The sequence below is a fragment of the Phoenix dactylifera genome, chromosome 17, assembly GCF_009389715.1.
Source record: "Phoenix dactylifera cultivar Barhee BC4 chromosome 17, palm_55x_up_171113_PBpolish2nd_filt_p, whole genome shotgun sequence".
NCBI lineage: Eukaryota > Viridiplantae > Streptophyta > Magnoliopsida > Arecales > Arecaceae > Phoenix > Phoenix dactylifera.
Genome location: NC_052408.1, coordinates 15,450,990 through 15,689,120, shown reverse-complemented (window position 1 = coordinate 15,689,120; position 238,131 = coordinate 15,450,990). Strand labels below are relative to the sequence as shown.

At 39.6% G+C, this 238,131-nt stretch overlaps 16 protein-coding genes, 1 long non-coding RNA gene and 1 other non-coding gene across 30 annotated transcripts; 9 read left to right on the top strand and 9 right to left on the bottom strand.

The window, feature by feature from the left end:
* The first annotated feature begins 3,760 nt into the window (after positions 1-3,760).
* LOC103705495 (NAC domain-containing protein 53) lies at positions 3,761-15,753 on the top strand. Its single transcript, XM_008789222.4, has 5 exons — positions 3,761-4,447; positions 4,583-4,783; positions 13,865-14,578; positions 14,687-14,828; positions 15,156-15,753. The coding sequence occupies exons 1-5, from the start codon at positions 3,953-3,955 to the stop codon at positions 15,587-15,589; spliced, it is 1,986 nt and encodes a 661-aa protein (XP_008787444.2). The 5' UTR covers positions 3,761-3,952; the 3' UTR covers positions 15,590-15,753.
* A 2,240-nt stretch (positions 15,754-17,993) lies between these two features.
* Positions 17,994-32,699, bottom strand: LOC103705496 (phosphatidylinositol 4-phosphate 5-kinase 9-like). The gene is made up of 9 exons (XM_008789223.4): positions 32,507-32,699; positions 29,792-31,088; positions 26,695-26,862; positions 24,967-25,132; positions 23,826-23,936; positions 23,457-23,644; positions 20,276-20,433; positions 18,683-18,848; positions 17,994-18,489 (listed from the first exon to the last, which is right to left on the bottom strand). The coding sequence occupies exons 2-9, from the start codon at positions 31,030-31,032 to the stop codon at positions 18,222-18,224; spliced, it is 2,466 nt and encodes an 821-aa protein (XP_008787445.2). The 5' UTR covers positions 31,033-31,088; positions 32,507-32,699; the 3' UTR covers positions 17,994-18,221.
* A 7,933-nt stretch (positions 32,700-40,632) lies between these two features.
* LOC103705497 (malate dehydrogenase [NADP] 1, chloroplastic) lies at positions 40,633-49,267 on the bottom strand. Its single transcript, XM_008789224.4, has 14 exons — positions 49,018-49,267; positions 48,827-48,923; positions 45,821-45,907; positions 43,388-43,472; positions 43,054-43,235; positions 42,874-42,944; positions 42,675-42,765; positions 42,490-42,564; positions 42,185-42,286; positions 41,934-42,056; positions 41,405-41,473; positions 41,253-41,321; positions 41,109-41,162; positions 40,633-41,022 (listed from the first exon to the last, which is right to left on the bottom strand). The coding sequence occupies exons 1-14, from the start codon at positions 49,179-49,181 to the stop codon at positions 40,969-40,971; spliced, it is 1,323 nt and encodes a 440-aa protein (XP_008787446.1). The 5' UTR covers positions 49,182-49,267; the 3' UTR covers positions 40,633-40,968.
* Positions 49,268-51,120: 1,853 nt separating this feature from the next.
* On the top strand, positions 51,121-54,914 carry LOC103705573 (4-coumarate--CoA ligase-like 5). Its single transcript, XM_008789336.4, has 4 exons — positions 51,121-52,914; positions 53,870-53,937; positions 54,018-54,120; positions 54,789-54,914. Exons 1-4 carry the CDS (start codon positions 51,493-51,495, stop codon positions 54,912-54,914), a joined length of 1,719 nt encoding a protein of 572 aa, XP_008787558.2. The 5' UTR covers positions 51,121-51,492.
* LOC103705499 (acyl-CoA-binding domain-containing protein 4) lies at positions 54,562-67,360 on the bottom strand. Of its 4 annotated transcripts, none has more exons than XM_008789228.3 (16): positions 67,054-67,249; positions 66,826-66,947; positions 65,734-65,858; positions 65,480-65,557; positions 65,289-65,408; positions 65,100-65,166; positions 64,838-64,899; positions 64,529-64,668; positions 64,324-64,450; positions 62,215-62,329; positions 62,003-62,091; positions 60,597-60,680; positions 59,828-60,142; positions 59,685-59,744; positions 59,381-59,560; positions 54,562-54,995 (listed from the first exon to the last, which is right to left on the bottom strand). In XM_008789228.3, exons 3-15 carry the CDS (start codon positions 65,848-65,850, stop codon positions 59,384-59,386), a joined length of 1,551 nt encoding a protein of 516 aa, XP_008787450.1. In that variant the 5' UTR covers positions 65,851-65,858; positions 66,826-66,947; positions 67,054-67,249; the 3' UTR covers positions 54,562-54,995; positions 59,381-59,383. The 4 variants fall into 4 exon arrangements, with proteins under 4 accessions (XP_008787450.1, XP_038971131.1, XP_008787449.1 ...); XM_039115203.1 differs by having other exon boundaries at positions 66,826-66,963; positions 67,054-67,184; XM_008789227.4 differs by lacking the exon at positions 66,826-66,947 and having other exon boundaries at positions 54,562-55,013; positions 67,054-67,360.
* Positions 67,361-70,157: 2,797 nt separating this feature from the next.
* Positions 70,158-81,205, top strand: LOC103705500. 6 transcript variants are annotated; one of them, XR_003385350.2, is made up of 5 exons: positions 70,158-72,282; positions 74,636-74,683; positions 75,368-75,525; positions 77,274-77,442; positions 80,935-81,205. XR_003385350.2 is itself a non-coding variant. In XM_008789231.4 (2 exons), exon 1 carries the CDS (start codon positions 70,544-70,546, stop codon positions 72,260-72,262), a length of 1,719 nt encoding a protein of 572 aa, XP_008787453.2. In that variant the 5' UTR covers positions 70,159-70,543; the 3' UTR covers positions 72,263-72,282; positions 77,274-77,600. The 6 variants fall into 6 exon arrangements, 1 of the variants encoding a protein (XP_008787453.2); XR_603793.4 differs by having other exon boundaries at positions 70,159-72,282; positions 74,648-74,683; XR_005506744.1 differs by lacking the exon at positions 75,368-75,525 and having other exon boundaries at positions 74,648-74,683.
* Positions 81,206-86,039: 4,834 nt separating this feature from the next.
* Positions 86,040-88,072, top strand: LOC103705501 (zinc finger protein ZAT5). Its single transcript, XM_008789232.4, has one exon. It carries the CDS (start codon positions 86,961-86,963, stop codon positions 87,825-87,827), a length of 867 nt encoding a protein of 288 aa, XP_008787454.2. The 5' UTR covers positions 86,040-86,960; the 3' UTR covers positions 87,828-88,072.
* A 5,816-nt stretch (positions 88,073-93,888) lies between these two features.
* LOC103705502 (ras-related protein RABE1c-like) lies at positions 93,889-120,319 on the top strand. The gene is made up of 8 exons (XM_008789233.4): positions 93,889-94,062; positions 97,975-98,047; positions 98,143-98,243; positions 119,110-119,175; positions 119,287-119,384; positions 119,467-119,529; positions 119,620-119,712; positions 119,820-120,319. Exons 1-8 carry the CDS (start codon positions 93,990-93,992, stop codon positions 119,901-119,903), a joined length of 651 nt encoding a protein of 216 aa, XP_008787455.1. The 5' UTR covers positions 93,889-93,989; the 3' UTR covers positions 119,904-120,319.
* Positions 120,320-121,169: 850 nt separating this feature from the next.
* LOC120104281 lies at positions 121,170-125,601 on the bottom strand. Its single transcript, XR_005506742.1, has 2 exons — positions 125,423-125,601; positions 121,170-125,301 (listed from the first exon to the last, which is right to left on the bottom strand). It is a non-coding gene; the product is annotated as an uncharacterized LOC120104281 (long non-coding RNA).
* A 7,539-nt stretch (positions 125,602-133,140) lies between these two features.
* Positions 133,141-139,841, top strand: LOC103705503. Of its 2 annotated transcripts, XM_008789235.3 has the most exons (6): positions 133,190-134,171; positions 134,285-134,354; positions 134,438-134,553; positions 134,649-135,576; positions 139,022-139,324; positions 139,434-139,841. In XM_008789235.3, exons 1-6 carry the CDS (start codon positions 133,931-133,933, stop codon positions 139,510-139,512), a joined length of 1,737 nt encoding a protein of 578 aa, XP_008787457.1. In that variant the 5' UTR covers positions 133,190-133,930; the 3' UTR covers positions 139,513-139,841. The 2 variants fall into 2 exon arrangements, with proteins under 2 accessions (XP_026659840.1, XP_008787457.1); XM_026804039.2 differs by lacking the exon at positions 139,434-139,841 and having other exon boundaries at positions 133,141-134,171; positions 138,993-139,172.
* Positions 139,842-146,719: 6,878 nt separating this feature from the next.
* On the bottom strand, positions 146,720-150,332 carry LOC103705504 (protein WALLS ARE THIN 1-like). Its single transcript, XM_008789236.4, has 6 exons — positions 149,976-150,332; positions 149,627-149,689; positions 149,412-149,528; positions 148,904-149,321; positions 147,294-147,445; positions 146,720-147,205 (listed from the first exon to the last, which is right to left on the bottom strand). Exons 1-6 carry the CDS (start codon positions 150,182-150,184, stop codon positions 147,004-147,006), a joined length of 1,161 nt encoding a protein of 386 aa, XP_008787458.1. The 5' UTR covers positions 150,185-150,332; the 3' UTR covers positions 146,720-147,003.
* A 10,568-nt stretch (positions 150,333-160,900) lies between these two features.
* On the bottom strand, positions 160,901-161,284 carry LOC103705506 (polcalcin Phl p 7-like). Its single transcript, XM_008789237.3, has one exon. The coding sequence runs from the start codon at positions 161,254-161,256 to the stop codon at positions 161,011-161,013; it is 246 nt and encodes an 81-aa protein (XP_008787459.1). The 5' UTR covers positions 161,257-161,284; the 3' UTR covers positions 160,901-161,010.
* A 1,594-nt stretch (positions 161,285-162,878) lies between these two features.
* LOC103705507 lies at positions 162,879-170,428 on the bottom strand. Of its 3 annotated transcripts, none has more exons than XM_008789239.4 (6): positions 170,144-170,428; positions 166,080-166,292; positions 165,631-165,878; positions 164,583-164,670; positions 163,457-163,523; positions 162,879-163,319 (listed from the first exon to the last, which is right to left on the bottom strand). In XM_008789239.4, the coding sequence occupies exons 2-6, from the start codon at positions 166,082-166,084 to the stop codon at positions 163,266-163,268; spliced, it is 462 nt and encodes a 153-aa protein (XP_008787461.1). In that variant the 5' UTR covers positions 166,085-166,292; positions 170,144-170,428; the 3' UTR covers positions 162,879-163,265. The 3 variants fall into 3 exon arrangements, with proteins under 3 accessions (XP_008787461.1, XP_008787460.1, XP_008787462.1); XM_008789238.4 differs by having other exon boundaries at positions 166,080-166,218; XM_008789240.4 differs by having other exon boundaries at positions 165,631-165,883; positions 166,080-166,218; positions 170,144-170,422.
* A 9,129-nt stretch (positions 170,429-179,557) lies between these two features.
* Positions 179,558-182,184, top strand: LOC103705508 (probable xyloglucan endotransglucosylase/hydrolase protein 32). Its single transcript, XM_008789242.2, has 4 exons — positions 179,558-179,935; positions 180,045-180,145; positions 180,308-180,525; positions 181,596-182,184. The coding sequence occupies exons 1-4, from the start codon at positions 179,734-179,736 to the stop codon at positions 181,957-181,959; spliced, it is 885 nt and encodes a 294-aa protein (XP_008787464.1). The 5' UTR covers positions 179,558-179,733; the 3' UTR covers positions 181,960-182,184.
* Positions 182,185-194,711: 12,527 nt separating this feature from the next.
* LOC103705509 (ACT domain-containing protein ACR10-like) lies at positions 194,712-200,331 on the top strand. Its single transcript, XM_008789243.4, has 6 exons — positions 194,712-195,177; positions 195,348-195,575; positions 196,334-196,439; positions 198,193-198,532; positions 199,058-199,342; positions 199,651-200,331. Exons 1-6 carry the CDS (start codon positions 194,895-194,897, stop codon positions 199,786-199,788), a joined length of 1,380 nt encoding a protein of 459 aa, XP_008787465.1. The 5' UTR covers positions 194,712-194,894; the 3' UTR covers positions 199,789-200,331.
* Positions 200,332-200,743: 412 nt separating this feature from the next.
* Positions 200,744-200,815, top strand: TRNAH-GUG. Its single transcript has one exon. It is a non-coding gene; the product is annotated as a tRNA-His (tRNA).
* Positions 200,816-213,865: 13,050 nt separating this feature from the next.
* LOC103705510 (vacuolar protein-sorting-associated protein 37 homolog 1-like) lies at positions 213,866-221,550 on the bottom strand. 2 transcript variants are annotated; one of them, XM_008789244.4, is made up of 8 exons: positions 221,400-221,550; positions 219,277-219,318; positions 218,588-218,809; positions 217,198-217,285; positions 216,090-216,129; positions 215,954-216,000; positions 215,611-215,731; positions 213,866-215,177 (listed from the first exon to the last, which is right to left on the bottom strand). In XM_008789244.4, the coding sequence occupies exons 2-8, from the start codon at positions 219,303-219,305 to the stop codon at positions 215,011-215,013; spliced, it is 714 nt and encodes a 237-aa protein (XP_008787466.2). In that variant the 5' UTR covers positions 219,306-219,318; positions 221,400-221,550; the 3' UTR covers positions 213,866-215,010. The 2 variants fall into 2 exon arrangements, with proteins under 2 accessions (XP_008787466.2, XP_017697861.2); XM_017842372.3 differs by having other exon boundaries at positions 221,383-221,544.
* Positions 221,551-224,275: 2,725 nt separating this feature from the next.
* Positions 224,276-230,315, bottom strand: LOC103705511 (serine carboxypeptidase-like 51). The gene is made up of 13 exons (XM_026804042.2): positions 229,885-230,315; positions 229,676-229,770; positions 229,444-229,551; positions 229,124-229,364; positions 228,972-229,015; positions 228,809-228,876; positions 228,560-228,665; positions 228,227-228,438; positions 228,032-228,101; positions 227,677-227,727; positions 225,929-225,981; positions 225,700-225,832; positions 224,276-224,604 (listed from the first exon to the last, which is right to left on the bottom strand). The coding sequence occupies exons 1-13, from the start codon at positions 230,021-230,023 to the stop codon at positions 224,527-224,529; spliced, it is 1,398 nt and encodes a 465-aa protein (XP_026659843.2). The 5' UTR covers positions 230,024-230,315; the 3' UTR covers positions 224,276-224,526.
* Between the last annotated feature and the right edge of the window lie 7,816 nt (positions 230,316-238,131).

The window sequence follows — 238,131 nt, the reverse complement described above, 5'->3', positions numbered from 1 at the left end:
TTGCAACTCGGAAATGATATTTATAGCGGAGCTAGCTCCAGTGACATCTATGACGGCCATATTGTCTATATGTAGATTTATGAGTCAAATGCGACTATGTGAGCTTTCCGGTAGATGATTTGTGCTCTATATGTAAGTCTGCTCTCAATAGTTCCTAGTATATTGGGCTAGGATTCTCCAGTGGTGAGGGTAGAGTGGTTGTGTTCGAAATAATAATCCCAAAGTTTTATATGGGAGCGGCAACGGCTGCTCCGGTTATGATTATGGTAGTGGAATTTGATCAGATTATGTTCTAGAAGTGGTGGAGGTGGCGGCAACGGCGGCGGTGATCGCAGTGGTGGTAGAGGTGGAGGTGGCTCTAGATATAGAAGTGGGTTTAGATGTGGTTTTAGATAGTAGTGGCTCTGAATATAGTGGTGATATCGGCATGGGTGGAGGTGAAGGCTATGGGATGGGAGCTCGCCGCGGCGGTGGCGGTAGTTTAACCTATCTCTCAAATCTTGGGCAAGGGTTTAGATAGGACAAAAGTTGCATCTTTCACACAAAAGAAGGATTCATCTTTCTTTATGTGAATCTATCGTTGGATTATGCAATGGTCACTTCAAGACTATGCAGGTAGATGCATGAAGGAGTTTAGAGTACTTGGAGACCTGTATGGGGCACGATCCAATAATCAATGTCGCGAACGAAGATCAATCATTATTTTATACGAAAAATACAACATGAACCTGTCCAAATATAGGTTTGCCTATGGGTCGATCTATGATAGTAGAGGTTAGTGATTTTAGTAAGCATTCCTTTAAGATAGGGATGGCAATACAATTTATATCTTTCCCATTGCTTAGCTTTTCTTGATTTGCAATTCTGTTATGGATACATCTTGCTTTGTGTCATTGAATAAATTATAGAGGGAATCCTGTCCATTATGTATATAATTCTGCATGTTGCCTCTCATGTATGTGATAATGGTGGTTGTTGATGTGGCCAAAATCAGACATGCCAAATTAGATTTTGCCAAATTAGATTTTGGCAGCAAGATATATTAAAAATATTGGAAACAACAGTTCTTCTCCTACCTTTTTAAAAGAACAAATTAAATAGGGAAGAGGATTGAAAGGATGGAAATCAAGAATGCCATTCAATAGTATCACAGTTATCTTTAAGCCACCAGTTATCAATTAACTTTCAAGAGAGGATGGTTTTCTCAAGTTTCTCTAGTGCAATAGAAATGAGCCAATCCTTTATGAGGAGGTATCTACTTCAAGTACAGCCTCAATATTTCTATGTAAATTGATCATAATGACCTGCTAGGTTAGGAACATAATTTTTTGTGGACCACCTCATACTTGGTTTGTGTTGCAACCTCTCTGTGTAAAGGTATTATAGCAGCGAGCAAAGGTAGGCTATAAAGATCATTCAATCATGTAGAGCTGCAGTTCCTGACTAACTTTGTTAGCCATATGGTGCCTCTCTAAATTATGTATAGTTGCAGAAAAAGATTTAGAGGACTCAAAAGAGGTTTGTAATCAAGGCATTAGGCATCTCGCACTAAGGGCAAGTTGCTTTGATTTCATTATTGGAGGTTTGCAAGTTAGCATACAACAGACTCATAAGAAATATGTAAGCATGGATCTTATGCGGTGTGCCATTTGCACTATAGAGTGGTGTACATCGCTTGATGGTCGCCATCAAGAGATAGATAGCTATCAAACAAGATAGATTTACGTGCTATACATAGCACATTGCTGTTGATAGCCATCCCTCTCCTAATGGCTGCCATCGAGTGGTGCACAGTACTAAGATTCTGGGTCAATTTTAGGATCTCATATTTTGTCATAGGTTCTAGTACTAGTATTATAGTCTTGTCCTTAAATACAACTATCTATAATAGTTGACACCGTCTCCTAAGAAATGAAGATTCCAACCTCCTAAGCGCATGGTCACAAAGGTCAATTAACATTGAGAGAGCTGGAAGATTAACATTCCAAGCACTCATGAATTTGATTTGGATTTCCGGTCCTTAATGGTTCTTACCTTTTATTGTTCCATTTCTATATATTTCTAGGGAGATAGAATTGATCTGGTTGATCAATCAATACTTGTCAAAGTAGATTAGCTTGATCTACCAAATTTGATCAATCGAATAGATAGTAGGTTTTATTGCCTTGGACACCCAAATACTTGAAACTTGTAATAAAAATAAGAAGACAAAAATCGCAAGTTCAGCAAAATAGAAGTTCAAAGAACAGATAAACTTGAATTTGTAAATGAACTTCATGGAATAGACCAAGATATAGTTCTTGAGAAAACTACTAATACTACCAATATCGGATGTAGGCAAGCCGACCCTGGACAATTACAACTCATCTACTCCTACTCCTAAGAAATGGGCACTTGGCGTCGTATGCGCTCGAGAATGTTAGGAATTCAGTAAGGTTTTCTTTTATTGGTCATAGTTGCATCAATTGTTCATCAATTCTACTCACTACTTAAGCACTTATTATGGTCGTAAATTCGCTTCGGACACAATCGAGCACCATCACCGACATCTAACACCAGTCACGTACTTATGTGATCATGCACATTCTTGCATGTTTCACGTGTCATCGATGCTCGACACCTTACTGTTTGGTAATAAATTGAGCATAAACTAACTTGCAAGGTTAGAAGATATTAAAAATTCATTAATAAGTAAAATTATTTGAATAGAAATTATATAGAGGTCGATATCTATTATCTATTGCAATACATAATGCAAATTTGGGAGCCCTTATGAGGCATCACTATTTGTTCGTAAGTCCCGCCTGTTTCAATATTGAAGTATCTCCCACCTTTTTTTTTTTTTCATTTTTTTTCCTCGGTCTATAAGTGATAATCTTCTACTTCTATCCATGTCTAACTCTCCAACGATTCTCATCGTCTCGTCTAATTGATTGAGAAAGCACTATGTAAATAACAAATTACAAGGAAAAAATTTTCGACTGACACTTCATGGATGGTTTGCATGATTGTTACTTATCGACACCCAATAATACATACTTATGTAATTGGATATGTAATTCACCAATCTATACAATTATTCTAGGCAGGTTCCTTGTTTTTTTTTTTTTTGAGCTTTTATCATGCCTGTCCTTCCCTTGATATTACAGGAAGATAATCATAAACTAAATAATCCATAGATTCACTCCTTAAATAATCCATATTTACTTCTCCAACAATCCATAGATTCACTTCTCAAGGCAAAGATCTTTCTATTCAATTTAACCCTCCATGAACATTACTACTTTTAAAAGACAGGTTAAGAAATTCCATTTGAAACATTCCATCACCCCTGGACAACATCTCATCCACGCATTACAAATTCTAGACCATCTAACCGTTGGTGCGAATCTTGGAAATCCTTGACGTGTCCTAGTTCTATGTAACGTGGGTTAGGTTAATGCATCCTTTGCGTTATTTGCGGGAAGAAAATCACCGTCAAAATTCCCACAGGTTTGGTCATTAAATACAGCGTATCGAAATTAACATAGGTCTCACACAAGCACGGAGACTTTCTAAGCAAACGGCTATTATGAACCGTCTATCTGTACGTGAGTGGATGAGATGACTTCATTGGGATAAGATGAACGGCAGATCCGTCATCCTCATAGAAAGTTATATACAGACAATTGTATCATCGAAGAAACCAGAGAAATGAAAATCGCCAAAATTCCAAGCCTTGGGGGGACTATAAAAAAGCCCCAACCCCGAGTCAAATTTGTCCTTCGTTCCTTGTCGTCCAAGGCTCCTCTCCATCCCCTCTCCCCCTCTCCTCGTCCTCTCTCTCCTACCCCAAACCCTACCTCAAGAATAGAAAAGAATATGTGAAGGAGAATCCGATCTCCGATCTAAACCCTATTCGGATCGCTTTCGTCTCTCTGATTCTCCGACGGCGACGACCCCCTATTATCCGATGAACGGCGGCGCATTGTCCTCCAATCCGCGCCGGCCCGCCGCTCCGGCCGCCGCGGCACAGCTCGCTCCGGGATTCCGGTTCCACCCAACCGATGAGGAGCTTGTCAGCTACTACCTCAAGCGCAAGGTTGCCGGAAAATCCCTCCGCATCGATTCCATCGCCGAGATCGATCTGTACAAGTGCGAGCCCTGGGACCTCCCGCCCCTGTCCCGGATCGTGAGCCGGGACCTGGAGTGGTACTTCTTTAGCCCCCTCGATCGCAAGTACTCTAATCGCTCCCGGATGAATCGCTCCACCGCCCAGGGCTACTGGAAGACCACCGGCAAGGACCGCTCCGTCCGTCACAACAACCGCGTCGTCGGCATGAAGAAAACCCTCGTCTACCATGCCGGCCGGGCACCCCGTGGCGAGAGGACCAATTGGGTGATGCATGAATACCGGCTTGAGGACCAGGAACTCGCTGGCACTGTCACTTGCACTGGGATCCCTCAGGTATAGAAGATAGCAGGATATGAGACCGGATTTCTTTTTTCTTTTTCTTTTTTTAATCTTGTTTTTTGGGGTTAAAGTTGTCATCTTGGTTCGATTTGTTGTTATTTAATTGAATTTGGGCTTTGGGTGGGCAAGGATGCGTACGTTGTCTGCAGGATCTTTAAGAAGAGCGGCCCAGGGCCACAGAACGGGGCTCAGTATGGGGCTCCATTTAACGAGGAGGAATGGGAGGAGACCGATGGTGGTATGTTCGTGCTGGGAGATGATGGCGACGATGACTTTTATGATGCTGGAGAACACGAACAGGAGTACTTGCAGATGAATGATTTTCTGCAGGTAATTCTGCGCATAAAATATACCTGGTTGTTTATATTTTGAATGATTGCAGAATGCGTTATTCTTTATGCATGTTTTATATATTTTTCTAACAAATGCACACTATAACAAGGGAAAAAAATGGTACTAAGTCTAGTCGCCTATAAATTTCCTATTGCATATAAATAGTGGCTGTTGAACGTGAAATGAGGCCAAGAAAACATACATTTTCTGGAAAGTTATTATTGCATGCATTGGACATCATGTTGCCTTTCTCCTTGCTTTCTTTTCTTCATTCCATCTGAATGTAATTTTCTGGGAAGCTTCCAAGACTTGTCATTTATTGCTTATTTTGTATTTATCAAATACATCTTTGGGTTGTATTAGCTTACCTAATTCTTGTTTCCCGTTTGATAGAGTTATGGTAATGTTACCTAGATCAAGGAATAAAGCAATAAACCATAAATCTGATACGTATCATGATTGTAGGTTATCTGCATGATGCGACAGTGCATGACACTTTATTGTTATGCAGCTTGTAGTTCTATGTATAGGCATGCATCTGTGTGTCTCTTTGAGTCATATAACACTTGCTGGTTTTGTAGTGGCTCATGCCCCCCCTTCCTTTCCTCCCTTCCTTTTTCCGGTCCATGATAGATTTCCTTAAGTGTTCTCTATTATTCTCTGGGATGTTCAAAAGTCTGTTCTTTGGTTTCTCTTATAGCTTTTTTGAGAATCTGATGAACCAATTAATAATTGAGCACACGGTAATGGTGCAAAATTATTTTTCTGTATCAGATCGTTTTTTTTTTCCTTTTATGATTCTTTGATTTTATTTGAGGTAACTTTATTTTCCTTTTCGTCCAGAGCAGACAGTTCTTCAGCAATTTTGAGATCATTCTAATTAACTAGGACTTCAGTCCAAGAAACCAAGGAAAAAGTTTATTTCCTTGAGATTTTAAGGATCATGGGATGTCAAAAGCTTTCTTGAGGTACAAAAGTGAGAAGTTCATGTTGAGTAGATTGGCTTCCCCCTAGAGGGCATTCACAACATTCGAGTCTGGAGCAACAAGATCTCAGCTCAAATCATACATACCATCAGAGAGTTAGATATAGTTATTGCACTATTTCAACATTTTGATTATAGTTGGAGTCTATACTATGTAGATTGCACCCCCAACCCCCCAGAGGGCATTCACAATATTTGAGTGTGGAGTAACAAGATTTGATCGCAAATCATGATTATATCACTATTTTCAATATTTGTAGGTAATGGTTATATGATTATGTTGGTATTTGGCAGGAAAAAATTATATATGGTAATTTTCATGTGATTTGGTATCTGTATGTAGTTTTGTGCTTGTAACTTTTACTGTTTCAATATTTATGTAGTTAAATATTAGTTTGTTAACACTTGAATCAAGCATCACAGTTCAAATTAATGTGTAACACGATTTTTAGTAATTTATAGGTTTCCAATATGATTTGTTCTCCATAATTTTATATTTTTAGCTGGACAAATTAAATTATGCATCAAATTGTACCAAAAAATAATAATAAGTCTAAAATATCATGCTATATTTTTTTTTTTGGATTACTGTTTTTAATTATTTTTACTCTCTTTTGCTGAAACTTTGAAGCTCTAGTTGACCATGTTTATTGAAACTTGATGGGCACAACAAAATCTGAATTGAGTTTTAGAACCTTGTTTATACATGTCAAAAGTTTGCTACAGGAGAATGATAATAGGCTTCAGGAACTTGTTCCAAGTTCCAAGTATCTAGGGCATTTTTTGGGTCAAACATGCATGATTTAGCCACATTGGTCCAAAGCACTTCTTATGCATGGTTGGGTTGCATGGCAGGTTAGTTACCTATATGGGCTTAAGCAACCTATATGTATGGCATGGCCCTATACTAATGACCAGATATTCTTCTCCTTTATTCGCACTCTAGTAACTGGCAGATTTTTATACTGCACTAGCATATGGGAAAGTTGACCATAGAATGTTGGGGGATATTATTATTTTCCTCAAGATTTAGATGCCATGCTAAAATAGGCTGTCTAATTAGTGTGGAAATGTGTAGTTAATTTCTATTTTCTCCCTTAGATCTACTTTTGTATCTCTTTTTTGTGTAAATATGCGAACCTAATTTCTTTATTAATATTTCTAAATACCAATATGCACCTAATATTGCATATGCAGTTTGAGGGTGCTCTAGTTGCTCATATACCTTAGCTGCTTTTAAAACCCTAAAAAGAGGTTCCTTGTGCTATTATTATCATTTTTCTCCTGTTCTTATTATGCTAACTATACATGATGGTACTTTGAGCAAGTTTTCAGAGACTCATCAAATCTCAAAGAGAAGGTTTCTTACAGGCGAAGCATCTTTTAAGTATAATTTGTGGTTTAACAGGTTAAAAGAGGCTATTTTGTCACAGCCAGAATGGATTAAACTTAGCAATGATGGATCTAACGGTTGCAATGCCCAAGCTGGAATCGTAGGTGTTATAAGGAATGATTCAGGATTCCCCTTTTCTTGTTGATTGGTCTACTGAGGCTAAAAGTTCTCTGTTGACAGAAGATCGCATGATATTCCAAGGATCGAGGCTATTTGATTGGAGCAAGTGTGACATGAGGTGTCTTATGTGGAAAGCGGACTTTATTGATCATCAACATGATAAGGGTTGAGCTGCGGGTGCCTTGATACTTAAAACTTGTTGGATGAGATGCTGGTTTTGGTTACAAGTTGTAGAACTAGTCCTAAATCCAAACAGACTAATCAAGTTGTTGATTGATTAGATAACCTTGGAAGCTGGTTGATTCCTTTTATGTATGAAGTTTTACTAAACTTCCATGGGTTTGATCTCCTGATTGAAGCTAACGTGAACCATCAACCATATAACTTTTATAGATAATGAAACTATTCTTTGAATAGTGAAAAGAAGAACCAAAGTTTTGATGAGATGATTCAAAAGTTTGTCAGCCTATGAATTTGAACTAGATCATCTCCTTCTTAAAGTTTACTTATCATGAATGATCTATGTGGTTACAAGGCCAACAATCTTTTTTTCCCATTTTTGTCTATTGTTGAGGGCTTTTAGTAGGTAACTATATGTGGATATGAGAGACATCTCTCCAATACTGGTTAATTAGGGCTGCAAATTGGTTGGGTTAGACTGGGGCATGCTTGACCCCAACCCAACCTAGCTTCATGTTTGGGTCTTGATCTTGTACTTGATCGCAGCCCATTAGCATAATTGGGTTAGGTTGGTTTGGGTCTGTGGAACAGTTTTTAGACTCGGCAGATTATTCGGTCAGATCGAGGTCAATATAGCTCTGACCTAACTTGAAATGTTTGGCCTGGGTTGGGGACCAGGTTTGCTCAAGTCTGCAAATCATGTCAAGCATTAAGCTATTCTTTTATAGCTAAAAATGTAATAGTTGATAATTAAATATAAAATTGTCAAAAAAATTTAAATAAAACTAAAAAAGCCAACTTAATCGTAGATTTTTCATTCAGAAACTTCTTAATTTCATCCATGAAATTGATCATTTTTACGATATAAGTTTACAAACTACAATTCTTAGAAATATACATCGATATACTCAAGATCCTTATTTATAATGTTTCGTCAAAACAAATGCTGAATATTTATGTATAGTTAAGTGAAAAGGTGAGAGGAGATGGGGTTGTTGTGATGAACAAGGAGGGATTAATTCAATCAATAAGTGATGAAAGTAGATGAGGGGAAATGGGGTTTAAATGAGTGTTAATTCAATCAATGAGTTGAGAAAGTTATTTAGTGTATACCTATTCTACATATACATGCGTTTATACATTGAGACACATCTGCATATTTATGGTAAAAGTAATCCATGAAGCATTGTAAGCCATCAAAATAACATCGTCCATACATGTGCAAGCTCATCACTTAGTGATCATTCAAATTTGTAGACCCAATCCACTTTATATTTTAATCTTAACATTATGGTCTTGGAAATTGACTATTTACCATTAAAAGATTAAATATAGAAAATGTCCTTCCCCTCTATTTTTAGGGTATTAGGAAGTGCCTTAGGTGTATTTGGGAAGTGTCCGAAGCATATTTTTTTTTAAATTCAAAAAAAAGATAACGCAAGTATTGGACATGTACCCAAAGGGTATCAGTATTTGATATGTATCTAATATGGGCACATCATGTAATGTGAAGTATCTATGATTCCTAAAGCCTAGTTTGTCTTTTGCAAAAATTTTGGGATCATAAACTGACATTACTTATCGAATGTGCAATGGTCCGGTGAAGGGTAAAGCAGAATGCTTAATCACATGATGATCAATTGTAAATCCAAGGTCCTTTGGCCACTCAATCGTGTATCCAATTTTTTATAACAGATGTGAAATTTAAAGGTTGTTTGGTTCATGGTTGAGTTAACATATGTATCAAGGCAACTAATTCGAGCAGGCAAGTCTATTTCTACTAGATATGTTGTCCACATCAACAATCATCAAGATAACATATGGATAGGAATAGGATAAAATCATTTATTATCTGGAAGAGTATATTAAGCCTTCTATAGGCGCATAATGTAATATATGCACTAAATGAAACCAATTTGGGCTATGTAGCTGACATGTTATAGGACTTGGCTAATTTGGTCATTCAATTGGTTCATAGCCTAAAGTTTGATAATTGGTTTAGTTTTGTTATTGTCAAATATGAGTTTTGTTAGGAGTCTACTAGTTAGGACAGTGCTGTGGTTAGGGATGAAAACAGATTAGGCCGAAGCTTGAAAATTTTTACAACTGTTGGCCCAGGCCTGAATCCCAGCCCTATTGGTTCGAACCTAATCAGGTCAAGCTCTTCACCTTCCCTCATTCTTCTTCCATCTTCTAAAAAATCTTTTGGGCTCTAGAGCAAGCCTAGTCCTGGGGTCCAACCCAAGACTGGCACAAGCCCCCATCTTACTCAAGCTTGAGAGGGAGGGAACCAAAGCCCAAACAAGTATGACTTGAATCAAGCCCATGAGAGCAGGGAGGGTGAGAGAGATCAGGTGTCAAGGGGAGGTTGGGTGGGTGGTGGTTGCTGGTAGAGGAGGTCTTCATCTCCATGGAGGGGGGGGGGGGAGCGGAGAGAGTGATCGGATGGTGAAGACGGTCAAGTAGGGATCAGGTGGGAATAGGAGGTTGATCTCCATGGGGTTGGGGAAGGGGGAGAGAGATCGGGTGAGGACGAGGTTGAGGGTTCAGGTGGGGGTAGGGGGTCATTGATCTCCCATGGATGGGGGGATCTACCACTTGTTGCATTGTCCGCTGTGTTCACCATGACATTCGCCGTGCCTGGGTATTGGGAGACCGGGCACTGAGCATGGGAAAGGAGAGAGTAGGGCATCAAGGCACTTGATATGGGCAAGCTAATGCCCTTAATAGGGGTTTAGTTTTGAGCTTCAAACTAGGAATTGGGTGCAGGCCTTGGGTCAAGCTAAGGCTTGCCCGAAATTGGGCTGCAACTTATTTTGGCTTTAAATTCCGGACCCAAGTTTGACCAAAATTTGATTGGGTCTGTCACGACCCAGATTCAGAGCATGATTTGTCGCGCCCTAGATTCGAAGCATGACATGACTGTGCTACCGAGGGGTACAATCCAAGATAATCTGAAGCCAACATTACATTTTGCTTTCAAATCCATCTCAAACAAAATAGAATAAATAAAAGTCTAATTTCATTATCAATTAAATAATGCAACCAACAGTAGTTTAGAGCGTTTAAATCCAAACATAAATACCAAACTTATAATTCTCAACATTTAAAAAATCATTAACTACAAATTCACAGTTAATTTAAAATACTAAAATTTTTCTACAAAATCGCCAAGCTTGCTAGTGCGAACTTCAAGCCTGAACCATTATTCGTTTCTATCAATTCTATTTATCTCGAGAGAAAAAGAAAAATAGAGGTATATGAGCGACGACTCAATAAGTAAATCTTTCACTACCTTGAGCATAAGTTTTTTCATGTCAATGCATCATTTAAGAAAAATAACAGATATTCCAAAATAAGCATTTCATAGTACTGTATATTAAGATAAGTCATAAAGTAAATCATGCATGCATAAATCATTCATATTTCATAAACATAGTTTCAAATTCATTTTGCAAATAAATAAATAAATCATCCTTCTGCCATTTAGCCATATCAAAATTCAAATTATTGCTCACAGATATTTGTGCTATGGTCACTTTATACCCGTGACAGGGCCAATGTTCGTAATCGACATAAATTCGTGTTCGTATGCCAACTTTTTACCCATTGGCGGGGCTAGTGTTCGTATGGATGCTAGCTTTAGGTGTTGATTTTTTCAATTCAAGAGATCATACATAGCTATTAAAGAGCCTTTAGAAAGCTTATATCCTTTTCGTAAAACATACATATAAATAGATGAAAAATACTAAATGACATGATCAGATTCATATATCATAACAAAGCGATTTTTATTAAAACATTCATAAAACTATTTTTTATAATAAAGCACAATTTTCATAACACCTATGCCGATCCATAACTTTAAGAAAAGCATGATATTTTCACAAGTAGATTTTATGCACAGAAGACATGATCATAAAGAGTGTAAAATCTACTTATAAGTTCGAAAACTAGTAAGGAGTATAAGATTTACTTATAAGTTCAAAAATTAGTAAGAAGCATAAGGCTTACCTTTTTTGTTTTAAACTGTCAGACTTCGCTAGGCGATTCAGTTAACCATATTAAAAATATTAAAAACGAGATTAATTTTTATTCGAATTAAATAAATAAGAAAGGAGACGGTTGGTCAGGTGACAGTGTTCGGCGATTCCAGGTGGATCAAACCTGAGTGATTCGATCAATAAATCATAGGGCATAGATTCGATCAGGGCCAAGGTTAATTAACATGGTTCATCAATGAGGGTTTCAAGGACATTCAACAGGGCCAGGGTGATCGGTCCAGTAGACAATCCAGGCATCAGAGAGGATCAGGCCTCTTTATAGGGGTCAACTCGAGTTCATAAATCAGGTCGACAGGACTCGATATTGAATTTCTTAGATCTTTTAGAGAGAAAGTATAGAGAAGAGAGAAAATAATAGAGAAAGAGGGATGGTTCTCTCTCTCTTCTTTTTACGGTAAACAGGGGAGAAGGGAGATGGGTTGGTGGCTGCCGTGGTCATGGTCTGACGAAGTAGCCACAGGCAACGGCGGCTGGCAGTGACGGGTGGCCGGCCAAATTCAACCCAAAATAGGGCCGAACAGGGGAGTCTATGACCCAATCAATACCAAGCACTAGTCGACTTACCAGCGACTGGAGCTCCAGCAATTGGTCAGGGGCAACGACCGAAAGCCCCGATGATGAATGCTGGTGGCGGCGGTGGTCGAAAAAAGGGGAAGGATTGGTAAAAACAGGGGAGATGGAATCCAATCAATTTCCGACGAATTTCTCCATTGGCGGTGGTGGTTTAAGGCCGTGGAAGAAAGAGAGGACAAAAGGAAAGAAGGTTGGGGCCTTACTTTGGCTCTGGCGAGCTCTTCGGCCTCGATTTCTGGCGAGCATAGTGATAGGCAGCCGTAAACTTCAATGAGAAAAAGAGAGAGAAGGGAGTTTGATGATCATCGGTGGAGGAGAAAGAGAGATGGGGAGGTTTTTATATAGAGGAGGCAAGCCTCCCTTGGCTCTCGAAAGTCGACTCCTACCAGAAGTTGGACGGAGAAGAAGACTCTGTTTTACTTTTTTTTTTTTTTTGATGTGAGCTTGGGTTGGGCCAAGCTCGGGTCAAGCCAGTCAAGCGGACCGGGCCATCACTGGGTCAGTCCTGAAGCTTGGCCTTAGGCCAGCTTGGATTGACGAGCTTGGGCTTGGCTTAAACCCATTTCCATCCCTAATACCGATGTGGTACTAGTATTGATACCAAAATTAGCACTTAAAACTTTTGTTTTCTGTTGTGAGTTCCTCGCACTACTTTCTTTGACTTTATTTCGGTTGCATAAGTAGGTTATAGAGCAGCTGCTCTAACCAAACTACATGCTTTAATGATGCTAATGAGTTTTCAGGCCATTCTTAATTTGAAGATCAAGTTGTGTCTATTTGTGCATTTATTTTGCATCAACTGTTTGTAAAGCATAGTTTTTCAGAAACAATATTTAATAAGTATTTTATTTTTTTCTGATTTTATCACCACTTGGTTTAGTTTTGACTACCCAAATGACATGATTGAAGTTTGAAAAAATATTTGTTAAAACTGGTAAATATCTTCTTCTTTTTTTCCAAAAAGTGTGGCATACATTGTACCCATTTTAATCATGATGAATTTCCTTGTGTTTTTTCAGAACTCTTTTTTTGAGGTTATTCTTTGCATTTTAAGTTTAATTAGCATCCATACAGTCTGCTACTAAGAGGTAGTAGTTAATTGGGTTACAAAAGTTGGGCTAGAGTACTGTAAGTGGCGATCTCCTGAGTTTGTGAGTGCATGTTAATGTCAAAAGATCATTTGCATGCATTTTAGTTGAGTATCAACGGAGTCCTTATTGAATGTGCATGTTTGGTGTGTGCATCCAATATCCATAATTCCATCAAACTGACAAGTATAATCGTCGTTCATATTTATGTCAGTTATATCTGGAAATGAAATGCATAATGGCCTTGGATATTGCCACTATTTTTTATATTTGCAGATAATGGCTATTTCCATTACTATATGGGCAGTTTTGGCTACATTCTTTTGTCTTCCAGTGTCCCATTGCTATAGCTTTAAGGTCGCCATGGTTATGCATTTTTAATAATGATCACATAATTTCTGGATATTCTTTTTAGCTGATTGTGTAATATTTTAATTTTTTTTTTACTTATTTGCTCTTTGTTGCAGGCTGTTTCTATTCCATGAATTGGTCATTTTGAAATAAACAAAAAGATAACGTTCATATGTTGTTGGTGACATTTCATTGATTTTTTCACCATTGTCATTATAGTGTTGATTGAGTTATGTATTACAACATTTTTAACTGTTTTCAGCACCAATACCAGACAATCAACATGCAAATGATTCTGATTTTGTGGCGGGTCCTAATTTGCAGGACAGTGGCAGCCATCAGGAAGATCCTTCAGTTCTACTGGAGGAAATACTGAATGACCCAAGTTTCAATAATGACATGATGGAACACACTGATGAACCTGAACTGCAGAATGAGCCAGTGCTGAGTAATAATGACATGGGCAAAAAAATTGGCACGGCAGAAGACCCTCCAAGCCAAAATGAGGGATATGTGGAGCTTAATGATCTTGCTGATATTGTAAACGCGGAAGACCCTCCTAGTGAAGACTCTGTAGGTTGCTCTTTAAGGACTTGTAATGTGGATGGAGTAGATGATAGCACCAATTTACAAGAAATCCTTGATGTGGAGGAATTTTTCGACACTGTGAATGAAAATATAAACCAGCCGGAACTGTTTCAGATGGCCCCAACACTTTGTGATAACTATAAGCTGCAACCGATTGATCTCAGGAATCCCTTAGATGGTGATTGTCCTTCCGGTCAACTGGCTGACGGAAATACATTGTTATTTGATGCAGCTAGTAATGATCTAGCATTTGCTCAGGATGATTTTGCCGAACTGAATCATCTTCTGGACTCGCCTATTTCCGATCCATCTGGATTTGATATGGTGGATAATTTAATGGCGTACTTTGATGCTGCAGATGATAATTTACATGTTGATACTGCAGGCTTCTTAGAAAAGTCAGGGTGTATGAATTCTTCCATCTTGGACCAGTTCAACCTCACTCCTGAAGTATGCTCCATCAAAACCTCAAATGAATTTGCCCTATCTTTCAATCAAGCAAACATGTACCCGTTGACAGATAAATGACGTAACATATCATATGTTTCTTTTTTACAGTTTGATGGCATCAATGCTCAACCAAATGAGGTGATCCCCTGGGCATCAGAAGCAAATGTTGCAAGCGACCCATCATCCTCTCTTAGATTACCTGATGCTGGTAATCAATTAAAGACTGAAAAAGATGTCAATATTAAACTAGGTATGATTTTTGGGATCTGATGCTCTCCTAAGAAATTAACTACACTTTTTAATCATTACTTTTTAAGCCGTTTCTAATAAAATCTTGACCTGGTTAAAGTCTGATTACTGTATGGATTGTCCAAATATGCTTGTTTGTAAGTTGGTAACTATTTTTCCTTATAAATTGTAACATCTGAGGTTTGCATTTGCAAGACCAGAATGGGCTTCTGGTAAACAGTCTAGGTGGTTCAAAGCATCTATTTGAAAGATTATTTCTCATGGACTGGGCCTTCTTTTGAGTCATATACTGTTCTGAATGCAAGCTTTTTCTTAAATTGTGGTTCAGATGTCCAAGGGAGTGAGAGTAATGGTAAAACGATCACAAAACGGCTTGTGAACATGTTGGGCTCAATCTCAGCTCCCCCTGCCCTTGCTGCGGAATATCCTGTTGGGAGGTCTGAGAAGCCTGTTGGACAAATCTCTGAAACCCATTCAGCCAGCTCGGTACATGTCACAGCTGGGATGATCCAAATACGTGATCTAACCGTGACAGGACACACAAAACACTGGTCCCTGCAGAAGAATGGAGATGCGGACTTTCTCCTCTCCTACAGTATGGCTGGTAATGAAGTTAGCAACTCTATAGGTTTTGACCCAATTTCAAAGATGCAGGGAGGACCATTGTCAGTGGTGCTACGTGGTGGCTTCTATCTTTTCTTCCTCTCAGCGTTGATTCTTACAGTAAGCTATAGAGTAGGATTGTGTATTTGTAGCAGGTGAGGTTTGTCTATTGAAAACACTGTTTTGACCATGAAAGGGCAGAAAATTTAAAACTATTCAGGGAAAGTGAAGGACCGACAATGCTGGACTATATCTATTGTATATTGTGACATCTGTAATAACCGTGCTATGATATTTATTAGTGGCTTTTTTCAACTAAATCAGATGGTGCACAGACTGACCTCCTTTATACCTTAATAGTAATTCTTGTGTTAATTTGATACGCATGGGTTCTCTCTTACTATCTATGTTCTCTCTGCAACTTTGGATGTTTAGGATGTAATAATTTTCCATGTAGAAGATCACTGAGGCAAAAAAATTGACTTAATTGGCTTCGATTGTGGTTCTGAGAATTAATGCTGCACTGTTCGACACCCAATATGTACCTATGGAAAATGGAGGCTTTTTGTTTGATAATATATGCTATACTTTGATCTTGTGAATTGTGATCCAGAAGTTGAATATGCTGGGATTAACAGCATTTTCTGTGCATGGTGCTGAGAAACCTTGGTCGGCTTTTGCATTCGGTTTAGTATTGCTGTTTCTATTTTTGTTTATCTAGAAATTGGGGAAATACCACATGGAGGTTAACCATGTTGAAGGTAGCATGCCCACAGCTAATGTTATTCCTTTTCTATTTTCACTTTTCTTGAAGGTGGTAAATCTTTCCTACCAAAAGCTCTGAAGATTTTATAAATAATTTGGAAAAAAAGTTTCATTAGATGTACATTTTCAATCTAGTTGATTTGTCTTTAGCAAAAACAGTTTTATATCTGGATTTATTTTGCTGGTGTATCCGATGATTTTTCAGCAACCATGCCAAGGAGCAGAAATTCAGGAAGATTACCGAATGAGCAGATATTAAAATGATATATCTATCAGAGGAAGAATTTCTACAATTCTAGTGCACATTTATTTTTTGGAACTGATCAGAAACTTGTGCAGGTGAATTGATCAGGCACGCATTCCACTCATCTGCCATCCTAAACATCCTAACATGCTCACTTTGTTTGTGCTACTTAATTGCTAGCAGCTAGGCCTGCAAACGAGATGAGTAGCAGCTTGGTCTCTTATTTGAAGCTTGAGAAGTTCATCCAAGTCTTGTCTCCAGCTGAGCTAGAGGATTAAAGCTTGACCCGAGCTTAAGCCACAGCTGCTGCCGCTGCTTCTTCTTCTTCTTCTTTTAATTTTATTTTTAGAAGCAGTTTAAGCTTCTTCTGTTAGGATGCAAATGAGCTGAGCTGAGAGCTGCATTAAATTGGAAATAAATAATGATTGTATTGGCAGTTTTTCCTATTTCGCAGAGTATAACACCCGAATCTTTCTATTTGAACCCTTTTTCAGAATTCAATTTCTTTTTATTTTTTTGATAATATGGATAGCATCGTACCATTCTAGTACTAGTAAAATCAGAAAAGAGAAGGCAGAGCAGGGAGGAGAGAAGACTCCAGTCTATCCCATAATAGACCACCAAAGTGTTGAGCGACGTAGGATGTAACCCAATCAACCATCTTATTCGCCTTCTAAACTGCATGAGTGACCTGAGCATCCAGACAACCCCACAGGAGACTACGGATATCGTACGGTAAAAGATGTTCGATGCTAGCCCTGGCATGACTCTGAATCTACCGGATAACAGTTGCCGAATCTTCTTCGAGCTAAATCCGATCAACCTCTGGGACAAAGCAAGTGTAAGAAATACCCTCCCAGATTGCTCTCATCTCTGCCTCAGGAACGAAAGTGTTATGAAGCCCCTGCTACAATCAAATTGGAATTAGAACTTTGAATGACAAACCCAACCTTACCTTATCTTCCATCTTTCAGTATACTACCATCGAAATTTATCTTGAGAAGACTCGAGATTAAGGGCTCCTAAGCGATAAATATTACTCGAGGTGCCATCAGAGCTATATAAGAGCCCTAAATATCTCTTAATATGACATTGTTGCCATGCTATTTTTGTCAAGGGAATTAAATTCTGAACAAAAAAAAAATGTCGCAGAAACCATGATGATAGATTTTTAAGCCTACAGATATCGACCACTTCAGTCAACAACATCTAATTTTCTCCAGCTCCAAATCTTTGCTGGATTTTGCACAGCTACTCAGATGCGATCCTCTTTCTCCATTGCCTCATCAAGAACAGTCGAAAGGCTATAGACTATAGACTGGATAAAACAAAAACAAAGGTGATGAAATGGACCGACCAATAAAGCTGAAGCTCGAAGGAGGCACGATGCATGAACAATCTTTTAATCAAACATTAGATCTGGGGTACATAAATATGCTCCTTCAATGTGTTGACCGACGCTGATAATCAGTTATCTTATGCACAAGAAAAGAATATCCTAGCCATATGTTTTAAAATACTGATCCTGTCGCCCAAACTACTTTGCAACTCAGATGACCAACTTTTAACAGCATGCACTAAAATACGGAGATTATTAGATATAAATATTAGAAAATAAGGCAGCTCTCATCCCCAGATTTCTTGCATGAAAAATGATTAAGATACATTATGACTTGATTCTTTGCATAAAAAAAAAAATAAAAAAAAAAACTGCACCAGTTGTAGTAATATTGCGGACTGTTTCATTATAAGAAATGGAAAATTGATGCAACTTTGGACATGCTAGGGGCTTTCGGGGAAGACAGTTCGAATAAATCTCAAGAAGCGCTTTGAGTAGAATACAGGGTCCACTGCTGAAATGGAAAGGGAATCAAATTGAAGAGATTTGTAAGCATGTTCAATCTTCTTAGTCATGTTGTATTCCTGCAAAATGTCAATGATCCCCAGGTAGAGAACCACATCATACACCTCATGGAATAACTGGGTTTTGTCTTCTGGTGGAATATGCTCTGCCCTTGCAGGCATGTTGACCCCAAGCTGGATCTGTAGCCTGGTTAAAGTAACATTTAAAATAAGATTGCCAAATTTCAAATATTCAGGACAACCATCATATTACAAACTAACCCTAGCACACACAAGGCCCGTACCCTTTGGGTTATACTCCTCAGAGAAAGAATTGCATGGTATGGATGTACCAAGCTTCTTAAGGGAGTCGCTATAACAGCGTGAATAAAACAGCTCACCTTGCTGTGCCTGGAAGTAGCAGATCCACTTCCTCAAACCCGGCAGCTGGGGCTCTTAAGCGGCTGCCTCTGATATGAGGACCCACAACAACACTATTTTCATCATTCCCACGTGGAATCAAAACAAGGCCCTGTGGGTAGTTAAAAATCTCGTCCTCTTGAACATCTGAAATGGGAAAATTATTGAAGCAAATTATAATCATTTACTATGCATTGTGGTTTAAGGCCTTTAGGAAGGGACCTATAAATATGCACACAAGAAGTAGATGCTAAAAAGCTCTAATAACATTAAATTTGACATTTTACATGATGACATAGCTATCGCATTTCAAATCCAACAATTCATTTTAGACCCTAAGAAATAACACTTCAAGCATTCCATGGTAAGTACACTAGTTTCAGGTTTCTCAGCAAGTAAAAGCTACAAGCAGCAGCACTGAAAGGATTTCAATACTATCAACAAGTCACACAATGTGGCACATGACTAAAAGGATCACTAGTCTCTTGTGCTAAAAGGATCACTACAAAACTCCTTTGGTTTTCTAGCAAATACACTGATTCAAGAACCAAAAATAGATTTATGATGATCTTAGAACCAGGACAGCACCCCTCACCTGAACTTTCAATCTCAAACATGTCCAGCAATTGGGAGTGGCATAGTAACTAGATTAAAGAAGATTAGAAGAGCACACTACATTAAGCGAAGACTAATATATATAAGAGAAATATTTTGCCATCATCATGGTGCAATGAAAGCAGAAAATTGGAAAACAATAATATACAGTGTGGATACTACACATTAAGTTACAGCAATCTGGTAGTATAGCAAAAGTGTTAACCTCTCTACTTATTAGAATCTAATATAACATGCACTAGTTTCCAGCATTTAGATTTTATATTCAGCCAGTTTTTGATATTCTGGATGCAAGCAATTTAGAAAGTAATGTCTGAAATGATCTTAGAGAGACATCATCATTTGAGTAAATGGTTTAAAGTTTGGTGTTTTTCACTCAATGAAGATTTCGCAATACAAATTCTTCGGTTCCCTAGATAGAAGCATCTCTTGTAATGTTCAGCAATTTGATATCCTTATCTTCTCAGTTCCAACAAAGCATGCATGCTGATAAGACTTGTTAAACAGATTGTCAAGTATGAAAATGTATTATCAAGTGAACTGTGCATATATCAGGAAAAAAAATCCAGGTAAATAGCATAGGTGAGTCTCATTAAGCACTAGAGCAAATAATTGTTTGCCCTGTTATTCAAGCATAATATATTGGACTTCTTTTGGGAACTCTCCTTGTTAACTTGAGATTTTAAGTCTTTCAATTGGAAAAATTAGCAACAATATGGAGAACAGAACAAACTCAATTTTCAGTGTCTACTATCAATTCTCTCAATGATAAGACCAGCTTTTCTTCACCTTCCTTCTGCAAAGTTTTTCATCCTAGAAAAGAGCAGAAATGCTTCACCCCAACTCAAAAGCAAGAACTTTATTTTCCTGGTAGTTTTAGTAGCTTTTCTTTCACAAATAGGAACAAGTTAAATAAAAGCAGATAAACTAATCCTAAATATTATTATGAGTGCCATCACCTTCCTCTGAAAGGACAGTTAATCTGTCTGCCATCACACTTTGACAATAGGATAGATGCGATCGCCAATGCTGGGGAGCTCGATAATGGACACCTAACAATAGGCTGTAATCCATTATACTTTGCGTTTCTAAAAATTTGCTATCAATCTCAATCTGCCTGCAGGAGAAATTGATAAGAGTATGGCAAACATCTAAAGGTTGTATAGAAACTAAAAATTCAAATAAAATATTCAAAACCACATACAAAGGCAAAGGAATACCACCATAATGAGATGCTAAAATCTTGCATTCAATAACGGAATGCCAAAATATACATACAATTAATGGAATTGGCACTATACATGCATACATGCATACAAATATATATATATGAGCAGACATCTACAAGCACAGGATGTTACATATCCAGGTTTGAAAAGTCCAGAACAGGTACTAGAAAGTTGCTGCTCAAACTTCAAATAATGTTCAAACCATGAAGAACAATGTGTTCGTGAATTGTGAATAATATATATATATATATATATATATATATATATATATATATATATATATATATATATATAGACACACACACACACACACACACATCTACATCCACAGGATGTTGCATATCCAGGTTTTAAAAGTCGAGAACAGGTACTAGAAAGTTGCTGTTTAAACTTCAAATAACGTTCAAACCATGAAGCACTAGGTGTTCGTGAATTGTGAATACTTTACATAAATCTGGACGTAAATCTATCAGGTTGCCCTTATTAATAGTTCTTCTGGTAAAATCATAATTTTCGATTAGTCAGTTTATGTATTCTGTTACTTGCAATTATTAAAGCTATTTGGAAGAAGCTGATTCTATCGTCACATGGCAAATTAAAAATGCAAACAATGCCTGCCTGTTTAAACACAGTTTGACTATCAAGTCCTTGCAGGCACTGGCTCCAAATGTCTTATGGATCATTGGCTCCTTTGAATCTGAGAATATCTAATTTCCAATTTTACACCCTTAAGTTGTAATAACAAGAATGTCATTCGACTAGCTCGTGATGTTGTCTTCCATGAGCATAGAAAGTACATTTGCTTTAAGTATCACTTTGTCAGGCCACGGTCTATACACACTAAGAATTTTCCTATCTCAATGCATTCCAGATGCCACATCCTTCTCAAAAAAAAAAAAAAAAAAAAAAAAAAGTGGGACACCATTGAACACTCAAAAAAAGTCACTTTGTGATGCAGTTTTGCTATTTCATATCTGAAAATCAAATATCTTCTCTGCAAGGGTTCAACATCTGAGGAAACACTTTAATTGTTCAATAACACATAATAGACTGTAACACATAAAAAAGTCATAATCATAATCACCTAACTTTAACTATTTGGGGTCAGCTTTATATATCCTCATCTGCCAAGTATTTCGACCTAGGTAGGGATGTACATTGGGCCGAGCCAACCCATGGCCCGCTCAACCTAGCCTGCATTATAAGAAGGTTGGGCCAATATTTTTATAGGATGGCCTGAGCTCAGGTCACAAACTTTTGGCCCAATTTAAAATCATGCCAAGTTTAGCCGGTGATTTGTAAGCCCAATAGGCCAACCTAGTCTGGCCCCATAATTATATATCATGTACATAAATATTTGGCATATATATTATACAAATATAGGAAAAATATAAGACTGAAAAAATTGTCTATCATATAAGACATTAGTTCTTTAAGGAGTCATTTTTCTAATCAAGAATTGTATATGATTTTTTGATATAGATTTGGAGTTATAAATGACTATAGAGGGAGAATAAGAGGGATAATTTTCAAATTTTCATTTATTACTAATTTGGATTGGTCCGATTTCTATCTGCACTCACTTGTAACTTGTTGAGCTGAGCTTAGGCCCATGCATGTTTGGTTAATTACGGGCTTGGGCTGAGCTAGGGCTAGGTGTCTAGTAACCTCAGTTCAGTTTGAGACCACCTATAGCCCAGACCAATTTGCCCAATGTGCATCCCTATATCTAGGATCACCTATGATGTTATTCTAAATTTCTCCATATCCTTTCCGAACTTTCATCCATGTTAATTTAGATCTTCCTCTTTTTTTTTTTTTTACAACCTTCAAGACAAACTAAAATCTCTCTCCTTATAGGAGTCTCCTCAGATCTTCGCCATACATGTTCCTATCATCTTAATCAATTTTTCATCACTTTATACTTTTTACAACTCTTACAGCTCCTCTAGTATATTCATTTCTTAACCTATCCTTCCTAGTTCTACCATATATCCATCATAACATTCTTATTTCTACAACATTCAATTTGGTTTCTTGTAATTTTTTTATTTTGCGGCACTCCGAGCCATACAAAATTGCAGGTCTCCCAAATATAAATCTATTACATAATTTTCCAGATGCACCTCTCTGCTTCATCCAACCAGCTCCTTGTATAATAGATCTAAAATAATGAAAGTCACATGGGGTATCTCTTTATCTTAATTGATATTAGATCTTCATTTCCATTCTTTCTAAATCTATATTCCATATACCATGTATTTGTTCTACTAATTTTAAAGTCCTTATCCCCTCACACAGTCGTTGCCAATTGCAAGCTCAGATGAGAAAGATGGAGGTTTGACGACAAGTTGACAAACAATTGTAAAACTATGTCGAAAACTATGAATCAGATTCAAATTTGATACTACACATAAAAAAGTAAAATTAATAATACATTTTTCTTATGGGTCAATCCCCTACCAACCACCCCTCACCCCCTGAAAGAAGAATCCTTTATCCTATTCCCTCTTTAAAAATTTCTACTTTTCAATCATCAATGAGGTGGGGAGGTGGTTCAGATGTTCTTAGCCATATTTTAATAAAGCATCTTTCATTTTAAATCTTATATCCACTTAAGTTCACTCTATAGATAATAATAACTACATATTATGATAACAAAGGAAACACATGGCAACTAATAATCCAAGTAAAAAGCTACTATACTTTGACTACATCTTAAAAAGGATTCCAATAATGGTACATGTGAACCATAGCATTAAACTAGAGCAAGAATTGAGCATAAAACATAGTATCTTTTCTTTCTTGGAGCCATTGTAACACAGTTTTAGCATTCCAAGAAAAGAGATTAACATACAGGCACGAATGATTGTGTCGAAAGTATAAAAATTCTTCTAAGAACATTTCTTACTTCAGTAAAGCATCACGCCAAGAAGGTTCCAAATAGAAGCAGTAGTTTAGATCCAAATCTTTAAGTGTTGTGTTCTCATCAATTTCAACTTTGTCCGTAGAGCGTCCCAGGGATGACCCTTTCAAATCAAATCTTCGATGAATTCTCAATTCTGTGCAAAACATGTTTCCCATTACTACGAACCGGAACTGCCATTTAGAGAATGAAAAGCTGTTTTAACTCTGAATGCAACATTGATTCCGAAAAAAAATGGTATTGCTACAAAGATATGTAAGGGAAACCTATAAAGATGCAGCAACTATGTGCTAAAACTTCCTTTCAAACCCACCTACCAAACCCAAGGCATGTCTTACTAAGAATAGGTATTACCTTTTGCCCACTAGAAGGTTTCACTCTGTGGAGACCAAAAAATTTTGTTATGAGCGTGTTCTCATATCTATGCACGTGATCATAATAATTTGGAAGCATCCGCAATAAAACCTACATAATTATAAACCGTTAGTAACTTCAAATTATTCATGATTTTCAATAATGTAATCGTGCAAATATCACACATGCTGATGTGCTAGAAGAGTTGATAACTGACAAATTGACCAAAGAACAGAATATCGAACTCCAGGAAGAAAATAATTTATAGGACAAGCATACATATATAGAAATAGATATTATAGCTTACTAATAATATTTGTAAAACTAAATTCTAGTTTATGCATCATTACAAGAGAATTACTGTTGCACAAAATCAAGCACACGAACTTCTTTTCAATTCGACAAGCATTAGGAACAAATAAAACTAGTTAATTTGCTATATATTATGTCAAACAACAAGATTGAGCTGGACTGAACAGAATCATGGAAATCCAGAAGAAATGGTAAACTTGGGGAAATCAAAATTTTGGGATTCCAGTCTTAATTGCGGCAGAAGTTTAAAGCACTGTTATCGCAGCATATGTTCACGATCCTCCAAAGTAATGATCATATCTCAGAAAAAACTGCCATCACCAGGATAATATGCTTACGATAGCATGAGCATTACTTATTTGATAGCTAAAAGGTTGACTAGGTCTGCTTTTAGCTGGCTGGAACAGAAAAGCTAAACTCTGAATACATAGACTCAGAAATATAGTTATCACGTACGAGTGTATTGTCCTATATGGGCATACTATGCTGTACCATACCTGTACCAAATCAAGACTTGGTACAGAGGGTGTATCAAGTCTTGGTATGCCAAACTGACCCCTTCATCAAGCATACCGACACTGTACCAACATGGTACAGGTAGAGGGTCTGTACCAAGACCGCAAACTTTGATTATCATGCATCAAGTCAAATATGCTTTTCCAATAGCAAATTCATCATGACGAAAAAAAGGTAGATTTATACATGAATTATTGATGCTTTTGGATTTTATAATGTCAAGCAAATCTGATTTTCCTTCAAAATAATTTCTGCTTTTAACTACTATTCCCTGCTACATGTAGATCTATCAGATATTTGAGGAGACAAACACCTTTACTTCAGATTTGCGGAGCGTCTTAATCATGAACCGATCATCTTGAGAAAGAAAAAAGACACTACCACTCTTCCCAGGAGAAGAAAGTTCTCTAAGTGCAGCATTTCCACAGATGGACATCATGTAATCTGCAGCATCTATCTTAAACATCTCCCGCAAATTTCTGCAATCAAGATAAAATGAATATGTGACAATAGACCTTATGATAGCACAGGTTTGCATATGCAAAGATATACCAATATATGCCTCCTGCAACGGAGATGCACCAAACATAATTAGATGAGAAAATGCCATAAGCTGTTTCGAAGCAGTGCAAGAAAAGCTCGACCAAACCAGCCTGCTGAATGATCCAGAACTATATAGATTTTGACCAGCTAGAAATATGCTTGATGAGAGCAACTCTGTTTCCAAAACCAGTTGAACCGCATGGACTAGCCAATCTCAAGTGAGTCAGCCAGGTCAGATCTGCATGGATCTTGTGGCCTTTTTCTAGATGAAAAAAGTAATATGAAGACTGGCATATATGCAAATGGGATGCTGACTAAAATATTTTATATCTGAACAAGCAAACCAACCACCACCTTATTAGCTTTTTTGTCAAATAGAACCACCATAGCTAACATAAAAATATAAAATGTAGCTGTACACTGACGCAATCTCATTCAGGACCGGTTGTCTGGACAAGTTCATCAGAAAAAAACAACTTTTTAATTCATCATCTGGCCTAATTCCAGCGACATGCTTTATGTTGCAGAGATTGCTATTCTTCAGACAGGCTTACTCACAATTCACCAGTCCCCTTTCTACTCTGTCTATGACTGCCCTCTGCTTATGCATTGGCATCTGGCTGTCAGGACACGAGGGAAAAGCAGAGAGGCAGATCAGGCCCATCCACTTGCATCATAAAATGGAAATTTCCTCACATAATGTGTTTATGACAAATAATAAAGACCACATAAAATTCTATAGATATATGATTGCCAATATATTAATCAGAATGTTTGTGATAAAGGACCAACAAACTAACATGGGTTCATCATATGCAATAAAAGCCATAAAAGGCCATGTAGAGACAACTTACATATGGTCTGGAATTTACATAAGGGCAGGAAACATCTGCAAAAAGGATGTCAAAACCCCTTTCAAGGTGAAGGGTATCTTCGATGGATCAATTCTCAACTAGCGATCACCCCTCACAAACAACACCCGAACATCAGTATGAGCATCCTTGAAATGTCTAGGGAACCATCAGGCATGTGGTCCTTCAGCCTAAAACTGATTCTTTATGGCTGCCTGTGAGAGTTATTTGTCATTTAGTTGTTTTTTTTTTTTATGCTATCCGATGGAGCAGAGTCTTGAATGTACCACATGGGGACATTTGCAACTTAAAAATTCTCTTTTATGAAGTGATTGGCTAAGATTTCAATAGGCAAACTAAAAACAAATTATCCTTTATAGGAGGTAAAGAAATTAATGCAATAAAAAGAATGGAATGTTGAAAACAATCACAACTCCTAAAGAACAGATGTCGACTTAGATACCAAGCAATTAGCATAGCTACAGAACAACAATGCAGATTGTATAAGAAATCACCAAAAAAATATAGATGTTAATAAGTACAACTAGCCAACAAAATGGTGGTAGCCCCTTAAATTTAGTTATTAATAAATAACCTAACAGAATAAAAAAGCAAATGAAAAGTGTCAACTGCACTTCCTTACAAACCTGAAAACCAAGGGACAGTAGTCTTTCCATTTAAAATCTTCTGCATGATGAGGTGGTGTCAGCTGTGAGCCTGCTTTAGGAAAACTCATCCAAAAGCTAGCTTTGGGACCAAAATCTGATGCACGAACTTCACGCCTTTGTATTGGGGTAATTTTTCCTACAGTATACCTAGGTATTAAAATAAGAAATATTGAGTTTCAGTCTTATGGAAATTTCCAACAACATAGCCAAAATATCTTGAGGATATGTGTGCTGTTAGCCAAACAAAATTATCAATATATATTTTTGGATTTCTTAATGAAAATTACAACTAGTAAAATTATGCACATTTTCAAATATAATGTTGGGACTGTATAAATAGTTCTGTTTGTAAAGCAAACACTTGAAAAGCATACTAGTCCATCAAGTCAAACAACCAATTCAAGGATAGCATCAATATAGATAAGCTGGCATTCATACCTCATAAAAGTGATATTTCCAACAAAAAATAGCAACATGAGCAGCAATAAAAACAGCTAATGGCTTTTGAAAGCTTACAGGCCCATTTAGTCAAGGAAACCTGCTAAAGATAGTATCATATTTAATGCTCTAATCTTCGTAACTTTTCACATTCATGTCTCCATAATCTTCATTTCATTACCAATAACAATTAAAGTTATGATGATAAAGCTGATGATAATTATAATGATATTAATGGTACTCATGGCAATGCTGAAGATGAAATCACAGCGAAACAGGACAAAATAATAATCACGAGTATCTTTTAATCATCTCCAGCAAGCAAATATCTAAGCAATATATTGCCTTAAATGAGAAAGTCCAGTTAATGCCTTTATTGGTAGAATTAATTTATTCAAGCTGCTTTCTGCAAGTGAATAAATCACACCATCATAACTTTTTTTCATTTGTTGGAAATGCTGAATAATCAGTTATATATTATTACATGTTTTATTTATTTTCATACATCCCTTTAGTGACAGTATTTCCAATCCATGGCTCATCATTTGATGTTTCTATGTATACCATGTTTTCTTCCATTAGTGAACTGCTTCAGAACAATATCACCATGGCATTTGGTCCCAAATTTACAAGGCATAACTGCATCATAGCCACGAAGCATCTTCTTCAACTTGTGATATAAGAGTGCTTCACCCACTCATCGTTAAATGTAAATCTCAACTAAAATTAATGCAATCATCCACAACAAGTTTCACTAACTGAATACTAGCTGCCGCTATCATCCATCACAAGACAACTGCAACCCAACACCTCATGAACTTTGAGAGACATCCTTGGGACTAGTGTAGTCAACTGTAGATAGAACAAAGTTTAGAAGAATTGTTGGCAAAAATAGTACTCTCCTCCAAAGTTCACCACCAGATGTCAAGAGCACCTAAAACCAACTTCAATAGGTCTAGACTTACTACTAGTTAACGGCGCAGATAACTCCTTAATCACAAATCCAGGGATAACCTTTTTTGTTTGATTTGACTCCAAACTCAAGATAAGAGATTGTTTCACTCTCTTTTCCATGTCTCTAGAAGTCCTATGGTGTCTTCAGTTCCTTATCCCAGTCACCTATCCTCTTGGCACACACAACTGATCCAACATTGAATTGATTTGACCAGTACTGTGAACCAGCACCTCTTATTTGTTCACTCCTATATCTGTATCACTTTCTTACAGCATTTTAAATCTGATTCTCTGTTGTATTCATGTCCTTTTGTTTATTTTATGTTAGAGTGACATTTAATTCATTGTCCAATAAACATCATTGTCATCCATCGTCAACATCCACTTCATAACAAGACAATATGACGCCATTACAATTGAGGGGCGCACGAAAGGAGGTAGACCTTCGGTGTCACCTTGGGGGAAGCCCACCAAAGCTGGATTTCGGGCAGTAGTGGGGGTGGGGAAACGCAGAATTTAGTTCATGCCACGACGAAAATTTTCTTATCTGAAAATATGGAGGCTATATCATTCAAAATGAACATTTCAATGGTGATATGTGACAATTGAACCCCTAGTGAAACCTACTTATTGAATCTTTTGCTGTCCAGTTTTCTCAAGACACAAATCACAATGACAAATTTAAACAAAAAATTGAGAATGGTCTCCACTTATGTTAGTTAAAAAGCTTTCGGTAACTTTTCTTCAAGGTTTTGTTTATTTGCTTTGATGCCTAGATTATGATGCATGTTAATAAAAGGAATTAATCTCGAATACAGGATTTCCAGCTCCTATTCGTTGTTCATCGAACGAGAGAGAGAGAGAGAGAGACTGCTTCAACTCATTTTGTACATGATACAATCATAGTTTCATTAAGGAAATGATCAGAACATGACTGTAATACATATAAAAGCATGCCATCACTAACTGTCCATCAAAGTGGCAATAAGACAATGAGTCTTCAAATTGTGTTTACCATAGTGACTTTAAGTAAAATGTTCATAACAATCAGCATGCCTTTAAATAATGCATACACCACTCATTATTTTGTTTTTTTTTGAAACAAAATCCATTATATTACATATTGTTGATCCATAAAATGGACATCTTATTCAATTATCAAAATTTACACATTGAAAGCTGTTGTGCTTTCTCCAGAGTCTATAGAACATCACTTGCTCAAGGATCATTTTTTTTTTCCGAGCATGCTTCTTTCTTCTCTGCTGGCAAAAAGAGATGTACAATAAGTAAACTGGCAGAGAAAGGAACAGCTAAGAATTGGTTCATGTTTACCTATTATCTGGAATAGCTTAACTTTGTCATGATTTGCAAACAAGAAAGGCATCAAAAGCTGAAGGACTATTAAGCAAACATAGAGAATCAAATGTGCAAAATATAATATAACATGCTCATACAACAAGCAGAAAGCTATGCAGCAATCACTTGTAAGTCAGGCCAAGAGGAATTTTAATCAATAGTGCAGCATATATTCCATATAGAACAAATGGCACGTACTTTAGCAAAAAAAAAAAAAATGGCACGTCCAAGAGAGAAAAAATACAAAGAAATGCAGAATGAATGTAAAGTGATTTTTTTTTTTAAATGTAGTATTTAAAACAGGCAAGGTCAGAGGAGCAACTATTGCCTGATTCCAAGCTGCAAACTGAGCATCAGATCATAGCTTCTGTGACCCTTTATTATTGTCTCCCCAGGCTTCTTTATGTCTCTTGCCAGTTTCTTTTGACGTCTTTTTGCTTTTTTAGAAGACATTGGAAAGCTATTGTTGATTACTATTTCACTGATTAGTACACCTTGCATGTATTCCCGTTCCACGATTGGGACATTTGTATCCGCCACCTTTTCATCATTTTCTAGAACAGATTCTCCTGATATATCATGTCCGATAACTTTTTCAATAGCAACCTCAAGACTCCAACGCCTTTCCAGAGACACATTTTGGGAGCGAGATTGCTGAAAACTTATTAGGCTTCCTTTGGGAAGATTATCAGACAAACCACTACCCGACCCCTTAGTCTGACTAACCTTCATGTTTCCCATGTCAACAGAAGAAGAATGAAGGATACGTGACCCATGGTTTTGCCTTTTCAAATCTGACAACAATGCTCGCTTTCTTAAAGCACTGATGTAAAGCTCCTGCGCAGCTGGAATTTTGCATCCTTTTGGATAAAATGCCCCTTGTCCATCCTTCAAACCCCTGGTCCATGTTCCAACATAGCTGCTACCATCATTCCAGGTGTAGACTCCAAATCCATGCATCATGCCATCCAGCCAATTTCCTTCATATGTGTCCCCATTTTTCCAAGTAAGAGTTCCCTTCCCTGACATTTTTCCTCCTTTCATGTTGCCGATGTAGATGTTTTCATTAGCCCAAACATACTTACCAGGCCCTTCTACTACTCCCTGAATCCAGGAACCTTCAAAGACATCTCCATTTGGATATGTTTGATATCCCAGCCCATGTTTGAGATTTAACTTCCACCGTCCCTTGTAGGTCAAATTATCTGGACCAATATATGTGCCACTACCATGCATGTAACCACCAGAAAATTCTCCCACGTAAACAGCTCCTGAAGGGCATGTGATCTTCCCATGCCCATGTCTCATCCCTCTTCTCCATTCACCCTCATATATGCAACCATCTGACCAAATGTATTTTCCTGAACCCTCTGGCATGTTGCCCAACAGTGTTCCACAGTACGTATCCCCATCTGGAAGTATAAGCTCGCCAACCGTAGAACCAATGTGTGCGCTGGAAGAAAGAGCATCCTGTCCACTGGCAAAACTAAGCAAGTACTCTTTGTCTCCAGCACTTCCGGAACAAGAGGGTACTTCCACATCATCAGCAAAGGTCCCCAGGGCTGACATGCATAAAGTCTAAAAGAATTTGGTCCTTGGCAGATTACAATCTTCGAACAACCACACTAGATTAGGAAAGAAAAGATGACATCAAAAATTCTGCATCACATTACACCAGCTAAAAGAAAATGAAGCAATGGTGCAAGGTATCCGAAATTAAAATTGCATTCTCAAAATGATTTCTCAGTTAAGCTCTGTGCAGTCAAAGAAACTATGGTGCAATAAGTATATAGCACCATCCACTTTACAAGTCTAATTTTTCTTATTCCTATCATGGTCAAACAACACACAGGTGCGCTTTTTTGGTTCGGAATTTCTGTTGTTTGGTTATAGGAAATAATGTTATTTGTCCAGGTACAAAAGTTTATTTCAAAACAGATCGCACCTTCAAATTCTGGTTTCTTGCAGATAGGTATAACACTTTCTTGGAAATAACAATTGTTCTGTTACAAAGATATTGACTATCTACCAAGTACCAACAGGTTGGCATTGGAATCAAGCTGAACCAACAACAAACCTATGCTATTACAGTATCTTATATACATATAGATCTTTAAGAATGCTTGCACCAAACCCTCCTTTACCAACCCTACTTTCTTGCTTTCTTAATGACATGATACAAGCATACATCATTTTGAAACACTTTTTAAAAAAAAAAAAAAAAAAATCAGATAAACTGCCTATTTGCCTTTTCTGAGCACACTACTTACGAAGAGTGAGTGCTCATAATATACCACTACATTGTATCCTCGTACTCACAATTCTTGTCATCTACTAATAAAAGAACCCTAAATTGATCGAATTCAGCATCCATTTGGCGCTCATTCAACAGCAATACGGATATAATTACAAAAACCATATAAAATGAAAAAATGAAACGTCAAAAACAACCAACAGGGGATTAGTAATGAATCTGTTATATGTCATTTTAAGTTCGTTTCAAACGGCAAATGAAACTCGACCAATGATCGGTGCCTCCAATAACGAACCAATGCATAGCTAAGATTGGGGAAAGAAAACTCTACTCTTCAAGTAAACAATTTCCAACAATTTCCCAACGAGTATTGAACCAAGAACCCTTATGTAAATAATTTTAGTCAAGTTCATCTATGACCAAGATACCTTTCTACTTTAACCTCTAAACCTAACCCGTTTCTAAAATCTCCCAGGAATTTTTTATTGAAAAAAAAGAAGAAGAATCGCAAGAATAACTTCAGAACCATCAAAACAATTAAAAGACGTCCTCCCGATCCGATCTCTACCCCGGGGATTGGTCAAACAACAGTCTAAACCTCTCAAGAATCAAGTATGGCTCGTTTCCCCATGCTCCCTCGGTTAAAAAAGTACCAAGAAAACAATGGAATCGAAGTAACAGTTCCTTTACCCTCCGGTCCTCAAGATTTCCGAACTAAAGCCGTAGCATCTGCTACAGAAATCACTATTTTAACAATTGCAGATTGTTATAGAGAAAGAAGGCGATTACGGTTTCGATCGGCGACTCTCGATGCGATGGATCTCGAAGGAGATCCGAAGAGCGACGGCGATTACGAGGGCTTCCGCTTCGTCCTCACGAGGAAAGAGAAGTGATTCTTGCGGTGATTTTGGGGTAGAGTCTTGGGAGAGCTGGGGAAAGAAGCCGTGGCCACCGTGGTTTGGGATGGGGGACTGGAGAGGGATCGTTGTTATTTCAAGCGGTGGTGGTGGACTTTTCAGATTTTGTTTCGCTCCATATGGGAGGGCCCACCTCCCTACGTAGTCCAAAGGTTCGAAACTACTTAAAAAAGGAACTTATGCATCACCCTCTACTCTCTCAAATAATTTCTATTTTTAGAGGTAAAGAGAATGAGTTATTCTTGTGCCTACAAGTGACAAATTGCTAAAAGATTTGATGTGAACCTTGCTGGTTTGAGCTTAAGGGACCTTGTTAATATATATATATATATATATATATATATATATATATATATATATATATATATATATATATATATATATGGTTACTAGCTCTTGAACTCATCTCTTGATATCTATTTTAACTTCCTTTGTTTGTTTAATCACATGTATTTATGGCTTAGCAATGAATTTTTTGTTTAATATTGTTTGAGAGGAGTGATCTTGGTGCATGGAATTAGCAATATAAATTCTAAAAAAACCTTGGACGGCCTTGACATTATTAAATGTTTAAATTGAATATAATTTAACTAATAAAATTAGTTTTTTATACAATGATTCAACTGGCCGTACAAGTCCATCCTATAATTTACATGCTCAATTATCAGCTGTTTCCAACTGATGTGTAATATATAGATAAATAATGCATGCCATACGCATAGTTTTAGGTGAGATAGATGGTTAGGGTAGAGAGATCACATTGTAGGAAACTAATTATTTTCTTGATAGAGAAGACGCATCGCCTTATCTCTTAGAAAGATCTAGCATCGATCTGATCCATGTAAGCAATATTTAAACTTATGGCAATGCCATATGGAGTTTATTAATGCACCTAATAATACCAAATATCATACACATCTAAAAAGGGTGCGATGAAAATTTATTGAACAACTTGGTAAAATGCTGCATGGCCTTTCCTTTAGTTGTTCGTATCCATCTAAAGTTATGATTAATTTGTAATTTATCTTATCAGTATCCTGTCCTGTAAAGAAGAACGTTTTGAGGAATAAATGGCTTCATGATATTTCTGTCACATTTCTGGCTGCTGCTGCTGCTGCATGACATGAGAAGTTTTGTGCCTTAACACCACCCTCCACTTGTGAACCAAGCAATCTCGTGAATTGTTGCATCAATATCCATAAAGCATGTGGTTAGCCAAAAGTGAAGAAAATTTTTTGATGGCGAGCCTTCTAAGAAATCTTGGAAAGCTGCTGTATATAGATATTTTGAAACTATTAAGACGGGATCTAAAAGGCTTTGCAATGGGGAATGACCGGACCCGAATGAAGCTATGCAGGCAAGAATTTACTTTTTGAAGTATAAGATACATATAGGATATTTTACTAATAGAGTACTCTCCTCGTGCATATTTCTTGTTCGCAACCATTTCCAATAGTTGCATTCTTGGGTTTTTCTTTTTTTTGATGTAAAAAGAGGCAAAAGGAGCTACCCGATTTTTATTGAAGATTAATCATATTTACAACACAGATGAGTTACATTGTCAAGAGATGAGAGAAATAGATGTGAGAAAAAGAAGCTAAATGGCTCCATACCAGGTGTCTAATAATGAGGACATAAATTGTTGATGCTCGTAAGAAAAAATTGCCGATAATTAAGACCTTGCCGACACTTTCTTGCGCCCTCCTCCATATTTTTCCCAAGTCTCGTCTGTCACACTGCTGTTTTTGTCTCAAATAACGAAACTATCTAGTTTAAAGCCAAATTTTATGATTTCACCGTCATGTTCTCTTCCTGGGATTTGTTTTTCCAACCACCACATTTCTTGAAAAAAATCTTATGTTTTTGATCCTAGAGATTATACTTTCGATTTCTCACTTTCATGGCAATGTCAGAGATGCTGACATGAAGCATGTGCAGAACGCTTGACCTGCAAAAAAATGTCAAGGAGAGATCCGACAAAGCATAGCTAGAATACAGCGCTTGTGTGACTCTGATCATATCTCCAGTGCCGGCACACGTGTATAAAAGATCACCCCATTTCAGGGCTCCATCGTCTCCATAATTACAAGGAAAGAATATAAAATAACCCATCAAATAGAACATGGCCACATTTCACGGCTCAATCCTCTCTACCTCCTTCCTAATTGCAAGCATAGAGCACAAATCACCCATCAAATTAGATATTGTATTGTATTAAAAACTGCAAATACTGGAATTAACTGTGTGCGCTTCTTCCACTGGATTGAATCTGCTGCAGAGTAGATTCATGGATATCTCTCACATACAGTGAAAGATGTGGCAGAAGCACACCAAATCATTCCCTAACGATCATGCCATAAATTCACATTGTATTCCAAAAGTAAAAAAAAAGGAGGACTTGGCCATCTCCAAGAGCAACTCGGCGATGAGCACCACCTCGTCGCGTACTCTCCGAGCAGCAGCAGCAGCAGCAAAAGCAACCTTCTCACCACGTCAACCATGCAGCCAAAGGTACCATTCATTTTATGGAATAATAGAAGAGTCTAAAACTTCACATACCACAATGCCACACATATCTCAAAATTTGCAATATCAATTATTTAACTCTTTTATGTGAAACCTTTGTTAGGTTAGCCGCCTAGCAAGTTTTATACCATCATTTTAACTCTTTTATGTGAAATTTATGTCAGATTGGCCCTAAGTCATCTAACACACATTATAAAATCCAAATATGAAAATTTGAATCAACCTTACAAAATCTAATCCAAGCTTCTTTATTTTCCTATCTTGCCACCACGGTGGAGGATGTTAACACACATTATAAAATTTGAATATGAAAATCCAAATAAACATTAAAAATCCTACCGAAGCTTCTAGTTTTTTCTATCTTGCCACCACGGCAAAGACTGTTATGTTTGAAAACACATGCATGCCCACAGGCACGCACAAACACGAAAAAAAAAAGGCCAGAATATACTATACCATACTGAATTGGATGGTACATAGTAGACCGCACCATTTCAATTTGGTACCAATATACAGTACGGGGCATACCAACATTCGGTAATATCAAACCGGTCTCTATACCATATATACTGGCATAATAATAAAGTGGCACCGGTATGGAGCTTAGTACCGAGATACTATAGCTTGAAAAGAACTGCCGTGTTTGATAAAGTAGTGGGCCAACTCCGACAGATTTCCTCACAAAAAAGAATGTTTTTTTTTTTCAGTGATTTGGTGACAATTATTCTGCAATCATGCTAGTTGGAGATCACCCTCACTATTATTTCTTGGCCACAATTTTTTGCTAGACTGCCCAAGAATCGCGCCTTTGTTGTCGAAGCCACCAGATAATTGCATCTATCTGCGATATCATCCTTGTTTGGTGGGATTCATATTCCTTCTTGAGCTGGCAATGGCGGCTGTTCCATATGATTCTTTGCTAGTTTACACTTTTTTCGTTGCCTGGGTGGTTTGAGACAGAAAAGCATATATTTCACGGAGCAGCAGAGAGCATCAGATATAGAAGATGTCATATGTCTAATTCTAGGATGTTAGGTCCCACTCGTTAAAGCTACACTTGCAATCCCCCCTCTCTCTCACAAAAAAAAAAAAAAAAAAAAAAAAAATCTTGACATTGCCAGACTGCTATATTTTGGTGCCAAAGGAAAAACAATGGAGTTTATGAGCGATCAAGAACACCTAACTAGTACTACTGTTGAAATACTTAACAAGTTTGAGCCATTTCTTCCAAAGAAGAAAGTTTCAGCCACTGTTTTTCTAGCTCATATTCAAACTCATTATTATAGTTATACCTTGACAAACTATAATGACCTTCTTACATCTTGCAAGCTATTATTCTCCTCAAACATCTGGGGGCTCTCAGGATAAGAGGTGCAAATTGGGTCAGCACCAGAGCGTAAACTTTTCCTGCTGCCATGCACAACAAACTGATTTCTACCTGAAGCATGATGTCGATAAGATTGGAAATGGAAAGGCTTCATAAACATCATTTGAAAATAGCATCATGTCACTGGTAACGAATAGTTCAGCTGGTTGGAACCTTTTTTCCCTGTAAAAAAAGGTCTCAAAGCTAGTAGCGGTAGATAAACACCGAATTTCTCGAAGAAAATAACATGTCACCGGCGGATGTTCTGTACTCCAGGAGCTCAATTTACCTCAATCACTACGTAAGTCGGAAGATTGGATGGAGAGAGTGTTTGATAAGATCCAATAATCTTGAGAATGGTGTAGTAACAGGAATGTTGGATCTTAAGTGTTCTCCCATCCCAACAGTCAACAACCTAACGCACCCTTGCATCATGTTGGGAAAGGTAAATGAGCGGTCTTTTACATTTTTCTTATATAAGAGGAAGATTGGCTCAATCCATTTGACATTTTACAAAGCTTTGAATTTCTTTGTGCTTTGGGGGAATCCCTGCAGCAGAAAAGCCAAAGAGTCCCATGAAAAGTTTCTCAGAACTCTGGATCCTTTGCTGTGGAACTAGAAGCCATAAACTCTCTCATTTTATTCCAATACGGCAGAGGATATCAAATGTAATTGGTGGAAATTTGGCATGCCATGTGGAAAATTCACACTCTGGTGTATATTATTCAACTCTGTATTCTTGTATACAATTTCTCACCAATAAATCTGGAGGAAGCGTTCGTTCTGCTTCCTCCATTTCCTGTCAAGAAAAAAAGGAGGAGATGGTTGAAATATGCACCGTAAAGACCGGGAACAATGACAAATATCAGCATATTTGTCAACATTTTGACATTAAAACTCGGACAAAGGCACAAAGCAAGTGAGGTTGGACAATTACAGCTCTTGCTAGTTTTTGCTTGGTTGCTCTGTTAAATAAACAATGTCACCTTTGTACCTGGAGCAAGAAACAAAGAAGGCAACGTCGGCAAGGGTAGGTCGCCAAATGGCTTTTTTAAGCACCATCATCTCATTTCCTTCCCCATCACCAGAAGCCAGTCCTCGCGGTCATTTTCTACTGCTCTTCACAGAGAATCCAAAGGGTAGTCTTATCGTCACACTTCTAATGCTTTGGTTTTTATTTGGTGGGGTTGGCGGGGGGCCGTACACGGCCGAAATCTTGACCTCAGCCACCTGCCGGCGGATGCCGACCGGTCCGTTTGTCCATAGTAGACCAGCCATCTCACCAAATCTGAGAATTATACTCAGAGGATCCAAGGTCATATATTGTCTCCATTTCTGTAGTTAAAAAGCATAGGCATTCTAGTCGCTATCACCGCCCAAGCTCCTTTTCGGATCAGGATTGCGTCTTTCCACATTGGTTGATAACTCGAGCGTTAGTTTGGACCATATGTCCCTAAATGAGGATTCAAATCTAAGCACAAATCTATGCAGAAAAACTTGACCTGAGAAAATTTTTTGGTGGGGTGGCAATCGGATCGGATAAAACAAGATACAGGTTGGATACATAATAAAATAAAAATTTATCTATCCAGATTAGACTGTTTATTAAACACATAATCTAGCTTGATCTACAATTAGTTGAAACAAATTAAAATGGATTAAACATTTAAGCATTACTATCTTTACGCACAAGATATTGGGGTTGAGATGTGATGCAAACTTCTAGATTAGTTGGTTCTAGTATTGATTTTCACGTCAGTTGAACCATTTGAGCATGATTTTATCCAGGCTCGGACTATGGAGCTCTAGCCTAGCGTTAAATCCTTTTTTGGCTGATTAAAAGCTGGTGACAAAATCATGAAAGGGGTGATGGAGATGTAAGGTGTTGCCACTGTAAAATGCCTATGACAAGAAGGCCAAGTGTCCACCTATAGATTTGGAAGAAAAGGTGGAGAATTTGATGGTTGGAAGGAACACTTTTGCTAAGTGGAATTGATTTGGTATATTGGAACTTAGACCTGAACCCTAGACTGCTAAAATCTTTGATCTTTTTTATTTTATTTTTAATAAATATAAAATTATATAAATAAATAATAAATAAATGCGAGATGAACGATTCGAATCTTTGATTTTATCATTTAAACATGAAATATGAAGATAGGTGGAGGAAGATGGGAAAAGCAAAGGGAAGAAACTCAGAAGGTCAGACATATTTGCAACTAACATGCAAATATGCAATGTATGCCACATTGGCAAAAGCTGGCTCTGTGAGCTTGCTGTATGAATTTTGCTACCTAAAATTAGCATGATGGTGGAGGTATCATGATTTCACAGATGGTGCCTTGAGATAAGAAATCTTCTTAATATTGAGCTTAGACATCTAGTCTAGCATCTGAGGAATAGGGTGCATAATGCCGAGCACGGATCGGAATATTAGCCACTTTATTTGCATCGAAGCAATGTTTACATGCTAAATGGCATTCTGGATTCAAATGAGCATACTAGCTTGCAAACTAGTTGAGCATGTGTCCAACTTCATTGACCTGACCAAGAAGGAATGCCTGCAGATGAGTTTGGTAGCGCAGGGCCAGAGTCGAGCATGAGTCCGACTTGATCCATTTGGCAAGAGATTTAATTGGATTTGGACATTTAATCTTCCCAAACTTAAATAAGGATGTATGGAGTTTAATTTCATATCGTTTGTAGGTTGGAAGAACTTAGATATTTATACATTTCTTGGCCAGTCTATTTTTGGATAAGATTTTGAATTGTTATAGCATGCAAGTCTAAGGAGTACTAATAGAGCTACATCCCTAACTCTTTAATTTGTTCATCTCCAAAAACCCTATCGAGGATAGAAAAATACAAAGCACAACATCCAATCAAGTGTTAACGCAAAAGTAGCAAGATAGCGCCTCTTAGAGAGGTAGTTATCCTACCACAGATAATCAAAACAACCACTTGAGAGGATGAGGGCAAAAAGAACATGTACACAAACAGTGGAAGAAGACATTACATGATACCATTAAAAAAGCAGGAAAGTTAAAAGGACAAACATGCCTTTACATCGCTGTGCTGGAATTTAGCCCTTCATGTCCAAGCAGGCACCAGCGTATGCTTTTGACTGAACTATTGCAAGAAAAAAAATTCATTATATTTAGCCAGAGTAACATTTCTCCTGCAGAAGTTGTATATTTAAATAAACTATCATGTCGAGGCTGTTAGCTATGATGCAGTCCGTAACAAAACCCCCAAATCTACCTTTCAATTGCACTTGGCTTACAAAGCTGATGACCCAGTTATATGTCTCCAGAAAAGAAATGGAATGTTGGAAACGACTAATTTATTTCAACCAGCTTGCTTACATGGACTCCTGGCACTGCCAAGAGGGAAGGATTTTGAAGGATGGTTGACTTAATTAGCAAAGACATTGAATCTCACTTTAAGCAGTGACTTCTGGGCGTGAGTTAAGCTTGGCAATGCAGTCACCGGTTTCACAGCTCTGGAATGGTCACAACCTATGAGCATGCCGCCATTGATGCGGCCCTCCAAGATGTTGCAGGACTCTAAATCATAGTGGTGAATCTGAAGGATGAAAGGGCTGAAAATTCTATTAAATTTGTAGACTAAGCCAGTACAACTAGCAAAATTATAGAATTACATATTAGATTAGACCTTTATTCATAAGCTACCTTTGAGTATTTGCGAATACAGACTTAACCTATCTTGTAATTCCATAATTTTGCTAGTTATACTGGACCAATCAATAAATTCGATAAGATTTTCAGCCCAATCATCCAAACAAACTTTAACGCTGTACATATACCCTGTCCATGCAAAACAGACCATCCAAACAACTCTCATATATAACTCATATCACATGGGATTAGAGCCCGAGCAATCTCACTTTGGATGAACAACCACATACAAACGTAGTAGGTTTGACAAATTAAACCACTATCATCATACAGTTATACAACCATACAGTATAAAGGCTTTTGGCTGTGGCTTCTCTTGCCTTTTTGTACATATTATTTTGAAACCAAATATCTTCCCAACACATTCACCGGCCACTGCTCTTTCCACATCTATAGCTACTCTCATCCTTGATAAATACAAACATTTATTAATTTATATTTTAATATGAGAGGGACAAGAGAAGCATTCCTCCCAAAAGCTGTATTGCATTTGTATAAATTACATAAATAATAGAAAATATCTTTCTGGGAAATCACAGCCATCCTTATTTCCTTTCATGTGCATCCCAGGAAGCAAATAGTAGCAGAAGACTCTTAATTTTGTGGTACAACATCTGCAATTTGAATGAAGCCACATGGCCACTTATACATACACAAATCATAGCAATAAGCAGCTTTCGATGGCCTTGTACTCCTGCTAATGGTTTTCTTCACCATATTATTAAATGCCATCTCTCACTAATCTTACTGCTCTCCTGGGAGCATAGTGTCCTCCGGAAGATCGCAGAATGCATTACCCTGGGAAACAGCACACAACAGTACCTGTCTTAGATGCCTACTATGATTATTATCATCTGAGATGCAGCACAAATAATATTGCATACCTCTCCAGTAAGATGGGCTACACATCTTTTCTCGGCAAGCAACTCAGCTTCAGTCTGTACAGATTGCGAGCTTAGATACACAAGGTATACAGCTCCAATAGATTAATTGTCTTGCAGGTGTTTAAACTTTAGAGTAAACCATACCTTTTTTATACGTTTCCAGAGGTAATCATCAAAATTTACCTCCTTGACTAGTTCATAATCACCATTTCCCTGATAAATAATGGCAGGTTTGTCAAAGAAATTTCTCAGTGAAAGCTAGGCAGTATAAGAACTAAATTTTGAGAACCAGGAACCTCTGATCTACACGGCATGCTGAATACAATGTCCTCCACGATGCCATAAGGATTGCCATTAGTATAAACCTATGGATGCCATGTAAAATGTGAGACTTGGAATATTTTCAGCAAAAAAGATAAAGACATATATATATATATATATATATATATATATAAATTAATGATCTAGGGAAATTTGAATCTTGACATCCTGATTTATGCCAGGACTGTTTCTGGATACATTCTGATAATACAAGAAACCAAGAATGCCAGCTTGGTTTTATTGAACATATCTAATTAGGTACATCACTACTCTGATTTCATACTTGACATCTGACAGTAAGATACGGAAAAAAATTAAGATGTATTTTCTTTAAAAAGATGAAGTTACACAACAAGAGCATCTTGACAATTCTTGAGTCTAAAATGCTAAAAGTTGATTACTGTAAAAATAAAACAAATGGCAGGTGTAAAAACTAATCCTTTCTTAATGCAACTTGTACTGGAGAAATCAATTCCAATGGAGATGAGTTGGCTGCAAATTTACCCCTGAAGAGAACCAATCCCCTGGGGGAGTGGGTGTGATAAGGGACCTCATGGCATCCACAATTGAGACGGCAGTTGATGCAGCAGAAGACCTTCCCCATTTTTGGATAAGCACACCTCCACGCTGCAAATCAAGTAACATGCTTTGACTAGTAAACTAAACAAATAATTCTAGAACTACTATACTCATCTTTGCATAAATATTGAAATAACGATAGTACACCATCCTATGATTTTGTGGTCAGTATGTACCTTCTGAACTCTTTCAGTGAACTCTTCCTGTAACCACTTGGTATCGGTGATAACTTCCTTTACAGGAATGCCATTGATTTTAGCATTTAAAAAATCAGGAACCTGCTAGAATAAAATATGTATTTGTTAATTCATAAAGCTGTTCTTTTTTCTATAATAACCTTTCAGTTTGCTTTAATAAAATTTCAAAGTTCTCTATCACCCCAAAATAAAAAAAGTCAAAGTTGGTTTATTTCAAAAGTTGTAAGAGATTCCAAGAATATAATAATTTAAATTCATCCCAATAATTAAGGATATTCCTTGACCTGAGTGGTTGAGTGGTTTCCCCATATGGTCATGTTTGACACTTGATCGTAAAATACACCTGCTTTGAGGGCTAGCTGCAGAAATTGGAGTAAATTTTTGATTTATCATTGTCTGATGAATGTATAGAGGCAGTTACAACTTGCAGCTTAAAAACCCAATACAGAGATTGTGCACAACTGTTCACCTGGCATTTGGCTCTATTTTCGTCCAATCTTGTCAAGGCATGGAAATTTTTTGCAGGAATGTTTGGTGCATTCTTTAAACAAATAAGTGCACTGCACAGAAGGTATTTAGTAGATTAGCGGTAACAATGTGCATAGCACTAAGTAAGGCACGTATCTGTAAAGATAGAAGTTATAATGAATAAAGAATATGTCTTGCACTTTGTATTGCATGGATTTCCAACGACCATCACTTTGACATTGCGGGATGCTACTGCATTGAGTGCTTTTCCCTGAAATTCATTTAATTCCAAGAATCAAGATTTGCAAGAAAAATATAGCAGTGATCAACCTTGATTCATATCATTTTTGTATAGGTACAATAGTTAGTTGAAGCAGCACCTGTTCTGCAAAAATTTGCCCATTAATATCTAGTAATCCAGCCCGTTCCATTCCAGGACCACGGGGCTTTGCCCCAATCAGGAGTGCCCATTCTGCATCTTGAAACACCTTGTAAGGATCTATGCCTATGCTTACCTCCCTCAACAGAGGATACAGAGAGTCCTCCAACTCCATGGCCACTCCTACATTTGTAAAGGCAAAATTAAGGAAAAAGAAAAAGAAAAGCAAGAATGGGAGAACTAATGTCATAGGATAATTAGTGGCTATTCAACAGAAATTCTACACGAAACTGGGTTATCTGTTTGACAAATTACTGCAGTCAAATAAATCTTACCTTCAAGAGCTTGAAATGATCTTTCAGATCCCAACAATTTCAGAGTAATAGGTTGATCCGGCCCAAAAACTTCACCAGATGCAAGCTGAAATTTCAAATAAGTTCATCAGGATACTCTTCAACTTTGACATCAGGTATGCATAACAAAACATATGCAAAACATAAACACAAAAACATTAGACAATCATATGAAAATTCATTATATGGTAGGGTTTTTTGCATGTATACCCTCCTAAATTTGTAAAATTATATGAATAACCTTGTAAAATTACTATTTGCATATATATTCTTTTTTTTTTTGGCATATGTACCCGTACTATCTAACATCGTTAAAAAATAAATGGCTTAAAACTAAATTGACTGAAATACCCTTATGGGTAGATATGTAAAAAAAAAAAGTTATAAGGGTATACATGCAAATAGCAACTTTACGAGGGTATTCATGCAATTTCTCATATTTAGAAGGATATACATTTAAAAAATTTATTTAAAAAAAATAAAACTCGTCTGGCACTTGCTGAGTTTTTTTATGATTCAGTTGGATCGACAAGTCAAAAAAAAAATGAGCCACGTCGTCAATTTTTTTTTTTAAGATCATGACTCGGTCAAATTGGAATATTAGATGATCATTTTGGTAATGTTATTCTCCATTTGAATTTGATATAATTATCATTATTGAATCTATGACATCTATATATACTTCAAATAATTATCATTATTTGAATTTTAAAAGATTAAAGCATATCAAATTTAAATTAATTATAAATGCTCAGATTAGTAAAATATTTTTTAGTGATTTGTAAATGTTAAGTTGTTGTTTGTTTGTGAGGCGAAAATTTCATAAAAGCAACATGATTCATTCTATAAGAGTTAATATTAGCATGAGATCATATGACATGATAATATTAATCCCTTTTTGCCATCTTTTTTTATTAAGAACAATTGAATTATCTTTATTGAATTTTGATTATTTTTATTAGATTTTTTTAAAGTGTATACCCTCCTAACTATGATTAATAGCATGATTATCCTTGTAAAGTTGCTATTTGCATGTGTATCCTTATAAGGTTTTCTCTTTGCACGGCTACTTGTAAGGGTATTTTAGTCATCACAAATTTACATCATTTATTTTTTAACGGTGTCAAATGGTATGGATATATATATATATATATATATATATATATATATATATATATATATATATATATATATATATATATATATAAGAAGGGTATACATGCAAAATATATATTTTATGAGGGTATACATACCAATAGCAATTTTATGAGGGTATTCATACAATTTTGCATTTTTTGGAGGGTATACATGCAAAAAAATCCTATATGGTACAATATTGTTTTTCATTGAATCTAAATTTACCATTTATTAGCTATAGACAGGCTGCTAGAAAGCCAAGTTGATATGTAGATATAGCACTTGTACATAGCAGTAGCATTCAGATTATTGGGTATGACACTGTTGCTCCAAGGACCATGACCATAGCCAACCTGTCTTTCTCAAACTTATTCGCAACCAGCTTTACTGATCTCATTCATAAGTAAACTGAGCTTTCCATGTATCTATCTTTTTGCTCCATTGAGATTTTTATACTGTTTTTTCTCATCCTGTTAAACATTTTACTTAAAGCAAAGCCCCTATCTTAATGAGCCCTGAAATTCATCGACATGATAATGCCTTTAAATTAGTTTGCTTTAATTTAACCCTCTTAGATGCAACTATTAAGCATGGCTTGGACTAGGGCATGAAGGCCAGCACATAGGACCTAATACTGATATAACATTAAAAAATGTAGCTTGTAATTGGAATTATGGGGATGCCAACTATTAATGTATTGTTATATCTACGATTTCACTTCTTAAGACAGTTGTATATACAGATACAAAAGGAATTGATGTATGTTCCTCATCTTTTTGTCCAGGTAAGTTTTATGCTAAAATAAATATATATTACTGCGCCATTGAGGTCAACATATAAAACTTCGTGGGTTATTTCAACAGTCCACGAGTTTTTATGAAATACTAATAGAACTATCATAAACAGAGCCAACTCATTAATGTAGAGTACATATATTACATGTCCCGGAAAAATCAATTAACAGTTTAAAATTGACAATATCATAGAAATAAGAAATTCTTTTTCTCCATATCCACTTTGGCTGTTTTAAGCAACCAATAACACAGTAACATATTAAGCTTATATGTTATTAGCTAATATGTTTTCTAATTTAAGAAGTAAGATCAATGAAAATTGAGGCCCTATTGAAGGATAGATTACAATAATATAGATGATACTATTAATACAAGGATTTGCTTATAACATATGATAAGAAATAAGAAAACCTAATGCATTGCATTGTAACTTGGAAACCTAGGCAATATTAAAAGGGGGAACTAAAGGGTGCGAACTCCTTACCTTGAAAAGTAGATGGTTAGATATCATCCCAGCTGCACCTGAAACTGCAATATTAATTAAACTTTTCCACGACTTTGTCTTCTCATCCTGCAGAACATCAGGAAAAAAAAGTATCAAAATGAGAATTAATATGATTTAAAAGGCCAGATCCAACTCATAGTTGCACTGTCCATCTCATGAGAGGTTTGGTACTAGGGAATGAGAGTACATATCATTTTTCTGATTCATACCTGAATCAAGATCACTTATATTTACTTTATCTTGTGAAGGTCAAGTGTGCTTTATTTGAAATAACTTATTTATCCCTCAAGCCATTAAGGTCAGGTTGAGAACCACAAGCAAATAATCAAAGTTCGTAACCTGGACTTGTAAGAGTAAGACCAACATCAAGAACAAAGAAGGATCATTCAAATTAATAATTTTTCTTCTTGATGATTTTCCACTTTATATTGAAATAGGTGGTTTTTTGCTAATTTGACGGGACAAAGAAGAATCCAAGAGAGACTCTTGCTTCAAGATAGGAAAGCAAGTGAACCATAATTAAGTACTCTTCTTGGCACCTCTCTAGGACATGAAAATAAGAGAGACTTTGCTCTCTTAGTTTGAATCATCTTTCACTTCGGCACCAATGGCAATGAATAAGATGAAGGGAAAGAATATGAACAAAAGGAAGAGTTAAGAAGAAAATAATGCAGTTGCTGCATTCAACCTTCATATAGCTTTCTTAGCTACACTTTAAGCATGCCACTTCTCTTTTAGCAAAGTTATGGCGGATGTGTTGATGCAGCACAAGATGCAGCCAACAGATACTATGACCAACTAGACCATGCCACCATCAACGGAGCCACCGGATTCGAGAGAATTTCTTTCACCAAGTGAAGAATTCTTCAATCTAGTTTTCTTCTATTTATATATTGTTCTTCGAAGCATAACCTCATCGATCAAATCACCCCTTCTTTCTTTTCTCGTTGCGTCAGTGATTTTTGGCTTACTGCAATGCTCCTGCATAATTTTCAATTGGCGCCACCATGCAACTGCCTTGCCTCGCAGCCATGTTACCACCAACGACACTTTCTTGTCATATGGAACCTTCTTGAGCTCAAGGATCTCCTTGATCGTATAAAGTCAATCCCGAAACTTCTTTGTGATCAAGCTCCTGAAAACTCGGGCATGTCAATTTTGAGGCCCTACTCCCATCGTCTTGGATAACCTCCGAAGGTCGGCCTCCTTAAGAACCGTTTGTTCAACTCTTTCCATGTGATCGCACCAAGGGCATCAAAGGGGAGGCCGAACTTTGGTGGGGATCCAAGACGATGGAACATGGCCTCAAAATGGACTTGCCTGAGTTCTCAAGGAGCTTGACCGTGCAGGAGTTCCTAGATTGGCTCTATATGGTCAAGTAGATTCTTGAGTTCAAGGAGGTTCCAAAAGACAAAAAAGTGTCGCTAGTGGCAACACGACTGTGAGGCAAGGCAGCTGCATGGTGGCACCAACTGAAAATCATGCGGGAGCGAAGCGGCAACCAAAAATCATTGACGCAGCGGAAAAAGGAAGAAGGGGTGATTTGATCGACTAGGTTACGTTTCGAAGATCAACATGCAAATAGAAGAAAACTAAATTAAAGAATTCTTCACTTGGTGAAATAAATTCTCTCAAAAAAAATTATTAATAGCTCAAAGACTGTCCTTACAATATATTATATGCATATTTATAGGCCATGATATCCTAACTCTAATTCAGACATTAAACCTGATGCAGAATCATACTCAAAATAAGACTCGACAATAAGAAAACATACTAAAATTATTTATTACAAATATGCAAGCGTAACTAAAATTTGATACTATCCCTAATGAAAAATCTATAAGAAAATCTATCGAAAGCCTTTGAATCAAAATTTTGCTTCCTGCAGTTTCCGCCTGCAAATCTGCTAGCTCCTTCGATGTTTGACATGGTCTAATTGGTCATAATATATATTGGCTGCACCTTTTGCTGAATCATGGATGGTATGAGGGGCCAATTTGTGCATTTTACAGGCACATATAACATACATATGGTATGGGAGTTGATTGTGTGAACAAACTAAATAAAAATACATGCAAGTTTAGGCGCACCAGTCGTGCTAAGGCACAAGCACATGAGACAAGTCTCTGTTTTGGTGTACCAAGAAATGCCAGATCGATCAAGGGGCTTGGAATTCCCAACACAAACTGAAAGACTCAATTGTGTGTTGCATGTGCAGCTGTAGTGCACTTTGAGTGCAGAGCACAAGCCACATAATAAAGTGCATTGGAAAATGACATGGAACTTAGGCTCAAGGTGACAAAGTTTTGATGTTTGCTACACACAGGGACAAGTATTTTTAGAGCTCGCTGTCCCTATGTGAGAAAAGTGTGTCACCAAAGTGAAGAGTTGATAAAACAGCCAAAACTTGCATCACTTTATTACTATAGGTAGATAATCTCAATCACCCTGACCCATGGATAACCAATCCTAAGGTCATGTATATGCTTTTGCCCACTGTGTTTATTTTTCTCCTTTCAGATAATAGGCCGGATATCTATAACACCTAAGAATCACAGTCTAAACCTTTTTTTCTTCTCCTCCTTTCCCTTGTCCCTATTCTTCTTATCAGTAATTTCAGCAAACAACCTTTCTGCCCAACCTCCTCCTCCTCCAACCTTGATAAAAAGCATGATACCTTCATGATTCTACTGATTTAAACAAATTACATAATGCAGCAGTATTATACAACCTAAACCAACTCTCAAGGGGTATGTACAACATCAATTCAGCAACACATTTTCCACAATTTAATAACCGATGCTTTGGAAGTAATAAACCTTCCCATATATTCTTTTCAGAAAAACCCAAAAGGTACAAACTTTACTCATCTAAGTGATGAAAAAACCACCAAATTCCTGTCATTTGAGCATTTATTGACAATCAAACCTCAAGATTGGTCTCCCCAAACAACAAGATAAACAGAAAGAAAAAGGAAATTACCTTCTTGAGGTCATATGTAGTACAGAACACACCGAAGCATTCTCTCTTGTTCTCAGCGCCAGCCGGGGCGGCGGGGACGACCGGAGCCTGGACTTGGCTGCCAAACAACGACCAAAAAGTATAAACCACATGCCAGATAAGCACAGAAAGAAACAAACTTTGAGAGAAAGGAAAGAGAAAAAAAGTATCACTTTGGTGCTACGGAGCAGAGGATTCCCAGCGGCCGGCGAGGTGGAGGCAAAACAGAGCACCGGCAATTCTTGTAAGCGTGAAGAGGGTTTGCGAACTTGGAAGCAAGGTTGGACGGGAGGGTTTGGGCTCTCGTATGGAAAGGAGAAATATCGGCTAAGGCCATGGAAGCGTCGGAGAGGAGGAGTGGAGGAACAAGTGAGGTAAAAGGTGAGAACTTAGAAGAGAGATGAGGGAGGGACGGAGGGGAATGGATTTTGTTTTGAAAAATATAATGGATATAAGGCCACTAAAAACACACGTGGCACGACAGCATGATCCAAACCCCCAGTGGACTGTTCCATGGAAGATCATCCGGGCCACAGTAGGACCTCACCAGAGACTTCTAAAATCTACTTTAGATTTCATATATTGTTGCTAACTGTGATGGGCTCTCTGTTAATAATTTATTATTTACAGGATTCATTTGGTTGGGTATATGCCAGATTATGGAATAATTTGAGAATTTCCGGAAATACTATATTCAGAAAAATTACTATATTGGGTTAGAGGTAATTTTATCTAGAAATATTTTCAAATTTTTAACAATATTTTTGAGTAAATAATTCAAGTACTAATACTTTTTTCTCAATCTATTGTTTGGTTTTTTATCATCTACTTACATATATGCTATTGATATTGTCTATTTTCAAATATTAAAATTCATTTACATGAGTTAATAAATATTTTTTAAAATTAATTATACGCATATTAGAAAAGATTTTTTATAAATAAACTTTAGTATATTTTGATATATATAAATAAATATATTAATTATCAATAAATCTCATGTAGGATTTATTAAAAATAATAAACATTTGTTAATTATTTATTAATTATTTAATATTATTTATAAATATATCAATATATATTAAATGTATTATTATTTATGAATATTATTAATCAATATATTAATATATTTATAATATATTAATATAGTATTAATATAAATAATATAAAATTAGTGTAATATAAGTGAGGGTATTTTTATTAAGAAATAATAATGTCATATTACCTTCATTCTATAATCCAGCATGAAAAATAAATACCACCAACGTGATAGTATTTGCTTTATATTATCTCTTAGAACAATAAACATAGAATCTCCTATATATTTTACCATCTCTTATCTAATTTTTATACCCAATATTATAATAAAATTTATTCCTCTATACCAGATTAATTTCAGCCAAACGGGTCCTAAAGATATTTACGGATCAATTCAAAAATCATATAATGCATAAATTTCTATGTAAAAGTAAACCTGCATGGAATAATAAATACGAACATTTACACAAATGGGATCCATTCTTTTGGGGTGATGTGCCAAGAGGTCGACTTGCGATGGTCGCTTGTTATAACTCTGACCAACTCCCATGCAAGAAGGGTTATGGGGAAGAGCAGTGGAGCAAACTTTGAGCTAGCTTGCGCTTGGTTTATAGGGATAGCCAAATGTTTCTCTTTTCATAATGTGTGAAAGATAAATTTGATTTTTATAATTATATCAAGAAGGTGAGCTGTTGGCACGGATCGTACCTAACTTCCTACGATGATAGATGGAGGTCAGGTTTGGCATCTATCTCCCCTACCCTCCAAACAGTATGAGAGCCTCTTAGTTTGTACTGCTTACACTCCTAGATCTTCACGGCGGCACCTCCACCACCATAGTGTGAGTTGGAAGCAGCTCTAAAAATCTCGGTCTTTTGGAGCTTGGTCTGACTTCTTAGCCAGCTGGAGAAACGTTGTTTGCTGGTATTTGCATACCTGCATTTTAGTTTCTAGCACTTAAATTTTCAATACTAAGACAGGATGTATAGTAAGTGTTGCACACATTAATAGAATAATTAAGAATTTGTTTAGATATTTCTATATGATTGGACGGATTTGTTGGTCATCTATCTTGTATTTTCTAAGCGCTTACCCAAATTCAGCCATATTTTAGCTTTTGTGCGACAAAAAGATAGAAACTAAAAAAAATTATGGAGACGACAACAGCATGCATGTCAGGCCGGACTCCTCAGGGGAAGTTGAAGACAATCTTCTGCGGCTCCACATTCTTGTAATTGACATAGAAAACGGGTAAAGCACGACATTTAGAGTATATTCCCGGAAATTTTCATGACAGGCCTTCGTAATATATGTACGGAATCATGTTTTCAAGGACTACGTACAAGAATCCTAATCATACGAGAGTTCGGACGGCTTAAACGGACGATTCCGAGTTCGCAATCACAATGCTGGCATGGCCCACAACACTGTAACCACGCTCCAAAAACTCAGGCGACCTGAAGAAAGCCAACTAAGCCTACAAGACCTCCTCCGAGACCTCCGCCCATTTAAAACCCCACTCACATTCCCACGGAACTCCAAATTCTCTCACTCCTAATCCTCCTTTAATTTTCCAATCTCTTCTCTAATCAACTCTGTAATACTAACTAATGATGGCAACGTTGGAAGAGGAAGCCAAACAACACTACAACCCGGCTGGCGTCAAGCCCAATCCCGAATCTCAAAGCGGCTACTACTGCCCCCGCACCGGAGTCTACCGATCGCCTCACCGCGTCTGCCACCAAATCCCCGCCCTCGACGCCGCCTCCTTCGTCCTCTCCCAGTTCCCCCCGCCCCACCTCGCCGAGATTAAGACCGCCCTCGTCGATTCCGCCACTGGCCGCCGCCTCACCTTCTCCGACCTCCGCCGCTCCGCCCTCGCCCTCGCCGCCACCCTCCGCCACGGCCTCGGCATCCAGAAAGGCGACGTCGTCCTCCTCCTTTCCCCGAACTCCATACTCTACCCCGCCATCGTCCTCGGCGTCCTCTCCGCAGGCGCGGTCGTCACCACCGCCAACCCCCTCAATACGGCTGCCGAAGTAGCCAAGCAGGCCCGCGACTCCGGCGCCAAGCTCGCCATCGCCGCCCCTGAGGAGGCACATAAGACCGCCGCCGCCGGCGTCCCCACCATCCTCACCACGCGCTCGGCACCGGACGAGTCCGGCGTGGGTGGGCCGGTGTCTGTGGAGGAGCTGATGGAGGGCGGCGACCCGGAAGCGATGCCGTCGCTGGAGGGAGTGGCCCAGTCGGACGTGGCGGCGTTGCTGTACTCGTCGGGGACGACGGGAGCCAGCAAGGGGGTGGTGCTAACCCACGCGAACCTGATCGCGATGGTGGCGCTGGTGAAGTGGACGGCGGAGGCGAGCGGCGCGGTGGAGGACGTGTACCTGGGATTCATCCCAATGTTCCACGTGTACGGCCTGGGTTTCTTCTCGCTGGGGCTGCCGGCGGCGGGGGCGACCACCGTGGTGATGCCCCGCTTCGATTTCCACGCGATGCTGGAGGCGGTGGAGAAGCACGGTGTCAGCAACATCCCGGCGGTGCCGTCGGTGGTGCTGGCGATGGCCAAGGCCGGGAACGGCGGCGGACGGGATTTGTCCGCGCTTAGGAGGGTGGGGACGGGGGCGGCGCCGCTGGGGGCGGAGGTGGGGAGGGAATTCCGGCGGAGGTACCCGTGGGTGGAGCTGAGGGAGGGGTACGGGCTGACGGAGAGCGCGGGGGCGGCGACGTTCTCAGTGGCGGCGGAGGAGGCGAAGAGGAGGCCGGGGGCGGTGGGGCAGCTGCTGCCGGGGTTCGAGGGGAGGGTGGTGGAGGTGGGGACAGGGAGAGGAGTGGAACCCGGCGAGGTTGGGGAGCTCTGGCTGAGGGGGCCCACCGTGATGCCGGGGTATCTCGGGAACGACGAGGCCACGGCGGATGCGCTGGTCGGGGACGGGTGGCTCAGGACCGGCGATCTGGTGTACTTCGACCAGGACGGATACCTGTACGTCGTGGACCGAATCAAGGAGCTCATCAAGGTTAAAGGCTTTCAGGTACATAGTTGCTTATTTAATATTTATTAAACTACGTCTACGTATAGCAGGTTGGGCATGGGTTGGGTCCGGGAAGCAGCAGATTCTTTCACTTCTGGTGCAGGTGCATTCACATTTCAAGGCAGACGTTAAGACTCACATTAGGGATACGATAGTAGTTTTAAAAACCAGAAAATCCAATCAGAAATTACAAGAAACTCTGGCAGAGATTTTTGTTTTCACTGCACAGTAATCTTAAACCGCAAGCATCGAGATCCAAAATCCTGCGAGGATGCTTCATTGCTGAACTTTCATGCTAAATTTAGCAGCTTAACTCAGGAGATTGCAGGATCCACTCTACGCTTGGTGGATCTGTGGTCACTAGAAATTTCATTGCAATGACCAACTGTTATGCCTCTGACCTAAGATTGCAAGCTGGGAATCATCTCAACCACCGCATATTTATCAAAAACCCTCCTCACAAGCATGCAAGGCATCTCAATATGATATCATAAATATGCAGCGGAACAATTAATTAATAATACGTAAACCTTATTTTTTTTAACTAACACAACTTATAATGTCTCACAATTCTAACAATAATTTAAAATAAAATATTAATTTAAATAAACTTTAATCTAAGATAGCCGGAGTAGTACACCAACCACCCATGTATGGTGGAACCGTGGAAGCCACCAGATGGTGATTGGATTGGGTGGAATGCACATGCACTGCCCTGGGCAGTCCAGCCGCTAGCTTTCCTCTATGGAAGGATGGCTGGCGATTTGCACTGGATCTCTCGAGGCTCAAACGCAAGCTGCACTCTTTATTTGTAGGTTTCGTCAAGATAAACAGCATACTTTTGAGAGCCAAGTTATACCTTTCTCGGCCTTTTAGCTAATAAGATCCAGTGTAGTATTTTTGACAGACAAGGTTTAAAAGAAGTCGATGACTGAATGTTCATATGGAAATACAGGTTGCACCAGCTGAGTTGGAAGCCTTGCTTCTCACCCATCCTCAGATACTTGATGCTGCAGTAATACCGTGAGTATATCAACATCAGCAAAATCGGCATCATGATTGTAACACTATGATATCCATTAATATTGTTGAATACATTTCAGGCTTCAGGATGAAGAAGCGGGGCAAGTACCTATCTCTTATGTGGTGAGATCCCCTAACAGTAAACTAACAAGTGAAGAGGTCATCCAGTTTGTTGCGACTCAGGTATAAATCTGTTCGTATCCATATTACAATTTTCTTTCCTTAGTGTACATGCGGCAGGAAATTTCTCTGCCAAATATTCATAACGCAGTCACTGCCTGTTCACATGATACTCTGATTCAACCCCGGACCCCTCTTCTCTGCCTCCCCACATTCCTTGTTTTACTCTTCCAGTAAATGACATTCAGATTTCTTCACCTTTTCTAACGCCAACCTTGTGGGTTACCTGCTTGGCATTTTACAATTCCCACTCATCATATACAAGGCTTGAACCATTCTTGGTTTGAATTACATAAAAGTTGTTCATTCAGATACAAAACATACACCCATCGTTTTTTTTTTTTTTTTTTTGATACAGACACTCAACAAATTTTAAACAGTAGAGTTTCCGTTAGTTTTGCAACAAATTTCCCAGTCAAACTGACCTTCACAACGCAGATCATATTGAAGAACCAATAAGACATGATGAATGAAAGATCTTGGATTTTGTATTTCTTTCTTTGATAGTCCTATTAAACAATTTAAATAATCATAATGATCTGGGTTTTATCATGGAATGCGCACCCTCCAACTAAACTACACAAATGGCTCACCTGTATGCATTTGATTTAGTGTAATGTTTCTAGTAGACAACTGAACTTTCAAGCACCATCCTGTGGAAACATTATCAGGTTGCTCCTTACAAGAAGGTTAAACGAGTTGCTTTCATAGATGCCATCCCAAGATCGACTGCAGGCAAAATCTTGAGAAAGCAGTTGGTGGCTCAAAATCATCGGGCTATTTCCTCCAAGATGTAGCAGCTCTCCTCTTCTATTATGAATCTCCTGAGACTGAGTACAACCATGTGCTTGATGAGGAATTGTTGTCTCATGGGACCCCTGAGAATTATCCAATTGCTGACATATGATAAGAAGGTGCTTTGCTAATAAATCAAAACTTTATAGTATATTGGGATATTTTGAATTGCGTGATGTGTACATTGACAGGCATCCAGATAATCAGCATGAAAACATCCAGAACTGACTAATAATATATAGTACAAGGAATAAGCATATAATTAGAAAAGTTCATCATTATGTAAACATTAAAAACAATATTAGCATGAGATGGAAACAAAAGCAGCTAATGATGTAATTACCCATACCACCTGAGAGCTTGCTGAAATTTGAGGTCATCCTCTCATAGAGATAAAGTAGCATGAATCATCACACTGACATATTAATCAAAATTCAACAGATAGCAACATGTGAGGTATGGGAAGGTTTACTTTTGTGAAGGTTCTTACCAATTAGAGAACTACAACGAAATACGTCCCTCACACTAAATTGAATATATGTGAGGAATGATGTATCTGAGAAATGCAGATGTATCTCACTCTATTGCTGTAACTAGAAATGCCTCCTCCCATCTGTCATCCAGAAGCAAGTCTCTTCTGAAACCTTCATGAAAAATGTATGAGATTATAACAACATTTTCCAGCTGACAGTGATGACAAGCATATGCATTCGCTCTGCCTGTTGCAATCGCTGCTGACAAGGTTTATACCAGATGAAAGTAAATAACCTGTTTGCTAAAATAGTCTTTTTCTCAAGAAGGTTTGCAAAAATGCAATCGTGTCTCTCATACATCAAATGATGTTGTCACCTCTGTGGAGCTCTATAAGTTCATCATTTGGCTCCTGATGATTGATTTGGACTTCCATGCAATGCTAATCTCTACTATTACAATTCAGGAGAACTCTCATGCCTTTAGTTCATAAATAAAGAATATTTCTTGTACTTATCCAAAAAAGATCTTTCTACAATACAATATGAGTCACGAAAGCTATAAAATAATAATGCTATGTTTGATTCACTGAAATGACAGGCTGGAATGAAATGGGGATTCCAACTTTGGCTGTATTCCAATATTTGGCATAGCAATAAATGATGGAATCATGTCTTTGGAATCATGATTCAGAATGGTGATTCCAGTCTTACACGAGAGGAATGGTTATTTCCATGAAAATGGGAATGAAGGATATTTTTGGAAATTAACTAATTGGCAATATTTATGGTATAAAGCAGCAACAAATAATATATTTGATGAGTTAATTATCGATAATTATGATACAAAATAAAAATAAACAATTTAATTAAAATTTAATTAGAAATATCATTTTATGAGAACATAGTGAAAATGAATAATATACTAAAGATGAGCACTTTGCAAGTTATATAAAAGGAAAACATTAAAATATAAATAAAAATTATTAGATAATATTAGATAAAAAAGAAAATGTTAAAAACAAATAAAGTAATACTTAGAATAAATTTAATATATATATATATATATATTAAACGATTGATTAAAAATTAAATAAATAAGTTTAAAATTTAAAAATCAATGTGCAATATCATGAATGAATAATAGTGAATATAAACCAAAAATAATAATAAAATATAAAGTAGAAAGATAAAGAGTATATAAAATATAAGTCATAATAATCAAATAAAATATCAAAAAAATAAAAATATTAATTAAAAATGAAGTGAAAAACTAATAATATAAATAAGAATAAGGAATTATTAACTAAAAAATGAAATATAAAAATGTAATATAATGGCCATTATAACATTATAATGGTTGTTACTTAAAAGATCATCATATATCTATATAATATAACAGAAGGGTCCCCCAAAGAATTATAGAAATCATTATATAAAATTAGTTTTATTCCTAGATTAATGATATACAGAAAAATAACATACATATATTCGAACTGACTTGTTGTTCCTTTGCTATGCATTCCTTTCATTTCCATTCCAATTCATTTTCATTCTTGAGAACCAAAAGTAGTGTAATTTTATTGTTGAATACTTGGGGTGTGGGCTTAGTTATTCCTTAGGTTGGAATTTCCCTGCATGACCAAAAAGATTCAGTTTCATAACAAAGACAGAGAGAAGAAGAGGATGATAAAATTTAAATCATGAACATTCAAAATTTCTAACATGTCTGAGAACCTTCATGGGAAGCTTGGTCTAATCATGCAAAACCTTCTTTTTCCATTTTCTAGTACTAGCTTGGAGGACTAAAGTAGCTCATCAGCAGCTCATTATAATATTATTTTGTAATTCACATTGTTGATTCAGCAAATGATAACTCCAATTATTGTCCACTTTGTCCTTCTTATCAAACATTCTCTCTACCACTACTTGCCTTTGATAACATTTATTAAGCTCCATCGATGAAGGCTAATGATCCTTTAAATCAATTGTCCACTGTTGGCTTCTGTGTTTTACTCTGTTGTTTTCTTGATTCTAAAATAAAAAAAAAGATTGCAATCTAGTTGAGAGTTTAAGATCTTGCTCATTCTGTCGCCATCATACTAGTTTAGTTTTGTCATGTACAAATTCTAAAATAGGGCTAAAAATGGATCGGATATTGATATATCCATATTTATATTCATATTTTTCAACGAATACAGATATAGATACAAATATTAAACAGGTATCAAAATTAATATCCATATTTGTTCTAAATGGATACGGATATAAATCGGAATATTAAGCATATCCATATTTATTATAAATGGATACGGATGCGAATTGGATATTAAATATATCCATATTTTCTTATCTGAATACGGATATAAATCAGATACTTTTTCGGATATTAATCAAATTTGAACAAAATTCAATGATGAAAATTAGCAATAAAGACATGATTATAAATAAAAGATTCAATTAAAAAAATATAATTTTAACAAATATTTATCAATAATAATAATAATAAACAATTTCATAAAGGATATACTGCTTAAGGTTGCTTGTTACCGAAGTAAATGGGATCTATAGCGCCTCTAAGGCATCTCATGGCTATAGCTAGTTATAATCACCGGGTGGAAACTAGAAAATGGACGGAGCCTTCAAAACCCTAGTTGCTTGAAGATGACGAAGAGGAAAAAGACGAAACGGATAAACAAGAGATTTGAGCCTTTCAGGCATACGGGGTGATTCGAAGAATTTTATTCCAATTGAGTATTCCGTATTTGGGTTACTATCTTAAGTGATGGTCATTCAATATATAGGTTTTATTTAGTTTAGGTTTGGTTAATCCTTAATTGGTTTCCTGCTTTAACTTAACTTAAACTTCTTGTTTTTACTTACTCTTGTTATACGAATATCCAGATCCGAAAAAATCATGTGTATCCATATCCGTATCCGGAAGATTTTTGAACTGTCCGAATCCGTATCCGGATTTGATCCGAATCGGATACAGAAATGGATATGGTCGGATCTAATCCGACCCGCTTTCAACCCTATTCTAAAACCATCTATTGACCACTTAATTCTACTGTAAAAACCAGAATGCCATTCAAATAGTCAGTAAACTCATGCTTCACTAAATATTAAGCATGGAATATTATTTACCTTTTTACAATAGTATGATGCACACTAGTCCTTTGTTGTTTTTCAGTACCCCACGATCATCACTTTGCATATTCTTGATTTGGACTAGCATGAGTCTAAAAGCTTGTCTACAATGACGTATTTTGATGTATTATAGTGTCTAGGTAAACCACATCCATTGAATGCCCTAGGCATGAGAATTAAGCCTATTAGGCTTATTGAAGCACATGATTACATGGAAGAGGATTAAGCTTATCTGGTGAGCAGTAATAAATGAAGATGAAGACTAGCTTGCCAACTCCAGGCACGATTGTAATATTGTGAACAAGGGCCATGAAAATGCGCTCCCTTCTCCCTTCATCAAGGCCACCTAATGGCAATAACACTATGCAGTTCTCAGAGTAGGAAATGTACAGGCCTTCAGCGTTTAAAACCCAAGAATACCTAGGGGAGGCAAGCTAGGGAAACATCCGGGTAAACACAACGTGAAAAAGGTGCTTACCAGTCCATCTCTAACACTGGAGACACAGGAGCACACCATTTATCACAAAATTGACAGAGACATACTGCTCAATTTTTCTAGTATTCTACCATTTTATATGTAGAATGTTCAGGGCAACCAAGAACCAGAACACAGTTCAGAACTCAGAAGATTGAGATCTCAAGAAATCACATAATAGGCATGAAATTATGTTTCTGCTGTGGGACCATGCCTACAGGTCGGAAAGAGCAAATTGAGAGAGAGAGAGAGAGAGAGAGAGAGAGAGAGAGAGTAGCATCACAAAATTGATGTGGCTGTAGAACATTTCTTGCAGCACTGCAACCCCACAACCCCAGAGATACAGTTAGCCTGATGCGCAGAGTGAATTTACCTTTTATTCTTCAAAGTTCTGAGCAGAGCTAGTCATCCACTGCCAAACACCCCCCGATTGTTTCCTCTGAGCAGCGGTCATATCTCGTTCCATTTGAGATTTTTGATGCCGTAGGACTTCGAGCTCGTGCTCTACAGAACGAAGTGCTCCCAACCTATTTTGCATCACTGCAATTTGTGCCTACAATGGGAAAAGAGCAAAAAAAGAAAAATAAAGCCTAAAGCTTTTGGTATCCAACAAATCCAGAAATGCTAACAAAAGATCATCTTAAAAGCACAGAATAAAAGGTACAAAATATCAACACCTCTAATTTCGTGCATCTTGCACTCTCAGCCGCCAGTTGACCTTGGACTGATTTTAGTTCCTTAACCAAGGGTCATAATCAAATTAGAAGCTTGTAATTAGATACTTGAAAGTACTCATTGTTCTCCCATAATTAAAATTTACCTTTAATAATTCAGTATGGGAATTGTTCATCTCATCAAGACTGGCTTGTAGTCTTGAGTTTTCATCTCTTACTTCCACTAGCCTGGACTCCAACATCTTCTTTTCTGCAGTAATTGCATGCGTGTCAACAGCAACAACCTCAGCAGACCTCTCAGCTTGGGCTCCCTTGATACCAGTGGCATATATGTTCTTGTCATCAGTTGCAGTTATCACAGCATAAACAGCAGTGACAGAAGCTGCTGCAGCAGCTGCAGCTGGTGATTGAAGAAGCCTCGGACGTATTGAATCTCTTGGCTTGTGTTTCAAAACAAACACCTGAAGAAGTGTAGAATTGTAGTTCAAAAAAGTACACATGATGACGCGCATTCAAAATAGGGTTACAGAAACTAGGAGGAAAAAGGTTTGTGGTACAACCTCTAACACTCATAGACTCATTCACACATGAAGAAAAATAAAAGTGGATATATGAAGATATACATAGACACGTATGTAACAAACCTGGAGACAAGAATGACATGCACAGACATCCAAAGAAAGACCACTGTCACTGTGAAACGAGAATTTTCTTTTATTGATAAACTAATATATTGCAAATCACTACATGTATATGACATTAATAGGACTTGTTTAGTCTGACTAATACAGAACGATTTTCAAATGGAAATCTTGAGTTTCATTTTGCAAATAGACATAGCCTGCTCCTCTCATCATATTGAGGCTAGCTTTAAACATCAATATATGCTTTGTACATGAGATTTTCATTGCATACCTCATTGTTGTACTTTCCATTGTAACCACCAAAGGCAATTAAAAGCTTCTCACCATCCACTGTTGTTGAGCAAATAGTAAGGCCCTGTCAAGCACCAGTTGACATGAAATTATGACCTCGAGATGCTGTAAAACATGTTTTTTTAAAAAAATTTGATGTTGCCTTATCATATGACTAAAATCTTAAATATATTGATTATTCTTTCACATGGATCCAAGTTGCAGTACACATCAAATGCTTTATATGATAAACACATATCATGCATAAATATGCCCGTGTAAAGTCATGTAAGGAAAAAGAAAAGGTAGAAGATGATAAGATAAATCGCCAATTCATTCAGATAATCTTTCTAGATTACTAAGGCAAGAGAAAGGAGAAATCTAAATTTAATAAATAACCAAAATTATAGAACAGAATTAGGGATTCCCAACAAAAGTCCTCTTTCAAATCCCCATGTTTCAGTTCTCAACCCACAATCTTGCTAACCACCTCCTTCTCTCCCCCCCCCCCTTTGGGTTTTCCCCTCTTTTTCCCCTATGTGCATCAGACATGCTTTTTTGCAGTTTTGCTTGTATGGTAAGGCCTTCTGACTGTTACTACAATTATCATTCAGCAATGGAACTTTCTTGGCTGTGTTCATGGTACTTCCACAGCTAAGCGATAGAAACCAATAAGGTTATGATGTTTTAGATGCAGTCATGCACCAGACAGTGAATGGTTCCATGCAGTGTTTAGCTATGCAAACATCCACTTCATGAGCTGTTATGTTCTCCTGCTGAAGGATGGAAAGTTCAAAATAATTAACAGAGCTGATGTTCACATTTTTGTATATTGATAGAATACAATAATTGTTACTTTAATTGCAGAGTTTATTTAGATAAATCAGGAGTTGGTATCAGCTACCACCTTGCATATCATTAGAGAGGCTAACGGCTAACCTCAATCAATGCATGCATTAGAGAAAATGATGCTACTCTACCATCTTAGTAGGAAAAGAAAATGCTGCCAAGTACTCATGCTATATCCAGCCAGTTCGTAATGCTTTTTTACTTCCCAATCAGGGTATGGAAATCAGCATTGCAGGATAAATAACTTTGAAAAAAGTCCACACTGAAAGCCAGACATCATGCCGACAAACAAAGGCATTGTCAAATTATTGGATAGTTGTATAATAAAACATTAAGAGGAATATCACATTGTGCCTTATGTGGAAAGAAAGAAGGCATAGAAATAGGAAGATGGGATAAACAAATAGAATGTTGCTATTTGCAAAGTTTCAAGCCTTCAAAATCTTAAAGTAATAAAATTTTACTCCAATATTAGCTTCTAAAGGCCTGTCAACAAGAGGATCATTAAAATGGTAACAAAGCTATCACACAAAGCAGGTCAAAAGGAACCATTGTCACCTCACTGGCAAGTGGATCACGTTGCTTTACACTTGTGGCCACTGACCACACAAACTTCGATGTGTTCAAGACAATGGTTTCGGTAGCACCTGAAAACATTTTTTTTTGGGTGTCAAATTAACAAGCTATAGAAAGAAAGAGCAGAATAGAGGAAATTATATATATCCAATACCTAGCAAAAAGTAAAAACTAGTCACTAGGGATTCAATTACCACTTTGATTATCTCCACCGCCAACTATATACCAGTTTTCATCAACAGTAGTGCCAGCATGACCTCCCCTAGGAGTCACATATGTACCCTGAGTTTCTGGCTGAGACCATTCCATCTGCAATGCGAGATTACTAGTTGATGACGAGCAGTCAAAATAAGAAGAAAAAAAACTTCCTCTAAGTGTGCAGAAGATAAGTTCAGCTCATCTCCGCAGCCAAGAAAAATAAATAGATAATTATCATTAGCCTAATTAGTTTCATTTTGTTCAATACAAATGTGTTAAACCTTTTGAAGATTTATTACTTTAAACCTGCGAAAGCATTGGATACACTCATAAAAAACTTAACAGGTTATGCTGCACAATATTCCATAACAGTATATTTCTATACTATATATCAGGAATTCTTCAGCTGCAAAAGCTTTGCAGAAAAAATGACATGATAATGATAGCACATACATCGAACCTCAGCCCTATTTTACACCAAATAGTGAATCTGCACATGTATTTTGTTTAGCAACTGATCTATATATTTACTCAACTACTCTCTGATGCTAGAATACACATAACGAAGGATGCCCTGTGAGAGTAAAGAAGTGGGTATAAAAAGTTTATTCTGGACTCAAGGATGAGGTTTTAAGCAGTTTATGACTATACTATGCATCTGTTAGTCAACAGGTTAGTTAAACTAGTCCAGCAAGTCTATCACCAACTGCATATTCATCTAAATCATAGAAGTAGTAGGATATGTTAGTTTTACTAATGAAAGGGTAAGAATTGATAAAAGAGCTCAAGCATGATTGACGGACTACTAGCAAGTAAACATCTTCAATGTCTATTTTTCTTCTTCTCCTCTTTCTTTACGAGGCAAGATGGAAGAATGCTACCTGATATCCTGAATTGTCAACTAAATCATAGTTCCAATTGTTTTTTTTTTTAACCAAACCAATCTTCAGACCTTCTTACCTTTTAGGTCCCTATACCAAGGTTTGCAATCTAGGTAATGGATCCTGTATTGATACCATCTTGGTACAGTATCAGTACATCTAAGATAGGGGTCTGTTCGGCATACCAATACTCGGTACACCCCCCGTACCATATACAGATTTAGTATCGATACAGTATGATATTCCTGGTACCCATCGGTGCTGACTGGTATGGCATACCATGCCCTATACTATCGTAGTTTAGAGTAATTGCATTTACTTTCAACAACTAATTCATAGGATAGAATAATTTCTAAAATATGAATCTTTTTATTGTGACCCAAAACGCAAATATTATGATCCACACCTCCAACTAACAAAATAGTTATTGCATTTTCTTTTGGCTAGAAACTCTTTACTTTTATAAGAAAGTTTCAAGCTGTACAAAGTTCAGTCAATGTCAGGTTTTCGAAAGAAAAAAAAGCATTTTACATCTTCAAAATTTTGTATCATAATAAGTTCCATATAACACTAATTAGTTTTAAAATATTGAAGAGAAACAGCACTTCCATGGTACTAACATGTAAACATTATCCAAGATTTAAATTAAAGCTCCATCAGATCCAACAAGGTATTCAAGAACAAGAATTCACCTAAAACAGATGTATGAGTCTTGATATATTTAGGAAGCTACTTAGCCACCACCACTCTAGGTTGGTGACCAATTTACCTCTTCGATTTATAATTTGTCCCGAAAAAATGAATATGATTCTCAATATCAACCTTGATGTTCTCCCTTCTCGGAAAGTCTAAAGTAATTTCAGAGGTAGCTCCTCTGTCAAACAAGCTCAATGTGCCTAACCAATATAATAGGTTTCTCCACTCGCTGACCAATATAGTAAGTTTAGTGGCCTGGCCCTATCCTGCAAAATGATGCCTTGGCCATGATTTCACACCGACATATAAAGGTTTGACATCAGACTAAGTTGCCTAGAAAAAGCTCTAAAACTTCAATGAATCATACTTTGACCCAAAAACTCAATGCATTTCTGCATTATATGAGGCACAGAGATTAATGTTAAGATAGCTAACACTCGTTACAGGTACATTCTATATACTGCGACCTAAGCTCGACATTAAGAATGATATGACCATATTGATCCAAAATAAAAGCCAGTAACTTACACTGTGCAAGTCAAGTAGATAAAGATCATTGAAACAGGTTGAATGAGAAGAACCACCAAAGATCAGAAGATATTGGTCATCATGCACCGCAGCTATGTGATCAAATCTTGGTGCTGGATATGTTTTCCTATGCAAGAGAAGGAAACAAATACAGTGATCTTCCTCATAAATTGTTTTTAATACAGATAACGAATTAAATGCTTACTTTGCCTCCACTATATCCCATGTCATAGTCTTCAAATCAAGAATATGGAGGTCATTCAGTAGCCTCCTCCTACGGTCTTCTCCACCAAACATAATCAATTTGGAGCCAACCAAAGTTACAGATTGACCACCTCGAGCAGTCTGGTACAAAAGAAAGAGATATATATCCAAAAAATTCCAGAAATCATTGAGTTTTCTACTCTCATACAAAGACAAGACTACATCTCCTCAATATACTTTGAATACATATAAGACTAAGAGGTTCAAATGGAGTATATTCTAGCATCAGGATTTAGAGTTTGCATCTTACTGGAATTTTCCCATTGGTCGTTACAACAGAGTAGTAGTGTGTTTCTAGATCAATCGACCAAACTGCAATGCAAATATAATGGTCTTGTTGAATCAAAAATATGTCTAAGGACAGGGAAATTGGATCAATAGACTGAAAATGACTTCAAGAACTCCAAACACAATTACATAGTCCATAAATTTGTATGCAGATACAAACACAGATGTTGATGTATATAGTCAAAAAAGTGACATTATAGTAGGACTTCTTTAAAGGAACAAACCTGTCACAGTATCCAACGGTTCCTTGGAATATCCAGCGACAATCAGAAGTTTGTTTTCCCACTTAACCTGAGCAAATGAACAAAATGAACTAAATTTAAGCTTGTTACAGTAAATACCACCAGCATACACAAAAGGGGAATGGCAGCAACAGAAAATGGGGTTCTGCTTCATGATATCAAAAATCTCACCAAACTATGGCCTGCAGATGCTGGGAATGTTTCCTCTGAGGTATTGTTCTCCAAATTTGAACTTTTGGGGTCTAATTTTGGGCTTAGAGTGGACCATTTGAAAGTACTCAAATCAAAAACCTGTGAAATTCGCCATATATTATGGTCTGAAGAAAAGTTCCGTATTATAAAAATCAAAATGGTCAAATAACCTGAATATCTGATAGATATCGGCCATTGCGACTCCCTCCAATAACATAGAGCTTTTCTTGGACCACTTCTGCTGCATGCTACAAAATTGAAGAAGAATAAGTTGAGCAGTAAACACAAATTAGGACTTCACTTCCTGTGAAAAAGAAGACAAAAATTCTAATAAAGTTATTCTGCAACAGAGATGAAAAGTAAAGCAAATCCTGACAATAATGTAAGATAAGTGAAGTTGACCATCCAAGAATGAGACTTGTACCTTATAACGAGCTGGTGGGCACCAACCAGAAGAGTGGATCAAAATCCACTGATCATAAGGTGCAGAAGATAAAAGAGCAGTGATGTTTGATTCACCAGTAACTTCTTTGTCTCCCATACCAGTAGCTAATGTAACACACAAAATCATTTGCTTTACAAGTTATGATAATCTTCACGACGGAAGGAAATGTCAAAGCAAAGGAACAGCAGTATAGCATATCAAATATGCATGACAATAACTTATTTATTCTAGTAAAATAAATCATTGAAACTGCATCAGGCTAGCAGATAAGAAGGCCTGCAAAATGTATAAATTTGAATTACTTATTACTAGCTGATAATAAACATTAAGAAAAAAGTTTGAAAAAATTGTTGTCCAAGACAATATCAAATTGTGATTCTGACGGAAAGAAAAACATATGCTACAAGCCAGAGCGAATTGTTGCATAACATGAACAATCCCCTAACTGGTAAGGTTCCTCACATATTAATAGAAGTGGCTCTGCAACAATGTCAAACAATTAGGAGCTACTACATCAATGGCCCAATTAGCAAGTCAACCAAATCACGCAAATTCACAAAGTTCTCCTGGTAAGACTAACTTCAGAACAGTTTGGTTGACTGTATCAACATTCCAACATAATCCTCTCGATAACCTTCGGGCTGGTTGTTTAGGTGATTCTTTTGTCTTTTATAAAATGAACCAGGTAGGCCGACACCTTTTCACTAGGGGAATAAAAAATATAAGCTCACGCAAATACTTGTTGATAAGTAATTCTCTCCGAAACAAACATCTCTAAGGTGATCTTGAGACTAAGTATATACCATTAAATACCAAAATTCTGACATCCATGACTTTTCTTTAACTTATTTACAAGAATATGGCTTTGCATCTAAATTTTTATTCAGAGGCAAGGTCCCTGTGATCCGCAGGGACCTAAAGATGAAGTATCGTATTCTAGCGAAAGAAAGAACCACTTCAGAAAATAACAGCAATAGTAGGAAAATAAAGCATAATCCTAATAAATTCGTTTATTTTGATACACCAAAAAGGGCAGAAACAAAAGAAAGGAAGCGGAAAAGAAATAAAGACCAGGATCACACTACTTCTACTTTGATTTCTTAATCTGCAGCCTCCCTTTACGTTTGCGGATCGGGAATCATATGCATTAAATCTCGCTTCCAGTTCTTGAATTCATACACATCTTTTCTTGACTGCACGAGGATTAAGCTAATTCTATAGCTAAGTTTGGAACTCAAATCACAACAGGAATCAAGTACAATGCAACATCGCGATCTGGATCGAGCTCGAAATTTTTACCTTGGGAATAGATCTGGATCGCCGGAATGATCGTGAGGTGAGAAGGGAGCGAGGATTCTTGGAGAAATCGAGCGCCACCGATCCACCGACGAGAGGGAGACCAAAGGTGGATCGAAGGACGGAGATCCCACCGTCCTCTTTTCTTGTGTCCCGGATCTCGCCGGGGAGGGGCAAAATTGTGGAACGGACAAAACCGAGACCGAGGGTGAAGCGTGAAGACGGGGGGTCTCTCTTTGGGCATTTTAACGGCAAAAAATTTGACTTCGATGCCGGCTTCCGCACACAATGGCTGGCTTGCATCAAAAGTAGTGCGCAGGTGCTCCCAAATAAGTCTTTTGGCCGGGACTGGGTACAAATTTATACGAGAACGTGCAAAGGACTTCCCGTTACCTTCCTTTATATATGAAGTTTAGGGATGCAAGCGAGTCGGATTGGACCGCGGTAGACCAAGGTTTCCTGAGATGGGCGCATGAGTATTTTTCAAAACAAAAAGAAAGAAAGAAAAAAAGAACCACCGAGGTGGTAGCACGGTTGAAACGGGACTAACATTTCACCGAAGTGGCCTAGGTTCGAAACGCACGGGCATCGATTAAATGCGGAGACCGGATACCTTTCGTCTAGTTTGCACAGGTGGAGATGCTAGTGTGACTTACTCACACGTGGAAAGGGTTGCCACGTTGGTGGGGTTCCCCTACGAGTGGGAAAGATATGAGTAAAATTTGTCTGCTAGTATCGAACATTCTCCAGCGGAAAGGAGGCCCAGTAGAAGTTGCTACGCGGATGAGGTTCTCCTAGGAGTGAAAATTAGGCATGGTTAGACCAAATATGGATTTGATCAAATATAAGATAAATTAAAAAATTATCGATCCGAATCGAATCTAGATAACAGGTGAAACAGTTAGACATTTCCAACGTATGCTCACTTTTTTATGTACTAGGTCTCTATCCTATAATCCATATGATTGGGCTTGCCTAAGTCTTACTCAAAAAAGACTCTTGAATTGGGTTGGTTCCTAATCATATGGAATCCATTCATTAGCCTTATTTTTTAAAGAAATTTCAATTTGTTACTTGATCTTTTCATTGTTTTGTAGGTCAAGAGGATGATCGGAAAAAGAATCCTGCTTGACATGATTTTCAACATTTTGGTGTGAATGGAACTGATTCAAATTTTAATCGATACTTGTTTTGGCTTAACTTCTAAATATATATTACTTTCGTACACTATGCAGTAGAAATATACAGGAAGTTGATCAGTAATTCACTCACCCATTAAATAAAATTTTTTAAATCCATACAAGCGTTTTGCCTAAAATTCTATCGGAGAATTTATATTTATTGTACATTATTCTTCCAACATCAATCATATTTGTTGCAATGCATTATGATCATTGTTTATAAGAAAAGGAAAACAAAGGTAAGTATTGTTTGTAGGACTATCTATAATTTTCTTCAATTATATTGTCAGGATAACTACTTCGAACACGTCCTCTTACTGTCCGTTTTGACATCATGCCTTCTGCGTGGTGCCATAATCATTGTAAGAAATATTTTTGCATGTATTGGTGATGGCAATTACTGTTTGATATTATACATGTACAGTAATTTTTTTTTTTTTTTTGCTCAAGTGCTGGTAAGAATGAATGCTATCGTGCCCCAAAATCCGATCCGATGAAGTTTGGAGAGTTTAAGAATCCTCTGATGCCTAAATTAGGCAAAGCTTTGATAGAACAAAGTAGAAAAGGAAACCTAAAATTACGAGCTATGAATGAGAATAGATGAGATGAGTTGCCTTCCTGGCCCCCAAAATCTATTTATATAGAGATATGCCAACCTTATTTGCACCTCTTAAAATATGTGGAGCTTTAAGTGCTCATGTTGATCCACCCATATTTTAAATGTGTGTGCCATTTGTCACTTTGCCATTGGATGGTGTAACCAAGTTGTAATGGTAATAAGGTCATCGAATTAGGGCCATATCAAATACCAATGTAACACATGAGACCGATTTTTGGCATAACAATGAGGTTTCTACATTGCAATTTTAAGGTCATGTATTTGAAATACAAAAATAGCCACTCTGAAAAATAAAGCGGTATATATCCGGCACTTTTTAGACTCGTCAATGGTAGAAGGCCGATGCACTGTAACTGCACATGTAAAAAAAAAATTATGTCTATGCATGACAAATTGTATGAGGGTACAATAAAACAGGTATAAACTAATTTGGATCGCAAAGCAATTTTTGCAGAAGAATTTTGTATTCATGCATCCGCAAGAGAGCAATAGAGGAATTTTCTGTTGGACAAAATTACCTATGAATGCTCTTACATGATCGGGATGCAGCTCGTGTGATTTGTTAATGCATGACGATGCCCAAGCAAATTCAATGCCCTATTACAGTGCTAAACAAACATAGAAAGGCCAATTAGCAGCTTAAAATTTAACAAGAATTCCTTACATATGCACGCTAAAAGATCATGCATTTACTATTATTAGCTTAAAAATAGAGTTTTTTTTGCATGAATATTTTTCTACAAATTTAAATTTGCATGAATATTTTCTTAAAATTTATATTTATTTCTGTACCCTCATAAAATACTGTTTTTGCACAAATGCCTATATTTAATTAAAAATAAAATAAAATTTTGAAATTATTTTTTTTGTCTTTCATAAATAGTTTTTTCACATCTACTCATAAAAAATATTTTAGTCATTTTAATTTGAAACGATTAATTTTTTAACGGTATTAAATGGTGTAGGCACATATGCAAAAATAAGGATAAAAAAAAGTAGAATAACAAAAATAAGTATTTTACTAAGTATACATATAAATATCAATTTTGGGTGGATATTTATGCAAAATTTGATATTTGGTGGTATTTCTGTAAAAAAAAAACCTTGATAATAACGGTATCAAATGGCGCTTAGTGCAACTTAGACACGTGGCAGAGCAAGTGATTTCCTGTATTTCTCTAGTGACACGTGCAGATACAATAACAGTTAGTCAGCAGTGCCGGTCAAAACCCATCCGCCCGAATCGTCACCACAGAAATGGAATAATACCGTCAGCTCCCAGAATGTCTACCGTCCAAATAACATACCTTCCATATCTATGAGAATCACCAGCCGTCCGAATACTCCACCTCCCGCTCATCAAAACGGCGAACCAGCATCAAGGTGAACCCCCGAATTCAAAAGCGCGCTCCTCCTCGTGCCTCCGCATCCGGCGTCGCCGAACGCACGTCACCCTTCTTCTCAACTGAAGAAAATAACAAAAAGAAAAAAAAGGTAAAAAAAAGCACCACCACTATCACCGACGGGTGACGCCCTACGCCTCACTCCAGTCTCCAGAAGCCCGGATCCAGATCTCCACACCACTAGAAATGGACGACAACGAGCACTGAGCCAAACGAGATCCAATCCAATCCCGTTCCCTTCGATTTCTTGATTTCTTGACGACGATCGAGAAAGTAAGAAATAAGGAGCGATGCAAGGGCGGCCGCTGCCGAGCCGGACGGCGAGTTTCCGGGCGGAGAGCCTGGGTCAGAGAGCGCTCCATCTCGTGGGCAACCTCGGCTTCGCCCTCTTCGTCCTCGGCGTCCTGGCCTTCACCATCATCGCCGCCACATACCACCCCGACGACCCCCTCCTCCACCCCTCCTCCAAGCTCACCTCCTTCCTCACCGCCACCTCCTCCGCCACCTTCCGCTCCGACGAGTCCGTCCTCCGCACCGGCGAGGACTTCCTCAACGCTTCCGCCGCCTCCGACGACGATCCCTCCCCCGCCATCCGCCTCTCCGATGTCTCCCCCACCGCCGCTGGCGATTGCGACGACAAGGGCGGCCCTATCGACTGCAAGGACCCGGAGGTCTACCACGTCATGATGCAAGCCTCCATCGAGACCTACCGCAACAACCACTTCTACCGCTTCGGCAAGCCCGCCCCCGGCGCCGGCGATGGCCGCACCTGCGACATGGCCTGGCGCTTCCGCCCCAAGGACGCCAAGCGCGCCGCCTTCTACAAGGACTACCGCCGCTTCGATCTCGCCCGCGGCCCCAACTGCACCTACTCCGTCGTCAAGATTGGCGATTACCATACCGGCGTCAACGCCCGCAAGAAGAAGAACAAGCTCAAGGGCGGCCCCTCCTCTGACACCCTCTCCTCCTCCTCCGCCGACGGCTTGGATCCCAGGAATGGCGAGAAGCCCTTTGTTGTTCCGGTCGTCGGCGAGGCCGTGAACGACACCCTCCCTGTGGTGGAGTCCGAAGGCAAGTTCAGCGCCGGCAAGTACCTCATCTACACCGGCGGCGGCGACCGCTGCAAGCCTATGAATCACTACCTCTGGAGCTTCCTTTGTGCCCTGGGAGAAGCCCAGTACCTGAACCGAACCCTCATCATGGATCTCAGCATCTGCCTCAATTCCATGTACACCTCCACGAATCAAGACGAAGAGGGCAAGGATTTCCGGTTCTACTTCGATTTCGAGCACTTGAGGGACTCGGCGTCGGTCCTTGACGAGCGCCAGTTCTGGAAAGACTGGGCCTTGTGGCAGAAGAAGGACCGGCTGGGGCTCCACCTGGTGGAGAACTTCAAAGTCACGCCCATGAAGCTGGCCGAGGTGAAGGACGCCCTCATCATGAGGAAGTTCGGCGCCGTCGAGCCTGACAACTACTGGTACAGGGTCTGCGAGGGGGAAACGGAGTCGGTGATCCAGAGGCCATGGCACCTCATTTGGAAATCTCGCCGCTTGATGGATATAGTCTCCGGTATCGCCTCAAGGATGAACTGGGACTTTGATTCGGTTCATGTCGTCAGAGGAGAGAAGGCCAGGAACACCGAGCTCTGGCCTAATTTGGCAAGGGACACATCCCCTGAGGCTCTACTGTCGACACTGGGGGAGAAGATTGATGACCGGAGGCACCTCTATATCGCTACAAATGAGCCTGATACCTCCTTCTTTGATCCATTGAAGGATAAGTATATAGTTCATTTCTTTGACGATTTCAAGGACTTGTGGGATGAGAATAGTGAGTGGTATACAGAGACCCAGAGGCTCAACATTGGGATTCCGGTGGAGTTTGATGGCTACATGAGGGTGGAGGTTGACACCGAAGTGTTCCTGAGGGGCAAGAAGCAGATTGAGACATTCAATGATCTCACAAGTGATTGCAAAGATGGGATTAATGCTTGCCGCACAGATTCCTGAACTACTGATGGATTCACTCGGTATGCAGAAATTTTGAAGAGTTTTCCTTGTGTTAATTGCTTTAGTAGATTTGCTGAAGATTCCTATGGCCTTGTAAGAAAATTTAATTCTTGGTGTGATAGGGGCTGCTATGCTCTGCCTACAGATTGGTAGCATTCTGATGAATTTATTGTCTAGCAAGCTTACCATTTTCTTTTTGAAATTTGAGTTGACTATATTAGTTGAGTTCTTTGGATACAATGGCCTTGTTGTTGTCCTCAATGTTGGAGCAGCTAATGTGTTTCTGTTATGCTGATTGCCATTGATGGCAATTTGTTGTTGGTCATGGTACTCTTACATCATCTCTTTTGATAGCTGCCGCTTTAGTGAATATTGGAAGCTTTAGTTTCTTTCCAGAGCAGGTCCCTAGGTTTTTCGTTTTCTTTTTCCTTTTTTTTTTTGTTTGTGGTGGTGGGTTGGGGGGGGGGGCTGCTTGGTGTCAGCCATCAGAAGCCGACATCATCATTGCCTAATATTGTAATATCTTTATTGCAAACAGTTGTAACTATTTTTGGGGTTTTTGATAATAAACAACCTGAGTTGGATGCACGTATGCTAATTGGTGAATATCTAACATTTGTGGTTAACTCCTTTAGTGAGCATCTAATGTTGCCTGTTTATTTAGAGTATCCAAGTAAAGGAATGGAAAATTGCACTGAGTTTGGGATTATTAGCACCTGGTCGGGCATCTGAAAATTCTTTAGGCAAAGCCTATTTCTTTTTCAAATGTCATGATATTTTTTTTATTTAATTTAGCTTTGCACCTGGGTATAGATTTTTAGTGCAGCTATGAACAGAGCACTCCTGTGTATAGTTGGTAGTAGTGTTATATGTGTGCAATTTTGTCTCTTTGGACCCTTCTTGCTGTATTACTGCTGTTGTGTACTTTGACTGGTTTCCCTCATGGTTAAGTATCAAACTTTTGTATTTCTCATCCTTTGCCCATAGCGTAGTAATTGTTGAATTTGGGTCTAGTTAATTCTGTTTCGCTTAAATCAATTGCATTATCCACCATAAATTTTAGTTCTCATGAGGATGATTATGCTGGCCACTTTGCCTTCGGACATTCTTGGGCAATTAATTTTTGCTTTGACATTGTGTGCTTTCTTGAGAAGTCATCTGGCCTGGTGCTAGGACGTGGATTGACCTGCTTTATGGCTACATTGCAGTCTTGTTATGTGCTTGTCCCTTTATTGATTGTTTTTGTCATAGATATCACTTTGTCGTCTCTACAATGTCATGAAATTTGCCTTTTACACACTTTTCCTTCATATCTTCCACCATGGTCTATCTTAATACGTCTTCATCTGTTTGGCTATTCTTCTGGATGGTGCTCAAGTTTTGGTCATATGTGCAAATTCTATATTATTTCTTATATATTCTGACTGTCATAGGACTCCCATATATTCTATTTTATTTAACTGGTGCATTAATGTTGATGTACCAACAAAAGGAAAAATTAACAATTCATTTATTGCCAACATGCTGCCAAATTCAAGAGCTGTATAAGCTATCTTTTAATATTTGCATCGGAGATTGTAAGCGAGGAATCTCGTAGATTATTAAGGAGATGTCACTGCTTGCTTTAAATCAAATTGTTGTCCATTTGAGATAGCATGGGAATTTAAGGCAAAACATTCGCCATCAGAGAATGCACAAGAATCTGTTCTGAATGGAAAATGACGTTCTGATCATGGCAATCACAAGATGAGGCTTCCTTTTCTTTGTGATTAGCTAGTTAATCAAAGTATGAATTTCTTTTTTGATTAAAAACATGTGATACCCATTTCATCTAAATTGTACATATATTTTGGTTATTATTGTTGTGTCATTTTTTTAAGTATGGGAGAACTATTTATGCAACTTGGTGAAGGCCAAAACTTCCTCTTATTCTGGCTTTTGCACAAGTCAAAAATTAAATGATTTCTCTTCCCCACATTCAATTTTTTGGTGGTTTTATGATTTGTTTAAAATCCTGTGCAAGATTCATGGCCGCTAGACTTCATTGCAAGCCATCAAGAAGCATTTCTTGCAGACAGGTGGGGGTGCTGATGAGTGTTGATTCAGCGATGCTTCAGTAGGGAGCCTTCTGTTGTATCAACGTGTTAGATCTAATTGCCTAGCATGGAGTTTTTCACAACCAATATTTGGTGTCTAAGACACTCTTTATACATATTTTAGTGTTTTACAAGTTATTTTTAATCTTTTCTCGAGCTCTAATGAATTTCATAATCACAAAACATGTCTAAGTTTTTATTTCTTTTCATTTGTTTGTTTGGTAAATCATTAGTTCATGCAAGCTATTAATATGTGAAGTATTGACGATGGTTTTAGAAAATTTTGCAGGTAGGTGGGATGTCAGTTTGGCAAAAATATGCAGAGGTAAACATCTGACTTGGTGTGTTATCGTAAAGCCATAAACAGACACTTTAAAACAAGTTTCCTGGAAAATCACAGGTTTTCATCATTGTTGATGATGTCCTTTATTAACTAAGTAGCGCGGTGGTACACTGTTTTCCCCTCATCCACAAATGTTGGGGTTGACAATGTTGTGGCAGGATGTCATTTAGCACCAACACCATCTGTTATACAGTGAAGGAAAAGAGATCAGGAGGCTGATGCTTTGGTCAGCATTCCTTCTCGCAACAAGATCTTTAAAGCTATGCTGAAAGATCTGAGACACTGCAACACTGCAGGATGTTCAGTTACTCCGAGTTATCCCAGCAGAACTTGCTCTGTTTGGATGGCTAAGGCATCATGTTGGGAAGGTTATGAGGCAGCTAAGGCTTGTATAGACACACAAAATTTGCAAACCAAATATTGTTTATTCTTCACCTCTAAGATTCTTCTGGTTGTCATATATGATTTTCTTTGTTGAAATCAACATGAATAGAAACTGCCTTGATATCTAAATTGGTTATCTCTAAGATCAAAGCATGGAGCTAGCTTTATTAGATGTTGTGTCTAGCTTTTGTCACCATATAAAGGGCAAAGATATAATTAGACCAACATCTTTTAAGATTGGATTTTTTGCCAGCTTGTATAATGATCGAGTTTCATCTGCAGAGGATCTTTCTTCAATAAATCAGATTTGAAGAAAGAGGAGCCATTGAAAACCTAGAACCTTTCTTCCTCTTTCAATAAATCGTGTGTTAAGGTGTGCGCCCTCTTGCCTCATGAAGAGTCTTGCAATGCTTTTTGAATCACAACATTCTCTCCTGTAGGTGAGTGAGGTTTTGCACTTTGTACATATCTTCTCTTCATTTATTTTTCTGTTCTTCATAAATTAGATTATATTAGGTCTGTTACTTAGTTATGGGTGATCAGAAGAATGGACAACATAATCTATAGTGGCTACCGCTGTGCTGTCTCTGCAGAAATAAATCTAACCTTTATCACAGCATAGCATAGTTTTCCATTTTGTGTGATAATTTGGTTGTCAATACTTTATTACCTCCTGGTTCTTACTATTGATGATATTTTTGTGAAAGCTCTTTCATATGTCATTAAGTGTTTTTATTGGTTCCATCATGGAGAAATTAGGGAGAGAAAAAGGAAAAAACGGGAGAAGGAAACAGAAAAATAGGGAAAGGAGGGGAAGAGAGAGCAAAGAAAGCAGAAAAAAATGAGAAGGGGAAGGCAATTGGAAGGGTTACAGATGCCCAGTCTGTTAAGAGTACCTCTCATGCTGTGATTCTGAAGGCTCTTAATCAGCAAAGGAGTTCTTCAGATTGGGAGATTTCTTGCCAAGTGATGTTTATGCTTGCTGTCACCCACACCTGCAGCTGAACAGTCCTGTGAATAAGATTGGCAGGGATTATAAGATTTTTACTTAAAGGTCTGAGTCTACAGGTGTATAGGGATAGAAGTAATAGAAAAGTAAACCCTTCCAGCATGTGAAGGACAAATTCTTGTTGTTCTTTTGCTTTTGGATGGATCAGTGATTGTGGAAGGTACGAGTTGTGAAGATGTTGGTGGAATTTTTCAGTTCATGTGAACTGGTCATCCATCCATGGAAACATGTAGTTGATCTTTGCTTCACTACAATCTAATCAAGGCACTAAATCATTGATCACTCTTTTCCATTCCTAACTGTGTCATATGTTTTTGAAGGCTGTGAGCCTTTGACGTTAGTTTGCGCAAAGTGTAGGTTATTTCACTAATTGTGGGCACAGAGATAATGAATGACTAGGTTGAGAGTGTGTGTGTGAGAGAGAGAAAATTGCAGATTGTCAATAAGAAAATAATGATCTAGTGGGCACTAGCCATCAATGTAACTTTGAAATTCATATTATACAACCAATGGTTCTCCCATCCCTAACTCTTCGCAAGGTATCCTCCTCTAACATAAATAAACAAGTGCACTAGCCAATGTTCAATTTCTTCTCTTCGTCGGATCACTCAACTTTTGATAAATCTTTTCAAAAAAAAAATCATCTTTGAAATGTTTTTCTTAGGCTTCCTTGAGCCTCTTTTACTTCCCTCAGGGAAAAAAATGCAATGTCTCAAGACATGTTGGTTATCTAGTTTGGCAAGCAACTGATTAAGGTTATTCACAGATGTTAAGAGCTTAAATTCCTGCCAAAAATAACTACAACAAACCTGAACTTTTTTGACATGCAGCAAGTCACCATTCACCTTATTTGTGAAATCCCAGCCTTTGAAAATCAAATATACTTTCTCTTTAACACACACACGCGCGCGGAGGGGGAGAGAGAGGAGGGTTTCGTAGATTGAATCAAAGTTGATACTGTTCTAGCCTTCTAGGGTACTGTTATGCATGATTGTTGCTATGGTTGCAGTTATATTTCGGATGCTGTATTTATGTTAACTACTGAAACTTTTATCTTTTTCTCTGCACAATCAGATGAAGGCGATTCACTTAATTAGCTTTTTTTGGTGGTGGTTACCAAATATTGTAATGTTGTCAACTTAGTTCGTCTTATATTAATTCTTCTTTTTCTCCTCTCAGCATCTCAGCACATAAAGATAGACTTGCTGATCTGATCTGGGAAGAGAACTTCCTCAAATGAAAGAACTGTAATAAAGAAATGCAGGAAAGTGGATGGGAGCATTTTACCCCTTGATGTCGTGGCTGAGATTATTCAATAGCTACGTATGAAGATAATCATAAAGTTCAGGTGCATTTGCAAATCTTGTTTTTTTCCCCTTGTACTAACACTTAACAGTCTGAGTGCAGCAATAGTTTTAATTTGTTGACTTTTAGACTCTGCCGTGCAATTTATGCAGTCCTGTTTGTCTTCCATGCAACTTGTATTTCAGTTGATTGAGGTTGTGCCTTGGATTTACTGCCCTTTTACATTCTATTGGTTATAGATTTTATAGTTGATTCTTGATTTGATGGTTAATTGATGTTTAATTTCTGATTTATATTTAAGCGTGTACAAAGTAATAATAGTTGCATGTAAACAAGCCTAACTGCAGAGATATTGAGCTTATATGGGCTAAACTCAAAACGATCGTCAAACAAGTAAACAGATGTTAGGTTTTTTTAAATCTTCTCAGGTAGGGTTGAATGTTCTTTTGGCATTACCTGAAAAATTCGATGCCTGGTTTTGTTTGTGCACTCCTTGCAAAGGATGCATCAATGGGCTGGCCAACAGGAATTCTGCCATATGAGACTAGTTTACACTCTGCTGGTTTTCTAGCGATCTGTGGTATCCATGGAGTGCGAGCTTGATGCTCTTAGGTGTGAATTCGAGCATCCATAAGATATTCTTTTTTTTTTCTTTTTTTAAATAAGTATTTTAGCAAAGACAGAGACTTACTAACAACAGAAGAAGACTGGCACACAAGTATCAATAATTCAATAGCCATTTGTTAGATGGTTGAGATGCCGTCAAATGAAAGTTGTGAACTAATGATATTCTTAAGAGAAAAATGTGATGCAATTGCTAGTTTTATTACTAATCAATACTGTTATTATTTGTCTAAAAATAGTACGTGCACTTCATCAGCTTGTGGGACAAAATGTAATCAGATAATGAAACACCTCGCTGCTGCAGTTGAACATCGCGCTTTATATCATACATAAACTCTGATAGTAGAAGGGTGTGTGTTTTTGAAAAGCCGACTGTAGTTGGCGGGCTTACACTGGTCTGTCCTGTCATACTTCCCTCTATAGCAATTAGCTGGGTCACCTCCCCTCCCTTTTCCAACATCTCAACATGGTATGCCATACCGGTTCGGATCAGGTAGTACGAAGCATACTGTACCGTACCAGTTCAGTAGCAGTATTCGGTATGGATGACGTATCCATGCTTGGTATGCCAAAAAAATTCTGTATTATACTATACCAATACCGTGCTAGTGTGGCACCAGTATGGATCCGGTCTTGAGGCATCAAACTTTGACCCTTAGCTTCGGTGGATAGATAGCATTCACATGCAAGCCCCCATGCCACACTGCGACGTCCTCGGTGGCTTGACAGAATCTGGCATGTTGAAGCTGAGAGCGAGATTCAATGCATATCTATCTTGGCCACGGCCAAATCCTTTCAAGAATACCACCAAAGTGATGGGGTGACAGCGGCGGCAGATACTTGCAATATAGGTTGCTGGTCTTGCAGCTCGCTGTTTGGCATGTTGGCCGCCTTTTGCCATCGCCAGTGCACTTTGTGCGTGCCCTTATAAATCCAGACCACTCGGGTTGATAAGCAAGGTTCTCTGCATGCTGCTTTGGAGCTCGAATCCAGTCAGGTTCTTCGGTAGCTGAGGATGGTCCGGACTGTCTATGGTCACTGGTCGGCCGTGGACAAGCAATTGCTGGTTATATTTAGGATTGATGTGTTTGTAGCTGATGATGCAAACTGTTGATTGACTAGCATAAGGTTGTTCTGACAAAAGAGAATAGTATAAGGTTACAGAATTTTAGCTATGAGACTAGTATTTGAAGGTTCTAACCTCCAACAAGGAAATCAAAGAAGATGACCATGTCTTTTACATCCATTATGGAGGAGCTTCTTGTGATTGGTATGCTGATTGAGAGGATTTTATAGGAGTTTGATCTCTGAATTGCAATTTAAAGAATGGAGAGGGTAGGGTTGTCCAAGGTGGAAAAGGAGAGTATTCCAGAGGTTACCGTATTGTGAGTCGGAGTAAGAATAATTTTGCTGTCACATTAAATAAAGCAATGCTCTGTGGATCATTTTTCGGATGTATCCTGTAGCATAGCTCATGTCTCATGCACCTAGACTCCTGAAAGATATTTAAATTTTTATTTATCTGTGAATCCAGATGATGTTAACTGATAGAAGCTAACTTTAGCTATTCCACGAGATTTCTCTTATAAATGGTTTGCCTAATATTGCTTATAAAAAGTATGAGCATATTTTGAAAGTTCTGGAATGGTTTAATTTACTGCTATTGAAAAAATCTGAATTTGGTTGTTAATTCCTTGTTTGTATTTCAAACAAATCTGTGGCTTGTTTTAAGCATAGTTTAGGCAGTAAAATTTAATGACTATCATAAAAAGGCATCAAAAATAAAAGTTTTGGTCAAGATTCTTCATTATTAAATGGCAGCCAGACCGGATATAAAAGGTCCTTCAACAGTGATTTGATTTGCTGATTAGTCCAGCGACATTATTGATTAGAGTGTACTAAAAACTTTGGTACTTCAACATGGTAGTTAAAAAATCTGAAAAAGAATCAAGCAAGCATGCTGTGCAAGCTTAGCAAGTGCTGTATCATTAGCAGTTCATTTTTATGTTGTTCTAGTCTCCCGTTTTTATGCGTTTTTGTTTTCAATGGTCTATAGTTAATATATTGCTTACATTTATAAAGCTCTGTTGAAGACTCTGCATGGTCAGTCCAAATTGCTATAACAGATATAGGCAGGCCCTATCCAGCATATACCCCAAGTTTAAATTTTATACAGGCCAAACCCAAGGCCCAGGCCATCACCCCTTCAGCCCGATGCCCAAATAGAAATAGATGAGAGTGATTTTGGTTAATTGGCTAGCCCTTTGGCCCATTTTAAGTTGCCCAGCCCAGCCCTAAGCCAGCCCAACTCGGTAGAGCCTGGCTTATTAGCAGCGTTAATTGCTGCGGAAAACAAAGAACTTGTTTCTGCTAATATGTATGATTTTGCTCTTGTTCATGAAATGCATAATTTAATCTGGCACTATAAAATATCTAGTTGAAGGTCAAGCATACCCTTCTGCAGTTTTTATCATGACAAGAAGGCCTTCTTCTATGTGCCTACCTGTGCAACCCTCCAGTTGTTTCTTTTTTGAGCAAAACCCTGCAGTTTTTTCTTCTACATGCCTACATACATGCATTCACTGATTGATTTCTAAGATCAGAATATGACTCTAAATTACAAGGACAAACAAAATCATAAACCTTTTTCTTTTTATGCTGATTGCCCGGGCAGGAGTTTCAGAATTTACCTTTTTCTTCACGCACTGTCCTCTGGATCATGCAACCAAGGAGAATGGTTGCGCGCATTTGTTGCTTACAACTAGGTTTTCTGCCGAGACAAACATTTTCTGAGTTTAATACTTCCGATGCCATTCATTTCTTGATTACTCTGCACACACTGAATTTTTCAGTCACACCTCCATATGCTGAACCCAAAGTATTCGGCCTCAAAAAACTCCTATACTTGCAGATTTGAGTACATAGCATCTACAACAACGCATACCCTTCACTTCGAAGAGGGGTATATGCCGGAATATGTTTTGCAAGTTCGAAGGTCTTAGGCGAATTGGATTTGGAGGTTATCTTCTATTATCGGCTTAACTGGTGAGATTCTAAACAGAAAATGTCTTCTAAAAGTTTCAAGTGCATGCATGCAGGTGAGTGTCTTAGCTTAGCTTCCTACTGTTTTGTGGAACAATATGGCTGATTGTAATTGTGATCTACCTGCTTTTTAGTACCCTCATTACCTAGTTAACAAGTTCCATGTCACTTGCTGCGATTTTTAATTATTGTTATTTTCAGTCACTATACTATTGTCTGTTTCCATTTAATTCAAATATCTTGATGGACCATTCCATGTTACATGGATGGCCGTGATTGTGTAGTCGACCATCAACAGCAACGTTGTCCCACTTTCTTGGACGCCCTTCCACCACCTCATTGCCTGCCCTTACTCCACCTATCCACGTCTCCACAACCGTGAATACTTCTAAGAAAATGTCTATTTAAAGGGTGCTGCTGAATTCTGTGCATAGATAAAGCCAGAAGCATGGCATGGTGTTCCGTTTGTCTGATATAAAATCTAATACGCTTCGAAAAGCTCACATGATCTGGTATATGTCCTTCAAAGAAGTATCCAACATTTTTTTAGCACCACCATTAGCTTCATCCCAGAAATATCAATCAAATTAGCTGAATGATCTTTCAGAACAAACCAAAATTTTTCTTTGAAAGAAATTTCGGGGTCTGAAGAAACCCATAAGCAATTTTGAGCTACAAAATGGTGGTAGAATTTCAACCACACACAATAGCATCGGTCCTCCATCGGTATCGGGACCATCTCTCGTGCAACCTTTATTAGCAAGCTCACTGGCACCTTCTTTTTGACCCTAGTGGTGAACTTTTAGGAGTTCTCATAATCATAATGAATTAAGATCCATTTTACTTGCCTCATCAACTATGTCCACAAGGTTTTAGAGAAATGAGGTGGATATTTGTCATCTTTGCTGGCCCCTATATCTACTATAAACACACATTGGTCCACTAGAGAGAGAGAGAGAGGTGAATAGTTGGTTAGACTATTAGAACTACGAAAGTTTGCCAATTAGGTAGTTGATGGTTGTCAACATATATATCATCTCTTGTCCACTGGTTTCTCCAATAAAATGCCGATATTAAATTAAATGAAAAACTGGCACCTAATTAATTTGCAGAGGAAGAAAATATACATGTTGCGTCGAAACTTCATTGCTCTAGCATTCAAACTTTTCCCAAGATATTCTTTACTTACCCATTCTATTTGGACATAGGCTACATGCCACAACTCAAGATCTTACCCGAAAAGACTAGTTGAAAAATATTACGATCGATCTGGAGTCAGCCCCTATGAACCCATGCTGTAGTATCACTCAGACTATGTAGTTAGGTTCGTAGCCGAAAGGTATTGCTTGAGCTTTTTTGGTCTTGTATAAGTATTCAACATCTATCATGTGGGATTAAACACATACTTGTGCGCTTCCTCATACTACATATCAAATCCTCCACCATTCGTCATCGGCCCGCCAACTTGATAAATTCGAGATATGAACTCAAGCCTCTGGTACAACTGCCAGGAGATCGACTTCCCTGGTAAGCTAAACCCACAGCTTTCTTTCAACAGAAGGCCAAATATCATCATCCTTTCCTCCGAATTGAAAATTAGGTAAAGATGGCTTTCCGGGATGTAACATGACACCCAAACAGTCCAAACTATGGAGCTTAACTCCATGAATGACCTGCGGCCACTCCACTGCCATGACTTCCACAAGCACTCCAAGACACACCGGACTGTTACCTTTAAACAGTAGAGAGCTGCTTTCTCAAAAAAAGGATGTAAAACCTCACGGAAGCAGCGTGAGGTGGGGAGTGGAGACTGAGAGCAGAGCAGACCTAAAGTTGGGTGGAGTTGGTATGAGGTCACTGTCGTTAAAGGCTTTGGAGGTCACAGAAAATACGTCTCAGTTTCAACTTCCAGGATCCAAGTGGAGCTTAACAACATCACTACGGCTACTGCTAGTTGCCACTACCTCCAGTGGCACAACAGCTTGAACCACACCGGAATTCCTACGCCAACATCGCTAGTAGAAACACAATGGTCATGTGAGAGGCTTTGTCTAGTTTGTGGCTCTCACATATCTCTCTTTTTCACACAACGGTGGCATGGTCTCTCAAGCTTTGGCAACACCAGGACCCCAGAAGTAAAGGTTGAGTGTTGGGATGAACTGTTTTCATCCAATGCGTTCAACTGCAGGGGACTGCAGTAGGTATGCTCAAGGAACAATCGAATTAAATTACATGAATAGTTGGTTGAGTTTGTAAATGATTAATTACCTTGCAGAATGACATGAGAATAATTTAGAGAATCATTTAGTTGGTCTATGGAAATTCTTGGGCTTCTGAACAAAATTCAATTACTCCAGAATTATCAACAATTCTTTTGGCGGTAGTGCTTAATCTCTCTCTCTCTCTCAAAAAAAAAAAGGAAAAAAAAAAGAGCAGTCGAGTGGGGTGGAAGTGGGTCTGTTATGTTTAAAACCCCAAATATTTGGGATGCATCATGACCATTAAAGGTAGGATGCATTAATAATCCATTTAAAAGGTCAACTATAGTTCTTGGAAACTTTAAGATAGTGTGATCGAGAATATATATATTTTATCTTTGACATTTCCACTTCTTAGCTACAGCGGGGAGCTTCATGTTATATTTCTGATCTATGTAGAAGATACTGTACAAATATGGTAGCCAGCAGCATCCAAGCAGCCTTTTGGGAGGATTGATGTCAAAGAGTAGAAATATGGGCTTCCTTCCATGCAATTTGAGGACGATAATTTAGCAAACAAATGCGAAGCTCTCTACTGTCTCATCTACACTTCAAGATGCTTAAAGGTGTATGCAAGACTTCACATTTCTAAGTTTATTAACCAGTGAAGAATTTCATAAGGTTGATTCAAAATTCAACTTTCAAAGTTGACGACTTTAATCCGATAGGGAGATCGAATTGAGATCGGTTGTTCAGAGATCAAGCCAGAAAGGTAACGAGTGTTTGGTGGCTTTACATGACTAGTTACACTTAATTAGCTCATGTGGGCCTCATTGATGCGTCGGCATGGTAGAAAACCATAGCTGGTGTATGTGCCGGTGAGAAGTATATTAAGTGGCACATGGCATTAGACCAAGGAATAAGGTGTAAACCTCCAATCAAGATTCAAGGGGCGTAGTGGTTGCCCATCTACAAAGCTAACCTCTTAACAAAAAAGAAAGAAAAATAGCTAAAGAAGAGAAGAAGGCATTGACTCCCCCCACTCCACGCCACTAACTTAGAGGCGATAATAACGCGAACAAAGAACTCTCTAAATGATTGGGAGTCCGGTTGGTACTGGTTTTCTTGATCCCAATGCATTATCTAACTTCGCAGCTAATGTTTGGGTGGAACTTCCTTATTTTTTGCTCCTCTTAGCGGATTAATCGCCGAATCTGTCCTTGCTAACGGTGGAAGGCTGGCATGAGTCTGTCTCTCTCTCTCTCTCTCTATCTATCTATCTATCTAACGTGGGAAGTGGTGCCGAATATTCTACAGGAGATAGCCGTTTCTCCGGCATACTCTCGTAGAGTGTCCCACTTTCCACTCATGTCTCATGTGGCCTTTGAAGTGAAGGTTATCTTGCCCTGTGGAAGGGTCTATATTAAACTACTTCACTAGTTGAGTGATTCTTTGAATTATTCTCAGAGAATCAAATTGACAAATGGTTATTTATCATCCATAAGTTTTTTTTTTTTGATGTAAAAGGAAGGCAAAAAGGAGCCACCCATCTTTTATTGAAGATTATTCATATTTACAACAGAGATGAGTTGCATTGTCAGGAGGGAAGAGGAACAGATGCGAGAAAAAGAAATTAAATGGTTCCAAAACCAAGTGTCTGATAATCAGGATAGAAGATGTTGATGCTCGTAAGTTTTATTGTAAGAAAAGTAGCAGGAGAGTCGCTAACATTGTATAAAAATGATGGAAGAATTGTCTATGTCAAGCTGGAGAAGTACCTTCTGGAAATTCAAACACAACCTCCTCGCGTTAGACTTGAATTCTATACAAATTTTATGACTTATTCATAAACCATATTAATTAAGAAGAAGTCATGGACTATAAATTGTTGTTGCCATCTGTTGTCACTTGTGGTGGTGGTGTTGCCATCATTGTCATCACTTTTTATATTCTAATCTTTTCAATTTACTCAAAATTCTTTCTTAATGTTTTAGCTAATTCTTCAGTTATTTCTAAATTCCAGGAACTCTGTCTCTACCTAAATTGTTCTTTGCACAGCTAAGTTTGGTCTAGTTGGCAGTCGGTAGAGTAACATCAAGCAAGCCTTATCCGCAGGAACATGAAACACCACCCAACTGTTCTACTATTAGCTGGGTTCAGCGAGGGGTAGGGGATGTATCTGTGGTTCAATTAATTGAAGTATAATGGGAGAGAAGTATAAATTGGACTGGTGGAGAGAAGAGTGGGGAATGGAACAGAGGAAGCCACTCCCACCAACCGATGCCTTGCTTGCACCACCACCTAATGACATTAGGAAGAGACCTGGCTGGCTCTGCCCTTTCGTGCCTCACACAACCAACCCAAGCAGCAATTCGTTACGCCAAGAATCTGCCCTTCTTAATCCACTCATCCTCCACCCCCCTCGTTGACTTGGCCCCCACAAATTACAGCACTCTCCTTCCTTTGGCTACAAATCTGCACATCCTCCATGTCAATCGCTTCGAGCCATTCAATCCAGTATCCAACCTTAAATATATTTCTACTATATCTATCGAATCCAAATCTACTATATCTATCACAACTAATGTATTATTTAAGTTACTTGATCCTATATAAATATCTATCTGTACGAATCTTTACAGTACCAATTAAAAAAAAAAAAACAAGTTAAAGTTGGTGAGTAATATTAGGGATGGTAGGCTAAGTTGTGCATTCTCTAGAGGCAAAAATAGCTGTTTTCAGTTGGCGAGATATGTGGCCGTTGCATACACCATCACCACTACTTCAAGTCCCCCCACTATCTTTAGCTCCAGTAGTTTTGAGAGGATTAGCTGAAACCCGTTCTCTAGTAGTTGGGAACAAGCAAGGCCTCGATTTTAAAAATAGCATTCAAAAGACTCTATCTAATATAACTAAAAGCTAATAAAGAGAGAGAAATTTAAAGGGGCCGGAGGAGCGCATTTTCCGTGGTTCCAGGCTTGCACTCCAATCCTATCAGCAAGAATCGTCGCCCAAAAGGAACGGGTTTGCTTCGAAGCCAACCGAATCTCTCTCTCTCTCTCATCACATTATTACTCGCTCATTTCTCTCTTTTTATATTCTTTTTGGAGAGAGGACTTGTGAAGGACGCAGCATCCTGTTATCGTGGTCCACTTTGGTGTAATAGCTATGAGCTTTTTTTATTTCCTTTTGCAATTGGCCAGCCCGTCCTAGTTAAGACGAAAGCCTTGGCTGGTGTCAAGTGTACACTACTCAAAAAATAAGGGACTCTTTCTCCATCTATAGCTCCCCACTCCCCTCTCTTTACTCCAAGCCTCTTCAATTTCCTCCTAATTCCACATGTCCTTATTCCTTCCCCTCTCCTCTTGCGTTTCTCTTGCTGCCTATATTTAAACACCATCCTGTGAGTAAGTGTAGAGCTTAGAAACGGAAGGCTGGCCGACTCATTCGCGGTTAGCCAAAGGGGCGGCTTTCCTAAGTTTTGACTCCCAAAACTCCATTCCAATTCATTCGCTATAAATATAAACGCCTCTCAACACCACATTCACATCCCTCTCTTTCCTTCTCTGCCTCTAAAAACCCCCTCCATTCCTCACCACTCTCTCTTGCTTCCTCTCTTGTTTCCCAACTCCCCACCTCCCTTTCCTCCTCCCCACCTCGATCTCCTCGTCCGCAGCCTTCTGAGGAGGGGAGAGCAATGGAAACTCCCGAGGAAGCCGTTTTCTCCAACAACGACACCGAGTGCACCCATGCCGTTGTGAAAGGAAAGCGAACCAAGCGCCAGAAGCTCCACCTCCCGCCGTCCCCAGCCGCCGCCGGCGCCGCCTCTTCGACCTCCTCAGCTGAATTCTCCGGGACCACCACCGAGGAGGAGGAGGACATGGCCAACTGCCTCATCCTCCTTGCCCAAGGTAGAGCCCTCGATACCGGCCCAAAGCCTCAAATACCAAGAGAAGAAGGTGCCGCTGACCCGGCCAACAGCAACGGTGCGACCGAGAAGTTCACCAGCCGCAGGTTCGCCGAGACCACCACCACGACCAACGGCAAGGCTGGATTCTATGTCTACGAGTGCAAGACGTGCAGCAAATGCTTCCCTTCGTTCCAAGCGCTCGGCGGGCATCGAGCAAGCCACAAGAAGCCCAAGCTAGCGATCCCGACGACAGGAACCGAAGACAAGAAAGCGGCGGTGGTCATCGATGGAGATAGCCTCCAAATAAGCATGAATTCGTTCTCGAAGTCAATCATGGCCGCCACCAACGCCAATAGCAATAGCACTAGCAACAGCAAGCCGAAGGTCCATGAGTGCTCGATATGTGGGTCGGAATTCTCCTCAGGGCAAGCATTGGGAGGCCACATGAGGCGTCACCGACCGCTGAGCATCCCGGAGACCTCGGAAACGAAGAAGGAGCGGAACGTTCTCTCTTTGGATCTTAACCTCCCCGCTCCATCTGATGACGACCGTGGAGAATTCCCGAAATCGCCGTCAGACGTCGTAGCCTTCCCATTCGAAAGCAAACAGCCGCTCGTCTTCTCGGCGTCGGCCTTGGTGGACTGCCATTATTAAGAAGGCAATGAAATCAAAACTGTCCTCGTTATTTTTTTTTTCTTTCAAAAACTCAAACCAGATCGGGAATTATGGGGGGTCATGTGAATTATATCTTTTACCATTTATCATTGATTCTTTGGATTCTTTACTCTAGTTGTTCTCCTATGGTGATGGGTGCTCATGATGCTATGTAACAAGAATGAAGAAAAAGGCTATCCTTGTGTTCATGAAAAGGGAGCTAGCGAGTTCAAGGCTCTTCCTTCTTCTTCCTTTTTTTTTTAGTTATCATTTGCTGTTTTCTTTGTTTAATTGAAGGCAAGGTGTAGTGTAAAGTAATATTAATGAGGTGGCGAGGGTGGTTAGAATAGGGTCGGTTTTGTTTCTCCACCAAGGAAAGGGGTCGTGGATCAGGTTCCCCTCTCTCATGTGTTTGTTTCATCTGCAAGCCAACTAACTCTCTTCGCATAAATGCGAGAAAGGAGCAAAAGATGATATGGAAAGGAGGCAAGTAGCTAACTGCCCATGCACATACTCAGAACAACTCTTCCTTCTTTAGATTTTTTTGCATAAATACCCTTCATGAATATTCTTTCAAAATTAATATTTACATGTATACCCTCATAAAATTTTGCCATTATACAAATGTCCGCAATATAATAGTTGTTCTAACGGTATTAAAAAAAATCATATTTATAATAATTAAAAATAAAATAAAATTTTAAAATTACGTTATTGTCCTTGTTTTCTTCTTCTGTCAGGTTCACGATCTATTTGCGTATCTACCTATTAAGGGTATTTTAGTCTTTTTAATTTAAAACCATTTTTTAACGTTGTTGCATAGTATGGATACATATGCAAAAACAAAAATAAAAAAAAAGAGTAGAATAGCAAAATAAGTATTTTACGAGGGTATAAATGTAAATATTAATTTTAGAAGGGTATTTATGCAAAATCCGATATTTAGGAGGGTATTCATACAAAAAATCCTCCTATGTATCTAAATATGTAACCAGAAACTTATCTCCTTTAAATAGGGGATCCAATTTATCTTGCCTAACACATCAGTTCACACTAGGATCAATAAATGCCATGGAACATTACATGTTGAGGGTTGAGAAACTGCCAATCCCCTGGGCCTTAGCACTTGCACGTCACCATCAATTAGCAACCAGCTCTGCAATCTTAGCCGTATGATGAAGACACGAAGGATAGCCTACTCTTTCGTGTCCCTTTGGTCTTAATCACTTGCTCGAGACCAGTACACCATGGGATATATACCAGAACAGCCTGCCTATGCCAAGTATAAGCTATGTAACAAGTTTGTGAGAAGAAGATTCCTTGACGGAAGAGAGAGCGAGAGAGAGAGGGAGAGAGAGAGCAAGTCACTGAAGTCACTCCATTCCATCTACTTTAATAGTATGTATGAGAAGGGAAGTAAATTCTTTGAATGACTTGATCAAAGGCTTGGATGTCAATTAAGTGCACGTTTTGGGCAGTGAAGCACAAGCAGACGCAGGTGCGGACTTTGCGTGAGACGACCATAAACATGGAGGGGTGAATGTTTCAGCGTTTGACATTGTCCCATGGGGGCGGTTACCTTCTCTCTTAATAATTTATCCACCTCCACCCTGATACTTTGATAAATTTAATACCATCTTCTACTTGTTCTTCTTGTTAAAATTCACAGCGGCTTTCCTCGCTCCATGCACTCTGTGAAGTGAATCTATCACTTTATTGTCTTGATCTAGTTGTGTGGCTTGCAAACCACAAACCTATGTTTGCAACAGACACGTGCCATGTGTCAAGCTAGCCAAATTTGTGTCAAAATTTTGTAATCTATGAACACTGGATTTTTTTTTAAAAAAAATCTCCTGATGATAAATAATTGAATCCGTAAGCACCACGTAAGCAAGTCACATGAGCCACATTCGGATTGCTCCAACATCCACATGAGCTTACTTAGGTGCATGTTTCTTTCGGATTGAAAGCATGGCATGCAAATGGTTAACTCGATTCACACGTTTGGATAACTACAAGTAATACCTAAGGAATGAAGCAAACTTGGCAGCGCAAAAGATAATACATCAATAATCCATATTAATATTAATATAATAATGTTATTTAATAATTATATTAACATTCTAATACTAAGTAATATCATAATAGATAACATTCTGATATTAACATTATGACAATATTACAATTTCTCAATACATTGTATATTATTATAAGATATGCTCTAATATTGGTAGACGTTATAAACAAAAAATTATTTTTATTTGAATATATGGATAGGACTTGGGTAAATGATACCCAGCCTCCCTAATATATGGTTTTACCTCTTCTCATGGATATTCAGTATCCTTGAGAATCAGCATTTCCCTGCCCAGAGGAGTTGAAAAAAAATATATGAATCGGCTAAACTTATACCCATTCTCCTCTCCTAAATCTCGAGAATAAACTTGGACTAGGGATTATATTGATTGTATATGGTGCTCTGGAGAATCACTTTCTTACATGGTTTTACTTGTCAAGCTCTGCTCATCAAGCACTGCAAAAACAACAAGAAGTTAGGCCTAGAATTGCTTGTAATTCCTGTCCATGTAGCTGGGATGTACTTATGAAGACCTTAATATACCTGACATCCACTGATTGCAGGCCTTTTGAACTGTGGGCGGTGAAATGCTGAAACAAACTCAGGTACATGCGTAGATTTAAATAGTTGGAAGCCAAAGTACGGCCGCTTGCTGCTGACCAAGAAATATCTAGGTGTAAGTGCGGCAGGTAGAATGGTAGTGGTTGACCCGTCCCCGTAGTGTTCGTGGTAATACCGCTGAAGGTTCGATGAGGACATCACGATAACAAAGCTTTTATTGGTTTAAGCTCACGTGGAATTGGATGCTCTGTTCTGGATAAGCTCTCGTATTAGGTCTGGAGGGGCCGCCTTGACGAGTTCTATTGGCTGTTTTCTTTTTCTTTTTTTCCTAAAAGCATTCATGAAAGGCACGCGAGTAAGGTCTACTATTCCACACGTCAAAAACATTTTGTTCAAGAAGAGTCTTATCCTCTGCAGTGAGATTTAGAAGAAATCCAAAGGAATCGCCTTCCAATTTGAATGCGATATGACCAAGAAAAGTGAAAGGTGAGTTCAAGTGGGAACTCATTTATTTGGATTCTCTCTTATTGTTTGAAATATGAGAAATGATTTGGGTTGGAGTTCCAAAGATTGGATGAATTGGTATCTCAGATAAACTAACCTGCAATTTCATATAGGAATAAACTGACAACAAATTAATTTAAAAATAATAAAAAATTATTAAAGCATAATTTTATTCACAAACTACCTCGGGGCAGTTCACTGTTGTTGTTGTTGATATTTTGAGAAAATGACTGGTTCTGATTGTATTATTTGTTCATACAAAAACTCTGTGACTTTTTCTCTAAAGTTCAGCAACCAAATTTTAGTACAGAATTTTCTACTAAATTTACAAGCTAAGCATCTTTTTTGTCTGAATATGAGATGAGACACTGTCCATGGATAAAGCACATTGGAAACTAGAAAGAGAATATTTGGCACTGGTCCCATTCTAACTTTGTCCACATAGGAAGCCACATCCAAGGTTTTTCTGTGGCATGTGTTTCAACTTGATTGAATGGAAAACAACTGGTGCAACACAGTTAGTTTTTGCAAGCCACATCTAACTTTGACCCCCCTTTTTTTTTTCTTCAGAGAAAACAGATCCCTGCAAAGTTAAGAACATGTTTCATAAGCTCACAGTGAGTGCCTATTTTTCAAGATGGCCACAGTATTTGGTGCTTTTGTTAACACATGGATTATAAAGACTTGTGTGTTTTAAAATTGATTCTCCAAATTGCTGAATAAGTTCCTTTGAGTGTGTTCTTTAATACTCCACCATGCATTTATCCTTGTGCAAACACTTGAATTCCCGTCCAATTGGTTTCAAGAATGACACAATGGCATAAGTTTTGGCAAATCCTCTCCTTCTGAAGTACTTTCTACTACTAACTCCTTGAAGTGCCAGTAATGAAATATTCAGTGTCATATATAAGGTTATCTTTACTTTTATGCTTTTTAAAGAATCAATCCAACTTTTTTCACCAAAAAAAAAAAAAGGAAAAAATTTCAATCCAACATTCTCTTCATATTGAGCGCATTTGATTGGGTTAGAAAATTCAGGGTCACATGATTAATGTATTGCACGTCTAGAAGAAGTAACTGTACATTAAAGTTGATGTTGAGGAAACCTGATAAGTTTGAAAGGTTTTACTATTAGGACATTTTGATTGGACCAGGTATTTCAATTATATTGATTAGATGAACTAGACTTTTCTATAAACAATATTCTATCCGATGGGTCATATATTTTATTTTGTCCCTCTTTATTTTTTCGAGAAAAAAAAAAAGAAGTTACCACTATGGAAAATTCTCTAACTTTGACAAAAACAATCTATAAATTGGCCATATATCACTTGCTAGTATGAAGAAAGAGGAGATGGATTCTTTGTCAATGGAGCAATATAATACAAAACTTTTTATCTTTTGATGTAAGAATACAAAACATTGAATATATATTAGTCATTACAGAACATTATTGCAATGATGACAATAGTTTTCAGATTGAATTATGTTAGGCTATCATTCTTGATCATTATTAATAATTGAGGGTTTGTTTGGATATTGCCGCAGGATTGATCTAAAAATTATGCAAGAATCAAGCTTGTTGGCTTATCTAGCTCACATCTTCTAAGGACATGTCCAAATCTTAGCCTAAATTTCAGTTTGTGGGTTCAAGGTTTTTTTTCTCTCCTCTTCCATGGGATCTAGACTGGAAGGTATTTGGTTGATAAAGCCATACTTAAAAAAATGGCCTACTCCATGAATCTAGTAGAAAATTCAATCCGATCCTACTCGATTACCCAAACATGTCTTAAATGCACAAAAAAGACCATAATCATTTGAATTCGAGGCTTTCCAATGAACCTTACTTCAAAAAATTTAGTCAAAAAAGGTTTCTCTCAATGTTGTTGATTCCATTCCTTTTTTTTTGGGCAATCTTCTAAGAAGCATCAATCAATTGGATAAAAACATTTTCAAATCAACTTATACAGTTCAACATCACCTCTCACTCTACCATCAACTTGAATATTAAATCAAAAGATTGCTTTACTGATCAATGACTCTATTCGTTGCAATCTTTAATTTTCTTATAAAACAGAAATTCATTCTACAAGGTGCCAAGTAGGACACTAATAACATCTTTGGTGGTGTACCATGAGACTTAGGGATTCGATCACAACTTTGTCTAGCTGCAACAATCCAATGGAACTCTAAGACTAAACCTCATGCATAATTACACATGTGATCATGTTGAATACATGCAATATATTCTTAGTCATAGCCAATCTTTTCTGAAACACCATCAATGGGCCACACATTTGGGCTTTATCCTGACCAGCCCATGTCTTACAAAACCCACGACCGCATAGATCAAAAGCTCGACACTCGATGATTTGCGAGCCAGAGAGCGATTCCTCTGACATCATTTGGGACTCCATGTTCGAACCCAAACGGCAAAACCCATCAAATCCACGTGGAGGATAGCATATCACGCGGTCACCCTTGTGACGTCTCTCATCGACGTTCGTTGTACCTGGCGAAACAGGCGCGTAACTTATCTTACAAGTGCCATTTAGTTAAAGCTCTCCTCTGAAAACGACGAAAACCAACATTTGCGCAAAACACCCCAAGAATAACGTAAACATGGGACATCTTAATTACAAGTGTTCCTCGAGACTTCCATTGTCCCGGCTTAAAATTATTTCGGGCCCGTACGATAATATTCGTACGAGTACGGCTGTTTCCTCCGAACAGCATTCCACGTTAATCAATGACGTGTCGGCCTATAAATGATTTAACTGACGTGGCATGCGGACCGATTTTGTAGCGTGAGCAAAATGCAACACGTGGCGAGGTATAACATGGAATTCTCTGGGACAGCTGGTAGCTGATCGGGGGGATTGGTTCGTTTTAATCAAAAACTATAAATTGGGATCTCTTCCACTCAAATAGCCGGGAGCCGGGCGGAGAACGGAGAACGGAGAACGGGCGGACGCGAGGAAGGGCTGGTGCCGGGCGGGTGAGGAGGCGGAGGAGAAGAGATGGCGGCACCGCCGGCAAGGGCGCGCGCGGACTATGACTACCTTATTAAACTCCTCTTGATCGGCGATAGCGGCAAGTTTTTTTTTGTTTTTTTTTTCCGATCTTGTCTGTCTTCTTTCTTCTTGGATCGGATGGGAATTAGGTTTTAGTTGTTTCGATTTCTTTGCAATCCGATCATTGTTTCCTTGTTTCCTGATTATATTTTCATCTTTGATCGTTCTTGTTGCGAAATTTCTTGAGGTTTGGACGAGGGCTTGGTCGGCTTTGAATTGAATCCGTCTCTTGAATATTTTTTTAACGTATGTTTTTTGAGTCGTAATCTTAGTTGCCTCCTTAATTTGTTTGATTTGATTTATTTTCCTCAAAGAACTGGGAACCACAATGTCTTAAGTTAAAGGAATAACGAACTATTGATGGCTCTGGATTCAACTCGACGAGGAAAAGGGTTGAATTCGGGGATTCTTTTCGCAATTCATTAAAGATTGTTGAAATATTTTGAATGGATTCTTAAAGATTAGGGGATGAAGGTTGGGTTGATCGGATGGTTGATGAGGGTTAGAGTCTTTGAGTTTGAGTGGTAAAGTGAAGGATAGAGCAGAGGATTATTTTAGTGTAGCAGATGTTGGAGGGGGGCGTTTGGAATAACAGAAGGCTGAGGGATGTGGTTGACTAGAGGTTGAGGAGTGATCTTTGTCCAAGGTTTAGCACGACTTCATCAGTGACTTGATATAAAATTTGACCTCGTGAAATATGTGACTATTAAGGGTTTGTTTGGATGCCCTGCTTTCTTTTGAAAAATGTGGTTGGAGAAGCTTACTGCTGAAAAGTCAGGTCTTTGGAGGACTGGAGAAAAGTCAGGCTAAGATCTTTTCCAGGAGGTTTAATTCTTGAATGCAATACTGCAGGAGTAGAGCTGCCTCTTGTTGATTAGGGATGCCTCTTGTTTGATTTGGATTTATAGATTCGGGGAGAAGATAAAGGGAATAAAATTCATAATTTTGCTTTATCCATGCTTCTCAATTTTGACTATTCACGTTTCCAAAATGGCTTTGTGTTTTGCAATCTGGTAAGGACATCTGTCCTCAGTGGAAAAAGTGGTTTCAACAGATGGCACAGTTGTAGATACTATAATAGTAAAATTATTTATCTTCCGTTTTCCTTTTGGTGGAATATATGACTCCCTATTAAGTTTATGAGAACAGACTTTGTAGCACTAGTGATGGAGAATTAAGTGGTAGCAGAGCTGTTTTAAATGGACTTTGTCTCCTCATTATTTTTAGTACAGGGACCATTCAAGACCAGGTTTGGAGGCTTATGTGGTAGAAGATAGATAAGCTGTCTTTGATTTGGGTAGGGAAGCACGCAAGTAATATGACTTCCCTGGAATTGGGAGCTAAACAGAACATGAATGGGATGTAACTGTTGAGAGGTTTGAAAAGTAACTTGTTAAGTGTATAGCGTTGCTTCTTTCCATGAGAAGTAAGTTGTCTTTGATTGTTATTCAGATTGAGTTATCATAATCCATTGCCACATAGAATGAGATGTGCCCAAATACCAATCAAAGAGAAAGTATGCCCCACATAAAGTGAAACGAAATCTCCGTCTAGTTATGAAGGAAAACCTTGGTGAGCCATAAAATCCTCTGGGCTTAGTGGATCAAGTCAAATCGCAGATTTCATTCTAACAAGCTCCAAAGTTCACTAAGAGTTTTCTTTTTAGAACACTTGACTTTACCCCTTCTATTGAGCCATGTCTAGGTGGAATCAGCAAGATTGAACCGAAGCCTGCCCAGCCACCATCGGGGAGACAACCAGACCAACCCGTAGGGTTTCTTTCCGAAATTTCCTCCTCGGGCCCTTAAATCATTGAATTCATAGCCAAAGGGCCCGTGGTCGTCACTTTTTTCTTGTCGGCTGGCTGCAACAAGGTGTCTACTTTTTTTAGATGAGCGAGTAAAGCATGCAAGTTGAGTGCAGTTGGTTATTGGGAACACCGATTTTGTCCACTTGGTGAGGCCTCTTGCATTTCAGCAATTGTAGACCACTGCTGACAGCATCATTGAAAATCTTTCGGACTTTGTCTTTCTGGAAAGAGTCTTTCTTTTTCTTTACTAGCATACAAGATGTATTTTCTTAACGAAAAAGAGAAAAAATTGATAAATAAAATGGCGGGTGAGGCAATCATTGTTGTCAAACATCAGCTGCTAAAAGCAAAGGTCATATAAAAAGCAGTCAACTGATTAATGCTGAAAAACCACTACCAATTTGTGAGAGTTGGGCAAGTTGAATGGAAGAAAAGGGAAAGTACAACCGAAGAGGAAGAGATAGGGCAACCTAGAAGGGAAAAAGAAAGAATGGTATAATGTCCCATTTTTTTGTGTTAGGAACACAATACTGGCCCTGCCTCGTATCTTTGGTGCACTTCTACCCTCTCCAGGATCTCGTTGGGATGCCCCGTCGAAAAATATCTCCCAATGAGGTCCAATGTTCAACGTGCTGGAGGCAAAATATCTCATTCATATATCTTTTTAAATGTTTCTTTAAATGTCTAGATGATAATGTTCTCAATCTTAATTAATAATTCTTAAATTAGCAGATTATGGTTGATGGACATATCAATTATTGTATTTAGAATATTATGGGTTTCAAAGTTAAGGTTTTGTGGACACCCTGGAGCTCAGTTAGGTTGGTATCAGGTTGGATATATGTCAATCAGCTGGGTTTGAGTTGGATTCATGTAAGGTCATGGTCCAAGATAGATGAAGGAAATTAAGATCCAAATCCAGATTTAAATATCTAATAGTGTAGGATCCAAACCCAAATCAAAATTAAATTACTTATAAGGTTCATATCTAGGTTTGGCTATGCTGTTGGTTATTATTAGTATGATTGGCCTGCCACAAAAAATGTTTAATGTGCTTAGCAAGTTTTAGGAATTTGAATCATTTGTAACATATCATATTTGTGTTATTTTATCTAGTGCTGAGTAACTCAACAACTTATGTGAATATCAGTTATTTTTTAATCCAAAAATAGTCCACTTCAATTCAGCAATATCAGATCCTTCGTAGGATCCAAATCCAATAAGTTCACACAGTCCTACTTCTGGGGATCGAGACCTGATTATGTTTGTTATTCAGATTGAGTTGTTAGGATATGACATATTGTTTATAGCCCCTAACAGGACTTTAAAACTGGTACCGAACCCTGTACTGTTTTTCCATCGAAACGGTATGGTATTGGTATAGTACTAGTACTGGTGACACATACCAGTGCCACCAATATGAAAAAGAATGAAGAACTATCGATACTGACAAGTATGGATGGTTTCAGCATCCCAAGCTGGTACAGTACTAACAGTACGATTTAGTTTTAGAGCTTTTTGAAGCATGTCCCCAGGATATTTTTTTATTGAATTGTGTGGAATGATAATGCATCAATTTAAAGGCATCTCCCTTTATTTTTTGTCATAGAAAGCAGAATTTATTTTATTAAGACTAGGTTTGCTTCTTTTTTTGAGGGTGTTTACTATTTGACCATTAATTTATTTAATAATCAAATAAACACTTACATTAAAAGAAAACAGGAAAGAAAATATAGACTTGTTATCTTCTTTGTTTGTCTGAGTGGAGCAATCTATAGACAACTTATTTGCTTGTTTTCATTTGCATATGATCCTAACCTGCATGCTTGTATTCTTTGAACTTTTTTCTAACTTTTATATCTAAAACTTATTTGATTTCTCTGGCTCATCAACTAAATTTCTTGGCTAAACTTCTGTAACAGTTTGAGATTCTAACAAATTGGTTTGTCATGTATGATATCTCATATATGGCTTTATTTTTTAATATCTAGTCCCTTGTATTGTTTACCTCTCTAAATGTTTAACTAACAACATAGGGTTAGATGCTGTATGCAAGACTCATACATTCTTTGTTGTTGTCTTGTTCCTGTGATTATATGAATTACTGAAACTTCTCTGCAGGGGTTGGAAAGAGTTGTTTGCTTTTGCGCTTCACTGATGACTCTTTCACCACTAGTTTTATTACCACAATAGGGTGTGTAATTGTGCAATCCTATTTTATTTTTCATCACAGCTATGCCTGGTTATATTTGATGCTGTAATTCTTATATTGAGTTCTATATTACTTAGGATCGACTTTAAGATCAGGACAGTTGAGCTTGATGGGAAACGTATTAAGTTGCAGATATGGGATACAGCTGGTCAAGAACGTTTCCGTACAATTACAACAGGTATATTATATAAAATATGTAGCATTCCACCAAAAGAGAAGACAAGAATAGGTTCTTTTGTCTGGTTACATTTATCCCTTATATTTCAGCACTGTCTTCCAATTATTTTCATTTTCTTATATGTCCAATACGACAAATATCTTAATGTAGGAATGTGCTAGTAGCATGTGTTGATGTATATCTGTTTGTCCTTAGTCCTTACATAAATTTGCCTGCACTGCATTGCGTGTAACCAAATTGCTGGCAGCATGTGTGGATGTATATCTTTTAAAACTGCATGTCTTTGTATATAGAATCATATATAGGATCATATATTTGTAAAAAGATCATCAAATGCTATGATATTGATAAACAGTAAGGTTAAATATTTATGTTATTCAATATTAAAGTAAATGATTTGGCCACTTTATCTTAAATAATTTTCTAGTGCATGATTTAAAATATTTAAAGCCTCTTAGAAATATATCATGTTAAAGCATCAATTATTTAAGGAATGTGTTTTCTAGTAGATATTTCTTTTTTTACTTAAAGGTAAAAAATTTAACACTCAATAAATGAACAAACAAAGCATCTTTCCAAGGCGAACTACCACTAGATGACCAGGCACACAGTAGGATTCAACCTAGACGCATGTGGCCATGCTGTTTGAAGGCCTACAAAGTGTCAAATGCCTAGGCTGTTGGATCATTTAAATCCCTGGGCAGATGCATATGACAACCTCGCATGAAACCATACTTCTTTCTGCATGGGTGTTGTTGCACCCATTATGAAATGTTAAGAATCTTAAGATACCACATAAAGCTTGCTACATCAATGGTCCATGGATTGGTTAAAAATAGCCAACATGGTATGCATAGCTATTCCAATAACTCTCCAAATTCAAACCTTCTTCATCAGTGTTGCTGCATCCATTAGAAATGTTAACAGAAATCCACACCGAGGTCACAAATCAATGATCCAAGTATCAGAAGTAGTGTGAGGACTCATATGAGCATGTGTTTAGTCCCACATGGCTATGCACTGGGTAGATCTTGGGTCCTATAAAGGGCCAAGGAACCCAAACAATACTTTATGGCTAGCCTTTTTGGCCGGAATTTCGAGTTGTTACAAATGATATCTGAGCAACCCTAGTTCATGGCCCATGTGGACTAGGGAATATTGCAGCACAAGCCCATTTGGGCTAACCACAGGTTGACTATGGTGTTTGTGATTGGATTTGTTTTTTGTGAATGGATTTGGACCCTTAGCCTGGCGAGGACACCAATGTGTAAATAGAAAGAGTATGTGAGGACTCGTGCAGACATGTATCTTGTCACACATCGGCTATGTACTGAGTAAATCTTAGGTACTTGCCAAATAACACCGTCCGGCTAGCCTTTTTGTATGAGGTCCTGGGTTGTTGCAAATTTCCTCACACATACAAACATATATGAAATAATGGATAAAAAAATTATCTAACAAGTATTAAATCAAAATAGTGATATCATCATTATGAAATACACATTCAAAACACGTGGTACTCAAATTCTTCTATTTTTCATTATAGAATAATAATAATCAAGTAAATTAATAACTCCATACATTAATTAAATTGTTAATTCACATTTATAATCCTACATCGGTGAACCAATTCAGCAGATATAAATTAACAAATGTAATTTAGTTTCAATTTAGCTATGGGCTAATCACGACCACGTTTCTAGCTCATGACGAGGTAGGGATAGTGCTACATTTTCAACCTAGACGGGGCAACGACAATGCCACATTTCCACTCTGATAGGCAGCGATAATGCCACATTTCTTGCCTATGATGGGGCAATGATAATGCCATTTTTCCATCCTGGAATGGGGAAACAATATTAATGAGATTAGCCCGTAGCTCACACCCTCCATACATATCAAGAGTGTGTATCAGGTACTTAAAGTTTCGGCTTTCGACTATCCAGAGTCATGTTTCCATCCTATGATGGGGCAATGATAGTGCCACATTTTCAATTGATGACAGAGCAATGATAATGCCAAATTTCCAACCTATGATGAGGCAACCATAAACATGGCTAGTTCATCACCACCACCAACCTTCAAATTATGCAAGTCTCATTTATTTAATTTCATGCTTCCATCATGCTTACAATAAAGCATAAAAAATATTATCAAGTTCATTTGCTCTCTATAATAAACATAAATATTTCAAAATGTACATTCATATAAGGAAGCATGTAAAAGGAAAATTCTTACCTTTGATAGGTAGTAAAACTCAAATCAGGTGTGCCGATCAGCCCCGAAATACACCTAGGATATCCAATCAACTTAATATTAATTTTCATCATAATTAAAGAAACTAATTTTTTCATAACATAGGGGAACTAACTCATTAATAATCCATCGCTTCATAAGCATAATCAAGTTATTTGAATTACCTACAAATTTTCAAATTCTAGTTTTTAGTATTTCTATCTTCAAAATTAATCATAATCCTATATTTTCCTTAGCATGACCCTACTCTAAGCTGACTATTGAAATTAAATAAGAAGACTAGGGTTTTACCTCGAATAAGTGATTAGCGTAAAACACTACATGTTAGTCTTCTTGCTCGGAAGGTTACATTCCTATACAAAATTAGGCCACCCAAGGTTAGAGAAAAAATTCATAACGATGATGATTATAAAGTAGGGGTGCTGTTTAGGGATTAAGGGTTGAAGATTACTCTAGCAAAAGAGGATCTTAGAGAGAGAATTTAGGGAGTTTGAATAATAGTAATGAGGCAACTGATGAGGATCTTCCAAGAGGGGAGAGAAGACCGGTAACTAAGTTATTTGAGAGGGAGGAAAGAAAGCAATCATCAAGCAACCAGGTGAGTGCTAACATCACTGATGCAACACACAGCGTGTCCAAGATGAGGGTTGGCAAGGTGCTACAAGGCTAGACTAGGTGGCAGTGACGAAGCCTGGCAAAAAGGAAAGTTGATCGGATTGGGCGGCCACGGCTAGCAAGAAGTGAAGATGGTGGCAGTGCATCGGAGGTCGCACGTGGTGATAAGAAAAATGAGGGCCCGAGAGATATCTCAGCATCCCATCTAACCTAGCTTGTATGTCAGCCAAAGAAAGCAAACAAGGATGAGCAGAGATGGGAAAAGTTGCCAGAGGGGTTTCTTGATGCTAGTTAGTTGGGTGATCCGGCAAGATCTAAGAGAGGGAGATGGGAAGAGAGATGACGGTGAGGCCGATAGGTGATGAAGTTGAGAGGTGGCAGTGTGCTATGAGGTAGTGGAGTGTTGAGAAAATAGGAGAATAGGGAGGATTTGGTATGACGATAAACCTATGGTGACCGAGGATGGTGAGAAACCAGAGGAAGGAGGCCAGTAGGGTGATGCTCAGGATCGAGAAATCCGAAAGTATAGTGACTCAAAACAGGGGACGAAAAAAATAGAAAAATAAGGAAAGAAAACAATGCTTTAGCGGTCGATAGGCGAAAGACGGCAACGAGACTAGCAGTAGGAAGATGATTGGGGATGGTAGTGGTGGTCACAAATCAAGGAAGGAGAGAAATAGTTGAGCAGGAGCAGTGGTTGTATATGCCCATCCTTGTTGATGGAAACTTAATCGACAATGGATGCTGGGTGGTTCACACATGCCATCCTTATCTTGCCGTTCCATAATCGTTCCTAGGTCTCGGCACTAGTCTTGCAACCATTGCCCCTTCTCGTTAGCTGGGAGGCACATGCTCCCCTGTTTTGAGCGGCGCCCATCAAGACCGACCAACCATCAAGTTGGGTTGGGATCAGCTAGGCTAGTCCAATCAGGCCGAGTACCAGTTCTCACATTTATGTATTACTCAACCTTATTGATATATTATATTGTTTGGGATGCCTTGCATATTCTCTGTGCTATGCCTATGGATTATGCGGACATGTCATGTGCCCAACACGAGTTTTGGGTTTAGGTTTTGACAAAAATAGTTTCGGAGCATAAGTTTTAGATTTTTAGGGTTTAAACTATGTAGTGTCAGTAGGATAGAATTTAGGGTATGATGGGATATTCTTAGGATTGCTTGATTTAACCATTAATATCATGTGGATATCTTATACCCATCAGTTGTTAAGATCTTGTTGATTGCACCTATGATCTTTCTTTTGACATGACCAAAATGTCCTCATATTATGGTTTGGTAAGATATAATTGCAACCAATTATATGATTTTAGAGTCATTCCACTTCATCTTGAATTTCATTCATTTCGATCCTTAACAAATACTATTAAAATTTTACTATCTGTTCATTTTATGATTTTAAAAGTTGAGTCGATCATTTCGATCATTTGGACAAGTGTGAGCAACATATGCTGTGCTGGTATCAGCCCCCGGACCAGTTGCCCAGCGGTACGGGTCAGTGCGGCTCGCATGTGCCATGCCGGCCCTGTATCGACATAGTTGAAGAGGCGAGGGAGAGAGAGAACAGGAGAGAAAAAGAGAGAGAGGAGGTTGAGGGAGGCTGGCAGAGAGCTAGCAGCGGGACGGAGAGTCGCTGCGCGGGCGGAGCCCCTCCTCCGCGGCTCCTCGGCCTCTGCCTCTGCGCGGCGGCTCTCCGGCCTCCGCCTCCTCCGTGCGGCGGCTCCTCAGTCTCCGCTAGCCGACTCCGGCTGGCCTCTCTTTTCCTTTCTCTCCCTCCCCTCTTTCTCTCTTTTTCTCTTTTTCCTTCTCTCCCTCCGTCGCTGGTCTCAGTTTCATTGTTGGAACCGTCCCTGTCTGCTATCGATATGGCTCGGGACGCCTCGAACCGAGACGGTTCCGCCAACTGTGAGTGTGAGCATGCTCACTATCACTTGATCCTTACACTAAATGTGATTCCCATTACATTTCACCTTGGACTATTGGTTCATTTTGAATTTTCAAAAAAAAAATCTTGTCCTTATCTTCTTGACATATGACTAATATTTTTGTTAGCAATCATTTAGTGAACCTAGAGAATTTTGGTAGGTTATTAGGGTTGCGCAGCTGAAGTGTGATGGGCTGAATCATTTTGAAGCTAGTCATATTTATTTGATCCTAGTGCTACTTGTTTCTTGTATCTGCTTGTTTTATTGAAAGAAGTGGTGTAATGTACTTGTACCATTAGGAGGCCAAACCATGTCTCTACTCCAATTGGAGGTATAATCTTAGCAGACCCCGTTTGTATGTTATGATACCTGAGCATCAGTGATAGTGAAAATGATGGTGGATTTGTTGGTTCACTTAGCAACTTCATAGAGGATTGGTTACCATGGACTTGGAACTCGAGATCGAGAAGAGAAATAAGTATATTCCGTTAGCTTTTGAAGGTCTAAGTTTGTAAATTACAATGATGATTTTTTTTTTGAGGGGAGAACGTCAGAACTGGTATCGGCCTGGTTGAACCAACCTAACTTGATGGTCGGCCGGTCTCAATGGCGCTGCACGAAATAGAGCGCCCCTCGCGAACGAGAAGGAACAACAGCTACAAAATCGTCGTCGAGACCGCAGAATGACCATGGAATGGCCAGATAAGGGTGGCATGCTTGAACCAACCAATACACATCATAGATAAGGTTTCTATCGATGAAAATGGGTGGGCGCATCCACTACTGCTGCTCAGCTATTTCTCTCCTTCCTCCCTCGATGCACGACCACCGCTGCAATTTCTAGCCCTGATAATCTCCCTGCTACCAGCCTCATCGCCATTCTCCACCTATTGATCGTTGAAACACCTTTTTCCTAACTTATTTTTCCATTTTTTTCCTCCCTTGTTTTGAGTCACTATACTACCGGATCTCTCGGTCAATGAGCGCCACTATAACCGATCTCCTCCCTCCGGTTTCTCGGCATTCTGAGTCACCATATCTATGATAGGTTCATCGTTGTACCAGCTTCACCCTATTCCCTTGTTTTCTTAATACCATCTCATAGCCCACCACCACCTCTTGACTTCTTTGTCACCGCTCAGCCTCACTGCCATCTCTCTTCTATGCCTCTCTCAGATCTTGCTGGATCACCGAGCTAACTGACATCAAGCAACCACCGCCCTTTGGCCACTTTTCCCGATCTCTGCTCATCCTTGTCTGCTTTCTTTATTCGGGCATACAAGGCAGGTTAGATGCGACATCGAGACAACCCTCAAGTCCTCATCGCCATGTGCAACCTCAGATTCATCTCCATCATCTTCACTCCTTACTGTTTGTGGCCGCCGAATCCAGTTAGCTTTTCTTTTTGCCAAGCTTCCCATTGCCATCTCGTTGAGCCTTGCAACACCTCATCAACCCTAATCTTCATCGTATTGTGTGTCGTATCAGTGATGTCGGTGCCTCATCTAATTACTGATTGCTTTTTTTCCTCGTAAATGACTTAATTACTGGTCTTGTCTCTTTCCCTTTTGGGGGATCCTCATCAATCGCTTCTTACTCTTCTCCGAACTCCCTACTTTCTCTCTCTAAGACCCTCTTTTGTTAGAGTAATCTTCAACCCTTAATCCCTAACAACACCCCTACTTTATAATCATCTTCATCATCAATTCTTTCCCTAACCTTGGGTGGCTTAATTTTGTGTAGGGGTGCAACCTTCCAAGCAAGAAGCCTAGCATGTAGGGTTTTACGCTAATCACATCTTCGAGGTAAAACTCTAGTTTTCATAATTAATTTCAATACTTAGCTTTGAATAGGGTTAGGTTAACAAAAACATAGGACTATAATCAATTTCAAAGATAGAAATATAAAAAATTGTAATTTAAAAATTTGTAGATAATTTAATTGACTTGATTATGTTTGTGAAGTGACTGATTATTTATGAGTTAGTTCTCCTATTTTATGAGGAAATTAGTCTATATAATTATGATGAAGATTAATATCAACTTGATTGGATATGCTAGGTATATTTTGGGGCTGATTGGCACACCTTGATTTGAGTCCCTCTCAGAGGTAGTAATCTCCCTTTCACATTCTTCCTTGCATGAGTGTACATTTTAAAATAGTTATATTTATTATAGAGGGTAGATGAACTTGATAATATTTTTGTGTGCTTTATTGTAAGCATGATGGATATATGAAATTAATATAAATGAGAATTTCATAATTTGATGGTTGTTGGTGGTGATGAACTAACCACTTCTATTATTGCCCCATCATAGGCTAGAAATGTGGCACTATTTTTGCTGCATCACAGGCTGGAAATATGATTGCGGATAGTCCAAAGCCAAAACTACCTTAAAAACTTGATATGCACTCCTGATGTGTATGGATGGTTGAGGGCTATGGGCTAATATGCTAGTATCATTGCCCCATCACAGTCTAGAAATGTGGCATTATTATTGCCCCATCACCGGCTAGATATATGCTATTATTATTGATTTGTTAGAAGTCAGAAAAAATATATTATCGCTGCCCCATCATAGACTGGAAATGTGGCACTATTGTTGCCCCATTACTGGCTGGAAACATGGTCGTGATTAGCCTGAAGCGGAATTTAAATTAAATTACATTTGTTGATTGATATTTGCAGAATTGGATCTCCGACATAGAATTATAAATGTGAATGAGCTGTTTATTAATGTATGGTGTTATTAATTTACTTGCTTGATTTTTATTATTTAGTCCTCTGTAATGAAAAATAGAGAAATTTAAGTACTAGGTGTTTTGAATATGTATTTCATAATGATGATATCTCTATCTTGATTTAATACTTGTCAGACAATTTCTTTATCCATTATTTAATATATATCTCTATGTGGGAGAAATTCTTATTGAGCTGTTAACTTATCACATGTTTTTATTTCTCTTTTTAAAGCCTCAGGATGCTTAGATCTTAGCTATGTTTGGAATAACGATGAGAGGTGGAACAATTAGAGCATTTCTGATACCGCTCGAGTATTTGGAACTTGTAGTTGGACATTTCTATTATTTGTTATTAGTGAAAATAATTTATTTTGTTTTAAAGTAATGAACATGATTTATGTATTATTCTACCTTATTGAGATATCATACTGTTTTGAAGGCCTCGCTTATTCTCTAGGCTATGCCTGCAGAATATGCAACCATGTCACGTGCCCAGCTCGAGTTTTGGGTTCAGGCACGACAAACAGTTTGCATTAAAAAATATTTCCAACCTTCTTTTGAACAACTTCTGCTACTTTTCTGGTAGATTTGCTTGCTGTTGCCATAACCATTGTTGCTTAACTTACCACCTTTCTATTCTTTTCCTCCTTCAACCTCCTCCAGACACCCTCCAGCCAGTGTTTTAAAATATGGCACCACACATGCACCCGCCTATGCTGATGTGATCCCTCGTCCCCACCACTTGCCTATGTACAACTACAGTATGCAGTCATACTGTATATGGAAGGGTACACTAAGCATTTTGTAGCCATATATGCAGCTTGCTTATCATTGTGTGGCTTACATATGCGATCTGCTAGGTGTTTTGGAGCCACATGCAGTCCCCTCTATGTGGGCCAGGGTGGATGAAGTAAGTACAAGCTGATGTTCAGATTTAATTTAGGTTTTAGATGGGCTTGATACCGTTGTTAATAATGTTAATAGTTGATTATTTTATAATTTATGTTAATAATGTTAAAATGTTAATAGTTGGTTGTATTATATATGAATACCATTGTTAATAATGCTACTATGCCCCTCTCGATAGGAGAGTATCTACTTTTCTCAAGCCTAAAATCAATAATGAGGCATTCAAATCGAAGATCCACACCATTGATTATGATCTATATCACTAAAAATACATAGAAACCAAATATCGCATATTATGATGGTCACTAATGAGGATGATAGTGTTATTTTGATGATTAACAAGCAATTATTTAGAGCTTGCTATAAGTTAAATTGATACTTCATTTATAAGTTCATTACTCTCTGTATATTTGTTTAATTGAAAATATATATATGGTCTTGTTCATTTGGATGGATCTAATCTTGAGAATGCAGCAAAGTGTGAATTGAGTCGACCCATAGGTTGATTGGGTCGACCCCGGGACTTAAAGGAATCATCTGGCACACTCCTGCAAAAACAGCACAAATGAACAGTGAGTTGGGTCGACCCAAGGTACGCATGAGTCGACCCAACCTCCAAAGAACCTCAAAATGCAAAGGAAAAATGCTCTCTGGATTTACTGAGAGGGTCGACCCACACAGTGGTTGAGTCGACCCAAGCTTGAGTCGACCCAAACCCTGAGAGGGTCGACCCAAAGGCAAGACAGAAAGACACAGAAAATGGTTCTCTGAAATTACTGAGAGGGTCGACCCAAGAAGAAGTTGAGTCGACCCAAGTGAACTTTGAGTCGACCCAAACCCTGAGAGGGTCGACCCAAATGGAAGACAGAAAGACAGACAGAAAATGGCTCTCTGGAATTACTGAGAGGGTCGACCCAAGAAGAAGTTGAGTCGACCCAAGTGAACTTTGAGTCGACCCAAAGAATGGTTGGGTCGACCCAAGTGAAGGAAGTTTGAAATTCATGTTTCTGTGTTCTCTGAGAGGGTCGACCCAAGGAATGTTTGAGTCGACCCAAGGCCAAGTTGGGTCGACCCAAGGACAGGGTGAGCCGACCCAAACACGGGCTGAACAGTAACGGCTAGTTCTGCAGATGTACTTTTTGTCCTTCCCAAGGCATGTAACGGCTAGTTTTTCAAATCTGACCAATGGGGCTTGTCCAAGGAAGGTTGAAAACTATTTAAAGGGGCACTATTCATCAGAATAAATAACTTTTGAGTGGGAAATCAAAGAATACACAAGAAAACCAAAGAGCCCTAATCTTCTTCATCAAGAGCTTCATTCAAAAATCAAAGAAAGGGATTGAGCAGATTCAAAGAGGCATCAAGAGCTCCTTCCCCCATTGAAGAGTGAAGCTTCCTTGACAAAGAAGAGCCAAGCGACTTCAAAGCGATAATTTCTTTCTAACTCTTCTTCATTGCTCATATTGTTCTATATGCTCATTTAGGAGTTTAAATCTTTTCTTTTCATTTGTTTGAAAACTTTGTAAAGGTTCGTTGGTGAGCCCGCAAAACCAACAAAGGTTTTTGGTAAACCCGGAAAACCAAAGTTGTAAAGGTTCGTTGGTAAGCCCGCAAAACCAACAAGGTTTTTGGTGAACCCGGAAAACCAAAGTTGTATAGGTTCGTTGGTGATCCCGTAAAACCAACAAGGTTTTTGGATTGTGAGCCCGGAAAACAATCCAACTGTAATCCGCGAGATTATAGTGAATTCCCAAGGGTACGCTTGGGGAGTGGACGTAGGTGCTAAGGAGAGCACCGAACCACTATATATTGTTGTGTTTGGATTGTGTTTGTGCTTTCATTCTCTCTTGCTTTACTTTCTATTCTTGCATTAGTTTAACTCACTCGAATAACCTAAGTAAGCATCCATTGCAGTTAACTAAGAAAGTTTTAAAAGCACTAAAGTAAAGAAGAAACCAATTCACCCCCCCTCTTGGCTTGTCACCTTGGGCAACAAGTGGTATCAGAGCAAGGTGCTCTAATAGTACTCATTGATCTAACAATCAAGAGTTAAAGATCATGACAACCCAAGTGGAATGTGCAATGAGTGAGGGACAATCCACAAATAGACCTCCTCTATTTAATGGCACAAACTACACATATTGGAAAGCCAGAATGAGGATATTCATTCAAGCTTCAGATTATGAACTATGGCAAATCATCACTAGAGGACCTCACACACCCACACTTAACATAGAGGGCACTATCATACCCAAACCAGAAATGGATTGGAATGAAAATGATAGAAGATTAGCACAGTTAAATGCAAAAGCTGTAAATATACTTTACTGCTCTTTAGATGTAAATGAATTTAATAGAATATCCACTTGCACCACCGCCAAAGAAATTTGGGATAGACTTGAGGTCACACATGAAGGGACCAATCAAGTTAAGGAGTCTAAGATAAACATATTAGTACACAAGTATGAACTGTTTAAAATGGAATCTACTGAGTCCATAACTGATATGTTTACTCGTTTTACTGATATTATAAATGGGCTTAAGAGTTTAGGAAAGTCTTATTCTAACTCTGATTTGGTGCGTAAAATTCTCAGGTCTCTACCAAGGAATTGGGAGGCCAAGGTAACCGCTATTCAAGAAGCAAAGGACCTCAACACACTGCAGTTAGAGGAGCTTCTAGGATCACTCATGACCTATGAGTTGACAATGAGGCAAAATTCAGAAGATGAGGTCAAGAGGAGAAAGCCTATTGCCCTAAAGACTACCACCCCTAGACAACAAACTGAATCGGAAGATTCAAATGATGATGAAGATATTGATGAAGAAGGGATGGCAGTGCTTGGGAGAAAATTCAGAAAATTCATGAGAGGTAAGAATAGATTCCATAAAAAGAAGCCCTTCATTAAAGGTAACTCAAGCAAAGAAAAGGGTAAGGACAAAGAAAAGGAGAAAGAAACTCCCATTTGCTATGAGTGTAACAAACCCGGGCATTATAAGATAGATTGCCCAGATTTGAAGTGGATGGCAAGAAAATTGAAAAAGAAGAATTTTATGGCCGATTGGAGTGAGAGTGAGGAATCAAGTTCGGAGGACGAAGATCATCAAGACACGGCCCAAATATGTCATATGGCCAATGACGATGAGGTAGATTCTGAACTTGACTGCGATTTTACTGTTGATGAATTACATGATGCATTTTTAGAACTCATGGAAGAACATAAAAAGGTAATTAATAAAAACAAAGCTCTAAAAGAAGAAAATCAATCTCTCATTAAAGATAAGATAAAACTGTCTCATAACTACGAAACATTAAGTAGGAAACTTGAAAATGAAACCGAGAACTTAATTGCTGAAAATATTAAGTTAAAAGAAGATGCTGAAAAATATAAAACTTTGGTAGATAAATTTACTCTTAGTTCTACCAAATTAAATTTGATTCTTGATAGCCAAAAAGCTGTATATGATAAGGCCGGTTTAGGATATAAAACAAATAGGAAACAAAAATTATTAAAGAATATTTTTGTAAAAGCTAAAAATGAAAATATTACTTGTTATTATTGCAATAAGTTAGGACATAGAGCATATGAATGTAACTTTAGAAAGTCTAGTCAAAACAAATCAAGTAATAATCAAAAGATAAAATTCAAAAAAGTTTGGGTTCCAAAAGGAACATGGAGTACTAACCCTAAAGGACCCAACTTAGTTTGGGTACCTAAAGTTTCTTCTTGATTTTGATTGCAGGTGTGTCTTGCAGCTGACAAAGTTGAAAAACGTTGGTATCTAGATAGCGGGTGTTCAAGACACATGACTGGTGACGAAGATCAATTTGTCACCTTGGAACCAAAGAATGGTGGAGTAGTAACCTATGGAGACAATGGTAAAGGGTATATCATTGGAAAGGGTAAAATTTTCATTGCTCCATCTGTTTTTATAGAAAATGTCTTATTAGTTAAAGGTTTGAAACATAATCTTCTTAGCATAAGTCAGTTTTGTGATAAAGGATTTAAAGTTACATTTGAAGCATCTGTATGTATAATCACAAATCCTAAAGATAATAGTATTGTACTTGTAGGACAAAGGCAAAGGAATATTTATTTAGTAGATCTTCAAGAATTAGGCAAGAAAAATGGTTTATGCTTAATTACTAATGAAGAAAAGAAAAATGAAACTAGTTGGCTTTGGCATCGAAGACTAGGACATGCTAGTATGGAATTAATATCAAAACTAGTTAAGAAGGAGTTAATAAAAGATGTGCCAAAATTGACTTTTGAAAAAGACAAAATATGTGGACCATGTTCATTGGGAAAACAAACTAAGTCATCCTTCAAATCGAAAAATGTAGTCTCAACAACTAGACCATTTGAACTCATACATATGGATTTATTTGGACCTACTAGAACTACAAGTCTAGGAGGGAAGAAGTATGGACTAGTTATTGTAGATGATTTTTCAAGGTACACATGGGTTTTATTTTTGGCACATAAGAATGAAGCATTTTCAGAATTTTTGAAACTATACAATAAAATCATAAATGAAAAGAAACTCACATTGGTAGCAATTCGAAGTGATCATGGCACGGAATTTGAAAATCAACACTTCGAGGAATTCTGCACTAAAAATGGAATATCACATCAATTTTCAGCACCTAGAACGCCTCAACAAAATGGGGTTGTTGAAAGAAAAAATAGGACATTGGCAGAAATGGCACGCACAATGTTGTGCGAGTCAAATCTTCCAAAGTACTTTTGGGCTGAAGCTATAAACACTTCTTGCCATATTCTAAATCGAGTCTTAATACGACCTATAACTAAGAAAACTCCTTATGAACTTTGGAACAATAGGAAACCAACTGCAAAATATTTTAAAGTATTTGGATGTAGATGTTTTATCTTAAATAATGGCAAGGAGGACTTAAGTAAATTTGATGCCAAGTCAGATGAAGGTATCTTCTTAGGATACTCCACATCTAGCAAGGCATACAGAGTATTCAACAAAAGAACCTTAGTAGTGGAAGAGTCGGTCAATATTATATTTGATGAGTCTGATAGTGAGTCTGCTAGGAAAGAAAGTATTGTTGATGATGATACAGGAATTATAGACTTTGAAAAGTTGAATATAGATGACGTGCCAAATCAAGATAAGGGAGAAGATTGCCTGCCACCACAACCCCAAGACGTGCCAAAAGAATGGAGGTATGCACATGGACATCCCAAAGACTTAATTATTGGTGATCCATCTCAAGGGGTAAGAACTTGATCTTCTCTTAGGAATTTAAATGATTATCTTGCTTTTGTTTCACAATTAGAACCTAAAACTTATGAAGAAGCTGAAAAAGATACTAACTGGATAAATGCCATGCAAGAGGAATTAAATCAATTTAAAAGAAGTAATGTATGGACATTAACTGAAAGACCAAAGCATAATTCAGTAATTGGAACAAAATGGGTATTTAGAAATAAATTAGATGAAAATGGAGTAGTTATAAGAAATAAGGCTAGACTTGTAGCTAAAGGATACAATCAGGAAGAAGGAATAGATTATGATGAGACGTTTGCTCCTGTAGCTAGATTAGAAGCTATAAGATTACTTCTAGCATTTGCATGCTTTATGGACTTTAAATTATATCAAATGGATGTGAAGAGTGCATTTTTAAATGGTATTATTGAAGAGGAAGTATATGTAGAACAACCTCCAGGATTTGAAAATCATGAATTACCAAATCATGTGTTTAAATTGCATAAGGCATTATATGGATTAAAGCAAGCACCTAGGGCTTGGTATGATAGACTAAGTAAGTTTCTCATTGATAATGACTTTTGTAGAGGAAATGTAGATAAAACTCTATTTCTCAAAAGAAAGGACAAAAATCTACTAGTGGTACAAATATATGTAGATGACATAATCTTTGGTGCCACTAACGATACTCTATGCAAAGAATTTGCTGATTTAATGCATGGAGAATTTGAGATGAGTTTGATGGGAGAATTAAGCTTCTTTTTAGGATTACAAATCAAACAAACCAAAGAAGGTATTTCCATTCATCAAACTAAGTATACAAGGGAAATACTGAAGAAGTTTGGTAATGAAAATCATAAGGGAATTGGCACTCCAATGAATCCCACTAATAAGCTAGACAAGGATGAAAAAGGGAAAAGTGTAGATATTAAGCTCTATAGAGGACTAATTGGATCCTTGCTCTATCTTACGGCTAGTAGACCCGACATTGTATTTAGTGTAGGGATATGTGCTAGATATCAATCGGATCCTAAGGAGTCACATTTAAGTGCAGTTAAGAGGATCCTTAGATATTTAAGAGGAACCACCACCATTGGATTATGGTACTCGAGAGACTCATGTCTAGATTTGCTCGCATACTCAGATGCAGATTTTGCCGGATGCAAATTAGATAGAAAGAGCACAAGTGGCACATGCCAATTCTTAGGAAACAATTTAGTATCATGGTTTAGTAAAAAGCAGAATTCAGTAGCACTATCCACAGCCGAAGCTGAATACATAGCTGCTGGTAGCTGTTGTGCTCAAGTATTATGGCTCAAGCAACAACTAGAGGACTATGGTGTTAAACTAGAAAATATTCCTATTAAGTGTGACAATACGAGTGCTATCAATCTCACTAAAAATCCAGTTCAGCACTCTAAGGCCAAACACATAGAAATAAGGTACCATTTCATTAGGGATCATGTGCAAAATGGAAATGTATGCATTGAGCATATATGCACGGAAAAACAATTGGCCGATATATTCACAAAACCACTGAGTGAAGATAGATTCTGTATGCTCAGAAGGGAATTAGGTATATGTGATCCTTTTATTGAATGAATATGAAAGGAAGTTAGTAGTCTCATGATACATTCTTCTAACTTCAAAAATTCCATGAAACATGAGTCAAATTTGTTGTCTATAAATTTCTCACTCATGTATCAATGTCCCATAAGGAGCTTATAAGGATTAAAAGCGAGGAAAACTTTTTAGAAGCAAAAAGGGAGAGAAAACCAAGTTCTGCACTTGGGTCGACCCAACCCAGAACAAGGGTCGACCCAACGTTGAGTCGACCCAAGAAAATTCTTGAGTCGACCCAACGTCGGGACCCCACTGTTAAAAGGGGGCCCGAGAGCTCATCTAGGGCACTGTTTGCCCTTTGTCTTCTTCCGAAAATCCTTGTCCCCACTCTCCAATCTCCACTAGACTCCTCCAAACAGTAGATTTCTTTAAGATCTTGGAGAAATGGGTCCCAAACGAGCCGTAGCCAAAAGATCCGGAAGAGTGAGCCGAGTCCAACAAGAGGAAAGGCGCCCTACCGAGCCTTCTCCCGTGTCTCCACCGCGTGAGGCACGTGCGGAGGTCCCTCCTCCTCCTTCCCCCTCAGTGCTCCTTGCAAGATTTGCGGGGAGGCCGGTTACTACCAGAAGAAGGATCCATTCGGAGTTTTTCAACCAAGAAGGATTTCGAATTTGGGAATGGATCCAAAGACAAGGATGGGAGTATCTTTGCTCCCTTGATGTGGTGATATACCCCGGGTTAGTCCAAGAATTCTACGCCTTCCTCAAGACTGGTATGGGAGGGCTTGTTTCAGATGTTAGAGGGGTTCGGATCCGTGTATCCGAGGAGAGCTTGAGTGAGCTTCTACACCTACCTTGCACGGGAGCTATTCCGGAAAGATCAGATAACAAAATGAGAGCTCTTCAGCTGATCATGGAAAATGAGAACTTCGATTTCTCTCAGAAGGTAATAGCTAGTTCTCTTTCCGCCGAGATGAGGTTGTTGCTTAATATGATAAATAGAATTTTATTTCCGAAGACCGGGAGATTCGATCTCATCTCAGAACGAGATCTTGCAGTTATGGAGTGCATGATTAGGGGGATTCCCCTAAATCTTCCGGCCATGATATTGAGGCAAATGAGAAAGGTAATAAGCAGCAACAGGGTATCATTGCCTTATGGCATGATACTTACATTGATCTTCCGTCAGCACGGGTTACCTCTCGAGGAGGAAGCATTCAAGAATCTGCAACCCACAGACACGTACACTGCACGGTCACTCATACGCATGGGTTATGAGAAAGTGAACGGGCAGTGGATACATACTGGTGCAGGCATTCAGGGTGAAGCACCAGAGGGAGAGGCACCAGAGGGTGAGGATGAGGAGCCTATGGATCATCCTACTGCACCCTCAGAGGCTGGACCATCGTCATCTGCTCCTCCGACAGATACGGATGACTTCTGGAGCAGGATGACAGAGCTCATGTCAGCTCAGGCGAGGACTATTACTGACGGGCTCACGAGCCGATTAGACGCCCGGTTGGATGTCATGTCTGCTGATATCAGTGATCTGAGGCAGCAGATTGGAGCACTCCGGAGAGAGAGGGAGACACATGGACCATCTGTGCCACAGGCTGCTGAGTCAGAGATATCGGCACAGAGTCATCCAGCTCGACGTGCTCCACGCCAGACTCAGTCTCACCAGGCTCGACCTCCCCTCGCCACGTATGCTAGGAGGATGAGGACTAGATCCCAGCCATTAGATTCCCCCTAGGCTGATCTTAGTATCTATGTTTAGAGCCTAGGCTAGAAATCTAGTTCTCATATGTATCTTGCTTTTTCTCATATGTATCTTGCTTTTGCCTTATATCTTTAAATCTTGATTGAGGAACATTGTACTTATCTTTATTTTGGGCATTATTGTATGAAAATGTTCCTATTTTGATCAATGAAGTCTGAAGTTTGTTCTTTATTGCATCTTTTCCCATATATATGTTTTTTGATGATAACAAAAAGGGGGAGAAGAGAAGGAAAGAGTATATAAAGGAAACGAGAAGAAAAGAGTATATAAAGGGGGAGAAGAAAAGATAGAGTATTCACTTCGAGAAAAGAAAGAGTATTTCATTTGACAAGTTAAGAAAGAGTATTGATTTTGGGAGAAGCAAAGATAGTGTTTAAAAAAAAAAATATTAATTTTGTGAGAAAGAGTGAGTAAAGAAGTTATGAAAAGAAAAGAGAAATAAATGGGCAAACAAATTGAAAATCATATAAGAAAGCTTATATATCTAAGGGGGAGCAATTTGTAACAATGAAAACCATCAAATCAAAAATTTCTATCATAATTCAGAATTTGGCACATATAAATTCAAAATTTGGCACGCTCCTCTCTCACCCCGATACATAAGCTGAAACTCATATTTTATCTCAAATTTTTGAAGTTTCATTGCTAATGAATTATAAATGAAAGGGGGAGCCATTCAAAAAGTCAAATTGGCAAATTTTGAATAATATAGGGGGAGATTTCACTTATATATATGAAAAGCTGAAATTCAGAAATTCAATCCCTATTATAAACTGATTTTAAAGACAAGTATCAATAGGCTTATACTCTTTATTTTGTAATCATCAAAAAGGGGGAGATTGAGGATGATAGTGTTATTTTGATGATTAACAAGCAATTATCTAGAGCTTGCTATAAGTTAAATTGATACTTCATTTATAAGTTCATTACTCTCAGTATATTTGTTTAATTGAAAATATATATATGGTCTTGTTCATTTGGATGGATCTAATCTTGAGAATGCAGCAAAGTGTGAATTGAGTCGACCCATAGGTTGATTGGGTCGACCCCGGGACTTAAAGGAATCATCTGGCACACTCCTGCAAAAACAGCACAAATGAACAGTGAGTTGGGTCGACCCAAGGTAGGCATGAGTCGACCCAACCTCCAAAGAACCTCAAAATGCAAAGGAAAAATGCTCTCTGGATTTACTGAGAGGGTCGACCCACACAGTGGTTGAGTCGACCCAAGCTTGAGTCGACCCAAACCCTGAGAGGGTCGACCCAAAGGCAAGACAGAAAGACACAGAAAATGGTTCTCTGAAATTACTGAGAGGGTCGACCCAAGAAGAAGTTGAGTCGACCCAAGTGAACTTTGAGTCGACCCAAACCCTGAGAGGGTCGACCCAAATGGAAGACAGAAAGACAGACAGAAAATGGCTCTCTGGAATTACTGAGAGGGTCGACCCAAGAAGAAGTTGAGTCGACCCAAGTGAACTTTGAGTCGACCCAAAGAATGGTTGGGTCGACCCAAGTGAAGGAAGTTTGAAATTCATGTTTCTGTGTTCTCTGAGAGGGTCGACCCAAGGAATGTTTGAGTCGACCCAAGGCCAAGTTGGGTCGACCCAAGGACAGGGTGAGCCGACCCAAACACGGGCTGAACAGTAACGGCTAGTTCTGCAGATGTACTTTTTGTCCTTCCCAAGGCATGTAACGGCTAGTTTTTCAAATCTGACCAATGGGGCTTGTCCAAGGAAGGTTGAAAACTATTTAAAGGGGCACTATTCATCAGAATAAATAACTTTTGAGTGGGAAATCAAAGAATACACAAGAAAACCAAAGAGCCCTAATCTTCTTCATCAAGAGCTTCATTCAAAAATCAAAGAAAGGGATTGAGCAGATTCAAAGAGGCATCAAGAGCTCCTTCCCCCATTGAAGAGTGAAGCTTCCTTGACAAAGAAGAGCCAAGCGACTTCAAAGCGATAATTTCTTTCTAACTCTTCTTCATTGCTCATATTGTTCTATATGCTCATTTAGGAGTTTAAATCTTTTCTTTTCATTTGTTTGAAAACTTTGTAAAGGTTCGTTGGTGAGCCCGCAAAACCAACAAAGGTTTTTGGTAAACCCGGAAAACCAAAGTTGTAAAGGTTCGTTGGTAAGCCCGCAAAACCAACAAGGTTTTTGGTGAACCCGGAAAACCAAAGTTGTATAGGTTCGTTGGTGATCCCGTAAAACCAACAAGGTTTTTGGATTGTGAGCCCGGAAAACAATCCAACTGTAATCCGCGAGATTATAGTGAATTCCCAAGGGTACGCTTGGGGAGTGGACGTAGGTGCTAAGGAGAGCACCGAACCACTATATATTGTTGTGTTTGGATTGTGTTTGTGCTTTCATTCTCTCTTGCTTTACTTTCTATTCTTGCATTAGTTTAACTCACTCGAATAACCTAAGTAAGCATCCATCGCAGTTAACTAAGAAAGTTTTAAAAGCACTAAAGTAAAGAAGAAACCAATTCACCCCCCCCCCTCTTGGCTTGTCACCTTGGGCAACAACTAATCTATGCATCATACAAACACAAAATGGACAGTTTTTACTGTGCTAGTGAGCTAAAATACTGGTGAAGTATTTAAATTGAGAATTCATTTAATTAATCATGATCCGCATATATTAAAACATATATAGATTTAAACTCAATAGATTTTAATACTTAGATCATGGTAAAACATGTTCTCACATCAATTTAACCATTAATTTTTTGAACCCACTTGATGTATAGGTTTGAGACTACTAAAGGACGTGACTTTTAGTTTCTAAGCATTTTAGTAAATCATAATCAGTTGTGTGGATCTTTAATTTGGATTACCCATTGTTAATTTTGAACTTGAGAGTAGTACATACCTTCACCTCTTAAGAGGAGCAAAGTCCATCTCATAATTTATTGATATTAGATATTAGCATTACTTGTTATTGTTATTATTATTGCTATGATTTATCCAAAAAATTACTAGTACTATTGCTATGTTTATTATATTTAATTAATATATATTTTTTAAATAGTTTAAAACAATAATTGTATATGCACCAGAATATATGGTCATCATACACTATATGCATTGTGCGATTCCTTGATTTTCCGTAGACTGCAACTGCTTTTTAAAATATTGCCTTCAACCAAAACCCATAGCCTTGCTGTTTACTTTCTCCACCTGTGCATCATTCTTTTTGCTTATCTCCAACCACTTTCACCCATGTATTTCATCATTCTGGCTGCTTTTCTCCAACCATTTTCAGCCACTGGGCTTGCTTCTGCAACTATCACCACTTGCTGTTCTGATCTTCGCCTCACTTTCATTATGGGAGATTTGATGGAACAAGTTAAAGAGGTATAGGTTTTTAGTGGTGAGCGGAAAGAGGAGGGGAATAGTCTGAGGAGAGAAGAGGAGGGGGAAAGGAGGGAGGGAGGGAGGGAGAGAGAGAGAGAGAGAGAGAGAGAACAAAAATTTTGGTGCGAATGCAACATGCACAATTTTTTGAACTGTTGTATCTAATCTGTCCGTGCATGTAAACATTTTTGAACAAAAATGTGTGCTTATCTCGTACACATGCACATGGAAACATTCTTGCACACACATGAGCATCCTGTTTAGTTATCCAATATATTGAATTTTCCAAAAGTATTTATATATCTAATTTGCATCAAATAATAGACTAACTCGAATATGTAATTATTTTGATAGAGTATATCTGTTTTGAAATTTCACATGGCTTTTATGTTGAAATTGCATCTGCTTAAACTCCTAATCTTCTCCTTCCCATGCTATATTTGATTTTTTGGTTCTTCTGCAGCTTATTACAGGGGAGCAATGGGTATTTTGCTGGTTTATGATGTCACTGATGAGTCTTCTTTCAACAGTATCCACATCAAGTTTTACCACTGTTCATGGCCTCATCTCTTTAAACTACATTTTCTGGTTTATAATTAAAATATATTTTCTAGGTTGTTTCTCCTGATCCAGACATTAGACATTAGGAACTGGATTCGTCAAATTGAGCAGCATGCATCTGATAATGTTAACAAAATATTGGTCGGCAACAAGGCTGACATGGATGAGAGTAAGCGGGTATGATTAATTTAAGACAAATATTGACCTGCTTCCATCTTCATATATGCATTCATGGTTGTGATTTAGTTTTCCCCTGTAGGCTGTCTCTACATCACAGGGCCAGATGCTAGCGGATGAGTATGGCATCAAATTTTTTGAGACTGTAAGTTTATATAGGTCTCACATAAATTCCTTTAGAGATCTTGAAGTGTAGCACTAATTCCTTTTGTTTCAACAATGCCATTACATCCAGAGTGCAAAAACAAACTTCAATGTGGAGCAAGTCTTCTTCTCAATTGCTAGGGAGATTAAGCAAAGACTAGTGGAGAGCGACTCTAAAGCTGAGGTATACATGCCCTCTACAATATAAAATGAAGATTTGAGATCTTGAACCATTGTCTCTTTCTATTTTTATATTTGTTTTTCCATTTTAAATATTGTTGCATTTTGCAGCCCCAAACCATTAAAATCGGTAAACAAGATGCAACCGCTGCCCCCAGTGCTGCTGAGCAGAAATCAAGTTGCTGTGGTTCCTGAATGATTTATCAAGCAAAGTGAGATTGCTTGGTGTTTCTTGCGCACCTGTGCTTACTCATGTGGTTGGGGCAAGCTGTCCGGTACAACGGAGGCATTATAGCCAGCACCTTTTTCTACTGTCATTTAACCAGTCTGAGAGTTGTATGCTCACATCAGTTAACTGAGTTTGATTGCACAAATGATCATACCGTGCTGGCATCTAGTGTTGCTACCTGTTCCTTCCCTGCGCTCTTTTTATTACTGCTATTTTTTTCCCTCTTCCCTCTCTTCTTTTGCAGCACTCTTTAAGTATGGTTTTGACTTTGAGGAGCAAAAGGTTCTATCTAAGTGAAATATATGTCCAGGAAGAAATAAAATACCGCTGGTTTAACTGTAATGGTTGGACGCCCATGTCTAATGTCTTTTCTTGTCAGATACTATATCTTGGATGCAGTGATGGAACTCTGTTTGTTTTTTTTTTTTCTTTTTTTTGATAAAATGTGTAAGTGCGAATCTTTTGGCTGCCTTAGCTTTATTAATTCTATGTTGACCATGAAGTTTCTTTACATCAGGGGCAAAAGAAAATTCCTAAATCAGGCAACCACTACAAAAGAATCTAGCAAATTTTTGGAGTAAATTTCTTTAGAAGACTTCAACTAAGTAGGCATGGAACATTGTTTTTGTTGAATCTTCAATTGATCTGAGAGTAGATCAGTGTGGAGTGGACTGAATATCAATACATCCATAAAGTGTCATTTTTTATTTAGTGAATATGAATATAGGTATTAGATGCTAAAATTTGCATCTGTAGTTGTTATGATGTGGCTAGGAATATGAAATCGACATCAATTGCTGATATGGATCAGATATTATAGAGTTAAGTAATTAATTTTTCCATTTTATGTTTCCATCTTTATTATTTTTTGCAACTAATTAATTGCACAAAGAATAATAAAGAAATTACAGCATCTGACATGACACTTTCAGTTGATCCTACCAACTCTAGTTACACATGCAGTTAAAAGATTGAGTATTAAGGGTAAAATCACCAAATTAAAGATGCCATTTGAAAAGAAATTTGAACACTTTGATATTCACAACTCTTCAGAATTTGTAAGAGTTATATGGAATTAAAAAGGCCTGGAAAGAAATTTGGAAATGAACAACAATCAGATATTTGTATGCCCAAAACTACATTTGCTTTTTGTTTTTTTAATATAAATACAGAAATGTACATGAGTCAGATGTTAATATTTGTGCATCCAGATGTAGAAGCGAATTTAGATGAATATTATCTGATATTTTGTTATTAACCTTAAAAAAAAGATGAGACATTTCAAAGGGATATGAGAGCTCTACTTTCATGCTTCCTGGAAATACATCTACCAATAGGCATGTCCCCGAATGCCAGGTGATATTCTCAGATCATGCTGAAAAGGGTCGAGTTAAGCCCCTGTTTGACCTCTAAAACCAGGAAAGGATGAAAGCTTGACAGAGAAGCTATGTGGCATTTATTGCTCACGTTAAAACTTAACAATTCTTCGGAAATCAACAGACCACAAGGCTCTTTTCAACCACGCACATAATCCAACTCATTGAGCCCAAAGGAGCCAGAAATACTCTATTGGCTGCAGTCTGCAGATGTGGTGCGCCCCAAGGTAAACAGAAAAGTTGCAGCACAAGTTCAGTGTTCGGTTGTTCGAAACGTCAACAGAATAAGTTTATTGTTCGAACCAAAGAACAAGACTAGGTTATCAGCTGGCATATGAACATACGACATAAACAATGTATCAAAATCTTGATATTTTCTCAAGCCCAAGAGTTCTGCATTCAACTCTAACAGTGTATGCAGGTGATTGATCATGCATCTGAAATACAAGAATCCATCACTGAAGTGGGGTCAACCCGACAACACCTGCGCGTGCAGTAGAGTGATTAAAGGAAAGGTTGACATGAACTACATAAAGTCTGAATGATTATAATGTCAACCAAAACAACAAATATTGAATGCAGACAATAAATCTGGAAGCAGCTTGAGCCAATGCAAAACTTCCTACGATCTCACAATTATTGGCATTAAAATGACATTTATTGTGCCAGGCACATTATTAGAAATAGAATTAGAAATTGAAACCCAAAATAGCCATTGCAGGATGCATTTATTTCTTATGTGCATATTACCAGCTGAGAATGGAAGTTTTTACTTCAATCTTATCGAGATAATTTAAATCATGTCTCTTCATAAGCATATGAAGGACTGTTCATTGAATCATTGGGCTAATTTATTTCCAGCTCAGTCAGGTATCACACTGTGTTAGTTCCTGAACCACAACAAACCACCAAAACTTCATTCAGCTCCCCAAATTCATCCTTCTACATATGCATCTGGTAGCTCTACATGCCACGAAAAGTGGGTTAACATTAAACAAAATATTCATCCAAGAAATGGAAAATCTATACTTTAAAGCAACAACCATAACCATTAGTCTTTCTTTATAATAAAATTCAGATGCTTAATCTTGTGAGAATAAATCCAGCAGCTTAGTTGAAAGACCTTCCATGATAGTCGGCATGCTCGGTGTGGTATCGAGTATATTGTGCTATTGCCATATTGGCGCGCAACATCAGCATGGTATCAAGGCTTTGAGACTCAGATCTTAGCCATATTTGTGGGTGTTTGATTCCAAGATGGATCAAGATCTTGGTTATCTCGCTGTGGCAAAAAGGACAAGGTTAAGATATGTCACGATCTCAGTTAATGTTTCAGGAATCTTAATATCAAAATCTCAATAGATAAAGTAAATTGAGATGGACTTTGTTCCTCTCTCCTCTTGACTCTAAATCAATAATACGGCATCCAAATCAAAGATCCACATCACTGTTCATGATCTATACCACTAAAAATATCTAGAAATAAAAAATCATGTATTTTAATAGTCTCTAACCTCGATATCATATAGACACAAAAAGGGGTGGCTTCCGTTATGTTAACATGTTAACATTCATGATAAATCATTTAAATTGATAATCTACCTTATTGATCATGATCTATATATGTTAAAACATATATATAGATCGAAAATTAATAGATTTTAATGCTTGGAGCATAGCAAAACGTTATCTCATATTCTTTTTTTTGCTTAAGAAACATTATCTCATATCATTACAATTGTTTTTTAAAATATATTTTTTGTTTCTGGGCATTTTCACTGATACAGAACATGATCAATGGTGTCCATCTTCAATTTGGTTGCCCCATTATTGAGTTTGGGGAAGTAATGGGTAGATAACTTCTCTTCTCAAGAAGAGCAAAATCCATCTTAAGTAACCTGGAGATTAATTACTATCTTAAGAAATTAGTATGAACTAAAAAACTTGTTTTATACGGTAAAAACTGAATATGAAATATTTGTTGATATTTTTGATACTATCTTAAGTATTTTTGGTAAAAAACTAGTGACATTGCCCACTTAAATAAAATTTTTCAGTAGAGCAGAATCCAGTCTGAAGTAAGCCTTTTTACGGTTTATAATATATTGCACCTCCAAGGCACATCATACACCAGGAGTTGTGTGGAAGATATCCTGCATTGCCTCCTCTAGGATGTACAAGAGTTGGAAGGAGATTCTCGCAATCTGAAAACAACTGGATGTGATATTAGCACTATCAAAGTCAAAAGAATGATCTTGAAGGCGCCTTGAGTGACTACAAGCGCAGGCATGAGGAAAAACATATCCACTTAAAAGTTGCTTTTAAACTGCTTCTGACGGTGATTACTAGGTGTCATTATCATGTCTCTGATGTCTGCATGGTTTCCTTGTCAGGCTAACAGCATCACATAGCTGCCTTCCAGATTCCCATATTGATGTACCTTGATCTTCCAGCTTCTTTGATAATAAGTGCACAGCTGGTCCCCTAACCGTTGAGTGAAACACTTGTAAAGCCTTCTCTAACAGTATCTTGTGCAAAGTAGTAGGGTAACAAGCAGGCAACTCTTTCAGGTGAAACTCTTTAGCAGCTGGAAGAGCTCTTTGGCATCCAGATATACAAAACTTCATGTTAAGCCCCTTAATACTTTCCAAACAAGATATCGCAGCTTCAATAGCACTGGTTTCTGGTGCAGAAATCTGCTCATCCTGTATCTCATTTGCACTTCTTTTATGAGGCATTGTTCTCACATTTCCAATTTCCTCCATAAAGCCATCTTTTACAGATAGCAAAGTATCAACAATCACATTACTCAAAGACAACCAGTTTTCCGAACTTGGGAGTTCAAGGGAACTAACTGGTTTTCCTGCTGCAGTCGATGCTGATGCTGCAGCTACCATGAATGCCAGAAGCCGAGACACTGTTAGCATCACTTGGCAGGCCTCCTCTCCATCTTAGAGTATCAGCCTGCGAAAATATGAAGTCGAATGTCCTCATTACTCAATGGCTGGCAATTGTTTTCAAGTGAAAACTCATCCAACATGGTTTTCGAATTAAGAGCCTCTGCCAAAGATCTGTAGCAACAAAATCCAAAGATTCACCCCTCGGGTTCACAGACCTGTCCAACAGTGCAACAACCCTTGATGCATCAAGGGTAGACGGGAAAGGAGCTCACACGACCAATGCCTTTTGAACTATGATGAGTAGACTCTCTATGCCGGCCAGCGTGCGGCATTTCTTGATCAAAAAACGGGCCTGTGTTTCTAAAGATGAATGCAGCTTCATCCTGAAACTGGCATTACTTGCAGAACCAGCTAGCATGATCACAGAACCAATATCTTTGAAGTTTAAGCTTAACCTTGGCAATCCACCCACGCTGGAGGGCTGATTTAGGGAAGAAGCATCAGCAGAATCCTCCATGTTGCTTGCTGGATTTGGTCCATCTAAGATTTCATCACTGAAAACAAAGAGAATGACAGGAATACACTGCCCTGGCAGCACTAACGGACGAGAGCCCGTGCCTGATATTAAAGAAGCTGCCAGGCCATGGCAGTTTGTGGTCCCACCCCGTCGGTCTAGTGGGGAAACAGAAGAGATTCTCTGAAGAAATATAATGACATGAATAACCTGGTTCAAATTCAGCTGCTAATTTCAGACTGAGGAACCAAATTGTTTTCAAAAATAATAAAGGTCTATTGCAGTTCCTGATGTTTGTTAGCGTAAGGTTTTCTTTGAGGAATTGGGGCTAAGATCTAAAAGTTTCATAGCAAGTCCTTCATGTAGTCAAAAATTAAGTGAATCTACTAAAGGAAACTAATCAAAACCTGACACGATCACTAGCTTCAATATCATAATTCAAATTGTTTTCAAAATCGGAAACGTCTTACTGGTTATTGATGTTTGCTAACATGAAGTTTTTCTTGTAAGAATGGAAGGCAAAGTGCACGAAGTACGAGACGAAATCCGTAACTTTTGTACTATAAACCTTCATCTGATCAAGAACCAAATCAAATTCAGCAAAGAAAACAGGGCAGAACCTAAACCAAGTCAAACACAAGGAACCTTGTAACGCAGCAGCAGAAAAGCAACAAGATCGAAAGGAAACATCTCACAGAGAACATAAAGAGCATCCCACAGAGATCCTCGGCTTCGCATTCCTCCAGAACCGACGCGGACTCATCTCCCCCGCCATCTGTTCGAGACGAGGCCAGCAGCAATAGCGGCGACAAAGACGAAGAGAACTGCAGAAAAGGCATCCCTTTCTCCGCTTCCGGTTACCGGTAATAACTGATCCTCCGACGCCGGAACCGGTAATATTATATTTGATAATATTATAGAAATATTATTATGCTTTATAATAAATATAAAGAATTTTATTTATTATATTATCTAGTAAATGTCAAAATAAATAATTTATAAATTAAAAATATTTTATAATATTTATTTTTGATAATACAATAGCACTGTGTAATGTCCTTTATTATTATTTTCTAATACTAAAACTGTTTTCTCAGTTTAATTATCAAGCAGAAATCAAAGTCCTATAATATTTTTTACCGACCAGCAAGCATTATTTTCTTAAAAGTTTTTCGATCCAAAGCTTTGCAAACTAGGTTAATTTGTATAATTTTTTTTTCAAAAAATATTTTATATAGTAATTGGAGAACCATCTTGTGGTTAGCGTATAGGACATGAAAGATAAACTTTTTTTTTGCAATTTCATGCATATATCGTGAATATTTTTCATTTCCCACAATTTGAGGTTAAGTAAATGAAACAATAATTTAGTGAGGGATCTAGCTATGATTTCTTATTTTCATTTTCTAGAACCATGCTAAGATTATGAAACCATTCTAGGTTTGCTGGAAAGAACATGATAGAAAACTTATTCATGGTTCCCTAATTAGAGTTCTATGGGTTATTTGATAGAATTTGGCAAAGTAGGGGCCAAAAATAGATAATCACATGTACATGTGAGTCCATGGTATGAGCTAAAAAGGAGAGCAAACTCAAGGCTTGACATGAGCCCAGAGAACTAGCAGCATGACTTGACCGCAGTTAGAGCCTGATAAACTATTATGTTAGATTTGTAACTTTTCATCCCTCCAAAATTTTTTGTTGCTAGGCATAGGAGTATAAAATCATTGGGACAAGCTCCAGTTCAGAGCAGTGTCATCTTTGTTTGAATAAGATATAGCTTAATAGCTAACAAATAATATCTTTGTTACGGAGGGTTTTCCGAATTTAGTCTCACATCGACCGTGTAGCGGGAAGGTCTGTGCCATATAATGGGGGGCTCAATAACCCTTCCCTTAGGAGGCGCCTTTTGTGGGGCAAAACCGTGAGGCGCCGTGAGGAGGGCTCCAGGTACGCTCGACCCCCGAATCGGACCCAAAGCGGACAATACCTTCTGAGGGACACTTTCTCTTCCGCTGCTCGGATCGGTGGAGACTCTGCTGGTGACGGGGTGCAAATCCCGCATCAGATGGCGCTAGAAGGAGGGCCTCGGCCCTCCACCTATCCAGTAAGGAGCCGACCCGGGCACAGGACCTCCCCGCTGGGGGAGCTGCGTTACGAGGGGTTCCCCGAATTTAGTCCCACATCGACCGTGTAGCGGGAAGGTCTATGCCATATAATGGGGGGCTCAATAACCCTTCCCTTAGGAGACGCCTTTTGTGGGGCAAAACCGTGAGGCGCCGTGAGGAGGGCTCCGAGTACGCTCGACCCCCGAATCGGACCCAAAGCGGACAATAACTTCTGAGGGACACTTTCTCTTCCGCTGCTCGGATCAGTGGGGACTCTGCTGGTGACGGGGTGCAAATCCCGCATCAGATGACGCTAGAAGGAGGGCCTCGGCCCTCCGCCTATCCAGTAAGGAGCCGACCCGGGCACAGGACCTCCCCGCTGGGGGGGCTGTGTTACGGGGGGTTCCCCGAATTTAGTCCCACATCGACCGTGTAGCGGGAAGGTCTGTGCCATATAATGGGGGGCTCAATAACCCTTCCCTTAGGAGACGCCTTTTGTGGGGCAAAACCGTGAGGCACCGTGAGGAGGGCTCCGGGTACGCTCGACCTCCGAATCGGACCCAAAGCGGACAATACCTTCTGAGGGACACTTTCTCTTCCGCTGCTCGGATCGGTGGGGACTCTGCTGGTGACGGGGTGCAAATCCCGCATCAGATGGCGCTAGAAAGAGGGCCTCGGCCCTCCGCCTATCCAGTAAGGAGCTGACCCGGGCACAGGACCTCCCCGCTGGGGGGGCTGTGTTACGGGGGGTTCCCCGAATTTAGTCCCACATCGACCGTGTAGCGGAAAGGTCTGTGCCATATAATGGGGGGCTCAATAACCCTTCCCTTAGGAGACGCCTTTTGTGGGGCAAAACCGTGAGGCACCGTGAGGAGGGCTCCGGGTACGCTCGACCCCCGAATCGGACCCAAAGCGGACAATACCTTCTGAGGGACACTTTCTCTTCCGCTGCTCGGATCGGTGGGGACTCTGCTGGTGACGGGGTACAAATCTCGCATCAGATGACGCTAGAAGGAGGGCCTCGGCCCTCCGCCTATCCAGTAAGGAGCCGACCCGGGCACAGGACCTCCCCGCTGGGGGGGCTGTGTTACGGGGGGTTCCCCGAATTTAGTCCCACATCGACCGTGTAGCGGGAAGGTCTGTGCCATATAATGGGGGGCTCAATAACCCTTCCCTTAGGAGATGCCTTTTGTAGGGCAAAACCGTGAGGCGCCGTGAGGAGGGCTCCGAGTACGCTCGACCTCCGAATCGGACCCAAAGCGGACAATACCTTCTGAGGGACACTTTTTCTTCCGCTGCTCGGATCAGTGGGGACTCTGCTGGTGACGGGGTGCAAATCCCGCATCAATCTCTATTAGTTATTTAAAAATGATCCGTAAATCTCGCGAGACAAGATTGTGTTGTCAACAATATCTTGATCAGATCAACCAGATGATCCAAGATTTCCATTCAAGAGCCTTGACCTATTAGCTTGTGAAGTTGTATGAGAGGAGGCAAGCAAATGCTCATGTACTTGTTGTAAGCATATACAATGTGTGCTTGAATTATCTTCCATCATTGAAAGCATGAGAGAAAAGTTGGATCCAATAAATGAATAATAATTGGTCCAGCAATTTATCACTCATTTTGGATTGAACAAACTCCATCCAAGAACGATGCTGCAAGGGATAAAATTTTTTTGCGTTGATTTAAAGGCTAGCAAAGAATCCCAAAGAATGATGCTAGAGAATTTAACATCCAAACTAGGTGTACAATGTGTGACCTTTCTTTACAATCAATTAATGGGTACTATTTGCTTATTTCCGACCAGTGGGAAGAGGAGGAAAGTAGGGTGAACAGAAAAATAAAGGAATACATCATATTTTTTGTTGGAGGTTTTAAAGAAAAAAAATAAAATTTTCATTTTTTATAGAAAAGAAAAATCCATGTACATCGGCTGAAAATTCGGATATTTTTTTTTCAAAATTGCCATTAAACTTTTAGATAGTATGGTAAGAGTATGTAGGGGTGGCAAAATATGACCCGACCCGCCAATCCGACTCGTGTTCGACCCGCCATAAACAGGTTTGGGTTTGGCCTAAACAGGTTCAGGTCGTAAACAGGTCGACCCGTTTAACCTGTTTATTAATTGGGTTGGATACGGGTTTTAGATGTCTGACCCGTTTAAACCGTTTAACCCGTTTAACTGTTGGCAGGTTAAACAAGTTTAAACAGGTTAAACGGGTTAAATAGGTTAAACAGGTCTAAACAGGTTAAACGGGTCTAAACAGGTCGGGTTGGGCAGGTTAAACAGGTCGGGTTGGGCAGGTTAAACAGGTATAAATAGGTTAAACGGGTCAGGTTGGGCAAACAGGTTAAACAGGTCGGGTCAAGTTGGATAAACAGGTTACCTGTTTATTAAACAGGTTAAACGGGTCGGGTCGGGTTACCTGTTTAATAAACAGGTCAGGTTCAGGTTGTAATTTCTGACCTGTTTAATAAACAGGTCGGATTCAGGTTTATGATTTTCTGACCCGACCTGCATGTGACCCGACTCGTTTATGATCCGACCCGACCCGATTGCCACCCCTAAAAGTATGGCATGTATTTTACAAATTTTTTTCAAAAAAATAGGTACTCAATCAAATATAAACTATTGTGAAATATGTTATTTTTCAACCAATCATGTTTAGATATCAACTTTTTTTCCGATCTACGGACCGAACGAGTCATGCATGCTTTTTACGCCCCAACTCTAATTTATAGATGCAGGGGAGAGACAGAGTGCGCGTGCCCCAACTCTGATTTATAGATGCAGGGGAGAGACAGAGAGTGCGTGCATCTGGAAACCTAACCCAAATATTTCAATGTTTTGACGGGGTCGTGCAGTGCAAATCAATTGATTTTTTTATTTTGACCGTATTTACATAGTCATATGCCATTGCTGGGTACTTCATTTAATACATTCTCTCTTCTTCCATGACAAAAAAAAAAAAAGTACAATACCGAAGAAACATGCATTTCATGTTTGAGGAAAGAAAAGTGACATCATGTACTACTCGTTTTTTGTGGCTGCCAATCCCTACTCCAACTTCCTGTTCTATTTCCTATCCTATATGTTACTCAGGGATCGATGCAGTTTGTAGATATAGATGGGTTATCTTACAAGGTTTGGACCAAATCAACCAAAACTATCGATAAAAAATCTTATCTTCCCACTGTGAGTATACCTGGCGGCAACGTTCTCATGGAGGACCCGAGAGCTTGCACCTGGGCCCCCCCTAAATTATTATGAGACGAGGACGACGAGTACTGCGGCACAGCTCACCAGTTTCAGAACGAGGCTGAGCAGAATCCAGATAGAAAACAAAAGGGTAATGGCCGCCTCTGTCCTTGCATGAAAGAGAGGTATCTATTCTCATAATTCAGGTCGAATAATTACAGCCTAGTGGGCGCTCTCCCCCGGGCCACCATAGAAACAGAGATTTATTCACGCCGGCAGCAAAGCAACAATGATGCGAACACGCTTGGATTTTCGAAACGCTAAACATGAGACGACAAGAAGCAGATCAAATGAAATTTTGATGGTACTATAACCCGCAAATATAAATATATAAAATAAAAATTACAAAAATATACAATTTTTTTAAAATTTATTTTTTTTATAAAATTACTATTTATATGTATATCTTCATAGAATATTTGTTGTGCTGTATACCCTTTTTTTTATTTTTTTTTATACGCATCTCTACCATCTAATGTATTTAAAAAATAAATAATTTAAAATTAAGATGACTGAAATACCCTTACAGATAGATATATAGAAAAAAAAGAATATACATATAAATAACAATTTTGCAAGCATATTCAAAAAAAAAATTCATATTTATAAGAATATATATTCAAAAAAATTATTAAAAATATAATCAAAAATCGGTTGGAACTTGTCAAGTTCTTTATGATTCGGTTGGATTGACAAGTGAAAAAAAGAAAAAGTCATACTGTCAATTTTCTTTTTTTAATATCTTAACACGGTCAAGTTGAAATATTAGATGATCATTTTGATCATATTTTTTTATTTAATTTTGATATAATAATTATTATTGAGTCTATGATATCTATATATTTTTTATTATTCTTAAAAGATTAAAGCATAGTGATTTTAGATTAATTTTAGATGCTTAGAACAGTAAAATATTTTTAGTGATTTATAAATATTGAGTTGTTGTTTGTTTATTAAGGTGAGAATTTCATAAAAGCAACATGATTTATAGTATATGAATTGATATTAACATGTGATCATGCGACATAATAATATTAATTATTTTTTATCACCTTCTTTAATTACGATCAATTGAAGTATCTTTGCTTGATTTTAATCATTTTTATTCAAATTTTTAAGTGTAACCCTCTTAAATATATAAAATTGCATGAATACTCTTGCAAGTTGCTATTTATATTTATATCCTTATAAAGTTTTTTTCCATATCTCCTCACAAAGGTATTTCAGTCATTTTAAATTTAAATAGTTTAGTTTAAGCTTTTTTTTTTGAAAATATTGAAACTCACTGTATTAGAGATTGCGGTATGGTGTCACGCCAGCACATTGTGATCCCATAATTATTAATTGGATCAGATCAGATCACGTGAAAAGAATTGGTTGCATTATGTTACAAGAGGTCAAGTTATCCTACGAGTTAAACATGGAAAAGGAGGAAATATAGAATGGAAACTCTTCGTAGTGCTTCGAAAGTATCATACTTTAATATTAAAGATGTTCTAGTGATTATAATGGTAATTACTGCTATAATTACTCACCACACGTATGATGCTGTATTTAAACAATATCTTTTATAAATGGTTTATGAGCATAATAACGACCTGTTAATGGCCATTGTGCGACATAATTGCAGCTCTCAGCATTTAATATATTTAAATACATTGATATTTGAAAGGTTATCGCTGTTGCATTGCCATCATACATAAAACGAGATGATTGATAATTACTACAATAAGAGCCAAATTTTAATTTAAAAAGATAATGGGACCTGTCGCATTGTGATCTTTTCAACAAGTGGTTTGTAACATTTTATAGGATCCACCATGCTACGTGAAAATGATGTTAAGAGAATCACGTATTGTTTTAAAAGAACGACCAACTTATGACACGACCATCAAGTTAGATTGGGACCGTTAACAGCCTTTATTTGTACCCTCGAACCATGCAGGTGAGACTCTATACTTAGGATGTACCCTACAACCATTGTATGATATCAGCAACCTGTATTCCTGAACGGTCATAATAGACTTGGGTCTTCCTTGAGATGAAACCATTCAGTTTTATTGGCCCACTAGTATCTAAAAATCTGACAACTTGAAAACATTGGCCAAATTATTGATTGATTCGTTACGAGTATGAATCGGTTAAATTGGATTGGACCCACAGCTTAATTGGGTGGCCCGACAAAAACTTGAATTTAAGATTTTTAGCGAGATTGCCGGGATTTGTAACCATTATATTTGGTGGACTATAGCTTTCAGGAACATAATCCCAGATGAATGTATCTTCAGTAATTAGGAAAAACTGGTTCCCCATCTGAGCCAGCTTGGGATCTAGATTTAGGACCACAAGCCGGGTTAGCATCAGTCCAATTCTCCATCCAACTTGTTGGTTGAAATTTTTTTTGAATGCAATGCAGGGCATCATCATGTTCGGTGTGGGGCTTCTCAACCAAATCTAACTTATGACTGTCCGTGGAGCAACCGCAAGTTTAGAGTTATTAACAAGCAAAAACATGTTTCATAATTCAATTCCAAACTAATTTCATTAAAGGCATATGTGGGAGAGCTCCCACCCTCTAGCCATTTCAAGGTGAACTTCGATGGTAGTGTTATGGGTGATGGAGACAGAGCATGTGTGAGTTTTGTGATCAGGAGTTACGACTTACGGATGATTGTTACGGAAGGGCGAAGTACCGATGGGGTGATAGTTGTAGGAGTGGAGTTCAGGAAAGCATGGCAGGGCATCACCTCCTATGCTACACAACACTCTAAATAGGTCCTTTGGACACACCAGGAGGTTCCTCCTGCACCGCTGTGCTAGGTTCTTACTTTTGATTCACTTGGCTGCATCCTATACTAGAGTAGGGTGAGTAGCCTGTACCACAAAAAAAAAAAGGCATGTTTGGTTGGAGGATGTTGAGTTTTGAAATGAGAATAAGCGATTTCCATTCCGGCTGTTTGATTGGAGAGAGTTCCACTTCGATTCAAAAAATGAATGAGAATGCTTCAATCCCTTAAAATCCAATCCGAATCTCACTTAATATTCCAATATCATCTCAATCCTGAATCTACTTACGAACTAAATTCGTCGAAAAATATGATCATTCCGATTTTCATATTTATCCCTTCCAAATTCGGTCACGAATCAAATTCACCCTACAAGCAGAAACAGAATGAGAAAGCCAAGGAGAGAATTAATGTTAAAAAGATAGCGGAATTACATGGGCCATGTCCCATGAACTATTTATTTCCAATGATCCCAGTAGTGGAAGTCTTTCCATCCATATCAATGTGTGCATGTGTCTGCGAAAGAAAGGGGGAGGACAGAGGCAAAGCAGCAGAATGCCAGGTCCAGAATCTTCTCCACTACAAAAGATACAATTGCTAACTCGCTAGATTCTTCTGCTCCTTCAAACCCCCACCCCCCTCTGTGTGGTTCCATCAACTTGCCCATCTTCCCCTCTCTTTCCCCACTCGCCCTCCCAACTTCAGCTGTCTCCTCCCGGTTTCCTTTCGTTTAATTGTTTAACATGGCACGCTTTCCGTAAATCTCGCTCTGCCATCTGATCATCATCTGGAATCGGTTAATATGTCCAAACCCGCGGATGGGAAACAACAGGAGCTTACAGTGTGGTACTTCCATTGGCTGTCACGTTATGGTAGTTGAACCTTGAACCAGTCTTCCTCCTTTTCTGCTCTCTCTCTCTCTCTCGACAGCCGCGCAGAATTCCCTCCCACCTCCATCAACCTCAGTAATATAGTAGACAAATAGAAGAGGAGACTCCTCTCCCTCGAACTCCAATCCCCTTCTTGCAGGAACTTGGTAGAAAGAGAATGGAAGGACGACTTAGAAGATATGGAAACCAAACTAGTCCAGAGAGAACCAAAGTTTGGGTGGAGCCACCACCAAAACACCACCACCAGCACCAACACCAACAGCAGCAGCAGCAGCAGCAGCAGCAGCAGCAGGGTAGAAAGATCCCGGTGGTGTATTATCTTTGCCGGAACCGCCACCTTGAGCACCCCCACTTCATTGAAGTTCCTGTCTCCTCTCTCGAAGGTCTCTACCTCAGAGGTCAGTGTATTCGACACAAAAGAGTCCAAATTTGCGGACAATTTTGGATCTATGTTTCTCATAATGCTGAGTTTCTCTTTGTATTGTTTGTTTGTTTTTTTTTTTTTGGGTAGATGTGATCAATAGGCTGAATGTGCTAAGAGGAAAACGAATGGCTTCCATGTATTCATGGTCTTGCAAGAGGTAACGCAGTGAAACCCAGATGATATAAAACCGAAACTTTGAGTTCTTGTGGTTATAAATTGATGCGTGGAATAACCTAATAGGAGTTACAAGAATGGATTTGTGTGGCACGACCTCTCGGAGGACGATCTGGTACTCCCGGGCCAGAACAATGAGTATGTCCTCAAGGGCTCCGAGCTCCTGGATCAGTCCCCTCCAGGTACCAAAACAATTCCCCAATTTTTTTTTTTTTTTTTGGAATTGCATGAGGTGGTTAAAATGGAAGAATAACTACATGTTCGATTGTTTGTTTAGATCGGCACCACCGCGGCATTGGCGACCCGAAGGTGCAGAACCAGAAGCACCCTCAGCAAGAATCCCCCACCTCTTATAGAACCCACGAAGCCTCCTCCTCTTCCTCCTCTCCCCCCACAGTGGTCAAGGAGGCGAAGCTTTCCCAGTACCCGCGGATGCCGCCGCCCCTACAAGAAGGCGAGCTGTCGCCTGCCAGGCCGGGCTCCTCCGGGAACCTCTCCCCGGATCCCGGCGGCAGAATTACCCCTTCGTCGGAGATGGGCTCCCCGAGCCTCGCCGAGTACCGGATCTTCAAGCCAATTGGAGCTCAGGATGCTGCCACCCAAACCGATGACAATGGTGGAGGGAAGGCCCGTCGACCGAATACCCGCACCGCCGGCGTCTCCACGGAGGATGTCTCATTTGGTGCTGAACTCGATGGGATTGGCGGCCACCGTCATAACCGGAGCCCGCGGTCTAAGGAGAGGTTGGAGATCGGCAGAGATGAGATTTCACCGCCGCTGACCTCGTCCGTCGCTTCTTCTTTAGGCGGGAAGATGGATACATTGGAGAATTTAATAAGGGCTGAAGCAGCTACCAGGATGAAAAGTTTTAGGATAATTGAAGACGAGGAAGTGCTTGCTCCCATGAGGGCGAAGCTCAAGGCGACGAATTTGTTGATGCAGCTGATCTCGTGCGGGTCGATCTCTGTGAAGGGCCACCACCACAGCTTCGGTTTCGTGCCGACATACCGGCCGAGGTTCACTCAAGCTAACTTCACCTTGCCGATGTTTTCCAATCCAATGGTGCTGGGAGAGCTCGACTGCCGGTCAGACAATTCGAGGGCGCCGGGGCTGCGGCTGGAAGAGAAGGAGTACTTTGGCAGGACCTTGATTGAAGATAAGAAGCACAAGGAGGAAATGGGAGCTTCTTCCTCTGATGAGGACAGGTAATTGTTGATGCTAACAGGCCTTTCTATCTGAATGTTGTGTTTGTGGATGCTTTGTTACCTGACATTTTAAATCTGTGATGGATTGTAATTTAAAGGTCGTCCTGTCCAGAAATGCTATCTCGATAAACTGCATCCCTGGTAACCTAAGAATTGCTCAAATAAATAGGTTTCTTCTGGAATTTACTTGAATGCCACTTTACAGATTGGTTGGTTACACAATGTTACATAATTATCTGGATCCTTTTTTTCCTTGAAGAAATTTTCTGGTTGTACGGTTATCAATGCATTGATCTTGAATTTGGGATTACTTATGTGATGTAAGCATATTTCTTCATAGTTTAGTTTGTTTGTCCATGTCAAAAAAGAGGGAAAAAGCCTTTGATGCTGGTAATGAAGCTAAAGGCATTTGAATATTTTGGATCCTTTGGAGGTCCCCAAGACTGATTTTCCTGTAAAATATAACAAAAGTTGGACCTTCTTTCTTAGCCACTGTTTATTCAGTCGAGTAAATACAGTTCTGTCATAGGAACCGGTTCATTTCCATTCCTGCATCATTTCTTCAACGGATTTATCTATTTATGCTAATCATATTAAAATCTTTTGATAGTTCTTCTGCATGTTACCTGTCACAGAATGTTGATCAAATAACCCATACGCAACCACAAATTCGAAATGCACAAATTCAAAATGCAAAAGCTGTACATTGGTGATTATTATTATATGGGGTTCAGGAGTTACATTCTTCACTTTTAAATATTTCTAGATGAATGTAGTTACCTGTTATATTAGATAAAATATCAATGGAAGCAGGTAAGGAGCTTAGTATTGTTACCTTTTTGTTATGCCAGTGGTTCAGATCTATGCAGAGGTCAATGAAAACCACTCCCAAAGAAGGATAACAAGCAAAATTCAAATACTATGGGAACGGGGTGGTACGAACAGTACTGTTCCGGCAGGTTTCCGGTACCTGTACACAGTGTGTCAGTTTGGGACACAAACTCAAACTGTGTCCGTACGAGGTACTACCATTTTGGCAAAAAAAAAGGGGCACAGGTTTGGTACTTGTATTTGAAACCTTGATAAGTAGAGACTGATAGAAACAAACAATGGCTTTATGGGGTTTGGCTTGGAAAAAGAGGTATTCAATGGTTTTCTATCTGATAACTTTTTCATTTTTTCCAGTGCATACCCCTCTAGAAGTGAGAATATTTATTGATCATACCACTTCGAAGTGGATATCAAGTGATGAACATGGATTCTTTACATCCTAACCAACAGGTCTAGCTGAACAACAATTAAGATTTGGACAATAATAATATACATTGTGTTCCTTAGATCCTCATCTACCATGTTTTAAAATATATTTGTTCTTTGATGTTATGCTATTCAAGTATGACAGATTCAAGCCACATTTGGTCTACATTCTCCATCCTGGTTGGTGGTTCTGAAATCCAACAAAGAATCTCCACTGTGACTTTGAAAAGGTTCTTTAAGCTATACCAAGTCCAGCTAGGGCTCCAGCTTACTAATGGAATGATACTTTGTTAACATGTTTGCAGGTCTATCATGTTAGCTTCTTTAACTAAACTCTGTATTCACTTATAGATTGTGGTCTCTGTATTGTACCAAAAACCAACATGATTACTTTGTATATGGCAGACAAACTTTATCGTTATCTGAACACTGCTATGGTTATAATCAAGGTTCTCGGTTTTGATGTGTATTGTCTTGTAATGGATGTAATGTACTTTATGCTTATTGAATTGATAGTTGGTATAGGGGGAATACTGAATGTCGGTACCCTGAATCGACCCCTGTACCATGTGTACCAATAGGGCACCGATACGAGGTCCAGTATCAAGATTGCAAACCTTAGTTATAATAGATTACAAATATTGCCATGTTTTCTAATAATTGATAAGACCTTAATATTAGAAAATTCTTCACAACTCCTGTTGCAGCTATGATCTCTATCTATATATCAAACAAAATCATAGTTTACTGGAACACTGCCTTCTAGTTTATGAGTCCTTGAACCAGGGCGAGATCTGTACCCATGGTTGATTGTTATTGTCAATATTCAATGCCAGTGATACACATCAACAATCGAACTAAAGAAATTTTAATTGGACTATCTTGTCAAATACCAATGCATCCTTCAAAGCATTTTTTGGATATGCTTCCCAAATATCTTTAGATCTACCTTATATGTATTCAAGACAAAGCTGTGCATGTTTTCTAATTTCTGTCCTGCAAGCAAGAAGCTTAAATGTGCTTGCATTGGATATGTTGGACACAAACTCTCACCTATCATACTTTCGGCTTTGTGTAGCCCTCTCAAATCACACTTGAATTGTTGATGTACTCTTAGGACAAATGCAATCTGCCTTTTGTCTCCTCTTGGGATTTGATATCTAGATTTTCTTTTCCTCATTCCAGATCTTTTATTTCAAATTCTATACTGAGATTCAATTTCATGGCCAACATTAACAATTAGGGATCTGTAGGTTTTGTCTCAAATTGGATATTTTCCCCAAAGGACGAAAACAGCTCCTCCACCATTCACACAATTTTGAAGTGGAGATGGATGGATGTGCATGAGCTTCTAAAACACCCATCTATAAAGCTTAGCAGAACGCCCTACTCCACACGTGAATGGTTATTGATGAATTGTTAGAAAATCTCACCCAGCTGAAAACATTGTTTCTTTAATGATAAATTCTCAATGCTTAATAGAAATAAGCCAAATCTAATCGATACTTTTTATTTCATCATAGAGATTGTGCTTGGTGCTGTGGAAGTAAATTCAGAGAGGTGTACTGCGGTACTGCCTGTGTGCTTTTTGGTGCCTAGAGCCATTCGATATTAGGGGTGAAATTTGTTGGTGTTGTGGATATAAGCAGAGTAGTTTGCATGAAATCAGAATGACTTGGCATGAAGACCATATATTCTGATAGTTGACAAGCTTTAATTTGCTAAATCATATTATCATCCACACCTTTCAGGAAGGAATTGCGGTTGGCAGTGCACAGTAGTGTACTGTCTTGTTCTCGATTAATCGCCTACTTAGTTTCAAATCTTGAAAGCTGCCTGAGTGTTTTTATGTGTCTGTGTGTGTTTGTGTTATATCTGTGCATGATTATGCATGTATACTTTTGAGGGGTTTTCTGTGGTTTCGCTTGCCACCTGAAAATCTGAATATATAAGTTTAACTTTTTCCCATCAATTGTTAGGTTTATCGTGCTTTATTTTATGTTTGTATTGTAGGACCACCTAAGCCTCTTCTGTTCTTTTCTTTTCTCCTTTTTTATGTGAATATTTTATTCCCCTTACCCCTAATTTGAGCATTTAGACTTTGCTGAATTGATGTGTCTTCTTTCCATTTTGGGAAATTTTCGATTGTATATGTAAAGTGTAAACTAAGGAGATCTGAAAGATACAGGAGCTGCAAGACACCTGATTCAGAGAGGGACAAAGAAAACATAGCGGATTCAAAACTTTCAAAATGCCTCCCACGGACAATCAAAATCACATCCTACAAGCAGTCCAGGAATGAAAGAATGGCATCGCCTATTTCGGATGCAAGCAATTCTTCAGCTGGGCCAGACTGCAGCAAACCCTCTCCTCTCAACTCATCGAAAGTTGGAAGTAGAATGATCACTGATACTTCCCCAGTCAAAGGATCGTCTATGAGGTTAGAATCTTTCAAAGATGAAAAGGAGAAGGTGATCAAGATTGAAGAAAGTTAAGTTATATTGCCCTCCTTTGCTCACCACTAGATATATGCAATGGTTGCTAGCTCTTCCTTTTATATTCTAGTTTTGATTTAGAATTCTTTCTCTTTATTCCTGCAGGCTTAATTCTGGAGCTCGGGTTATAATTCAATCTAGATCTCTACGTGAAGATAGTGAAGATAGCTCTGGTTCACTATAAGGAGCCAGTATTTTTATATATATATCACAATTCTCATTTCTTTGTCTACTGCTATCTTCACAACTGACCATGGAATGGGGTTTGTTTGTAATTTCTGAAATAGCTGTGAGTGTCGTTTCATTCAATTTATGACTTATTTTGGTAGTTTTGGGTCATTTTCTTCCTACAACCTTTACTACCTCATCAATTACCTGCCCACAAGGCAATGGCATTGTTTCATTAGTCATTTATTGGTTTTAAGATTCCTTCCAAGTGTAAAGGTCCTTTATTTGGCAATCAATATACTTCTGTTCAGTTTAATGGGTAAGCTGGATTCTTTATTGGTTTTAGTGGCCTACACAAGCTGTATGTTCACATTGTAACTATAGGTAACATTCTTGAAAAGGATACATTTTGTGCTTTGTCAGGCCATCTTTAGGCATTTGATTGGAAATTACATTAAAACTAAATGCTACTTCATGAGATAGCAAAGTTTTCATTTCCAAGGAATACCTTATAAAACATGGAAGGTTATCAAATTGGTTCTACAACATTTGATAATGATCTCATGCTGCCAAGAGAGGTACAAATGATAAGTGTATGCTTTTATATACCTTGACGATTATTAGCTCTGGTGTTTGATGGATGATCATAAGCTGTAAACAATTTCTTTTGCTATCTTGGCGTCCATTATTTTTCCCCCTATTACATGGTTCCATTATGTTTTGCTCTGCTTCCAATTGTGAGAAAATTTAGGGTTATGCCAATTGGGTTCTAATTTAATTATGAAATGTTCCCTTTAATCCTTGGAGAAAGTTAAGTTTCTTTGGGTTCTTCTTGTTGCTTAGAAATGACAAACAAAGTAGACATTGGGATGGTAGTATTTCTTTTCCTCATATTTTTGCTGTAACAGGAGCTTTATGTAGGAATCTTGTGGATACAGGGATTTATATATTTGCAGGTTGTTACAAGTTATTGAGAAATGTGCATTTCATTGTTTACCAAACATTGGGATTTAAAATGAAATATGTTAAGGATTAAACTCATAAAAGCGTTTGATTGAAGGCCAGCTTGAGCATTTAGACATTTCATTGTATTGATCTGATTACTAATAACGTGAGTTGGAACTCCCTGAAAAAAGAAAAGTGTTATGGAACATCAAAACAGATTGCATATATTAAGGACTTTAAAAGCATATGGACTGCAGAATTATTAGGAGATAACCCTTCCCCCACAATTTAGTGGCAAATTTATCCCTATAGCACTTGATTTGGTCCATGTGTTCACTTATTACCGACTTGAACAATCACCAGTTTCTAGAACCCCTTACTTTAATTCATTAGTTAGTATGAGTTAAAGTTTTTAAAAAATTTTAACTGGCTCTGATTTCAGCTTTTACCCACCACAAATGCAAATCAAACTTTGTTATTAGATTACAAGTTCCTTGGTTTCAGAGTGTGCCCAAGTCAAGGTCCTTTGAGTTGATTTCTATAGTCAGTTTCTGTGTTGGATTTGGATAGGATCAACAATTCCTTAGGTTCCAGTCTTAAATGAGCCTAGTTAACACATTATAATAAGCAAAAGAACCTAGATGCCCCCATAGATTCAGGCAAACATTGAACCTGACAATTGACCCAAATTATCGAACCATCAACAAGCCCTAGCATGAAGGACTTGACATGTTGGAAAACTCTTTTGGTAGTTCTACCAGAGACTTGGAAACGAAATCCTGTCCACATCAGGGTTCAGGTTTTTAAGACCCTTCCCTTTAGTTTAGGGTAAATACAGACAAACAACTAACTCTTTATTGGTGGTTCAAAGTTGAGAGTTCAATGTATAGTTACTTTGTTTTGGAATAAAGTTTCGCACATCAACATATTCAGATGATTGCATAAATTTAGAATTCTGTTAAATTTCAGCAACTGGTGGCATCCAAATATTGGTTCTATGACTGGCATGATATCTGAGATGGTCTCACAGCATCATTAACTTCCGGATGTTTGTTGCTCTTTCTTAGCTGTTTCTTATGAATTCTTTCTTTTCAATTCTCGAGAAATTCTGGTTAGAGGTATATGACTCTGTTACATAACCAACCACTCATCAGACCTCGTCGAGTTCGTATCTTGTGATACTTCTATCATTATGCTCCTGTCACAGTTGTCTTTTCAGACATTAGACCAGATATTTTTCATTGTTAAGCCACCTGCATCTGGAGTTTGTAGAAAAATATGTTTTATTGCTGACACTGTGGCTGTCATATGAAATGAGGGGTCTGCCCTTGGGATAAGGGCAGCACCACCATGAACCGCAATTAGTGTGGACTACATAAACCAGTCTTCCTCATAATATTTGTCTCTTTCAAACACATGGTCTTAAAAAGGATGTCTCATAGGCAAACCTGCTAAGAGGATAGACTGTACAAACCAAATGTTTACCCACTTCAGGGGCCAATGATGATTGCTTCGCACTCCATCAAGACAATGTATATTTGGTGCAGAATATGACCAAGCTAATTGGTTCAATCATGATTGAATTTAAATTAAAAAACTTGATAGCTGCCCCAGTTTGATAGATGATAAGATCTCTTTGTTGCTAGCATCCATGTGGGTAATCTCTTTTGTATCATTTCATTGATTAATAAAATGGTTGGTGGTATGACCATCTTATCCAGAACTAAAAAACAGAATAATGATATGACCTCTTGAGGGTGTACAAACGTCCCCTTTTCTTTTTTAGGAATATTGCAACAGATTCATATTCATATTAATCTCGTAGAACTTTTTTTCTTACATAATGCAGATCCGTCATTTTTTTTTTACAGGTGTCGCCTCATGAAACTTTCTCATATTGCTCTAGGTAGGTCATCAAGTCATTATCCTCTTCGCTATACTATCAAAAAATCATTATCTTCTTCTCTAATCCCATGTGTTAGATGTTACCAAGATCCGCCGAACCGGTACCGAGATCCGTACCGGTTGACGCCTAGTATGGTTCGGTACCATACTGAACCAGTACGGACCGGCATGCCTAATTTTTTTTTGGAGTTTTCAGGAATATTTAATTGGTAATAACTCGTTTTGAACTTTTTCAATGATTTTAAGTCTAATTTAATATTTTGTTTGATATTTCTATGATCTCGATTTAACTTATATGATGTATCTTATTATTTTAAAATGATACAAATCATAAAATAAACAACATAAAATATTTTTAAATCAAGTAGTGATGTGAAAATTAAAAAATAATACAATCAATTATATACATTTAAAATCCAACATATATATCGATATCTCAAATCGGATCGAGTAGCGATGCCTCTCGTAGATATTTAGATCATTAGCATAATCAGGAGGCACATTAGCTCACCCCTCTAATCAAGCAATATTGTAGTATTTTATGTTCATTGCATAAGGAACACGCATTAGCTTATCAGTATTCTCGGATCTCTCGTTGAAGCTCTGACTCTGAAAGATGTCCTCTGGCTGATAATATAGTTGTGGAGGGATCCATCAGAATATACCGGCAGCAAAATCTAATACGTAAGATGCTTCGAGCTGCGTAGTGTAGTATCCATCGGAAGATGCTTCAGATGCACTATATCTATATCGATATCCGTATGGGTCATAGACTACTTGTGGCTACAGGTAATAGGATCCAATATACGACTCTATGGATCTTACTCCACGTGCGAGATCATCTGCAGCTGCATCATGTCCTCCTAAATGATCTTGAGGAACCCGTCTCCTATATGCAATCGTATTCTCGTGGGCTCTACTAGATCGTTTATTGTGGTTCCTATCCTATGTAGCATGCGTAAATTGAGACTCATCGGTGAATCGAAAACCACTCTGTGGCTATGTTTGATAAACAGTAGTCTGCTGTCCTCCACTTTTTTCCTGGCCGGCAGATCCATGACCACCATAACTATCATCGCTGCTGCTCATGGTCTCTGAATCTGAGTGTACTAACTCTTCCTCGACACTCTCTATTAGGTTTGTTTTCTTTTTTGGTATGCTGGACAGCTACATTCTTACCCTTAGTGCCCCTCTCTAATAGTACTATATTAGTGCTTTCGGCCTTTCCAATAGACACCTGATGCTTTTCCGGCCGGTCGGACACTTACTGACCGGTTCCAGTTGGTAAAGGACCGGTTATGGCTGGCACGATAGAGGTTCCGGCCAATATAGAGCTCGAACTGAATGTATTAGGCGAATTGACTCGGTTTCGCATTGGATCGGATCGGCATTGCCTGAATCGGGCGGTCGGCTTGGTCCGGCGGACCTTGGATGTTACTTTGTTTTCCTTCAAGAATTTCCCATCTCTCCTGTATCTCATATGTGTAGGATCACAGTGAAACATTTCTTCCCTTTGTTCCTTTCTAATATAGTTCAGCCACTGCTTTGATTATTGACAGAGGGTTGGCCTTCCATAATCGTAATTAAATTATCCAATTCCAGACTTGATCAGTGCCTTCAAGATATATCTGTGGTAGAATCTGCACGGTATTGAGGACAAGTTGGGCTGTGTAGAGGTTGGTTGAGGTGGCGGCTGAAGCTGAGCTGATATTAAATTCAGAAACTAGTGCAGTGATGCGAATAATGAAAGGACCCGAGGGCGATTCATGAAGGCCTCTTTATTCCAGTTTAGATGGACCTTTGGAAGTCAGATTTTGCCTGCTTGGCTTGATGAGTAGCTTAGGAGGTTCCATTGTTAATGATCTCTGAGCTAATTAGAATCAGAGGCAGTTATTCCTCTTGTGAATTGTACTCAAGTCCATAAGTTCAGAGTATAAAAGGGTCTCCTTAAACCCATCTGATGTCGCCATTACTAGCTTGGTAAGTGTTGTTCATGATTTTTAGCATAATGACCCAACTGGCATTGAAGGTGCCACGTAAAGCAACATTATGGAAGCATCTTTACTTTCATAGTATATTGTGGCTTGCAGTTGATTATGAAGCAAAGATAATAAAATTAGGTATTAGACTTGCTGGTATTTATTGGTTTTACAAATCAGCAGTCAAGAGAGGATGCCTAACTCTAGCTCCCCGATTACCCTGATGCACATCCAAGATGTCATGGAAGACATCAATATCTTATTTTAAGCATTGGATGCCGGGCATAAGGCCCATTCCATTAAGTCCATAAACAACTGGTAGACTTGCAAGCTTCCTTGGGTTTTTCTCAAAGCCATTTTTCCGCTAGTGCTGTTTTGATAAGTCAGTCCTCTCTTGAGAGAGATCTTTCAGAGAGAGGAGGAACTCCTAACTCCCATCCTGCTTTTCTTTTCTTTCTTTTTTTCCCTTTTTTCTTTTGAGAAAGAGAGAGAAAGGGAGAGAGAGCTATCTGCACTATAATATCCAGTTCTGGACTTTTTCAGGGACGTACCACCCAAGAATAAAGTCTAGAACTGCTAATTACCAAACATTGCCTTTATCCCAGGTTCACTCATATCCTACTTTTCTTATCACTCAGAATACACTTTTAGCGTTTGAACGAGGCTTTCTGTTTGAAAATGGAGAGGTATCTCTCCGAGTGCTTGACATGAGTAATTTTTGGTCCTCTTGTTGAAATGATTGGTTGCTTTCCCATCAGTTATTTTCAGAAAAAGAAATGAGCATCAGGCTTATTCCATGTTCATGTATCTCTACCCATTCTTGAGCAAGAGAAGTGGAATCCGAAATCCATGATAGGTGAGGGCCACGGTGAACTCTCTGCTCAGCAATTCCTCTGGTGGGCCTCTTCAGAATTATTCAGCACTGGCAGCCTCCAGCTTCAGTCTTTTGGTCACCTGCTATGCTGGAGCTTTAAGCTTGATTTTAAACAAAAGCCATGATAACAGCTATGGTGCCTTTTGTGCATTGTATTATCCACAGCATCTGCTATATATTTACGTTGTAAGCATTATAACATGGTGATTACATTGCAAAATTAAAAAAAAAAATCTTTTTTAACTCTATATCCATGCTATTGACTGAAGAAAAAATCTTCTATTCTAGATAAACAATAACGATCAATAATTGTTTGTTTTATACTTTGGATGAGACTCGTATCTCTAATTTTTTTTATTTTTACATGAAAACCAGTGGGTGACCCCATCAGACCTGAAACTGAGTAATAGCTTTTGTGACCCTCCTGTGAAGAATGTTGAGCCAGTTATCTGTATCTAGTATGCCATGTAACCACAATACTAAAACAGCACACAATATGCCAAATTCCATGTATTGTGTGGAAATTCTTTTGCGAAATTAAGTACCTTGTCACCAGGCACGCGATCTTTAAGGCAGAAACTAAGTAACCAGTACTATTTTTTTGATAAGAATTATAGGGTTGCCATCAATATGAGATACTTATCCAAGATCAGGTAACTGGAGAAACACCTGTCAGAGTTTGAATCGGGAACGTCCTCCAAATGAAGGCGTCCAAATGCCGGGTTGTAGCCAAGTTTGCATTTGGCCAATATGTTGAAAAAGCTGAACAGAGTTAGGTCATGGGTCAGTGGTGTACGTCTTTTCAGTTGTGGGTCAGGAGTGCATTTGCCCATGGGCGGGGGACCCGAATGGGAAACTGCCCTTGGGGCTTACCGTTCACCAGTTTGTTGTTTCTCAGACCCTTCTTTTCTTTCTCTTCCTCTCCTCATCTATTCATGTGAACACTGGAACAGCTACGTACTCTTGTCGCCACTACCCACTTTCTTGCTCTACTCATTTTAATTAGGTAGAACACTAACATAGGAGAATGGCATACAGTCTAATCTAAACCTATGACAGATTGCTGGTAAAAAGTGACTGAAACTTGCTAGGTCCGTAGAAGGTGCTGAAGTTGAATTCCATGCAAGGAAAGAGAAAAGTTTGCACGCCCTGCTTTTGGGGACGAGGGAAGAAGGTTACCCTTAATTAATTTCCCAGGTAATGGAAGCTAAAGAACTGCAGCATGGCAAGCTTGGAGAAAGAGAGCACCAGCACAGCTTATTTAAGTCAGTGGGTCGTGCATGATATGATAGAGACTATAGGCGACTCTGAGGCCTTCTGGGACCTCCACTTTGATGCCATAATTGAAGGTCATGCTTTCTCGCGGCTGTTATTTTTCTTCTTTAATATAAAGTAATCGACCCTAAAAACTCTTCCTTGAGGTATCACCATCCTTTTCTTTTGTGAGCATAGTAGGAAAGCAGTTTAGTGACTTGGCTTGGCATGAATATTCGTTGAATGCATCTCCTTTGCTACCAAAGTTTACCAGGCTAAAAGACAAAATAGATGATAGGATTCTCTTCCGCAAGTTTACAACGTACAAGCAATAGGAGGAAATTAAGAACAATAGCAAACAAACCAAACCCCATGGGTCTTAGCTAGCTTTAATTTACACGCTGATCACTCCCCATCAACCTAAGTAATAGATAGCCTACGCAACTTGAGAGAACATATCTAACCCTTTGTTCTCGAGCACACACTGTTCTTTCCTTCTTCACAGCATAACACTAGAATTAGTCCACGGTTGCTCCAGGGGGGCATTCTCTCACACATTTTCCGGCGACGAGGGCGGCAGCAGTGGCTGAGTAATGGAAGAAGCTTTGAAGGGAGTCGTTGATCTGATTCCATCATTTTCGCCAGTGGAGGAAACCACGACGGCAGCCTCTCTTGCAGCAAATGCTCTCTCTTCACTCTTCCCCCATAAGACCAGATACAGTCCGGCTATGATCAGTACTGCACCAATGATCCTGCACGATGGGTTGAATTAGATAAGCTTCTAAGTGTTATAACTGCATGTGTCACTGGTATTATGCCTTAATTAGGATAGGTTTGTACCCTCCAAGGTAGAACTGTTCGCCCAAAGCAATCGAAGCCATGATAGCGACGACAAGTGTCTGGACCGGTTGGTAAACAGCCACGAAGACAGGACCACCCCGGTCGATGCACCATATTTGAACCGCAAAGGCAACCCCTGAAGCAATGAATCCCTGCATTGGAACTCATGTACTATGTTAGCATAGCTGTCTGTGTTAATATACGTAATGAATTCCATCTGTGACTAGAAATCCTTTTGTCGGGATCATAGATCGATATACTAATATCATTAGATTTTGAGAATCATAGAGGTGCCAAAAAATGACTCCACCAATATATATCAACTTTGGCTTCATAGCTTGAGAGACTTGCTATGTTGCAAAGAATCGTAGGAAATTGTTGTGACCATGTATGTGGTCCTAACATGTCCGGGAAATACACCATGATGTCAGGGAGATGAGTTTGTTGGCTTATGCTCCCTCTAAATACACCATGAGATGTGCACGCGTTGCCTTCCAGGTTAAATATATTTTCAAAAAGATCAATGAAGCTGTAGATTGAGTGGCCTCGTATATGGTCGACCACTCTAAGTTGGTAAGAGGGAGCTACTTAGAGCATTTCGAAATTAACTTGCTATTTTTTGACTTTTTTGGATGTATTTACAATATAAGTATATGAGTATAAAAAAAAAAAAAAAAAGGAAACAGGGATGATATATATCCAACTGTTTTGTGCTCATCTCGCTCTCTTCTATTCGGTTTGGAGGGAATACAGTCTCTTTTATCTATTGAAACAATATAGGCATGACTGAAGGAAAGGAACTTCCCCTCTCCTGATGATGTGCTTGTGGCTCCCTCCAACTAAGTTCAATGGAGCCTAATCAACTGTAAATGGTTATAAAAAAATATTAAGGGGGCAGAATAAATGAGAAGGAAAGGTCATGTTCATCAATTATGTCGACCACTAGGTTGAACTTTGTGCACCCTGTCTTATATTTAACCTCTAAAAAGAATATATATATATATATATATATATATATATATATGCAAAGTTAGCTTTAACCGACTCTACTAAAGATTCTAAAGAATGATATAATATCGGAACCTCTTCGAAAGCTTTTCCCTTCCACTTTTCCACTTACATGGAAGGGTACTTGGTGGTTTCGCCTGCAATATGGAATGTCTAACCGGGCTATCTCCACTGTTTAGTAAATGTAAAAGGAGATGACCATGCTTACCCCAGTAATCAATAAATAAAAAATGAAATAAACAAGGTTAATCTTTAGTCCAAAGTTATTCTGCTACAGTCATTTAGACTTCCGACATTCCTTGAGTTCGTGTTCTCTTTCACAAATCCTTGGAGTTAACACGTGCTATTTTTCTTCCCAGTTTCTAAACCCTTTCGTAATTGTCTCAGTCCTTCTTCGGAGATTTTTAATATTATCAACGGATGCACTCATGGAGGAGGAAGACGACAGCAGCGAGGCCAATAGCATGCACGAATCTCAAAGCATCGTGCTTTAAGAGCCACGCACCCCTCTTCTTCCCCTTTATTTTTTGGCCCCACAGCTCAAGAAGGAAAAAAAAAAGAGGACGATCAGGCCATGGAAGGAAAGAAGAAAGAAATTTTACCGCATAGAGGATGGTGAAGAGCTCGGAGCCAGAGTGGAAGATCCAGGCCTCGGCATCCCTCTCGATGAAGGCTGCGATGACCAAGAACTGGATCACGCCGAAGAAACATGTGTACGAGGTCACCGACAGCCTCGCCGGGTACTTCTTCAGCACCGGCGCCTGGAGCACCAGCCACCCCGACCACGACAGGCAGTGCCCGATGAGATATAAGCAACCAAGTGTCCAGTTCTTCCCCTGGGCGTCACCCAGCCACAGCATTGTCGGCGTGGAGCGAGGGCTAGGTTGGTTCAGGGCATGAGATGGCGAGAAGATGGTCGGGCCCTTGTACAGTGTTATGACCGACGCGCCTGCGACGCACGCTAACGTGCCCGTCAGCTTTCCAATCCCGTCCCTTCGGTCGATGCGGACCTTCTCTATCCTGTTAGCAGAGTGGATCGAAAATGTTACGTGTTGAGGAGATTACAAGTTGATCGAGAGAGAAAGAGAGAGAGAGGTGATGTGGGCTTGCCTGAGGAGGGCGGCCATGAGGAAGGTGATGGCGGGGACGGAGTTCTGGATGGCGGAGGCGAAGGTAGGGGAGGTGTTGTCAAGACCTAGTAGGTAGAAGCCCTGGTTTGCAGTTATACTTGCATGGAGGAACGCACAAAGAAAGATCTCTAAATCAGAACTGAGTTATTAACAAAAATAGAGAGCAGTTTATAATTGTATTCTGATCTTACGTACCCGCACAACGCTAGGAGGAAGAATTGAACGAGGAAGTTGAGTGTAATGGGTGGCCTGTCTTTCCTGTTACAGACGAACAGCGGAACGAGAGCTAATAAGGATCTTAATTAACTTTAAGAGGCAAGTCTTATCATCTGTATGTCATCTTCATGAATCAATATATGGTTTGTCTGGTTTATGACCGACTCATAAACTGACGTCAACTCTCTAAAATCGATGTTGAGTTCGAGAACGTAAAATGAATATTCTGGTCACATAGTTTAAGCTCATGCAAACTGAGGACAGTTTTTCAAAATAGGGAATCGCGTGTCAAAATAAGAATCGGACGTGCTTGCAAAAGCTATCTTACTTCTCGAGGAAGTAGGCAAAAGGCACGAGGAGGATCAAGGCGATGATGTTCCGATAGACGGGGAACACCACCTTGCTGATCCCCATATTAAGGGCCGCCCGGGAGACGACATGAAACCCTGCGTACCCAAACTGCAGGGCCAACATGGCCACATGCAGCTGCACCCTCTCCGGCACGCCGCATACTTTCTTCCCCGCATCATCCGCCATCTCTCCGCCACCACCACCACCACCACAAGAGACTAGAGACAGGGAGGAAGAGAATAGAGTGCGGAGGGGTGAAGGAAGGATGTAGAGAAGTGAGGAGTAGTGGGGGTGTCTAAATATGTGCCAGAGAGGGAGGAAAGGAGCATAAGGAAGGCGTGGGGCTTGGCCTATGTTAGTGTGGAGTAGCCCCCACGGTCACCCTCTAAAAAGACGTTATATCAACAGTTTGTTTTCTGGTTGTCTCCCACATTCTTCTTTCTCTCTCTCTCTCTCTCTCTTTGGGGTAAAAACTTTCTTTTCTCTTTCACGCATTATAACAAACACTCAAGTATGTAGTCACACACAGAGAGAGAGAGAGGGCGAGATTCTGGTGCAACTATGTATTATAAGTATGGTGTGGTAGTAGATATTTTGCAGCGTATGAAACAGAGGCGAGTGCGTATTTCTCTTTACAGGTCCGACAGACAAGATAGCAACGAGCGCACTAAGGGGGGATGCCGATCGTATCCTTTTGCCGGCGCCATGCCACTGATGATGATAATTGAGGAGGAGAATAGGATAGCACGCACGAGGGGGTCAAGAAGAGCCCCCATATATGCTTTGAAATAATATTTTATGATACAGCATCCTAAGAGTTTGAAGGCATCACCATGAAGATACATATAACGTCATATAGATGGTTGTCAAAATTAATAGGATATCATAACGAAAGTAGTGTTAGATTATTGGCTTTAAACTGTTGTTATATGAGATGCTTAATATTCATGAACTTGTAGACAAAAGATATTGGAGCATTAATTATATGAGCCAGGTAGGATCGCTATTTTTTCTCTTTTCAGAAAACAACATGATGGGGTTGTCGTCCATTAGGTTTTGTACCCTAAACTTACTGGAAGCTCAATAGATTTTGGACTCTGAAACTTATTGGAAGAGAAATGCCAACCAATCAAGACTAGACTGATTGATCAAATAGCATCAATTTCTTGGGAGTCCCTTCATGATATATGAATATATTTTAGAATAACTCATAAATATAACTTATCTCACTATTATATATCTTGTCTAATAGCCATGGTAGTCATTAATATAGATATAGTTTTGTCTTCTTATGGCTGTGGCAGCCGCATGATACTCCACTATAACTTTCCATGATTGATCTTTTCCTTATCGACTTCAAATATGAGTTAATTAGTTAATTAACATAATATCAAAGCTCAAATTTACTAAAAAAATAAAAAAATAGCTTACTATATCTTGTAGCAGTTACTTGTGACCGTACACCAATGGTATAAAAGCTTTTATATATGTGTGTGTGTGTGTGTGTGTGTGTTAGAGAGAGAGAGAGAGAGAGAGAGATATGTAGATAAATAGATAGATTATCATGATGAGCAACTCATTGTATAATTTGTTTACTCCATAGTAAACACCTTTGTAGATGCTAAACCCTAAATTATAGTTGAATCAAGTTAAACAATCTTAACTTTTACATTTGGAAAAGCCCAATATTTTTATGTCCTTCCTTTATTAAAATTCAAAAGAAATACTCCTTTTTTTCTAAGTAAAAATAGATTCTTTCTTTCCTAGACATTTCATATTTTGTAATTAGCTTTAAAAGAGTTTCGTGTAATCTAGATTGCAGTATCATCGTGCTATCCATGAGTAGGAGTGTAAATCAACACTATATCCATCTCTTTTGCCTTTTACTAATGTCCATAATGTGTCAAGCGTAGTTCAGGCTCAAAGATGGTGGCCTGACTAGTATTTGAATATGTGTCACCCAACGGTGACATTATCTCACTGGACACTGATTTATGATGGATAATAAAGTGGAATGCTGAGCAGCTCTAGCGACTAAGTTCTTGACCATCATTGATGACAAGATATGGTATGGAACAAGACAAATAAGCTTAAGTCATCAATATATCATATTTAGGGATCGTATGCTCTAAAAATTCTTTAGCTTTAAAGATAAATATTTTTGATAATAAAAAAATATTATCAGTTTTGATATTATAGGGTTGTAAATTTACAATGATGAACTAGCTAAGCAAATCTACATAAAGGACTCGTTTGGTTAGCGAAAAAAGAGAGAAAAAAATTGTGATCAACGAAAAATGAAGAAAGACTTTTCATTTAGTTGGAGTTTTCAAAAAAAAAAAAAAAGAGATGAAAAGGTAACATTCTATAGGAATAAATTTTTCATATTTTATAGAAAAGAAAAATCCATGAGAGACATAGAAAAGTTACTTTTTCATCGTTTGGAAATTAGAATCTTTTTTTTTCAAAACTGCTATTAAACTATTAAAATTCATGAATAAAGTTTTTGCTTTTATTAAAGGTATAATAGATATTTTATATATTTTTTCAAAAAAAATAGATCTCGATCAAACACAAGCCACTCTGAAATATACTGTTTTTTCATAATCAACCAAACATGATATAACCATTTTTTCAAACATCATATTTTCAAAAATCAACTTTTCAAAAATAATATTTTGGTGAAAAATATTCTTTCCGTAAATCAAATAAGCCTGAAGTTCTTAATAAAGATACCATCGTCACCACTTATTTTCATGTCCAAATATATATGATTTCATACAATGACAATCTTGTGTGTAATGCCGAAAGTTTAAGGACCTCTAGAGGGACCTCATTCTACACCACTTATGTTTTTTTAATCGCAGGACAATACAATATCGTATGGATGGAGTTAAAATACTCGAGGAGCCGAAAAGAGAGCAGCCTTGGAGCCGCATCATAATGGCCTTCACAGTTCATGATTAAAATCCATTGCCACACTCGATCACCAACGCCTTTCCCTCTCCCTCTCCCTCCCTCTCCCTCTCCCTCTCCCTCTTCTCAGTGAGAGAATTCACACGCTTTAACTGTCGTTGTTAGAGAATGAATCACACGCTTCAAGTATCCCTGTTCCCTTATTGGCTCGCCACCGTTTGGTGGAAATCATGAAAATTACCTCGGAGGGCGAGGCGAGGTCTCACTTTTTTTTTACATCGCCAAACTTTCAAATACGGCCTGTATCCCTGAATTAACAACGGCTCCCTTCCATAACCGTTATTACAAAAATAATGATTCTTGTTTGTATATTCACTCCACTTTAGAGTAGTGATTAACTAAATAATGTTGAATAATAGATTAACCAATAATATATTTTTCTCAAATCATTGTTAACAAAATAAAAATTATTTTCTTTTATTTAGTCTAGAGATATCAGTTTGAGCTGCTAATTGAATCGTCTCTTTTGCTGCTCATCATTCTAGAGATATTATATGAACTCGTTTTGTTCCTTTTCCTCTACCTCTATATAGTATTTTGTCTTTTGATTCAGATGATAGTGCTAACGTGCGACTAGTGTGAGCTGCCGATGTACAAAAAAAAAGAAAGATGTTAGTTTTCTTCTAAAAATTAGCAGCATTCTTCGAGACTTTATCAAGTTAAATAATTATTATATATATAATAAAAATAAATTTAAAAATATTATTTTATATAGATCGTAGTAAATATCATAAATAATAGGCGTTTTTTCTATAAAAATGTCCATTATACTAGATTGATAGCAAGGTAATACTTATTATTCAACTTTTATTAAACATATTATAGAAGTTCTTTGTCATTAATAAGCAACTCAACATATTAGACCCTCTCTTACCTTTGTTTTTTTTATTATTATTCTTTTCTTTTGCGAAGATCAAGAACTAGAGCAGCAGCACTTTGGTAGGTCGGTGAGGAGCCATAGTTTAATGGTACCACCAAGCTTCCCACTCCCAAAGTTGTCGTTCCCCGGGCGTGGGTGGGCTTCTTTTCCTCGCATCCGCTTGCGGCCGTGTTCAGGTGCCGAGCCGATCTCCTGCTTTAAGGGACAGCCTGCCCGCCCCGATCGAGACAAGCCATCATTTGTATATCTCCAAAGGCCTCCCATTGCTCCTTATTTTTTATTGCACCGGTCGAGCATCTAAATCTCCTGCTATTCCCTTGCTTTTTGCCTCTATAAAGAAAAGCCTCCACCCGAGTTCTGACATCCATCCCATCTACTCTCCTTGGTGCAGGCTGTGAGAAAGCTTTTCTTAACCTTCTTCGGCTGGTGCTTTGTGTTTCGTTTCGTTTCATTTCGTTGGTGAGGTGTTTGTGTGTTCATGAGGATCCACATGAAAGAGATTGTTTAATGCAAAGGTGGCAGCACATCCAGCTTAATTTGCAGCAGCATTGGCCTTTTCTTTCTTCTCTTGGCGCTTTCGGCTTTGCTCTTTGTTTAGCGGGTTTAATCAGGCTTTGGTGTGCCCATGGATGGAAATTTCTTGGCTCCACTAAATATATGTTGATGTTTTTGACCTTAATGGTCCAGTTTATTTTTAATGAAATACACCGGAAAGCCCACCACAAAGTTTTGAATACTAGTATAACAAATCAGAATTTCATCTAAAATGACTAGCCGAAAGGTATATGTATAAGTATCTAAAATCTATCCAATAAATAACTAATATGAGATTAAGCACATGTCCGCATAAGTACTCAGCCACAACCAAGCCCTTGCTAAACGAAGAGGGATGTTGACCGGCGAAGCTGTGATTGGTTGATGGATTCTAATACAATTTGAATGGCATCATTCATGTACAAGATGAGCTCATTGAAATTTATTAACTCGGGTGCAGATCCATTTCCTTGGTGATAGGATCTGGCAACTTTCTTTGCCATTGATAGTGCTGGTTGGTACGCAATCTTTTCTTGGATTCGTTCTACCGATGTCTTTGTTTTGCTTTAACCATTGGTGTAAGTCACTTGATATCATACACACGAGAACAATGGGTTGCTAACCTTCACATGAGAGAAGTTTTCCCAAGTATAGTGGATAAAGTTTCTCGAGCTCTGTCGGTAGTGAATTATTGAGGAAGAATCAAGGCAAAAAATAATTAATTCAAAGTTAAAGAAGAAAACGATTTGATGACGTTAGGATGCGAACTTTGCTGAATATTCGCCAAATCACTAGTAAGGGTCTCTTTCCAAGTAATCCAAATTGTTGCAATCCGACAGTGCCATGTCACATGTAGATTGCGTGCCAAGTTAATCAGCCATAGAGTTCCAAATCAATGCATAACGAAGGTGCTCTTTATGAATTAGTGAAGAGAAGGGAAGGTCACATCCTAGCAGATGAAAACTTGAGATCAAGTACAGTTTGACAATGTTTAATCCTCCAGGCATGTCCTCATATGTTGTTGCTAAAGCTTCCATCAATCCCAGTCTGAATTATGCTAACTAATCCCGGATAAAACAAAGCCTAATTCCCTTAACATCGTATACTGCTGATCTACTAATGTGGTACCAAACAATATTTAGCAATTACCGAACTTCTCTTCATCTAAAATTCACCACCTGCAGGACGATACTTTTTCCCTGTGGGTACCAGCAAGCACTTGGAATATCCTTGTGTCATTGAGGATGGATGGAATTAGGTAAAATATTCTAGTGGGAAAGGCGCACTATGGATCCTCTGATGACATTTTTTTTTGGGTTGGGGCCACTCGGTGAGGCGATGTTGTTCTCAGTGTCACTGTGGAAGAGTGACAAGCGGACGGCAAAACGGCAAAGCATGCTTTGCCCTGTCTGAACCTCAATGCATGCTCGCAAATACTCGTGGCCATGACAATGACCCCAAGTTTGTTCCTCCGAACCATGTCTTGGAATCTTAAGGATGCAACCTTTGCAAATTCTCACAGTATTCGCCCCGTCCTCTTGCATGCTGCATGCAGCTTCAATTCCTCGAAAAAATTTAAGCATTCAGACTAAGGTATGCCATCTTGGTATTGGATCCTGTACCAGTGCCACCTTGTTACTGTATCGGAATGTCCGATATGGAGGTCGGTTCAGTATACCGAGTACCGGTATGTCCCCCGTACCACATATACCGGTATTGAATCGGTATGCTACGATATGCTTCATACCATTCGATTCCGTACGATATGGCGTATCTTGATTTAGACAGTATAAGTGGATAAATTCCGGCTTGAATGAAGACTAAGACTAGAGAAACTCTAATGTGGACTAGAGAAACTCTAAGCGTGCCCAAACCCATCCAAAAGAATTGCAAATGAGAAGGTAATTTGCATAATGAATTGCTTTGAGTAATCTCTCATTGAGTAGATTAAAATGAATCTATTGGGATCTACAACCCAGAAATAGTGGATAATAGGAGAGGAGTATCTTGAGATGAAGGGATTGCTATGTGCATGTCAAGTTTCCTTAGTTGCCGCAAAATGTAAGGAATTTTTATAATTCCTAGGAATTGATATGATACACATATGGCATAATTGAATGCTAAATCGAACAAGCCGGGAAAAAGTAGGCTTGATGAACTTCTAGTGTGCAGTTTGCACTAATAGAAGCCAAGAGCATGGCTGAAATTTAAATTTCAAACTAAAATTTTAAAATTATTGACTAGGTTCGGGGTGCCAACTACCAAGTAGTTCAACTGATGAAGCAACTAGGATAGGATGCTAGTTTATATCTACCTAGCTCCTCAATCTAATCAATAATTGTTTTTAGATGCTTTTTTTCTTTGATGTGATTCAAAGGAGTCAAAAGAGCAAATCATGAAATATAAGACATTCTAATCCATAGAGGAATAGGTCCACCACTTCGTGGCGGTGCATTCCTATTAGACACATCAAATTAAAGTTGAGACATGCGTTAACCAAACCCTATCTATCCCTAAATTGACTAATTCCGCATCAACAGTCCTAGGGTCAAAAAGCTACAGCGCCGAGGCCGAAGGCCACTTTGGTGCACCAACTTTGGCATCCCCTTGGGTCCCCCGAAGGAGACTAAGCCAAAGACGTACCATCATACCTCCCCCAGATGGATAGCACATTCCACCGGAGGCTGCGAGGGGATATCATGCGAATCTCCCAGATCGAATGCAGGCAAGATGCCGGGATATCGTCCCATCTCGAGGCCAGATTCCTCGTTAGTCGTTAATCGTTATCCAGGATCTGAGATAGTGTTTGGAGAGCCATGATATCGACCCCTCTGCGGGCGACACTTCCATTGAAATTTGGAACATGTCAAGTCAAATTGCAATCCACACGGACCAATCCTTTAGTGTCATGGGGAGCAAACTCTGGATATCTGGGATTAGGGAGGATATGTCGCGTAGGGTCACCACCTAGTCGGAATAGCACTGATGGGTGTCGGGCGTGGGCGCGGACGACATGCATGTACAAGTGATGGAATTCGAGTCAGTTTTAGCTGTGATAGTGCTGAACCCTGTCCTTGCCAGGGACATAAGGGTCTCAGTTTCGAGCACCAAGTCGCCTATACTCCCAAATGATGGACCCAAGCTTAGCTTTCCATCTCTAATAAGCTGACTTGATGATTGCTTGGAAGACTCAAAGCAATGCAGGCTCCCCCCCTGGGTCCATCTCCCTAACATTTTAATTGGTGCTATTCCGTGCTCGTCTATTCGGACCATGTGACCTGCACTGCGACGATGGTTGCTTATTGGCTGGGATATTCAATTACTTTGCTATCCAAATGATCATGAAACCGTTCGCTTTATATCGTGTTTGAAATAAGTTGATGACTCGGTTTATCCTAGTATTGGCTGCGATATCAACACTTAAAAGACCATGATGATTGGTTGGGTAAAGGCATCGAGTAATGCCAAGTGATGCTAAGATTTTCTTGCCCTATGTCATGAGGAGATCGGTGTAATGATTTCTGGTGCAATGCACATGAGGTGGTTGAATATTAGATTGTCACGCCAGTACTGTTGAGCTTGAGAATTTTTTTTGTTGATTTTCCACCACCCTACGATTGCCATTCTCACAAGATATTGTCTGAGGTGATATCTGCATATTACTTGTTGCCACCAATTATTCAATAGGCTTTGCTCAGGGATTTGAGTTTCCGAAGGAAAGGGGGGAGGGAAAATTTGATATACGAACTTAGATTTGCCATCAAGCAGCTAAAGCTTCTTGTTTGGTCATTTGAGTAGCATAATAAAATACGCACCAAAAAAATCACTTGATAGATTAATTCTGAAACTTTATTTTAAGTTCTGTTATTTTCGTAAGCATGCGATTGTAATAAACCAAGTGGGTAAGTCGTGAATAGGGATGCCAATGGGTCGAGTTAGAATAGGATATGCTTGGCCCCGATCTAACCCGATTTCATGTATGAGTTCTAATATTGGACTTGGAGCCAATGTAATGGATGATTAGGTTGGGTTGGGTATATGAAAAGTATTTTAGACTCAACAGGTCGTTTCGATTGGGTAAAAGAAAATTTTGTTCTTGTCTCATAATATGGAAAAAGAAGAAATGACTTGAAATACTATCTTCTAGTCAATTCTAGCTGGGTCAAGTCAGGTCAAGCTAGATTGGGTAACTAATAGGAAACTCTAAAATTATAGAACCATATAGTGTACATATAAGATCGATTGGGTTAGATCAAAATTTATGGAAATCAGACCCAACCTGAAATGTGGAATGGGCCTAATATTTGAAACCGACCTAGCCCCGTAGGTCTTCAAGAATGGGTCGGGTTGGGTCATGGGCCAATCCAACCCATTTGCGTCCTTAGTTGTGGAGCTGCTTTCTGTCAGGATGCCGGTTGTAAGCCCCTTTTTTTTAAGCTGTCATAATAATCGTTTTTGCCTTTTGTCAGAATAAAATTGAGTTCGCCACTTCGGGGCTCAGTATGAAATTTGTTATATACCAATATCCTGTTAGGAGGTTGGAAGGTTGACTCCTAGGGGCAAGGCAAACCATAGATCTTCTGATGACTTCTGTTTGGCCTCTTCGTGTGACAGAGAGATTCTCTGGCCACTTCGCAACTAAATGACAAGGAAATTGACCCATTGGACGTTAAGGCATGCATGTTTTGCCCCGTGTGCATGGATGTCCTTCATTGCCTTGCTATGAGTCATTATCTGAGCACTAATATCATCATTAATATCTTTGGACATTTCTGAGGTGCAATTAATTACATGGATGTTTAGAAAATTCGATTGTGTTGTTTAAGATTAATTTCAAGTAATATTGTTTCCCTAAACATGTGATGATTGTATCATAAGTGGACTCGGTAAGTAATGCCCACCACAACCGTGAAGCTGCCTGCTAGGCTTGATAAGTTCTGGTTGGTAGCATTCTTGCAAGCCTTGTGCCATTTTGAAATAGGTCAGCTAGATCAAAGTAAGACGCAAGCATGAGAAAATTCCGACAGTCGGATCTCAAATCTCAACATTTTGTGTAAGTAGTGCCGATTTATTTGTGACAAGAATTGAATAAGAGAAGTATCTTTCTTTCTTTTTTTCTTGAAAAATTTGTTTTGATTTATCAGTTGCAACAATTGATTAAGAGAGAAGATTGCTAGTTTGCTGCAAAGATAGGACATGCAATCCCATTGCTATCAGTCCAAGGGTCGAGATTGTAACAAACTAACCATTTAATTATTCCTTCGTGTCACAAAAGAAAATAGCATATCTCCGAACCTCCACAGATTTTTTGAAATATCTGTTGAGTTCCATTCAGGCACCGAGAGAAAATCGTTGCATCTCAAGGCCTTTTATTTATTTATTTATTTTGTTCGCGTGGTCTTAACATGTTGCGCTTAATGGTTAGTTGTTTGAAGCAACAATCTGTATTCCATGGCTCTAAGAGCTGGTGCTCTCTTGGTTAAGGAGGCCTCTACTACAATTATTGGCTAGATCCTGAGACAGACAATGGAGGGGTGTACGCATCTCCTACTTCAGGACATATAGAGTTCAGCAAGAGGATGCATCTTCTTTGGAGTGAGATACATCTACCAGAAGGCGAATGGGCAGCAGATTGGATGGTCTCCTTTGTGACTGACCACTCCGATGGGATGCTCCGGATCAATGTGATGTTTTCTCCGAGGGCTTTTTGAGACATGTTGCTTTCTAACTCTGTTGGATGTATTCACACAAAAGTTGCGTGGAACGTCCCTCTTAGGAAAAAAAATATACTGGAATCCAGAGGTCTATCTTTCTTTTTTATTTCTTTCTTTTCATTTTTTTATTTAGATTAGGAGGAGCTAATGCCCACCCTTTATGTCCATCGGACGCTCTGCTGCCCTGTTCCCTTGCCCAAATAGTAAGGGATGATACCGTCCGAGCAAAGGCTTGGTAGTTCCATGGTTCTACCGTTTGAAGCTATGCGATTCAGTTGGACTGACTCAATTGGCTTAGAGGCCTACCTTAGCCTTACGCCTTGGCTACAAAATGATTCAGGCCAACGTTTTTTTTCGGCCCTTTTGAGTAGGCTGCATTTAGCCCAAACAAAGCCAAACAAATTTCGTGCGGAAGCCTGGCCCACCTCCTTTAGGCCCATCCCCTAACGCTAAGGGGTTTGGACTGTTCCGATCTCTATATCATATTGCTAGATCTTAAAACATGCACGCGAACGGCTGTGGTTAAATTTTTTTTCTTATTTTGTTGTAAAAATACAGATTTCTTTTTCTCTGTTCTTTTTAATCCTTGTGCCTAGGAAATACTGCGGGACTACATAACATCACGTTTGGACCCAAGAGGAGACCAACATCACGTATGGACTACACAAGTACTAAATGGGCTTAGTTTAAGCAAACCAGACTATCAAATGTTTGATCACAACTTCTCATGACAGATCAGTTTAAGCTAATGAGTTCCACAAATCATCATTACGTAGTCAAATAAGCATGCACGGTGCATGCAGGGCCAGAGAGATTTCTTGATAGAAAAAAGAATAAGAAAACTCGGAAAGAAAGGGAAAAAAAGTGGGGGGGTGGAAAGAATGGGAAGAAATAAGAATGGAAGGAGTCTAAAAGACCTTGGCAACATCCTTCATGAGACCAGGATTGGCACGGCAGAAGGCGGAGAACTCGCTGAAGTCGATGTAGCCATCGCCATCGGTATCGAGCTCGGCCATCATGCGGTGGATCTCATCGGTGGAGGTGGAGCCAAGGGTGCGGAGGGCCTCCCCGAGCTCGGCTGATGAGATCTTCCCGTCGCCATTGGCATCGAAGCGCTTGAACATCCTCTCCATCTCTGGTGTCACTTCTCCCATCTTTCTTAGCCTCAGCAGTGTACTGGGAGTAACTTCTTCTTCTTCCTTCTTTCTATCTCTAGGTGTGTCCGGAGCCTCGGGGAAGAGGGGTGGTGAGAGAGAAGAGAGAGAGGAGGTGGCAAGGAGGGCAGGTAATCGAAGGCAGGGAATGTAGGAGAAATAGTTGGATCTCCCTTTTGACGCGGGTTTTCGTTCTGAACAATAGAATTCTCCCCTGTTTTATTCTATCTTTTTTTTAATATATTTTATTACTGCCAATATCACGACCCATCTCGATATCGAATTTCATACCAATGCCACTCTATCATTGTATTGGTACATCCGATACGGCATCGGTTTAGTATACTAAATATTAGTATGCCTCATACCGTATATTAGTATCGAACCGATACAGTATGATACGTCTCTTATTTAGTATCTTTTATATGCTGCTAATAAGGCTACCCAATGTGTTTCAAGATCTATTTTGGATAAACTATAGATTTCGATTGGATTTATAAAAGATAGGCTTGCAAATAGTTTGTTTAACACCTGGCCTGATTTAGAGAGAGACATGCCCTGATTTTTTTCTTTTGGGTCATGAGTTTAGATCTATTTGGTTGACCAGATTAATTTGGAATGGAACATACTTTAGAGCCATCAAATCATTCAAGTCGAGACAGGTCAAGCATGATCCAAATCTAAACTAATGGAATTGGATCTAAGTTCATGTGGAATAAAAATATACTAGGGCTCTATTTCTAGAAGGAAAAATGACGATAAGGTGGATGACAAGTTTGAGAGAATCAAAAGAGGTTATCTACATGTAATGCTATTAATACTGATTCAACCTTCGTTGTGCTATAACTAATTCAACAACCTCGATTTCGATATGCAGATCCAAAGTGGGTGAAAAAGGGGTTAGGAATTTCAAAGTCATGAGATTTTGGATTGAGTTGGATCAGACCAAATCAGATTTGATCTAATGTTTGATCCATGTTAGACCCGAGCGAAGCCCAAGTTGGATCAAATATGCCAAACCCTAGCCAGTTTGCCAAATGGACCGTTCTTTAGGACCACCCACAGATCCAAGGAATCAGATCAAAGAGATAATATTTCAGACCCAACAACAGATCCAAGAGATCAGATCAGGCTACAACTAAATAAGTTGGGTACGAGTTAATCCAAAACCCATTTGCAGCACTAGCGAATGGTCTTTTAGCACCATGCTCCTAGAGCCCTCGTCTATGGCTAACTACGCTGGTCATCCCTGGTGGGACAGAAAGCTGGCCAAAGGCAAGATGATTAAGAAGCACAAGCTTGGCTTGTTAAATTGTTGTGTAACGGATATTCGAACTAAAGCAGAATTTAACTAGAGATGCTCAATTTTAGCTTATTTCTCAGTGCAAATGCTTGAACGAGCCTATGGGTGCCAAATCCAGTTTCTATTTATCATGCAAGCCCAAGTATTGGCTAGCCTATGAATCATGCTCGAGGCTTTCAATTGAACAAGCTCTATAGCTAAATCACCAAAGCCCTGTCTCAAAATTATGGTGACATAATCCTAATTTCTGATTGGGATCGACAAATGAAACATACAAACAGTTCGGTACATCGAATGGGGAGTAACATTTTGCTTCCTGTTTTCAATGGTAGAGGAATTCTGGGCCCCCGAAATATGCTTTGATTCCATTCAAGAGCTTTGTCTACAATACTAATAATATGTTACTCATAAAATTTACAGAATTCATTCAGCTCATATAGCAGGCTAACCAGACTTTTCCAAGTGAACACTTACAAGCAATACTGAACAAGGTCCTTGTACCATAATTCAATGAGACAAAGTAATGGAATGTATCTAATGGTGCTTTCCTTCACTGTTAAGAGGATATCTAATACTTATTTTGTATAGCCACCCAAATTAAAGGTAACTCCTTCTGATAACGCGAACAAGAGCTGCCTGCTGGTGTTGATAGGCCTATAAAGAATCGCAACTGCAACCATCAAACTGCTGGGTAGATATTCCTCTTCTAATCATAAAGCCCTTCTTCATACCAGATATCTACCAAAAAGTCTACCATTTCCTGCATAGTTATAGTTGCTCAAAGTGTTATTTTTAATTATGCATACAGTCAAAAAGGATAAAGATCCAACAAGAAGGCACCTCAAAATTCAAAATGGAAAAGCTATATAAATATTAAATACAGGTGCCATAACTTACAGATAATGGGATTGGCTGAGGAAAAGGTTGACCAACTGACAGTAAGTCATCATATGTAGTGCACCAGCTAGAAGGGAAATAAAGTTCGCAATGAATTAGACGATAAAGGAATTAAATAAATGATAACAGATAAGATCTTGCTTAGGATCACTGCAAAGAACTTATGCATGAATCTTGTAACACAATACTAACCACCAACAAGCTTTTTCCCAACTATCTTAACACCTTTCAACACCTATATAGAAATGTAAGAAAATAGGAACAGAAAACATCTTTTTGCAGGAAAATGAGGACTCATGGCATTTTTTTTATGAGGTCACTTTCATTATTTTAAAATTTCTTGTACTGTCTAGCCAGGATAAGGACAAAATACAGAACAGAACCATGCAGCACTGCAGACACAACATTGCTTGCTGCTGACTGGCAGGAACAACCAGCAACCACAGCCTCCCCCACCTTTCCAAGGAAAAGGCACTCTGTGGGTCCAAATAAACACACCATGTAGCATACTCAAATACCCATCATATCATCTACAGCAAAGAAGTTAGGACTGACTGAAAGGTTTTCCATTTCATCTTTACGGAACTCAATCACTTAACAAAATTATGAAATATTTTTGAGTAAATCAACCCAAAGCACGAGGTTATCGCCATTATGGAGTCTAGGGAGGGTCACATGTACGCAGCTTACCCCCGCATGCGGAGAGGCCATTTCCGTGTCTTGAACACATGATCTCTAGATCACAGTGGAGCAACATTACCATCGCGCCAAGGCTCACCCTCTATTGATAATGCTAGATATAAATATTTACATCAAAAAGTAGTGCTTTTTATAAAACAAGAATTCTCCTCCATTATAAGACATAAAGATGATAATGCAGCATAAGATGATATAAAGATGCCCACATAAGGTCATAAATTAGGCCAGGTTAGAGAGTTCGATCAACAAACAGAAAGCAGGTGGGAAGAAAATAGGAGTGCTTCTATTATTACAAAAAAATTGAAGCAGAAAAGCTTGCATTGTTGGATCAACTGAATGAATTAGATTACCATTCGAGAAAAAAATGCCTTCGTAGTTATTGAAACAATAGAGTACAAACATGAAAGAGTCAAATAAGATATCTTACCTTATTATAGGTTCTCTTGATCTTCTATGGGATCCATTTGACCGATCACCAACCCATTCTCTTCTCATCTCATTCCAAGCTATAGCAGCTGCACAACATAATAAGCAAATTCCCACAGCATTTAGCACAAAAGGGATTTTGTATTTTTAAACCAAATTACAGCAAAAAAATAGAAATAAATTACAAATGGCCAATAAAGTTAAACTTTCTCCCAAGGTAGAGATTCTGAAGATGGTGTAAGACCCAAGAAAGAAGATTATGTCTGCTAAACTCATGGCTGCTACTCAATTTACATTAATTCCAACCCCCCCCCCCCACCACCACCACCACCACCACCATTTTTTGTAATCGCTATTCACAAAAGTAATAGAAAATTTTAATTGGAATTGCAAATGAAGTTTTCAGGAAAATTGAAGTCTTACTAATTCTTCATATTCTATATATAACCAATGCAAAATCTGGTACTCTGATTCCTGCTTAGGTTTCAACACTCAAATATTATGTATGGATGCAAGCTTATTTTTTGTTTCCAATCTAAATTTGTGTGCATGTGTTCATTTCCCCCCTTCATCCGCATGGGTTTAAGCAATCCCGGAGGGGAAACCAGCGTTTTTTGCAAATATAAGTTTAAAGGGTTACTAAACCATGGTCAAGCCAATCTGTCATGGATAAAGGTGAAAGATGTGAGTAGAAAAGACTCAGTTGAGCAGCTATATGGTCTTCGTTTCCCTATTCTTTATAAAACCTTAAGAGAGATTCTGTAAACAAGAACAGCCAATTAAATGTTCATGTTAAAAAGCAACATTAAAAGAGGTGGCTATTCCATGTCAGTATTACACTGTAATACGAGATAAAGTAAAATCTAGAAGAAAGTGGGATTATAAATCAGTAGACAGATCCAACAAGATGAAATGGCATTCCTTTATACTAGGACGCATTGGAATTTATATTATTGTGGTGTGTAGAACAAAGCAATGACGCCTTAGAGTTACATGTAATGAATCATAATTTACTCAAAATCTAGTATTACATTCCAGTAAATACTGACCTTGGTTGATAAATGAAGAGTCATTTCCATTTTCCTGCAAAAACTTGTTTTCTTCGCCAACAGAAGGGGCACCTGAAGACAGGTATGTTTCAGGGGTGTGAAAATTGCTGTTATTGCTTTCCATTTTGTCTGGAGTAGATAACCATGGCCTTTCTCTACAGATTGATAAGTGGCCTATGTTCCAATCTTGGTGGGCGTTCAATGATCTGTCCGTTGATTCACTTTTGGCTAGTCCTCCCAAACAACACCTGCTCTGTAGAAAGATTGACAAAATTGAGCTGGTGCACTTTGTACAATGAGTACATACCACTAAACTTTTATTTCAAGTAATATGAAACAAGAGGGTGTGCACAAACAAATAAACATAAACACAAGATAAGTGCATTAAGAATAATAATGATAACAACAATAATAAAATAACTAAAAAACTTTCGACAAGAAGCACCTACCCCATATAAGCTAAGAGAAAGTGTCTACTGTTGGACTATCCATCTAATATCACCGAGTACAGTCTGAATGACAAGTCACGTAGGACTATGGAATGGACTTCTCACTTCCAATTAGTACGAAAGTCCCGATCTCACCCTCCTGTTCACCAATGTCAGCATCAAAGTCCCAAACTTTGTGCAAATTTTCAGACATGCAGACTATGGGACACGAATCTTCCATAAGAAAACCAAGCAACAACTAATAATTTAGAAAGTAACATTTATAACTCCAATGCAAATGACTGCTAAATCTCTGATTAGTGACTATTTATTTAAGTACTATATCTTAAAATGCTTTTGAACTTTTATCACATTTTTGGGAAAGTAAATATAATGACATATAGCTTGCAGAGGCATCATAGAGAAGAAGGAACAGAAATAACAAAAGAAAACAATTCACAACTACTAATTCAAAATAGCAAGTATTATCCACAACGGAAAACTAAATCAATTTAGAAAAAAGAAAAGAAAGAAAAGAAAAAAGCACCTATACAGAGTGGACTGAGCCCGAACTACAGGTCAATGGTATTATTTTTAGCATATAATAAGATGATAGGCACCAACAAACTTTTTTTGTGGGTTCATAACTTCTTAAGCAAAGGATTACTAATACATCCATGAGGGACTAGAAAGGGCAACTTGACACAATAAAAGGTGGATGCCATAGGATGCAACCTATAAGTGGTAACTTATCATAAAAACTTAAAGGAAGAGGTTACAAAACAGTCAATAAACCAGTTTTACCACATAAAAACAACGGACAGCAAACTTGACCCATGAGCATAATATGATCGTTGCATGCATAAGGATGCTAAGGTGAAATCCTGCTAGAACTTAGAACAGAAATCAAAAGTAATAGCTTATAAGAAGGTTAGGAGCGGTACCGATAAGAGCATAGAAGGAACCATTTGGGGCACTTTGGCCACATGCAGCATAACTCAGAGACTGCCCAGGGGTTTACATTAATTTAGAAGATCAAAAACTATTGAAAGATCAAACACAGAAATGCCAAAATCAACGTAGATGGAGGAAGTGGAGAAATGAGTTTATGACATTTTGCTGCTTGCGTCTTGGACTTGGATTAGAGTCATTTCAGAAGTATGATACGCAAAAACAACCTCAAATACATAGCAAAAGGCTCTAATTTATGTTTAGGTATCAACATGTACATCAGCATGTTTAATCTGTACTTTACATTTATGTATCAAGGATAGCATTATGTCAGATAGCCTGTAGCTTCATTACGTAGCAAGGATGAAGTAGGTTTACGGTGAGGGGGTTTACATTAATTCAGAAGTTCAAAAACTATTGAAAGATCAAACACAGAAGTGCCAAAATCAACATAGATGAAGTGGAGAAATGAGTTTATGACATTTTGCCGTTTGCGTCTTGGACTTTGATTAGAGTCATTTCAGAAGTATGATACACAAAAACAACCTCATATAGATGGAAAAAGGCTCTAATTTATGTTTATGTATCAACATTTACATCAGCATGTTTAACCTGTACTTTACATTTATGAATCAAGGATAGCATTATGTCGGATAGCCTGTACTTTCATTATGTAGCAAGGATGAATTAGGTAATTTAACCTCAGATGGGCTCCCTGGCAGTTGCTAGATTGAAACTTTGTTTATCAGTCTCTACTTAAAAACATTATTTTCCTTTCATTGTGTTGTATTCAGTTGCAGTAGGCATTTTATGCTCACATCCTTACATCTTGCCTAAGTTCACAAATAAAAACATTTAGAGCCTGTTTGGATGCTTGCACAGGCTATTCAATGAATATTCCTTGTATAGTTGGTGCTCAAAAGATGTTAGGATGGGAAGAGAGAAACTTCTCTAAATAGAGAGATCTTATGATCATAGAATTCCTAAAGGATCTGGCTATGGTAAATCACCTTTTAGATGGAACAAGTAATCCTTATTTTTTAAGGATTGTGCACTCAGAAGAGTTTTCGATCCCAATAATTCTTCCTCGCCGGTGTCTATCTCCTTCTCATACGAAATTCTGATCCAAAGCATTTGTTATTTGGGCATCCATAACACCCCCCGCGCCCCCCTCCCCCCCAACCCCGCCATGAGGTTATTGTATTAACCACCTTTGCAAAACAAAAGCCAGAGTGGGACCTTTCAACACTTCAAAAGCAATTCAGCTTGCTGCCATGTACATGGGCTATAATCTGCCTCTTATATCTCAATCCATGACTTTCTTGCAATACAACTTGACATTTGAAATAACTTTAACAGGATTCCTCCTTTCAAGAAAATTAATGAATAGGATTTCTCATGCATGACATAGATGTAAGTAACCATTATGTGATAGATGTGGCCTAATATTACTCTACCAATAAGGCTTTTCTGACCATCATTAAGGTTATCATCAAGTTGAGTTCATGCACGTGGGGGGTGGGGGGGTTGGCTGGGGTTGCAGAAAACTGCTAAAAAGCATGCCCTGCTTTTCAGATTTGATTAGCACATAAAATGAAATCTACGTTGCCTTCATTTATAGCTATTCTACTTTCATCCACAATGAACTAGCAGAAGATACTAACAGTATATTCTTATGCTGGTAAAAAAGGGGGAGTTAAAAAAGAATAGACTGCATGATAATCATCTAATATGTAATATTTTTCAGCTCCAATAAAACAACTGAAAGCAAAATAATAATAATAATAATAACCATAATAAGAATAACAATAAAAATAGCAATAATAACAATAATAGCAATTATAAGAATAGCAATAGCAATAACAATAACAATAAAAATAACGATAGCGATAGTGATAGCAATAGCAATAACAATAGTTGTTGGTGATAATAGCAATTCAAAAGTTGTACTCAAAAATGTTCTCGCTCCAAAACAACATCAATTTCAGTTTATAATTGATCTAAGAGGATCCCTAGATCGATGTGAACTATTTTGGTCGCTACGAGTACGGCTGGACAAGGTCCGAGAGCAAAATCCGCCACATCAGAAAGTCGAGTCACAGACCAAACTTCTGAAAGTCATAATTTGGTCATACGATGTCCTATTGAGATGATCTTTTTAAAAAAAAAAATGAATAGTTTTTTGAGATCTACACTATGATGCCCCACCCTATAGGGAGCGGCACTCCTAACGATTAGGCCCAAACTCCATCGTTTGGGGTCTGAAACGAGCCGATCAAACCAACAGTTTTCTTTTCGGATAAGACTCTGAGCGTAGCTCTTTTATCCGAGAAAATTTAGATGGAGCGGCAGAAGGCAGCCTCAAGAATTTTAGTTTTTTTTGAAGATTGCTACTAATGATGTCTATTTTAGAAAAAAAAAAATCCTACCATAATTCCCAAATTGTGTAAGAACGGATTTCACCATTATAAATAGAGGCTATGCACATCAATTTTTTAATCAGAAAGATTCGAGTTAAGCATGTCAAAGAAAATCTTTCTCGATCAGATCCATAATCACAACACAACACCCTAGGCCTAAACCACCATTGCTGATCATAATATAACTACTTGGGCAACTATAAGTAAATGAGCATACAATAATTTAATCCAACAGGAAAAGCCTAAACTATACAAATTCGGTACTTTTCATGTTGTCCAGATTGGCATTACAGTTCAGACAGTTTCAGGCACAAATAACCTAATACCATGTTCACGTAATGAACATAGGCTTTTACCTAAACATAAGCAAGTCAATAAGAACTACTGCAACTAAATCATCCCCCACTGGAATTCTATTAATCTTTGAACCGAATCCCATAAAAAGAATCAAGAAAATCGCAGTTATTCCACGATAAAGAATCACACATACCGAAATCCAAACATAACGAGCATATAAAAATCAACAAAAAAAAAAGGTCCAAAGAAAATACATCAATAAAACCAAATTCATCGTTTAACAGAGCCAAGAACTAAACCAAGTAGAACTGGGAAAACATTCCGAGATTAGAACGCTATCACGAGATCAAAACTGAGAAATTAGAACGGAACAAGAGATTCTCAAAACAAGAGAAAGAAAGGAGGGGTCTTCCATACCTTCGGCCGGGGATTCGTCGGGAGAAGCGGTTGGAGGAGAGGGTGGGATAGGCGGTGTTTTTGCAGCGCAGGGACCGGATACGGGGTGCGGAGGACGCCGAATGCCGGAGCGGAGGGTTGGGTTACAGCGGACGGGGTAGTCGGTATATACGCTGCGCGTGCTATTCGTGGAATTGGAGAATCTCGATTACCAGTCCATCGGATAAGATTAAAGGAAGGTGGATTGCTCTAATGTCTATTTCTTTCGTTCAAACGGTCGGCGCCGCATTTATCCAAAACGAAATAAAAAACCGGTACGCACCGTTTCTTCCAAACGGTGGGCGATTCTGATTCCACCCTATCTCATTATAGTTATTTTTGGAAATGAAAGCGACAATGCAAAGCTAAAAAATTTATTATAACTTCAATATTCATAAACCAAAATAATCTTATTTTATAATAGATAACAAAACAGTTCTGATTATAAAATTTAATTTTCTGCCCAGTAAAAATCCAAACTACTACACAATAAGTAATTAAAATTATCAATTAATTATACTAAATATATAAATATCATATCAATAGTCAGAAAAACTCATAAATAATATACGGATAAGTTTTTATTGTCGTCTTTTCAAAAAACACACACACACTCACACATATATATATATATACACACACACACACACACATATATATATACACACACACACACACATATATATATATATACACACACATATATATACATATATATACACATATATATATATACACATATATATATATATATACACACACACATATATATATACATATATAGATATATATCATATATAACCAATTGTTCAACAACAATTTTTTATGTCATGTTATTCATTCTCATTAATTTGATTTTCGAGATTCTTATTACTTTCTTTTCCGGCTTTAGACTGACCAAGGTCTTGACTCAGTCCATGACTAATACCATACCACGTTATAGCATGTGGCGGCCATCCCACTCATAGTAGCTTCCATGCATAAGCCCATGGCGGTTATCCCACTCATAGTAGCTTCCACGCATAAGCCTATGACGGCTATCCCACTCGTAGTGGCTTCCACGCATAAGCTCGTGGCGGCTATCCCAGTCATAGTGGCTTCTACATATAAGCTCGTAGCAGCTATCCCACTCGTAGTAGCTTCCATGCAGCTATCCCACTCGTAGTGGCTTCTATATTATAGCCTATGGTTGCTTTCTAAGTGTCAGCCCATGGCGCTATGATGAGGTTAGTCCAAACCATATCTTATTCATCTGATTTATCAATTAGCGGACTAATAACCTAGATTGCCTACCGTCGTCTATTACCAGGTCCCTCATGCTCTGTTACCACCTACTCAAGTCAACTAGAGAGAGACACCAAGAGGAAGAAAATAGAGAGAGGAATGGAAGGAGAAAAGAGAAAAAAAAAGAGAGGGAAGAGGGAAGAGAAGAGAAAAACCCTCTCTTCCGACCCTCATCCCTTCCCCCTCACAAGACCAAGGGAGTGGCAGCCATGGTGGCTTCCCCCCTTCTCAACGGTGACTATGGCCGCAGCCCCAACCAAACTGGCAATTGGCAACAATAGAAATAGGAAAAAGAGAACCAAAAAAAGAGTACCCTATTTTGAATGCAAATCCAACGAATATTGGCTTAAAAAGGCCAAGAACAATGGCTAGAAGTCTGAGAAAAAAAGGGCATAAGGCGAAGTACTCTCACTGTGGTCCGGCAAGGTTCCGGCAACCTTTTTGACACGACGAATCGAGGAGGAGGCTCCAAGAAGAAAAGCTTGAATCAGGGGATTTCTAGCCTTTTCTTCAATGGATCTCAAGGATGAGGATGGAGAATCTTAAATAGGCAAGAGTACTTGTTTGATTCGCCTTGAATCGCCGATTTTCCAGCGCAATAAGGTTCTTAAACTCTGTTAGGACTCTTCTTCCCTGATTTTTCTCACGTGCGCGTCTTCCCTCATGGGATCGTGGGTCTGGCCACTCCGGGCCGGCCCATGGTCAGGTTGGCTAATTGGGCAACTTGGTTGAGGTTGGGCATGGCCTATTTGGGCCGGCCCACAAGCCCATAGGCTGGGCTAGTCAGAAGCAAGCTCCGTTGGCTACTCCAGGCTGGCCCACGAGCCTAAAAAATTCTAGCTTATTATAGTTATTTTCTTCTTAAAAATGATTCATTAAATATAATTTATACCTAAGAAGTCAAATTTATATATTTTAATGATCTCTCACCTAATTATTTAAATAAGTGACAAAATAGATAATTTGAATAGTAGAAATTATCTTTTGACTACCCGATGCGTTCTGGGACTCATTATCTTTTGATTTTTTTGGATGTATTCGTATCCGATATATATAATTTATCCATTCTAGCAAAAAAAAAAAAATAGAACTTCTTCTTACTAGTTCTCATTGTCCAAACCTCGAAGATATGGTATGTAGCCCACAAATTACTAAATATTTTTCCTAACTAGACTCAAAACTCCATTTTGATGCCACATTAAAAGCATGAACTTAGTTTTGATCCCAGAACAATCAAACCAGGTAAACCTCATAGTATAAAAATTTACAAAGTAAAAGCTCAAAAGAATATGCATAACTTCAGCAATTATCTCTAGAAAGATAGCTAACTTTTCTAGCCCAAAAATTAATAATTTTCTAATTTTAACTAGAGCTCTTATTTGCTCGAGTATTTTGTCTTGGAGAAAATACATAATCCATTGACCCTTTTCTGTTTGCCTGTTGGCCCAATACAATAAATCTTCATTTCTTTTAGGTCCCCGGACTTTATTTTAATTGTCCAAATGTGGAACAAAGAAGAGCACCAGATATACACGGCTTGTTTAAAAAAAAGCACCCTGTTAACTATTCAATTAATTATCTGCTAATGTAACGTATGTACGACCCCATCTGTTTTCAGATCGCACTACGCCTGCCTGCCTATGCCTACTGCTAGGCTGTACATTTTTTCCGTACGTCATGTCAAATTTTTTTCCCTTCTGAAGATCACAATTAAATTATACTTACCTCTTATAATTTAAAAAATTATATTTATCTTTTAAAATTTATTTTGTTAATATTTTAAACTAAATTTAATAAAATATTAGCCGAACTGTTAATTTTAAATAAAATTTAAACAATCATTCAAAGATATATGGAAATATACGGTATATAGCATCTTATTTAAGAAAAATTTTATTTTTTTTACGTGAGATAAACTGTTTCATTAAAATTATTAATTTAACCCGATGGAAGTATTAATTGTTTTTTAATTTTTTTGGTGTAATAATGTAAGCTCTTCTTTTTTTTTTTTTTTCTGCTGCTAAATCGGATGATCTATACAACACGTGTACGGATGCATCCAATAAAATCAAAAAACAAAATATCACGGAGCTCTCGATGCAGCTCCCCGTCCCCTGCCCATAGGGTACTACTGACATGGTTAGCCATATACATGGCCACCCAATCCACAGCCCCATTGGCTTCTCTAAACACATACTTCGCGTGAACCATCCCTTCGTCCCTCATCGTCATCCAGATATCGCGGATCAAGGGATGATCGGCAGCACCAACCCTCTGACCCCTTTGGATCCAGCTAATGACCGTAGCTGAGTCACCTTCCAAAATAACTGAACTGGCTGAGAGCATACACTGAGCATGTCGAAGATCCGCCCAGGCAGCTCTCAGCTCCGCTCCAGGGACCGTGCAGTCAAATAACTGACAGCCTCCCGCCGCCACAACTCTGGAGTTTGGGTCCCTAATAACGAAACCCACTTCATTTTTTGTGCTACCATCCAGCACCGATCCATCAAAATTGATCTTGAGGAAGCTAGAAGGTGGGGGCATAATGTAAGCCTTTAGCTGTGATATGAATACTTGTACTCATCGGCAGCACAAACGATTCATCCATTGCGCTCGTGTGGACAAACTTATTCACGTGTGCACGCCAAGTGTGGCTAGGGACGCTACATTATCTTGTGTAGAAGCCATACACTAGCCATAAGGATCATCACGTCGCTGATCTTGATGCAGTCACAGCTCCGAAGAGCAGGGTAGTGTCGGCAGGAAGCGTGTGGGGACGGAGTTGACTGTTCCCAGGGTCTGTTGCAAGGACGTACGGTTGGTCGGTTTTGAGCACGGAGGAAGAGGCTCTTTTTTGGCTCTTCTCTCGCTTGGCATCATTCAATGCATTAATGGCATAGTTGGAAGGATTTAAGACTCGCAGCAACCAAAGCTTCTCCCCGGCTTTCCTTCTTCCTCCCTGGCAACCATTTTTTCAAGCAAAGCCATTCTCGTGCCCCCGATCAACCTTTCACGTGAGATTCTCATCAGTTGATGCCCAAGCTAAAAGGATGTTGCTGGGGACTGTGATGTCGTCCTAATGATTAATCCTCATGTGGACTAAAATAGTACTCTCAATAATTTTCAAGCTGCAATCCAGTTAATTACTCAACCATGAGCCTGACAAATATAAATAATCTTTTACCTCCGCTCAGCCTACCCAGGAGCGGCTTAATATATTTGAGAACAGCTCAAAAACCCCAACATAAATATTTTGAGGACCTCAATGCATAAATAAATAATAATAATAAATTTTTTTAGATAAAAAATACGTTCCAACATAAATGCATTTGAAGGTCTCAATGCATTTGGACGTTCATGTTAAGACTCACTATAATAAATGCATTAAGAGGTCAGGACCTTAGGCGGCTAAGCGGTCGCTTAAGAGTTAAGCCGGTTCGGAGTCTAATTAACTTGCAAATCTAGCATTCCCTTGTTATAGAAAAAAAATTCCAACAATAATGATGCATCCAGTCATTTGAGAGCAATGCATATCCAAATCATTTAAGATGTGGGGTTAGGTGTTTGACGAGCATGATTTCAAGATGAAATGTGTCTATCAATGTCTTTTTAGTAACAATGCAAGTCACACAAAAAAAATAGGAAAAATCTTAGTTCACAGGCTAATAGGTACATATCCGTGTCTCTGAATCACATGCTTGAGTTAAAATTTATTTTTTTTAGATCATGAAAGGTGGCAGTATATGACTGACCAGCCAACTGAGATATCAGATCTGTAATAAATAAGTCTAGATTTGACGCAACGAAGTTTGGATGGTAGATGCATTGATTTGATTAAACTTGTTTATTAAATATATCAAGTTCGAGCATAAAGGTACAACTTATTTAACCTATTTGCACCGACTAATAGTCAAATTACTTTCGATCAACTTGTTTACATTTTCATTTATTCATGTCGAATTAGGTAAACAGATCATTGCATATTTGATCCAACTTGACTTGTTTTCTTTAGAGACAAATTGCCTAATTTATTTATTAAAGGGTTGAAGTCTAATCTCAAACCTTAACCTGCATAATAAAATAGATTGAAGCCAGATTGCCATTTTTTTAATACTTATATCTCAATCCAATTCAAACTTGACTCGATCCATTACTTCTATTATTTTTTTCCAATTTTTTGATTACTTTGTTTTCAACCCCACTATTTTTCTCAATTTTAGTGTTTTAGATATTTGGTGCCATCTTTTGCCATTACGTTATATTAGTAAAATATTTATTTATAATTCTTTTTTCTTCTAACTTAAGAAATATGAATTATTGATGAGCCAAAAGCCTACCCAGTAGCATTCACAAGTATTACAGAAACTCCTTCAATTCCAATAGTCCATGAGTGACTCAATATATTTGAGGGCCTAAAGCGAACTCACTAAGAAAGACCTTTTTTCTTTTTCTTTTGTCTTTGAGGTCTTCTCTCTGCAGTGGGCCGGCCTAAGGCGAACTTACTAAAGGAGATTTTTTTCCCCTATTTTGTCTTTGAGGCTTTCTCTGTAGTAGGCCTTCTTTTGGCCGGAGCCTTTAGCGACCGTCCCAGTCGTCTAAGGATTAAGCTGGCTCTGTGATAGCCATAATCGCTTAAAATTATTGTATAAATTACTATAGTTTGATTAGAGAGCCAATTTCATCTCTGCAACGGATCTAAACTGGACCCAAACTTCAGATGATGCCTGTTCAAAGTAGGGACCTATTCCTTCAAATTGGCAACGTTAGGGCGTTGGGAAGGGGGGTATCCCCTAAGCTCATGGATTGTCGGCCACGGGGTCCTTTCGAAAGACACGGAGTCGTGGTGGACGAACGGTCCTCCGGGCGCTCGACTCTTCTGTCGTGACTTGAATTCCTTGTCTCGAGGCGATAGCAACTTGACATGGTGAAGTATGCCGTATTAAACCATGCCGTTTCCTATTTTTGGATGCTTTTTCTCCAACGGCTACATTTCACGTCCTATCCAAGAACGTTGTGGAGAATGATGCACTCCATGGCGAGGAACCTGAGGTTCCCTGGAAAAAATGAGTACTTACAACTTCACATGATTAGATGTACAGCTAGCAACTTTGAGGACCGTTACCAAATGGCTGCTTTATTTTTCACCAAAAAAAAATTGGCTGCTTTAAATGATTTTGTTTCCCATCTTCGGATGACTTTTTTTTTTTTTTTTTTTGCAGCGGCTATATTCACATCCTAGATGCAGATTAATGGGGGAGAGACTTTCTTAATCATGGGGGAACAGGATCTTCCACTGAATAATGTGAAATTACCGTGGTTCAAAAAATTCTGCTTAATTGATCATTTCTTCTTAGATGGTCGAATTTTGTTCTTTCGATGAATCATAAAAATTGATGCATATTAAGATTTTTTGAATCGTAGAGATTTATGTATTGCATCACATGAGCAACATTTTATTTAGTGCGCTCCAATAAAACAATGCCGTGACAATGTAAAGTTCTGACATGACTTAGACTTGCAATTCTCTAATTATAACTTCATCTAAAAGTCATATAAAATTATATCAAGTTTAGATAAATTTTACATGAACAAATAATAGCCAATAAAATTTGTTTAACTTATTAGGTTTGAATCTAAATTCATAACTAATTTACATGCATTCCGTTGATCCTTTGCTTTTGTTTTTCCTTCTAGAACTTGCATGAAAGAAAATTTAAATCAAAATTAGGCTAAGGGCGGAGCTCAAACCAAAATCCAGGGTATCAACCTTCAAAAACTCTACAACTGCACTAGTTGGTACAATCAAAATATTTTACTTAGGTTACAAATGAGATGATGTTTTTTTCTCAAGAAATATCTATAGGAGGATCTTTTAAGACAAGTAAACTAGACATTGGGATTTAGGTATATGACTAGTGCTTCTCTTCTGCCAAGGATAATCCTTTTGGATTGACAATTGAATCTAAGCGATATCATTTTAAAAAAATAGTCTCAGCTAATTAAGATACCGCAAGCGTTTCATGAGTAGCCCAAGATTTATTCATAGAGCACCTAGAAAAGTTGTAACTTGAATGATAAATGAATAATATCTAGATCGAGTGCAAAGAAAAATCACTTACATATTATCATGACCTTTTCTTTGATTGTACATAGAATATGCTTGATATAATTTTGATCATTTGCCTTTTTTTTAAGTTAGTTGTGGCGAGTTTCCTCATGCTTTTAGCTCCAAGGCAGTGCCATTAATTCCTCGTCAGTATAAAAAGGCTCTTGTCGCCCCAATTATTCCTTAAGCAATGTAACCAAGAGACCACTATTTGTCGGTAATTCGCATGCGGCACATGTGACATAACTTGAGACTAGGGATGCATGCAAGGCTCCATCAAACCCCGAGCCAATCCAAACAAACAGCCCACGAAAGCTACACGAGCACCAATAAGAGAGACAGATTCGCCGTCCTTAGCTGTAACCTATGTGGGTCCAGCCAGGACAAGGGGTCTTAATGCCATTGCAGCATCTCAAGTACATATAATTAGCTGTCATCGCATCTCACCAAATGGAGCTGACTCACTCATCTTGCTTAATGCAAGCAAACAAGATGTGAGTTCTAAGCCATGCTTGCATTCAAAGCATTTGTTATACATACTGACTTCAATTGTAACAAAAGACCTACACCTATATATCCATATCTCCAGCCATGGGTGCCCAATTTGTTGTTTCTTTTGCCTGTTAAATCACCACTTATCTCAAAAATTTAAGTTACTAAAATGAGATAATTTTTTTATATATTTTATATTTTTTCATACTTCTCCTCACTTGTGGACCGGACTTTTCTTTAATGAGTAAGCCTAACATGCGAATTTTTTTTAATAATAAAATTGAAGAGTACGAGGACCGAGTTTGAACTCAGAACCTCTGCTCTGATACCATGTTGAAATCACCACTTGTCCCCAAATTTTAAATTTTTACATATTTCAACATTGCCACCAGTACATGTTTATACATGCACAGCAAGCATATGCAAATAGCATGCCTCATAAGAATAAATGTGGTTGTATCAGAGATAGCACATCATTATACCGATATAAGCATGACATTGGCCTAGGGATCTATGAATATCTTGTAAGAATCAATTACTCCGCATAAATAGCCAAGTCCGATCACAATGACTAATGGCAAACTAGGCCCTACCTTAATGGCCGCACTCCATGATTGGGAGGAGGTTCTATATTTAAATTGATGTAGGTAAGTACCACCATCACTTATTTTGAGATGATTGGTAGTAGAATAGGAAGTCTGCATGCAATCAAAACGAGTAGAGCCAATGGAATGTTGCAGCAATCATTTTTACGAACGCTACGAATTACTTCCATGATATCCAAAACATGCCTCAGCTGCATGCATGCCGGAGGATGAATTTCTGATCAAATTTTGGCCTAGAAGTTGAATTTATGATTTGCCTTATCCAAAATATTATTTGCCACGCAGTAAAGCTTATTAAGACTCTGATTTCAATTGAGACTTGAGACTGGACCACTGCCAAGACACAACGCTCCCGTTTACTACGGGATTTTCAATAGTCTCGGCTGCTGTCTTTAGCGTAATTTGGTGCCATCAAAAAGGAAGCAACCCCGTCACTGTTCCAATTTTTTTACGTGGCAGTCAAACACCTAACGGGTTGTCCTCTGTAAGACTCATGGCTAGTTTTTTTTGAGGAAAAATACTGAAGGCTAGTTAGAAAAAAAAACAAAGAGATGGATTGGAGGGGGATGTGCTCCCTGGTACAGACCCTGGCCCACAAGAGAAATGTGGTAAGAGGAAAAATCTGATAGCTCAAGCAAGTCACACTTTAATGATTGGACTGATATCAATGTTGCATAAGTTTTGCAGGACTTCACCACAAGCTAGCAACCCAATGTGGAGTCACCCATGGCCCTCCTCACTGTCATCCTTTTCTTTTTGTTGCAGGGCAACTATTAACTGGCCGGGTAGCCCGGTAGGTTAAAACTAGAAATGATGGAGAGTTGGGAGCACAACAGCCCTTGCTTTTACCACATTGCTCGCCAAACTTCTCTGAGTTCTCTAGGAGCCTTGGATCCTATTGCCTTCATTTCTACCCAAGCCCTCATAATTTCCATTTCCAACCACAGCCTCTTATCACTGCCCTTCTTATCAGCCTTCTAGTGGTAGGACCCCTAGATCTTCCTATTTTATACCATCTGTGCAGCCCATATTCTTTCCTCCATTCCAGCATTTAACCATTCTTCCTTCCCATTTCCCTAGTCTTGATGGCTCTCCTCCTCCTCCTCCCATCACTTCTCCTCCTCCTGCTCCATGGGAGCAATGCTCAGCCCTCCCCTGGATACTACCCAAGCCACAGGTTTAAGCCTCTGAGGTTTTATCATGGGTTCAGCAACCTTTGGGGTCCTGAGCATCAGTACGTCTCCAGAGACCAGTCCTCAGCCACAATCTGGCTTGATAGGAACTCAGGTATTACATCCATCAACTCTTTTGGAGCCTGCAGTCCATTTATAGCAACACTTCACTCTATCTATTGTCAATTCCTGATGACCTTATATCTTATGTTCGACAAAATTAGGAAGTGGATTTAAGTCAAATCGCCCATTTCGGAACGGATATTTTAGCACTTCAATCAAGCTCCAGCGTGGCTACACTGCAGGAGTGATCACTGCCTTCTACGTAAGGAACATTAGACTGATTACATGGGTGACCATCTCTGTTTGTTAGCATAGGCTTTTTCTATGATCAGTGATCAGTATAAACATTGGTGCATTGCATTAGGATCTTATGCAATCGTCGCTAAATTATATAGTTCCTCTTTAATGTGTCGTGGAATTCCAGCTTTCGAACAATGAGGCGCACCCGGGCTTCCATGACGAGGTCGACATCGAGTTCCTCGGGACGATGCCCGGCGAGCCATACACCCTGCAGACTAATGTGTACATCAGGGGGAGTGGAGATGGCAGGATCATCGGCAGGGAGATGAAGTTTCATCTGTGGTTCGATCCGACCGCCGGATTCCACAACTATGCCATACTTTGGAGTCCTAGAGAGATCATGTAAGGCATCAGGATGTATTGGAGTTCCTTCCCCTTTTTAACTTTTGGGCTTAGGAAATAAGATTGATGCTTGTTCTTATAAATTAAGCTGCAGAAGTTAGTATAGTAATGCAACGATGTCAAGTGAGAAAGGATAGCAAGATCTAACTTATTACCCTATCCAATAATTGAAGCCAATTTGACATCACAATCCAAGTAGAAGATATTAAAAAGATTTCACCACATCAAGACAAAAATGGCATTATTTTCTTTCCACTGAGTTTGCGTTCTTAATTTCTAATATTAATAGATTTACTGTGTTAAAATCATATGATTGATTAGGAGCTGGATTGATTTATAATTGATTGTGCCAAATATAGCTGGCCTTACCAAATTTCATCTTGATTGATTTGTGATATATTGATTGTGCCAAACTTAGTCAGCCTTCTAATTCTATATAAAGATTGCTCCTGTACATTGTAATATACAGGCAGAAATATAATTCTCTTTTTTTTTTTTTTTTTCTTCTTTCTCTTCAAATATTTCAACATACCGATTTATGTCCCACAGTGGCTTTGATCAAACGTCCAACAGTTGGCCAGTAGATATTAGTATATATATATATAAGAAATCAATTAAACAAAGATATCCATTGGCCAAAAGTTGTAGATCTGGATCAAAGCAACTGTTGGGCATGAATCAGTGGATATCATTCATCCTTGTAAATTTATGGTTTCTAAGGAACATAGCAACTCTATGCATGTGTGGCATTAACAGTGGGTAATAAATGAGGCCTACCTAGATGCTTCATACAGTGGTCTAGGCCTTTTTAAGGCACCTACAAGTGGGCTTTTCATCCATGTTCTGTACAATGAGTACTTAATACCAAAGAAATCACATTGATATAAGGCATTCTATTTTATTACAATTGCATGGGAACCCTTAATCGAAGACAATTACATTGCTTAGGGTTCTCAAATCGAACTACAGAATTTGATCAAAACAATACAAAAAAGAGTTATTATTTATTTGAAGTTGGGCACTATATTTATAGGTGATGGCATGAAACTAATATATACGGCTGCCGACAGATTCTTTGTAGATGATATACCGATACGCCGGTACCCGAGGAGGAGCGTCTACACGTTCCCTGTCCGGCCACTGTGGTTGTACGGCTCCATCTGGGATGCATCCTCCTGGGCCACCGATGACGGCAGATACAAGGCCGACTACCGCTACCAGCCATTCGTCGCAAGGTTCGCGCGGTTCATCGTCCGTGGCTGCACCGCTTACGCCTCGCACCGCTGCCGCCCGGTGCGCTCCTCGCCGTCCGGCGTCGGGCTCAGCTCCCGGCAGACCATGGCCATGCGGTGGGCCCAGAAGCATTACATGATCTACAACTACTGCTGGGATCCCAAGAGGGACCATTCCCTGACGCCTGAGTGTCGGAGCTGATTCCAAGATACCCTTAAATCTATTGATACAATTCATCTCCCCTGCCATATATGTCTTCTCCATATCTAAAGCGTGTCTTCTTCTTTCCTTTCCCTGCTGTCGAATACTAGCGGTGATCTTATTAAAGGTTAAACATGGCGTGCCTAATGTAATTCCTCTTGGTTGGCTTTAATTCTATCTGGATAAGTACATAATAGACGGCGAGAGAAGATGATGTTTCATTCATTTGTCTTCTTGAACTGTTGAGCTGCAGAAAAGTAGAAGCTACGTGGATGAGCGGGTGACTCGACAGTCACAAGCATCCCTGCCATTTCATTGGATGTTTATTTGTAAAGAAGATTGATGGGTGCAGTGACTGCAGTGTGTAGCGAGCTCTGACAGTCTGACTATGAGATATGATTTTTTTTTTTTGGAGCACAGGCTATGAGATACGATTTCACGTAAGGCTACGCGCTTGAGGTTGACTGGACAATGATGATCAATAATTGACCGCAGCAAGAAAACGATTAAATTGGTGCATGGAATGGGGACCATCGTTCGGTACATGGAGCACCAACTTCGTCCGATCTTTTCCACCCCTACGCGGCAGGAAGAGATTGGCTGCATGAGAGGATTGGTGGGATTCCAGGAGTTGGCCCGATTCCTAGGTGTCGGTGGCCTTTTAGGCAAATTTCATATTTTTAAGCTCCAGACTACGAGAGCATTTAAGCTCGCACCAATCAGGGGTTTGCACCACCTTCTCCGCCTTCTCCTTATAAATATAGCCAACAAAATTAAAAAATAAAATACTATATAAAAATATTAGCACAATTTTATAATCTGTTCATGTAAAAATTCTAAAATAATGAGCCGCAAAAAAAAAGCAGGAGGAGTTGCACCTTGGATGGCTCCTCGGAGCAGTAACTTTGTACAATTGGGGGATTCCATACTGAAGACTGAAGTACGTTGCCCCTCCTTTGCTCATCGCCCTTTTCTGCAGCCCAATAAAGAAAAACCGAGGATGGGGAAGCAAAATGAGTACAAAGAAAGTGATATTATCCTAGATGTTTCACGGATATATAGCAAAGTAGTGCAGTCAAAAAATGATGAAAAGTACTTTTATTGGAAAGTGAAATAGAGCATACTATTACAAGATTTCACTTGTTGCCCTCGAAAAGTGAAATAGAGCAAATAGTTGTTGGCCTTGTAATCACACTTTCAACTACCAAAAATAAGAAGAATTTAATATTTTTAACTACCTCTTGGATCAGAAATTCTGAGATAAATCCTTAAAGATCATGACACATGACCCAGTTATCACTGAGCACAGGAGCTCATACAATGTCTACAGCAACGTCTGGTGCTCGCCAGCCTGAACCCAACAGTGATGTCACAGAGAGAATGGTGCTTGAATGCATGCCTCCATGTGGACTGGGTTCCTAACAACATTTTTCTTAGCTAAAATGGCACTATCCTTCGGAAATTAAGGGACCCTGCGCACCCCAGAAGCTGGGGCCACCTTTTTATTCTTCTTGATATACATCATCGATCAGAATGCAATAACTGTCACAATTATTTTGGAAAAAGTCGAAAAATATATACAAGTAGCTTTAATACATGTCGACACACTAGCTCAGGACCACTTCTTGATCGGAAGAAAAAATGATTTTGGAGTTCAATGTCTGCTAGTTTTTTTCTCTTTATCATTCTAATTTTGCCAAAACCAATGAATGGGAATCTCCTAACTAGTTTGCATGGAGAGGGTTATGCCTAATAAAAGGTAGAGGATGGAGAATCTGGAGATAATGGACAAAGTGAGACAGCTTTTGTAGGAGCACATTGTTTGCTTGTAAGAGCAAAGATTAATTGTGTTTGCTTGCATCTTTGTTCTTGTTGTTGTTGTTCTTCTTCTTCTTCTTCTTCTTCTTCTTCTTTTTACTGAGGAAGACACAGAAAACATAAGACAAGAAATCTTAGATCAAACGCACAGGTAGTAAAAGAAAATTTATTTGGGTTGAAACTAGACTAGAGCATGCATGCAGTTTGGAAACTTGAAGATAGATGGATACTACACATGACGTGCATCACTGAATCATATGGATAGGTTAAGAAAGCATAATTATCTTGCAATACTTTGTGAACTCTCCTACATCTGAACACCAAACTATTCTCATGTTCATTTTACTGGTGACATAATAAGTTGGAGAGAAAACTTTCATCTTTCTCAATCAAAAAGATACCGACAATTCATCGGAATTCACATTTAGCTTTACCCAGAATAGGACACCTACATTCATATAAAAGAATAAAAAAAGGGATAATCCATCTACTTCAAATAACTGCAATGTAAACTCATCTCAAACAGGTCCCAGAAAGAAATCCTACTAATTCATAGTGTTCTTCACTCTTTTATAACAGTAGTTAAATCTTTTATTGTTCTAAAGGTGAGAATCACTCTGAATTTCTGTAGCTCTGAGATATATTTACCTTTCTCAGGATAGGATGTGAACTTCTAACTTTCAATGTTTCAAAAAAGTATACAAAAAGAGACTTTTTATACATAAACAATTGGGATAACAGATTGTATCTTTTGATGGGCTTATTGTGTTCATGAATGAAAACATAAAAAATCTTCATGCTTTGAATTTTTTTAGCCCTATTGCCATGCTACTGATAAACTGAAAAATGTAATAATTGGGATCTAATGATTTTACAAAGTTACTTTTTACTATATGACTTGCATGTGGTATAATTCCTGTCCCAACCTCTTCCTGTATCAGTTTGCATGACGATAGCAATTCAACATGCGATATCAAGGTGGGATCCACAATGTCAAAAATATCATGAGAAAACACCACTTGGAACTATAACTTTGAACTGATTCTGATCTAGCTAAGAGATCTAAACCCCATCATCCTGAAACACTAATACCACAATTATATACATACAAAAGTAGCAACACAACATCGAGTACAATTTCTCTAATCTGAGCCTAGGTTCGGTGAGAATATTTTAACACCCTTTCACCGATATCCACTGCAACCATATGGGTGTAGCATAATGGCTGCATTGAATGGCTAACGCCCCAGAAGGCCTACATATAACATGTCCATAAGATAACAATAGAGAGAGCCTGACTAATGCCTATACTTAAAGATATTCTGAGTCTCACTTGAAATGCATTTTGTCCAAATAAATAAAGGGTTGATTACCTTTGCCATATTTAAATATCAAATCCTGAAAGAATCAGAAATAAAATTTGACTTCATGGAAATTTTTGGTACAAATTACTAGAACACGCATCATAAGTCTTCTATATTCTCATGTATATTCTCTTAGAACAGATTTTATTATGCATTCAAGCAGACACCCAAAACAAAGCCTGAGTTCCTCAACAATGGACTATAACTTCTTTTCTTCTTATCACTGGCTTCATTATTTACTCGAATAGGCACCCATTCATCCATTCCCGTTGATTCAAGAATTATGAACAAGAAGGTGCTTTCAGCCAAATGAAGAAATGGATATAAGTTCATATGCTTTATTATGCATTCAAGCAAGATTCACCTTACTAGTGCATACTGCTCGGTGTCAAGCATACCATACCTTAATGGTACTAAACCAATACTCAGTACAGGGGCACACCTAGTGTCTGGGCATCATACCAAACATACTAACACTATAATTACGGGTGTGGTACCGAGATTGTGAACCTTATACTATCATTAGGTCTAGTAAGGTAAATAGTTTTAAGCTTCTCATTGTGAAAATATTGGAAAAGAAAGAAGATAATAATTCACATGGAATAGAGATATAAACTCAAGAAAATCAACACAGCCTTCATGTTAAAGCGCCATGATAACCCAATATTTGCAAGTCAAACAAAAAAAAACCTTAGATATTAAAGGAAATTAAGGTGAGAGATAAGAAGCCTCACAGGAGATGTATTATGTCTTATATGTCAAAGGACGTGGCCTTTTTCAAGAATGGATAGGGAGCAGCGAGCAGCATGAACGAGATCGGCAATGACAATGCTATGGAGGTATCGCTCCTCTGATCCAAACAAGACCTCCGTCTTATTGGCCAACCGGGCGGCATGAATTAGTGGGAGATCAGGGGAGTTGAGGCTTCTCAGAATTTGCCGGTACAAGGAAAACACAGTCCCTCGATTACTTGGCGGGGGAGGGGGGAATAACATCACACAAATGGAGTGGCATACAAGTGAAGCAAATCGACAAACATCTAATGTGCTACACTGAGAACTATATACGCCTAGAATTTTCTAACAAAATAAATATTCAGAGCCAGGAAAGCCAATTAAGATACTCAAAAGACAAATATATTTTCCAGGGAGACGAGCTGAAAGGCCAGAAATCAGATTCCTCTCCGACATGTTCAATGCCAAAGCTTCGAAAACTAGCAAGAGAGCGTACATAAGCGAGTAGCTAAAGATTATAGCTGCTGCTGGGTGGGATAAGATATCGAAAACTATAAGAGCTTTCTCTTCCCAAAGAACACCAAGGAGTACGAGAGGGCCCAAGTTTTTGTCTTAATTTCGGCAAATAGTTTGCCGAACGCATATGGAATGCCTTATATGGACACCGAGCATTCTTCGGTGGCTTATTTGCATGGTTCTCTTGTTTTTTTTAATCCAGTGTTGTGCAAATTGAAGTGCTAAACCTTTTATTTATGCTTTCTTTAGCTAAATCTTATATATATTTGTTTGTAGAGGCCTAGTTTTTTTCTTTTTTGTCCTTTTTTTTTTTTTATATCTATGACTTCTATATCTATGCTTTCTTTAGCAAATTGAAGTGCTAAACCTTTTTTTCTTTAGCTAAATCTTTATTTTTCTTTTTCTTTTTTGTCCTTTGGCTAAACATTTATCCTGTTGATTGCTATCAAGGTGGATATCTGGGCCGACTTGAGTCAGAAGGCTTTGTATGGACTATGACTTAAAAAAAAAAAAGAATGGCTTTGTATAGACTATGACTGGAATTCTGGGCCGACTTGAGTCAGAAGGCATTGGATGTCAGTTTACGGATCCTTGGGTATTGGGTGGAGACTTCAACATAGCCCGTTTCTTCAGTGAAAGGTAAGCAGGATTCAAAGGTGATGTGTTACAATTCTCTGATGTCATTAGGCATCTGAATTTAATTGATTTTCCAATTAGAGGGCGATCTTTCTCACTCAGAGAAATGCCAGTGCTTGCAAAGCTAGCCAGATTACTGATTTCTGTTGATTCGGAGACCCATTATCCATCGGCGAAAGGTCGGCGGCGGCGCACCTCGACGGTACTCCGACCATGCACCCTTTTGCTTGAATTGCGATGAACAAGTCCTCTCCCAAGGCACGTTTAGATTTGAGAAAAATATGGACCATGGTAGATGATTTTGACCTGGGGATGGCGATAAAAGATTCTTCTGAAGCAGCTGTAGAGGTTCGCAATGGAAAATGAAGTTGAGTTTACCAGTAATTGGGTGCTATTAATTTGTAGAGAAATCTTTCGGTAATTTCGATGACATGTAAATAAGACTGATCATTGATCGACCCGCAAAGTAGTCCTGTGATCTAGCTACACCGAATCCAGTTTTATCAACCATACTAACTATCTGTGATAATTAATTAAGCTAATGCTCATCTGAGGATATGAGGCTCTCTCTCTTTTCTAACTTTGCTCTGATGATGCCCTCACCTGCTGAAATCACAGAAGAATAAATAGTAGATAATCTCTAGGTTTGCAACATAGGCTTAATTTGTTTCATCGAACTGTCCTGAGGCTATGTAGGTCCCTTAAATATGTGTCACCTTGAAGAGAAGTGTTTTCATGATTCTTCTGCATGCAATTTTAATTTATCTACATCATAATCAAGACATCACATGTACTCATAAGTGGCTAAGATGTGTAATCACAGTAAAAGAGCATATATTGATGAAGAACCTAGAACTGAATACCAAATCAGGCAGCATTAGCTTCATCAATTTCCATTACATAACATAAATTATCATGAACATTGCTATTATCATGAAAATGACAGAAATTATTCGCCTGTTCCAATTTTTGTAGCAATAGTTGTAACGACACCGAGACATCGACATGGGACATTACATTGCGGTGCTGGTGTTATTTGACGAAGTCATTATTTACATTTTGTAATTTTATTTTTGTAGCATTATACTTTTATTACATGCATAAAAGTCTTATAATAAATAACAAAAATATGGTAGCACCATTATGATGGTCATTATAATGTTATGTTACAAAGGATTATTGCACTTAACAATATGCCAAATATGTTTTGGAAACTTAATACGTAGCATTTATATATAACAGGGCGACAGACTGGATGGTGGTATATGTAGTTAGTCACTCAAGAAGCACCTTATAGATTGAGAAGGGTGAGATGCCTGGTGCATTTCGAGGCTTTTTGTTTATCGATCCTACTAGATGTATGGGTAGCCCTGATGTATGAATGGTCCGTATCAGGAAAAAAAAAAAAAAACATCTAATACGCAGCGACATCCGAAAGCAAGCATTCATGACGGCGAGGGGAGGTACACGGTTACCAAGAAAATCTAAGCTGGATCTCGATAGAAAACGATGCTTCATCCTCGATGATGCACGGGGGAGATCGGCTCCAGGATCCAATTCGCTGAAGCTCCACCGTGGCACCAGCACTTGGATCACAGCCGTCCATTGTAGCATTTAATGGTCTCCGTGGACGGGCTGGCAATTTTCTCGGGTGTTCCGTTCCTTTCAAGCGCCGGGCCCACCATGTCAGCATCGTGGAGGGTCCAGGCCGTCCCATTGGTTGCTCCGGTCCGCGAGAATGGCTTAACCTCAACGGAAAGTTAAAGCTGAGTCCTAACAAGCTTTCTTAGTGTGCGAATTTTCTATGGTTGTTCGGAAGAAACAACCTGATAAAATACTCTGCTTTTTATCTATCACTGTCAAAAGTTGAAAATTAATCAATGTAAAAAGGCTAAACCTACATGTGATTTAACTAAGGCTTTGCTTGCTTAATATGTGGGCTTGCATTAATGGACATGGGTCATACTTAAGAGGAAGGTGAACTTAGATCATGCAGCATGTCTAGGACTCCTCTTACACTAATCTTTGCTACGAAGACTTTTCTTGAGGGCATATAGCTGCTTTAAAGGTCCTCTATATTGGGCTCAACCAACATTAATGATCACGCTAAGCACCTGCACAAACTGTGCGTCACTTTTTTTATTTTATTATTATTATTATTATTTTTGGTTTAACGGTGCGGACACGTGATCCACCTAATAAAACCTTGCAAGTGATGTGCAGCAAAAGAGGTAACCCAGTCAGCAGCACAGTTTGCCCTCCTGTAAACATGTATGGCCAGGTAGGAGTCACACTCCTCCAGAAGTCCGCGGATGTCGTGGAGCGACAGCCTCTTCTCTGCAGTGCATCCCCGACTTTGGACCCACCCGATCATAGTGGTCGAGACTCCCTCCAAAAGGATACAGTCTGCACTCAGGACGCGTCTCGCATAAGTAACGCTCTCCCATGCTGCTCTGAGCTCAGCGCACACAACGGACGTGTCGAAGATCCGCTGCCCTCTGTTGCCACTAGTCCGACGTCATGATCTCGGATGACAAATCCCACGCCTCCGCATCTCCTTCCCTCAACCACACTGCCGTCAAAATTCATCTTGAGAAAGCTAGAGAGCATCCAGGAAACAAACACGGTTCTGAGCATTGTAGTGGCTGAGTGGGAGCTCCAGATTTTTTTAGCTAACCCTGTAGGTGAAACTCCAGTGATACCGACGAACCCTCCCACATGTAGTAGTGCTCTGTCCATCACTACCCTCGGGTGAGAGCCACTATTCTCGAAAACTCAGACGTTCCTATTTAAACAATAATAGCAAGCTAGATAGGCAGCCCGTAACCCCCTCTCCAGCTATGTGTTACCTTTAGCGACCTCGCTCTACGCATGACTTAGGCTACGCTAATTCTAAACCTCTTAGGCTAGTGCACCTGTGTGAGTTTTAACATATTCTTAATTTAATAGAATCAATACTTGAGTACAGTCGTTTTGCTCCACTTCATTCTAAATTTCTCATCTTTAGCGTAGCACGCAAATCGAGAAAATTAAAGGTTTTTTTGCAGATCGCTTCGTATGCTATCTAAAAACATGACATGATGGGGATGTAACCCTCCTGTAGCACGTTATATGAAGCCAATCACCTATGTAGAAATAATAGAGTTACATAGTATTTGTACAACCAACCGGATACATGTAATGCACGTCAATAAAAGAATGAATTAATAAAAAATTAAAGGGATAGGAGATTGTGCATCTCCGTGTGTTTTCCCGGCCATGCTAAGACAAGTGATCATGGTCCACGTCCAAGCCATCGGGCCCAAATTCGGCCTGTTTATTAAAATAAATTAAAATTTTAAATCCAAATCCAATCAATTTATTAAACAAGTAATCCGATCCGGTCTACATAATCTATTTATTAAACGGATTAAATAGATTTAAATAGATTAAGCAAGTTAGATTAAATATAGAATCAACACGAGTTAAATAGGTCAAATGTTTAAATCTGAATTTAATCCATTTAATAAACAAGTTTAGACGGAATGATCCATTTACAATCCAAATCTATTTTTGTTAAATCTAAACTTACTTAAACCGGGTCATTCACGAATCAAATTAGCCGGTCGGGGCATAAATTGCTATCCTTATCTGCAGGTCCACGCATCTTTGTCCCAGGCCAAATAGCTCGTGTGTGAAGAGAAGACGGGGACCAAGATTCCAGTAGCCTTGCACTATAATCCAAGTAAGACCCACGAGAGGTGCCTCATTAATATACTAATCTTAACTTCGACTTCGCAAGAAAGTAACATGGACCGCTGCTAATGCGAGGCCTGTCCTACTCTCCGTCCCTTTAATTGGTAGTTGCGGCAACCACCTTTCCTTCTTCCTTAATTGGGTCCTCATCACTTACCTTGCAATTATTATAGTCCTATTACCGATTTGAGGACACCTTTTAAGATTCAGTCGAACCACGTACGTAGAAATGTGCTAACCACTAACATAAGTCCTCAACAACCTACTTTGCAAGCTTAAGGTATATATTTTAAGCTAAAAGGAGTCATCTCCACCACCAAGGTGGTAGCCCAGTTAGAACGGGGCGTTTGCTTCTAACCAAGTGGTTCCAGGTTCGAAACGCACGGGCGTCGATTAAATCTGGGGACCGGATGCCCCGCGCCTGGACACGGAGTCTGGAAGTGCTACTGGTCGGCTGGTAGCCTGGGTGGTGCCAGGTGTGACGTATTCACACGGGGTACTCGTGCCAGGGCCCAGTGGGGTAACTGAGCCGGGGCCATGGGTGGGGAGGGTATGAGTAAAATATGGCTGGGGTCTGGTGAGCTGGGCCTATACCAAACGGTCATTCTGCCCGCATCGAACATGCTCCTGGCGGGGTGGGGGCCCAGTGTGGGGCTGCTACGCGGGGGTGGGCTTGCCTTCCCCCCCTCTTCCCCTATTTTTTAAGCAAAAAAAAAAAAAAAAGGAGTCATCTCCATACGACGTTGATTATATCCATCGATATTGACAAAGAAAGTGACTGAGAGAGCATAATCGATCTTATTCCATCTTGTATTATTTTTTAGCTGACCAGCCATGTACTTTGTAAATATTTTTATTTTTTATCTTTTTTTTCTTCATCAAAACCTTAAATAATCAGTACAATTTTTTTAAAATATATATGTATAAATATCGAATATCCTTGGACTAGTATTTTTTTTTTGTTTTTGGCCAATACTTGTTGAATTAATTGCTAAATTTCGAGGGATCATCATCTTTATCTAGAACTTGAAGATGCTGTGACTTAAACAGGATGATCACCCCGAGATTTACTATTTGTTTATCTGCAATGTGGAGCTATGTACTTGATAATTCAAAGCATCTTGGACCTAATGATACCGTAAATAGAATAATTCAAAGCATCTTGGACCAAATTGGACTCTCTTAAATCAAATTAATTATCGAGCTTAGCTGGGTTAGTGTTTGACAAGAACTACGACTTTACAATAGAGTACCAATCTCATTCGGACCAAGCACAACCTAGAACGTTAGGTCTGGCCGGCCTCTATATTCTGTGTGAAAGAAACAATGAAGAGAGGATAAGGAAACAAGCCATGAATTAATTAGATTATCTAGAAGTGGAGGATGCAATTTAAGTTTTATATACCAAAGCAATTTTTTTATGAAATGGTGGAAGAAGTCCAGTCCCTACCGTCTCGTGGACTAATTGAGTGGAAGCCTTTACTTCTTTCATGTGTTTATAAGCCTTTACTTTTTAAGATTGTGTCAGCTCAGCTTATGTCATTTACCACTCATATTACAAAAAGATATGTTGTAAAGAAGTCTGCTACCTAAAATTATACAGCCTACCTATCTCATATTCCATAGAAGGCCTTTATAAGACAAATTGCTCCAAAAACTTTGAGTCATGTCCCGAAATATATTCAAAAAAGAGTGTTTCAAGACCCGAGATTTCTGCCATTGCATGATTTATTTCTATATTTTTGTGAATTTTATGTTACAATAAAACAATCTTATCATTGCACCAAGGTCCATCTTTTATTCTGCAATATGTTCAAACCCTCCTCCTGCCCAAACCATGAAATATAAGCTGATCTCTTTATCCTGAGAGGGGTTTTTAGGGTAATATAGCAGCCAAACTCAGCTGTCTCACATCCCAGCCACCAGCCAATAGAGCTGATTTGTCGAGGGCCAATTAGTTAGCATATTTGGAGCCTATTTTATTGAGCAATAGCAGATTGACACATCAGCACAGATGGCTGTTTGCTGCATGAGCCTCGCACGGTTGAATGTAGGAATGCAGAAATTTTATATTATATCAACAATAATAAACAAATTTAAAAATTAAAAAAATGAAATAAAGTAAAAAAAACTTAATAATGATGCAAGGAACTTCGCGTGAGGCATTTGTTAGGAAATGGCATCCATCTACCGATTCTGCCGCTCGACAAACATAAATCTAATAGTATTAAAACAACGGAATCTCTGACCTCGCAAGGGACATACCCTGCATCACGTGCCTGACAAAAATTTATAGCAACCGTCCGATTTGAACCATTGGGGGGAAATTAATTAATTATGGAAACTGCGGTAAATGCTCATGAATTTGAACCGTTGAGTAGGTGGACCTCGGACCTGATTCCCAGGACCGTGATCCGCATTCCACTGGCTTAAAACTGGACGGTCCGGATCTCTCGCTGTCATCTTTTGTACGAGGGGCTCGAGTGGGGACCAGGAAAAGCTACCTTCCCGTATAATTTATCATGAAATTCTTTTATTGTCACTCCATGTTGTTTTCCGCTGTACCTGGAACGATGCCAACTGCCGCAGCAGAGGTGGAGGTAATCAGATGATGTCATTTTACCATTTTGGCATTTTTCAATAAATATCACGATAAAATGGGTGTTATATTGATGCAGTGTCAGCTTTTTTTTATTATTATTTTATTTTTTGATGGTCTGTCCACGTGGCACAATAATGTCATTTAACTAGCCTAATAAGTTTATGTTATTACATGTCCTTAGGGTAGCCATTCTAGGTGGTAAGGAGGAGGTTGGGTGCGAGGATTTTCGGATGGTAGCAATGGAGCCAAAGGGTTATGGTGACGATGCAGTCACCACCGTAGTGGTGAAAAAGATGTGGCAGTGAATTCTGCCATAGAAAATGAGGAATTTAGAGTTATTTTTAGAGGATTTAAAAAGAGATTGGAAAACTTTGTCACGTGGCAATGATATGAGCCCCAAAATGAGAGTGGAATTAGGTTCTCTTGATGACTAAGCTTCTTTCTTCTCATCATTTTGGAATTTTTAATCCGTCGCCTTTGATCTTTATCTGCTGGAGTCTATGTTGGAGAATTCGACACATTAAATGTTGATTTGGTGGACCATATTGAGATTTTTTTAAGATGAGAGATCTTAAGTGCAAGATATGAAAAAATTATAAAGAAAAGTTTAGTTGTTACTTCGCATCATTTCACTTTTTGTTTTTTCAAAAATAAAAATAAAAAATCTATTTTTTATTTTTAAAATTTTTAGAAATATAATATATTTTGTATAATTAATTATTTTAAGATTAAAATGTGATAATTATTGTAAAGGTGGTGTTAATAACAAAGGAGGCAGTATAAATGTTATAGTATTGGAGGTAGGAGCATTAGTAAAATCATAAAGCTAACAATAGTAGTTGAGGTGGTAGGAGCGATAGTGAGAGAATCAAATGCCAATTATACGATGGAATGGCAATTATAAGAATGATGGTTAGATGGTAACGATATTAATGAGATGAAGGTACTAGCAATTTGGTAGAGGTCCACAGTGATGGTGCTAAAAAATATAATTTTTTATTTTTGAAATATTAGAAGAAGGAATTTTTTATTTCTATTCTTTCTAGAAATAATGAAAGCAATTTTTGAAAAATACAAAATAAAACTAATAGCATCAATCTCGATTTATTTTATTTTAAAATAAAAAATAAGAAATAAATGCAATGGCGAAAAGATTCTTAGATTGCAGACTTAGCTTTCATATAATAAAATTATAATTATTAGATTTTATTTACTCTCACATTTATCACATACAAGGGAACTTTTTTTGAAGAAAGACCGGTAGAGCGTTCCCGATGCCGGTGGGTGAGGATATCAAGAATATAAGAATAAATCCAGCAAAATTTTAGGAGCAATAAATATCTAACTTCTTGAAAACAAGGAACAAGAACCAAAAAGAAAGAAGGCACACCGAGAGGTCCGCCTCCTCTCATCTCCGATCTCGCTCCCTCTCGCCTCGTTTTTTTTTTATATAATGGATATTCCGGTCCAAGCGGCGGCACCGGAATCGAGACCAGCGACCACCCTCCTCTCTTCTTTTCTTTTCTTTGGATGTCTCTTCTCCCAGTTGAAACCACGGTAGGAGGGGAAAAGCAAAAGAAGGCTAGTAGTTTCCGTAGAAATAGGAGAAAGAAAGAGGCCAAGAAGAGCAGAAAAGGCGAGAGAGAAAGGGAGAGGGAGATGGGCCTACCGAACGACGACGTTGTAGTCATCCGGCAGCCGGAGAGGCCCGGAGAGCCGAGCGTTATCACCATCAGTTGCCCGGACAAGACCGGCCTCGGTTGCGACCTCTGCCGCGTGATCCTACTCTTCGGCTTGAGCATTGTGAGGGGAGGTAAGCCCAATCTGCGTATTTTCCCCCGATCTCTTCTCTCCTCCTTTCGAGTCTGATGCGATTCTTGCGTAAAAATCCGATCTTGGTTTGGCTATCGCCGTTCCTAGTAACAAAGAAACGATTTTAAGCGCGATTCTTGTGAAGAAATTGAAATGGCTGCTGGTTTCTAGACGTGAGCACGGATGGGAAGTGGTGCTACATACTGTTCTGGGTGGTGGAGAGGGGAGGGGAGGCGACGAGGTGGGGGCTGCTGAAGAAGAGGCTACTGGGGGCTTGCCCCGTGCCATCTTTGCTGTTGGGGATTGACGGCTACTTCTCTAGGCAGCTGGATGCAGAGCAGCAGCCTCAAGTTTTTCTGCTCAAGTTCTCGTGCTACGATCACTTGGGCCTCTTGCATGGTGATCACCCGTTTTCCCTCTCATTTTCTTTTTGCTTTTGGAATTTTAATTTCTTGCTTCTTGGTTCTCTTTTGATTTCTGTATGGAATCTAATAGTTTCTTTTAGACATGGAATATGGGATCTTTTTTTTTTTTTTGTGGAATCTCAAAGATTCTTTTATTTATGAGACTTGTAAACCTTCTTTCTGTACAGAATCTTTATCTTATTCTTCTTTTATTAATCCTGATCTATTTTGGAACCTACAAGTTATTAGGATGTCGTGTTTCTTAATCCTTTGTTTTTTTGTTTTAAATTTACAAAGATAGGAAAACATGTTTGAAGTCAAGTGTTCCTATTTTCTAGGAGAAAGAGAAGGGGTGGGACAATATTTTGGAGATCTGAATTTAAGAGTTCCTAGTTATTTGGAATTTATTTTACTTCACAAATAATGAATAACATTTTTCGGAAAAAAGTTGTTAAGTAATTCCTCCTATCTAATCATTTATAATGTAGACAGAGATATATTTAACATTGGTAATCTGACACTTCCAATGCTTTTACGAATTTCTTTGAAATTTCTTCGACTTCATTCCACAATTTTCTTTTTAGATTCTCATACTGAAGTTCGTATACATGTTCTACTTTTCTTTTATCATTCGGCCTCTTCCCTTCTTAGAGCTTTTAAGTTCTCTCAAGACTGTTGGGATATGGTTTGAATTTTTAGGACAAAATCTCACTGGTCAGAATATAAAGTTTATTTTGTCTTGGGGTTTGGTAGATGTGACGCAGGTGCTATGTGAGCTTGAGCTCACAATCAGGAGGGTGAACGTATCCACCACTCCAGATGGGAGAGTTATGGACCTCTTCTTCATAACTGACACGAGGTATCACTTTATCTCTGCATCTTTGTGCCATTTCAACATGAAATTCTTTTCTTTCTTTATCTATACTAGGCAATTTCTTTTATTGATTTCTGTCATGTGTCAAAATTGATTTTAAACAAAGAAAACATCTGATGCTTGCAATGTTCATATCAAATGCTGCTTAGTTGTTTGCTTAAAATTTTGGAAGCTTCAGGATTTGTGTCCTAAATGCTAAATTACAGAAAACCCCTGACTTGTACTGTTAAAGATATAGAGATATGTTAGATCAGTGTTTTCTGGAATCTTGTATCATCCACACACCAAAAAATGCTGTGTAGCTATGCATATTTAAGCATCTAACTTAAATCAATGATCATCATATTGAGTGTGGAACTTCAGCTCCTCTACATGCAAAAGGGTTGTGTCACTTGGGTGTATTGGATGGTGATGCATGTCCTTTTTAATTGTACAAAAGAAAGGAGGAAGCTGGCTGCCTGCTTGTGCAGGGACATATAATTCATTCATAGGGCCAGCTTTATGTACAAATATACTATCCAACAGCTTTTGTATCCTAACCTTAGCATGACTGTATTCTTGAATGTGGATTGCACATCTGGGTTTTAGTTCCACATGTTGGATATAATTATTTACACACAGTTGCTACGCAATGCTTCATTAGGTTTTGTTCAAATATTTATTTTTGTTAAACATTAATGATGCACCATGAATAGGTTCTAAGCATACTGATCACCATCCCCCTTATCTGATACTTTATATTTGTTTCAAGAGTCAATTTTATCAACTTTAGGTAGTTGTTACTTTAATTTAATTATGTGAAGTTGCACAATATCATATTATGCTAATGAAATGCCATTTTTACATACATCTTGAAAAATGCTTTATTGTTTTTTCATTAACTTCTGGGCCATTCACCCCCCTTGGATGACTTTAAAATTCATATGCCACAAAATGGAAGCTCTAAAGACTATTTGAAATAAGGAAGCTGCTATGCGCAGATTCAGTAGCATGAGCAATGGAATACGTGGTGGTGGGATTGTCGGACTTAGGTACAGTGACAAGCGATTCGCATAATGCAGTTAAATGGTCTACTGAAAGTAGACTATTCTGTTCTATAAATTGCTATAAAAATATGCTGCTTATGGAAGTGACCTTGAAGGCCAGTTGCTTTATATCTTTGTAAGCTGGTTTTCGAAGCCTACGACTGTATTCTACTCAGAAAAGGACCTATAAATATTATGGGCTTTTGTCTTTATGTTCAAGTAGTATAAGGAAGTTTGTTGAAATTTCTGAAAGTATGGGGATGAGAATAATAAAACCTATGGGATTATTGTTACATTTTGTATATGATGTTATAAAAGGAGAGCTACATTGTTGGCAAACTTTCAGTCACTTGATCCTTGTGTGCAAGCAGTAAGCTTCTCATTGATTGTTATGTGTGTTTGGACCAAGTATTCTTCTGTTTAATATTTCTTTTGAATTTGTCATTATTCTAATAAATATTCCTTAGGCTCATATCTGATATATGTCATTGCATTTACTTCAATATATGTGAGACTGGTTCTAAGACATGAACTAGTGTACCAAGTACTGTAGCACATATGTCCTCTTTCTCGGTCTTGCTTTATTGTATCCTGTTGGCATGGATCTGTCAAGATTTATGGATTTGATCCTTGCAGTTACTGATCTTGTCTTGATGTTTATACATTTGTGGTAGCTTATGCCATAATGTTTCTATTCTCCTCATCTGTTTCAGAGAACTTCTTCACACAAACAGCAGAAAGGATGAGACATGTGCCCAATTGAAAGCTGTTCTAGGGGACTCTATGACTAGTTGCGACATTGAACCAGCTAGCGCAGAGATCGCTGCATGTTTGCAGGCTTCATCTTCTCTACCCCATTCAATCACAGAGGAGATGTTCAGTGTGGAGCTTCCAGATGAACCATCCACAGGATCTTTTCCGGCATTTAATAGTCTTTCAGTCACAATGGATAACTCTCTCAGCCCTGCTCATACACTTATTCAACTTTATTGTCATGATCACAAGGGCCTCCTCTATGACATCATGAGAACCCTGAAGGACTACAACATTCAGGTAATAACATGAAAATCCAACTGGGAGTTGTCTAATAAATTTCCCTCTGTGGTGGGGGCATACGTTGACTGTGATAAAGGATTGTTATATGACTAGTGCATACAATGAGTTACCAGTAAGTCTTAAACCTATACTTCCATTAATCTTGATTTGGTAGTTTTTTGAACAATGAGACGGCTCTGCTGCCCTAACAGAATGAAACTGATTCTTGATGTTTCCCAAGTCTTCTGACCATTAAAAAAGAGTTTTGCCAGTTATGTTGATACAGTGAGCGCCTGTTAAGCAGCGGAACCATTTTAAATGTTGCAGTTATGCTACCATTCATGGTTATTTATATCAAACACCTTTTACGAATTGAAAAACCATACACCTTTTCTTTTGCTGCACTGTCATCTGGTCATTTTCCTTATGTTAGGCATATACACAGTATGCCTGTACAACAATTTACATGTTAAACTGATAATTTCTCCTTGACCTTTTGTCTTTCTGTATGCATATCTAAATTCCAATTCTTGTACCTGTCAGATTTCTTATGGGCGATTCTATGCCTCCCATAATGGAAACTGCGAAATAGATTTGTTTGTGATGCAAATAGATGGGAAGAAAATTGTTGACCCAAACAAGCAGAAGGCACTGTGTGATCGCTTGAGAATGGAGTTGTTTCGTCCACTCCGTGTGATGGTGGTGAGCCGTGGACCTGACACAGAACTTTTAGTTGCAAATCCAGTTGAATTATCTGGCAAGGGTCGCCCTTTAGTTTTCTATGATATCACCTTTGCCCTCAAAATGCTCGGCACTCGCATCTTTTTGGTAAATCTTTGCCCTTTTTACTGTTCATGTCACCCTATGTCTTGATTGCTATCTATTCATTAGAAACTAAATTTTTTTCAAAAAATTTAATGAGGAAATATATTATTTTTTAACTTATTAATTGTTCATTATCTTTTTTTATCATTTTTTCTGTGAAAGTTCCAATTTCTTCTCTCCTTTTCTCTTGAGACTTCTAAGTTTAGAACTTCTCCTGCACATTTATTCTTATACCATGAAGAATTGATTCAAACTGAAGTTATCAATGCCCGTTATCCCATTCCAACTAACATCTGAATCCGGATATCCAGGCTGAGATTGGGAGGCATGTTATCGGCGATAGGGAATGGGAGGTTTACAGAATATACCTTGGTGATGATCAGGAGCTTGCAGCATCAAGGAACAAGATTGTGGAGGGAGTGACGAAGATGTTAATGGGTTGGGACTGATTTGCGTTGAAACTTGTGCTCTCTTTCTTGTTCTGGAATTCTTGAAGTCTTCAGCATCAAAGAACTATTTTCAGCATATTCGTTGTACAGTATACTCCATGCTGTATATTTTTCTACTGGCTGTATACTGAGATCAAAGAATGAGCTAACCTGTTTTACTTGCTTTCCCTCATACAGAAGGGTTATGCAAAAATAGCAAGTCTTAGCTGGCATATCATATAAAAGGAGAAGATAGCGAGAGGTAGAAAGAATACAACTCATGTAACATTTGTATATGTGGTAGAAAGAAGAGATGATTGTACATCAAAAGTAGATAATTAGCAAAAGAAGAAGAAGGTAGATACTTGTTTGAGAATCATATTAACTGGCTTGAGTTCGTTTCTGACATGTTGTCTGGATGTTGAAGGTGTAAAGCTTCTTTGTGGATTCAGAGAAAAGAAAAGAGTCCTGGGTCCATCTAGATACCCTCTGAGTTCTAAGCTATATGTATTGTTAGGTTGGGCGCTTGTCGTCTGAGTGTATCTTAATGGTGCTCTCATTTAATTATTGACTTTTCTTTTGATAGGGATAAGAGTTCAAAAGATTTCTTCTATAATCTTTCTCCTGCTGGATGACTGCAGATCGGTTATGGTTAGCTTTCTTCTTTTTTCCTCAATGACATAGGTCAGGGGCTATCTTTCCCTTTTACTTCACAAAAAAAAATATGTTGCTCTCAACTTTATTTTTCATGCATATGTTATAAACTTCTAACAACCATTATTTGAGTATCAAACATATTTCATTAGTTAATCAGAAATTTCTTCTTATTTGGCCTAATCTAGGTTTTCAAAGTTCTACCAACTTACCAATCTATTCTTCTATTGCCTGGATATTCCCAATTGCTTTGCATTATGTTCCATAAGTGCTGCGTTTCTCTAATCACTTTCTTTATTTTCTTTAACTTTTGAACGTGCATGTGGCTGTAGTTTAGTGGTAAGAATTCTACGTTGTGGCCGTAGAGACCTGGGCTCGAATCCCAGCAGCCACAGTTTCTCTTTTGTCAATTTTTTTATATTTCTTCGTTTAGGAGTCATCGTTCTTCCCCTCTTTTGCTCCTCTCTCTTTCAGAATTTTCATTGCAGTTCTAACATCTGAATTCTGAGCCATCAAATTATCGCCCCCTTTTCTTTTTTCAATTTTTCGTCTTCCTTCTTTTAGGGTTTACAGTTTTTCCTTTCTGTCTTTCAAAATTTTCATTGCAGCTCTAGCATTTGAATTCTAAGCCATCAAATTATCGCTATATGTATTGTTATATACGTCTACAAAGCTGCAAGATGTGCGTGCAAATCGTCTATGTTAATGCTAATTCTCTTCTAACAACCGACTTTTCTTTTGATCGTGGGAAGAGATCAAAATATTTCTTCTGTAATGAATTCTTTATGGCTAGCTTTAGTCTTTTTCCTTTTATCAATGACATGGGTTGGGAGCTCTCTTTCCATTTTACTTACTGTTACGGGGGAACTAAGCCGCCATGCCCCACGTGACCGGCACGCGCGCCCAGGAAGACTACGGCTGCCCTTTGATCCAGCGCTCCGACCCCGAGTCGGACGTCCTCGGCTCCGCAGCCCGACCCCGAGTCGGCTGCCCTTTGATCCAGCGCTCCGACCCCGAGTCGGACGTCCTCGGCTCCGCAGCCCGACCCCGAGTCGGCTGCCCTTTGATCCAGCGCTCCGACCCCGAGTCGGAGATCTCTTGATAACGACAGGCTATTCCCCAGAGGCACGCCGCGGCCTCCTGCTCCGCTACTCCCTGCAACGGCTGTATCCGATGCTGCTCCACGATCTCCTGCATCAGCCGTACAAAGCGGAGCCCCACTATGCCCTGACGTGGCCGTATCCGGTGCTGCTCCACGACGCCCTGTAACGGCCATGTCAGTGGCCACACCATCGTGCCCCACGATAACGAACCCCCCTGAGAGACCCCCCAGCCAGGTATATATGCGGCTGGGGGGAGAAAGGGGGGAGGTGAGCAATATCTCCCAGAGCACTCTCTTACTTGCGATTATCACCTCTCCTCCTCCTCCAATCTCCTCTGACTTGACCGTCGGAGGGCCATCACCACCCTGGTGGTGGTGCAAGGCTTGTTTGCAGGTTTCTTGGCGGAAGGTGGAGCGCAACCAACACCAACCAAGACAACTCAGACGGAACCCCGTTCACACCGCAGTGCCAATCGTTCTCGGTTTGGACCACCAGCAACAGTTGGCGCTAGAGGAAGGGACGAATCTTAGAACGATCGTAATGGCGCGGCGAGGTGGTCGTGGAGCTTCCAATGCTTCCGGTCGCGGAGCCTCTCGCGCCTCCGGCCGAGAGGCTGCTGCGTCCCCAACGCACTCTCAGCAGCACTCCACCGCCCCTTCTCCCATTCAGACGGTCGAAGCTGCTCAGTTCGACCAGCTAGCCCAGCAGGTTCGCACCCTCGCGGAGGCAGTGCGGAATCTGCAGGGTGTGATCTCTCGGGTGCCGCAACGGGCTCAGGAGCCGCTGCCCCCCGAGCACTCGCCTCTTCCTCACAACCCGCGCTCCTTCCTCTCCCATGGAGAGGAGCGCCGGCGCGAGGAGGATTCTCGAGTGCGGTCCATTCTGCCAGGACCTTCTCATCGGAGCTGTGCGGGGTACGAGAGGCGGACCCGGGCGCGTTCTCAGACACCCCAGTCCTCGAGGGGCCCGCACTCCAGTCGGTCCCCCTCGCGCCGCTCCTTGTCCCCCACCCACCGGTCGCGCTCCCTGGACCGGCGGGTGGACGATCTCCACAGACAACTCCAGGTCCTGAAGGGCCACTCCAAAGATCCCTTCGCTGACTTGGAGATCTCCTCCCAGCCGGCGCTTGCCTCGAGGATCCTGCGGACCCCGAACCCGCCGGGGTTCAAAATGCCGGCGATCGAACCCTACGACGGGGCGGCGGACCCGCGGGACCACGTGGAGAGTTTCAGGACTCTTATGCTCCTCCATGGAGCATCGGATCCGCTCCTCTGCAAGGCCTTCCCGGCGACCCTCCGTGGCCCGGCAAGGGCATGGTTCGCCGGCCTGGAGGCTAACTCCATCCAGTCCTTCGACCAGTTCACCCGCTTCTTCATCAGCCATTTCGCCGTCAGTAGCAGGCGGCGACTGGTCTCCGACTCCCTCTTTGATGTCCGGCAAAACGAGGGAGAAAGCCTGCGGGATTATCTCACCCGCTTCAACAAGGCTACACTGGAGGTCCGGAACCTGAGCCAGGAAGTGGCTCTCTCAGCCCTGAAGCGTGGCTTCCGGAAGGGCAGACTCACCTTCTCCCTGGACAAACGCCTGCCGCGGAGCTTCCCGGAGCTGTTATCTCGGGCAAACCAGTATGCAGACGCCGAGGAGGCAGCATCCCACCGGAACAAGGAGGCCGCCGAGGCCCCTCTAAAGCCCGGGAAGAAAAGGCGAAAAGAGGCACCCCAGAGGAGGAGCCCGACGCCTCAACGCCGGCGCAGAAGCCCGTCACCAGCAAGGAACCACGGCGCCACACGCCCTCGTTCTCCGCACCGACGCTTCAACCGGTACACCCCACTCCTGGCCCCCCGGGCCCAGATCCTCATGGAGGTCAAGGGGCGGGAGGACCTCCCGGTCCCGAGGCAGATGAAGAAGATCCCTGGGAGGAGGCCTTCTCGGGCGTACTGTGAGTACCACCGAGACCACGGCCACGATACCGAAGACTGCTTCCAGCTTCGGGACGAGATCGAGGCTCTCATTCGCCGAGGGCGTCTCGGTCGATATGTAAACGACCGACGTCCCCCGGCAGACCCGCGTCCGGCCGACCCGGCCCCTCAGGAGCCTCGGGAACAGAATCGGCCCGTTGCGGGAGTGATCCACACCATCACTGGGGGCTGCTCTCGGCCCGTGAGGAACGCAGGGGGCTCGGCGGGAGCATCAGGAGTGGCCGTCGCGAAGAGGCAGCGGGTCGGAAATGTAATCACTTTTTGTGATGAAGATGTAAAGGGGGTTCAGACTCCCCACGATGACGCCATGGTGATCTCTCTCACTATGGCGAACTATGATGTAAGGCGTGTTCTTGTGGATAGTGGAAGCTCAGCTGATATTTTGTATTACGAGGCCTTCCAAAAGATGAGCTTGTCCCGACAATTGTTGCACAAAACATCCACCCCCCTCATAGGATTCACTGGAGACGCTATCTCGGCCGAAGGTGTCATTGAGCTGCCTGTGACTGCGGGCGTTGCACCCGCAGAAGCCACGGTGCGACTCGGGTTCTTGGTCGTCCGTGTCCCCTCGGCCTACAACGCTATCCTCGGACGACCCGGACTGAACGCCCTTCGCGCGGTAGTCTCTACATACCATTTGCTAATGCGGTTCCCCACGGCGGCCGGGATTGGAGAGGTCCGAGGTGACCAACCGACCGCACGGCAATGTTTCCTAGCAACTCTCAAAGGGAAGAAGCCCGTGGAGGCCCTAAGCGTCGAGTCCCTTGACGCCAGAGACGAGGTGGCTTTGCGGCACGGGGAGCCGGCCGAGGGTGTGATCGAAGTTCCCCTTGAAGAGGGTCGCCCGGACCGTACGGAGTTCGAGGGGAGTTCGAGGCACGGAGCCCGACCATGCAGAGCTACGTCCGGAAGGTGCAAGCACTCATTCCCGACCTCGGCAGTATTGACATTCAGCAGGTCCCAAGGAGCGAAAATGCTAGGGCCGACAGGTTGTCCCGCTTGGTGGGCGCTGAGGCACACAACTTGTCAAGGGCGATATACCTGGAGACCCTAGATGCCCCGAGCATCGGCGAGGCTGAAGCGGTAATGGCAATTGATCCGGAACCATCTTGGATGGACCCGCTTGTAGCTTACCTCGCCGAAGGGATCCTCCCCGAAGATGAAGATCAAGCTCGGCGACTTGTTATGAAGTCCGCCCACTACGTACTCTACGAAGGGAGGCTGTATCGGACCTCGTTCACCGCCCCCCTCTTAAGGTGCCTCCGCCCTTCGGAAGCGGCTTACGCCCTCAGCGAAGTCCACGAAGGCATCTGCGGATCGCACCTGGGGGCTAGGTCCCTGGCACATAAGATCATGAGGCAAGGCTACTCTTGGCCGACCTTATTGGAAGACTCCAAGGATCACGTACGGAAATGCGACGCCTGCCAGCGCCACGCCAACATCCAGAGAGTCCCCTCTGTTCCCTTGGCGCCAATCACCGCCCCCTGGCCCTTTGCACAGTGGGGAATGGATATCCTCGGACCATTCCCCATCGCTTCGGCCCAGAGGAAATTTTTGATTGTCGCCATCGACTACTTCACCAAGTGGGTGGAGGCAGAGCCACTGGCCACCATCACGGAGGCGCAAGTCCGGAAGTTCGTAAAGAAGAACATCATTGTCCGATTTGGGGTACCTCGGGTCCTCATCTCGGATAACGGTCGACAGTTTGATAACAAGCATTTCCGAGACTTCTGCGAGGAGTTCGGGATCGAACATCGGTTCACGTCCGTGTCGCATCCCCAAACCAACGGCGAGGCCGAGGTCACAAATCGGACAATCCTCCAAGGTATCAAAGTGCGGATCGGACGGACGGGGCAAGCTTGGGTCGAGGAACTCGAGAATGTCCTTTGGGTGTATCGGACCACGCATCGGACTCCAACCGGGGAGACGCCTTTCAGCCTAACCTATGGCACGGAAGCCGTTGTCCCCGTAGAGCTCGGACTTCCCTCACCTCGGGTAGCCGCACACCGACCCGAGGCCAACTCGGAGCAACTCCGAGGGAACCTGGATCTCTTGGAAGAAGCAAGGAAAATGGCGCAGGTTCGGATGGCAATGTATCAGCGGAGGGTGGCCCGATATTACAACTCCAAAGTCCGACCGAAGCTTTTCAAAATTGGAGATCTGGTGCTGAGGCGAGCTAAGGCATCTCAACCTACGGAAGGTGGGAAGCTAGCGCCGAATTGGGAAGGCCCGTATAAAGTTCGTTGGGTAAACCGACCTGGCTCCTACCAGTTGGAAGCCCTAGATGGCCGAGAAATTCCAAGGGGCTGGAATTCCGCTAACCTGCGGATGTATTACCAGTAGAACAACAAGGCCAGAAAGACAATTTGAAAAGGTGCAACACTTTTCATTTCAATAATTTCTGGTTACAATGGCGTGCTCGTGTGATTACAAGGAATTCCCAGAGGGGAATTAGGGAGTAAAGAAAGCAAAGAAGAGGTGGAGAATCCGTGGAGCTGAGGACCGAGGATCCCAAACCCTCAACCCAAAGCAGCTGCAATCCCACCGGAAGTGGGTGCTTCTAACCGGAGGCGCCATCCAGCACCTCACCAAAAAGACGAGGAGCCGCCGCAGAAGAAGCTCCCGCTGCCCCCAGGGGAACGCCGCCTCCAAAGGATATTCCCATCCTCCCCAGTGGTAGGAAAGAGAAGGAATTCGAGGGGGAAGAGCATATGGAGGCGCGGTCCCGGACTGAGCGTCTGGTGCAGAGCTCAATCGGGAGGCTGAACTTCAAGGAGGGGAGATGTGATCCCGGATGAAACGCCTAGAGCGGAGTTCCGCCGGGAAGACCCTCCTTGTTGATCCCAGATGAAACGGCTAGTTGGCTGAAGTCGCAAGGGGAGCGCCTCCCCTTTCCTTCAACAGGAGTCTCTCAGTCATATGCCAAGGAGGAGGTCCGCGATCCATGGCAACCTGAACAGCTCCGGCTTGGCAAACTCCATCGTACCTGCACCTGTATTTATAGCCAAACTGCGGCCCCCTGGTCGTTCCGACGCGGGTGGCTCCAATAAATGCAGGCGCATTGAAACCGGAGCCGTTTCGGCTCCCGAGGCGTATCTCCCCGCGATTTCCTAAGCGTCATTCTCCTTAAACCGCATTCTTTGTGCAGGACAATCCGGGTGTCATGTACCCCTAGGTCCACATATCTCCGCTCGCGCCCAGGCCGTATCCTCCTCGAAGAACCCGCGTATCGCGGCCGCTCAACTAACACTCCTCGCAAGCAGCAGCTGGCGATCCGATTTTCCAGGTAACGCATTAATTAGCGTTTAATGCCCTTCTCGTGTTCCCCCAGGCAACGCTTAGAGAAAAGGAGAAACATGATCGCGGCTGGCCACGGAGAAACCCCGTCGGGCAGCGAGCGACAAGCGCACGACCAGCGAGCGGAATTTCCCGAGGCTCGGCCCTCGGATGCCTGGCTAGCCCGATGATCATCCCGGGAGCAGACTAGCCGGAAGCCCCGACCGGTCGCCTCGGCTTGCGCCAGCCTTGGCCGACCAACGAGTGGAATGTCCCGAGGCTCGGCCCTCGGATGCCAGGCTAACCCGATGATCATCCCGGGAGCAGACTAGCCTGAAGCCCCGTCCGGTCGCCTCGGCTTGCGCCAGCCTTGGCCGACCAACGAGCGGAATGTCCTGAGGCTCGGCCCTCGGATGCCAGGCTAACCCGATGATCATCCCGGGAGCAGACTAGCCTGAAGCCCCGACCGGTCGCCTCGGCTTGCGCCAGCCTTGGCCGACCAACGAGCGGAATGTCCTGAGGCTCGGCCCTCGGATGCCAGGCTAACCCGACGATCATCCCGGGAGCAGACTAGCCTGAAGCCCCGACCGGTCGCCTCGGCTCGCGCCAGCCTTGGCCGACCAACGAGTGGAATTTCCTGAGGCTTGACAACCCTCGGATGCCAGGCTAACCCGACGATCATCCCGGGAGCAGACTAGCCTGAAGCCCCGACCGGTCGCCTCGGCTTGCGCCAGCCTTGGCCGACCAACGAGCGGAATTTCCTGAGGCTTGACAACCCTCGGATGCCAGGCTAACCCGACGATCATCCCGGGAGCAGACTAGCCTGAAGCCCCGACCGGTCGCCTCGGCTCGCGCCAGCCTTGGCCGACCAACGAGTGGAATTTCCTGAGGCTTGACAACCCTCGGATGCCAGGCTAACCCGACGATCATCCCGGGAGCAGACTAGCCTGAAGCCCCGACCGGTCGCCTCGGCTTGCGCCAGCCTTGGCCGACCAACGAGCGGAATTTCCTGAGGCTTGACAACCCTCGGATGCCAGGCTAACCCGACGATCATCCCGGGAGCAGACTAGCCTGAAGCCCCGACCGGTCGCCTCGGCTTGCGCCAGCCTTGGCCGACCAACGAGCGGAATTTCCTGAGGCTTGACGGCCCTCGGATGCCTGGCTAGCCCGATGATCATCCCGGGAGCAGACTAGCCGGAAGCCCCGACCGGTCGCCTCGGCTTGCGCCAGCCTTGGCCGACCAACGAGTGGAAGGTCCCGAGGCTCGGCCCTCGGATGCCAGGCTAACCCGATGACTATCCCGGGAGCAGACTAGCCTGAAGCCCCGACCGGTCGCCTCGGCTTGCGCCAGCCTTGGCCGACCAACGAGCGGAATTTTCTGAGGCTTGACGGCCCTCGGATGCCTGGCTAGCCCGATGATCATCCCGGGAGCAGACTAGCCGGAAGCCCCGACCGGTCGCCTCGGCTTGCGCCAGCCTTGGCCGACCAACGAGTGGAAGGTCCCGAGGCTCGGCCCTCGGATGCCAGGCTAACCCGATGACCATCCCGGGAGCAGACTAGCCTGAAGCCCCGACCAGTTGCCTCGGCATGCGCCAGCCTTGGTCGACCAACGAGTGGAATTTCCTGAGGCCTAACCCTCGGATGCCTGGCTTGGCGCCGGAAGAATTTCCTGAGGCCTAACCCTCGGATGCCTGGCTTGGCGCCGGAAGAATTTCCTGAGGCCTAACCCTCGGATGCCTGGCTTAGCGCCGGAAGAATTTCCCGAGGCCTAACCCTCGGATGCCTGGCTTAGCGCCGGAAGAATTTCCTGAGGCCCAACCCTCGGATGCCTGGCTTAGCGCCGGAAGAGTTTCCTGAGGCCTAACCCTCGGATGCCTGGCTTAGCGCCGGAAGAATTTCCTGAGGCCTAACCCTCGGATGCCTGGCTTAGCGCCGGAAGAGTTTCCTGGGGCCTAACCCTCGGATGCCTGGCTTAGCGCCGGAAGAATTTTCTGAGGCCTAACCCTCGGATGCCTGGCTTGGCGCCGGAAGAATTTCCTGAGGCCTAACCCTCGGATGCCTGGCTTAGCGCTGGAAGAATTTCCTGAGGCCTAACCCTCGGATGCCTGGCTTAGCGCCGGAAGAATTTCCTGGGGCCTAACCCTCGGATGCCTGGCTTAGTGCCGGAAGAATTTCCTGAGGCCTAACCCTCGGATGCCTGGCTTAGCGCCGGAAGAATTTCCCGAGGCCTAACCCTCGGATGCCTGGCTTAGCGCCGGAAGAATTTCGGGAGCCAGGAGTCAGCAAGACGCTACCGAGAGTTAAAAGAAAAAGAAGGACGAAGGCGAGATGAAGAAACATTCAACTTGCATTAATTTTCATTGTTTCAGGGCCGAGGCCCATACAATTTGGCAAAACCCCGGTATACAAAAAAAAAAGAGAAGACAACGAAAGGTACAAGAGGTCAGCTTGGAGGAACTCCCGGGTCGGGAACGTCGGGCTCGTCCGCAGGAGGTAGGGAAGCAGCAGGAGAACCAGCAGGCAATGGCGCCGGAGAGGAGTCGAGAAGGGAAATCTCGCTCAGGTCAACTTCGGGGTACTTAGCCGACACCCTTGCCAGGCCCTCCTCGAAGCCTAAGATAAAGGCTTCGGCCCCCGCGTCCGACGCGTCACGGACAAACTCGTCGGACTGACGATAGGTCTGTACTGCCTCCGACATATCATGAGCGAACTCGGCGGACTGGCGATAAGCCTCTACCGCCTGACGCCCGATTTCCGCACTCCTCTCGGCCAGCGCCGCCTCTGCCCGCTCCATAATCTGGGCTTTCGCCTCCAAGACCTTCGCCACAATCCGGCCTTCCGCCTCGGTGGAGACCCTCAGCAGCTCAGCCCGAGCCTCCTTGTGCTTCGCTTCGGCAGCAATGCGAGCAGCCTCAGCCTCCGTCAGGCGCGAATGAAGCTCCTGATCGCTCGCACGGGACTTCTCCAAGGCCGACTCCAATTCGTCCAGCTTAGCTTCAAGAGACCGGATTCGGTTGCGGGCGTTGTCGGCTGACCGCTGGGCCTTCTCCCACCTCTCCCGGTAGTCGGCAGCCTTCCGGGACTGCTTCTCGGCCCGCTCATCCGCCTTCTTGACCTCGCCCTCGAGACCCGAGGCAACCTTGAGCTGCTCCTGAGCCTCCAACAGTTGCTTCTCGAGGGCAGCAAAGCCGAGTGCCCGCTCTTCGGCCTCCCGGAGCCTCGCCTCGAAGTCCCCGGTCGTCCTGCCTGCCACAGCCTGGCCTCCCTTTTCCACTGCTTTCAGCCGGTCCTCGGCCTTCGCCAGAAGCCCCGCCTGTTCCTTGTAGCACTCCTCCAGACGGATCATGTACTGGGCGAGCTAAGAAATAGGAAAAATAAGGGAGTCAGGCGGAGAACAACAGAGCCAATAAATGGTGAAAAGCGGCCAGAAGAACACTCACCGACATGAGACAGACACAGCTGGCAGCCCCAACGTCAGAGACCTCCAACTCCCGGACCCGCCGACGGTCCTTCTCCAGCAGCACTGTTTCGATGAGATTTCGGGCGCCATCGGTAGTGAAGGCAGACCCCGATTTCTCCCCAGAGCCGGACGGTGGTTCTGCAGCCTTACCCCTATCCATCGCCTGGGGAAGAGTCCGGCCGATCGCGCTCGGGGCGGGGGTCACCCCAGGAATTGATAGGGTCCCGCTCGGTCGGGGCCTCGGCGCGTCCCTCCTCGAGTCATCAGGAGCCGACCGAGTCGAAGGCCGGGTCGGGGACCGATCACGTCCGACCCGTCCGTCTCGGGCAGGCTCGGATGATACCTCCGGAGTAGCGGCAATCTTACCACCGGAGGGCTGATACAGCGTCAGCTGCCGGTCCGTGCCCACGACGTCTCCCTGATCGGTGGGCCCGGACTCGTCGGTCGGCGTCGGAGGCACCTCCTTACGGGACTTCTTCGCCGGTGGGGCCCCGCTCGGAAGAGCTCGTTTCCTCCTCTGGGCTGCTTCCAGCAGGGACGCCCTACCAACAGCCTTTGTCTTCACCGACCGCATGACGTCGTCGATCTCTGCAAAAAGGACGGGATAGTCGGAGACGGAGAAACCAAAGGAAAGAACGGGACGAAAGAAGGGAAAAAGTCAAGAAAGAATCGGTGGCGGACTCACGGTCGGTGGGGACCGAGCTCAGACCGACATTCACCAAAGTATCCTCGGAAATAAGGCGGGCCACCGGGGGGAGCTGGCCCTCGGCAACCAACCCCTTCAAGGCGGCCAAGCCATCGGACTCCTCCCTTGACAGTCTCGATAGGCCGATCGGAGACTTCATCGGGGTCTCCCAGGTCGCCCTGATTTCCCAAGAGGGATCTGCATCAACAAAAAAGAAGCGCTCCTTCCATTTGTGAATGGAGGTAGGAGCCTCCTTGACAAGGCCGCATCCTCGCCGCGCTGCGAAGCACCACCAACCTTTGTCCTGGGGGTGGCCGCTCAGGCTGTAGAACTCCCAAAAAACATTCAGGGTGGCGGGGATCTCGTGCATACGGCAGAGAACCTGGAAGACCGTCAGGGCCCGCCACGAGTTCGGCACCAGTTGCGTCGGTGCCACTCTTAAACCCCGTAGCACCTGCATGACCAAGTCCGAAGGGGGAAAGCGGAACCCGGCCTGGAGAATGCCCTCATTGATGGCGATCTTCCCTGGAGGAGGATGGGACATCCTCTCCTCAGGCCCCGGGAGCGTGGCGTTGCAGGCCTCGGGAAGGTGGTACCGAGCCACGAGTCTGTCTAAGTCTGTGGCGACCAGCTCCGACTTAATTTGGTCTGCCCTCACTTCGCCCATTCCTAATGGCCAATAAACCTACGGTCAGGACGGGGACAGGAAGGGGGGAAAGACCGGAGCGACTGGAGTACACTAGTATAAGAGGGGAAAGTATGGAGAGCCCTAAGTAGAAGAATGGGGAAAACTCACCGGAAAAGAGGTAAGAACGGCTCCGAGAGCGCCAAAGGAGAAACAAGTGAACAGTCCGACGGCAGCAACAGCAGCGCAAAGGGGAAACTTGAAAATATCTGTAAAGAAGAAGACGGACGGGGAAAGGCCCCCGATTAAATAGGCGGAAAGGCAAGTGACGCCTCGATGACGCCAGAGGACGCCTGGCTGCCGAAGGGTCGCTCGCGCCCCAAAGGCGAATCGACACCATTAGGGAAGGATGTCCGCCGAAATCCTCAGACTGCCAGGTCAGCAATAACCGCCATACGCCATAAAAAGGGCGGGGAGCTCGAAGCGCGCGCGCCTCTCCGAGGAACGGCGGCAATCCCGAAACATCACTCCCTTCACCTGTTCCCCTTCTGGTTCCAGGCTCGGAAGTGGGGGGCTACTGTTACGGGGGAACTAAGCCGCCATGCCCCACGTGACCGGCACGCGCGCCCAGGAAGACTACGGCTGCCCTTTGATCCAGCGCTCCGACCCCGAGTCGGACGTCCTCGGCTCCGCAGCCCGACCCCGAGTCGGCTGCCCTTTGATCCAGCGCTCCGACCCCGAGTCGGACGTCCTCGGCTCCGCAGCCCGACCCCGAGTCGGCTGCCCTTTGATCCAGCGCTCCGACCCCGAGTCGGACGTCCTCGGCTCCGCAGCCCGACCCCGAGTCGGCTGCCCTTTGATCCAGCGCTCCGACCCCGAGTCGGAGATCTCTTGATAACGACAGGCTATTCCCCAGAGGCACGCCGCGGCCTCCTGCTCCGCTACTCCCTGCAACGGCTGTATCCGATGCTGCTCCACGATCTCCTGCATCAGCCGTACAAAGCGGAGCCCCACTATGCCCTGACGTGGCCGTACCCGGTGCTGCTCCACGACGCCCTGTAACGGCCATGTCAGTGGCCACACCATCGTGCCCCACGATAACGAACCCCCCTGAGAGACCCCCCAGCCAGGTATATATGCGGCTGGGGGGAGAAAGGGGGGAGGTGAGCAATATCTCCCAGAGCACTCTCTTACTTGCGATTATCACCTCTCCTCCTCCTCCAATCTCCTCTGACTTGACCGTCGGAGGGCCATCACCACCCTGGTGGTGGTGCAAGGCTTGTTTGCAGGTTTCTTGGCGGAAGGTGGAGCGCAACCAACACCAACCAAGACAACTCAGACGGAACCCCGTTCACACCGCAGTGCCAATCGTTCTCGGTTTGGACCACCAGCAACACTTACAAAAATAAAATTTGGTCTTAATTTTATTATGAATACATATGTCTTAAACTATTCTTCAGTTTAATGTAATATACTTCTCCTTCTTCATGTAAATTTACGTTGTATGCAAATTTTTGCAACATTTATAAAATTCCTTAGTGTAATATACTTCTCTTTCTAGGCGGGTTTTCGAAGGCCGGTTCAATTAAATAGAAAAACCGTGCGATTGATAATCATTGGATCCATCTTTTCAAAATGCAGTCATTCAAATCATCCCAAAATAATCATTTAAATCTATTTGCATTTTCTTGCTTTTTTTTGAATCATCTAAACAATCAAGCAAATTGAGTTTAATACCATTCATGCTCTCGTAGACCAATTTTCCATCCGATTACTTCCATCTATATTGAAAGATAAAAATCTAATTTGTACTATGCATTATCAACAGTCAGTGCTCGACACTAAGGAACAAAAGAAATCAATGTAATATCAGCTTCTCAAAATCTGAACTGAAAAAAGCTTACTTATGCAATATTAGTTATAGCTGAACATGAGAAAAGGATCATTTATGCCATATCTTACTAAAAAATAACTTTTTTAGTATATCTGGAAAATAGCACTAAAAATAGTCAATAAAAATTTCCTTTTATCAACAATGAATAATGAGATCTATTTCTTTTTTCAAAAGTTATTATTTTTATTATTATTGTTGTTGTTGTTGTTATTCTTATTATTACTAATACTGCTACTATTGCTATTATTGCGGTTTTAATTATATTATTATTACCTTCATCATTGTTGTCATCGTCGTCATTGTTATTATTGTTATTGTTGTTTTGGTTGTTATTATTCTTATTCTTGTTCTTCTTATTGTTATTGTTATCATTATTGTTGTTGTTATTAGCCCATTAATTCAATAAATAGATGGTAATCATGTTTCAGCACAAAAATCTTTTCAACTAGTCAGTCCTTTGATGACTTACATTGCAATGGACACATGATAATGCGGCGTTCCAGAGGTTACCAAACGAGCATAAACCCTACCCCCAGTTCTTCTACGATAGGTCAACCACTTCCAACGCCTGCAAAATATCAGCTCAAGCAGTCTCACCCCGCCATCACAATTCAGCCGAGCACACAATGGAATGCTATCTGTTTCAACTGCTGAGAGTGGAGGGGTCATTGAGGAGGGCATCGTCAGTCCGCCACCACACTATCCATCTCGAAGACAGAAAACTCCTCATCTCAAAGAGCGAGAACATTAGATATAGTTGCTAAACATGCAGGATAGAGAGAGCATGCGACCCTTTTGTTTTCGAGACGGCAATTCAAGCATGCAAAGCTCTCTATGGTGCAAAAGATGAATCCGTCCTGCAGTTGGCCTAAGAGAAGATGTTAGAGAAATGGATCTGCGGTCTCCATTGCATCCCGAGTAGCAGCCAATACCTGCTTGAGAGCCCCCCCTGGACCGGCAGTGGCATGGCTCCACATGGCTACCAGCTCCCACTCAGAAGCAAACAGACACCTCGTCCGGCCCAACAGCTCTAGCTAGCTACAAGACACGACGACCCCGGCGCACTCTGATGAGGAAACCGGTTCCAAGATGAAATGGAGGATAATCCAAAAACCCCAGTGCTCCTTTTCTTCGCCATGCAGCCCGCTGCACAGCAATCGCTCTCTCATCGCCGGCTTGCCAAATTCCCGACCTGACAAAAGACGCTAGCCAGAATCTAATATTTGTGGCCTTGCTTGAGCGACACAACTCACACAGCCAAAAATCCTGCCCTAAAAAGAGATGATGGCATGAGGATATGCCAATAAAGATGGGAGTTTTTTCAACAGTTACCATTCACCTGCAGCGCGTCAGGCTTAGAATAGGCGAAGCATGCCAAGCCACCCATGAATGCGATTTTGCATTGGTCTCCTGCACTCCCGGATGATGCTTCCTTCTTTCTCTATCATGCCGTATCATCAAGCAAAAAATGGACTTGCACAAAAAGCAGCACAAGTGTATTGCATGGATAATATTACAACAAAAGTTATCATTCTATCGTGTCCCATCACGCAGGACACCGCACGAACTAGTAATGAACACCCGAAGTCTTGGCAGCAAGATGGAGAAGTGCCCATCTGTGGTAAATATTGCGAAGTTTCTTATACTTCTGTATAAATGTCTGAAGGTCAATCTCCTTGCCGAGGAGCTGCCTATGCAGTATTTCAGATTCCTCGTCCACTTTAATCATTGCCTCTGCAGACGTATCAGAAATTATATATAAGTCTCACTTCTTGCTGTATCATAAACCAGTTGATGTCTATTCAGGGATGTGCAGCAGACGCAACACAGATATGCACATGCGTTCATCTATGTCATGTATGCAACATGTTCATGTGATGTATCCGTAGTCACCGGAAATGGGTTGGATACAGGCACAGGGAAGCAGGTCTCGCAATAAAAATTAAGGAGAAAGCGCTAAGGTAGGGAGGTAGGGTGTAAGGATGAGTTTTTAAGGAGATTCCGAAGCATGTGGACCACCCGAAACAGAAAATTCCTGCTTATATTTATGTATCCAAATGTAATGTACGATAGGCTGACCACTTGTCGAAGCATTCACACAAGTGGAGGAATTAAATTTATATACTCATCATTTTCTTGCTGCCCGAAAATGTATGCATATGCTTACCATGAAGCTTCCGAAGAAGCGAAGCTGGAGAATACAACTTCAGAGTTTCTTCCTTCTGCCTCTCCAATCCGGCTAGCTTCTCTTGAGCAGCAGCTAATTCAGTTGTCCGAATGATAGTACACTGCACGTTCATTTGAAGCAAAGAGTCATCAATCAGGGATCACCAAAAATGAGCATAATGCTGATCATTTGGAAACAAGAATCACACATTTGGCAGGTTAGAGAGAAAGCACAAGATGTTTCTTATAGAATGGCGAAATCAGTAATCTGCTATCGGTTACAATGTTTATTACCATAGAACGTCCAATGGTAAATGTGGAGAGAAAAAGCCTCTGAAGCCTACCTGATTCCTAAGCTCTAAAATTCTAGGTTCCTTCTCCAAATTCTCCCCTATAAAGTAAACATGAACCATACTTTTAGACTCATGGTGAAATGGCACAGTCAAACAATACACGTATAAAGCACACAAAGCAACTCACTCGCGAGTTGCGATGTTTCCTTGCGAAGTTCATCCCGAAGCTGCATAAAAACAGTTAAATGATAGTTCAAAGTCAAGCAAAAGTCTCAAACCAGAATATCAGTAAACAATGAAAGCATGCAATAGATAACAACAAAATGAAATTGATTCACTCGTATAGATAATAAAAAGCCTTCCTCATAATGGAAAATATCCTTTTACCTAGGGGTGTAAATGAAGCGAGCTGCTCAAGCTCAAGTAGCAAAATACTCGACTTGCAGGTCGCGAGCCTAGTCGAGTATATATATTTTTAATAATATTTTATTTTATTTACAAAATATATTATTAATTTAATATTTTAAATGTAATATTATGTTATATTTTGTCTTAATTATATTTTCTAATTATGACCAAGGCTCGAATTCGAGCTCAAACTCAAACTTGAGTATGGCTCAGTTGATATTCGAATCGAGTTGAATCGATCTCGAGTATTGCTTTTTTTGATCGAGTCGATCTCGAGTATTGCTTTTTTTGATCGAGTCGAGTTCGAGCTTGGATATTAAGACTCAGTCGATCTTGAGTCGAGTTTCAAGCCCGAGTATTTTGAATCAGGTTGAGCTCCAGCCCTAGATACTTAACTCAGCTCGGCTTGATTACACCCCTATATTTACTTAAAAACAAAAAAGAAAAAGAAAAACCTTTCTTTATAAAAAAAAGCTAAATAAACGTTTAGAATAAATAAATTTCATCAGTTACAAGTGTCCACCTTAAGGGAATCATATCGTACAAAAAATATGAGATGAAGGTGAAGATCAAGGAACCACAACACACTTTCATATTTCATATGAAAATATCAGTTGCTAACTAGGCAATTTCCAAGTATAATCAACAATTCACGACAAGCAATTTCTTGCAAAGCTACAACAATGATGTTGCCATATGGTGTCTATAGTGAAAGATCGCACAATTAACTGAACAAACCTGAGGAAACTTTTCTAACAACTTGTACTCATAGAAGAGGAGGGAAAGAATAATGCAAGAGATTCGTAGATAAAGGATAATTTTGTATAAGTAATATGTATGAAAACTGGTCTGAAGAGTAAGAAATACAGTTTAACTTTCAAACTCACATTATTCTGAATTTTCACTTGGTCGAGCGAATTAAAGAAAGCATTGTATGCCTCCTTGTCAGTTAGAAGCTTTCTCAACTCATCAACACTGCACATAACCAGGATTACAAGCGAAGTAGATGGGAGAGCATGAATTAAAGCTAGATTATATATAAGCACAAACATGTGAAGCAACTAAAACCATTGGTAATCAAATCTGAAAAAAATATTAGCAACAAACACAAAAGCATGTGCAGACCTATACACATGATGCATTTGACATGTCAACCATGTGTCAAAGAAGAGCATTGCATAACCTTTTCTTGTTGATATCAGGCACAAGTTACACTAATCTACAAAAGATACATTCCCCTCTATCTGCAAGGACAAGGCTTTTGAGCTTGCCTCCGTTTGATATCCGAAAACTGCTTAGCAACAGTCGGACAAGTGGGAGGGAGATTGTCCTCAGACAGGACAAAGAATGATCAAGGTTAACAGCAAGGTTTGAAAAGGCATCAGCTACCTGATTGCCCTCTCCATAGATGTGAGACAAGTGAAACCAAGCCAAAGACTCTGCCAGGGAGCAGATGCCAAGAACGCACAGGTGATATGACGAGGCAGAGCTCTTAGCAGCCAAAATCTTCCATCCAGAGTCATGCACCTGCTTTGGAATCTTCCTAGAATCTTGAACCAGCACCAAGATTCTAAGTGCTTCCTTACCACATGCGTCTCTAAAACATCCCCTTCTCCACACCTGCAACCTGCTCCCAGTTCTGGTAACAAAGGCAGAGCCTGATGATGCAAGATGCATTTAACCACAGTCATCAAATCACCTTCAAACAGATCCCCAATGTGTGAAGCTCCTCGACAGCATAAATGACAGCATGCATTGCATAACTTTAAAATTCACTTTTTCTATGGAAAACTATAATCATAATCATGATAGATTTCCATGCAAACGATCATCCAGCAGAAAATAGCGGTTCTGTATCATAAAAACCAGGCACTCTCTCACACCCTCACACATGAAATCTTCCATCTCTACAACATCTCACTACCTTTTCCTCATCTCAAAACCAAATCAAACCAAATATCTCTTGATCTCCTCAAAGCAATTGCCACTACTGCTACGATGTGAGGTGGCACCTTCTTTTCTGAAAATCTTATCAGAGAGCTACAGCCCCCAAAACCATTGAAACCACCATCAAACACCTTTGCTTAAAGTGCTACTAAAACAACCGCTAGTCTGATGACGGATGCTAGGCCCGCTTAAGGAATGGTTTCTTATAGACGCAGCTCAGTCTAAGACTGCAGTTTCCTCGTTTGAAAAATCAAATACATTCATTTTTTTTTTTTTTACTTTGATAGTGACATGCTATAACAAACTAGAATCGAGATAACCACAAACTACCTTTTATCCTTCAAGCGAGAAATTATTCCTGCTGCCTCAGCAGGTGAAGGCTGCCCCTGTGATGGTGACTGAGGGAGATCTGAAGCTCTTTGATGTGTACCGACACCAGAAGAACTGCTTTGTGTGGAAGGGAGTGAAGATGAATTAACCACTGATGGAGGGTACCAAGATTGTGTAGGAATATTGTGAAAATTTGACTGAGCCTGCTGTTGTTGGGCACCCCTACATGCAAGTATTGGTTTACAAAACTTAATAAAACAAAATAAACACCAAAATTAATTGGACTTCTTTTAAAACAAAGCTTGGACAGAGTCCAATCAATTCATCAAGAAAGAAGTTATGGTGACATGGATTTGTCCAATAAACACAAGTTATGTGACAGCACTGTCAGTTTAAGTTGCCAAAAAAATTAGCCTTCACTTATTTATATGTGCAAATAACTTCCATAGTGAATGCATGGAATGGAAAAAAGAAAGCATCCTCAAGGTTATCGTAGGTGAAAACAATGACCTTGCATATTTCCCGGAAGTTCATTTAGTTATCAAAAAAATTACAAAGAATATTATATGGATAGCCATTAAATTCAGTAAGAAAGCCGGCTCATGAGCAGTTCATTAATTCAAGAGAAACTGAAGGCATATGATAGATCTGAAACAGACAAGTTAAAGATCACAAAGATTAAAACTTACCCAAAGATTGGAAACTTCCAGTTCATCATAGAAGCTACTGAGCTGCAGGGAATATAATAAAGTCACTTTAAATTTTATGTCAATTCAAATAAGAAAATAATATCTTCAAAATAGAAGCACACACATAAAATGATTCACACTTCCAACAAATTGGCTTTATGACTTGGTACAATAACTTTCTCTATCATGCATCATAGGACCAAAGTATAATCGTCAATTTATTACTACAAGTTGCTATAGTTGTTGGAACAAATAACAGGACTAGTAATTGTAATCCCTAACTATTGAGGAAAAATAACTAATAACAAAAAAAGGTTAAACTCTAAAATCTATATTATATTTAAATTAAAGTAATGTGCATTTCCTCTAGTTCCTTGTACTTCCATTTTCATCTCCTCTTTTCCCAAGCATTTTCCTTTCATCCCATTATTCTTACAGTCTTTTTTCATCCAATAAACTTTCCTGATGGTAATCCCCTGCCTTCAAACATTTAAAGCTACTACTAATGTTATTGATACCCACTTAGCTATAGATTGGAGATAAACCAATATTGTTTACAGAAGAACCAAATTTACTCAATACAAAAGCAAAGTCTGAAAATAAATTTTCATTAGTTATGTTCATAACTAAAAGATGTCTATTAAATTTGGATTCATGTTGCTAAGTACCATGTATACTTGAATACTGCAAGAATTCAGTTTCTTATTTATAGGACAAATCCATGTCAAAATGTCTTTGGCCTTAACAGGGTTGTTGTTCCTTAAAATCAAATAACCAAGTGTGAGTAGCTAGCTCCATCATGAAGCTCAGTTTCACAGCCTAAAATCTATCAGTGATGATGCTAAGCAACTGAGAAGACTAATATAGGCTATTCCCCCAGAGACAGTCAGACCGTAGAGAATACCACTAAAATTCCAGACTGCTCTTCATAACGAATGATATACTAAGCAGATTTTAAAATGTCACATGATTCCTTCAGATGCATGTTTCATCCCTTCCTAAAAGATTTCTATAAGGAATTACTTAAATGAATTGCCAAAAATAAGCATTCAGCTAATCTAAACCTGGGTTGTATGGAAAAACAAGTCAGGAGGTTAATTATGTTGGCAAAGTTGAATTTTTTCAGTAAAAAAGCTATCCACTTCCGTCACCCCAGGTGACTCAAAAATTGATAATAAACATTGCTAAAGTTTATAGCATCTGCAAGTACACATAGAAATGCCCTTGATATGATGCAATCAGCGAGTGATTTCTAGGCATTACATTTTCACATCAAGAAGCGTTGTATTAAGTTTCATACGTGCATGCTATAAAAATTTAGAATTCTTTAAATGATGTATGCATGATACATCCATTGTACCTAGACATGTCCATGAAAGCCCTTTGTGATTCTTGATTTGTCTATGCAAGTACAGTTACACATTATTATTGACTTACTTAAATTTTTTGCGGCATTAACGTATATTTATTCCATGTTTTTCTTTGGCGTGTATGTTCGATCAGAAAATTAGATTCTTATAGTTTTGTTCCAACAAGAATCGGGTTTTATCCTTTCCGATTTTGAGTGCTGGCGCCAGAGAATCAGCCTCTTTATCAAGAACTCCGTTTTGGTTTCTTTTCTTTTCGTTCCATGACATCGTTCCAGCCAATTTATGAGACCCTTCTGAGCTATTTGACTATTGGGGTGTGGGCAGTTTTTCCATGTCCACCTAAAATAAAAGCGCGAGGCTTTTCCCCAATAATTCCATATTCAATCAGCTACCTCCAGCCCTAATTCTAATCTACACAAAAAGATAACGAAAACTTGACCGCAATCTTGTCTCATCACAAGAAGATTGAACCGATGCCTACTCCTTCATCATCAATTGATCCGGGGAAAAAAGTAAAAGCAAAACCCTAGAAAACAAATCGAAGAAAAAAAGAACCCTATAGAAAAAAGCTCAATTGTAACTGTGAGAGATAACAGATAAATCCACCAATAGTAGAAACTCCCACCCCAAAACCAATCAAGAACTAGAAAAGATCAATTTTTACTTAAAAAATGGATAGACTAAGAAAACAGAATCAGAACAAAGGAAAAAAGAACGCAAAGAAAAGAACTCAAACAAATCGCAATCGCGTGCCTCTCTCCGTTCGATCCGATCGCTCGGAGATGGCGGTCGAATTGATCTCCGGCGTAATCTCCGAAAAGAGGGCAGAGAGAAAGAGCGACGAAGAGAGGGAACGAAGGAAGCAAGAGAAGGAGCCGGCCAAGATGAGTTCCTTTAGTCGCGGCGGAGGCTTTCTTCCGGAAAATTTGTTTCGGATCCTAATTGTAATCAAAGAACCCGATCCGATTCGGAACATCAGTTTTGGGTTTTCCGTTACATTCTGATCAAAATCCGGTCCATTACCGAGCCTGGAGCGATCTGCAGTTAATAAATCGAGCCGTCGAAATCGGATTTTGAGTCAACCCGGATCCAATATCCTTTCGCTTAAAGAAATTATTTATTACACTAGTCCGCTGCAAGTTCAAATCCCCTCCCAATGACCTTAGACCTTGGTTTGAGTCCTGCACAAAAACAACAATAGTTCATAGATACAGTAACAGCAAAAGCACACGAAAGTACCAGACTCATGTGATCAGAAAGGGCTGTGCAAAACCTTTCCTTCTCTCTCTCCAATGGCAAATTATACCCTACACCCCATGCAAGCATGATTCTTTCCCTTTTCCTCTCCCTCTCTTATGCACCAATGTAGTCATGTACTGCATCAATCAACTTGTATGGATCAATCATTGAGACAAATGCATGATGAATGGAGCCCAGAAAAAAAATAAAGAGATGATTGAAGCAGCGCACAGCCATATCATGCATGTTGTGTAGGATATAATTTTCCTCTCTCACTCCCTCCAGTCCTTACACCTAATATTCCAATCTAGCTATCTTGCAGAATTTAGCCTGACATCGTGACATATTATATTTTTAATTGAGTTCTTGTATTAGTTTTTTTGGGGCTTGAAGACTAAGTGTATTCACTAAATGCTAGGACTTTGGGCGGGTTTCCATCGATCCTAATGTATGTGGGATGACTTAGCTGGCTTTTAGGGCTTTTTGAATAACGATATATATTGTGGCTTCAAGTTTAGATTACTGCCTTCTCACAATTTGATGATGATTTTTATTTTATTAGTGTATATATATATATATATATATGTGATCTTTTTAAATATTTTTATCAACTAATTATATGCAAACTCATTTATATATATTTGCAAATCAAAATCTACGTTGCCACAAAAAAATATTGATTGTGATCCTAATTAACTTTCCATGAACCATCATGAAATTTTTATCATATTTCTTTCCTCCCTCTCCTTAATTGATCTTTTGAACTTCACAATTCACAAGTTGTCCTACTCAACATGTTTATCTTTGCGTTTTAGATAGAATTAAGATCTAAGAAGCACAAGTGACTCCAAATGACGAGCGAAATGGGAAAAAAATAGAGTACTTATTTTTTATCATAACAAAAAAGTATTTGATTAGGAAAATATGGTGAAAATTTTTGAATAAAAAAGTTTTGATCTGCACACACACACACACATATATATATATATATATATATATATATGGAGAGGTTACACATTTTGTTTTTTAAAAGTTTTTTATAAGGAGGAAGAAGCAAAGGAGAACCACGAAACAAAGCTCCTTGTACCAAAGCTACTTCGGAGGTTTGAATACGTTGCATCCTTTTTTAACCTTTTTAGCTGGGTTTCTGTGTGATTCTTGATATCGTTGTGGCCCATTTGGGTGGGTGACCTGAGCTCCGGCCCAATTGAATACCTTTTAAACCTCATCTAGCTTCACCCAGGTTGTAAGAAAATATAAAATATATAAATAAATCTACTTCATCCTATCAGCTTAAGCTTTTAGGATAAGTAGTGATTTCTACATGGTATCAGAGCAGAGGTCCTGAGTTCGAACTCTGTCTCCGCACTCTTTAACCCCATTATTAAAAATTTCACATGTTGGGCTCGCTCATTAAAGAAAAGTCCGGTCCACATGTGAGGGGGAGTGTAAGAAAATATAAAATATATAAATAAATCTATCTCATCCTATCAGCTTAAGCTTTTAGGATAAGTGGTGATTTCTACATAGGCAAGAGCACGGATGGGGTAAAAATCATGGTAAAAGATAATTTGCAAGTAAATGCCACCATATCATCTACTTCTGATAAAATTCCTTTGTAGAATGACAGGATTCTTTCCAATGCACCTTAAATATTAAAAGAAACTTGGTGGTCGTCTAATGCAGCGACTGTTCTATTATATTTGCAGAAAATATATGGGTACTGGTATCTTCTTACTCTTTCCCATCAAATTCCTTTAAAAAATGATATATATATATATACACACACACATCATACACGTGGTTCTGAAAAATTAATAAATATTTTAATCTTGTCTATCCAATACATAGATACTTTTGAGCTTCCTCAAGATAATAAACTTCGACGATAGTGAGTGCTAGTGGTAGTAGACAAGGTGCCAGCTTTGTGATCAGAGGTTCCGATTTTTCCCTCATTGCTGCCGGTTGAGTTGGATTCATGATTTTACTGTTTCTGGAGCTGAGCTGAAGGCTGTCGAGCTGAGTTGAGAGCTGCCTGAGCGGGCGCCATTTACGTAAGGTTTTACTTGCGGGCGGACTCATCTATCTAGAGAGTGACAACTATTATGATTGGCTAGGTCCGGGAGTGGACTCGTGATGTGGATCGTCCCTCTCTGTAGCGTGCTAGGGGTTTTTTTTTTCTTAGCTATTATATCCACTGTAATATTTAGTAGACTGGGTTACATCTTTTGCCGCCGCGTTCTCTCTCTCACTCTAGGATATTAACGCGAGGTCGGTGTGAGGCGTCAGACTTATATAAAAAAAGTTGGATAAACATAGAGAGAGGGAGCGAGAGAAGAGACTATAAGAATCAAATAAATAAATACTGCCATGACATAGCAATCAAGCAGTACCAAAATGGAGGGACCATCTACCGACTATTTATTGTATTCTGTTTTTTTTATATATATATTTGCCCAGCAATATACAGCCACATACTCACCCACCATAAAAGCATTACCAGGCAAACACCACATCCTTTCTATTTCCTTTTCAATCTTACCCAATTATCAAAGAAAATAACTGATATCAAAAAGAAATAATGAGAAGGGACTCAAAAACTAGTTCTTTTATTGCAAGGGATTCCTTCTCTATTTCTTATTTACGAAGAAGAAGCTGCAGGAGATTGAGCAATGTCACCCAGCATCTTTAATGCAATGCAAGGTTGGTCCACTGGTACCTGTCGAAATTCGAAAGACATTTCAACATTAGAAAACTATAAAAGCTCTGTTCTTGGCTTGTACTCTTCACATCAAGAGGCTGTTGCAGTCACTTTTTCTCAAAAGGCAGGCCTGTACTTTAATACATTTCTTGTGCATGGCAACGAGCACAGTAGCTGCATACAGATTTCAGAGCTGCTCTTACAAGGGAAAGTGGTGAATTTACTGCACACACAAGGCCTGGTAAAATCCTCCAGTCCCATCAATGTGTCAGTTTACTATTTGGTAGTTGGTACCAAGTCTGCCATGGGTCTGCTGTGGATGATTCTCGCCATTAAAGTGGCACATGTATTCACAGGTCTCCCCAAAAGAACATCCTCCCGGTGAGAACCATTGCTGCTAAAGTTTTCTCAAAGTAACTCAGGGGCCATACTAGAAGGAGACACACCAAAAGTTATGAGGTGTGCATGCCTCCTAAAGCTATATTATGGAAATAATGGTTTTGCAAGTAGGAACAACATACTAGCTGGGAAGATTGATCCAATTGTGAGGCCCAAAGATTAGTCAAACTTCTCAAACTCATTGTACTCCATCTCCTGCTCCCTTTATATCTTCCTTCCTATGACTGTATTCTTTGTTCTTTATTAATAAACTTGGGGGAACACTTCAAATTTGATGTCTCAAATTTCTACTCAACTTAATGGGTGTGTGTTGAGTTATGGTGAGGAAAACCCAGAGCTAGTGTTTAGTGCAAGCATCATGGAACTTAATTATATCTTAATCCTTGATTAAATTAACCTATAAAACTCTGAAAAATATCGTTTTTCGGATTTAGGAACCACTCTGGTCTGTTTTTTAAAACTATTTTCTTTTATATAGTGATCTGCTTGACAGGGAAGCAAGATTTAGAAGTCACCATTCCTGGTGGGGCCGTGCTCCAGTTGCTAGGTCGATACCATTGTCACGTAACGTGGAAAGCAGTGATGGTGTCGGTTGGCCAAAGTTTGCTGGTCCCATACAATTTCGTGCAACTAAAACTAACCTTATATTGATGACCATTTCATCTTAGCTATATATAAATGAGGGAATGGTGGGAGTTTTCAGAAAATACTTACAAAATGTCCTGCTCCCAAGATCCAATAGAAATGTAAGTTCCGATAAGACTTTACAAAGCCCCCGGTAACTCCATCATTATTGCAGTACAAAGGCTTTCGCTCCAAGTTGGTGAAATTCTTCAGCCCCTCCCATCTGCAACACACGAGACAGTGTTGTTCCTCAGCTAGCCTAAAACAATGCAAGTAAGTGGCGAAAAAAGAAAGAAAAAGAAAAGGTTAAGATCCTTACTTGAGCTTCCGAACCCACGCTTCGGTGCCCTTGGTTGCACAAATCAGATCAACCTTGACACAAGCAACAGAACTCAATGTCGCTCTATGGAATACTAAGTGAATTTTTAGACCTACTTCATAAGCCTACTTGAAAGGAAGTAACAGAGTAGAAAACTTTGGGAGGAAATGTATTCCAATTGCTCCTAGATTTTGTTGTACGTGACTGAAAAAGATAGCAAATAAACCAAGTGATTGACATTATGAGCAAGGCTCCGAGAAGATTATCCGACAGGGATGAGGGATCCAGCACTTAAAGGCACAAGCCAGTGGCCATTGTCCCATATTCTGAGCATTTAAGACCAGTTCGTATTGTTCCAATCAATAAAAGTCCAGTTAGTTGGACACGTGAGTTGTTGCCAGGACTGCAGGGGGTCAAAAGCTTTGGCATCTTCTCTCTGCGAACATGAGCCATAGTTGGCAGAAGAATGATCAGAATATCCACACCAAGACTGGATGGCCTTTCACCTCTCTCTTAAGAGCTATGCTTTGCTGATGAACTCATAGCTTACTATGGTTTCATGTCCCTAGTGGAAGTAGTAGAATTCCCTCGAAACAGAGTTCTGTTCTTGGAAAGCTATGCACTATGGTCCAGTTAGCATGAAATTTGGGCTGTGCAACCAATTCTTTACCCTTATTAAGAGATATGACAAGCCTTTTCATGTCCTCTCCCACTACTTGCATTAACGTTCCTTTGATCTCTTTCTTGGCTTCTTATGGGATCAATGCCCATGTCCATGGTATATGTAAATAGCTAGTTTGGAATATTCAAATCTTTTAGTAAAGGTGTCCATCTTAAAGATATAGTAGCTTGCATTTGTATTATTTTTCCTTTTTTTTTTTTTGATAGCACGGTTTTGATTACTTGCTCTACATCCACATCTGTTGAAGGATCTCGAGTGATGGTAGGGCTCTTAAATATTCTTTTTCTAGACCTCATGCTTTCAAGAAACATTAGAAGTATGTTTTGTATTGATAAAATACTAACACCTTGCACTAATCATAACAAGAAAAGAGAAAGGAATACTGATTTGCCATCTTTAGGGGGCAAGCCTACGAATCTAGCAAATAATATATTTTGTAAAGCCCCTTTAGTTGGGAAGGCAAGTTGTGAATACGTAAACAGGAATCTGTATGAGCAAATTTCAAATTATAGGTATTCAGTCCACAGCTAAAAACATTAGAAAATAAGTCTCGCAACAGAACAGAGAATTTCAGCTTTTATAATTTATCTGCATCACTGAAGCAGTAGGAGGTATGAAATAACAGTCTCGGTTTAAAATCACAAAACATGAAGTGTTAGTGAAGGCAGGAGCACCTTCATGGATGAAATGTTTATGTTCTTTTTGAGAAAGGAATATTTAGTAAAATCACTTTGGGGGATAAAACAGAGGCAGAACCAAAGGATATATTGATTTTAGAACCACACTGACATTTTGTGGCCCCCAAGAGCATCTAAAACCATTAGTAAATTTACCAAGTGAGTTTGATTCTTAGCTGCTGTCTTTTTTTCTTTCTGAATGGTGATTTTTAGCTACTGTCATATTCAATAGAAGGAATTGGATGGATGTTAGGATCTCCAAGGTCTCTTTCACCCAGCAGAAAATTTTGAACAAATGCAAGGAATCTCTGTAGATCATATTGAATTGGCCAACTTTTTGTGGGTCACCAAGTGAAGGCTATAGTTCGGGTAATGGGTAAGTCTCATACCTGTCCATTATATATAGTGACATTGACTCCCAGAAAAAGGAGCTCGTCAACCTGCAAATGCCATCCTCTGATATTAGTATTTCCTTGATGGGCCTATACAAGGGCTATTGTAACACCCAGTGAATCAAAGAAAAAAGTAGTTGATATCAATGCAAAAGCTCTCTCTCTCTCAAAAAAAAAGTATATCAATGCAAAAGCTGTTACTTACAAGTAATTCTTAATCAGAAATCTAAATGAATTTTATCCTCATAGAAGGTAGTACTTGTTGCATTCTTTTCTCAAAAAAAAAAAAAAGGCTTTCAAAATATTGAAAGCAAAATAAAGTTCTAGGTACTTGTTGAGGTAATTTTGTTACCTCACTGATCCTGGGTTTCATAAAATCATTCGCCAGAGAGTCAAATACATCATTGGACTGCTCTCCCCAACTGCAAGAGATAAAGTCAATCCTCAAGAATGCACGAGCTCAGTAAAAACAAGTGCATTGATCTTAGTGTTAATACTATGTAATGAGATCTCCTCTTCTTAATAGTTATTCTATGTAACTCCGCACCTTACATTCTTGGGAATTATTTGTAGCTTCTCCCTAATTATACCATTCATGAGATCATCGAGACTACCAGAGGAGGAAGCCTTGGAACTTAGATACATCGAGTATCTCTTCTTCATGGTTAATTTCTCTGATATTTGTAATTTCTTTGATGATGCCATTGTCATTGCAGAGAGAGGGTCGTCATTGGAATCCAGCAAAAAGTTATAAAAATCCTGCAATTTATTTAAAGAAAACTTGCAAGTTGTTCTGAATGCTACTTTATATGATCAAAACCAATTCCCAAGGTCTTAAAATCAACAACTTCTTCTTAATAAATAAATTAACATCACTTACAACACTGTTACTGCTCGAACTAATCACTTCCTCGAGGTATTTCCAAGTTTCCGTGGCCTCCCCGTACTGCCCCGATGCCAGTTGTTGTCTAATCTCTTCAGCTAAGCTGGCATACGAGATAGGCACATCAGATCAAAATAAATTAAATAAAGTACAATATAAACTAATGTTTTGCTCCTTTTTTTTTAGGAACAATGGAGGAAGTGTTCCCTTATGATTTTTTCTGGTTAAGAAAGAAGAGATTCCAACCTGTTTGATTTGTCTGCGCCATTGTAATCAATCCTCGAGACATCCAAAAGCAGAGGCCCCCATGACAACTGCATTACAAATTAAAAATAAGAAAAATCATATTCTGAAACTATAGTTGGCTAATTTAACTCTGCTCAAGCAGTACAAAGTTCTCAGAACTAACCACAAAATCTTCTGGCGAAATCCAGGTGTCTCCCAAAGCAACTCCTATTAACATGGATTTCATAAGATGCTAAAATGCTGGCAACTTTATCTAAAAGAAAAATGTTTCTTAATCGAAATCTAGGATAAAGTAAATATGAGATATATGGATACCTCCAAATGTAAGCTTCAGTTCTCCAGCCTTGATGGCTTTGGCGACCGATACGCCAAGAGTCACTGCAAACTTCCCACCATAAGACTCTGCAACAATGTAGAGTGGACTCGTTTGCAATGTCTCATTCTTATTGTAGATCTCCTTGAGAAGGGTGGTCAGGTCAGTTGCTGCCTCCCAATCAGTCTTCACAAAAGCTTGTTTGTCCTCAACAAAACTGTATCCAGTCCCAACCGGGTTGTCCTAATATTTCGATTCAGTGTCAAAAGGAACAGCCACAAACAAGAAGTAGATGTAGAGGGAAGAAGGACAGGCAATTCACCACAAAAAGGAGATCAGCTTTCTGCAGCCATGTCGAGTTCCGAGGCTTCTGATCGGTATCCAGTGGTCCGATCTCCTGGAAGTTTCCGATGCCGACACCCGAGCCTCCCTTTTGCCATTGATGGCCACAACCACAGATTGGAATTCAGATATAAAGCGGTGGACAAGAGACTAGCTTTAGCTGTGTGCATGTGTTGCTCATTTGTATTTAGATTATGATGAAGGAGACTTACAGGTCCACCCTGCAGCCACAGTACTGTCGGCCATGGCTTTGAAGCACTGTCGACTCTTTGCGGACTTCGGTAAAGCCACCAGAACATGTGGGCTTCTGCATTATATACTCGGAAACAAATAGAGAAACATAAGTATGTAAGAGTTAATTCTTTGGCAGGAAACTATCAACAGATATATAAAGATGAACTAAGAAAGAAGAGGAAATTACTCGGCCGAACTTGAACATAGCCCCACTCCTCTGATCCATCAGCGGTCCCAAAGGCATCGGCGAGCTTAATATGGAACAGAGAGAGGCAGAGGAGAAGAGAACAGAGGAAGAGAGGAAGAAGAGATGAGGAATTCCCCATTGCGAGAGTTGCTTAGGATGGAAACCAGATTGAATGAGTGAACGAAGGAAGGAACGAACGAGACCACCTCTACTAAAGAAAAAGGGATGGAGGATGACAATATGGAAATCAGAGAACTCCGTTTCTATCGGTAACAAAACGATAAAATCGCTTCAGAAAGCGAAAGAGAAGGAACAGAGGAGAAAGAAGCGCCTACCTTGATGACAAAACCAAGGATGAGGGAGGAAAGCCAGAGTCCGTATCTATTTATAACTTCTAGACTTTTTTTGAAAATGAAAAAGAAATGAACACAAAATAAAAGGCTTTTATAGCTTTCATATGGTGATGATTATGTAGTAAAGAGAAAGGCTCACGGGAATGGATGGAAGTGAACAAAAGTAAAAAAAAAAAGAATCTTCTATTGTTTCTCACTCTATCTTTTTGATGGGTTGGCTTGCAGCAGCGTATCTCTTTGTATGAGAGAAATCTTTTAAGCAAAGAAAAATTGGTCCAAGGATGGGAAAGCCTCCAAAGTCCAAAGTAGGTAGAAGTAACTGCCTTCCGGGAATATTTCCTACCAAATCCTACCCTCTCATTCAAAAATTCAAAGGGCAGAGGATGGAACACAAGATGGATGGTGGAAAAATAAAATCCCTCAAGATTTGTCTGAATATTTTTTAAAAAAATTAAGCTGAAAATTCTATAAAATTTGTAGATTGAAGTATCTATTTAAATATGATCCTATATCAACCAAATATCATTATTCTTTCTGCAGCCCAAAGGCTAGAATCTGGATTAGACTTAGATAGTACAGTACATAGGCCAATAGATTTGATTCCTACAGAATTTTCAGTCAAAAATATCCAAACAGAGCCTCATTGTTGGTGTCTCTATCTCTTATATTTTAATTGGACCAAGAGCGCCTCGGTAACATAGGAACTCTATGGTATGACTTGGAGACTATTTTCGAGTCTGCAATTGGTGGAGACCAGAGAACGTGGAGTGTTTCCATTATCCACAAATAAATACTCTTTTATAGACTTGAATACTTTCTAATGTTTGAATTGTATATAGACATGGTATTCTTTCAAATGAAATCCATATCCATGCTGGTTATTGGTGGTGGGGAGTGGGGACTGATAGAGATGGTGCTCTAAATTACTTTGGAAGGTGTAGGTTGTTTTTGAGTATAGGGAATGATGAAAAATTAATAGCCCACAACAAGCAATAAAGGTCCCGCAAGTTGACTTTCAAATTGAGACTACCAATCAATCTAATGGTGATTAGTGGGAGAAATTATACCCTAGGCCAGATGCGCCATATCTCTAGTGCACCACAGAAGCAATCCGAGATAAGATGATGAAGGTGACAAATCCAAATGAGCTGCATGATGTAGAGAGTCTATAGAAACAAATAATCTAATTAGCATCGTGCACCGCTGATGTGGTGCATTGGTGTAGGGTATAATTCTGGATTAGTGGAGGCTTTCATGTTGGTCCAAACCAGTCCATTTGTGGGACTAACCCACTAGGGCAACTTTATCCCAAATATTCCTTACACCAAACGTCGATCTTAACAAAGAGTGTTTTCTTATGGCGTATTACTTTTAGGAATGGCTAAGCTTCTCTTTCAGCAAGCAGGAAAAAAAAAATAGAAATGTGTTATACTTTCAGACGTCCGCGTTTGGAAGTGTCAACTTAATATGTGGCTTTTTTTTATTCTTCATGGCTTGGCGTGGACCTTGAGGCCAAACGTGAGGCTTCGCCGCGCAATATATTCGATTCTCGGATGAGCATGCGCGGACGGCAGGCTAACTTTGGAATAGCGAGAAGGACATGCATGAAATTGGCCTGAATTAGGTGCAAAGTAATCATCATGGACATGGTGGTTCAGTGTCATTGGCTGAAATTTCTTATTCCACCCATTCCAAACAATAAAAAGAAAAAAAAGGAAGACTGGTTGGACAAAGTTGTAGCTATTTCATGAGATATGTGCAAAAAGATGTTTGAAGTCAAAGCACTGGCCCTCAGGTTCCGAATATATCTTTCATGTCCAAAAATGATGGATCTTCTTTCGCAACATCATCCATCGGATGATGCTCCACATAGATCTCAAAGCACTTCGAACCTTTCCATTCATCTGCTCGAACAGTTTTCGAAGCAACCATTGTGTAGATTTGTACGAAGAAAAGTGGATCCTTTATACAACCCGATGCCTTGGCCTCTAAATCTTCCTGTAGCCCACCTGGAGAAAGAAGAGGAATAATTCGCTGGTAAATTCATTTAGCACGAGCAGAGCACAAGAATCTTCCTAAAGAAACAAGTCTTCAATCAACACATTCTCCTCAAACTCTCCATTTCTTTCAGCACTATTCCTGATGCAAACTAGTCCTCCTTGACATCAGTGTTGTAATCTGTATGCTCTTCTCACCTTTGCCTTCTTCACCTCTGCAAATACACCCTTGAAACTATCTTTCTTTCATTAGTAAAGGCTGGGAAAATGTCTTACTTCCTCCATTACATCTCAAAAACAAAACAAAAAAAATGTTGCTTACTAACTCACTTTGTGATTGCACAGATGTCTTGCATTCTTAAAAGTAGAGAACATTCTTGCTGCTTAATTTTGCAAGGTCAGCTTAGTCCCAGTTATGCCCCTCGCTGAAACTAACAGGAGCTTCAAGATCCCGACCTTGACTCAAGGACTTAATTTTGGTCTATAAAAGCCATTATTTTGAAAATATGATGTTAAAGAGGGGAAAATTTAGGCCTAAAAGTAGTACTTGATGTCATGTACCATGTCAACCAAGGTATCAAAAACTACGATTGTAGTTATAGCTCCTCCAATGGGCGCCAAAGTTCTTAGGTTTGGGTGTTCATGTTCCTCAGTGTTCTCTGTTTTTTGATTGGGATGGCTCTGGTTTGTTGTAGATTGGTCTCTAGCTTGGAGTTGGCAAACTTGTTTCTGTTGTAGATCTCGTAAATTTAGTTTAATCTTTAATTTTTGATTATTGAATCTCGTAAGATTCAATCATCTAAGAGAGCAGAGAGAAATAAAGATAAAAATTAAACATGATTCACTCAACAAACCAAGTTATCTGTATATCCAATATAGGACTAATTTAAGAATATCAAAATTTTGAATTATTTTAATTAATAAACCAACAATTCTTCCATTTTCTTTTTTTTTTTAGTTTTAAAACAGAAGTAACAATGAGAGCACCACCACCCAAAATTATTTACAGGAAGCAAGTTGCAAAGATTCAAATCCAACATCCCCATTGGAGGCCTGTAAACACCTGGCCATAGCCTAGTACCTGGTTAGCCTTTTGGGTTCTATGGCTTGGCTTCAATTCATTAAGATCGTTTCACACTTCAATAAGATCATTTCAACAAGATCGTAGTGATTACCTCTGCTTTTCTTCACAACCGAATTGCAGTAAGATCCGGTCAAAAGTCTCTGTAATCTCTCCTCCGATGATATGCTTAGGGTAAATATTTGACTGGTATAAAGATCTAGAAATTCTAAGGTTCCACCGTGGCTTACATTTCTCTGTGGAACTTTTCCGTCTCCATCTCGCTGGCTGGATAAACACACACACACACACACACACACACACACACATATATATATAGATAGATAGATATATATGCTACAAAGTACAAACGTTCACATGGAGTAAGATGACCGCTCTATCTTAAGGACTTTCTTTGGTTCGCGGAGGGAGGAGAAGAAAATGTATAGTCACCAAAAGAAATAAAAAAATGACTCATATTTAGTTGAAGTTTTCAAAAATAAAAAGATAGAAAAATAATTTTTTTAAAGAAACAAGATTTTCATATTTCATAGAAAAAAAAAATTCGAGCAGAGCATAAAAAATTGACTTTTATACATGCTAAAAATTAGGGTAAGCTTTTTTTTCTAAAAATACCTTTAAATTTTTAAATAGAATAGGAATAATAAGTATTTTATATATTTTTTTCAAAAAAATAGATGCTTAACCAAATATAAGCTATTGGTCACCTTTTCATATTCAACCAAATATGTATTTTTTTTTTTTTCAGATGCGGTAAAGTTAAGTTGGAATTAAGGACACCGGATGTGCTTTGGTGAAGGGTAATATTCGATGGCCCAAATCTACTGAAGTGGCGAGACACGCATTAGAAAAACCAGGCATTACGAAAATGTCAAAGAAATGAACCTGGATGTCTTCATACTTCATGATCCATTTACATTACTTAATACCATCATGGCAACAAAAGCAATAAAACCAAGAAGAAAAATACATTTATCAATGGCCTGCCATTCGGAGGTTTCATTTCTACCGTACAAACAAAACGACCCTAAACTAAACCGACCTTGCAATACTGGCGAGCTCATCCCGTTCTTGTTTTTTCATTTGATGGAGCGTCACAACGAAGGAGAGAAGCAATCTAATATGAATCTAAATTGAATAAAAAATCAGTCAGACAGAAAGCTGAACTTAACTCCTAACTATCAAGCGGGTGCGATCTTCTTCTCATCATATCCCTATCAGGCCACATTGCATGCCTCTTAGGGGGTGAAAATATTGGGCTCTTCATCACGATCGATTGTTGTTGTAGGCCACACAGGCTACCACCTCTCTTAATTTGCCACCTGGCTATGCATGAGAATTTCGAGAGCGAGCCCATTCGACCATAACACGAGCAGAACAAGGTGACTGCAGCTTGAATTTGTGGCCAATCTTTTTAGCTACAATGGAAAATAGAGATGGATACTGTTGGGGGGAATAAAGTTTCCCCCCAAATGACATAAATGCCCCAGAGAAGCCGTACAACCTCCGATCCCGGACAGCCGAAGTCAGCGTCCGACCTCGGAACGCTCGGCCACAAGACGACCGACCCCAAGACCTCCGACCTAAGAGAAACCCCGATGTCCGAGGACCGTACTCTAACATCCCTCCGGCATTTATTGCGCATGGCCGCTGTAATCTTCCGGCACACTCAACAATAAATGCGGATCTCCGGCTTACTCCACCATTAATGCGGATCTCCGGCTTACTCCACCATTAATGCGGATCTCCGGCTTACTCCATAATAAATGCGCGTGGCTCCTGACATCTACGGATCCCCAGCTCTCCACGGCAAATCGACCCAGCAGGGTCTAGTCGACTATGATAAGTCTCTGATCTCGGCCATACCGCCGACATCAGTGCAATGATTCGCCTGACCGAGCGCCGACCTGAACAACATGCCAAGCCATACTACGGCCTCCCCCTGTTACATCACAGGTAAACCGACCCCCGCATATAAAAGGGAGCCTTGGCCTCTCAAGAGGGGATCGGAACATTCGTACCCCAAAAATCATTGTTTATCTTCCTTCTCCACACTATTTGCCCCCCTCACTGACTTGACCGTCGGAGGGCCGGCGCCGGAAAACCCGGCCACCGGTTCGTGTGCAGGCACCCGGACAGAGGACGCCGCCAGCCGACGGATCGCCACCCCGTAGTGAGAACCTGCTGCTCCTTCTCACCGACCGGCCCCGACGGAGGACGCCGCCCGCCGACGGACCGCCGCCCCGCCGTGAGGACTCACATCCGCTCCCTCTCCTCGACCGAAGATTGCCCCCGGGTCCAATTTCCAGCAACAGATACATTTGTTCGCTAGTGCCATGCTGGCTCTTATATGTCACGGGGGTCTACGTTACCTCCGACATTGTTTTAGGTTTAGTGGAATGATTTCGTTGTTGACAAACTTGTTGGTGGGCAGGCAGGAGCGGCCCAATGTATTTGGGGGCCTAAGGCCGTTTTGTGTTTGAGGCCTTCCCTACAGTGGGCCGGCCTAAGGCGAATTCACAGGGGGCCTTTTTTTTCCATTTTATCTTTGAGGCATTTTCTGCGGTGGACCTTCTTTGGGCCGAGGCCTTAGGCGACCGCCTTAGTTGCCTAAGGGTTGGGCCGGCCCTGTGGGCAGGTTAAGTTGCATTGACTTTTTGTTCTTCTAATGCCGAAGAATTCTAGGCACTTTAGACTAGTGCTAACTGATCAAGTAATTATCTCATTCAATGGACTTCATTAAGCAGGAGTTAAGGAGGCGGACATGATTTTGAAGGCATCCATTGGTCAAGAGTAATGCTCACTTCTTAAGCATCTAAACCAGCACACTACCTTCTATTTTTAAAATTAGATTTAGGGCCTATTTAGGTAATACGGTAGGATTAGGCTGAGTTTTCGGCTGGATCCTTGGATTGGACCGTTTATTAAGAACTTGTTCGGATAATTTTGTACAATCTAACAAGGTTCATAGGAATATAAGCTGAGTTAGGCCTATATTCACCGAATTTCTTCGGAGTGAGCTAGCCCGAATTTTAACAAAAGAATGTCACCACCGGATCTTTTTTAACATCCTATAGGAATGAATAGGGAGAGGTCCAGTTGATATGGGCTAAGCCAGGTCTCGTATTTTACAATACTAGAAATCATATTTCTAATTTTGAGGATCCAATATGATTATCTAAATAGGCTCGAAGTCGTAGGGCTTCATAAATAGCAATCTCTGTGTGGAAACCTGCTTTGACTTTTAATTTTATAGGTACGACCATGGGATCAAGTCATTGCTTTTAACATTTTCTTCCTTTTTTTGGTGTTCTGTGTCTCTACGGTAGTTATTTAGACTTTAAGCAAGCTCTCTAAAACAGAAACGCAGAAATGAAAGAAAAGAAGAATAGATCAAAAGAAGAAAAGAGAAAAGGAATTAAAGAAAAAAAAAGGATAATGCCCATCTCGATAATTTAGATTTATTTAAGTAAATATTCTTACAACATATGAACAAAAAATAGATAAGATTTCCACTTTACAGAGTATAAGGATGAACTTAGTGCCCTAATTTTATTGGTACCATCCCAAATCAAACAAAACCTTGCTCCAAGGATAAATCTTGGCTCCTGTGCTTGGTTCATCCCAACCCCCAAGCCAACCAAAAGGAAGGCACCAGATAGATTGCTACATTGTTGCCCTTGACATACTGGATTGATCACATGCTTCATGTTCAATATGAGATTATCTTATGATGGGAAGTGCATGCCGGAAGGAATGCATATCTGAACATTGCCTATCATACATCTTTTGCACATGATCTGCTAATCGTTTATAATCAATTGACAATATTTGTAGTCGAGCAAAAATGTTCAAAATTCAAATTCAGTTCTACTTTCTCAAGGGATTTTCATAATCCATCAAAATTTTAATCAGCAGAACCAAAATTTCATTTTGACCCTCGTGCTAGCGCTTTTTTGAGGAGAAGAAAAAAGATCGGATAGAACCTCATTGAAGTTTTACTCGTTAACTTTTCTTTATATCTCTTAGAAAATAGTGTTGATCTTATTTATGAAGTGATCTCCTATTGATAAAAGTTCAAAAATCACGAACGACGAGCGACATATCCTTTAAAGCAAACATCGACCAGTTTTTTCCATACCCATTGCAGTTCATGTATTTTTAGTTAAATGCATGGTTGGTGAATCTTTAGTTTTACTCTTTTCATTTATATAACCTTTTAAAACTCAAAAAAGTTGCTTTCCAACTATTAGTACTAAAAATTAGCAAGTATTTTATATTCATATGAGAGTGATTCTATTTGTAAAGAATAAATCTATATGTTTGTCTCTTATTATTTTATAGTCCAACATTATAACTTAAGAAGATATTAAAATGAGAGTGATGCTATTGTATTCGGAGACACATGAGCACATGCTAGTGCCTTTAGATGACTTAAAGTGAATTTGCCACCCCATCAAAATAGTTGTCTAAGTCAAAAGTTATGGAATAAACAAATTGTAACGAAAACTTTCGTTCAAAAGCAAACTCTATTGCAAAAAATAAGGGTCAAGCATCAAGTTTTTTAAAGAAAAAATTTCACTTAATTAGTATGACTTGCAAATTCGTGCTAGAAAGCCGATGCTAATGAGTATATATTATCAACGTGATCGAGTATCATACATCTTTATAATCCCGAATACCATTTGTACCATTTGTATGTCGTTTGACATTCAAAGTGAGAATCAAATCTAATCCAATATAAATCTTTGAGATTTTCTTGGGATAGCCTCAGATATAGCATATATTTATAACTAGGGTGTATTTGAATAGTGAT

Coding starts and splice junctions, on each gene's coding strand:
- LOC103705495 (XM_008789222.4), top strand. CDS start 3,953: ATGAACGGCGGCGCATTGTCCTCCAATCCGCGCCGGCCCGCCGCTCCG. Junction 4,448..4,582: donor CTTGCACTGGGATCCCTCAG/GTATAGAAGATA, acceptor TGGGTGGGCAAG/GATGCGTACGTTGTCTGCAG. Junction 4,784..13,864: donor AGATGAATGATTTTCTGCAG/GTAATTCTGCGC, acceptor CCTAATTTGCAG/GACAGTGGCAGCCATCAGGA.
- LOC103705496 (XM_008789223.4), bottom strand. CDS start 31,032: ATGTCAGCCCTGGGGACCTTTGCTGATGATGTGGAAGTACCCTCTTGT. Junction 23,645..23,825: donor AACCTTCTAGTGGGCAAAAG/GTAATACCTATT, acceptor TCTAAATGGCAG/TTCCGGTTCGTAGTAATGGG. Junction 18,490..18,682: donor CTACTTCCAGGCACAGCAAG/GTGAGCTGTTTT, acceptor TACTTTAACCAG/GCTACAGATCCAGCTTGGGG.
- LOC103705497 (XM_008789224.4), bottom strand. CDS start 49,181: ATGGCCTTAGCCGATATTTCTCCTTTCCATACGAGAGCCCAAACCCTC. Junction 48,924..49,017: donor CTCTGCTCCGTAGCACCAAA/GTGATACTTTTT, acceptor GTTGTTTGGCAG/CCAAGTCCAGGCTCCGGTCG. Junction 43,236..43,387: donor ATCATTTCAAGCTCTTGAAG/GTAAGATTTATT, acceptor TTACAAATGTAG/GAGTGGCCATGGAGTTGGAG.
- LOC103705573 (XM_008789336.4), top strand. CDS start 51,493: ATGATGGCAACGTTGGAAGAGGAAGCCAAACAACACTACAACCCGGCT. Junction 53,938..54,017: donor CTTGATGCTGCAGTAATACC/GTGAGTATATCA, acceptor AATACATTTCAG/GCTTCAGGATGAAGAAGCGG. Junction 54,121..54,788: donor TCCAGTTTGTTGCGACTCAG/GTATAAATCTGT, acceptor AAACATTATCAG/GTTGCTCCTTACAAGAAGGT.
- LOC103705499 (XM_008789227.4), bottom strand. CDS start 67,294: ATGCCCAAAGAGAGACCCCCCGTCTTCACGCTTCACCCTCGGTCTCGG. Junction 65,167..65,288: donor CATCTGCAGGCCATAGTTTG/GTGAGATTTTTG, acceptor TCATTTGCTCAG/GTTAAGTGGGAAAACAAACT. Junction 64,900..65,099: donor ACCGTTGGATACTGTGACAG/GTTTGTTCCTTT, acceptor TTTGCATTGCAG/TTTGGTCGATTGATCTAGAA.
- LOC103705500 (XM_008789231.4), top strand. CDS start 70,544: ATGCAAGGGCGGCCGCTGCCGAGCCGGACGGCGAGTTTCCGGGCGGAG.
- LOC103705501 (XM_008789232.4), top strand. CDS start 86,961: ATGGAAACTCCCGAGGAAGCCGTTTTCTCCAACAACGACACCGAGTGC.
- LOC103705502 (XM_008789233.4), top strand. CDS start 93,990: ATGGCGGCACCGCCGGCAAGGGCGCGCGCGGACTATGACTACCTTATT. Junction 94,063..97,974: donor CCTCTTGATCGGCGATAGCG/GCAAGTTTTTTT, acceptor ACTTCTCTGCAG/GGGTTGGAAAGAGTTGTTTG. Junction 119,713..119,819: donor AGAGCGACTCTAAAGCTGAG/GTATACATGCCC, acceptor TGCATTTTGCAG/CCCCAAACCATTAAAATCGG.
- LOC103705503 (XM_008789235.3), top strand. CDS start 133,931: ATGGAAGGACGACTTAGAAGATATGGAAACCAAACTAGTCCAGAGAGA. Junction 134,172..134,284: donor CGAAGGTCTCTACCTCAGAG/GTCAGTGTATTC, acceptor TTTTTTGGGTAG/ATGTGATCAATAGGCTGAAT. Junction 139,325..139,433: donor GTGATCAAGATTGAAGAAAG/TTAAGTTATATT, acceptor TTATTCCTGCAG/GCTTAATTCTGGAGCTCGGG.
- LOC103705504 (XM_008789236.4), bottom strand. CDS start 150,184: ATGGCGGATGATGCGGGGAAGAAAGTATGCGGCGTGCCGGAGAGGGTG. Junction 149,322..149,411: donor CTCATGGCCGCCCTCCTCAG/GCAAGCCCACAT, acceptor CTCTGCTAACAG/GATAGAGAAGGTCCGCATCG. Junction 147,446..148,903: donor TCTTCACCATCCTCTATGCG/GTAAAATTTCTT, acceptor GTTCCAATGCAG/GGATTCATTGCTTCAGGGGT.
- LOC103705506 (XM_008789237.3), bottom strand. CDS start 161,256: ATGGGAGAAGTGACACCAGAGATGGAGAGGATGTTCAAGCGCTTCGAT.
- LOC103705507 (XM_008789239.4), bottom strand. Junction 164,671..165,630: donor CTCTTCATTTATCAACCAAG/GTCAGTATTTAC, acceptor TATGTTGTGCAG/CTGCTATAGCTTGGAATGAG. Junction 163,320..163,456: donor CTCAGCCAATCCCATTATCT/GTAAGTTATGGC, acceptor ATAACTATGCAG/GAAATGGTAGACTTTTTGGT.
- LOC103705508 (XM_008789242.2), top strand. CDS start 179,734: ATGGCTCTCCTCCTCCTCCTCCCATCACTTCTCCTCCTCCTGCTCCAT. Junction 179,936..180,044: donor CTGGCTTGATAGGAACTCAG/GTATTACATCCA, acceptor CGACAAAATTAG/GAAGTGGATTTAAGTCAAAT. Junction 180,526..181,595: donor TGGAGTCCTAGAGAGATCAT/GTAAGGCATCAG, acceptor GGCTGCCGACAG/ATTCTTTGTAGATGATATAC.
- LOC103705509 (XM_008789243.4), top strand. CDS start 194,895: ATGTCTCTTCTCCCAGTTGAAACCACGGTAGGAGGGGAAAAGCAAAAG. Junction 195,178..195,347: donor CTTGAGCATTGTGAGGGGAG/GTAAGCCCAATC, acceptor GCTGGTTTCTAG/ACGTGAGCACGGATGGGAAG. Junction 196,440..198,192: donor TTCTTCATAACTGACACGAG/GTATCACTTTAT, acceptor CATCTGTTTCAG/AGAACTTCTTCACACAAACA.
- LOC103705510 (XM_008789244.4), bottom strand. CDS start 219,305: ATGATGAACTGGAAGTTTCCAATCTTTGG. Junction 218,810..219,276: donor TGGAAGTTTCCAATCTTTGG/GTAAGTTTTAAT, acceptor ACTTGCATGTAG/GGGTGCCCAACAACAGCAGG. Junction 216,001..216,089: donor GGAAACATCGCAACTCGCGA/GTGAGTTGCTTT, acceptor TTTACTTTATAG/GGGAGAATTTGGAGAAGGAA.
- LOC103705511 (XM_026804042.2), bottom strand. CDS start 230,023: ATGGGGAATTCCTCATCTCTTCTTCCTCTCTTCCTCTGTTCTCTTCTC. Junction 225,982..227,676: donor TCACTATATATAATGGACAG/GTATGAGACTTA, acceptor GCTTGTGTCAAG/GTTGATCTGATTTGTGCAAC. Junction 225,833..225,928: donor GCGTGGGTTCGGAAGCTCAA/GTAAGGATCTTA, acceptor CGTGTGTTGCAG/ATGGGAGGGGCTGAAGAATT.